At 41.8% G+C, this 288,358-nt stretch overlaps 4 protein-coding genes, 1 long non-coding RNA gene and 1 other non-coding gene across 9 annotated transcripts in view; 2 read left to right on the top strand and 4 right to left on the bottom strand.

Moving 5' to 3' along the window:
* Nucleotides 1–104,319, top strand: part of PIGU (phosphatidylinositol glycan anchor biosynthesis class U) — a 129,701-nt gene extending 25,382 nt beyond the window's left edge. Inside the window, exons 3-12 of one of the 2 annotated variants that reach the window (XM_007522663.3) lie at nucleotides 14,725–14,784; nucleotides 16,020–16,082; nucleotides 23,013–23,122; nucleotides 25,341–25,441; nucleotides 39,935–40,032; nucleotides 63,561–63,715; nucleotides 67,031–67,174; nucleotides 71,103–71,227; nucleotides 83,410–83,552; nucleotides 104,067–104,319. In XM_007522663.3, coding sequence (XP_007522725.1) covers nucleotides 14,725–14,784; nucleotides 16,020–16,082; nucleotides 23,013–23,122; nucleotides 25,341–25,441; nucleotides 39,935–40,032; nucleotides 63,561–63,715; nucleotides 67,031–67,174; nucleotides 71,103–71,227; nucleotides 83,410–83,552; nucleotides 104,067–104,180 — 1,113 coding nt within the window. In that variant the 3' untranslated portion in view covers nucleotides 104,181–104,319. The remainder of the gene's footprint in view (nucleotides 1–14,724; nucleotides 14,785–16,019; nucleotides 16,083–23,012; nucleotides 23,123–25,340; nucleotides 25,442–39,934; nucleotides 40,033–63,560; nucleotides 63,716–67,030; nucleotides 67,175–71,102; nucleotides 71,228–83,409; nucleotides 83,553–104,066) is intronic. The other variant, XM_060188641.1, reaches the window with a different exon arrangement.
* Nucleotides 104,320–104,586: 267 nt separating this feature from the next.
* On the bottom strand, nucleotides 104,587–105,671 carry MAP1LC3A (microtubule associated protein 1 light chain 3 alpha). The gene is made up of 4 exons (XM_060188642.1): nucleotides 105,514–105,671; nucleotides 105,288–105,343; nucleotides 105,114–105,220; nucleotides 104,587–105,041 (listed from the first exon to the last, which is right to left on the bottom strand). The coding sequence occupies exons 1-4, from the start codon at nucleotides 105,551–105,553 to the stop codon at nucleotides 104,879–104,881; spliced, it is 366 nt and encodes a 121-aa protein (XP_060044625.1). The 5' UTR covers nucleotides 105,554–105,671; the 3' UTR covers nucleotides 104,587–104,878.
* Nucleotides 105,672–127,333: 21,662 nt separating this feature from the next.
* On the bottom strand, nucleotides 127,334–146,077 carry DYNLRB1 (dynein light chain roadblock-type 1). The gene is made up of 4 exons (XM_007522702.3): nucleotides 145,607–146,077; nucleotides 137,509–137,584; nucleotides 134,935–135,102; nucleotides 127,334–127,631 (listed from the first exon to the last, which is right to left on the bottom strand). Exons 1-4 carry the CDS (start codon nucleotides 145,607–145,609, stop codon nucleotides 127,588–127,590), a joined length of 291 nt encoding a protein of 96 aa, XP_007522764.2. The 5' UTR covers nucleotides 145,610–146,077; the 3' UTR covers nucleotides 127,334–127,587.
* A 6,402-nt stretch (nucleotides 146,078–152,479) lies between these two features.
* Nucleotides 152,480–278,565, bottom strand: ITCH (itchy E3 ubiquitin protein ligase). Of its 3 annotated transcripts, XM_060188659.1 has the most exons (26): nucleotides 278,472–278,565; nucleotides 272,966–273,042; nucleotides 244,282–244,413; nucleotides 229,343–229,433; nucleotides 222,162–222,303; nucleotides 216,957–217,081; nucleotides 214,768–214,905; nucleotides 208,698–208,743; nucleotides 201,343–201,500; nucleotides 200,383–200,584; nucleotides 199,034–199,129; nucleotides 197,399–197,573; nucleotides 190,315–190,384; nucleotides 183,125–183,209; nucleotides 181,345–181,473; nucleotides 175,837–175,909; nucleotides 174,511–174,582; nucleotides 170,327–170,415; nucleotides 167,692–167,851; nucleotides 165,968–166,101; nucleotides 165,539–165,679; nucleotides 164,337–164,457; nucleotides 163,493–163,597; nucleotides 160,994–161,090; nucleotides 157,725–157,797; nucleotides 152,480–155,107 (listed from the first exon to the last, which is right to left on the bottom strand). In XM_060188659.1, the coding sequence occupies exons 3-26, from the start codon at nucleotides 244,300–244,302 to the stop codon at nucleotides 155,008–155,010; spliced, it is 2,643 nt and encodes an 880-aa protein (XP_060044642.1). In that variant the 5' UTR covers nucleotides 244,303–244,413; nucleotides 272,966–273,042; nucleotides 278,472–278,565; the 3' UTR covers nucleotides 152,480–155,007. The 3 variants fall into 3 exon arrangements, with proteins under 3 accessions (XP_060044642.1, XP_007522729.1, XP_060044644.1); XM_007522667.3 differs by lacking the exon at nucleotides 244,282–244,413; XM_060188661.1 differs by lacking the exons at nucleotides 244,282–244,413; nucleotides 272,966–273,042 and having other exon boundaries at nucleotides 278,472–278,553.
* On the top strand, nucleotides 161,947–162,584 carry LOC132537982 (uncharacterized). Its single transcript, XR_009549379.1, has 2 exons — nucleotides 161,947–162,074; nucleotides 162,445–162,584. It is a non-coding gene; the product is annotated as an uncharacterized LOC132537982 (long non-coding RNA).
* On the bottom strand, nucleotides 207,612–207,746 carry LOC132542941 (small nucleolar RNA SNORA48). The gene has a single exon (XR_009553911.1). It is a non-coding gene; the product is annotated as a small nucleolar RNA SNORA48 (small nucleolar RNA).
* Nucleotides 278,566–288,358: the final 9,793 nt, after the last annotated feature.

Raw genomic sequence — 288,358 nt, 5'->3', positions numbered from 1 at the left:
TTTTTGGATTGTTTCTGGATGGCTGCGTCGAGCATTTTTTTTTTTTAAGTCAATGTCAAACAAAAATTTAGTAATTTAAATCACTCTCTTGCGAAACATCTCACCATGTAGCATCAAGAGTCCCCAGAGGGCGTCCTAGTCTAAAAAGCTCCTCGAAATTTCATTTAGGGTGCTTTTGACTGTTCTTGCTGGATTGTTTCAGGCACCCATTTTTAAAAGTGTCTTCTCATCGAAGAATCTAATCAGGAGAGTAGAACTAACCACATGTCTCCATTCTTGGGGACTGCCAGGGTACTCAAGAATGCTCCTCAAATTAGAGTAGACCTTCTCCCTGGGAAACATTCGAGAAGTCCAGAAAGTCCCAGTGGAAATCCTCATGCATATCTCAAGGTCTACAATCACGGTCATAAAGAACAAAATTGTGGCCCGGAGTAAAATGTAGTCTTTTTCCTCAGGAAACATGGGAGAGGGAATCTAGAAAGTCCAAGGAGAAATCTCAGTGCATCTCTCAAGCTCTATGATTAGGGTCACAAGAAACCAAAGTTCCCGGTCAGGGAACCAAAGTGTGGCCCAGAGCAAAATGTTTTAGAGACAGAGTAACTGTCTCATGATGAAACAGTAGAGGCTTTGGCAAACCTCTTCGTAAGCAGAAGAGAAGACTATAGTGCATAGGTAGGCAAAGTCTTCACTTATCTGGGAGTTGCGCAGGTCCGGTCCCTGTTCGGGCGCCATTATGTTGTTTTTGACGGGCTGACTTCATGGGTGGGTAACAGACGACCTGAACTCATGGCTGGGTTGTACGCAGTATCTCTTTATTCATGCAGGACGCAGCGCAATCTATACCAAGCTAAGCCAAACTAAAAACTACAATCTTGTCCTTATAACTATACTAGCCCAGTAGGGTGAGAATAGGATGCGACGCAGAGAGGGTGGAGAGAAAAGTGACTGGTGAAAATCAGGGTATGACAAGGAGAGGGGGCGGAGCAGGCAAAAATTCTATCACTAAACCACCAATGCCCTGGAGAGAAGGTGGTGCTTGTTAACAGAGGTTATGTAAATAAAATGAAGTGGTTATGTAAATAGAATAGTGTTAAGCAGGGGGGATTAAACTAATGAAACAGAAGGGTTTTTTAGAAACATACCAACAAGCAAGGGCATGAAAATGGGGATAAAATGGCCTCCAGGAGCAGTGGATTCGTGGTGCAGGCACCGAGCCCCAGTGATAACCCTGGAGGCAAAAAAAAAAAAAAATATATATATATATATATGTCTGGTTGAGTGGCTAAGTAAGTTGTGGTCTATATACACAATGGAATACTACTGAGCTATTAAAAATTATGGTTTAACCATTTTCAGCCCATCTTGGATGGACCTTGAAGAAATCATGTTGTGAGATAAGTCAGAAACAGAAGGATGAATAGGGAATGATCTCACTCACAGGCAGAAGTTGAAAAGATCAGAAGAGAATACACTAAGCAGAACTTGCACTGGAGTTGTCTTTTTTTTTTTTTCTTTATTAGGGGGTTAATGTTTTTACAGTCAACAGTAAATACAATAGTTTGTGCATGTATCACATTTCCCAGTTTTCCACATAACACTACAACCCCACTATCTGCCATCATGTTTCAGACGAGTAAATGTAAAAGACTTTGGTGTGGGTTGGGGGAGGGTTCAGGTCCTGGAACATGATGTTGGTGTCAGAGCTGGGAATAGGACTAGAAAGCTGGATTAGGGTAGAAAGTAGCTCCCAAACATGAGGAACATACATAAATACCATTAACTGTTAACCTCACTGGTCTGACCTAGGGCCTGTATCTATTCATATGTAGCACAGGAGCCTGTGTAACCTCTGAGTCCCTGTCAGTCTAAGCCTGGAGTCCATGGTCACAGCTGGGAACATTCTATGCTACAGTCATTTCAGGACCAGGCTTCCTTGAGTGGCTGAGTAGGTTGACTCAGCCTCCCTTTGGAGAGTGGGGTAGTCCCTACCATTACAACTCTACAGTGAAGACAAAGTCCGGTAAAGGCCCACAGAGGGTTCATGCTGACGTTCCTGATGGAAGTGGCCATTGATGGTGGAGAGAGAAATCTACTAGAGGTCTAGGCCCGTCATATCTATGTAGGAATCCAAGGACTCCCTGACTAGAGCCCCAGGTGATAGGGCATTCTGGTATTGAAGCTTTCCCCCTGGTATTGACCAAAAAGGCCATCATTAAGTGAGCCAGTCTCTTTCCCTTATCCAGCTTTTGTAGTACTTTCTTTATCTGATGAGGTTAGACTTAAAATGCTTTAGGGAAGCAAGAGGTAGGAGAGGAGTGTGTCTAGGCCTAAGTAAATATTTTATTAGACACTTTATGATGTCTTCTGTAGGTCTTTCTACTTGCTTGCTAAGCTTATTGAGTCTAAGTCTAATCACAAGCAGACTATTGAACACTTTTACTTTGAGGTATATCGTTTCCCCTAACATGTACACATGTACACATGTACATGTGTACATGTACCCTGGTCTGTAATTTTGTTAGGGAACACACCATTTGAAATGGAACTAGGTAGTCCAATGTTGCTAGACTAATCTTAGAAAGACTAGATTCATCTTTTTATTAACTAAATCCCTAATTAAGGTGATATACTTCTAATCACATACCAAAAGCTTAAAAATATTTAAAGAATTTTTTAAATTATCTTTATTCATTTGATAGAGACATCCAGAAATTGAGAGGATATGGGGAGATTGAGAGGGAGAGAGAGACAGAGACACCTGCAGCCCTGCTTTACCATTCACAAAGCTTTCCCTCTGCAAGTGGCAACTGGGGGGCTTGAACCTGGGGCCTTGTGCACTGTAATGTACACTCAACCAGGTGTGCCACCATCCAGCCCAAAAATTCAAAAATTCTTTCTAGGAAGAAAATATCCATATCTAGAACCTCTATTTTTAATACACGATGTTCATTATCAATAAAAAATTACCAAGATATGTACACCTATGTTCATAGCACAATTTGTAATAGCCCAAACTTGTAAGCAACCCAGATGCTCAATGACAAATGAATGGGTAAGAAAGTTGTGAGATAGGGAGTCGGGCGGTAATGCAGTGGGTTAAGCGCACGTGGTGCAAAGTGCAAGGACCAGCGTAAGAAGCCCGGCTCCAGCACCCGGCTCCCCACCTGCAGGGGAGTCACTTCACAGGCGGTGAAGCAGGTCTGCAGGTGTCTCTCTTTCTCTCCCCCTCTCTGTCTTCCCCTCCTCTCTCCATTTCTCTCCTATCCAGCAACAACAACAATAATAATAGCTACAACAATAAAGCAACAAGGGCAACAAAAGGAAATAAATAAAAATAAAGTTAAAAAAAGTTGTGATATATATATATATATATATATATATATATATATATATATATATATACAATGGAATACTATTCAACTATTTAAATTGGTCAAGTCATGTCGTTAAAGTTCGGGGCTCTAGCAGGCCGGGCTAGCTTCGCAGCGGTAGACAGAGACTCGAGGACACATGGCTGGGCAGAGAACGCAGTTTAATCTTTATTCACGAGCGGGCAAATCACCACACCATGTGTTTCTCCATCTTCCCCCCCCTCCCAGCGGCTGTAGCGGGGGCTCTGGAAGTCTGTAGGGTTTTAGGGGTGGGGAGAAGGGGGCGAGCAAAACTAGCAGGGGCTAAACCACCACCTCCCAGAGGCGGGGGGGGGGGGGGAGACCAAACCAATGTGAAGCATAGCAACAATTCCCCCTTTTCTTTTTAACTAAATGACCATAGTATCAGGGGTGTGGAGTGAACAGAAACCTATATCGTACAGGCATTTTTAAAAAAGAAACTGGCACAAACATGGAGGAACATGTAAGGGATCAACAAGAACCAGTGTGCTGCCAAGGGAAGGCCTGAGGGGGACCTTTTTTTAAGGCCTGAGGGGGACCTTTTTTTTAAGACCTGAGGGGACCTTTTTTTTAAGGCCTGAGGGGGACCTTTTTAAACGCCCTCTGGGGTGTTACTTGTCTCGACGGGCATTTTCTAGCATGGGGGCGGGGAACGGCCTAGAGTCCCAAGGCAGCTGGCTGCAGTCAGTCTTTGAGAAACTCAGCAGCATAAAGGGAAGCTGCTGTAGAGTTGTGTAAAGTGTCCAAGAGGTGTACCAGTGAGTCCGATAGAAGTGCCAGTCCAAAGCAGATGTCCACCGAAGAATTGCCAGGGGGTGGAACGTTGTATGAGGAAGGTCAGCTGCTGGAATTCTGCTTTTCTGTAGAGAACTTGACTGCTGCAATTAACTTACTATGAAACAAAACTTGTAGCAGGTTAGAAGTTTATCACAACTGATAACTCTATTACAATTGGAAGTCTTTTTTAGTATGATTTTAAGGTTGTTTAAAGTTTAAACAATAGAATGTGGAAAGGTAAACATAAGAACCATGGAAAGAAAAAAGCCTCAGGCATGAGAATCATTAGCATAACCATAGCGCAATCTAACATTTTTAATTGAGAAGGAATTTGAGAGTTTTACATATCAACAAGTCTATTTAATCTTTTGTTACACCCATTGAAGATGGAGACACACCCTACGTGTGCGCAGGTTTTTTTTTTTTAGACCAACTTAGTTAAAATATATTGATTTTTAACTAATTTTTACCTCAGACTTTAAATGTAAGTTAATTTTATCTTTATGAGAATTACGTTGAAAACCTTTTTCATTTAACTCTGTCTGGTAAGAATATAGCCTTAAAGTTACATTTTTAACCTTAAAGTTAATGTTACCAAACTTTAAACACACACATAAACATGGTCTTTAATACACAAGTAGAGAAACCTTTGTTACGAAGACATGTCATTTTAAACACGAATTTAGATCTGTACTGTCTTAGCCGTTCGGGGAGTGCATTGTCCAGCGGTGGCTTCTTGGGAAGCTTCACTTTCAGGAATTGCAGGTTGCGATCTCTGCAGGATCTCTGCGTATTCTAGCTTTTCTGACTTCAGAGCCGAGTTGGGGATCTTGGCCAGGGGCCCAGTTTTGGCAGGGGGCCCGCGGTCTCTGGATGGTCCAGGATCTGCCCAGACTTCATAGCAGGAGGGCGGGCGGGCCAGCCATGCAGAAGGCGTGGGCCAAGGTGCCCCGGAGTGGCGGCCAGTATGGGCTGCAGCCCAACCCGCCATGTCTGCTGCCCTGCTCCCAGTGGCCGAGCAGTGTGGAGGGAGCCCACGCCCAATGCCCTGCACCACGCGGCTCCCCGCCGGTTCCTGCAGGCTGGTGTTGGGCTCCTGTGGCCTGGCGTTGGGCGGAAACCACAGAGTGGCACAGAACGAAATGTTCCAGAAACAGAGAAACAGTCTCGTGAACAAAGGGCAGAGGCCTTTGGAAACCTCTTCACAAGCAGAAAAGAAGGCCATTGTAGATAGGTAGGCAAAGTCTTCACTTATCTGGGGGGATGCGCAGGTCAGGTCCACGTGGGCACCATATGTCATTAAAGTTCAGGGCTCTAGCAGGTCAGGCTAGCTTTGCGGCGGTAGACAGAGACTCGAGGACACATGGCTGGGCAGAGAATACAATTTAATCTTTATTCACGAGTGGGCAAATCACCACACCATGTGCTTCTCTATCTTTCTCCCCCCAGGGGCTGCTGCGGGCACTCTGGAAGTCTGTAGGGTTTTAGGGGCGGGGAGAAGGGGGCAAGTGAAACTAGCAGGGGCTAAACCACCACCTCCCAGAGGCGGGGGGGGGGGGGGGGGGAGACCAAACCAATGTGAAGCATAGCAACAAAGTCGTATCTTTTGCCTCACCTTGGATGGAACTTGAAGGTATCATGTTAAGGGAGATAAGCCAAAAAAGAGAAGGACAATTACTGGATGATCTCACCTATGAGTGGAACTTAGGAAACTGACAGAGAGAGAAAGACAAAGTGAAACTCAGACTGGGTGTATTGCACTAAAGAAAAGGACTGGGGAAGAATGGGACAGGATGAGGTGGAGAGGGTATTGGGTTGTGGTGCATGATGGTGGAAATGGATTTAAGATGGGGGTGAGAGTGTTTTGAAGATAGCAATCATGTAGGCAGGGTGAGAAATTGTACCTATGTGTCAACAGCTGAACTATAAACCATTAACCTCCAATAAAATGATAAACAAAAATTGCCAAGCAAGAGCTGGGGAGATAGCATAATGGTTATGCAAAAAGACTCTCATTCCTGAGGCTCTGAGATCCCAGGTTCAATCCTCAGCACCACCATGAGCCAGAGCTGAGCAGTGTTATAGTAAACAAACACACTTACCAAGCATAAGAGACAGGAAAATTAGACATGGAAATCAGATTTACAGTTGGTATTTCTTTCTTTTTCTTTCTTTTTTCCCCTTTTGTTGTCCTTGTTGTTTTATTGTTGTTGTAATTATTGTTGTTATTGATATCGTCGTTGTTGGATAGGACAAAGAGAAATGGAGAGAGGAGGGGAAGATAGGGGGAGAAAAAGATAGACACCTGCAGACCTGCTTCACCATCTGCAGGTGGGGAGCCAGGGGCTCAATGGAATCTTTACACTGGTCCTTGTGCTTTGCACCATGTGTGCTTAACCCACAATGCAACCGCCTGACCCCCCAGTTGATCTTTATATAAGAGTTAACAAACTTGGATTTTAACTGTGAAAAATGGTTAATATGTTAAAAAATAGGTGATAAAATAGAGAATTTCACCAGGGAACTAGAATATATAAAAATGAATTAGCTAGAAATTGTACAACTGGAAAACAAAATACCAAATTAAGAGAAACACATGAAAAAATGCCACAAGTCTCTGATTGTCAGAGAAATGCAAATAAAGACAACAATGAGATACCACTTCACTCCTGTGAGAATGTCATACATCAGAAAAGGTAACAGCAACAAATGCTGGAGAGGTTGTGGGAACCCTCCTGCACTGCTGGTGGGAATGTAAATTGGTCCAACCACTGTGGAGAACAGTCTGGAGAACTCTCAGAAGGCTAGAAATGGACTTACCCTATGATCCTGCAATTCCTCTCCTGGGGATATCTCTTAAGGAACCCAACTCACCCATCCAAAAAGATCTGTGTACACATATGTTCTTGGCAGCACAATTTGTAGTAGCCAAAACCTGGAAGCAACCCAGGTGTCCAACAACAGATGAGCAAGTTGTGGTATATATATACAATGGAATACTACTCAGCTGTAAAAAATGGTGACTTCACCATTTTCAGCCAATCTTGGATGGACCTTGAAAAATTCATGTTAAGTGAAATAAGTCAGAAACAGAAGGATGAATATGGGATGATCTCACTCTCAGGCAGAAGTTGAAAAACAAGATCAGAAACAAAAACACAAGTAGAACCTGAAATGGAATTGGCGTACTGCACCAAAGTAAAAGACTCTGGGGTGGGTGGGTGAGGAGAATACAGGTCCATGAAGGATGATAAATGACATAGTGGGGGTTGTATTGTTAAATGGGAAACTGGGGAATGTTATGCATGTGCAAACTGTTGTTTTTACTGTCAAATGTAAAACATTAATTCCCCAATAAAGGAATTTAAAAAAATACTAAATTAAGAATGCAGGTCATACAAAGTAAAGAAAAAAATAATGATCTGGAAGATTGGTCTGTAGGAAATATCTAAACTGAGAAAAAGGGTGGGTGTGTGTGTGGGAAACTACCTATGAGCTACAGTACTTAGCATGCATGCAAATGGAATTCCACAATGAGGAAAGAGAGAAAGCAGGGCAGAAACAATATTTGAAGAGATTAATGGCCGAAAAATGTTTAATTTCTGCAAGATTTCAAATCAGGAAGTTCTGTAAACTGAAGCAGGGTGAAGTTTAGAGGGGGGAAAAAGCATGCATCATATTAAAATTGCTCAAAATCTAGTATAGATTATTAAAAACAGCTAATGGGAGATAATGATTTTTTTCAAAGCTCAGTTAGATGGAAACTGATTTTTCAGTAAATATGATGGAATCATGACTTGGAAGGTGATACAGCAGGTAGAGTGCTCACCTTGCAAGCACAAGATTTTGAGCTTGATTCCTGGCTTCACATTATACCCAAGATACAGACTTATCTTCTGAATGACTGACTAGTCCTCTTTAGCTTGTATAACCTGCTGTTAAACTTTTATTTTGCATACTTAATTTTTTATTGTTTTCCAGCTCTAGAATTTCCATCTAATTCAATACACACACACACTCTCTCTCTCTCTCTCTCTGTCTCTCACACATACACACACACACACACACACACACACACATAATTTTGTTGGATCGAGACAGAGATTGAGAGGGAAAGGGGAGATAGAGGGAGAAAGACACCTGTAGCACTGCTTCACCATTCATGCAGCTTTCCCCCTATAGGTAGGGACTTGGGGATTGAGCCTGGGTCTTTGCACAAGTAACGTGTGCTCAAAACCAGATGTACTACCCCTCAGCCTCCATCTAATTCATTTATTCTTATTTTTTTTAATTGAGAGAGAAGAGGAAGATAGAGGGAGAGAAACTGCAGACCTGCTTCACCCCTTGCGAATTGACCCCCCTGCAGTTGGGGACCCAGGGGTTCAAACTGGTATTCTTGAGCTTTGGACTGTGTGCACTTAACCCGGTGTGCTGCCGCCCAACTTGGTAATTATTATTATTATTTTTTTTTTTGCCTCCAGGGTTATTGCTGGGGCTCGGTGCCTGCACTACGAATCCACTGCTCCTGGAGGCCATTTTTTTCCTTTTGTTGCTGTTGTTGTTTATCCTTGTTATTGTTATTGCTGTCTTTGTTGTTGGATAGGGCAGAGAGAAATCAAGAAAGGACGGGAAGACAGAGGGGAAAGATAGACACCTGCAGACTTGCTTCACCCCTTGTGAATGGGCCCCTCCCCTCTGTCCCCGCCCCCCAGCAGGTGGGGAGGAGCTGGGGTCTTGAACCAGGATCCTTACACTGGCCCTTGCACTTGCCGCCTTGTGCGTTTAACCCGCTGTGCTACTACCGAGCCCTCCCTAATTCATTTTTTAAAATATTTATTTATTTTTGTTGCCTTTGTTGTTTTTCTAAATTGTTGTAGTTATTACTCTTGTTATTGATGCCGTTGCTGTTGGATAGGACAGAGAGAAATGGAGAGAGGAGAGGAAGACAGAGAGGGGGAGAGAAAGACAGACACCTGCAGACCTGCTTCACCGCCTGTGAAGCGACTCCCCTGCAGGTGAGGAGCCGAGGGCTGGAACCAGGATCCTTATGCTGGTCCTTGCGCTTTGCACCATGTGCGTTTAACCTGCTGCACTACCGTCCAACTCCCCCTAGTTCATTTTTAATATACTCCAGTTCCCTGGTGAAATTCTCACGTGTGCTCTAGTGTTCTCCCTGTCTCTCTCTCTCATTAAGAAATCAGTCTGAAATGAAACGTGTCGAGGTGGTACTGGTTGCATTGAATAGGTTGGGACCAGTAGATACAGTATCAATTGGTATGAATTGGGATAAGCATGCAGGAAAGTGAGCCCCACTCGAGAGGTTCCAAGACTGGGAGAAATATGGCTTTTGTAGAGAACAGGGAGGTTCCTACTGTCTAAGGTTTTAAGAAGACAATAGGTAGTTATTGCTATAACCAAATTATTTGGCAATTGGGTTAACTTTGAAAATCCCATTGTTAGGATTTGCTGTATCATATAAGACCTCACCATAACTTATGTTCTTTTATGCTATTTATATATAGCTACATCTTACAAAGTGATGCCAACAGTTGCTTCTGTTCTCCCTGGTCTAAGCTTATAGGTGATTTAATATTTCAAAGCACAAATCGTTATTAGAGATGTATTAACAATTTGATCCCACTGTTAAAATTCAATCTGATTACCCATTTGAATTTTTTTAAATTTTTATTTATAAAAAGGAAACACTGACTAAACCATAGGATAAGAGGGGTACAACTCTACACAATTCCCACTACCAGAACACCATATACCATCCCTTCCCCTGATAGCTTTCCTATTCTTTAACCCTCTGGGAGTATGGACCCAAGGTCATTGTGGGATGCAGAAGGTTGAAAGTTTGGCTTCTGTAATTGCTTCCCCTCTGAACATGGGCGCCGAGACGTCGATCCATACTCCCAGCCTGTCTTTCTCTTTCCCCAGTGGGGCGGGAATCTGGGGAAGCGGAGCTCCAGGACACATTGGTGGGGTTGTCTGTCCAGGGAAGTCTGGTTGGCATCATGCTAGCATCTGGATCCTGGTGGCTGTAAAGAGAGTTAACATACAAAGCCAAACAAATTGTTGAACAATCATGGACCTAAAGGCTGGAATAGTGCAGATGAAGAGTTGGAGGGTCCTCCATTTTGTAGATAGCTAGTGGGCATATTTTAGTTATATTCCAAAGGGCCTATTTTTTCCCCTGAGCCTGAAATCTGCCATGCAAGTGGATCCAAGTTATTGTCTGGGGAAATGATGTCATGGTTGGATAAAGGATCAGAAAGCTGGATCAGGGAAGAGAGTTGCTCCCTAATATGGGAAAGGGGTATAAATACTGTTGATTGTAAACCCCATTGATTTGATGTGATCTGGGCCCATATTCAGCTTAGGAGCCTATGTGACCTCTGCATCCCTCTAGATCTGAGCTCACATTCTGTGGTCATGAGTAGGAATATTCCAGGCTGCCCCAATATTGATCCATCTTTGTCATAGAAGGAAACATAGGTGTAGCATAGAGTATGTTGTCCAGCCTCCCTTCGGAGGATGGAACATTCTCTACCATTGTTGATCCAAGTTGAGGGCAAGGTTCTATGGGGGCCCACAAAGGGGTCTGTTGTGTTGTTCCTGATTGGATTGATCGCCATTTGAAGTCTTAAGTGCTTAGATTGAAGGAATATATACTCAGAGCTGTGGTCTATGCATCAGAAAGTTTGAGTCATTCAATCCATTTTCCCCCTCTCATATTAAATAGTGATTTGTGAGACTATGAATTAATAGGAGTATATATTAACAACATTCCCACCACCAAAGGTCGGTGTCCCTTTGCCCTGCCCATCACACTTCTTCTTCTAGCGTTGAACTTGAAGATCTACCCTCACCCTCCACCCAGAGGTTTTTACTTTGGTGCCATACTCCAAACTCACTCAGCTTCTGCTTTTAGTTTCCCTTTCTGTTCTTCTTCCTCATCTCCTGTTTAAGAGTGGGATCATCCCATACTCATCTTTTTCTTCCTGACTTATCTCACTTAACATAATCCCTTCTCGCTCCATCCAAGATGGGTCAGGGAAGGTGGGTTCATTATTCTTAACAGCTGTGTAGTATTCCATTGTGTAAATATACCACAGCTTTCTCAGCCATTCATCTGTTGTTGGGCACCTGGTTTGCTTTCAGGTTTTAGCTATTATGAATTGTGCTGCTATGAACATAGATGTATACATATCTTTTTGGTTGGGTGTTACTGGAGCACTGCTCAGCTCTGGCTTATGTTTCTGCAGGGGATTGAACCTGGGACTTTCGAGCCACAGGCATGATAGTCTGTTTGCATAACTATTATGCTATCTACCCTCCTCCCTATTATTATTTGCCACAATTTCCCCTTTTTTCTATTTATTATTGTAAGATAGGACAGAGAGAAGTTGAGAGAGGACAGGAAGATAGAAGGAAAGAAAGACAGGCACCTGTGGACCTGCTTCATTGCTTGTGAAGTGGAACCCCTGCAGGTGGGGAGTGGGGGCTAGAACCTGGGTCCTTGTGCTTGCTAATATGTGTGCTTAACTGGGTGCACCACCGCCTGGCTCCCTTGAACTATTTCTCCAGATAGAAATAATACATAAAGGGGGCCAGGTGGTGGCACACTTGGTTAAGCGCACACATTACAGTATACAGGGACACAGGTTCAAGCCCCTGGACCCCACTTGCAGGGGAAATCTTCCTGAGTGGTGAAGCAGGGCTGCAGGTGTCTCTCTTTCTCTTTCCTTCTCTATCTCCCCCTCCACTCTCAATTTCTCTCTGTCTCTATCTAATAACAAATAAATGAATAATACTTTAAAAAAAGAAGGGAGGGAGGGAGGAAGGAAAACAAACAGAAATGATGGTGTTGTCTCCAAAGAAATTAAAACATATGTCTTTCTGTATGAAGGTGTCATAGAAGTTTTTATCCACCAAGTTACAGATGTTACCATGATGCCAACCCCAGCCTGACTTCCCTGGGCAGACGACCTCACCAGGTTGTGTCCTGCAACCCTAGCTCCCTAGAGCCCTAACCCATTAGGGAAAGATAGAAATAGGCTGGGGGTATGGATCGACCTGCCAACACCCATATCCAGTAGAGGAGCAATTACAGAAGCCAGATCTTCCACCTTCTGCACCCCATAATGATCCTAGGTCCATACTCCCAGAGGGATAAAGAATAGGGAAACTTCTTTTTAAAAATTTTTTTTAATTATCTTTATTTATTGGATAGAAACAGCCAGAAATTGAGAGGGAAGGAGGAGATAGAGAGACACCTACAGCCCTGCTTCACTACTCTTAAAGCTTTCCCCCTGCAGGTGGGGGCCAGGGTCTCGAACCCGGGTCCTTTTGCACTGTAACATATCGCTCAACCAGGTGCGCCACCACCCAGCCCCAAAATAGGGAAACTTGTAATGGAGGGGAGGAAATGTGGAACTCTGGTGGTGGGAATTGAATTGTATAGAATTGTACCCCTCTTATCCCACAACTTTGTCAATAATTGTTAAATTAAAAAACAAAAAAAAGGGAGTCGGGTGGTAGCGCAGTGAGTTAAGTGCATGCGGCACGAAGCACAAGGACCAGCATAAGGATCCCGGTTCGAGCCCCACAGCTCCCCACCTGCAGGGGAGTAACTTCACAGGGAGTGAAGCAGGTCCGCAGGTGTCTTTTTCTCCCTGTCTTTCCCTCCTCTCTCCATTTCTCTCTGTCCTATCCAACAACAATGACATCAGTATCAATAACAATAATAACTACAACAATAAAACAAGGACAACAAAAGGGAATAAATAAATATTTTTAAAAATGATTAAATAATTTTAAAAAAAGAAAGAAAAGGAAAGAATACATAATTTTTTTTTTTTTTAAGATTTTCTGGATTTAAAGTCCAAAACTCAAGCCACTGTTACCTCTTGGGCGTCAATTACACATTTAAGAGTGTATTTGGGAATGAAAAAGAAAAAGGAAAATATTATCAATGATTTTATGCTTCTAAGTTAAAAATGAGAATTGCTTTCTGTTAATCTTTCACATTTCCTAAGTGCATGCACTAGGACTTGGGCTACTTGACCTTCATCTGATTAGATTTTGTCTTTTAAATTAAAAAGTTATTTAGCTTTCAGCTATGATTTGTTTTAAGTTACATAAAAATAATAAATCAACGAAATAGAAATAATAGTAGGGGCTGGGCAGAGGCATGCTGGGTTGAGTGCATGCTACCATATGCAAAAAGCTGGGTTCAAGCCCCCGTACCCCACAAGCAAGGGGGAAGAGTCACAAGTGGTGAAACAGTGCTGTAGGTGTCTCTCCCTCTTTATCTCATCCTTCCCTTTTAATTTCTCAGTGTTTTTACCAGAGCACTGCTCAGCTCTAGCTTATGGTGGTATGGAGAATTCAACCTGGGACTTTGGAGCTTCAGTCATGAGAGTCTCTTTGCATAACCATTATGCTATCTACCCCCACAGTTAATTTCTGTCTCTATTAAAAAAGAAAATAATAGTAATCAGCAAAGGCCAAAGTTGGTTCTTTTTGAGAAATTCTTGACAAAATTTATCCAAAAAAAAAAAAAAAGATAGAAATTTACCAGTATTTGGAAATGAAAAAGAAAAAGTAAAATATTATCAACGATTTATTGTTTCTAAGTTAAACAGGTAAAATGGACATATTCCTAGAAAAAATATAACTTACTTGAACAAAAAATAGCTAATCTAAAAAAATTTTTTTTATGTAGCTAATCTCAACAGTTTTGTCTGCGCAAATAATCAAATCTTTAATTTAAAATATTCTCTTTACACTCAGGAGGAGATTGCTACAAAGTAAGTGAATTTTCCTTAGGTTTTGAGGAAGAAGCACTTCTGTTAAATAAAGCAAGCAGAAGAGGGGAAAGTATTCTCCAGTTTTTTTTTAATATTTATTTTATTTATTTATTTATTCCCTTTTGTTGCCCTTGTTGTTTTATTGTTGTAGTTATTATTGTTGTTGTCGTTGTTGGATAGGACAGAGAGAAATGGAGAGAGGAGGGGAAGACAGAGAGGAGGAGAGAAAGATAGACACCTGCAGACCTGCTTCACCGCCTGTGAAGCGACTCCCCTGCAGGTGGGGAGCCGGGGTTCGAACCGGGATCCTTATGCCAGTCCTTGTGCTTTGCGCCACCTGCGCTTAACCCGCTGCGCTACAGCCTGACTCCCTCTCCAGTTTTTTTATGAGCATTCTTGGCCTAAAATGTAGTTGCCTTTGACTCCTATACATGTCTTTTAACTAAAATTAACCTTACATCTTCAGTGTGTTAAAAACTCCTTAACAAATATTTAATGCATACAAGACTTTGTTCATTTTCTTTACTCCATTCAGTAGATAGTCCAAGAGACACAAAATAGTTTAGTGATACTGAATTATTCTTCATCATATGTACATTGGTCAACTAGCATAGAATTGTGCTCCGGGAAGAAAAAGTTCTTTTTTTTCCCTGACAGAATAGTCTTTTACCCCTCTATATTCTAGAAAATATAATAGTAATATTTAACTTAAAAGTGTTTTATTTATTTTTCTCTTGTAGACTCCTTTAATAATATACCTCTTTCATTTCCTGATTGACTATGCTGAATTGGTATTTATGGTAAGTAACTTTTCACATAAAATCATATGTACATGTTCTAAAATTTACAGTCTTTTATCTTGTTTTTAAGAAGCATCTACTATAGAAGCTCAGAAGTTTATCAGTATGTAAAATCAAAAACCTGTCCTTAGTTTGAATTCATGGAACTGTGCCAGTATCATGGGAGTGTGAGTAAGATCTCAAACACCTCACTAGTTGCAGTTCCTTACACTTATTAGAATTTGGGTTTTAGACTATGTGGTCTTGACCTTTCTAGCTCCAAGATTGTATGACTGGCTTTAATTCTCAAATCAGTGAAGAGGATAGGCTGAATTTTCCAAGCTTTTTTTCAAGAGTTCTGGGAATTATGGAAGAAGAGGACAGTTACCTGATGAGAATTTCAGGGGCCATGGTCAGTAGAATTGAGATAACAGTCAGCAAAAACTAGCTCACCTGGGTAGTATACCTGCTTTATCGTTTTCAAGCCCTGATTCCACTTCATTGTTGGTATTTTCAGTGCTATGGTATCTTTGTTCCTCTTTTTCTGTCTCTTTTTGAAAAAGTCAGCCGGAGTGGTGAAGCCTCAGTGAAGATAATAATAATAATAGAACGGAATTATATTTTGAGAATACAGTAATTTGAAACACATACCTAGTCTACAGTTGAAAATATGAGTTAAGAATTACTTAGGAGATCAACCAAGGTCTTCAATAACAATAATTACGGTGGGCTGGTGAAATAGCTTACGTGGATAGTGTGCTGCTTTGCTGTGTGTACAGCCTAAGGCAGCTTCCATGCTGTGGCCTCTTTCACTCTCTGCCTCAAAACAAAACAAAAACAAACAAGTAAACAATGATAATGGTTACTGCTTACTGAGAACTCACTAGGTGCCTAGGCATCAGACCTGTAAAGCACTGACTATTATTTCCTCTTTTTTTCTTGGTGCCAGGAATCAAACCCAGTGCCTCATACATGCAAAGTATGTGCACCACCACTGAGTTACTCCCACTTTACAGAAAATTGAAGTAACTTGCAATTACAGAGCAGATGTGTGATCCCAAATTTAAGTCTAGGTGGGTTCTAATCTTCAGGGTCTTGCTTCCTGAAAATGTTTTCTCCTGGGTAGTCAAAGTGAGGATGAAAGTCTTATCTGCCTGTATGTATTCTGTGCTGGATAGTTTGCTGAGGCTGTGGCAGCATTCCACAACACCTACACTAATTGTGTTCATTTCCTATTATTTCTCTTTCTCTGACAGATTACTGATGCACTCACTGCCATTGCCCTGTATTTTGCAATCCAGGACTTCAATAAAGTTGTGGTAGGTAGTCAGTGGGTGGGACAAACTGGTAGAATTTGGTTGCTTGCTGGTGTCTTTTATTTCAAAGAAGCAAAGGTTAAGTACTTAAGAATCCAACTGTTTTAAGAATACTGAGAAGTGGGAGTGAAATTTCTGGCTTGTTTAGCCAGCCCTAGATGGTCAAACCTAACCCTACAAGACAGGCTTACTAACAGATACAGAAAGGTCAGTTTACTCTCTGTAGCTTAATATCCCCTTTCTTACCTGAGCAAGTTCAGACTATCTGCAGCCCGATAGAGTTGCACAACAGTTGTATTACTGAGAACTCTTAAAATCTTCCATTCATTTTGTCAGTTTATCTTTTAAAAGGACAATAAATGAATACAGTTTTCAACTCATTTGGTTATGTTTATACAGAGGAAAGTTGCATCCCCACTGTGGTTTCATTTCCCTCGCAAAAAGTAATCCTAATCGGATAACTTAGCATGTATTAAATGTTGAAAACATTGATGTAAACTTTCGTAGTCAAAAGGTGAGACCATTCTTATTTTCCTAGGTTCTGAGAGCTTTAACAGATAAACCATGTGTACTTTCCTTGTAATTATTTTAAAAATTGACTGCAGTCCTCCTTGATTGACTGGAATCCAGCCTTTGGCAGGATTTAGACTGGAGTGAGAGAAGGCTGCATCCCATTGCTGTGTGTGGTCATTTTTTACTTCTGTTACCAAGTAATTGAACCAGAAATATAATCTGCCTTTCTGTGGCACTGGTCATCAGTGATAGATAAAGCTGATGAATTATATAATTTGGGATCACAGATAGATTTTTAACATGTGTGTTTGGATTTCTTAAGTTGAGAGCCATTTATAAGTTTAATGTATCTAAAAATTCCCAAATGATATGAAAAATTGAATGTATATGTCACAAGTAGAGAGTCTATCACTGTTATTAGGGCTTAAAAGAGTCCTTTATCCCTCACTGAAGAATTAGGAACCAGGATTCAGCTCATCTGATGCGACACCCACAGTGGAACATTCATGTTTCCATGTGCAAAGACCTTGGTTCAAACTCCTAGTCCTCACCTGCAAGGGGTAGGGGGCAGCTTCACTGAGAGGTGAAGTAGTGCTGCAGGTGTCTATCCTCATCTCTGTGTCTCTTTGCCTCTCACCCCCAACCAAAGAGAAAAAAAGAGAAAACAAGGACTGCCAGGAACTGTGGAGCCATGCAGACACTGAACCCCAGCAATAACTGCGGTGAAAAAAAAATTAGAAACTTAGTGTTACTAAGATTGAGGAGCGTACATTTTAAGCTAATGGTGCATTAAGAACAACATGGATGAATCTTGCCAATTTGCTAAGTATTTAATTTAGATAAATACTGTATGATCTTATTCACATGTAGAATTTTAAAATAAATCAGATTCACAGGAACAGAGTAGATTAGTAGTTGCCGTATTTCCCCATTTCTTCTACTTCCCAACTCCTGGCAACCACTAACCAACACACTATGTTCTGGGAAGTCTATCAAACAATATGGTGACTATAGTTAGTTTGTATGTACTGAGAGTTGCTAAGATAATAGATCTGAAATGTTCTCACCACATACAGACACATAACACAAAAGGGAGTTATGTCAGGTAAATAGTGTGTTAACTAATCTTATTGTGGTAATCATTTTGCTATATACACATGTATTAAATCATTTCTCATTGTATAACTTAAACACAATGTTATCTGTCATTTTTATTTAAATAAGATTGGTAAAGAGAAGAAAATTTTAGGGACTGAGTTGGAATGCTTTAACAGGACTGCCTTTAGGACTAGAGATAAAGTAACTGATTATGAGATACATAAGCTGAAGAATTTGGAAATAAATTAGCCGTGGTTATTGTCTTCTCCAAGATAAATTGTGTATGTAGACCATAGTCTTTGTTCTTTGAAGTTATGTGCTAAGATATTTAGGAGTGAGTTATCATGATACATACAGATTACTTTCATATGGTGCAGGATTTTTTTTTTTATATTAGATATATATATGTGGAAATAAAGGAAATCTGGTAATACAGTAGCAAAAGGTGGATTTAGGTATTTTATTGAGTTATTCCTTCAACTTTTCTTTAGTGTTAAATGTTCCATTATAAAACACCAATATTTGGGAGTTGGGCGGTAGCACAGTGGGTTAAGCGCACATTGCATGAAGCACAAGGACTGGTGTAAGGATCCTGGTTCGAGCCTCCCCCCATTCCCCACCTGCAGGGGGGTTGCTTCACTGGTGGTGAAGCAGGTCTGAGGTATCTATCTTTCTCTCCCCCTCTCTGCCTTCCCCTTCTCTCTTGATTTCTCTCTGTCCTACCCAACAACAACAATAGCAATAACCACAATAACAACAACAGCAAAACAACAACAAGGGCAACAATTCAGGGAAAATGGCTTCCAGGAGCAGTGGATTTGTAGTGCAGGCACTGAGCTCTAGTGATAACCCTGGAGGCAAAATAAATAAATAAATAAAATAGATAAAAATAAAACACCAGTGTTTTATAATGTGTCTACCCATGAGCATATTTCTCTCTTTCTCTGTCTCCAGGCACATATGGTAAATATATGATATATATGCATATCTAAGGAACTTGATAGCTTTCACTTAAGAATATGATCAACAAGGTTTTTTAGCCAAAATGTAAAACTGAAATGTATATTACTGAAAGCTTATTAGATGTGCTATTTCATGTCTTCCTATTTTTTCTTTTTAGTTACCATAAAAACACTATATAAAAACCCCAGTTAAAACCATTTTAATGCTGGAGGTAGCTTAGGGGAAGGTAGTGAAATTGTTTAGGTAGTTTTCTTAAAAAAATCAGGTTTAGATTTCTTTCTTTCTTTTTTTCTTGCCACCAGGATTATCACTGGGATTCTATGTCTGCACAACAAATCTACTCAGGGTAGCCATTTTTCCCCTTTTATTATTTACTTTTTTAAATTAAATTTAAATTTTTTCATATTTATTTATTCCCTTTTGTTGCCCTTGTTGTTTTATTGTTGTAGTTACTCTGTTGTCATCGTTGTTGGATAGGACAGGGAGAAATGGAGAGAGGAGGGGAAGACAGAGAGGGGGAGAGAAAGGTAGACACCTGCAGACCTGCTTCACCACTTGTGAAGGGACTCCCCTGCAGGTGGGGAGCCTGGGGCTCGAACCATACTTTAAAATTTTTTTTTTTAATTTTATGGAAGAGAGAGAAATTGAGGGGGCAGGGACAGATAGAGATGGAATGAGACCTGTGGCATTATTTCACCACTCATGAAGCTTTTCCCCCACAGATGGGAACTGGGATCTTAAACCTGGATCCTTGCACATGGTAGCGTGTATGCTCAATGAGCAGTGGAGCAGTGCTGTGGTATCTCTCTTATATTTATCTCTCACTGTCTATCTCTCACTCTATTAAATGAAAGAAAAGAGAAAAATGGCTGCCTGATTCCCAGCCTGTTTCTATCATTCATTATTGGTGTAGCGCTCTGAGAGGTGAGGTTCTAGGACACATTGGTGAGGTCATCTTCCCAGGGAAGTCAGGTTGGCATCATGGTAACATCTGCAACTTGGTGGATGAAGGCATTAAGATATAAAGCAGAATAAATTGTGTAATAAGGGACCCAGGCAGTGGTGTACTGCAGTGCACAAGGATCTGGATTCTTCAAGCCTCTGGTTCCCACCTATAGAAGGAAAGCTTCACAAGTGGTGAAGCAGGACTGCAGGTATCTCTTCTGTCTCTCTTCCTCTCTATCTCCCCCTCCTCTCAATTTCTCTCTGTCTCTATCCAATAATAAATAAAGAAAATTTAAAAAATCTTTTAAGTTGTCTAATAATCAGGAACCTAAAGATAAGAATATAGCAGATGAGGTTTTGGGTCTCCGTTTTAGAAAACCTAGGTAGTCTATTTTAGGTATATTTCAAGGGGTCCATGACTTTAGAATCAAGAGCCTCAATTATGGGAGGTTATGCACTTTACTGCTGAGCTGCCTTGCCATTTCAATTTAAAAAACAATTTATTAATAAACAAGAGAGTGAAACAACCAGGGCATCCTTCTAGCATATGCATTGCCCAGGATTAAACTCAGGACCTCACATATGTAAGTCCTGTGGTATACTATCTTGCTTCCTCCCCAATTTTTTATAGGGCTTTTTAAAGAGCCCAATTTATCTAGAAAATACATATCTTTGAGTTTTCAATTTTAGTTCTTAACCTCCCTACTTTATACTTCTAAAATCTTCTTGGGGTGTGTATGTCTGCTTGACTTTCCTTAGGTTTTTAGTCATTTTTCCATCTCTAACTGTGTGCAATGTAGATATTTGAAAGGAATTGTGTCTGTGCCTCAGGGAACCGAGTCAACATTGGGCCAGTGAGGCCAGATCTCCAGGAAGCTGTGAGGTTGAAGCTTAAAGGAAGAGAGGTATCAGGACCTAGCACTGCTGACCCAACTGCCTGGTTCTCTTGCACACACTCCTTTCATAAAAAATCATTCTGGTTTTGGGTGGGGGGGTTAGATAGCATAATGGTTATGCAGAGTCTTTCAAGCCTGAGGCTCCAAAGTCCCAGGTTCAGTCCCCTGCACCACCATAAACCAGAGCTGAGCAGTGCTTTGGTTTAAAAAAAAAAAAAAATCATTCTGTTTTTAAAGAGCTTTGGAGAACTGGGCTTTTCTTTCATTGTTGTCAGAATGTCACCACGTTGCCCAATGTCTTCATCTCTCTCTTTAGCTGCCTCTCTTATTTTGGTTTCTGCTGGCTAGTTTCCAGATTTGGAGCCTAGGCCTGCATTCCCACCTGTCTTTCTGGCTGCTCCCTGAAGAACTGCTTGTTTCCTTTCAACAGCCTTCTTTGTGGAGCTCACATCCTCCAGGTGGCTTCTTTTTGCAATCTCAGTACCCTTAGCTCCCAGGGCCTCCTTTCTACCACTGCCGCAGCTGTCCTACTCAAGTGCTTTGTGTGCTGAGCCAGCTCCCTTCTCTGATAAAAGCACCTTAATTTAGAGGGTCGGGCGGTAGCGCAGCGGGTTAAATGCACATGGCACAAAGCAGAAGGACTAGCTTAAGGATGTCAGTTCAAGCCCCCAGCTCCCCACCTGCAAGGGGGTCACTTCACAAGTGGTGAAGCAGGTCTGCAGGTGTCTTATCTCTCCACCTTTCTGTCTTTCCTTCCTCTCTCCATTTCTCTCTGTCCTATCCAACAACAATGACATCAGTAACGATAATAATAATAACCACAACAAGGGCAACAAAAGAGAAAAAAATAAAAAAGCACCTTAGTTTATATTTTGGCCTTTTAATTAAATAGCCCCAGCTGTAAATGATAGCATGAATCATACTGATATTACTAATTCCCACCACTTCACTTGGACTCTCAGAGATGATCAATAGGAGGTTTTTAAGTTTGTTCTGATATTCTGATTAAGCCTCTACCTAATCCTAGGCAAGAAATCTAGCGTTGCCTGTATTCTTTTTTTTTTTAATTTAAAAAAATATTTATTTCCTTTTGTTGCCCTTGTTTTATTGCTGTAGTTATTATTGTTGTTGTTATTGATGTTGCCATTGTTGGACAGGACAGAGAGAAATGGAGAGAGGAGGGGAAGACAGAGAGGGGGAAAGAAAGATAGACACCTGCAGACCTGCTTCACCACTTGTGAGGTGACCCCCCCGCAGGTGGGGAGCCGGGGGCTCTAACCCAGATACTTAAGTGGTTCCTTATGATTGGCACCACTTGTGCTTAACCTACTGCACTACCGTCTGACTCCCACATTGCCTGTATTCTTATGAGGACCCTTTGATTTTCTTTTGAACTAAAAGATTGTTCTTTAAAACATTTTTTAACTTGAGAAATTCTAAAATGCCAGCTAAGATGTTTCTCTGAAATATTGATTTATTAGATTGTAGCACTGATTTTTTCTTCTTCTTCTTCTTTTTTTTTAACTAAGTAAGATTCTCTAATCTTTAAAACAGAACATTACCTATTTGGGATTCAGAAACTTTTCCCACCTATATAGTTTGACCATGCTTGCTTATAGGATTGCCTCATTTTTTTTCACTGTGGGAACACACCCATGAACTTGTTGGGACATACCAGGGGAAGGCAAGAGCTTTCCACCCCCATCTCACTCTCCAGCTGCCCAGCCACACCCAGCCCTTTTACTCCCCCTCCTACGCCTCCTCCTCCTCCTCTTCTTCTTCTTCTTCTTCATCATCATCATCATCATCATCATCATCATTATCATCATTATTCCCCACCTCCCCTGTGGAAATCAGAAACTTGAAACAAGAGTGCTTGGAAGAAAAAAAGGGTACTGTTGACACTCAGGAAGTCATTCCACTTACGAAAATATTTTACATTGCTAGTAAACTTTTGTGGTTCTTAGACCACTCTTCAAAGTGGCTCAGAACTTTGCTTTGTCACTCAGTAATGCATTTAGCTATTTAACAGATGTTGTTTGCTCACTGTGCCAGGTATTAACAAATGAGTATGGTTTCTGCCCTCATGGAACTCATAGTCTAGTGAGTAAGACAGATATTTGTCAGTCACATAGATAAATAAAAACATTGTAACTGAAGAGCTATGAAAGGTGGTATAAAAGGGAGATTTTGCCTAACCAAAGAAGGTGAGTATGCCTTCCTGAGAAAATGATTTAACTGAGATCTAAAGATTATGTGGGAGTTAACTAGGGAGAGAAGTGTTTGTTCCATGTTCAAATGCAAAGGTCTAGGAGCAGAAATGGCATGGCATGTTCCTGCTGCTGCATCTCAGAAAGGGAGAAGTGAGGGTGGGGGTGAGGGGAGGAAAGGTGAGTGATATGAACTAGGGCAGGACCAGACTAGGCAAGGCTAAGTAAACCATATAAGGACTTTTGTCTTCTTTCTAAAAGTAACAAGCAGCAATTTGTTTCATATATCTTGCCATTTTCTTTTCCAGTTTAAAAAGCAGAAACTTCTCCTAGAATTAGATCAGTATGCCCCAGATGTGGCCGAACTTATCCGAACCCCAATGGAAATGCGTTACATCCCTCTGAAAGTGGCCCTGTTGTAAGTATTCTCTGACAGAACGGGGCTCCGTGCCAGCAAATGCGAGCAAAATCTGATGAAATCTTTCTCATGTTGTTTGTTGTATTTTTTTGAGATTTGGAGTCTTAGTCATCAAGTATTTGCTGTAGTTCTGTTGCACAACTGGGGTTCTGGCCAGCAAAAGAGACAGAGCCATTCTGTCTTTGTTGGGACAAAGCCTTACACAAGGACATGCACAATCAGTCCTTCACAGATGCTTTTTGACTCAGTGCTGATCTGGGCTCCAGCCTGCTTGTAGCCAGTGTTTAAGGAATTGGGGGTAGCTTCTTCAACTGTGATCTATGGGTTGAATAAAATTCTGATCTTTATATGGCTATTATTTCAAGTAGCTTCTATGCTTCGTGAATGTCTCCCACCCCCACTGCATTAGTTAGTCAGAAAGCTGAAGTCAGGTGCCCAGCAGACTTGTAGCAACTGGGTGGCCAGTCTGGGAATGTGGAATTTAATGAGTTTCTATGAAGAAAAGTCTCTAAGAGTGGGTATTCAGTGCTGCCAGCCTGTTTAATTTCTTCCAGTTATTCCCGTTTATGTTCCCAAGATAAGCAAATGTGAATAATTATTCAGTCAACTAATAGTCATTGAATATTAATAACATACTAGTTTCTGGGGACGTGTAGTAAACAAGACAGACAAGTTTCCTGTGGAAAAACAGGACCTTAAAACTTCATAATCAGAAAGGGCCTTCTGAGGACAGTTTTTTCAGCCCTCTGCCTTCTAGGCAATTCTCCTATTTAGTATCCCAGACAGGTGGCCAGGCCATGCAGCTACTTCTTGAACATCACCTGCTATTTAGAAATGACATGTTTTTCCTCTCCCACCAAACAATTTTGAGATATCACTTCACATCTGTGTGTCCCAGAAATTTTAGTAGGAACTAACTAACAAATACAGAGGTTTATCAAATCTGTGAATCCCTTATGGACTCATATGTCTCTGGGGGGCAGTTTTGCAATAGCAGCAGCCATTTCTTTAAAGGTTGTATAACAAGTCTATCAGTGATTGCTGGAAAAACAAAACAAAACAACAACAACAAACACACACACCAACAATTTCTAGGCCATTGGCTTTAGAACTGCTAATCTTACAGCCCTGGGAAGTATTGGGTTTAAGGTCTTTATTTCTGAGTAATAATTATAATCTCTCCTTGAGACACTGGTATGTTTCTTCCTATCTGATAATCAAAATTATGTAACTGGTCTCCCTTTTCACTTTGTCTGCCAGGAAACTCAGAGCCAAATTTGATTACTATAGTGCTGTAGAAGACCCATTTGGTCTTCTTTCTGTAGCCTTTATATGTTTTCCTTGGTCTTGGTTCTTTATTTATAATTTAATTTACTACTATTTTTAATGCTCTCTTCTAACTTGGGATACCTTTTTCTGTTGTATGGAAACAGGATATAAATACATATTTGTAATAATTCATTATAACTATAGAAACTCTCCCAGTGTTTAAAATTCATTTTCTCTGTCCATTCATTCCTACCTCTGGCAAGACTGGGTGTCTTATTTTAATGCCTTTCCAGTGGAAATATGCAATGCTTCATGATATTCTACAGCAACTAGATTGTTGAATTTAGCAGATGCTTATTCTGTCCTTTTGATCTGGCTCAGTGGGTATTTATTTAAAGAGGACTAAGCCTAAACTGCTGTGACTTCTTGAATGGGGAACTTTGTGTTAGAGCTTGAAGAATCTGATGGAGGAAAAACACTTTCCTGATATTTCAGAGACAACTGTAGTCATTACTAAAATATATGACTCTATGAATTGGTAGAATTCTTACCATTTTTTGAAATCTTAAGGAGCAGACTTTAGAGCCAAAAAAGATCAAATTTTGAACATATTTACTAGTTTGCAAAGCCTTGGACAAGTAATTTACCTACTGACTTTCAGTTTCTTCTGAGGAAGTAAGAAAAATGTAATAACTGATTTATAGGAGCTCTGTAATGACTAAGATGATAATTTTCCCCTATGCCACTTAGCACAGATAAGCAGTGAATAGAGATCTTACTCACTGGCTCCAGGCCCACTCCATTCTCTTTTACTGAGAACTATTTTCTAAGAAGCTGCTTTCCCTTGAGTCTGCTTTTTGTAAATTTCTTGAACTTCCTGGCTGTTGTGACCAGGCTCTTGGTCCTTTGACCGGGGTTACTAATAGCAGTTCTGTGTGTTCTTCCCCAGCTACCTCTTGAATCCTTACACCATCTTGTCTTGTGTTGCCAAATCTACCTGCGCCATCAACAACACTCTCATTGCTTTCTTCATTTTGACCACAATAAAAGGTAAGGACCCCCCACACACACCCCTCCAAGAAAAGTAAAAGTATCCCTAACTTGTGTAAGATATTGTAACACGCTAAAAAAAAATAAAACCTTTAAAAACATTTAAAAAATTACACAAGTTATACAAGGTCATATAGAAACTTGAGATAATCTAAGAGGAAAAAAATCAAATAAAATACTTTAAATTTTCACCACTTAAAGAATCAACCTTGGGGGGGTTGGGCGGAAGCGGGCGGGTTAAGCGCAGGCGGCAAGAAAGCACAAGGAACGGGGGTCGGGCGGTGGCGCAGTGGGTTAAGCGCATGTGGCGCAAAGCGCAGGGACCGGCGAAAGGATCCCGGTTCGAGCCCCCGGGTCCCCACCTACAGGGGAGTCGCTTCACAGGTGGTGAAGCAGGTCTGCAGGTGTCTATCTTTCTCTCCCCTTCTCTGTCTTCCCCTCCTCTCTCCATTTCTCTCTGTCCTATCCAACAACGAATTGCGTCAACAAGGGCAATAATAATAACCACAACGAAGCTACAACAAGGGCAACAAAAGGGGGAAAAAAAAATGGCCTCCAGGAGCGGTGGATTCATGGTGCAGGCACCGAGCCCAGCAATAACCCTGGAGGAGGAAAAAAAAAAAAGAAAGCACAAGGACCGGTGTAAGGATCCTGGACCCAGCCCCTGGCTCCCCACCTGCAGGGGGCTCGCTTCACAAGTGATGAGGCAGGTCTGCAGGTGTTTATCTTTCTTCCCCCCTCTGTTTTCCCCTCCTCTCTCCATTTCTCTCCGTCCTGTCCAACAACAACATCATCAATGACAATAATAATAACCACAACAACGATAAAACAACAGGGCAGCAAAAAGGGAAAAATTAGTGGTGCAGGCACCGAGCCCCAGTGATAACCCTGGAGGCCAAATAAAATAAAATAAAAAATTTTAGGATAATTGATTTTCCCCATTGGTAAGGGAAACTGTGTTAGAGCACAATATATGTACGTCTAAGGTTCCAGAGGTTGTCCCAGGATCAGCCCCAACACCACTGTAAGCCAAAGCTGAGTAGTCTTTTGTCTGCCTGCATGTCTGTCTCATTCCCCCTCTCCCTCATAAAGATAAGTAAATCTAATTTTTTAAAATTGATTTTTTTTCTTTTATTACTTATTTATATTAGATAGAGAGAGAGAAATTGAGGGGGAGAAAGGAGGGAGGGAGAGAGAGACTGACTAGCAGCACTGTTTACCACTTGTGAAGCTTCCCCCACCCCACCCCCCCACAGGTGGGAACCAGGGGCTTGAACCCAGGTCTTTGTGCATGATAATATATGTGCTTTACTCGGTGCACCACCAACTGGCCCCTAGAAATTATTTCTTTTGAAAAGCTTATAAAAGCAACCCTCTACCTCTTTCTTTCTACCTATGTCAACTTCTTTGAAGCAACTGCTTTCTGACTTTGCTAATACTAACTTCCATATTTTTAAATATGTCTTTATATTTGATTAATGACTTAGAAATCTTACATATTATCTATTGCATTCCCATTATGGGAGATAATGATTTAGCTATTTTATAACAATATCTCTACTTTCCTTTTATTTAATTTCCCTAGTAGTTAAGGCAGGGTATAGAATACTAGCCTGGAAAAACTCTTCAGAATCTTGAAGGTATTGTGCATTATCTTCTATCATTGTGGTTGTTGTACTGAGCAGTTTAATGTATTTCTTTTTTGAAGCAGTTAGGATATTCTTTTTTTTTTTATTTCACCAATTCTGGTGGCCAATTTTTCCTTATTTATTTTTGCCTCCAGGGTTATCATGGGGGCTCGGTGCCTGCACTACAAATTCACTGCTCTTGGAGGCCATTTTTTGCATTTTTGTTGCCCTTGTTATTATTGTTATTAATGTTATAGATGTTGTTGTTGGATAGGATAGAGAGAAATCGAGATAAGGTGAGAGAAAGATAGACACCTGCAGACCTACTTCACCGCTTGTGAAACGACCCCCATGCAGGTGGGGAGCTGGGGCTCAAACCAGGATTCTTAGTCTTTGCACCATGGGCGCTTAACCCACTGCACTATCGCCCTGCCCCCAGGATATTCTTTTTATCCTAGTGTTTTGAAATTTCATAATGCTGTGACTTGGCATGAGTCTTTTTTCATTCCTTATACTGGGCACTGTGAAACGACCCCCCGCCTGCCCGCCGGTAGGGAGCCAGGGGCTCAAACTGGGATCCTTGCGTGCGTCCTTGCACTTTGTACCAAGTGTGCTTAACCAGGTGCGCCACCCCCCCATTTTTTCTTTCTTTTTTTCTTCCTCTAGGGTTATCGCTGGGGCTGGACGCCTGCACTGTGAACACACTACTCCTGGAAGCTATTTTTTTCCTTTTGTTGCCCTTGTTTATCATTGTTGTCATTATTGTTGTTGTCATTGTTGTTCGATAGGACAGAGAGAAATGGAGAAAGGAGGGGAAGATAGAGAGGGGGAGAGAAAGATAGACACCTGCAGACCTGCTTCATCACCAGTGAAGCGACCCCCTGTAGGAGAGGAGCCGGGGGCTTGAACTGGGATTCTTACTCCAGTCCTAGCGCTTCGAGCCATGTGTGCTTAACCCGCTGTGCTTAGCCCGGCCCCCAGACCCCCCATTTTTTCTATGGTCCTGCTTTTACTTTATTATTTTTTTTCAATTGGAGGGATTAATGATTTACAGTAAATACAGTTTTTGATTCATGTGTAAAAAATTTTAATTTCCTACAAAGACTCTCACCCCCAGCCTTGGTCCCCCTCCACTATTGTGCACCAGGACCTGAAAGCTACCCCCCAGCTCGCAGAGTCCTTTACTTTGGTGCATTGCACCAAACCCACTCCAGGTTCTGCTTTGTGTTTCCTCTCTCTGTTCTTATTTCTCAATGTACGTCCATGAGTGAGATTATCCCATATTCTACCGTCACTTTCTAGCTTATCTTACTTAACACGATTCCTTCTAGCTCCATCCAAGATGAAGTTTCACATCCTTTTAAAGTCCCAGTTTATTACTTCTCCAGAGTGTCCTTTTTTCGTTTTCTTTCTCAGATTAGTGAAGCAGTGCCTGACTTCCTGTTCAGTGGTGGCATTAAAACAGATTCCTGGTAACAAGCATTTTGGGTCCTAATAGAATTGGGGTCCACAGCTCACTAGTCATCTTCCCTTATCTTTCCCCCCCTCTGGGGGTATGGACCAAAATTCTCTTTAGGGTACAGGAGGAAGGAGTTCTGGCTTCTGCAAATGCTTATTTGCTGGACTTAGATGTTGGCAGTTTGATCCATACCCCCAGCCTGTTTCTATCTTTCTCTAGTTAGGTAGGGCTTAGGAGAATGAGGTTCCCATACATGTTGGTAAGGTCATCTGGCCAGAGAGGTCAGGATGGAATCATAGTAGTGTCTGCAACTTGGTGGCTGAAAGGCACGCAGTAAGGTAGGAAGTAGGAGAAAATGTTTAATAAACAGGAACCAAAGAGTAGGAATAGAGCAGATGAGAATAGGGACCTTAGGTGGAAAGAAGCAAGGAAGTCTCTTTAAAATATGTTACTTTTTAAAAAAAAATTATTTAACTACTTATTTTGACTAGATAGAAATCCTCTGGATTCCTGCCTGGGGGGGAAATCTGTTTGTCTGAAAGATGAAATCTTATCTTTTTAAATATTTTATTTATTTGTTGGATAGAGAAAGAGAAATCCAGGGGGGAAAGGGGAGACAGAAGGATAGAGACACCTACAGCACTACTTCACCGTTCATGAAGGAAACTTTTCCCCTCTAGGTGGGAATAGGGGGCTTTAACTCAAGTCCTTGCACATTGTAACATGTGCACTTAACCAAGTGTTCCACTGCCTAGCCCCTGGGAGAAAAAAAAAGCTGTATGAAAAAAAAAAGAAAACAAAAAAACCCTACCTCTCCTAGAGGCAGTAGAATTGGAATTGCAATGTATGGGGAGTGTGTGTAATGTTCAGGTGATAAACTGTTAGGTTGTGAGAACAAAATCAGGAGATTGCGGTATTTAGACTGCATGCAATCTCAGTCTTCTCCCCCCACTTTTCCTTAGCTCATTACTGTGGGGAGAATCCCTTTGCCTCTTCAGTTCGTTTTCTCCAGAATTGTGGTCTGCCAGAAATGGAGTAGAACATTAGAGGGAATGGGAATTTATAGGGGTCATCTGGCTGCACATGACTGAGTTGAGATCTAGGGTTCTGACTGATCTATATATAAACTTTCAGCTTAATTTTTCTCTCTATAACTAACCTATGCCTTCCATACTATCAATACCTGACTCCCTGAAAGTGATAAATTTCTCAGAAGTTCTGTGGAGTAAATTAGAGAAAGAGTGAAAGGGAGGGAGAGAGAGAGGGAGAGGGAGAGGGAGAGAATGTGTGTGTGTGTATGTATACAATATCTGGTTACACACTTGAGCACTCATGGCGTGTGTGTGTGTGTGTGTGTGTGTGTGTGTGTGTGTGTGCGTGCGTGCGCGCGCGCGCATGCGCACGCGCACGCCAAAATTTCCTCCAGTGTAGTGGGGCAGGGCTCAAACGTGGGTAGCATGTATGACAAAGCAGGTGCACTATTTAGGTGAGCTATCTTACTGGCCCCTGGAATGACTTTTTCTTTCTTTCTTTCTTTCTTTCTTTCTTTCTTTCTTTCTTTCTTTCTTTCTTCCTTCCTTCCTTCCTTCCTTTCTTTCTTTCTTTCTTTCTTTCTTTTCTTTTTAAATTTTATTTCAGATAGAGACAGCAAGAGACATACCACAGCACTGGAGCTTCCACTAGTGTTGTAACACTCTTAAGTTGGTACTGGGGCTCAAACCCAAGCAAAGCATGTACCCTACTGGGTGAGCTATCTTCTGGCCCCAACCTGATTTTTATTGGTATTCCTCTATGCAGGAGCTATAATTTTTTCCACATTGCTAAGTGGTTTATCCCTCTTCCACCTGCTTTATATTTCTACAGTTGTGTGTTAAAATTGAGTTTGCTGTAATTGCTCCTGTTACTTGTATAAAGACTAACTTTATTTTTTTGTCATGTAATAAAACAGTAAAAATGGGAAGAAAATAGATTCCAAATGAGTAATACTTGACTCTGTAGAGGAAGCTCAGTGGTGATTTTTATTTCCTTGTCATATTAGTTAGTTTATTTATTTTTAAGATAGAGACAGAGAAACAGGCAGAGAGAAAGAGTAAAAGAGATCACAGCACTGAAGCTTCCTTCCATGCAGGAGGGGCCAGGCTTGAGTCACTGGGCAAAGCAGCGCACTATCCAAATGAGCTATTTTGCTGGCCCTGTTGTATTGGATTTTTCCCAAGGTAAATTAACACCCTTAAATAAGAAGATAGACAGTAGAAGTAAACTTGGCCACACTTTCCCCAGACTTCCCAGGTACCCTACAGAAGGAAGTGACCTCATTTACTCATCCCCTTGACTCCTTTTATTTGCTCTCCCTTGGCTTCTTTTGTGGCAATCCACAGTCGCCTGGGACACACTGACATGCCAGCCAGGACAAAACCCAGGCCATTGTGTGATGTCCTTGTTGGGACTTTTGGCTGGGAAACAGGTCTGCTGGCAGAGTTGATGGTTTAGAGGAACAGCTTGGGTTTCACTTCAAACATTGGAGCTTTGGTGAAGGGGTAGTCTACTTCTCAGTGAACTGGCTAAATTAGCTCCATCCCTATGTTGTAATAATCATTAGACAAAACAAACAAAAAAAACCAATACATGTTAATAGGTACTCTGCCTTATTCACTATTTGTCAACAGTGAAATGTTCCAGGCTAGGAATTCTTGAGGTTTGCCTTCCAGCCCTCTTTATTTCACCAAAAGAGGCCAGTGTGAGAAGAACTGCTTCCCAAGGAAAAAAAGGATCAGTATTATCAGAGGCAATCCAGAGCGATTAAGAGCTCAGGTTGCTCTGATGTCAGACAGATCGGGTAGCTAATTCCAGCTCCACCATTTCCCAGCTGGATCCTTGAGCAAGTCTTGTAATTGTCTAGGTCTCTGTTTCTTTATCTGTGACCTCAAGGTTGAAATAGTCCCTACTGTATAGAGTAGATACAAAGACTGGAAGAGATGATGCATGTAAAAAAAAAAAAAAACTTAAATGCCATAAAGCATGTGCTAATTTCTCAATAAGTGGTGGTGCTGATTGTGACTCTTGATAATATATACTCCTGGGAGTTGGGCGGTAGCACAGCTGGTTAAACACACGTGGCCTGAAGCGCAAGGACCAGCTAATGATAATATATACTCCTTCTAAAAAGATTCCTCACAGCCTGGTGGTGGCACACCTGGTAGAGTTACCATGTGTAAGAATCGAAGTTCAAGCCCTCAGTTTCCACCTGCATGGCGGAAGCTTTATAAGTGGTAAAGCAGAGTTGCAGGTGTTTCTCAGAGCAACCTGAGGACAGTATTGTCAGGTCAATCCAGCTTCAAAACTTCCTGGTTTTAGGGATAAAGAAGAGAATAGCTTACTGGGTAGGGCATATTCTTTGCTGTATACACAACCTATGTTTGAACCTCAGCACTGCATGAGGCTGGCATAGCTCCAGAGGAAACTCCTGGGCTCTGGTGTGTCTCCCTCTCTCTCTGCTCTCTTGCTCTCTCTTTTTTACCTTTCTAGTTGAATGAAAAAGTTGGCTTGGAAGCAGTAAAATCATGCGTGTACACAGAGCCCTGACTCCACAAAAAAAAAAAAAACAATAACAACTAAAACTGTTGGCTGTGTTGGTAGTTACCAGCTCTGTAGTCTCAGGCACCTCAACCTCCAGCGCTTCGGTTTGATCCAGATATAATCTCTGCCACATGGATTTGTAGAGGGATAAAAGAACAGTGTAGCAGCTGGGCAGGGGGCTCAGTGAATGAGTGCATTACTTGCATGGATGAAACTTGCATTTTATCTTCACACAGAATGTGAAAGAAGGCCTGATATTGGTCTCTATTTCTCATAAAGTTAAGAAATTGAGGATCAAAACTAGCTTAGAATGCTTCCTGGGCAGAACCTGTTTAACAAATACTTGCTCTGCTTATTGTGACTTTTATGAAACTATCAGAGACTGAGATCAAGAAGGTACCATAGTGATACAGTTAAAAGAATATGGGGCTGTGGAGTAAGATTCTCTGGGTCCAGATCTTACTACTAGGATTTGGGCAATTATCTTCTCTCCCATTTTGTTTTCTTATCTGTAAAACAGGGATGTAGGGAGTTGGCAGTAGCGCAACGGGTTAAGAGCACGTGGTGCAAAGCGCAAGGACCAGTATGAGGATCCTGGTTCAAGCCCCTGGATCCCCACCTGCAGGGGAGTCTCTTCACAGGCGGTGAAGCAGGTCTGCAGGTGTCTGTCTTTCTCTCCCACTCTGTCTTCCTCTCCTCTCTCTATTTCTCTCTGTCCTATACAACAACAAAGACAGACAACAATAATAACTACAACAGTAAAATAACAAGGGCAACAAAAAGGGAATCAATAAATAACTAAATAAAAGGCATATAGTAGTAGTACCTATACTTCATGGAATTATTACCAAGACTAAATTAGTTAATGTGTGTAAATTGCTTAAAGTGGTGACTAGAACAGAGTAGTACTTGATAAATCATCTGCGCCACTGATGGATGGACTTTGAGAGGCTGCCGGTTACAAGGGCACACTTAACTAGGAGTTTAGTGTGTTGAGCTGGGCTCCACCACCATCACCTCCTCCTCCCTAGGAATATAGGGTGATGTGTAGGCTCTGCTGCTCCTTGCTCTTCTGAGTGTCCTGTCATAATGTGTACTTTAACCGCTGCCTGTTCTGCTACAGGTCACTGTCTAGGACCCAGTCTTTGTTATTTCTATTAGAAATGCACAGTTTGGGGGCCAGGCGATGGTGCACTCAGTGGACACATTAAAGTGGACACATTACAATGCTAAAGGGCCTGGGTTTGAGACCCCACTCCCCACCTGCAAAGGGGCAAGCTTCACAAGTGGTGAAGCTGGTCTACAGATGCCTCTCTCTCTCCCTATCTTTCCTTCCCTTCTCAATTTCTTTTTTTTTAAGTAAATTGTATTTATTTATTCATTCCCTTTTGTTGCCCTTGTTGTTTTATTGTTGTAGTTATTATTGTTGTTGATGTCATTCGTTGTTGGATAGGACAGAGAGAAATGGAGAGAAGAGGGGAAGACAGAGAAGGGGAGAGAAAGATAGAAACCTGCAGACCTGCTTCACTGCCTGTGAAGTGGCTCCCCTGCAGGTGGGGAGCCGGGGGCTCGAACCGGGATCTTTACACCGGTCCTTGCACTTTGCGCCACGTGCGCTTACTGCACTACCTCCTGGCTACCTTCCTTCTCGATTTCTATCTGTCCTATCAAATTAAAGAAGAGAGAAAAGAAAGAAAGAAAGAAAGAAAGAAAGAAAGAAAGGGGGGATGGGAAGGAGGGGAGGAGGAAGGAAGGACAAAAGGAAGGAAGGCAAAAGGAAGGAAGGAAGGAAGGGAGGTAGGAAGGAAGGAAGGAAGGAAGGAAGGAAGGAAGGAAGGAAGGAAGGAAGGAAAAAATGGCTGATAAGAGTGTTTGGTTTGTTGCGCAGCCACCAAACACCAGCAATAATCCTGGTGACAATAAAAGAAAAGAAGAAAAGTCCATATCCTGAACCAGCCCCCACAGTCCTATCTTGCCTGTGCTCCAGCTCCTTCCTGTGGCTATGCCACCCACCGAGACCGAGATCACACCCTGGAGGCAAAACCTTACCCCGGCCGTGCCAAGGCATGCTTCATTCTCCCCACCCCTCCCACACATGCACACACAGAGAGTTGGAAAACATGTTCAAAACTAGATTGCATAGATAATGAAGTTCCCTGATACTAAGCCAGTACACACATATATTTGACTGCCTGGCTTTAATATGCCCATGTTAAGAGCAAGGACTAGTATTAATACAAAAAGGCCCAGGTAAACAGTGACTTAGATGTTGTTTGGGTCAAACTCATAGTTGTCTTGGCACAGTCTTTCTGACTAGATAAGTGCTCCAGCTCTTGCCCATACCAAGCTGCCATTTTAATCATTGTTTTGAATGGTCTGTGTAGGTCTGTAGGTAGATGTTATGGGGTGATTGTGTAAGCTAAGCCCCCACCATCTAATCCCTACCTACTTGCTTGCTTAAACTTTTTAGATGATGACTATATATTTAAAGTGTAATATATACACACACACACACACACACACACACACATATATATATATATGAAAACATTTTTACCACATGATGAATAATCAGTGCTCAGACCAAGGGGCAAGAATGTCACCACCATCATCTACAAAAGCCCCATCTGTTGCTGTCTTCCATTCATACCTTCCAGCTCTTACTATGTTTATTTTTACTTAGTTATTTTAAGTTATTAGTTTTTATTTATTAATTTTTTTAACCAAAGGGAGTATTGGTCATGGTGGTGTTAGAGATTGAATCTGGGACCTTTGGTACCTCAGGCATGAAAGTTTTTTTTCACATAACCATTATGCTGTCTCCCCAGCCCTCTCACCATGCTTTTTTTAATGTTGAGCTAATCACAGACTCTCCCGTCATCAACCTTCTTTAGCACACCGTTCTCTCTCTCTCGCCCACCTTACACATGCTATTCCTTTGGCCTGCCAGACCTCACCTGCTCATTGTCCAAACTCAGGTACCAGCTTATATATATATATATATATATAATTTATTTATTAATGAGAAAGATAGGAGGAGAGAGAAAGAACCAGGAACCAGACATCACTCTGGCACATGTGCTGCTGGGGATCGAACTCAGGACCTCATGCTTGAGAGTCCAAAGCCTTATCACTGCGTCACCTCCCGGACCACAAGGTACCAGCTTCTCTTGATGGGCTAGGTAGGTACACTTCCTTCTTATTTTCCTCCTATGTTTTGTCACTGTTTACTGGGAGCTCCCTGAGGACAGAGACTGTCTGAGTTGCCTGTCTCCGTGGCACCCTGCAGGTACTCCAGAAATGTCTGCTTAGTGCACAGCTTGTCTACAACGTATGAAATCACCTTGTACTTTCATTTTCCCCAGTCCTGCCCCAAGCATATGCCATCTTCCTTTTGTGTCCTAACCCTTTCTTCTGGTCTCCCTTTTCAAACTATGCCAATTCTGTCTGATTCTCCTGTGTGCCTCCATACTCCCCCTTGCTTTGGGGCAGACTGTGCATGTGCTCCTCCCACATCTGCCCCAGCATCCCACACGCCAAGGCTCCTGACTTGCAGCACCACATTTCTGCCCTTGGAGCACTGACCTCAGCCATTGGAGAGCAGGCACTGTATCTGGCTTCTTGCCATAGAAAGTCCTAAATTGGGGAGTCGGGCGGCAGCGCAGTGGGTTAAGTGCACATGACGCAAAGCACAAGGACTGTCTCAAGGATCCCGGTTCGAGCCCCCGGCTCCCCACCTGCAGGGGAGTCACTTCACAGGCGGTGAAGCAGATCTGCAGGTGTCTTATCTTTCTCTCCCCCTCTGTCTTCCCCTCCTCTCTCCCTTTCTCTCTGTTCTAACAATGACTACATCAATAACAATTACAACAACAATAAAAAAACAACAAGGGCAACAAAAGGGAAAATTAATAAATATATTTAAAAAATTAAAAAAAAAAGAAAGTCCTAAATTGGGAATTGGGCGCCAGTGCAATGGGTTAAGCGCACGTGGCGCAAAGCACAAGGACTGGTGTGAGGATTCTGGTTTCCCGGCTCCCCACCTGCAGAGGAGTCGCTTCACAAGCGGTGAAGCAAGTCTGCAGGTATCTATCTTTCTCTCCCTCTCTCTGTTTTCCCCTCTCTCCATTTCTCTCTGTCCTATCCAACAATGATGACATCAATAATTACAACAACAAAAAAAAAGACAAGGGCAACAAAAAGAAAATAAATATTTAAAAAAACTTAAAAAAAAGAAAGTCCTAAATTGCTATTCTATTTTTTATTTATATAATTTTTATTTATAAAATGGAAATATTGACAAGACCATAGGCTAAGAGGGGTACATTTCCACACAATTCCCACCATCAGAACTCCCATCCCCTCCCTTGATAGCTTTCCTATTCTTTATATCTTGGGAGTATGGACCCAGGATCATTATGGGGTACAGAAGGTGGAAGGTCTGGCATCTCTAATTGCTTCCCCATTGAACATGGGCGTTGAGAGGTCAATCCATACTCCCAGTCTGTCTTTTTCTTTCCCTAATTGGGCAGGTGGGGCTCCAGGACACATTGGTGGGGTCATCTGCCCAGGAAAGTCAGGTTGGCATCATAGTAGCATCTGGAACCTAGTGGCTAAAAAAGAGTTAAGATATAAAGCAGATCAAATTGTTGACTAATCATGAACCTAAAGACAAGAATATTGCAGATGAAGATTTGGGGTCTATGTTTTGGAAAACCTAGTAGGTCTATTTTAGGTATATTCCAAGGGGCCCATGGCTTTACTAGTTTTTGCCTGAGCCTGATGTCTCATATGAGGTGGACTTAGGTTATTGTCTGGGGAGATGGTGTCATCTTTGGAAAAAGGGCTAGAAAGCTGAATCAGGGAAGAGCGTAGCTTCCAAAAATGGGAAAAGTGTATAAATATTGTTAACGGTAAACCCCATGGATTTGATCTGGGGCCTGTGTTCAGCACAGGGGGGACCTATGTAACCTGTGCATCCATGCATCCCTGTAGGTCTGAGCTTACATTCTATGGTCACAGCTAGGAACATTCCAGGCTTCACTAATTTTAGGACCCATCTTGCTCAAGTTGTAGAGTCTATTACTCAACCTCCCTTCAGAGAATGGACCAGTCCCTACCATTGTTGATCCACATTGAGGGCAAGATCCTATAGGGGCCTACAAAGGGATCCATTATATTGTTCCTGATAGGGATGACTAGTGACAGTGGAGAGAGGGAGTTGTTAGAGGTCTAGGCCCATCATGGCTGTGTGGGAATCCCAGGACTCCCTGTCTAGGGCCCCAGATGATGGGGTGGCTCGGTAGTGACCAAAGAGTCATCATTAAAGTATGCCAGTCTCTTGCCCTTATTCAGCTTTTGTAGTCCTTACTTTGTCTGACACCGTTAGCTTTGAAGTAATTGAAGGACGTGTAGGATGTAGGTGAGGAGGGTGTCTAGGTCTAAGTAGAAACTATTTCATTAAGTACTTTGTGGTGTCTTTTTGGGTCTTTCTACTTGCTTGCTTCATTTATTGACTCTGCAAAATATTGTACACTTTTGCTTTAAAGTATCCCCAACTTGTGGATACATGTGAACATATTCTCTATCTCATGGGCCCTGGTCTATATCTATCCATTTCGGGTGGTGAACTTTTTAACAAAACCTTCTCATATTTCTATGGAGGATAGACTAGATGGGATGGAGCTGGAAGACCATTGTGTTAAAGAAGGAAGAGGCTATTGGAAAAACTTGGGGAATGGCAATGAGAGCAAGAACTAAAGTAATGAATGTTCAGAACTTGACCAGCATCTCATGGTGACTGGTGTAAGGAATGTGGAGCTGGCAAGATAACTGGGGTGTCTACAGGGAAGGCGTGGGAAGTTGATGCCACTTACTGGCAGAGAGAGGAGGAGAAGGAACAGATTTTTTCCTTCCTAATTATTTCATCCAAAGAAGGCAGGAAGACTGCTTCTATCCTGATCTTGGGAGCAATATTCTAAAACTCACAAGATCTTTCTATTAGACCGTGAGCTGTTTCTCCTCTCTTGGGTCTTACAGTCAGCTGCTCCAGACAAGTAATTACTGATCTCAGGCAATTAGGGAAGGAGGTGGGTGTGTTTATTTCACTCCATAGTGTCTCCTGGGGAAGAAAGAGGTTGGAGGTTGTGTATTTGTTTTTACCACATTTCTAAGAATGGATGATTTCTGAGGCCCCAGAGGTCCCTGGTTCAATCCTCAGCTCTGCCATATACTAGAGCTGAGCTATGCTTCAGTCTCTCTCCCTCATACAAAAGAGAAAGAAAAAAATACAATAAATCTTTTAAAAAGCAGCCAAGAAGCTAAAATAAGACTACTATTTATCTTTTTAAAAGTTTATAAAAATGGAAAGAGCTGGAATATTTGTTTCCCTCTAGTGAAATTAATGGGTCTCTTCTTTCTCCCACCCCCAATTTCTATAGATAATCATATACCACTAAAAAGTTCACCAGTTTTTTTCTCTACTTAGATTTCCTTCCTTCCTCCCCTCCCTTCCTTTCTCCCCTCCTTTCCTTCCTCCCCTCCCTTCCTTCCTCCCTTCCCTTCCCCTCCTCTCCCCTCCATTCTTCCCTTCCTACCTTCTTTCCTTCTATTCCTCATTTTACAAAATGTCATTCAAAATTCTAACCAAGCTAAGGAGCCCTGAGACCTTGCTAGCTGTTCAATGCCATCTCCCTGTATCAGAGCTGACCTAGTTCTGGTGCTAAGTGTCTAGGTTATCCAGGTGTCCATGCTCAATAGGTATATGGGGGCCTCTACTGGTGGCACAGCTTGACTGGATGTGCTATCCCTGTTCAGTCATATCTGTAAGTTCCCTGGATACAGGACATCATGCTTGGTATTAATCAAAAGAATAGGTCAGCCAACCCCACAGAATTTTGTCTTTGGTTTTTAGCTTTCAGTTTCCTATCTTTTCTGCTTTTCTCCTACTTTCTTTCAACCACAAATCGTTCCTTGCTGCTGAGTTTCTATGACATGAAGCATAGAGCACTGAAAGTTTTTTCTTGCAACCTGGAAGGTGGAGCAGTGACTAGAACTTTGGACATGAAAGCATGATGCCCCCAAGCTTGATTTCCTACATTGCACGTGCCAGAGAGATGCTCTGGCTCACTCTCCCTCTCCTTTTCTTTCTTGTATTAATAAATAAATCTTTTAAAAAGTTCTTCAGTTCAGGAAACAGCGTCATGGTTATGAAAATGACTTTCATACCTGGGGCTGCAAGACCCTAGGTCCAGTCCCCAACACCACTATAAGCCAGAGCTGAGCAATGCTCTGATTTCTCTCTGTATCTTTCTCTCTGTAACTCTCTCATTAAAATAAAATGATAATAAATAAATTATTTTCTCTCTATTCCTTTTCCAATGAACTTGCCACATTTATAATCTTCTTTTTAAAGATTGTTCATAGATGTTGCAAGTATATGAAACACCTGTAGGCAAAAAAAAATAAAAAGTTCTGTCATCTTCTACTTGTCTCTGAAGTTGGGTTAGGAAAAGGGTGAAACTCTTCAGACTGTGTGGCATGATTAGTTTCTCCTTTTATTGAACATTATTAAGAGAATGTCTGTCGTTTGTCATAGAAATAGACCTATGGTACCTCAGGTTGCTAGAGGTCATTAGCCTTGATTTTTTTTTCCATTGGGAATCATGCCAAGAAACTTTTTCTTTGTGTGAGTTTACACAGCACCTTGTGTATCAGGACACACTTGGCAGGTGATTATTTGAGCAGTTATAGGAAATTTTGTGTGTAGGAGACTCTGATTCTACTTTCTGTTGATGAGGCTGGATTATTCCATTTATGTATTTCTTTTCACAGGTAGTGCCTTCCTCAGTGCTATTTTTCTTGCTTTAGCAACATACCAGTCTCTGTATCCACTCACCTTGTTTGTTCCAGGACTCCTCTATCTCCTCCAGGTAAGATCATGCCGGTCACAGCCAGCACTCTAGTGATATCTGATACTGACTTTGCCCCTGCTTGGAAGAATGGCATAACCAAGAAATGCAATGGGACTGTGTCTCCAGTGTACACTTTTTTTTTTAATTCATGTATATATATATATGTATGTATTTATTTTCCCATTTTGTTGCCCTTGTTGTTTTATTGTTGTAGTTATTATTGCTATTGTTACTGATGTCATCATTGTTGGATAGGACAGAGAGAAATGGAGAGAGATGGGGAAGACAGAGGGGGAGAGAAAGAGAGACACCTGCAGACCTGCTTCACCACCTGTGAAGTGATTCCCTTGCAGGTGGGGAGCCGGGGGCAAGAACTGGGATCCTTACACGGGTCCTTGCGCTTTGTGCCACATGCGCCTAACCCTCTATGCTACCTCTGACTCCTAACACTTCCTTATTAAAGACACAACCAGGGCCAAAGAAATAGCTCATCTAGTAGGTGCATGTCTAGCCATGAGTGTGGCCTGGTTTTGAACCCCAACTCCACATAGGAGTACCATAACACCAGGAAAAGCTCTTTTCTACTCTTGCTGTCTCTTTCTCTGTCAATCTGAATGAAAATGCATTTCTGGAATGATGAAATAGGCTCCACAAAAATGAAAATAAAATAAAGTTATAGAAACTAACTTTAAACCAAGAGGACCTGATGATGATTAAGTTCTAATTATGGACATATCATTGCATATGTTTCAGTGCATTTCATTTTACATATTTGTAGTTGAAATCTACCAACCATTCTGCATTCTCCTTTTCTCCTTTAATATGTATGAGTTCAGACTTGTTTCTTTAATTAGTTTTTCTGAATAATCACTCTCACCTTAATAAGGGTTTTGTGGAGGTCTATGTATTGGGTACATGTGGTAGAATGCTTGAACCCCTGTGGGTAGCCAGTAAGTTGAAGAATACAAATTACTGGCTTTTGCTGAGGAGTTATTACATGTCAGGCACTGTACTAAGTACTTTATAGGACATTTAAAGTACTGCATTTAAACTTTATAAGAACTTTATGGTGTGGGTCATATTGCTAGCCATGCACTAATCTAAGATTGGTCATATTACATACATGAATTGCAACTGGAATGTTGGATGGTTTAGTTACTTGCCTAAGGTCATATGGCCAAGGGACAGTGCTGAACTCAGGCAGTGTGATGCAATCCAATCATCTCTGTTCCCTGCTCAAATAAAATTTCACCTCTTTCCTCCAGAACAAGAAATGGCTTGCAGATCCTATGTGGTCCAAATCTATGATTAGAAGAAAAACATTTGAAAGGGTGCAGGGAGCCAGTGTCTGAATTCAGACAAGGTAATGTCTGATTTCAGAGACTTTATTTTTTTTTTAATATTTATTCCCTTTTGTTGCCCTTATTGTTTTATTGCTGTAGTTATTGTTGTTGTTGATATCATCCTTGTTGGATAGTATAGAGAGAAATGGAGAGAGGAGGGGAAGACAGAGGGGGGAGAGAAAGATAGACACCTGCAGACCTGCTTCACTGCTTGTGAAGTGACTCCCCTGCAGATGGGGAGCCAGGGGCTCGAACAGGGATCCTTATGCCAGTCCTTGCACTTTGCGCCACCTGCGCTTAACCCGCTGCGCTACCACCCGACTCCCTGAGACCTTATTCTTAATTATAAATACAGTTGCTGAAATCAAGTAGATGCTCTCACTTACTGAAATAGGACATATACTTGTCATTTTGAATATGGCTTTGTGTTGGTATACACAAAGATACATGACTCACCTCATTTTTCTACTATTTGTGGAATTGCAAATGTGCTTTAGTTGTCACTGATATAAATAGCATAGAAATTGATTTCCCTTTTAAGTTATTTCCTTAAGGTTTATTCTTCCAGGTCCAGGTGACTCATTGAGTCCATATCTGTGAGTAGTTTCGGAGTTAATACACAAGACCAGGAAGCAGTATGGAGGTTCCTTAAAAGAAAAATCCCGGGCTGGGTCAGATCTCTATTTCTCTCTGTCCTATCTGACAACAATGACAGCAACAACAACAACAATAATAAAAAGCAAGGGCAAGGGCAAGGGGGGGGATAGCCTTCAGGAGCAGTGGATTCGTAGTGCAGGCACCGAGCCCCAGTGATAACCCTGGAGACAAAAAAAAGAAAAGAAGAAAAATCCCTGGGCAGGCAAAATAGCTCACTTGAATAATATGCTGCTTTGTTATGCATGAGAACCAGGTTCAAGCCGGGCCCCACTGCGCTGAAGGAACTTTTGGTGTTGTGGTTTTCTTTCATGCACTCTCTCTCTGCTTCTATCTTAAAAAAGAGAGATCCATTTAATCCAATAATACCACATATGGTTATTTATAGCAAAAAACAAAACAAGCAAACAAACAAAAACACTAATTCAGAGAGTTATATGCACTCCTCCCTGTTTACTGCAGCATTTGAGAAGCAGAATAGCAAAGAGCTCAAGACAACCCAAGTATCTACTGCATGGTAGATCATGACTCTCTCTGTCTGGAATACTAATATTTAGCTATTTAAAAATTGAAATCCTGCCATTTGTAACAACATGAATGGCCTAAGAAGGTATCATGCTTGATGAAAAAAGACAAATATTATATGATTTAAGTCATGTGGTATATATAGGGAAAACAAACATCCAGGTGAACTAGAAAAAACAAAAATGAAGCCAATTAACAGTTACAGAGGAAGTGGGAAGGAATAAGTAGAGAGGGACAAAGGAGATACGTGTATATTAAGGAACAAAATTGGACTTGCAGTAGGGAACTCTTTATAAATGTAAGAAACACATGTTGCTTTTCAGTGATGTCCACATGATATTTATATGTTATAATACAGTGTTATCTCAATAAAGAACTGAAGTGGAAAATATATATATACACACACACACACACACACACACACACACACACACGACCAGAAAGCCTGAGCCAATTTCCAGTGCCACCATCAGTGTCTAAAGTGAAGTAAAACACTTCTTCCCAATCAGCCAGCACTGATTTTTCTAGTTTGATTTATGATTGCTACTTAAGTAAATATATCATGCAGCCTGGAAGGTAGCTTAGTGGATGAAGCAGTGGACTCTCAGGCTCTGCATGTGCGAAAGCGATGGATGCTCTGGTGATCTCTCCTTCTCCCTCTCCCTCTTCTCCCCCTCTCCCCCTCCCCCTCTCCGTCTCCCCCCCATCCATAAAGCCTCAGAATGGATTGTTCTCCCTCAGCTGAGATTTTCAGACGGATAACTAACCATTATAGGCTATTCCTCCCTCACACACACTTGGCACCAAAACCACCACCGTACTGTGAAATTATTTTTCTTTGATTTTCTTTTTAGTTTTTTCTTGAATTCAAACATTAAAAGATGTATATATTTATTATGAGAGGAGGGAGTAACAGAGGAGAGAGGAAGGGAGAGAGATCAGAGCATTGCTGAGTTCTGGCATAAGGTGGTGCTGGGTATTATTGGTCCTGGAGCCTCTGGAGCCTCAGCCTTATAAGTTTTGTGTTCTAGGAGGCTGAGCTACTCCAACCCTTTTTCACATAATAATGCACTATCTTTTTTTCCCTTTCTTTCTTTCTTTCTTTTCTTTTCTTTCTTTTTTTCTTTTTTTACTTACTAAAGCACTGATTTTATGGCTTATGGTGGTATAGGGAATTGAACCTAGGACGTTGGAGGCTCAGGCATGAGAGTCTCTTTGCATAACCATTATGCTATCTACCCTGTCCATAATGCACTATTTGTATCTTCTTCCTTATTTACAGTTTATCCTTTAGGAAGTCTAAGCACTAGGGTAAATACACACAACTAGAATTTTTTTAGTACTTTCTATTTATAATTGTTATTATTGTTTACTTATTTGTTTAGTTATTTTTACCAGAGCAGTGGCAAACGCTAGAAGAAGAAGAACCAGAGCAGTGCTCATCTCTGGCTTATGGTAGTTCATTGTGGTGTGGGGGATTAAACCTGTGATCCTGGAGCCTCAGGCATGAGAGTCTTTGTGTATAGCCATTATGCTGTCTCCCCCACCTGCAAACAAAATTCTTATTTATTTTTTATTAGTGACTTAATATTGATTTACAAAATTATAAGAAAACGAGTATAGGGAGTTGGGTGGTAGCACAGCGGCTTAAGTACATGTGGTGTGAAGCGCAAGGACTAGTGTTAAGGATCCCAGTTCAAGCCCCTTGCTCCCACCTGCAGGGGAGTCACTTCACAGACAGTGAAGCAGGTCTGCAGGTGTCTGTCTTTCTCTCCCCCTCTGTCTTCCCCTCCTCTCTCCGTTTCTCTCTGTCCTATCCAACAATGACAACACCAAGAACAACAACAATAATAACTACAACAAAATTGAAGAAAATATGTAAATACAGTTATCATGTTGATCTGACCCAGAGCCCATATCATTCATATTCATATTCATATTTGGCACAGAAACCTGTAAACCTCCAAGTTCCTGTCAGTCTGTGTTCCCAATCCATGGCTGTTGGATAGTATGCCAGCTCCCCCCCCCAGCTTAAACACCAGTATGTCTGTATGAGATTAGTTTGATCCCACTCAAAGCTGTGGTCTATTTACATAAATCACTTTTACATTTACATAAAGCACCACCTTCCCTCCAGGGCACTGGTGGTTCAGTGGTAGAATTCTTATCTGCTCCGCCCCCTCTCCTTGTCACACCCTGATTTTCACCAGTCACTTTTCTCTCCACCCTCTCTATGTCACATCCTGTTCACACCCTACTTGGGAAGGATATATAAAGACAACATTGTTCGTTTTAGTTTAGTTTTTAGTTTAGCTTAGCTCGGCTTAGATTGTGCTGCATTCTGCATGAATAAAGAGATACTGCGTACAGCTCAGCCATGAGTCCCTGGTCATCTGTCTCCCGTCAGTGAAGCTCAGCCTGACACATGGCCACAGCTGGGAACATTCTAGGCTGCACTCAATTGGTGGGGCAGTCCTTACCATTGCTAATTCATAGTGAGGTTACAATCTTGAAGAAGCTCACAAGAGGCCTCTTATAATGATGTTCCTGATGGAAGTGACCAATTATGGTGAAGAGAGAGATCTGTTAGATGTCTAGGCCCATTGAATCTGGGGGAATCCAAGGATTCCTTGACTTGGGCCCCAGGTAATGGGGTGGCCTGGCAGTGACCAAAAAGGCCATCATTAAGTGAGCCTGTCTTTTGCCTTTTTCTAGCTTTTGTAGTCCCTTCTTGACAAGTTTAGGTTTTCTCCCAGTTGTTAAAGTATTGAGTGTAGTTTGTTGTATCCAAACCTGTTTTAGTTTATGCGGGTTGGTTGTAAGGGAGGAAATACATCTAGGATTTTAGTGGGGTCAAAATTAACCTTAGTTTTTATTGCATTTACTTGTTTGGTGATTCTGATAAAGATCACAGACAATAATTGTCCTTTAGTTGATAAATATTTTTTGCCAGTATATCTCTTGGCTTTGGTATAGTGTTTCTTCTAAAAATTATCAAAGGGTAACAATAATGCTAATACTGTCAGAAGAGATTAAGAGATGCATCTTTCTTTTGTGTAATTAGTTGAGTGATTGAGTAAAGTGAAGTAGGAGGTAGGAGAGGAGAAGGATATCTAAGTATAAGTAATAAATATTTGGTTAGAAAGGTCTTTTAAAATTTTTATTTATAAAATGGAAATATTGACAAGACCATAGGATAAGAGGGGTACAACTCCACACAGTTCCCACCACCAGATCTCTGTATCCCATCTCCTCCCTTGATAGCTTCCCTATTCTTTATCCCTCTGGGAGTACAGACCAGGGATTATTGTGGGGTGAAGAAGGTGGAAGGTCTGGCTTCTGTAATTGCTTCTCCACTGAACATGGGTGTTGGCAGGTGGTGCCTTCTTTAGGCCTTTCTACTAGATTGCTGAGCTAAATGGTTCTTAATTTAATCACAGAGGACTATTAGGCACTTTTACTTTGAGGGATATAGTTGCACCTAACTTACAGATATGTGTATACATGTACCCAGTTCCCTAGGCCCTAGCTAATTTCTATGTTGTATAACTTTGCTAGAGAAAGCACCATCTGTAGTGGAACTAGGTAGTCCCATGTGTTAGAAAAGGTCTCACCAGATTATTGGGGTTGAAAGATTGACATCTCTGGCTTGGTGTCTCTGGATATTATCTGAAGCAAAAAGACAGTGATGGCATAACATGGCATGGTGGCACTGGTTGCATTGATTTAGTTGAGGTCAGCAAAGGCAGTATAACAGGGTAAGGGGTTGAGAATAGAGACATCAAGAAATACAAGCAAAGTCCCAGAGGTTCCAGGACTGGGAGAAATATATATTTTAAAGAGAATGGGGAAGTTTCCTTGTAATCTTAGGATTTAAAAAGGTAGTCGATAATTATTATAACCAAATTAGTTGGGAGCTTGTTTAACTTTGAAAATCCCATAGTTGGGATTTACCTTACTATAGTTTACCTCACCATGCTTTATGCCATATAATAATACCTTCTCTTTTATGTTTTTTTATTAGCGATTTAATAATAATTGACAAGATTGTGGTATAAGAAGGGAACAATTCCATACATTTTCTACCACCAGAGTTCTATATCCCCTCCCCTCCACTGCAAGATTCCCTATTCTTTTTTTTTTTATTATTAAAAAAGGAAACACTGACTAAACCATGGGATAAGAGGGGTACAACTCCACACAATTCCCACCACCAGAACTCCATATCCCATCCCTTCCCCTGATAGCTTTCCTATTCTTTATCCCTCTGGGAGTATGGACCCAAGGTCTTTGTGGGATGCAGAAGGTTGAAGGTCTGGTTTCTGTAATTGCTTCCCCGCTGAACATGAGCGTTGACAGGTCCATCCATACTCCCAACCTGTCTCTCTTTCCCTAGTGGGGTGGGGTTCTGGGGAATTGGGGCTCCAGGACACATTGGTGGGGTTGTCTGTCCAGGGAATTCTGGTTGGCATCATGCTAGCATCTGGAACCTGGAGAGGAGGGGGTTAAAGGGGCCAGGTGGTAGCGCACCAGGTTAAGCACACATAGTATGAAGCACAGGGACTGGCGCAAAGATCCCTGTTTGAGCCCCAGTTCCCTACCTGCAGTGGAGTTGCTTTACAAGCAGTGAAGCACGTCTGCATGTGTCTATCTTTCTCTCTCCCTCTCTGTTTTCCCCTCCCCCTCTCAATTTCTTTCTGTCCTATCCAGCAACAACAACAATAATAACAGCAACAACAACAATGGATAAATGATGGCTCCCAGGAGCAGTAGATTTGTAGTGCAGGCACCGAGCCCCAGATATAACTCTGGAGGAAAAAAAAAAAAGGAGGGGATTAAAATACAGTCTTTAAAGTTGTTTTGATTTGGATAGTCATCTGTCATGTTGAGCAAGTCACTACTTCTCTCTACCTCAACTTTCTTATCTATAAAATAGAGGTAATATTTTGGGCACTGAGAAGGGTTCAAACATGACATGTATTTTGAATAGAATATGATGATAGTTCAATAGATATTAATAATGGTTATTAGTATTCCAATGCTTATAGGAGGAGTATAATCACCAAGTACATGAAGTGATGAGGGGGAAAGGAAAGAATTCATTTTCAAGAGTTTAAAGAAGTATAAAATAAAAAAGTTAGTCTGTACTTCCTCTTTTTTTTTTTTTTTTTTTGTCTCCAGGGTTATCACTGGGGCTTGGTCCCTGTACCACAAATCCACTGCGACTGGAGGCTATTTTTTCCTTTTTGTGGTCCTTGTTGTTTTTGTTATTGCTGTTATTGTTGTTGGATAGAACAGAGAGAAATCATGAAAGGAAGGGAAGACAGAGAGGGGGAGAGAAAGATAGACACCTGCAGACCTGCTTCATGGCTTGTGAAGCAACCCACCTCCAGGTGGGGAGCTGGGGCCTCAAACCGGGATCCCTGCGCAGGTCCTTGCGCTTTGCTGTCATGTGCCATGTGCGCTTGACCTGCTGTACTACCACCCAGCCTCACAAGGTAGTACAAGACTTCCTCTTTTGACAGTATCAGCCTGCCTCCATTTAGTTGTTGTGCTATCTTAAGACTATATAACAGACAGGTGGTGGACAAGCTAGTGTCTGATCTGAAGCAAAGTTGCTTTTTTTTTTTGCCTCCAGGGTTATTGCTGGGGCTCAGTGCCTACACCATGAATCTACTGCTGCTGGAGGCCATTTTTTTTCCCCTTTTGTTGCCCTTGTTGTGGTTATTATTGTTGTTGGATCAGACAGAGAGAAATGGAGAGAGGAGGGGAAGACAAAGAAGGGGATCATAGTACCAAAGCTTCCTTCAGCACAGTGGGGGCTGGGCTTGAAGCTGGGTCATACACATGACAAAACAGGCACACATTCCCAGTCAGCTGTCCTGCTAGCCTTATATGTCAGGTTTTGTGTTTTTTTTTTATGCACCTCCAGGATTATCACTGGGCTCAGTGTTTGCTCTATAAATCCACTGCTTCTGGAGGCCTTTTTTTATTTCCCCTGTTGTTGCAATTATTATGGTTGTTGCTCCTGTTGGATAGGATAGAGAGGAAGGGAAGACAGAGAGGGGGAGAGAAAGATAGACACCTGCAGACCTGCTTCATGGCCTGTGAAGCAACACTCCTGCAGGTGGGGACCTGAGGGCTCAAAACCAGGATCTTTGTGCTGGTCCTTGTGCTTTGTGCCATGTGCACCTAACCCACTGTGCTACTGCACAGCCCCCATGGTAGTATTTTAAAATTTCTTTCTATGAGTGCTATCATCCCATATTCATCCTTCTTTTTTTTAAATTTATTTTTTGGGGATTAATGATTTATAGTCAACAGTGAAATACAATAGTTTGCACATGTGTATAACATTTCTCAGTTTTCCACATAACAGCTCAAACCCTTCTAGGTCCTCCTCTGTCTTCCAGGACCTGAACCCTCCTCCCCACCCCAGAGTCTTTTACTTTTTTTTTTTCATAATTTATTTCTTTATTGGGGAATTAATGTTTTACATTCAACAGTAAATACAATAGTTTGTACATGCATAACATTCCCCAGATTCCCATTTAACAATACAACCCCCACTGTGTCATTCATCATCTTTCATGGACCTGTATTCTCCCCACCCACCCACCCACCCCAGAGTCTTTTACTTTGGTGCAATACTCCAACTCCAGTCCAAGTTCTGCTTTGTGTTTTCCATTCTGATCTTATTTTTCAGCTTTTGTCTATGAGTGAGAACATCCCATATTCTTCCTTTTCTTTCTGGCTGATCTCACTTAACACAGTTCTTTCAAGCTCCTTCCAAGATAAGGTGAAGAAGGTGAATTCATTATTTTTAATAGCTGAGTAGTATTCCATTGTGTATATATACCACAACTTACTCATCCACTCACCTGTTGTTGGACACCTGGGTAGCTTCCAGGTTTTTGCTATTACAAATTGTGCTGCTATGAACATAGGTATACACAAATCTTTTTGAGTGTTTGTGTTTGGTTCAGTGGGATCCCCAACCATATATAATAAATTTATTATTGTATAAAGACAGAAATTGAGAGGAGAGGGGAAGTTAGAAAGGGAGAGAGACAGAGAGACACCTGCAGGCCTGCTTCACCACTTGTGAAGCTTTCCCCCTGCAGGTGGGGACCGGAGGCTTGAACCTTGGTCTTTGTGCAGTGTGATGTGTGCTTTCAACCAGTTGTGCCACCACCTGACCCCTATTCATCCTTCTCTTTCTGACTTCTCTTACTTCTCTTACTTCTCTCTCTTCTCTTACTTCACTTAACATGATTCCTTCAAGTACCATCCAAGATGAGATGAAGAGTGAAATCACCATTTTTAATAGCTGAGTAGTATCCCATTGTGTATATATCACCAACATTTTGCCTAGGGATCGAATGTAATATTGACCAAGCATCTGGATCTAACTATCAATATTCAAGAAATACTGAAGACAAAGCATGTCTTTAGTAAAAGTCACATTGTGTAAAGTTCTATAGGTGAGATGCCCTCCATTCTTTAATAAATGAATTGTAAGAAAAAGTCAAAGGGGCCGATTGGTGGTGCACATGGTTGAGTGCACATGTTACAAAGTGCAAGGACCAAGGTTCTAGCCCTCAGTCCCCACCTGCAGGGAGAAAGAGTTACAAGTGGTGAAGCAGTGCTGCAGGTGTCTCTCTGTCTCTCTTCCTCACTATCTTCTCCATCCTTCTCAATTTTTCTCTGTCATTATCAAATAAGTACATTATTTTTTAAAAAAAAGGAAAATGAAGTCAGAAGTTGGAGTTGGGAGGGATGGAGGACCTATATCTTAAGACGCTTAAAAGTTGTATCAAGGGAGCCAGGTGGTGGCACAGCGGGTTAAGCGCACATGGCGCAAAGCACACAGACCAGCATCGGGATCCTGGTTCAGGCCCCTGGCTCTCCACCTGCAGGGGGGGTCGCTTCACAAGTGGTGAAGCAGGTCTGCAGGTGTCTTGTCTTTCTCTCCCCCCTCTGTCTTCCCCTCCTCTCTCCATTTCTCTCTGTCCTATCCAACAACAACAGCTATAACAACAGTTATAACAACAATGATGATAACAATGGCAACAAAAGGGAAAAAAAATTTTTTAAAAAAGTTGTATCAAGAAACTGGAGAGCTAGTTCAAGTTAGAGTGTCTACCTCACCATGTGACAGACCCAAGTTAGATCTCTGGTACCACGTGGAGAGGCCACAGCACTAGAGGAAACTCTGCTGCTGTTTTCCCCTCTGTCTATCTCTCTATCCAAATGAAAAAGTGGCCAGCAAGTGTTGGAATCAGGCATGTGCAAGGGCTCAGCCCTTAAAAAAATATATATCGGGAGTCAGGTGGTAGTGCAGTAGATTAAGCATACATGACGCAAAGCGTAAGGACCAGCATAAGGATCCCAGTTTGAACCCCCAGCTCCCCACTTGCGGGGGAGTCCCTTCATGGGCAGTGAAGCAGGTCTGCAGGTGTCTTTCTCTCCTACTCTCTGTCTTCCCCTCCCCTCTCAATTTCTCTCTGTCTTAGCTAACAACAACAATAATAACCACAACAATGATGAAACAACAAGGGCAACAAAAGGGGAAAAATGGCCTCCAGGAGCATTGGACTTGTGGTGCAGGCACTGAGCCCCAACAATAACCGTGGAGGCAAAAAAAAAAAAAAAAATATATATATATATATATATATTATATATATAGAATATATATAATATATATATATATAATAGAATATATATAGAATATATATAGAATATATATAATATATATATTATATATATATATATATATATATATATATATATATATATATATATATATATATAACTAAATTTGTCTCAGTGGACAAGCTTACACCATAATATATAGGGATACATATTTAGGTAGAAACCATAAAGAAATGCAAGAAAATGATCACTGTAAAATGCCAGAATAGATGGTTACTTAGAGGAATAAGGATTGTGATTGGAACAAGGCATAGGTAGATGTAGGGGAACAGCCAGAAACTTCTCTCGCTTGACCTGGGTCATAGCTATAAAGGTGTTTGCCTTCACTAAACTATGTATTTGTTTTGTCCTATGTATTTGTTTTGACTTTTATTTTGAAAGGGTTTCGAAGAAAACTGTTCCAGATGTTTAGGACATTATTCTTTTATCCTCTTTAGTTATGTACTTTAATTTTTAAGTCAGCATTGATATTGAGCAAAAGAGGTGGGTGGAGTGAATGTTCATCTGTTCACTGGGAAATTTGCAATGTGACCTTCTAGATTAAGTTTGGCTCTAGGGTTTATAAATAACAAATCATCAAAGGATTGCTTGAATTTCAGTCATGCCTCACTTTATGTAACATGAGTAGTCCTGAAAGATTTAGTGTGTTGGGAGTCGGGTGGTAGCGTAGAGGGTTAAGCGCACGTGACGCGAAGCACAAGGACCAGTATAAGGACCCAAGTTCTAGCCCCCAGCTCCCCACCTGCAGGGGAGTCGCTTCACAGACAGTGAAGCAGATCTGCAGGTGTCTTTCTCTCACCCTCTCTGTCTTCCCCTCTCTCTCCATTTCTCTCCTATCCAACGACAGCAATAACAACAATAATAATAACCACAACAAGGGCAACAAAAGGGGAAAAAATGGTCTCCAGGAGCAGTGGATTCGTGGTGCAGGCACCGAGTCCCGGCAATACCCTGGAGGCAAAAAAAAAAAAAAAAAGATTTAGTGTGTGAGTCCAGTTTTATAATTAGACTCAGTAAATATTCCACATTATTTTTTCATTTTTATGGTTCTGTATCCCAAAGCAGGCCTGACTCTTAAGAGCAGGTTTCTCCTCTTCCTTCCCCCTTTTTAATGTGATGCCAGAGAATGGACCCTAGGACCTCATGCATGCAAGGTACTGCTGAGCTATCCCCCAAGAAGAATTTTTATCAGTGTTGTTAAAGAGAAAGATAGTGTTTTTATTTATTTATTAATTTATTTTCCTTTTTGTTGCCCTTGTTTTTTATTGTTGTTGTACTTATTATTGTTGTTATTGATGTAGTTATTGTTGTATAGGACAGAGAGAAATGGAGAGTCACCTGTGAAGTGACTCCCCTGCAGGTGGGGAGCCAGGGGCTTGAACTGGGATCCTTATGGTAGGTACTTGCACTTTGTATCACATACGCTTAACCCGCTGTGCTACCGCCCAACTCCCAAGATAGTGTTTTTAAAGAGAGAGAAAGAAGCACCAAAGCAAGACTCTGTCATCTATTGAGTTCTCCTTATACTGTCCATGGTGCTTTCACATAATGGTGGAGACCAAACCTAGGGTGTCAAGCATGTAAAGCATGCATTCAATCTGTTGAATCAGATCTTGGGCCCCTCTAACACAAAGTCTTTTATTCATTCATCTATTCATTTATTGTTATGAGAAGTATAGAGAGAATGAGATGAGGGGGACAGCTGGAGAGACAGAATAATGGTTATGCAAAAGACTTTCATGCCTAAGGCACCAAAGGTCCCAGGTTCAATCCCCAGCACCACCATAACCCAGAGCTGAGCAGTGCTCTGGTTAAAAATAAAATAAGAGAAGCACTGTTCAACTCTGTCTTATGGTGTGGTGCTAGGAATTGAACCTCAAGCCTCTGGGGACAGGAGTGGAAACTGACTGGGAAGGGTTCTGAGAAAACTTTCTTTTCTTGGCGAGAGTTTGGGCTCCACCGATTTTATGCGTGTGCCAAGACCTGATAAATGCATTCATGAGATTTGTGCACCTTTTTATATGTAAATTTTACTTTAGAAATGAGAGTAAACAATGAACTACAGTTAATGATACACTGAGTGATTTAGACTTGTATGACATCTGCAGTTTGCATTGAAATGTATCAAAATTAAGATCAGCTCGTAGAGGGATGTGTGTGTATATATATAGAACACATATACATGTAATATAGTGTAAATATGGTAAAATATTAACTAAAAGTAGTTCTGGAGATTGAACCTGGGACCTTAGAACCTCAAGTATGAGAGTCTCTTGCATAAACTAAGTACTATGCTGTCTTCCCAACCTCTCAACTTGTCTTTAAAATTAATCCTTTCCAGATAGTTTTTGTTAAATGGATAACCACATTTTGTTTATCCATTCTCCTATTGATGGAAACTTGGCATATTTCCAGTTTCTCTCTGTTGTGAATAGAGCTGCTATGGACATTCTTGTACATATCTGTTAGTGGACTTAATGTTTTCATTTCTCTTGGGTAAATACTTAGGACTGGAATTATTGGGACATAGGGTATGTGTATATTTAGTTTTACTAGAAACTTTTAGACGTTTCCCCAAAGTATCTGTACTGACTTATACCCCTGCCTCCCCATAGCGTTTAAGAGTCTGATGGCAGCATGTTCTCACCAATGTTTGTTGCTGTCAATCTTTTTAATATTAGCCTTTCTGGTGGTGTGTAATTATTTCATTGTAAGGTTCTGCCTAGTTTTTGTTTGTTTTGCTTTGCTTCTGAGAACATAAACTTGTATTAAAGTAATACAGTACCCTTGACATTTGAAAAACAAAAACTGACCAACCTAGAAAAGAAATTTAAAAAGCCAACTACTGTTTGACCCCTTTCTTAAGTAAAATGAAAGAACCAGGAAATTTAATATTACATAAACTATTTGAACATCATAATTAATATACTTGATTTAGGTTGCTATTTTTCATTCTAAGCCCCATAGAACTTTTTTTTAAATTAGCTGTATGTGGTTTTTAACTAACACTATAACAGATGGTTTTACCTCTTATTTTAAATGTCTTTCATTTGAATCAGCTTTAGATTTACAAAAAAGTTGCAAAAATAGTACTAGAAAGGGTTTCCTTACATCCTACGAACTCCTCTAACATTAACACTTGAAGTAACCTTAGTACAATTCTCTAGAATAGAAAATTAACACTTAACACAATATTATTACCTAACCTACAGTTTTTATTGGAACTTTGCCAATTTTCTTGCTAATACAGTGTTTGTTTTTTTTTTCTGGTTTCTGCCCAAGACGTGACATTACATTTAATTTTCTTTTTTATTATTTATCTATTTATTTATTTATTTATTTACGGGAGCACTGCGCAGCTCTGGCTTATGGTGGTGTTAGACATTGAACCTCAGCTCTTCAGTGCCTCTAGCAGGAAAGCTTATTTGCATAGTCATTATGCTATCTCCCCAGCCCACATTTAATTTTTTTTTTTTTGGCCAGCGCACTGCTCAGCTCTGGTTTATGGTGGTGCACGAAAGATATGTCTCTGATACCTGATTACTGTAAAAAATGTCGACTAATCCCTAGCACTGCAAAAACGGTATCATCTGTTTTCCATCTACACCATGCCTCGGCCTCGCGTGAGCTTAATGTGCAGCTTGGCGATACGAGAATCTGGCATGAAGCCCAGCCAGTCTATCTTGGCGTTACTCTCGATCGCACCCTGTCATTTCACGAACATCTCATAAAAACTGCAGCAAAGGTGGGCGCGAGGAATAACATCATTGCAAGACTGGCCAGCTCCTCATGGGGCGCAAGCGCTTCCACACTACGATCATCATCTCTGGCATTATGCTATTCCACTGCAGAATACTGTGCCCCAGTATGGTTCCGTAGCCCCCATGTCCACTTGGTCGATTCCAAATTATATTCCTCCATGAGTATAATTTCTGGAACCATCCATTCCACCCTGGTTCCATGGCTGCCAGTTCTTAGCAACATCGCCCCACCAGATATTCGTCGGGATGCGGCATCATCCAAGTTCATTTCCCACATCTACGCTTGACCGGACCTGCCAATATACGTGGATATCTTCGCCCACCCTGTCCAACGCTTGACATCTCATCATCCAATCTGGTCTCCTACGCCTACACTGATCTTCTCTGTTCCAGACTCTTGGAAACAGAGTTGGCAGTCAGCTGAGGTAAAGAACAAACACCTCATCACAGACCCCTGCAAGCGTCAACCCGGCTTTGACCTAGCATGTTATGATTGGGCCCTCCTCAATCGCTATCGAACAGGCCATGGTCGATGCGCCGCTATGTTCCATCACTGGGGAGCCAGAGACAACCCAAACTGCCCCTGCGGCTACATGACCCACATAGTCAATGACTGCCACCTCTCCAGATTCAAAGGAGGTCTCGAAACTTTACATCAGGCTCAACCTGACGCTGTTGACTGGCTATGGAAGAAGGGCAAACGCTAGAAGAAGAATGGAATCAAACCTGGAACTGTGGAGCCTCAGGCATGAAAATCTCTTTGCATAACCATTATGCTATCTACCTCTGACCCACATTTAATGTTTATATCAACCTAGCATCATCTAGTCTGAGACAGTTCCTCTTGTCACGTGTCTTTTCATGCTGACACTAAAATTTTTACTTATTTGGCAAAAGGCATTAGGTTTATCCTCAGTATAACATCCAGGATTCATTTGTGTTGCTGTTTTCTATCAGTGGTGTTGTTTTACCTTGATTGTTTGCTTAGATTGGGGTCTGTCAACTATGATCTTTTGGAGTTAGTAAAATACTTTAGGAAAAGTACTTAGAGATTATATAAATTCTGTTTTTTCTCAGATTTTCACCTACTAACCACCTATCAATATATCTTGTCTGTAAAAGTTATTACTCTGTGGTCTCTATTCTCCTCCTCACTTCCCTACTTATTAGTTAGAATTCTGATGTGAGGAAGAACTGTTGTTGGGGAGTCGGGCGGTAGGAGTCGGGCGGTAGTGCAGTAGGTTAAGCGCAGGTGGCGCAAAGCACAATGTTGTTTTCTCTGGGCTGGCTTCACAGGCGGGTAACAGACGACCAGGGACACATGCTGAGCTGAGAACGCAGTTTAATCTTTATTCATGAGCGGGCAAGCAGTCCAACAAACTAATCACAACACAATGGCCTCCTCCAGCCTCAGCGTCTGGAACCAAGGAAGTATATAGGATAGGGGGCGGGGGAGAAGGAAGAAGCGGGGAAACTAGCAAGGACTAAACCAAAATCTCCCGGAGGCAGGGGGAGTGAGAACAAACCAATGTAACAGAATGACCATGTAAATAGACCACAACGTCAATCAATGTAACAGAAGGGATCCCAGAAGCAGAACTAGAAGCATACCAACAGCACAAGGACCTGCATAAGGATCCCAGTTCAAGCCCCCATCTCCCCACCTGCAGGGGAGTCACTTCACAGACTGTGAAGCAGGTCTGCAGGTATCTATCTTTCTCTCCCCCTCTCTGTCTTCCCCTCCTCTCTCCACTTCTCTCTGTCCTACCCAACAACGATGACATCAATAACAACAACAATAATAACTACAACAATAAAACAACAAGGGCGACAAAAGGGAATAAATAAATATTAAATATTTATTTTCTCAGATTTATTTACATATTTGATTTATTTTTGTTAGTATGATTTCATAAACATAAATTTTACTCTGGGTTAAAATTCTGTGACCATTTGATTTTCAGCAAATTTGTCAGGATTATTGAGGAAAGGGTTCTTGTTCTTTCTTTCCTTCTTCCTGTCCTCTTCCTTTCTTCCACTGCCACCAGGATAGTCACTGGGGCTTTGTGTCAGCACTACAAATCCACTGCTCCTGGTGACTATTTTTTCTTTCTTTCTTTCTTTAATTTAATTTTTTTCCATTTTATTTGCTAGTTCAGAGAGAAATTGATAGGAAAGGAAGAGATAGAGGAGAGAGAAAGAGAGACATCTGTAGACCTGCTTCACCACTAATGAAGCTTCCCCCTGCTGGTGGAGACTGTGGGTTTGAACCTGGGTCCTTGAGCATGTTATTGTGTGTGCTTAACTGGGTGTGCCACCACCTGGCCCCATGGATAGTCTTTTCAAAAATGGTTATGGGATATCTGGATTGCCACAAGTTAAAGAATGAAGTTGTTTTCCTACCTTATTTCATATATAAAAATTAACTCAAAAATGGACCGGCAACCTACACAAAAGAGCTAAAACCATAATACTATTAGAGGAAAATATAAAAGTACTTCTTTTTTTAAATCAGCACTTGCTTATCTTTTATTTTTAAAATATTTGTTTCATTTATACACATTCAGATATATAAGGTGCCGATGTCAAACTGGGAGTCACAGGCAGCAAGTCCAGTGCTTGAGTCATTTTTTAATGTGGAGCCATTCAATGAACCCAGAACCTAATACATTGTGATACTCTAAACCGTCTTCCCAGTCCAATTTTTCTACATTTTTAGGAACTCCACCACCCATGGAAATCCGTTGGTGTTGTCTATGGTACTCCATTGTAGGGCCAAAAATAGAAGTTAGATATTGCACCGGCGGTGTACAGGTCCTGGAACAGGATGACAGAGGACCTAGTGGGGGTTGTATTGTTTTGTGGAAAACTGAGAAATGTTATGCATGTACAAACTATTGTATTTACTGTCGTCTGTAAAACATTAATCCCCCCAGGAGTCTGGCAGAGGGTTAAGCGCAGGTGGCGCAAAGCACAAGGACCAGCTTAAGGATTCCGGTTGGAGCCCCTGGCTCCCCACCTGCAGGGGAGTGGCTTCACAGATGGTGAAGTAAGTCTGCAGGTGTCTTTCTCTCCCCCCTCTGTCTTCCCCTCCTCTCTCTATTTCTCTCTGTCCTATCCAACAACAACAACATCAATAACGACAATAATAACTACAACAATAAAACAGCAAGGGCAACAAAAGGGAATAAATAAATAAATATTTTTAAAAGAGAATTAAAAAAACATTAATCCCCCAATAAAGAAATTAAAAAAAAAAAGAAATAGAACTTAGGGATCTAGGCATGGTAAAGCATATACTTTATTTTAGCCACTGAGCCATCTCCACACCCAAGATTCTTAGATTTGGCATCAAAAGCATTAGCAATAAAAGAAAAATAGATAAACTGTGTTACATAAAAATTAAAAATGTCTGTGCTTCAAAGAATACTGTCAAGAATATTAAACAATACCAGCCAAGGAGGTGGCGCAGTAGGTCAGGCATTGGACTCTTAAGCATGAGGTCTAGAGTTTGATTCTTGGTATCACATGTGCCAGTGTCATACTGTAGAGTTCTCCCTCTCCCTTTCCCTCTCTCTCCTTTATAAATATAGTTTTAAAAGAAAATGAAAAGATAATTTAAAAAATGGGAGAAAATATTAGCAAATGTTATGTTTGATAAAGAATTAGTATTTCATAATGAGGGTAGGGCAAGCTCAGGGCTGGATGGTGGTGCACCCAGTAGAGCACACACAGGGTTCAAGGACCTGAGTTCAAGCCCCCAGTCCCCACCTGCAGAGGGAAAGCTTCACAAGTAGAAGAGAAGTACTGCAGCTATCTCCTCTCTGTCTCTTTCTTCCTAATTCTCTCTCTCTCCCTCTCCCTCTCCCTCTTTCTCTCTCTCTCTCTCTCTCTGACTTCTGTAAAGAAATAGAAAAAGAAGAAGTAAACCACTCTTAAAAGGGGGTCAGGGGGTAGCTCACCCAGTAGAGCAAGCAATATTTTGCCATGCATGAAGGCCCAGGTTCAAGCCTCCAGCACCACATGGGACCACTATTGACAGCAGGAGTGGTGTCACTCCTCTCTCTCTCTCCCTCTCTTTTTAAAAATTTATTTATTTATTTATTATTGTATAAAGACAGAGAGAAATTGAGAGGGGAAGGGAAAATAGAAAGGGAGAGAGACAGAGAGACACCTGTAGACCTGCCTCACCACTCATGAAGCTTTCCCCCTGCAGGTAGGGACCAGGGACTTGAACTCAGGTCCTTGAGCACTATAGTGTGTGCACTTAACCAAGTGAGCCACCACCTGGCCCCTCTCACTCTCTTTCTACCTACCTATCTTAACTTAAAAAGAAAAAAAGAATTCCACTTGCAGCAATTGAATCATTTAGGTACAAAATTCTGGTATGTCAAAGAATTGAAAAAAAAAAAAAAGATAAGGGGGCTAGGGAGATAACAGTGGTTGTACAAAAAATTTTCATGCTTGAGGCTCCAAGGCCCCAGGTCCAAAAACCTCTGGCATCACCGTAAGCCATAGCTAGGCAGTGCTCTGGTAAAATAAAATAATAATAATAATATCAAAGGGTGACTGAGGAGATAGCTCAACTGGTAGAGGTTGGAACTTGAACAACTGAAGCTCCCTATTTGTGTGTACTGAGTGGTGTTCTGACCTCTTCTTTCCCTCTCTCTCTCTCTCTCTCTCTCTCACTGTCATGAAATTATATCTAAGTGAAATAATTTTTTTCCGTTGTTGTTGCTGCTGTTGTTGAATAGGACAGAGAGAAATGGAGAGAGGAGGGGAAGACAGAGAGGGGGAGAGAAAGACAGACAGACACCTGCAGACCTGCTTCACCACTTGTTGAAGTGACTCCCCTTCAAGTGGGGAGCCCGGGGCTTAAACCCATATTCTTGCCCGGGTCCTTGCGCTTGGTACTATGTGTGCTTAACTTGGTGCCAATTAGAAAACATTTTTATCAGTCCAGAAAGAACCCTAATGCCTACTGCTGTTACTCAGTGTTCTGCAGTGCCCCAGGCCAAGCAACAACCGTTCTGCATTCTATCTTCATATTTTCCTATCCTGGACATTTCATATAAGCAGAATTATGGTCTTTTATGACTGTATTCTTTTATTTATCACTATGCCCTAAAGGCTCACCCCTGCTGTAGCACTTCATTCTTTTTTTCTGTTGTATGACAAGACCATATTAGATTTATCTATTCATCAGGTGACAGGTGTTTGGCCATTTCTACTTTAGGGCTGTCATGAATTGGGCTGCTGTGAACATTTGTGGGTATGTACTCTCATTTATGATCTTTTCAGTCTGCAAAAAAGAATAGGGAACCTTCCAATGGAGGGAATGGGATACAGAACTCTGGTGGTGGGAATTATATGGAGTTGTACTCCTCTTATCTTATTGTCTTATTGATCACGGTTAAATCATTAATAAAAGAAGGAAAAAAGAAAGGAAGGAAGGAAGGAAGAAATGTCCATTTTCTCCTGGCATTTCATTGTTTCTTCAACAAAATATCTAGATTCTTAATTCATTTGGAGTTTCTTTTTTTCTTCCTCTTCCTTTTCTACTCCACCTCTCCTCCCCCCACTTCCTCTTCTCCCTCCCCCTTACCCTCCTCCTCCTCCTCTCCGCCTTCTCCTCCTCCTGGCCTTCACTGCTCCAGGCTGACTTTTTCAGATAGAAAGAGTAAGACATGGGAGTCGGGCAGTAGCACAGCAGGTTAAGCGCATGTGGTGCAAAGCGCAAGGACCAGCATAAGGATCCCAGTTCAAGCCCCCGGCTCCCCATCTGCAGGGGAGTCGCTTCACAAGTGGTGAAGCAGGTCTGCAGGTGTCTACCTTTCTCTCCCCCTCTCTGTCTTCCCCTCCTCTCTCTATTTCTCTCTGTCCTATCCAACAACAACATCAGTAATAACTACAACAATAAAACAACAAGGGCAACAAAAGTCAATAAATAAATAAATATTGAAAAATTAAAAAAAAAAAAAAGAAAGAGTAAGATAGAAAGACAGGGGTGAGAAGAAACAAAAGCACCAAAGCTTCCTTCAGTGTTGTGGGGTCTGGGCTTAAACCTAGGTTATACACAAGGCAAAGCAGTCCACTGTCCAAGTGAGCTATTTTGCCAGCTTTTTTTTTTCTTTAACATAGTGGGTGAGACACAGAGAGGAGACTCAACCATAGCACCACTCCACCCCTTGCATAGTGCTTGCATGTGGAGGCCAGGTACTTAAAGCTTTATGTATGGTAGAAGGCCATGTCCTTGCACTCTACCAGGTGAGCTGTCTGCTGGTCCCTGGAATTTATTCTTATGAATTGTACTAATAGAGATATAGGCCAAATTTATATTTTCCTGAATTTTTACATCCTTATGATGATGAACCACTTATTAAAAAGACACATCTTGGGGGCTGGGCCCTGGCGTACCAGGTTAAGCACACATAGTAGGAAGTACAGGGACAAAGTGCAGGGACTGGCTTAAGGATCCCACTTCAAACCCACCCCCTGCAGGGAGGTCACTTCTTGAGTAATATAAATTTCCTAGAAAGCTAGTGAGATCTGCTCTTTTCTTTTTTTTTTTAATGTTATTTATTTATTTTTAATTTTTTTCCTTTTTGCTGCCCTTGTTGTTTATCGTCGTCGTCATTGTTATTGCTGTCATTGTTGTTGGATAGGACAGAGAGAAATGGAGAGAAGAGGGGAAGACAGAGAGGGGGAGAGAAAGACAGACACCTACAGACCTGTTTCACTGCCTGTGAAGCGACCCTTCTGCAGGTGGGGAGCCAGGGGCTCAAACAGGGATCCTTATGCTGGTCCTTGTGCTCTGCACCACGTGCACTTAACTGCCCGACTCCCCGGGCAGTTGCTCTTGTCTTTATGGAAACATTTTCACTAATTTAGTTTCATTAATAGAGGCCCATTCAAGTTTCCTATTTATTCTTCAGTTAGTTTTTACCCTTGCATTACTTGCTTTTCACATGCAAAGGCTTGAAAGACTTGCATAATGAACACCTATTATTTAGATGCCCCATTTATCAATTTGGTATGTTTCTATATCAGTGTAGATTGGTACATTTCTTTCTTTTCTTTTTTCCCCCCATTATCATTTATAAGGAAATCCTAGACAATAATATATAGCAACTCTGGGACTCGGTAGACAGCATAATGGTTATTCAAAAGACTTTCATGCCTGGGGCTCTGAGGTCCCAGGCTCAATCCTCCTCACCTTCATAAACCAGAGCTGAGCAGTGCTCTGGTTAAAGAATAAACAAATGGGACTGGAGGCCGAGTGGTGGTGAAGTGGCATTATTTGGAAAAGTGTTTTAGTATTTCCCAGTTTGGAGTCCAGGCAGTGGGTGCACCCCTGGTGTAGTGCACATGCTCTAATGTGCAAAGGACCCAGTTCAAGCTCCCTTGTCCCCCTCCTGCAAGGGGAAGCTTCACAAGCTGTGAAATAGAGATGTAGGTCTCTTATTCTCTCCTCTATCTCCTCTTTCCCTCTCAAATTTTCTCTCTATTGAAAATAAAGTAAGATAATATTTTTTAAAAACTAATCAGCTCAAATTTTTTCCTCCAGTTTGCATGAGTAAATGTCTCTAGGACTTTGTGAGAACTAAGGTTATCTATCATTGGGAGTCTGGGGCACAGAACTTTGCCGGTGGGTACAATGCGGAGCTATGCTCTGTAATCTTACAATCTTGGAAACCATTATTAATAACAAATTTAAAAAATGGCTTAAATTTTTCCAAGTTTGTTTTAAGCTGTGTTTTTTTTAATTTTGCCAATTGTATTTATTTATTTTTTTTAGTTTTTTTAAAATTTATTTCTTTATTGGGGAATTAATGTTTTACATTCAACAGTAAATACAATAGTTTGTACATGCATAACATTCCCTAGTTTCCCATTTAACAATACAACCCCCACTATGTCATTTATCATCCTTCATGGACCTGTATTCTCCCCACCCACCTACCCCAGAGTCTTTTACTTTGGTGTGTTTTTATTAATGATTTTAACTAACTGTATTATGGTTAGAGAATAGAATGTTTGGTATAGATTCCTTGATGTTTCATACTGTTTTCTGACCTCACGTAGGTATATATACCCCAGAATGCTTTAGATGAATGTAAATTCTCCACTTACTAGTTGTACTGTTCTGTATACAATGTTTTATAAAATCTCATAAGATCAGATTTTTGATCAGCTCTTTCCTACTTGACTGCTAGTTTTTGCCTATTGTATCTACCTATTACCTACTGATGATGGGTCTGTACATTCTCCTTTGTAGCTTTAATCCATGTTTGGTTTATATAGCTTGAGACTGTTATTATGTTGACACATGTTCTCATGAACTGAACCTTTAATTGTCATAGAGTATCTTTGTCTGCATTACTTTTTACATTAAGATTTATTTTATGTGATAATAATATGATCAAACTAGTTTTGGCTAGTGTATCATCTCAGTCTTTTGATTTTTGAACATTTCTGTGCCTTGCCTTTAAGTCAAAGCTATAAGTGCTGTCTATTTCTAAATATATTGTTTTGCCTTTTCTCCTAGCGGCAATACATTCCAGTAAAAATGAAGAGCAAAGCCTTCTGGATCTTCTCTTGGGAGTATGCCATGATGTATATGGGAAGCCTAGTGGTGATTATTTGCCTCTCCTTCTTCCTTCTTAGTTCTTGGGATTTCATCCCTGCAGTCTATGGCTTCATGTAAGTAGTAACCTCATTAGAAAACTCTGGAAGCTGGTTTGCTTTTCTCGGCTCTGAATGGAATCAAAGAGAAAAGCACAGGGAGAAGCATCTAACTCTGTGATCCTCAAATTTTAGCAGGCTACAAAATTATTTGCAGAATTAGCTAATACCTACATTGCTAGACCCATCCCCTAGAAGTTCGATTTAGTAAGAATTGGGGTGGGACCAAGCATTTACATTACTAACAAGTTATCAGGAAATGCTGACATTGCTGATCTAGAGAACACACTTTGAAAACCACTGGTCTGGAACACTCCTTCCAAGAACACTCGCTAAGGAACTTTCAGAACCTCAGGAACCTCAGTCCCAAATGAGAATAAATTCGTATTGTTTTACTGCAAAAGTGTACCTGGCTGTTTTAAATAAAACCATCTCCGTGTGTCAAACTTTTGGAGAAATTTGAAATGGGTTTTTAGATGTTGCCTGAGAGAGATGTTTGCTGCCCAAGCCTTAAGAAACTCATAGCCCAGTGGGTGATAGACCTGTAAACCTATGGGGTGAAGAAGGGATCTGGAATTTAGTGCTGTTTACATATGTTATTTATATTAAATCCTGGCTAGGCATAACAATGACTTAGTGACTTTCAGCTCTTCATGTTCTGCCTTGCAATAGGAGTTTGTATTACCTGGTGAAAAGCTTTTTCTGGTCTTTTGCTGGGCTATAGACAGCATTGTTTCCCTTATTTCTCAGAAGAAATGCTATTATATCAAGAGACTAGACTTGCCCCAAGTGTAGAGGCCTTAGCCAGTAAAATATGACCATGAGCCATTGCTACCTTTCCTCTATGCTCCATTTGTTGCCTTTTAAAAATTGTGACTTGATAATTGTTTTCAATTCTGTATTTTAAAAGGCCTATATTATTTGAAAAAAATTATTTTATTTCATGAGCTATAAAGCGAGTGGGGGGGTGGGGGTGCAAAGCAGTATTCTGGCATATGTGGTACTGGGGGTGGAGCTCAAAACCTCATGCTTGCAAACCCAAAACTCTACCATCATACCACCTCTCAGGCCAAAAAAAAATGTTAACATAGTGCTAGGTAATAAATTCAATGCCTAATGGATGTAGATATTGCTAAGTAACTTGCCCAGGACCAATGTTTTAAAGATCTTGGAGAGAGAGAGAGAAGAGAAGCCGAACCATTCTACCAAACCCAATGCCTAATGGATGTAGATATTGCTAAGTGACTTACCCAGGACCAGTATTTTAAAGATCCTGTGTATATATATATGGGGAATAAGAGAGGCTGAACCATTCAACCATGGAGGATGCTATCCTTGGTCTCCTATGTGGTGCTGGGGATGGAGCCCAGAGCCTCACACATACTAAGGCATGTGCTTTTCTTTTAAACTTTATTTATTTATTTATGCCTCCAGGGTTATTGCTGGAGCTCTGTGCCTGCACTACGAATCCACTGCTCCTGGAGGCCATTTTTTCCCTTTTGGTGCCCTTGTTGTTTATCATTGTTGTTGTTGTTATTATTATTATTGCTGTTGTTGTTGGATAGGACAGAGAGAAATCAAGAGAAGAGGAGAGAAAGAGAGGGGGAGAGAAAGATAGACACCTGTAGACCTGCTTCACTGTTTGTGAAACAACCCCCATGCAGGTGGGGAGCTAGGGGCTCGAACTGGGATCCTTAGCAGGTCCTTGAGCTTTGCGCCACGTGCGCTTAACCCACTGCGCTACCACCCGACCCCCGGCATGTGCTTTTCTGACTAGACTAGACCAGACCACCTTCCTTCCCTCTGTATTTGTTTTTTGTTTGTTGTTGTTTAAGAGTTTTTTCTCTTTTTTTTTAACCATTTATTTATTTATTATTGGACAGAGACAGAGAGAAATTGAGAGGGGAGGGGGAGATAGAAAGGGAAAGAGACAGAGAGACACCTGCAGCCCTGCTTCATTGCTCATGAAGCTTTCCCCTGCAGGTGGGAACCAGGGGTGGTTTATTATTTTTTTCCACCAGCTTTTTTTTTTTTTTTTTGTCTTTGCATGATTCTGTTGCTCCCAGAAGACTTATTTTCCCCTTTAAATATCAGAGAAAAACAGACAGAAAGGAGAAATACCATTGCACTGTTCTACTGCTTGTGGAGTCTACCCAGTGCATGGTGCTTCCATGTGGTGCCAGAGGCTGGAACCAGGTCCTTACACACAGTAAACTATGTGCTCTACCAGTGACTATCTGCCAGCCCCTGTATTTTGTATGTAAGAGAAAGAGAAAGACCAGAGCACTGCTCTGCCATTAATGTTGTTTTAAATTGCTTTTGTCTTTATTTTTATACAGTACTTACAGTACTAAGTAAGGATCAAGCCCAGGGCCTTATGCTTGCATTGAACCACCTCCCTGGTCCTCAATTCTTATTTTTAAAATTTAAAAAACATAATGTGAATTTTTAGAAGAGCTGGAATTGCAACTGATCTTATCTGCTGTAACAAGACAAAAAAGTTTTCCAGTTAAATCTTTATTTCTCAGATGAGGTCTGGGATCCTGGCCAGAATCTACCCATGATTCTCTGAGCTTGTAGAAATCTCACTGCAGTGTCAAGCCCTCTGACTCCGACTGTGGGAATGCAGGGCACGAATGGGGAGGAGCAGGATCTTTAAGCCTGTTTCTCTAGGCAAATCTTTGGAAAGACCAAAATAAGTATTGTTTATTAAAACCCATCCTCTAGGGAGTCGGGCGGTAGCGCAGCAGGTTAAGTGCATGTGGCGCAAAGCGCAAGGACCAGCATAAGGATCCCAGTTCGAGCCCCTGGCTCCCCACCTACAAGGGGAGTCGCTTCACAAGCGGTGAAGCAGGTCTGCAGGTGTCTTTCTCTCCTCGTCTCTGTCTTACCCTCCTCTCTACATTTCTCCCTGTCCTATCCAAGAACAAATGGCATTAGTAACAACAACAATAAAAAAAACAACAAGGGCAACAAAAGGGAAAAATAAAATATGAAAAAAACCATCCTCTTTTGTCACAGTATCTCCTGATTTTAAATGTCTATGTCTTAGTGAAAAGAGGGATTGGGCTTTTGATTTCTAGCATGAATTCCTGCTTTTTTCAGATCTCTGATGGATGCCAGACTTTGGCTCAACTAATAACTATTTTGAATTGTTATTCTCTGAGTCTCTGCCCCTAGATGTAGTAACTTGCCTATATTCAGGGGATCTGGGAACAAAGTCACCAGGGGCTGCACAGCAGTGACCTAAGTCTTCAGGGAGAAAACCTGGTCAAACCAGACCATTTTTAACTTCACTTTTTTTTCTCTCTCTCTCTGTTTTCTTCATTCCAGACTTTCTGTTCCAGATCTCACTCCAAACATTGGTCTTTTCTGGTACTTCTTTGCGGAAATGTTTGAACACTTCAGCCTCTTCTTCGTATGCGTGTTTCAGATCAACGTCTTTTTCTACACCATCCCCTTAGCCATAAAGCTGAAGTAAGTAGTTCAAACTTTTGCTCCTTTGCCCACAAAGTCATTTGAGGATTCTCTTCCCCCTTAGAGCTTTTACAGGTGATTTACAACTGGGAGCATCTGCCATGAGGCTTAGGGCATCTTTGCTCAGAGGACCCTGCTATCAATCACCTCATGTGTCAGTGGCCATAATCAGCAATAGTCACACATGTGTGCAGGCTACAAGGAGGGTGTTCTGGAGCCCAAATAAGCCCCTGATCTCACTTTGGGGTGCTTGAGCCCCCTCCCCCACCCCCCACTTTTGAACCCACTCACTGTTTTGGATCAGAGCAGGATTTGAAGTAGAAGAGGTATCTTTGGAAAGAGTGAATCTTACTGGATGTCCTCTATCAGCATCCCTATAACAGATTGCCCAAGGGACTCGGGATACATTGGTGGGCCACCTATAGTTCTATTTCATCTTAAGATTAATTGTTCTAAAAAAGGTTATCTGTGGAGTCTCTACTACAGTGTAAGAGGGCCAGCATGAGCTGAGCCCTGGTCCACTCAAATCAGCTTTCTAGGCTCTCTGAAATGTAATCACATCTCACCCTTCCAGCAGCTCCTGGAGGTTGATAGTCATTTATTCCCATTAATGCACTTTATAGTTAAGGACACAGATGCTCAGAGAAGTGGAGTGACTTTCCCAGAGCCTCACAGCTAGCAAGCATGGAACTGGGAATCAAACCTAGGCTTGTCTAGCTCCAGAATCTGTTTTCATTCCTCTGTACCAAGCCAGGCTCCTGGGATAAATCACTTGTAATAACCTCTGGAAATTGTTCTGTTATCCTGCCTTCAGAGGAGGGAAAACAGGCACTGATAATCACTGAGTGGTCCACCGAAGCGAGGAGGCTTTGAGTTAGATTTAGATGAGCTTGAGTTCTCTGCTGTCTCCTTCCTCTTGCCGTTCTCCATGTAAAAGATGATGTTTCCTTCCCATGATACAAATGTGGCCTGGCATCTGACAAACAACCATCCTTCCTTGGGCTGGCAGCTTAGAACTCTGGCAGCCTTGCCCAGCCAGCTCTCCAGCTGTGTGATTCATATTCCCTGCCCTTGTCCTGGTCAGGCCTAGCCACCAGGCTGAGAAAAGCAGAAAGCCTGAATGGAAACTGTTCCTTATTCTGTACAGCTAGCTCCTTGAAGCTTTATGGTCCGTGCAAGAGCACAGCTAGCTCCTGTGTAGGCAGAAGTACCGCCATCATGTGACCCAACAGCTAAGCAAGAGTTATGGGGACAGAGGAGCTAAAGATACCTGACCTCCCTCTTTGCTGCCCCCTTTTGCCTGGATATGAAGTTTCACTGGCTCTGTAACCCCCCTGCAGTGTTTGTATCCAAGGCCAGTTTTGTAGGCAGAATCCTTCCAGCCACCTATCCCCAGGCAATGCCTCAGGAGGGTCTTGTCTCCATGTTCTCTGGTACCATGTGTTTATTGACCTTTTCACAGAATTGTTGCCTCTGTTCCCAGCTACACAAAAACAGTGATTTGCTCTTTTTGTTGTTGTTTTTTGTTTGCTTGCTTTTTTTTTTTTTGCCACCAGGGCCTCACCCATTCTCAGTTTTACCACTCCCAAGCTGACTTTTTCATTCTTTTTATTTCAAATAGAGAGACAAAAGAGAGGCAGATAAAGAGGGACAGACACCTCAGTAATAGACCCTTCCCCACCCTCAATGCCATGGCACTGCCATATGATGCCAGGCTAAAACCCAGGCTATGTTCATGACTGCATGGCCAGGCCGTTTGCCCCCTACTCAGTGAGCTGCTCTCTTCCAGTCCAATTTGAACTGTCCTTAGGGGGTTTAGGTTCTTAGTGTTCACTGCACTAGCTGGATCATTCTTACAAGTTATAGGATTATGTGACTTCCAAGTTATTTTTTTGAGGCATTTGCTGTGTATAAGAACTAGAGTATTGGGGTGTGTACATGTTTGTCTCCACATCTCAGATTTATACCCATTGAGTCATCCTGAACATTGACCCACAAGGCAAGAATGTCATGAGCTGGGCATCCAGATTCTTTGCAGGGGTAGGCTGAATGCATGCCATTTAGGTGGGACCGGGAAGGGTGTAGGTCTGGCCTCTGCTGGCCAGCCTCTAATATGCACGTGGTCAGCTCTCAGAGGAGCCCTGAAGGTTGAGCTCAGTCCCCACCCTACCCGTGATCATGCTGGTCACTCAGAAGAGTATTGGTGGTGCTTTGGAGTTAGGCAAATTCCAAAGTTGCTGACTAACTCACCTTCTCTGAACCTCAGTTTTCTGTTTTTCTTTCTTTTTTTTTTCTTTTTGCCTCCAGGGTTATTGCTGGGGCTCAGTGCCTGCACCATGAATCCACTGCTCCTGGAGGCCATTTTCCCCCTTTTGTTGCCCTTGTTGTTGTAGCCTTGTTGTGGTTATTATTGTTATTGTTGATGTTGTTTGTTGTTGGATAGGACAGAGAGAAATGGAGAGAGGAGGGGAAAACAGAGGGGGAGAGAAAGATAGACACCTGCAGATCTGCTTCACCGCCTATGAAGCGACTCCCCTGCAGGTGGGGAGCCAGGGACTCGAATCAGGATCCTTATGCCGGTGCTTGCGCTTTGCGCCACATGCGCTTAACCCGTTGTTGCCACCGCCTGACCCCCGAACCTCAGTTTTCTTATCTGCAAAGTGCAGGTGATGGTATTGACTACCTAGAGGGATTCTGTGAGACCCAAGTGGTATCATGTGAACGAAGAGCCCAGCACCAAAGTTAGTGCAGTGTGAGCATTCTGGAGCTGACTCCACATCAGTAGTGCAAGGTAACAAGAACTCCAGTTCTAGCTCTTTTTTAAAAAAACATTTTATATTTTATCTATTTATTATTGGATAGAAATACACACACACACACACACACACACACATATATATATATATATATAGAGAGAGAGAGAGATACCTGCAGCCCTGCTCCACCATTCGTGAAGCTTGCCCTCTGCAGGTGGGGACCAGGGGCTTGAGCCCAGATCCTTGCACACTATAATGTGAGCACTTAGCCAGGTGAGCCACCACCTGGTCCCCCAGTTCTAGCTCTTTTTTTAAAAAAATTTTTTCTATATTTATTTATTTTCCCTTTTGTTGCCCTTGTTTTATTATTATTATTATTATTATTATTATTATTGTAGTTATTATTGCTGTTGTCATCGTTGTTGGATAGGACAGGGAAATGGAGAGAGTAGGGGAAGACAGAGGGGGAGAGAAAGGTAGACACCTGCAGACCTGCTTCACCGCCTGTGAAGCGACTCCCCTACAGGTGGGGAGCCGGGGACTTGAACCAGGATTCTTACGCTGGTCCTTGTGCTTTGCGCCACGTGCGCTTAACCCACTGAGCTACTGCCTGACTCCCCATAGTTCTAGTTCTTAAGAACTAAAAAGCTTCATGTAGTTCTCCATTCTCTTCCTGGAAAGGAGGTCATCACAACGCGGGGTCTGCAGACCCCACTGACCATATTGTCTGAGAAATAAGCATCAGCAGGGAGACACTTCCTGCCGGGGTCTACTTGTCTGAGGCGCCTCTGGCAATGACGGTCACCTAATAACTCTGACTAGTAGTTGTTTAAGCCCAGTAATAAAAACCCCTGCTGACTTCACTTGTTTTCTTCCTTGGTGACTCCTAGGGGAAGGCCTGGAGCTGGTAGAGGCAGGAGTTGATGGAAATGTCTCTATGGGATGTTTTGCTAGTGTTTGCTCGGCCCTTCTCATCGCCTCTGGGCTTTTCTGGGTCCCCATAGTTTTCTACTGTTACTTAGCTGGACCAGTGCTGTGGGTAGCTGATCCTGCCTGAAATCCCCTGGAGATCCTTTTGGGTTCATGGGATGGGGGTCAAGAGTCTCCAGAGTGGACCTCAACCCTGACTGATGTTTCTCTTTCTGTCTGCCCTGCCCTCTCACCTGCCCCAGGGAGCACCCAATCTTCTTCATGTTCATCCAGATCGCCGTCATTGCCATCTTCAAGTCCTACCCGACCGTGGGAGATGTGGCCCTCTACATGGCTTTATTCCCTGTATGGAACCACCTCTACAGATGTGAGTACTCCACTCTAGCCCTGTTGCAGATTTACATCAGCCTGGTCCCTGAGTAAAACAGCCAAGGAGAAAGGAACTGATAGGTCCTTGCAGGGCATCAGATTGACCTGACACACAAACTCTGCCCCTTAGGTGCTACAATAATCATGGTGATAATAAAACTGCCCTCTACTGAGTACTGAGTGAAACATGAATTAGCCTATTTTATCTTCACACCAGCCTTTGAAGAAAGCATTCCATTTTGTTGATGAGGAAACTGAGGCATGGGAGGCTGTGGTGTGCTCAAGGTCATGTGACAGGCAGACAGAAGAGCTGGAATTGGAAGCCAGATCTGGAGCCTCTAGCCAGCACTGCCCAGTAGGTCTTTCTCTGGTGGTGGAAATGACCTGTATTTGCACAATCCATTTACGAAACTGGTATTTTCCCCCCTGCCATTTATTTCCTGCACAATTTCACTATTCTAAGGTGTTTTTTAAAAAATATTTATTTTATTTATTTATTCCCTTTGTTGCCCTTGTTGTTTTATTGCTGTAGTTATTGTTGTCGTCGTTGTTGGATAGGACAGAGAGAAATGGAAAGAGGAGGGGAAGACAGAGAGGGGGAGAGAAAGACAGACACCTGTAGACCTGCTTCACTGCCTGTGAAACGACTACCCTGCATGTGGGGAGCCGGGGCTCGAACCGGGATCGTTACACTGGAACTTGAGCTTTGCGTCACATGCGCTTAACCCACTGTGCTACCTCCCAACTCCCTTTTTTTTTTTTTTAATTTCAACCAGAAAGAGACAGAGAGAGGAGAGACACCACAGCACTGCTCCACTGTTCATGGAGTATCCCCTGGTGCTATAGTATTCCTATTGGCTCCAGGCTCCCAAACAGAAGATTTTTATTTTCCTATTTATTTATGTCACTAGAGTTAACTCTGGGGTTCTGCAATTGCACAGTTCCACCACTCGTAGTATTTTGTTTTTTTTCTTTTTGTTTTATAGCCAGAGAATAGGAAAGAAAGGAGAGACACCACAGCACCACTTTACTATTTGCAAAGCTTCCCTGTGCAGGTACTCTTATTTGATGACCTGGGGCTAAACCCAGGTCCCTTCCCAGGTAGTGAAGTATGTAGTCTACTAGGTGAGCTATTTCCCAGCCTCCTAATTTAATTTAAAAATCAAATGAAATTTAAAAAGCTCATGTGAGTAGAGGTTACTGTTTTAGAGAGCACCATGCTAAGCCTTAGAATACTAGACATTTCCCAGTATGGCATTCATAGAGATTTTATCTCATCATAGACAGATGAGAAACAAACATACTAGACTTCCCATCTACTAAGAAGATGCCTGTGGGCCAGAGAGATAGCTCACCTCATAAGGTGTATGTCTTGCCAAGCAACTGGCCAAGATTCAAGCCCTGGCACCACCTGGGAGGTGCCATGACCCTGAAGAATGCTCTGGTGCTGCAGCAGCTCTCCCTCTCTGTGTTCTCTCTAAATAATAATAAAAAAGAAGACCCCGAATGGTGAAACTATACATATGTGAGGCCATAGCTCCATCCAGAAAAAAAGAAAGGTAACAAAAAAAAAGCCCCAAAGCCCCCTCTAAGCTCTAGCAACTTCCTCCTTTCTTCAGAAGATGATGTGATGGTGCCTTCCAGGCCCCCAGCATCTCCCTCAATCCGGCTATTGGCCCTTGGTCCTAGGTTCTCTGCAGTGTGTGTGACCTCCCTTTGGGTCGACATCATGACTCACATGCCTGTATCTCTAGCTCCCAAGAGTAAACTTGACAAATAGAACAACCGGGCAGATGTTTGTGGGTGGATTTTTTTTTTAAAGGCTGCCTCATAAAGAAGCAGTGTCAGTGACCCAACTCCATATGATGCTGTAAACTAAAATGGGAAGAAAGCAGTGGACATTTCCCTGCCTATAGTCTGGACAGCAAGGTGACAAGAAGCATTCTTTGTTGTAGTGGTGGGGCTGCCTGGGTATGAACCAGGAAGTAAAACTGACAACCTGCCAGAAAGAATCTTGCCTGTAAGAGTGGGCCTCTGAGGGAAGGTAAACAGCTAGTAGAGTGGGCCAACCAGGACTGTTCTTACAGATGATGGCCCGGTGGGGGCCAATGACTAGTCCAGCCTGAGTAGGAGGAGAAAATGGCATCCTGTGTCTGTGCCATGCTCATCACACCAAGAATTACCCATTTCAGTGGACTCAGAGTCAACTTGAGGCCCTTGACAAGGTGGCCAGAGACAAATCATAAGACCATCAATTACATGGCATATACCTGTTTGTGGTAGAGTGGGTCATGGAGACACTGATTCTCTCACCCAAAATAGAATCACTTTTCTTAGCTATCTATCCCACACAGGGCATCTCTTGCTTGCTTAATATCTGTCATCACATATTGCTAAATAGGCTAGAGCCAGACCAACTTGAGTCTGAATCCTGACTGTCCTATTTTTAATCGTTTGTGTTCAGGCAAATCATTTAATTACTGGTTACTATCGTCAGCAATAACTCTGTTGGGGGATGTCCTGAATAGTTCCATGATCAAAACTTTCAGCCTGGTTGGTAGCCAGAGTCATTCAGAGTCATTGAAATAAACATAGCTTTCAAAACTTTAAATAAGCTATTTTATGCCCTCAGGGGTGATGAGCCACCGAAAATAAGGATGGGGTTTTCGGAAACCTGAGTAATGTAATACTGGGATTTCGGGAAAGTTTTTTTTTTTAAACCAGAGCACTTCTCAGTTCTGGCTTATGGTAGTTCTGGAGATTGAATCTGGGATCTTTGGTGCCTCAGGCATGAAAGCCTTTTTGCATAACCATTATGCTTTTCCTTCTTCCAAGTCATTCACGTTTGCTTTGAAAAACAAAAAAAAATACATCATGAACCCATTTCCAGCAAGATAGCACTGCTCTTTGATGGGGCAAGAATAGCTTGTCTGGCCAGGTGGTGGGGCACCCAGTGAAGCACACACATTACCATGTGGGAAAACCTGGGTTTGAGCCCCTCCTCATCACCCGCAGGGGGAAAGCTTCACAAGTGATGAACAAAGTCTGCAGGTCTCTCTGCCTGTATGTCTGTCTGCCTGTCTGTCTATCTATCTCTATCTCGATCTCCCCCCTCACTTCTCAATTTCTATCAGTCCTATCAAATAAAAAATTAATTAAGTAAAAAAATAAGGAAAAATGCTTCCAGGACCAATGGATTTGTCATATAGGTGGGCAGTAAGCCCCAGCGAAAATTCTTATTGAGCCTCCAGCTCCCCACCTGCAGGAGATCACTTCACAAGCGGTGAAGCAGGTCTGCAGGTGTCTGTCTTTCCTCCTCTCTCCATTTCTCTCTGTCCTATCCAACAACAACATCAGTAGCAACAATAACGACAAGAGCAAGAAAATGTGAAAAAATGGCAGTGGATTCGTAGTGCAGGTACCAAGCCCCAGCAAATGGTGGGAAGTGCAAGTACCAGCATAAGGATCCTGATTCCATCAAGGCCCCGGCTCCCCACCAGCAGGGGAGTCGCTTCACAGGCAGTGAAGCAGGTCTGCAGGTGTCTATCGTTCTCTCCCCCCTCTGTCTTCCCCTCCTCTCTCCATTTCTCTCTTTCTTATCCAACAACAGCAATCACAATAAAAACAAGGGCAACAAAATGGGGGAAATGGCCTCCAGGAGCCATGGATTTGTAGTGCAGGCACTGAGCCCCAGAAATAACCCTGGAGGCAAAAAAAAAAAAAAAAAGGAAAGACAGACAGAAAGAAAAAAAATCAGCTTGTTTGAGGTCCTGCAGAGAGTACTGACCACCAATGCTAGAGGCCCAGGTCCCGTGGCAGACAATGTGTATGCTCATAGTATTTATCTGGGATTTGACAGCTGTAAATCACTGTTTGCCAGGGGTGTTTTAAGTCCTGGCTCTTGGGCCCATGAATGGAGACTGAAATTTTAAGCCTAGACTGAAAATGTTTAGGTTTTTAATGTGGTTAAGAATGCAATTGAAGCATTAGTTGCCAGTATTAACATGCCTGTTCGAATATTCACCTTTTTGTTTTCCTGTACTGCTCAGTGGGGAGGAGAAGAGGCATGTGGCCCTAGACACAGGGACTTTGGTGCTTGGAGCCAAGGATGAGTCACAGAGACTTGCAATTGTGGTGTTAGGGAACAGCCTACTGGTAGAGCCAGTACCCGCCTACAGTGGTTTAGCTGCAAGCCCAAGGGCTGGATTTTTGTGTGTATGTTTCATTAGCTATCATATAAAAATAGAATAAATTGTGAAGAATAATACAATAAATCCCATGTACCGCATGCTTAGTTTAAGACAGGGAACATCTGCCCGCATGACCTTTCAAGTCTCCAGCGCCCCTCTGCTCCTCCTTCTTCTTCTAGCGTTTGCCCTTCTTCCGTAGCCAGTCAACAGCGTCAGGTTGAGCCTGATGTAAAGTTTCAAGACCTCCTTTGAATCTGGAGAGGTGGCAGTCATTGACTATGTGGGTCATAGTCTGTCTGTAGCCGCAAGGGCAGTTCAGGTCGTCTCTGGCTCCCCAGCGATGGAACATAGCGGCGCACGGGCCATGGCCTGTTCGATAGCGATTGAGGAGGGCCCAATCATAACGTGCTAGGTCAAAGCCGGGTTGACGCTTGCAGGGGTCTGTGATGAGGTGTTTGTTCTTTACCTCAGCTGACTGCCAACTCTGTTTCCAAGAGTCTGGAACAGAGAAGATCAGTGTAGGCGTAGGAGACCAGATTGGGTGACGAGACGTCAAGCGTTGGACAGGTGGGCGAAGATATCTGCGTATATTGGCAGGTCCAGTCGAGCGTAGACGTGGGAAATGAACTTAGATGATGCCGCATCCCAACAAATATCTGGTGGGGCGATGTTGCTAAGAACTGGCAGCCATGGAACCGGGGTGGAACGGATGGTTCCAGAAATTATCCTCATGGAGGAATATAATTTGGAATCGACCAAATGGACATGGGGGCTACGGAACCATACTGGGGCACAGTATTCTGCAGTGGAATAGCATAATGCCAGAGATGATGATCGTAGTGTGGAAGCTCTCGCGCCCCATGAGGAGCTGGCCAGTCTTGCAATGATGTTATTCCTCGCGCCCACCTTTGCTGCAGTTTTTATGAGATGTTTGTGAAATGACAGGGTGCGATCAAGAGTAACGCCAAGATAGACTGCTCCTCCTGATGGGACTAGATTCTTGAAGTGGAATTTTATTTCTCTACGCCTGTATCTAAGAGAGGGAGCACGACTTACCTGAAGTTTTAGTTTGTCTATAGTAGGGCCAGAGATCAGGTAAGTCACCAAGTGAGTATAGTGGGGAATCTGATTCCATGTGACCTAGCAAGTCTGATGAGGGGTGAACCCTTTCATCTCTGATATCTCTGACACTTCCTGGTGCCTGGAACAAGCTGTTCTGTGCCCCAGGTCCTCAACTCTACCTGCTCTGGCTATAATAAGTAGCTATAATCCTCTGGCCTGTCAGCCAGCAAGAGTGAGTAGCAGCTCTCCTCCACAAAGGTCACCAAAGACCAGAAACCAGCAGAATGCTGGTAACCGTTTCTCTGGGCACATGGGCTTACCTCTACAGCGTTTTGTGACTGCACCCAGGAACTGCATGTGACTGTCTCTCAGTCTCTGTGTAGTTGGTCACCTTGTCATCATGTCTGACATTCCAAGCAACTAAAGGTATTGGAAAAAAAAGACTCATCTGGACTATTTGGACAGAAGTTTTATTTTAGGAAGAGTGTTTATTCTTTTTAGCAAAATAATTTCTAAAACATCAGAAATAGGCTTTCAAATATAAGCATGTATCTTTTTTTTTTTTCTCTTTTTTTTTTTTTTTTTATTTAAGAAAGGATTAGTGAACAAAAGCATAAGGTAGGAGGGGTACAACTCCACACAATTCCCACCACCCAATCCCCATAACCCACCCCCTCCCATGATAGCTTTCCCATTCTCTAGCCCTCTGGGAGCATGGACCCAGGGTCGTTGAGGGTTGCAGAAGGTAGAGGGTCTGGCTTCTGTAATTGCTTCCCCGCTGAACATGGGCGTTGACTGGTCGGTCCATACTCCCAGTCTGCCTCTCTCTTTCCCTAGTAAGGTGTGTCTCTGGGGAAGCTGAGCTCCAGGACACATTGGTGGGGTCTTCAATCCAGGGAAGCCTATCCAGCATCCTGGTGGCATCTGGAACCTGGTGATTGAAAAGAGAGTTAACATACGAAGCCAAACAAATTGTTGAGCAATCAAGCATGTATCTTATATGCTGAGAAATATAAGTAGTAATGAGAGATAAATTTCTTCAGAAATTTAAATAATGATGTCGGAGTAGAGGAATAGTAAATAGATTCTTTTTTTGAGGTGTGATATTGTTTAATGATAACAGTTATGAGGACTAGCCTTGTATTGGGTTGTCAGAAAAGTCATAATGCATTTTTCTGTTTTTCTTTGCAAAAAATGCATTATGACTTTTCTGAAAACCCATTAGTTCAGTGGTAGAGGAATGCCTTGTATGTATGGTGCACTGAATTTCCATCCCTGGTATCTGTGCATGTACACAAACACACAAAACAAGAATAATGACACATTAAGTGAACTTGCAATTTATAAAGACCAGGAACAAATTCCCTTTCTTTGGAGGCTAACCAGGAACAGTTTTGAGTTCTCCATTCTCCCTCCTGGTAAAGAGATGTCAACCCACTGGCAACCCCAAGCTTTGGTGATTCCAATATAGGCTGACAACCTTCATCATAAAAATAATGTGTTAGGTTCAAGCCCATGGCTCCCCACCTGCAGGGGAGTCGCTTCACAAGTGGTGAAGCAGGTCTGTAGATGTCTATCTTTCTCTCCCCCTCTATCTCCCCCTCCTCTTTCCATTTCTGTCTGTCCTATCCAACAACGACGACATCAATAACTACAACACTAAAAAAACAAGGGCAACAAAAATGAAAAATGAATAAATAAATATTTAAAAAAATAATGTGTTGGGGGGGGTGTAAGATGACTCACCTTATAGAGCACACACACACATTACCATGTACAAGGACTTGGGTTCAAACCCCTGGCCCCCACATGAGAATACTTGTACAGAGGAAACTTCACAAGTGGTGGAGCACTGCTTCAGTCAATCTCTCTCCCTCTCCCTACCTCCCCTACTTTCTTATTTAAAAAAAAAAAAAAGCCACCAGCAATAGAGAAATTATGCAAGGGCAGAGCCTCATCAATAGTTCTACTGGCAAAAAAAAAAAAAAAAAAAGATTGTTTGGTATATTGCACCAAAGTAAAAGACTCTGGGGTGGGGGGAATACAGGTCCTGGAAAAGGATGACAGAGGACCTAGCAGGGGTTGTATTGTTATGTGGAAAACTGAGAAATGTTATGCATGTACGAACTATTATATTTATTGTTGAATGTAAAACATTAATCCCCCAATAAAGGGAAAAGTAGATTGTTAAAAAATAATAGTAGTGGGAGTCGGGCAGTAGCACAGCGGGTTCAGCACAGGTGGCGCAAAGCGTAAGGACCGGTGTAGGGATCCTGGTTCGAGCCCCTGGTTCCCCACCTGCAGGGGAGTCACTTCACAAGCGGTGAAACAGGTCTGCAGGTGTCTGTCTTTCTCTCCCCTTCTCTGTCTTCCACTCCTCTTTCCATTTCTCTCTGTCCTACCTAATAATGATGACAACAAGAATAACTACAACAATAAAACAACAAGGGCAACAAAAGGGAATAAATAAATAAATAAACAAATATTTAAAAAATAAAAATAATAGTAGTAGGGTGGGGGTAGATAGCATAATGGTTATGCAAAGAGACTTTCAAGCCTGAGGCTCCAAAATCTCCTGCACCACCATTAACTAGAGATGAACAGTGCTGTGGTGAAATAAATAAATAAATAGTAATAATTATTCTCAGTGCAAACATTGTTTTCCCTGACTTTTTGTTCTGGGAGGAAAAACCAGTGAAATCTCAGAAGGATTGGAACCAGGGCATTCATTACCCAGGCAACTTCAAAAATTCAAAATCATGAAATTTTTTTTATGGAACCAAAGCCTCACATAGTTCCACTTTTTTTACTCAGGTAGATAGACAGAGGAAGAGACACTATAGCCCCTCTCATATGATATTGGCACTCAAGCCTGGGCTGCATGCTTGGTAATGCAGCCTCCCTACCTCCAGCCCCTCTTGGGAATTCTAGATGAGGGGTGGGCCCAGGAGGTGGCACCATAGGTAAAAGCATAGGCCTTGCCGTTGGGAAAACACCAGGTTGGATCCTCAGCACCACATGGGAGCACCATGAATGTCACCAGTGAACTCCATGGATGGTAGAGCAGTGTTTTGGTGTCTCTCCCTTCTTTTTTCCTTCCCTTTCCCCTACCCTGTGCCTCTTGGGATATATAGAATAGAAACTGGCTGGGGAGCTGGCTCAGCAGTACTGTGCATATGTGAGGCTCTAGGTTCATTCTCCAACACTTTGTTTAAGTCTTTCTGGCCAGTATTTTCAAATTGTGGAGTTTCATATGCCACAAACAAACAAAAACCCTCTAGTGCCAACTCTGTTTTGCTAAAGACACTGAACTAGTCAACTACTGTTCTCCCAGTTTATTTATTTATTTTGCCATCAGGGTTATCACTAGGACTCAAGATGACTCCAGTGCTCCTGGTGACCAATTTTCCCCCTTTTTCTTTAAGAAAGAAAAGTAGAGGGAGTCGGGTTAAGCGCAGGTGGTGCAAAGCGCAAGGACCGGCGCAAGGATCCTGGTTCAAGCCCTGGCTCCCCACCGGCAGGAGGGTCACTTCACAGGCGGTGAAGCAGGTCTGCAGGTGTCTATCTTTCTCTCTCGCTCTCTGTCTTCCCCTCCTCTCTCCATTTTTCTCTGTTCTATCCAACAACGACGACAACAATAATAACTACAGTAAAACAACAAGGGCAACAAAAGGGAATAAATAAATAAAATAAATAGAATTTTAAAAAAAGAAACACCTGAAGCACTAGTCTACTACTCATGAAGCTTCCCTCCTACAGGTGGGGACTGGAGACTTGAACTTAGGTCTTTGTCTAAGGTTATATGTGCACTCTACCAGGTGATCTACCACCTGACCCCTGAAAGAATGACTTTAAAATAACAACAACTGGCAGCAAAAGAAAAAAAGAGTATCATTTCCAATAGTGAGAAATAATAAGAATGCAGACGTTACTATGAGTGAGTCCCTGGATTCAAATTCCCTGCCACCACGTGGGAGAAGCACAGAAGGGGAAGCTTTGTAAGTGGTGAGGCAGTGCCTTGGTGTCTTTGCTGCTCCTCTCTCTGTCTTTCATCTACTATCTGGGGGGGGGGGGGGGGGTCTGTTAAACTGGTGCAGGAATGAAGCCTCAGTGAAGTCCTGGGAATGTACTTTCGCAGCTGCAGGGGTGGCTCAGCAGGTAGAGCACAGGGTCTGTAAGCACAAGACCTCAGCTTCCATCTCTGGCATCATGTGTACTAGAGCTGTTCTCTGGTCTTTCATAAAATAGATAGCCTTTCATCTTTTTTTTTCCTATTAATAAAGTACTTATTGAACATTATTCCAGCATCACACATATTGAAAGAAAAAAATTCATTTCCCTAAAGGCTCCCTGTTATCTCAGATAACTTAAACCCAAATCTTTTTAAAAGAAGTACCTGGCAGGGGTAGATAGCCTGAGGCTCCGAAGTCCCAGGTTCAATGCCCTGCACCACCATAAACCAGAACTGAGCAGTGCTCAAAAAAAGAAGTACCTTAACAAAACTATTTTTTTAAAAAAGAATGAACTGCCAACTGGAAAAGCTCAGGTTTACCGAGCACTCAGAACTGCCCTCCCTGATCAGTCTCACTTCGGCGCAGACTAGTGTTGTGCCCTTATGTGTTCTCATCTGCAGCCGCAGGCAGTGGTTCTCCACCGTGGCTACAAAACTGTAACAAATGGGGAGGCTTTTAGAAACTAACATGGTTGGGAGTCGGGCGGTAGCACAGTGGGTTAAGTGCAGGTGGTGCAAAGTACAAGGATCAGCATAAGGATCCTGGTTCAAGCCCCGGGCTCCCCACCTGCAGGGGAGTCACTTCACAGGCTGTGAAGCAAGTCTATAGGTGTCTGTCTTTCTCTCTCCCTCTCTGTCTTCCCCTCCTCTCTCCATTTCTCTCTGTCCTATCCAACAACAACAACAATAAAAAAGGCAGCAATAGGGAAAATAAATAAATAAATATAAAATTAAAAAGATCCATTAAAAAAGGGGGGGGCAGGTAGTGGTGCACTCGATTGAGCGCACATGTCACAGTATGCTAGAACCTGGGTTCAAGCCCCTGTCCCCGCCTGCAGGGGGAAAGCTTCACAAGTGGTAATACAGTGCTACAAGTGTCTCCCTGTTTCTCTCTCTCCCCACTCCTCTCAATTTCTGACTGGCTCTATCCAGTAAATAAAGGTAAGATAATTTTTAAAAAATCTTTAAAAAAGACTACCCTCCCTGATTCCAATGTACAGCTCTGTGCCAGGCTTTTTTACACATCTCCATATGGAATTCATATACTACTTCTAGGAAGGAGACGATTTAGCACTGTTCAGACACTTTGCTGACAGAGCAGGGGTTGTGAGCATACTCTCTCTGATGCCAAGTCTCTGCCCCACCTGCAGGCTGCTGTCCCCTTCAGTGAGCTCACCAAGGAACACTCTAGAGATTGTCTCTGGGGCCTCAGGGAGCTTTTTCTCTCTAAGGGGTGAGGGAGTGATTCTGCATTCTGTCTTGGGGATGGACTGGGGAGGGGGACATATTGATGTCAGAGGAGGAGTCAGATTTTAGGAAGAATGGTGGTGACCTTTAAAGAATCAGCAAAATGGTTTACCTAGTGAGTGTCCTTACTTTGTTGTGCACATGACCTGGGTTTGAGCCTGGCCCCCATTGAGTGTCTTTCCCTCTGTTTTTCTCTCTGGGGAAAAAGAAAAAAAAGAAAGGAAGGAAGAAAAAAGGAAAGAGAGAGAGAGGAAGGAAGGAAGGAAGGAAGAAAAAAGGAAAGAAAGGAAGAGTGAGAGAGAGAAAGGAAGGAAGGAAGAGAGAATCTGCCTGGAGAGATTCACCTTTGCATTCTTTTTTTAATATTTATTTATTTTTCTCTTTTGTTGCCCTTGTTTTATTGTTGTAGTTATTATTGTTGTTATTGATGTCATTGTAGTTGGATAGGACAGAGAGAAATGGAGAGAGGAGGGGAAGACAGAGAGTGGGAGAGAAAGATAGACACCTGCAGACCTGCTTCACTGCTTATGAAGCGACTCCCCTGCAGGTGGGGAGCGGGGGCTCGAACCAGGATCCTTATGTCGGTCCTTGCGCTTTGTGCCACCTGTGCTTAACTTGCTGCGCTACCACCCGACTCCCTCACTTTTGCATTCTAATCTCTTTGGTTCCAGCTGCCATTCGTATCCATAATCTGTTCTGGGCAGACAGCACCCTTCTTGGGGAACAGCAAGGAATTACTTTACAGCTTTTTTTTAAATTGATAGTGCAGAGAGAAATTGAGAGGGGAGGGGTAGATAGGCACCTGCAGCCCTGCTTCACCACTTGTAAAGTTCCCCCCACGTCCACAGGTGGGGACTGGGGACTTAAACCTGGACCCTTGTGCATGATGATTGTCCACTCAACTGGATGTACCACAACCCAAGCCCTTCCCTCTCCCCTCTTTTTAAAATTTTATCTGTTAATGGGAATAGGGAGGGGAGAGAGAACCAAAGCATTACTATGTCATATGTGATGCCCAGGATCAAACTTAGGACCTCATGCTTTATCCACTGAGCCACTTCCCAAATCACAAGGAATTCTTTTTTTTTTTTTTTAAGTATCTGATAGAGACAGCTGGAAATCAAGAGAGGAGGAGGTGATAGAGGGTGAGAGACATAGAGACACCTGCAGTACTATTCCACCAGTCGCAAAGCTTTTCCCTTGCAAGTGCAACCAGGGTTTGAACCCAGGTACTTGGCCATTGTGACATGTGTGCTCAACCAGGTGTGCTACCACCTGATCCCACAAAAAATTACTCTTGGCCTTCTGCTGCCTCTAGTGGGGAGAACAGTTCCACCTTTGAGCTCCATCAGGTTCTCTCTGGGCCCTTCCAGCCTTCAGGACCATCACAACAGTGGGGAAAAAACAAGAGTCAATCTTAGGCTAACTGTGTTGACTTGTGTCTTTCAGTTCTGCGGAACATCTTTGTCCTCACCTGCATCATCATTATCTGCTCCCTGCTTTTCCCTGTCCTGTGGCACCTCTGGATTTATGCAGGAAGTGCCAACTCTAATTTCTTCTATGCCATCACACTGACCTTCAATGTTGGGCAGGTAAGCGTCAAGGGCAGCTTAGGAACAGGGACTTTTTTTCCCCAGAGCATTGCTCAGCTCTGGCTTATGGTCGTGTAGGGGACTGACCCTGAGACTTCGGAGTCTCAGGCATGAGAGACTCTTTTCATAGCCATTATGCTATCTACCCCCCACCCCAGGGATTCATGTTGAAGCCTTGGAGCCTCTGTGTTCCTGTTCTGCATGTGAGGGACTTAGACATGAGCAAGGAGACAGTTTCTCCCCTCAGCTAGTTCACAGGCTGGCAGAGAAGATGGGGAAACGGGAGGAAAACTGAATCTGCCTAATCTTTGTTGTCACCATACTGAGCCATTGCCTCATTGAATTCTCACAACCAGATGGTGAGATAATATCCTCCTTGTTTCACAAATGGAAACTGAGGAGCCAAGAACCAGGTCCAGGAGAGACTGTTACAGGGACCACCCTCTCTGTGTGGCAGTGCCTGCATTGCCTGACCCCAGCATGCATACCATGGGAGGGTGAGCAGGGCTGGCTCTCAAGGAAGGGGCTTTCCAGTCCCCCTGGGGCAGCAGGAGCAAAGGCCAAGATGAGATGTAGTTTGGCTTAGTCATTGAGTTGGTCTGGAGTAGAGAGTGCAGATTAGGGGGGATGTAGTATGAAGTGAGAAGCACCTGTGAAGGACTCTAATCTGACTCCCCCCCACACACACACACCATAGGAAAGCCTGTCCCTCGGTGGGTCATGGGAGAGCTTGTTAAATAGACAGATTTCTCCTTAATGTGTTTTAAATCCTGTGGTTACGTTATGACTGTCACAATCATGACGTGGATTGTGTAAAAATTTAAAAATTCCCCTGTTCCACTCCAAGAGATGTTGATTCAATGGACATTGCATGCATGGGTCAGGAATTTGTAATGTTAATAAGCTTGCTCAGAGAGGCTGTCACAAATGGCCTAGCAAACCCCTTGACTGCTGTCCTGCATTCTCTCAGGCCCACTCTGTTCGAAGTCCATGTCTTACAGGAATCACTTCCCCACTTCCCATATCAATTGCCATGGGTGCAACCAGGAATTTCCTGTGAGTGATGGACTGGGTGGGGAGTGAGACAAGCTGGGAAAATTCATGTTGCCAGTGAATAAGCCCCAGAGACATGATCCCCCCACCCCCACCCCTTAAACCAGAACACTTCTCAGCTCTGGCTTGTGGTATGGAGGATTGTACCTGGAACCTTAGAGTCTTGGCCATGAAAGTTTATTTTGTGTAATCACAAGGCTATCTCCCCAACCCAGAAATATTCTTGCCTCTAAGGTTAGCTGATAGGAAAGAAGGGAATAGGGACTTTTTCAGTGAGTGTTGGGCCTGATATTTTCCTCATAGATATTTCTAGGCAGTTCTTGTGCAGTTCAGTGTTTATCTTGATTTTGTTTTATAAATTTATTTATTTATTTATTTTCCCTTTTGTTGCCCTTGTTGTTTTTCTTTGTTGTTGTAGCTATTATTGTTATTGATGTCATTGTTGTTGAATAGGACAGAGAGAAATGGAGAGAGGAGGGGAAGACAGAGAGGGGGAGAGAAAGACAGACACCTGCAGACCTGCTTCACTTCACCGCCTGTGAAGTGACTCCCCTGCAGGTGGGGAGCTGGGAGCTCGAACCAGGATCCTTATGCCGGTCCTTGCGCTTTGCGCCAAGTGCGCTTAACCCGCTGAGCTACCGCCCAAATCCCTATCTTGATTTTTGAAAAGAGTGAGAGAGGTGAGATCACTCTGAGTGGAGTGAGGCCGACAGTCTGTTCTGCTTATTGTGCAGAGGTTATTGGCAGCAGGTGCTCAGCCATGTCCTATTCCCTGAGTCCCACATAAGCAGAAATCTAAAGGTTTCAACTTACTGTCTTTTTGCTTGTGTGGGGGGCTAGGGCATTACCCATAGTTAGATAAGTCTTGGGCCAAGAGAGGTGAGACCACAGCACCTCCCATTCGATGCTGGTGCTTGAACCTGGGCCTCACACATGGTATAGTAGGTATCCTGCCTGGTGATCTCTCTCTCCTGGAGGCTATTTTTTCCCTTTTGTTGCCCTTGTTATTTATCAGTGTTGTTGTTATTATCATTATTGTTGGATAGGACAGAGAGAAATCGAGAGAGGAGGGGAAGACAGAGAGGAGGAGAGAAAGACATCTGCAGACCTGCTTTACCACTTGTGAAGCAACCCCCCTGCAGGCGGGGAGCCGGGAGCTTGAACCAGGATCCTTATACCAGCCCTTGCTCTTTGTGCCATGTGCGCTTAACCTGCTGTGCTACCACCTGGCCCCTCATCCTTCTTTTTAGAGAGAGATGATGCTGGACTCTTTTAAGTACTGCCCTCTGGCTTTAAATTTCATCAGTTAATGGCATTACCTTGAGATTTTTCAGTGTCTTCACATGGTTTGCACCACTGTGACTTTTTTCATGAGGGAGGCCCTGACCTGTGGCCATTGAGGTTGCTTCTGTTATTCTCCTCCTATAAATGGAAGGGCTTTCCATAGATCCCTCTGCCTACTCTTGTGCACACGTGCCAGTATTTTCTGGGACAGACCCCAGGTGGCAGTGCTTGCTGGGTCAGAGGGCACCTGCCAGGTCATACCACCCTTCTGGAGGGCAGAAGTGAGTGAGTGCCTGGGAGCTGGCACTGTGTCTATTGTGCCGCACACCTATGTCATCAGCTCCTAGGCTGGAGCTCTGTGAGTCAGGCACAGTTCTGTCAGGTTATGCGCTCCCTGGGACTACCAGTTTGGCGTTTTTGTGTCTTTGAAGCCAAATTGCTAAAGGAAGGTGTCAGCTGGGGGCACTTATTCACAAAGTCAGTCACTCTACTCCTATCACTGCCCTGTAGCATATGGAACCCCTCATCTTGAGGGGTGCCCCAGGCTTGTTGGGAGCCATAGAGTAAACATGATATTAGTATTTTAGTGAAAGTGAAATTCCACTTCTTTTTTTTTCTTTGCCTCCAGGTTATTGCTGGGGCTCGGTGCCCACACCACCCATGAATCCACTGTTCCTAGAGGCTAGTTTTTTTTCCTCTTTTGTTGCCCTTGTTTTCTATCATTGTTGTGGTTATTGTTGTTGTTATTGATACCATTGTTGGATAGGACAGAGAGAAATGGAGGTGGGGGAGAGAAAGATAGACACCTGCAGACCTGCTTCACTGCTCATGAAGCGACCCCCCCTTTAGGTAGGGAGCCTGGGGGGGGGGGCTTGAACTGGAATCCTTACGCTGGTCCTTGTGCTCTGCACCATGTGCGCTTAACCTGCTGCACTACTGCCTGACCCCCTGAAATGCCACCTCTTTAAAGAAGTCTTCCATGATTTACCCTGCCCATTCTCTGTTCTTATTCTCATCTTTCTTCTTCACAGTATTCCCCCAATTTGTAATTGTATATTATTTACTAGCTTCTCTCTCTGCCTCCCCATCTAGCATGAAGGGGGGGGGGTGTTTGTGCCTGACCCGCCTGCTCTATATGTTCTCAGCAGGGAAGTCATTCAGCAAATATTCCCTGAATGAAGGAACTAGAGACAGCCAAGGGCAACATTTATACCCCGAACAAGAGGGAATCTAGAGGGAACAAGCTCACTTTTGTGTTGGCAAGTCAGTGGTCAGGGAAAGCCCCAGGAGGTGAGGAGTAGGCTCTGAGACTTTCAGACATGGAGAATGGGAGAGCAAGGGAGATGGTCTGGGGAGTAGGCAGGGGGGCCAGGTCACTCCCAAGGCAGCTCAGTCCCTCACCTTTCTCCAGGCCCTGCCTGTCCTCAGAGCTCAAGACAGCCCCTCCTGACGGACCTCCAGTCAGTACTTTTTTTTTTTATTTAAAAAAGGAGACATTAACAAAACCGTAGGACAGGAGGGCTACAACTCCACACAATTCCCACAACCAGATCTCCGTATACCATCTCCTCCCCTGATAGCTTTCCAGTCAGTACTTTTATCAAGATGTGCCCTCAGCTCTTCTCACTGGTGGGTGCAGCCTTTTAATCACTTGGCCCTCAGGTTCCCTTTCTGGGTAAGACAGGTCTGAGATGTCCTGAGAACCAGAGGAGTATGGATTTTCAGCAGAGGGCCTGGTCATCACTGCAGAATTCAGAGTCAGATACAGAAAACATCTTGATCTATAGATTTTTTTTTCAAATTATCTTTATTTATTTATTGGATAGAGACAGGTAGAAATTGAGAGGGAAGGGGGTGATAGAGAGGGAGAGAGACAGAGACACCTGCAGTCCTGCTTTACCACTTGTGAAGTTTTACCCCTGCAGGTGGGGACCAGGGGATCGAACCTGGGTCCTTGCGCGTTGTAACATGTGCACTCAACCAGGTGCACCACCACCTGGCCCCTATAGATTTTTTTTTTTAAAGACCTTCTCTGTTTGTTCAGTGCTATATCCTATATCCTATTAGATATAGAACCAATTACTGGTTCTATTATGTTATTCTTAGTTACACCAGCCAGTAAACCAGTGACTCAGATCCCTGAGACCAATAAATGTTTTTCAGCATGTGGCACAAATTATTTTATTTTTTGGTTTTCTATTTGTCGTTAGTGGTTTAATAATGATGCACAGGATTATAAGAGTGCAGAGACTAGTTCAACGCTGCACCCACCACCATAGTTCTCTCCCTCCAATAGTAACCACCATAGTTCTCACAGTCTTTGAGACAGCTTGCTTACTTCCGGTTTTTTGTTTTGCAAGTTCATATGTTCTCTAGATTCCACATATGAGTCAAACCACCTGGTAGCTGTCTTTCACCTCTTATTTTGCTAAGCATTCTCACCTCCCGTTCCATCCATTTTGTTCCCAAGTACACAATGTCTTTTTAATTGCAGGACAACTTTCCATTCAATATATTTCCCACAATTTCTCTCTGCATTTATCTCTCAGTGGATATTTAGGTGGCTTCCATTCCTTGAAAACTCTGACTAAGGCAGCAGTGAACATAGGGGTGCACATGTCCCTTTGCTTTAGTATGTTCATGTCCTTTGGATATACATCTAGGAATGGTCTTGCAGGATCATAAGCCATTTTCATATTTACTTAAGGACTTTCCACACCATCTCCACAAAGGAGGCTGCACTGGTTAGCATCCCACCAGCAATGTAGCCAAGTCCCTTTTGTCCACATCCTCATTAATACTTGTCATGTCCTGTTTTGTTGATGTAGGCCATTCTCGCTGGTGTTAGGTAGTATCTCATTGTGGTTGAAATTTACATTTCTCTATTGATAAGTGAAGTGGAGCATTCTTCCTTGTGTCTCTGGGCCATGTGGGGCCAGCCTAATAGCTCATGTGCTGTCTTTAAAGTCTCTGTCTTTTAAAAAACAATAACACATACATATCTATGGCCATTGGTAGATCCTTAGAAAGCTGATTATTAAGATCTTTTCTCTACTTTTTAAAAAATATTTTTATTTAGGGAGTTGGGCGGTAGCGCAACAGGTTAAGCACACGTGGTGCAAAGCACAAGGACTGGCATAAGGATCCCGGTTCGAGCCCCTGGCTCCCCACCTGCAGGGGAATCGCTTCACAGGTGTTGAAGCAGGTCTGCAGGTGTCTATCTTTCTCTCCCCCTCTCTGTCTTCCCCTCCTCTCTCCATTTCTCTCTGTCCTATCCAACAACAACGACATCAATAACAACAATAACTACAACAATAAAACAAGGGCAACAAAAGAGAATAAATAAATAATAAAAATAAAATATATTTTATTTATCATTGGAGAGAGACTGAGAGAAATTGAGAGGGAAAGAGACAGAGATACTTGCAGCCTTGCTTGACCACTCGTGAAGCTTTCCCCCTGCAGGTGGGAACCAGGGACTTGAACCTGGGTCCTCGAGCACTGCGATGTGTGCACTTTACCAGGTGCGCTACCACCCGGCCCTGTCTTTTCTATACTTTTTCATTAGGTTATTTTGTTGTTACTACTATCTGCTGGTAGTAATAGATACTACTATCTGCTGGTAGTGATATTGAGTCATGTGAGCTTAAGAAATTTTTTTTATTATCTTTATTTATTTGATACAGTCAGAAATCAAGAGGGAAGGGCGTGATAGAGAGGGAGAGAGACAGAGACACCTGCAGCACTGCTTCACCACTTGCAAATCTTTCCCCCTGCAGGTGGGAACTGGGGGGGCTCAAACTCGGGTCCTTGCACCTTATAACATGTACTCAACCAGGTGTGCCACCACCATGCCCCCGAGTCATGTGATTCTTTTATAGGTGTTGGGTATCAATCTCTTGTCATGTGGTGGTACAAATTATTTGCTAATTATAATTGCATCTGTGAGTCAGTGACCAGGAAATGGCAGCAGCAAAGCACCCATAAAGGTGTGTGCATTCGAATAAGAGAAAGACAGAAGGGGGAGGGGACAAGCAGGTAAGGGAGAGAAGAGACAAAGGAAATGAGATTGATTGCTGTGTGACCTTCAGCAAGTGATCTTCCTCCTCTCCGTTGCAGTTTACTTGAGAAGGGGAATGATGATCCCACCTTCCAGGGTCTTGAGACTCTTGGACATAAAGTGTGGGCTTCGGGAGTCAGGCGGTAGCACAGCGGATTAAGCGCATATGGTGCAAAGTGCAAGGACCGGCAGAAAGATCCCAGTTCGATCCCCCCGGCTCCCCACCTGCAGGGGAGTTGCTTCACAGGCGGTGAAGCAGGTCTGCAGGTGTCTGTCTACCTCTCCCCCTCTCTGTCTTCCCCTCCTCTCTTCATTTCTCTCTATCCTATTTAACAACAACAGCATCAATAATGATAACTACAACAATTTTTTTAAAGTGTGGGCTTTATAATGTGAGCTCATACATAGTTCATATGCTGATATGGGAAATAACACTAATGACAGACTGTTCAAATAATCAGAGCAAATTCCTAGGGAAACATTTAGACCTAGAAACCAAAAGAAAGATAACTATCTCCTTATCTCTATCTCTGTCTCTCTCTCTCTTTTTCCTTTTAACCCTTTTCTTCTACAGGCAGGCAAACAACTAGCAGAAGAAAAGTGGTCATCAATGGTTATATTCTAAACAAGAATGAATATGTTTAAATGAATAGTTTCTTTTTTTATTTTATTTTATCTTTTGTTACGAGTAAGGTAAAATATCCCATTCACCAAAATATCCCATTCACTGGGACCAGGTGGTGGGACACCTGGTTGAGCGCCCATGTTACAATGCGCAAGGATGCAGGTTCAAGCCCCCAGTCCCCACCTGCAGGGGGAAAGCTTCACAAGTGGTGAAGCAGTGCAGCAGGTATCTCTCTGTCTCTCACCCTCTCTATCCCTCCCTTCCCTCTCGATTTCTGACTGTCTCTATCCAATTAATAAATAAAGATAATAAAAAAAATTTTATAAAAAAATATATATCCCATTCACCATAATTAACTTAAAAACAGGCAACATAAAGAAGCCTCTCCCTAAAATTAGATTTAATAGTGTCTCATGTTTAAAGAGTGATTGTTCACTGAAAGCAGCCCTTCAAATTCCTTTCATCTTATGTGTCATGTGCTGTGCAGCCTCCCAGAGCTTTCCTTATGTTTACACACATGTTTACATATACTCACATGCTCATGAAGGGGTGTAAGCCTGTTAGCATCATACACCTTTAATGAAACACCTTTTTTAAAATTAATTTATTTATGAGAAAGATACGAGGAGAGAGAGAAAGAACTAGACATCACTCTGGTCATGTACTGCCAGGGATTGAACTTGCAACTTCATGCTTAAGAGTCCAGTGCTTTATCCACTGCACCTCCTCCTGGATCACTAGTGAAACATATTGATCTCTCCTTGTCCCTGAGAGGAAGCCCCTTGTGCAAATGGACTCCTCACACTTGGTATTAATAGTATGACAGCCCTTATAGCTGATTTCCTAGATTTGTTGTATAAGGAGTTCACTCAGTCCTCACAGTGCTTGGAGGGAATCACAGTTATTGTCACCTCACGATAAAAGTTGGAAATCTGAGGCTTAGAAATCACAGAGCGCTAAGGAGTCGGGCAGTAGCACAGTGGGTTAAGCACACGTGGCGCAAAGTGCAAGGACTGGCATAAGGAATCCAATTCAAGCCCCCTCGGCTCCCCACCTGCAGGGGAGTCGCTTCACAGGCGGTGAAGCAGGTCTGTAGGTGTCTGTCTTTCTCTCCTCCTCTCTGTCTTCCCCTCCTCTCTCCATTTCTCTCTGTCCTAACAACGACAACAACAATAATAACTACAACAATAAAACAACAAGGGCAACAGAAGGGAATACATAAATAAATATTTTTTAAAAATCACAGAGCTCTGAAGGTGTACTTATTCTTGCTCTAGTTTGTATGTCCTCTCAGACAGGTTGTGGGTTCCATCAGAGCAGCCCCCACGAGGCTTTTCTTGTTCACAACTGTACCTCCAGCACCAAGAATATTCTGTGAATGTTTATCAAATGAATGAGATACGCTGAATCAGATCACACTTCATGACCAGCCACCTCACACTCACATAGTCTGGTATGCCCTGACCCCAGTCTGTGTTGCTCAGAGCTGGGTATGTGTTTGATCCTGCTGGGCTTCCAGGGGTCATCTTCCCCTACTCCCATGCTGACCCTGAGAATCTTCCTCCTGCTCTGTTGTCTTTTTTGTTGTTGCTGTTGACAGAGACAGAGAAATGAGAGGGGAAGGAGAGATAGTGAGAGAGAAAGAGAGGCTCCTGTAGCCCTGCTTCACTGCTCAAAAAGCTTCTCCACCTGCAGTGGGGACCAGAGACTTGAACCCATGTCTTTGTGCACTGTAATGTGTGCAGATGACACCATCTACTCCCCAGAATCTCCCCTGTCCCCACATATCCTTCTATATAACCCCTGAAGTAAGACCATTTCTTACTATCCCCCCCCCCCAATAGTGTGACCTCTGATTTAGCTCTGTGGCCCAGCACAGGGCTGACATTTAATGGAACAGATGATCAAAAGGCGGCTGGGCACAGGGATGGGTAGACCAAAGGAGGAATAAAGAACAATACCATTGCCTAATAGGAAGGAGCAAGTAAACACCACGAGCGTCTGTGTGTGGCTGGCTCCCCACCCTCTGGAGAAAGCTGTCACCTGTGACAGCAGGCTGAGAGGTGAAGGCTTTTGTTCAGGGTGTCATGGGAGTAGACAAGACTCTGTATGTCTAACCAGCTAGTCTGAGGCCCAGAACTGGTTCTTTCTGTCGTTGAATAACCGGTCTCCTCAGCAAGGATGCTGGGCGAAGGGAAGGGGCTGCCCTGCCACCTGCAGACAGACCCCCATGACACAGAACACACCAGCATCCCAGAGGGAACTGACAACTAACCCCCCCACACACACGCACACACACAATTTTCAGCTCTGTCATTCAGCCAAGGGAAAGTTTTTTTTGGGGAAAGGCAAAATAAGTGTCAGGCAGAAGCCATTAACACTGTGGATCTCGAAGCTTTGGACCTCAGCCAGCAATGATCCTGAAGAAGCAGGTCCTGGCTCAGGCCCTTCCCTCCTGGTGCAGATGCTGACAGCACAGGGCCACAGTCGCCAGCAGCTCTGCCCGGTGATCTAGTTGTCCTGGAGTGAGGAGCTGGACTGGCCTGGGGTGTGACCTGCCAGCTCTCAGACCTGAACAAATACCTACTGGGAGGAGATGGTGGAGAAACAGCCCAGACGTTCTCGCTCCAGAAATGCAAAGTAATGAGTAGCTCCCCAGCCCTCAGGAGTGCCTGAAGGAGGAGCAGAACCCTGTAGTGACCAGTGCCACCCACTTGGAGCTTTGTAAGTCACAAAAGTTTTCCCCATTCAGTCTACACCAAGTCCCTACAGCAACCCTCTCAGGCTGAGGAAATCAAGGCCCTGTAACCTCTCACCAGGTTTAAGCGGCCTCCCTTTGCTCCAAATTCCAGACTCACATCCCTCACCTCTTCCCTCCCAGACAGAGTGCAGCTCGCAGAACATAAGTCTGGTCCTATGTATCCCAGGAACCTACCCTCAGTCAGAAACCAGGAGCTCAGTGTGGTCATGAGGCCCCACTTCCGGTTTCTTCTCCCCTGATGGCACAGGCTGGTCCTGCACACTCCCTCCCACACTCACTCGCTCTCAGCCCCCCCGAGCCCAGCTGGTTCCTGCAGTTCTCAGGACACTAGAGGCTGCCTCCCTCCAACAGCTTCCCTACTCACAGCACTGCAGTGCTGGCCTGGCTCCAGCTCGGGGCCCTGGGTTATTCTTTTTCTCCCAGACTGAGACCTTGAAAGAGGGGATGTATCTCAGTCTCCCCTGGCATATAGTAGGCACCTAATTAATACTTGCAATGAAATAAGTCCCCATGAAGGACAGAACAAAGACAAAGGGTGCTACTGTTGGGAGGAACAGATTTGAGTTTACTGCTCTCATCTCAGCAAGCAAGTGCAGGCTGGGGCTGGGGGAGACGACAAGGCCTCACAGCCGCGAGCTCACCAATGCAGGTTCTGTCACCCTTTGCCCACCTCTACCTGCAGCTACCAGGTCATATCTGAGGCCTGGGCTTGTCTGGGAAACCCCTTCTCCTCAGTCCAAACCAAAGGCCAAGAGGTCAGAAGTCTCAGCTCGCCTTTGATGGTGAGGGGCTTCCTCTGACAGCCAGGCCCACACCACTCCAGAGTCCACCAGGTGCCTTCTCCCCAGAACAGGGGCAGCACCTTCAGGACCAGTGAACTCACGCTCAGACAGCTCCTGTAGGCAAACAGGGATCTCTCTCTACCCCACCTCCCCCAATATCATTTTGAAAATGTTTGCACACAGCAAAGTTGAAAGATTTGACTGTGGACACCCACATACACCCCCAGACTCTGCCATTAGCATATCACTGCATTGATGGGCCCTTGAAAACTGACAAAGCAAAATGGTAAAAGTAGGTCCTTTGGGGGCTGGGAGGCAGTTCATCCTTTAGAACACAGACCTTAACATGCATGAAGATGTGGGTTCAAGTCCCTGGCCATCACAAGGAAGCACCTTCAATGGGAGGCTGATGAGAGGTGGAGTGTCGGCATCTTTCTCCCCCTCCGTCTCTCTCCCCCTCTATCACAGAAATAAGTCAGACGTAGCAGAATCATGCAGATGTGGAGCCCTAGTGATATCCCTGGCAGGAAGAAAAATTAGAATGTAAATAAATCATTTAAATTCTGGCTTGAAGGGGCCTGGTGGTGGTGCACACACTAAGTTCAAGGACTCAGGTTCAAGCCCCCACTGCCCACCTTCAGGGAGAAAGCTTCATGAGCAGTAAATAAAGTACTGCAGGTGTCTCTCCCTCTTTATGCCCCTCTCCCCTCTCAATTGCTTTCTGTCCTATCAATATAAGGGAGAAAGACTGGCCGCTGAGAGTGATGGACTTGTGCAGACACTAAGCCCCAGTGATAACCCTGGTGACAGAATTCTGGGTTGAACCGTTTATTTGTTTATTTTTTTATCTATCAATATTTACTAATGGAAGCGAGTGAGAGAGAGAGCGAGCCTCAGAACATCACTTTGACATATGTGATGCTGGGGATTGAACTCAGGACCTCATATTCACAGGCTAAATGCTATGCCCACTGCACCACCTCCTGGACTGCTAGAGTTCTTGTTTGCTTGGTTGGTTTTGGTCTCATAGGTGTTATAATGATTTTCTAGCATATTCCATAATGGAATACAAACAGCAGTACAATTCCCGCTAACTCAGCATGTATAACGTTTTTCTTAGGTGAAATGCACAAACAGCAAAAAACACTTTATCATGTACATTTTCTGAAGTCTTTCACTCAGTAGAATTTTTATTTTGGATAGAGAGGAATTGAGAGGAAGGGGAGGAGAGGGAGACAGCTATAGTGCTACTTCACCCTCATGAAGCTTCCCCCTGCAGGTGGGAACCAAGAAGTCTTGCTCACCGTAATGTGCATGCTGTACTGGGTGCACTACTGCCCAGTCCCTGCTCAACAGGAGTTTAGACAAGTGAGAAGCAGAATGAGAGGTCGGTGGGGGGGTGAGGTGGGGGGAGACCAGAGCAGCATTCTGGCATGTACATTGCTAGGGATTAAACTCAGGGCCCCCCTCCCCCTCGCTTATGACTCTAATACTTTATCCACTGTGTCACTTCCCTGACCACCAGCAGAATGTATAGAGGATCCGTCACACTGCTGTTATATGCAGCAGTGTTGCTTTTAAAAGTAAATTTTAATTTGGAACATTTTTTTTCCCCAAGTCTTTTTTTTTTTTTTTTTTTGCCTCCAGGGTTAATACTGGGACTCGGTACCTGCACCATGAATCCACTGCTCCTAGAGGCTATTTTTCCCCTTTTGTTGCCCTTGTTGTTTATTTTTGTTGTTGTTATTATTGTTGTTCTTGGATAGAACAGAGAAATGGAGAGAGGAGGGGAAGACAGAGAGGGGCAGAGAAAGATAGACACCTGCAGACCTGCTTCACCACCTTCCTGCAGGTAGGGAGCCGGGGGCTCAAACTAGGATCTTTAAGTTGGTCCTTGTGCTTTGTGCCATGTGCGCTTAACCTGCTGTACTACTGCCAGGCCCCCTTGGAACAATTTTAGATAGCACATGTGACCCATTTCCAGTTTCCAGATTAACATCTTCAGTCACCATGGAAGTGTATCAAAATCAGGCAGTGGGGGCCAAGGAGATAGCCCCATCTGTAGTGCAACTGACTTTCTTGCCCTCGGCACCAGGAGTCCCATGTTCGATTCCCCACACCAGCAATAAGCCAGAGCTGAGCTGCTCTCTGGCAAATAAACAGAATCAAGCAATGGACCTTGATACCCTCCTGTTCACTGGGCTCAGATCCTGTGGGTTCTGCCAGTGTTCCTGTAACGCCCTTTGAGTTTGAGCACCCAGCCTGGGACACCGCCTCACAGAGTTGTCACATCTTCCAGTATCCTCTATTGTCTTTCTAATTTTCTTGAGGCTTTTTTTTTTAATATTTATTTACTTATTCCCTTTGTTGCCCTTGTTGTTTTATTGTTGTAGTTATTAATGTCGTTGTTGGATAGGACAGAGAAATGGAGAGAGGAGGGGAAGACAGAGAGGGGGAGAGAAAGATAGACACCTGCAGACCTGCTTCACCGCCTGTGAAGCGACTCCCCTGCAGGTGGGGAGCCGGGGGCTTGAACCGGGATCCTTATGCTGGTCCTTGAGGTTCACGCCATGTGCGCTTAACCAGCTGCGCTACCGCCCAACTCCCCAGTCTTTCCTAATTTTTCCATAACTTAGACAGTCCTGTCCTGTAGTGTCCTCGGTTTGGGTTTGTCTGAAGCTTTTCTTATCACTAGACCTGGTTTGGGAACCTGTGGCCAGTTGAGGCAGTACACACCAGCCACATGGCTCAGGCAGTATTTGCCGCAGTTGCTATTTCCTCTTTCCTCCCTCTGCTCTTTGGAAGCGAGTCAGTAAGTCTAACCCCCCTTCAGAGACTGGAGGTGGGGTGTGGGCAAGAACTGAGCTCTAATTCCTGATGAGGGAGAGTATCTTCATATAGTATCTGGAATTCTTTGTTGGTAGGAGTTGTCTTGGTGCCAAAAAAGTAGCTCACATGGATAGTGTGCTGCTTTGTCATGTGTGTGAGCCAGGTTGGAGCCTGGTGCCCACTACACTGAAGGAAGCTTTAGTGCTGCGGTCTCTGTGGGGTCTTCTTCTCCTCTTCTCTCTCCCTCTCTCTCTCTCTCTGTTCCTTCTATCAGGAAAGGTCAGCCTAAATTGGAGAGACCCTGGAGATGACCAAAACCAGGAAGATTTGTTTTTCCTCCACTTATCTTAATCATTTATTTGGCTGACTTTTTAAAAAAAATTTATTTATTTATTCATGAGAAAGATAGGAGGAGAGAGAGAAAGAACCAGACATCACTCTGGTACATGTGCTGCTGGGGATTGAACTCAGGACCTCATGCTTGAGAGTCTGATGCTTTATCCGCTGCGCCACCTCCTGGACCACTTTGGCTGACTTTTAAACTAGATTTTAACTTTTTTAATATTTTATTTTGATGGTGGGGGTAGATGACATGATGGTTGTGCAAAGAGACTCCCATGCCTGAGACTCTGAAGTCCCAGGTTCAACCCCTCACATCACCATAAACCAGAGCTGAGTAATACTCTGGTTAAAAAAAAATTTTTTTTTTTTCTGATGAGGGAGAGACACAGAGGGAAAGAGACAAGTGTACTATTTGGCTCTGGTTTATGGTGGTGCTGGGGATTGAACCAGAGACTCCAGAGGCTCAGGCATGAATTTTTTTTTTGCATAACCATTATGCTCTCTTAATTTAAATTTTTTTACATAATATGTATATAATAAAAAAGCAAAGGAGTTAAAGACTTAAAGAAACTAACTACCCAAGGTCTTAATAGACTCCTTTTTTTTTTTTTTTGGTACTTCTAAATAATGTGCTAATGTATACTATTTGTACTTTTGATTCACCTCCCCAATTTTTTAAATATATTTATTTTGGGGGGCTGGGTGGTGGCCACCCAGTTAAGTGCACATGTTATAATGTGCAAGGACCCAGGTTCGAGCTCCCAAGCCCCACCTGCAGGGGGGGAAGCTTTGCAAGTGGTGAAACAAGGCTGCAGGTGTCTTTTTTTTTTTTTTAGCATTTTTTAATATTTATTTATTCCCTTTTGTTGCCCTTGTTTTTATTGTCATAGTTATTATTATTGTTGTTGTCATTGTTGGATAGGACAGAGAGAAATGGAGAGAGGAAGGGAAAAAGATAGACACCTGCAGACCTGCTTCACCACTTGTGAAGTGACTCCTTTCAGGTGTCTTTATTTCTCCTTCTCTATCTTCCCCTTCCCTTTCAATTTCTGGCTGTCTCTATCCAATAAATAAAGGCAGTAAAAAATGTATTTATTTTGTATAGAGACAGAAATTGAAAGGGAAGGGAAAGAGAGAGAGAGAGAGTGGGAGAAAGAGAGAGGGAGAGGGAGAGAGAGAGAGAGACCGACCCTCACCACTCTTGAAGCTTCCCCCTGCAAGTGGGGACCGGGGTTTGAACCTGGATCCTTGTACATGGTAATGTGTGTGCTCTACAAGTGCGCCAACACCCAACCCCTATGCCCCTCACCCCTTTATGTTAGATTGAACCGTGTGTGATTGCATTTCCAGTGATCAGGGAGGTTGTAAGGTTCTGAGTTCAGTTCTTGGTTCTGCCTGTGCCAGTGCAGTGCTCTGAGTCTCTTATCACTCTTACTTAAAAAAAAAAAAAGACTTTTTAAAGATAAATTGCATTTTTAAACTATTTGATAATATATGCACTCTACCTGGTGTCCCACCACCTGATCCCCTTGAACCATTTGAGATTTCTAACATTTGGCCTGTTTTTCAGAGATTTTATATTTGGGTTTATTCTTCATTTAAATTTAAAAATACTATTGTAGTTAACTTTTAATATAGAAGCAACTGGGGGGCCAGGCAGTGGTGCACCCACTTTAAGCACACGTTACCATGCACAAGGACCTGGTTCAAAGCCCCAGCTTCCCATCTGTGGAGGGAAGCTTCACAAGTGGTGAAGAGGTGTCTTTTTTCTCTCCCTCTCTTCCCCCACCCCAATTTCTTTCTGGCCTATCAAATAGAGTGGGGGGGAAAGGCGGGGGGATTGCCGAGCAGTGAACACTTTCTTCCTTCTCATTCTTCCACACTAACTACCAGCAGCATGTGCTTCTCTCTGGCCTATTAAGAGGTCAGACAGTGAACACCACCGCAGGATGCTGCTCAGTATCTTTTCACTGTAACGGCACCATCACTTCTAATTTAGATCAAAGTCCACTGGTTCTACCTGGTCCATTCCATTCATGTCATCTTCTTCCTCTCATGTAGAAGTTTCTCCAGCAAATGGCTTACTGGGAGAAAGTGATTTGTAAGAGTTTTCCTTAAATTTGATGACTAAGTGACCCTTTCTGTATCGCCTGTGATATTGGGTTATCAGAAAAGTCATGATGAATTTTTTGCATAGAAAAATAAGTCATGTATCGCACCAAAGTAAAAGACTCTGGGGTGGGTGGGTAGGGAGAATACAGGTCCATGAAGGATGACAGAGGACCTAGTAGGGGTTGTATTGTTAAATGGGAAACTGGGGAATGTTATGCATGTACAACCTATTGTATTTACTGTTGAATGTAAAACATTAATTCCCCAATAAAGAAATTAAAAAAAAAGAAAAAGAAGTCATGACTTTTCCAACAGCCCAATAAACAAGCATGCATTTATTTATATACTTTAATTTCTTTATTAGGCAATTAATGGTTCACAGTCAACAGTAAAATAAAATACAATGGTTTGTACATGTGTAACATTTCTCAGTTTTCCACGTAACAAGTCAAACCCCACTAGGTCCTCCTCTCTCTTCATAGTTACATTTATTTATTTGTTTTAATGGAGCACTGTTCACTCTGGCTTATGATGGTGCAGGGGGTTGAACCTGGGACTTTGGAGCCGTAAGCATGAAAGTCGTTTTGTATAACCACTATTCTGTCTCCCTTACCCTGCTTTCATTTAACACATACTTGATGTCTTCATGCTTCACAACATGGCCTGGATGAGAGGTGGTGACTGCAATTTAGTTGGCAGGAAGTCACACAATGGTATTTGTCCAAGCATGTGAAAAGACCTCCTCTTAGTAACCACAGCTTGATCCTTCTGATCTGCAACAGTGGGAATATCTCCTCAATCCAGTTTTTGTTTTTGGTCTCATTCACCCTGGAATGTTATCTTCTGACCATGTTTAATGCATTCATCAATATGAACTTCCTTTTTTAAAAAATTGTATTTATTTTATTTTTGAGAGAGATGAAAAGAGAGAGAGAGAGAGAGAAACACCAGAGCAATGCTCAGCTCTGGCTTATGGTGGTGTGGGGGATTGAACCTAGAACTTTGGGGCCTCAGGCATGATAGTCTGTTTGCATAACCATTATGCTATCTACCCCACCCTCAATATGAACTTTCTAACTACCTCCGTTTGCAGCTGTTTTTGTTTGTTTTGTTTTGTTTCTAATAAGCAAGGTATCACTTCTCTGGACTGACCTTGTTATATATATACTTTTTTTTTTAATTGCCACCAGGGTTATTGCTGGAGTTCGTTGCCAGCACTACGAATCTACCACTGGTGCCTTTTTTGTTTGTTCATTTTCTATTTCATTTGATAGGACAGAGAGAAATAGAGGGGAGGTGAAGATAGAGAGGGAGAGACAGCTACAGATCTGCCTCACTGCGGGAAGCATCCCCCTGCAGGTGGGGAGCAGGAGCTCAAATCCAGGTCCTTGTGCATGGTAACGTGCCTCTGGGTCAGCTGTACTCAGATAACAGAAAGGGAGGGACAGTACAGCACCAAAGCTGCCTTCAGTGCATAGCATTCCTTGTGCTGGTGGTAAGGTGGGGGGTGGAGCATGGGTCAAACACATGGGAAAGAAAGCAAGTGCCCCATTGCAAGTTCACATCATGCTAGAACTAGCCTTCCCCTAGGCCTCACCCTCTGTGCACACAGGCCCTCTGTGCCGGACCATCCGAGTCCTCGTCTGATGAAGCCTCACTTGCACCTCAGCAATTGGAACAGCACATCCTCCTTTGTTAGCACCGAGACTGTCCATTTTTCACAAACCATTCTTTTGCAGTTTTCTTTTTTTCTTTAATGTTTTCTTTGTGGTTAACAGTGGGTAACAAGACTGTAAGATTACAGAGTATAGTTCCAGACTGCACTCAACACCAAAGTTCTTGGAGTTTTCTTACTGCACCGTTATATAAATCTATGGCTGCCTGAAGTTACTGCACAACATTGTTAGTTCTCCTTTCTCTTGGCATCTTTCCTCCTCCAAAAACCATGAAAAATGTCCACTGGAGAAGTTAGGGGCAGGTGGTGGCACACTTGGTAGAACACAAATGTTGCCATGAGCAAAGATCCAGGTTCAACCCCCCAGTCCCCACCTGCAGGGAGGAAGTTTCACAAGTGGTAAAGCAGTGCTGCAGGTATCTTTCTCTCTCCATTTTTTTTCACATTTATTATTTTTTTTCTCTCCCAACTTCTCACATTTATTTTTTAGTAGTAGTAGTAGTAATTTAATATTGGTTTACAAATTACCAGATAACAGGAGCACAATTCTACACCGTTCTCACCACGGGGGCAGTGAATCCAGAGTCTTGTGGACAATGTATCCAGAGCTGGGTGCCAGGGATATGGGGTGGCTGAGGGCCAAGCTGGCCCCTCCTGGGCTGACCCCTTGCTTTCTCCCAGGATGCCCCTGGTTTCCCCAAAAGGTCCTGGGCCCAGGGTCAATCTGGGCGCCCTGTCGGCGGGAGGAGTGGCAGCAGAAGGTAGGGCTTAACCCAGGACAGATCCTCCCACCAGGAGGCAGGAACAGGACAGCACGTGGGCAACCAGTGGGGGCTCTGGTCTTAGTTCTTGGCTTGTGAGAGCCCTGGAGTCATTATGTCATTATTCCCCATAGATAGCCCTGGTGGGGGGAAAACTGTCCACAAGGGAGCCAGTGCTGCTATTTGCTTCCACCTTCTTTCATTGCCTGGTCTCCTTTGTTATGAGTCCCCTTTGTTTGCATCAGAAATTTTTGTGTGAGGAATCTGCTCCAAGCTCCTCTCCACTATTTGGATCCTTATCAAAGTAGTAGTGCTTCAAGGTCAGCTTCCTATAAGCTTTTTTCAGTTCTTCTTGGGTGACATTAAGTTTGACCCCCCAACATTGGTGAATGGCTGCTAATTTTCTAAGCCTGATTGGGCTGAGGTTCGGTGTGGGGGCAGGGGGCATGGGCGGGGGGGGGGGGGGGCATTAGAAGGTGCAGTGTTGTGTGCAGCTCAGCTCGCCACTTACTTAACACTCAGGAAAATTCCACAACCATTCTTTATCTGCAGTTTTCATATGGTCTAGCCTAATGCTTAGTGGTTTTTATTATTACTTCTAAAAGATGTATTAATGAAAACAAGAAAGATGGGAGAACCAGAATATCACTGTGATAGAACTCAGGACCTCATGCTTTAGAGTCTAAAACTTTATCTACTGCACCACCTCCTAGACCACAGTGCCTTGTATTTTTACTTTTTTTCTCCCAGCTAATTCTGTGTGACTTTGGAGTTTGCTTGTATTGTTGTGAATTGTGATTGGACCTGCCCCTCATCTGATCTGATCTGGGGATGAGACATCTCACCAGCTTGCCTCGACTTGACTCCTCTTCCCAGACCACCCCACTAAGGCCTGGGTGAGGAAGGGCTGCAGGATGTGAGGCCAGCCTTTCCCATGATAATTGCCCTTCCCTCTCAGGGTTCCCTGGGTTCTGTCTGCTCTGACACCCTCAGCAGTGAAATTTTGTGCTTTATGGTGAGCTGGGCCCCTGGTGCATAGCCTAGCAGAGTCATGGTCAGTGGTCTAGCTCTCTCAGTCCTAGGCCAACCTTGAACTCTTTGACCTTCAACTTACTCATCTGTTAGGCAGGCTTTCCTGATGGGCCCGTGTGGTGCTAGAATGGCAGGTCCTTGTCCCAGACCATCACTGTTGCTGGCCCTGAGATCATCCAGGCCCCTCCACGGTCACCTTCCTATGAGACTGCCCAAGACAGAGGCTGGGATCCCAAGCTCAACTCAACCTCTGAACTGCTCCCAGACCCCTGCTAAGTGTCCCCCTTACTCTGGCTTCCGTCTTCACGTGCCAAGAAACAGCTGCTGATAGTCTGAGAGAGTTCTAGGTCTCTCAGGACTGGAGGTATCTGCATGAGGAGCCCTTCTCCATATTCCCATGGGGTCAGCCCTGCACCTACCCCAGGCATGAGGTAAATCCCTGCTCCCCTTTGAGCCCCTCAGGCCCCTCTGATCCTGTCACCCAGGTAGGAAAGATAGACTGCACTAGGTGGAGTCTGGCCATTGTGCCACCATCAGTCACAAAAGCAGCTGGGTTAGTTTGTGTTACCAAACAGAAGTTAAATGAGGCCAAGACATAATCTTTAGTGTAAAGGAAGGCTTCTCTGAGGAAGTGGTCCTCAGACCTGAAGAACAAGCAGGTGGTTTGGTGAAAAGGCCATTGTGGCTGCAGTTGAGTGATGGGTTCAGCTAGCTACAGGCTGTGGGGGGCCCCAGAATGCTTGAGCTTTAAGAAAAGTCTGAAGATTCTTTTAAGCTGGGAACTGACATACCCGGGTTTGTGTTGTGAGGATCTCCCTCTAGATAATGGGGAAACTGAACAGGGGAGGCTTAAGAGCAGGGAACTCGCAGAGGGAATTATGAAGACAACTACAATTGAGTGAACTTCAGCATTTACAGAGAAGTATCAAGTGATTCAGTGATCTGAACACCTGACCTAAAACCAGGGATACACATTTCCTGGATTCCCGGAGGGGCTGGAGAATGTGGGCCCCTCTGATTGCAGTGTCCTAGTCTGGAGTTCAAAGTCAGGGCTTGGGAAGGAGGCAGGGCAGGCAACCTGCAGTGGGGCCACCAAGACTTGGTTGGGCTTCCTGACGTCATTCTAGTTCCTCAGAGAGAGGTACCCCAAAACTTCTCTCTCTTACATACACACACTCTCTCTCCCTCCTCCCTCCAGATCTTGCTTATCTCCGACTACTTCTACGCCTTCCTGCGAAGGGAATACTACCTCACACATGGCCTCTACCTGACCACCAAGGACGGCACGGAGGCCATGCTTGTGCTCAAGTAGGTCTGGCTCTACACAGGCTGCACAGACTCCAGGGTGGATGGGCCAGAGGCTGGCCAAGCCCTCTCGCCAGAGCTGCCAGCGGAAAAGTCCTCAGGCAGCTGGGATTCAGGACCATGAATCGCTGGCAGCAAGGCCTGTGGGGAACACCTGTACTCACTTGGAACCCCACTTTGTGGCTCTGCACACCAAGGAACCCCCTCCCAGGCAGGAATGGGGCACAAGCAGGTGAGCAGAGCTTTTTAGGTTGTGACTTAATAAAAGTTTTTTTGTTACAAGCAGACCAGGAGACCTTCCCTGGGATGGTGGTGCACTGGGGGGGGAGGGGGGGCTTCACTGCCCCCCAGTACATTGCATGCAGTGGGTTTCCAGGAGCCCTCTCCCCATCACAAGCAGCTGGAGGCAAAAGGCCAGGCAGGCCTGAGCAATCTTTATTCTGCAGAGGGACAATGGCCACAGATGCAAGACCAGGAGAGCCAGGGGGCCAGTCCTTCGAAGTGGGCAGGTCCAGGCAGGGGAAGGACAGATGGACAGACAGGCAGGGGCCTAAAAAAGCAAACAAACACACGGCAGGGGTGCTGGGAGGCTGCACCTTGCCTGCCTCCATCCCACCCGCATTCAGGAGAACCCTAACCCGCCCTGCAGCTCAGGTGCTCCCGGGGGGGCCCCCCTACTCCCCGCCAATCCCCCCTACTGCTGGCTCAGAAGCCAAAGGTTTCCTGGGAGGCGTAGACCATGTAGAGGAAGCCGTCGTCGTCCTTCTCCTGCTCGTAGATGTCGGCGATGGGCGTGGACACGCTCACCATGCTGTGCTGGTTGACCAGCAGGAAGAAGGCCTGCGTGGGGTTCAGCTGCAGGCGGCGCCTGGGTGCAGGGGGTGGTGAGGGCGCAGCCGGGTGACAGCTCCCCCCCCCCCCCCCAGGACTCGGAGCTTACCGGATGATCTTGACCAGCTCGCTCATGTTGACGTGGTCGGGGACCAGGAACTTGGTCTTGTCCAGGACGGGCAGCTGCTTCTCCCCCTTGTAGCGCTCGATGATCACCTGCGGGCGGGCGGGCGCCGTGAGCGGCGGCGGGGCGGGCGGGGCGGGGCTGCGGGCGCGGACTCACCGGGATCTTGCTGGGGTGCTGGTCGCGGATCTGCTGCACCTCCTTACAGCGGTCGGCTGCGGGCGGGCGGCGGACGGGCGGGGGTCAGTGCGGCCCGGCCCTGCCGCCTCCCGGGGGTCCGGCCCGAGCCTGACGTCACGGGACTGACGTCACCCGAGGCGCCGGGGAGATGGGCGCCCCCCCCAGCCGCCCCCGCCCGACGCCCGCAGGTCGCCCTAGGCCTCACCGAAGCTGCGCCGCTGCTTGAAAGGCCGGTCTGAGGGCATCGCGGCCGCCGGGCGCTGGCGGAGCTGCGGACGGGGCGCTCTGCGGAGCCGGAGGTAACTCGCCGGTGACGTCAGGTCACAACATTCCTTCAAGGGGAGGCCGGCGCGTGGCTCCCATTGGGCCGACGCAAAGCCCGCCTCCCGCGTGATGTCACCGCCCTGCGGAGACCGGAGAGTCTGGGCGCGTCCCCCCCCCCCACCGCGCGGGGCGGGGCCTGGGCGACACAGTCCCCTGACGTCACAGCCACCCCGGCCGTGGGAGGCCGTGAGAACCGAGAATCTTCGCGCCTGGAGCTGGGGTCAGAGAAAGACAAAAGGAGGGCGGGTAAAACAGAAGAAACTAAGAAGGAAACTGACAGGGGGGCAAGAAAGCAGATCTGACGCACAGAGAAGATCACTGAGCCAGTAGAGGGATGGTGCCGAGCTTCTGACCAGGAGCTCTCAAAGTTTATTTGAAGACCAGGCTTTTCATAAAATCCAGAACGAGATTAAAAAATCAGTATCGGGGGTCGGGTGGCGCAAAGTGCAAGGACCAGCATAAGGATCCTGATTCAAGCTCCCGGCTCCCCACCTGCAGGGCAGTCGCTTCACAAGCGGTGAAGCAGGTCTGCAGGTGTCTTATCTTTCTCTCCCCCTCTCTGTCTTTCCCTCCTCTCTCCATTTACGACGACATCAACAGCAACAACAATAATAACAATAAAAAACAAGGGTAACAAAAGGGAAGATAAATAATAAAAAATAAATTTAAATAAAATAAAAGTCAGTATCTCTGCACATGCTCTGGGATGAATTTGCTGAACTCTAAGGAGAAGTTAGATGAAAGAATGGTGAGAAACTGAACTGGTAAACATGTAAGATATAAACAAGTATCTAATTGGAGCCTGAATCGTGATAATTCATTTGTGGAGGACAAACGAGCAGGGACGCAGTAATAGGCAAGTGGTGAGGGTTATCAACTGAAGTGATGTAAGAAGTTTGGTGACTTAAGAGGGAAGACACTGAAAACTGGTATGCATTCCAAACATTTAAGAAGGACAACTAATATAGAAAGTATATAAAGGGCATAGAAGGAAATGGAAGCAAAAGAAAATGGATAGAATGTAAGTGGTGGGCAAGGGAAACAACATAATGGTTGTGCCTGAAGACTATCATCTCTGAGGCTCCAGAATCCTAGGTTCAATCCCTGTACCACCATAAACCAGAGCTGAGCAGTGAGTGCTCTGGTACACACACACACACACACACACACACACACACACACACACACACACACACACAGTACAAAAAGTAGAAACAGCGGAGAGGTGGTGCAGTGCATAAGATATTAGATGTCAGACAAGATCCCAAACTCAATTTCCGCACTGCATGTGCCAGAGTAATGTTCTGGCTCTCTCCTTTCGTTAATCTTTCTTTAAAAAATTAGAAAATGTATTTCATATTCATCTAATATTAAGATACACGATCATCTTGACTAAGAAAAACTAGAAGCAGCTCTGAGAAATTGTACCCGTGTCAACTGCTGTATTGTAAAACTGTCTATCCCCTAATGGTGCTTTAAAAAACATTTTTAGGGAGTCGGGCGGCAGCACAGTGGGTTAAGCGCAGGTGGCTCGAAGCACAAGGACCAGTGTAAGGACCCCTGTTGGAGCCCCCGGGTCCCCACCTGCAGGGGAGTCGCTTCACAGGCGGTGAAGCAGGTCTGCAGGTGTCTTTCTTTTTTTTAATTTTTTTATTTTATTTATTCCCTTTTGTTGCCCTTGTTGTTTTATTGTTGTAGTTATTATTGTTGTTGTCGTTGCTGGATAGGACAGAGAAAAATGGAGAGAGGAGAGGAAGACAGAGAGGAAGAGAGAAAGATAGACACCTGCAGACCTGCTTCACCGCCTGTGAAGCGACTCCCCTGCAGGTGGGGAGCCGGAGTTCGAACCGGGATCCTTATGCCGGTCCTTGTGCTTGGAGCCACCTGCGCTTAACCCGCTGCGCTACAGCCCGACTCCCTGCAGGTGTCTTTCTCTCCCCCTCTGTCTTCCCCTCCTCTCTCCATTTCTCTCTGTCCTATCCAACAATGACGACAACAATAATAACTACAAGACAAGGGCAACAAAAGGGAATAAATAAATAAATATTTAAATAAAATAAAAAACATTTTTACTCCTGTGGTCTGGGAGATGGTGCACTGGATAAAGTCTTAAACTCTCAAGCATGAGGTCCTGAGTTCAATCCCTGGCAGCACATGTACCAGAGTGATGTCTGGCTCTTTCTCTCCTCCTATCTTTCTCATTAATAAATAAAGAAAATCTTTAAATACATTTTTACTCAAAACAATATGGAACTAGCTGCTGCTCCTAAACCTATCACAAGTCTTCAATTACTATTAGGATAAAAGTGTTTGATTAAAAAAAAAAAAAGCAGTTCTATGCTGTCTACAAGAACACTTAAAGCCCAAAGACACCAAAAGTGAAAAGATGGGTGGTCCAGGAGGTGGCACAGTGGCTAAGGCACTAGACTCTCAAGCATGAAGTCTTGAGCTCAATCTCTGGCAACACATGTATCAGAGTGATGTCTGGTTCTTTCTCTCTCTCCTATCTTTCTCATTAATAAATAAATAAAATCTTTTTTTAAAATAAAATAAAAAGATGGAAAAAGGTGTAGTGGGAAAAGGAAAAAAAAAAAACTAACCAAAAAGTGTGTAACAAAATAAAGCCAAGTACCTTACCCTGTAGAGCACATACTTTTTTAAAAATATATTTATTCCCTTTTGTTGCCTTTGTTTTTATTGTTGTAATTATTATTGTTATTATTGATGTCATCATTGTTGGATAGGACAGAGAGAAATGGAGAGAGGAGGGGAAGACAGAGAGGGGGAGATAAAGACCGACACCTGCAGACCTGCTTCACCGCCTGTGAAGCGACTCCCCTGCAGGTGGGCAGCCGGGGGCTCGAACCGGGATCCTTACGCTGGTCTTTGCACTTTGCGCCACATGTGCTTAGCCAGCTGTGCTACCACCTGACTCCCTAGAGTGCACATTTTTACCATGCACAAGGATGTAGGTTTGAGTCCCTGGTACCATGTAGGAACACCATGGACAGCAAATATACCAGAAACAATCCCAAAAACAGTTATGACTACTAATCCACAACAAAACAAGCATCTGATAGCAAATTTATTTTTATTTTTATTTATTTTTTCAAAACAGAGCAGTACTCAGCTCTGGCTTATAGTGGTGCAGAGGATTGAACCAGGGACTTTTGGTGGCCCAGGTATGAGTCTCTTTGCATAAGCATTATGCTATCTACCCCTCCCCTAAATAGTCAATTTCATAGAAAACTTATTTTCTTTTTTTAATATTTATTTATTCCCTTTCGTTGCCCTTGTTGTTTTTTATTGTTGTAATTATTGTCGTCGTCATTGTTGGATAGAACAGAGAGAAATGGAGAGAAGAGGGGAAGACAGAGAGGGCGAGAGAAAGACAGACACCTGCAGACCTGCTTCACCACTTGTGAAGCGACTCCCCTGCAGGTGGGGAGCCGGGGGCTCAAACAGGGATCCTTATGCTGGTCCTTGCGCTTTGCACCAAGGGCGCTTAACTCGCTGCGCTACTTCCTGACTCCCAGAAAATTTATTTTCTAACCATAGGCAAGAGCCGAGTAAGCTCTAAATGTTTGGCCGTTTAAATATCTAGAGCACCCTGGAGCTGCCAGGCAGGGCAGGTGCCCTGTCCCAGGGTTTGTACCACAACTCTGGGGAAAACGCTTCTGCTGCGGCGCCTCCCTCTCACTCTCTGTCTGAAAAAGCCAGCATGGAGCAGTGGTACCACACATATCGCAGAGTCCAGACAGTGACTATTTTCAGCTTTGCAGGCCCACAATGTCTCTGGAAATTGCTCAGCCTGTGTTTTAAGTAAAACCACGTTAGACAATGTAGTGGCTCTCTTCTAAAAGATTTGACTTGAGGCCCTTTGTCTGCTCTAGAGCTGTGTGTTGGGCGGACTGGCTCCTGAACAAGACGTTGCGGGAGACTGACTGTGATCAAAGCCAAAGAACTAGGTTGGTCATGGCCATGGAGAAGTGGCTGCATCTCCTCTGTCGGCCGAAGCCGTGGGCCAAGGCTACAGGAGGGAGGGGCCGAGTCCCACACCCAAGCTCTGTGTTCAGGCTTCCTGTTTCCTGAGCAGTCCACAGGCTGACATGCCCCTCCAGTCCTTTGGTTTTTCACCTGTTTCCACCTCTGGAACCCCAACTCCCTACCCCACCATGACCCCAGAATCCAAGTCCTGACCTACTTCATGCCTGTGCTTAAAAGTCCAGTAGGGCTGGGGAGATAGTGCAGCAGGAGCACACCAAATGCGCCTGCTCGAGGTCTCAGAAGTCCCAGGTTCAATACCTGGCACCAGCCTCTGGCAGAGGTGAACACTGTTCTGCCCTTTGTCTCTTAGGGAAAAAAAAAAATCATCAGACATCTCAAACATGGACCTGGCACATGCAAACCCATGATCTTCCCCTAAAATGTGTCCCCATTATAATCTTTTTTTTTCTTTTTTAGTTTTTTTATTTATTTTAAAAAAGGAGACATTAACAAAGCCATAGGATAAGAGGGGTACAACTTCACACAGTTCCCACCACCATATCGCCATATCCCATCCCCTCCCCTGATAGCTTTCCTATTTTTTTTTTTTTTGCCTCCAGGGTTATTGCTGGGACTCAGTGCCTGCACCATGAATCCACTGCTCCTGGAGGCCATTTTTTCACCCCTTTTTGTTGCCCTTGTTGTTGTAGCCTTGTTGTGGCCATTATTGTTGTTGTTGATGTCGTTCATTGTTGGATAGGACAGAGAGAAATGGAGAGAAGAGGGGAAGACAGAGAGGGGGAGAGAAAGATAGACACCTGCAGACCCCGCTTCACCAACCGTGAAGCGACTCCCCTGCAGGTGGGGAGCTGGGGGCTGGAACCGGGATCCTTAAGCCCGCACCACATGCGCTCAACCCACTGCGCCACCACGGGACCCCCAGCTTTCCCATTCTCTATCCCTCTGGGAGCATGAACCCAGGGTCATTGTGGGATGCAGAAGGTGGAAGGTCTGGCTTCTGTAATTGCTTCCCCGCTGAACATGGGCATTGACAGGTTGATCCATACTCCCAGTCTGTCTCTCTCTTTCCCTAGTAGGGTGGAGCTCTGGGGAAGCGAAGCTCCAGGACACATTGGTGGGGTTGTCTGTCCAGGAAAGTCTGGTCGGCATCATGCTAGCATTTGGAACCTGGTGGCTAAAAAGAGAGTTAACATACAAAGCCAAAAAATTGTTGAACAATAATGAACCTAAAAGCTGGAATAGTGCAGATGAAGTGTTGGGGGGGTCCTCTATTTTGTAGATAGCTAGTAGGCATATTTTAGTTATATTCCAAAGGGCCTGTGGCTATACTAGGTTGTTTTTTTGTTTGTTTTTTCCCCGCTGAGCCACGGTCTGTCTGCTTCAGTCTGGTCTCACTACACTGACAGAAACACAGGACTTGGGTCGTGTGCTCCCTGTACCCCATCATTCAGAGTAGACATCAGAGGCTGGTGGTGGTCTGCGAGGCCTGTGAGATCTGGCTTCCTGCTGCTCCTCTGTCCTCAGCGACCCCCACCACACACACACAACTCCCCCTACTTCTTCCCACCCCCTTACCCTATTACAACCACACTGACCTCACTGTTCCTGGAACCCCAGACACTATGCCTCAAGGCCTGCCCGCACCAACTGTTCCCTTCCCATGAAGCACTCTTTCCTGAGCTCCCTGTGCAGCTCACTCTCTCATCCCCAAGGTCTACTCAGGGAAATCTCTTTTAAAGGTTTATGGGCGGGGAGAGGGGAGAGGGGGGAAGTAACCAGAGCATCATCTGGCACATGTGATGCTGGGGATTGAACTTGGGACTTCATGCCTGAAAGTTCAACGCTTTATCCATTGTACCACCTCTTAGGCCAAAGGAGGTCTTCTTAAACCATCTTATTCAGTGTTGCAGCCCCTGCCTTAGGCACTCCCTGTCCAGGGCTTTGCTCAATATAGTCTAATGTGCTGTGTAATATTCTTTTTTAAAAAAATATTTTATTTATTTATTCATGAGAAATGATAGGAGTGAGAGAAAGAACCAGATGTCACTCTGGTACATGTGCTGCTGGGGATTGAACTTGGGACCTCATGCCTTAGAGTCCAGTGCCCTATCCAGTGCACCACCTCCTGGACCACAGCTGTGTAATATTCTGAGTACTTCATTATGCAAAATGAAGCATAGAGAGCACTTGGGTGATGGCTCTGTGCCTGCCGGGTGTCCTGTGCACTAACGCTCCTTTTGCTTTCCCACCTCTCTCATCTTCATGCATTTCAGAGTAAGTCGCAGTCCAACACCCACTTGTGACAGAAAATTTCAACAGAGTAGGCATGAAGTTGACCCCAGCATAACGAAACCGCAGGTGACAAGTACATAGCTAATATTAGACACATTGGTGAAAATTTGGAAGCTATTCCTCAAGGTCAGGGACAGGACAAGGATGCTCAATCTTGCCACATTTATTCAGCATTATATTGGAAGTCCTACCTATAGCAGTCAGACTAGAAAAATTAAAGCAATCCAAACTGGAAATGAAGAAGTCAGACTGTTAGCCATGTGCAGGTCATGAGGGGCTGGGCACTGGTGCACACACCCAGTAGAGTGCACGTGCTACCATGTGTGAGAACCTGAGCCTGAACCCCATCCCCACCAGCAGGGGGAAGCTTCACAAGTGGTGAAGCAGTGCTGCAGGTGTCTGTCTCTCTCCCTCTTCATTTCTCTTTGTCTCTATAAAAACAAAATGATAAATGTGAACCTCACGCAGGTCATGTATACAGACAGTTCTCAGTTTACAGCAGTTCAACCTACACTTTTTTGGCTTTGTGGTGGTGTGAAAGTTAATGCATCAGAGCTGGGCGTTAGCACAGTGGGTTAAGCGCATATGGCTCAAAGCACAAGGGCCAGCGACTTCCGGAGGCGGGGCTACGGAGGAGCAGCCATGTTTCTCTCCTCTCCTCTCCTGGGTCAACTAGAAATACCAAAGCAGACCACCTGGAACCACAACAAGACAGGACTAGAACGACTTCAGGAACCCACCAAATCACTGGTGAGTGCAAACACATGTGGTGCATGGATAGAGAGGAGCCTAGGGAGAGATTAAGTGGCTGGTAACCGTCCCGCACTTTACCAGTTGAGTCACCACCTCCAGTCTGTCTCACCAACAAGGGGATGGCTGAAGGGAGGAGAGGCCTCCCCTGAGACTCACCAATGCAACTGTGAGTCTCCATTGCTACTGCCCTCAGACTGCAGCGGTGGGGAGGCCCTGTGCTGACACCAGGGGACAGAGAACTAAACAGGAAACTCAGGAGAAGATCTATACCTCAGTGGCCTAGCAGTGGGGCTGTGAGAGTCTCTTTGCATAACCACTGGATTATCTCTGCCACACCCTGCTTTATCTCTTGGTCAGGAGTCAGTGATTAAGCTAAGAAGCCTACTTACAGTTTAAAACCCTCAGGCTCCCATATCCTACTGGGAAGAAAAAGAGCAAAAGAGGCTTTTAAGCCACTGTACTTCAACTCAGGGATTAAAATAATATCGAAACAACTGTCAATTTCCACAATGGTGAACCCTTTAATTACCTTACTTAGACACAAGTCAGTTCAGGCAAGAGTGATCAGTAATTTGAAAAGTCCTGAGAGAGGAACCTCATAACATACTATATAAAATGGTTAAACCAACAAGAAGAAATATTGGAGCTAACAGCCCCCCAAAGGGTGGAGCACAAAATAATGAGGTCAACATCCAAACACTAGTTAAGGAAATAATCACAGGAGTGAGTAAAGAGTTTGAAAGAATTGTCATCAGAAATGCAGAAACAACCAGTGAGACTCTGGAAGAAAACACTAATTATTCCAAGGTTATTAGAGAGCTGAAAGCTGAAATAGCTGAGCTAAGAACACAACTATCTGAATAAGCTAAAACAGTATCAGAACAGGGTAACAAAAATAGATGAACTCCAGAAAACAGAGGGGAGAGAGACTAGAACAAGGGCCGGTATAAGGATCCTGGTTAGAGCCCCCAGCTCCCCACCTGCAGGGGAGTCACATCAAAAGCGATGAAGCAGATCTGTAGGTGTCTGTCTTTCTCTTCTCTCTGTCTTCCTCTCCTCTCTCCATTTCTCTCTGTCATAGCAACAACAACTATGACAACTACAAGGGCAACAAAATAGGAAAGGTGGTCTCCAGGAGCTGTGGATATGTAATGTAGGCATCCAGCCCCAGCAATAACCCTGGAGGCAAAAAAAATAATTAATTAAAATTATGTAAAAAAGAAAAAAAAAAGCTAATGCCTCTAGTAAAAACCATACTTCGAAGAAACCTTATAGGACTGACAAAATAGCTCACATGTATAGTGTTCCTTTGCCTTGTGCTTGAATGTAGTCCCACTGCACTGAAGGAAGCTTTTTGTCTGTCTTTACCTGAAAAGTTGGCCTGGAGCAGTAAAGTTCAAGAGAGGTAAATGATTCTGCAACACCACTTTTTTTTTTTTGCCTCAGTGGGGTTCAGTGCCTGCACTATGAAACCACTGCTCCTGAAGGAAAAATTTTGCCCATTTTTTATTCCTTGCGGGGGGGAGGGGGGGGTGTCACTTCACAAGCGGTCAGCAGGTCAGCAGGTGTGTATCTTTATCTCCTCCTGTCTTCCCCTCCTCTCTCCATTTATCTCTGTCCTATCCAACAACAACAATAACAAAAAAAGAGAAGTATATGCACCCTTATGTCCAGCACTATTCACGACAACATATAGTAACACTCTAAATGGTGGGGGGGGGGGAGACTGGCGGTAGCTCAGTGGGTTAAGCGCACGTGTGCCAAGCGCACGGACTGGCTTAAGAATCCGGGTTCGAGCCTCCTGCTCCCCACCTGTAGGGAAGTCGCTTTACAAGCAGTGAAGCAGGTCTGCAGGTGTCTATTCTTTCTCCCTCCTCTCTTTCTTTCCCTCCTCTCTCGATTTCTCTCTGTCCTAACAATGATGACATCAATAACAACAATAGTAATAACAACAATAACAATGATAAACAACAAGGGCAACATATGAGGAAAAATAGCCTCCAGGAGCAGTGGGTTTGTGGTAGGCACCCGGCCCCAGCAATAAACCTGGAGGGGAAAAAAAGAAACGATCTAAATGCCTATCAATGAATGACTAAATAGGGAAGTTGGGTGGTAGCGCAGCAGGTTAAGCGCACACTGTGCAAAATACAAGGACCTGAGTCAGGATCCCGGTTGGAGCCCTCGGGCCCCCACCTGCAGGGGAGTCTCTTCACAAGTGGTAAAGCAGGTCTGCAAGTGTCTATCTTTCTCTCCCCCTCTCTGTCTTCCCCTCCTCTCTCCATTTCTCTCAGTCCTATCCAACAACAATGAACAACAAGGGCAACAAAAGGGAATGAATAAGTTTTTTTTTTTAACAATAAAGTCTTTTTAAAAATGACTGAATAATAAACTGTGGTATAGCTACTCAGTGGTAAACTACTCTGCCATTAAAAAATGGCATTAGGCCTTTCATAATAAAATGAGAAGAGGGGATCAGGTGGTAGTGCAGTGGGTTAAGCGCACGTGGCGCGAAGCGCAAGGACCGCTGTAAGAATCCCTGATGGAGCTCCCGGCTCTCCACCTGCAGGGGAGTCGCTTTACAAGCGGTGAAGCAGGTCTGCAGGTGTCTTTCTCTACTCCTGTCTTCCCCTCCTCTCTCCATTTCTCTCTGTCCCATCTAATAATGATGATATCAGTAACAACAACAACAATAACTACAACAGTAACTAACTACAACAAAAAACAAGGGCAACAAAAGGGAAAAAAACTTTTAAAAAAGGGGGGCAGAGAGACAGACACCTGCAACCCTGCCTCATCCCTCAGAAAGTTTTTCCCCTGCAGGTGGGACTGGGGGCTTGAACTTGGACCCTTGCACATTGTAAGATGTTTGTTTAACCAGATGCACCACCACCCAGCCCCCTCCCCCACCATAACTTTTCAATAAAGTAAATCCACTGTACTTTAGATTTTTATCATTTGCAGGTTAAAAAAAATGCAGCCATTGCTGGTTAGTGTGCCTCAGCCCCCAGCAGGCCCCTCACAGGACATAGCCAGCGCCCCCCCCCCCCCCCCCACACACACACACGATGCTTTGCTGCCAGTATCTCCTGCTGGGGCCAGATCCTCAGAGTGTAACCAGCCTCCCAGTAAGTTGAGGGAGAGCTAGACAGTAGTTACAGGGTACAAAGTGAATACACTGGGAGTCGGGCGGTAGCGCAGCGGGTTAAGCGCACTGGTGCCAAGCACAAGGACCAGGGTAAGGATCCCAGTTGGAGCCCCCGGCTCCCCACCTGCAGGGGAGTCACTTCACAAGCAGTGAAGCAGGTCTGCAGGTGTCTATCTTTCTCTCCCCCTCTCTGTCTTGCCCTCCTCTCTCCATTTCTTTCTGTCCTATCCAACAATAATAACAACAACAATAATAACTACAACAATTAAAAAAAAAGAGGAAAGGAAAAGAAAAAAAAACTATACAAAAAAAGTGAATACACAAAAATCTGTTGCCTTCCTTTCTTTCCTTTGCTTCTTTGTTTGCCACCAGGATCATTACTGGGTCTTGGTGTCCATCATTCATAGTGGTCATTTTCCCCTTTATTTTGATTGAGAGGGAGAGAGATGGAGACACCTGCAGCACTGCTCCGCCACCTGTGAAGCTCCCCCTGCAGGTGGGGACCAGGTCTTCATGCTTCACAGTGTGTGTGCTCTACCAGGTGGGCCTTTGGTTGCATTTTTTTTTAAATAGTTTTATTGGGGGGGAAGGTTAACAGATTACATTTATTGACATATGGGTACAATTTCTCCACTCCCTATGATAAGTCTCTGCAGAACACTCTCACCCGGAGTTGGGCCTTTCTCCACCATAACACACCACGACCCCAAGGCCCTCTTGAGCTCCCTCTCCCTTCCCCAGAGTCTCTTCCTTTGGTGCAACACATCAGCTCTGCTGCATTTCTATCCACTAAAAAATAAGCTAGAAAGAATTTAAGAACATAATTATTTTTCCATTGTTCACCTAAACAAACAAAATATAAATCTAATAAAACACGAAAAACATATGATGATTATAAGATGTTAGTGAAAGAAACTGACACAAAGGGGGGTCGGGTGGTACGCAGAGGGTTAAGCGCATGTGGCACAAAGTGCAAGGACCAGCTTAAGGATCCTGGTTTGAGCTCCCAGCTCCCCACCTGCAGTGGAGTCACTTCACAGGCGGTGAAGCAGGTCTGCAGGTGTCTATCTTTCTCTCCCCCTCTCTGTCCTCCCCTCCTCTCTCCATTTCTCTCTGTCCTATCCAACAACGACAACAACAATAATAACTACAACAATAAAACAACAAGGGCAACAAAAGGGAATAAATAAATATTTTTTTTTTAAAAAAACAGGGAGTTGGTGGTAGCACAGCGGGTTAAGCACACATGGCAAAAAGCACAAGGACCAGCTTAAGGACCCCGGTTCAAGCCCCCGGTTTCCCATCTGCAGGGGAGTCACTTCACAGGCGGTGAAGCAGGTCTGCTCTCCCCCTGTCTTCCCCTCCTCTCTCCATTTCTCTCTGTCCTATCCAACAACAATGACATCAATAATAACTACAACAATAAAGCAACAAGGCCAACAAAAGGGAATAAATAATAAATAAATATTAAAAAATAAATCTTTTAAAAAATTAATGGGTAAAGAACTTGTGTCGAGGGGATAAGCACCAGATTCACAAGCATAAGGTCCTGAGTGTGAACCCGGCATCCCCTGTGCCAGAGTGATGTTCTGGTTCTCTAAGTAAATCCTTAAAAAAGAAATTGTGGGGAGTTGGGCGGTAAGTGCAAGGACCAGTGTAAGGATCCTGGTTTGAGTTCCCGGCTCCCTACCTACAGGGGGGTCAGCTCACAATCAGTGAAGCAGGTCTGCAGGTGTCTTTCTTTCTCTCCCCCTCTCTGTTTTCCCCTTCTCTCTACATTTCTCTCTGTCCTATCCAACAACAGCGATACCAATAACAACAATAATAATAGCCACCAAACAATAAAACAACAAGAGCAACAAAAAGGGAAAAAATAAGTCTCCAGGAGCAGTGGATTCATGGTGTAGGCACTGAGCCTCAGCAATAACCCTGGAGGCAAAAAAAAAAATGTTTATATGTGTACACACACACAGGAATGTCATTAAACCATTACACTGAAGGAAAACTTGTCATTTGTGGCAACATGAGTGGGCTTTGAAGGGTTTGAGTGAAACAAGGCCAAGATGACTACCATATAATCTCACTTCTATGTGGAATCTAAACAAACAAAAAAACAGAACTGAGCTCAGAGAAAAAGAGAATAGATTGATGGTTGCCAGGGGGGAGGGTAGGGGGCTGGAGGATGAAACATGAGAAGAGGGTCAGATGATACAATTTTCTTTTTTTTTCATTTTATTTATTTATTTATTTATTTTATTTCTTTATTGGGGAATTAATGTTTTACATTCAACAGTAAATACAATAGTTTGTATATGCATAACATTCCCCAGTTACAATTTTCTAGTTATACAATAAATTCTGGTAATGTGATTAGCTTGGTGACTCTGGTTAATAATACTAAATGTCTGAAAATTGCTAAGAGTAGATCTAAAACATTCTCATCATGGGAGTCGGGAGGTAGCGCATCGGGTTAAGTGCACATGGCTCCAAGCGCAAGGACCAGGGTAAGGATCCCAGTTCGAGCCCCTGGCTCCCCACCTGCAGAGGAGTCGCTTCACAGGCGGTGAAGCAGGTCTGCAGGTGTCTATCTTTCTCTCCTCCTCTCTCTCTGTCTTCCCCTCCTCTCTCCATTTCTCTGTGTCCTAACAACAACAATAATAACTACAACAATAAAATAACAAGGGCAACAAAAGGGAATAAATAAATATTAAAAAAACATTCTCATCATAAGAAAAATATGAATATATATGCTTGTGTTAACTAGACTTACTGTGATGATTTCACACTGCATGCAAATGTCAACTCATTGTGTCATACACCTAAAACCAATGACATATGTCAACTATACCTCAATTTGTTTTTATGTGGTGCTGGAAATTGAACAGAGAGTCACAGCATGTGCCACACCATGGAGTCATTGCTCTGGCCCAAACGTTTACAATTTGAGGGGCGGGGAACACCTAAGCACTGCTCCACCACCCCTGTAGCTCTGTCCATTTCTGTCCTTGGTCACTCCTGGGGTACATCAAGCCTGTACTCACATGGCAGCCCTGCACTCTGCCTGCTGAGCCACCTCCTGGACCTATAGCTCAATTAAAAATTTAAAAAGGGAGTCGGGCGGTAGCACAGCAGCTTATTAAGCGCAGGTGGTACAAAGCACAAGGACCGGCATAAGGATTCCGGTTCAAGCCCCTGGCTCCCCACCTACAGGGGAGCCTCACAGGTGGTGAAGCAGGTCTGCAGGTATCTCTCTTTCTCTCTTGCTCTCTGTCTTCCCCTCCTCTCTCCATTTCTCTCTGTCCTATCCAATAATGACGACATCAATAAGAACAATAATAACTACAACAACAATAAAAAAAAAAGGGCAACAAAAGGGAAAATAAATAAATAAAAATTTTAAAAAAGGAAATGGAAAAATCAGTAATTTGCAGACATCAGTTCATGTCATCCCAAAGTTTTTCATGTTATTGATACTTGTGTGAGGTTTCTAGTCCTTACTATTTTTTTAGTCCTTTTTAATATGTATTTTTGGGGGATACAAAGTATATATTGCCGGGGAATATATTTATTATTAAATATAATAATAAGGTTATTAGGGTTAGCCTGGAGGAGGAAGGGCGTTGGCGAAGAATGAAGAATGAGAGACAAGTGAGTTGATGCTGAATCAAGCTCAAGCAGACATCTCTGTCTTACTTAAGCAGAACTTTATTTTTATAGTCTCATAAGGCTTAGATCATTCAAACAAAAATCACCAAGGTATAGATTATTAAAACAAAAATCACCAAGGCTTTGGCCACTAATACAAAAATCACCAAGGCTTTGATTATTAATACAAAAATCACCAAGTAAGAACAGCACAGGTAGGGAACACCTCCTGCTTTGTGGAACATTCACATTCCAGGGGCACTTTCCTCCCTAGAGATCGCATCACAGTTTCTATGTCCTTTGTTATTCCTGTACCTTTGTGCTAGGCAGATGTCCTATTGATTAAGATTAATATTCCACCTGTATGTTTATGCCATTCTCTTGCCCCTATGCATCAGAAGCCAATGGTTCATAGAAAGCTCAAGCTTGTTATGTTTCTAGGGGCCTTAAACAAATTGAGCAGCCCATTTTTCATAAAATCTGTTCCATTGTTTGATCAACGAGTTTTGTTTTGTTCCTTACTGAGAAGGCACCAAGGTGGTGCTGACCTGGCCAGCTTCTCCATAAAGTTGAGCTCCCTAACTGGAATCCATCTTTCCTGTATGCTCACTGTGTGACCTAGGTTCTCGTGTACTATTCCTGCATAAGGAAGTGGGAGCATAGTGGTGGGCGGTAGATTAAAAGGCCCATTGTCAGAACTCTTTTCCGCATGAGACATCTTCAATAAAATGAATCCAATTACAAAGAAGACTAAGGCAAGCATAAACCTATGGGGCTACATCCAATTAAAAAGCTTCTGCACAGCTAAAGAAACCACTACCCAAACCAAGAGACCCCTCACAGAATGGGAGAAGATCTTTACATGCCATACATCAGACAAGAGGCTAATAACCAGAATATATAAAGAACTTGCAAATCTCAACAAGAAGAAAAAAATAACCCCATCCAAAAATGGGGGGAGGATATAGACAGAATGTTCACCACTGAAGAGATCCAAAAGGCCGAGAAACACATGAAAGATGCCCCAAGTCTCTGATTGTCAGAGAAATGCAAATAAAGACAACAATGAGATATCACTTCACTCCTGTGAGAATGTCATACAACAGAAAAGGTAACAGCAGCAAATGCTGGAGAGGGTGTGGGGTCAAAGGAACCCTCCTGCACTGCTGGTGGGAATGTCAATTGGTCCAACCTCTGTGGAGAACAGTCTGGAGAACTCTCAGAAGGCTAGAAATGGACCCACCCTATGACCCTGGAATTCCTCTCCTGGGGATATATCCTAAGGAACCCAACACATCCATCCAAAAAGATGTGTGTACACATATGTTCTTGGCAGCACAATTTGTAATAGCCAAAACCTGGAAGCAACCCAGGTGTCCAACAACAGATGAGTGGCTGAGCAAGTGGTGGTATATATACACAATGGAATACTACTCAGCTGTAAAAAAATGGTGACTTCACCGTTTTCAGCCGATCTTGGACGGACCTTGAAAAATTCATGTTAGGGATTCGGGCAGTAGCGCAGTGGGTTAAGCGCAAGTGGCGCAAAGCTCAAGCACCTGCATAAGGATCCAAGTTCTAGCCCCCGGCTCCCCACCTACAGGGGAGTCACGGTGAAGCAGGTCTGTAGGTGTCTATCTTTCTCTTCCCCTCTCTGTCTTCCCCTCCTCTCTACATTTCTCTCTGTCCTATCCAACAACGACAATATCAATAACTACAACAATAAAAAACAAAAAGGGAATAAATAAACATTTAAAGAAAAATTCATGTTAAGTGAAATAAGTCAGAAACAGAAAGATGAATATGGGATGATCTCACTCTCAGGCAGAAGTTGAAAAACAAGATCAGAAAAGAAAACACAAGTAGAACCTGAAATGGAATTGGCGTATCGCACCAAAGTAAAAGACTCTGGGGTGGGTGGGTGGGAGAATACAGATCCAAGAAGCATGACAGAGGACCTAGTGGGGGTTGTATTGTTATATGGGAAACTGGGGAATGTGATGCATGTACAAACTATTGTATTTACTGTTGAATGTAAAACATTAATTTCCTAATAAATAAATTAAAAAGAAAAAAGAAACTGCCAAATAAATAAATAAATAAATGGCCCATTGTATCTAGGCAGGTACCATAACTTTCCATTTATTTAGTGGAAATACTAAAGGAAGTGGTGTAGATAAAGGGGGAAATATTTTTTCCTCTTGGAGTCTCCTAAAAAAATTCTACATTATTGGTATTGCTTGTTCCATTATGATCAATCTTACGGAGTGCAGTGCAGGTTTTGTCATTATTTTTGTTTTTGGTCAGGCTGTGAGCCTGGCCATAGGTAAATATTATTAAGACCACACAGAGCTTAATCATGGCAAAAGGCGAGATGGTTTCAGTTTGGCCTGGAGACTCCAGCCGTGCTGAACTTCCTGCGAAGCTGGTACCATGTCAAGCAGCTTGCATGGCAGCACCTGCGCCAATATAAAATTGTGGTCCAGAAGGTGATGCAGTGGTTAGAGTGCCAGACTTGCAAGCATGAGGTCCTGAGTTCAGTCCCTCGTATTGCATCTGTCAGAGTGACTGTTTTTCTTTCATTAATAAATTTTGAAAATTTTTAATATAAATTGAAGATTTTAGGGCTTTTGATGTTTTAAGTACATACATCTGCATGACTCAAACCCCTATCCAGACACAGAACACTACCATCACCTCTTTATTTATTTTGTTTCAGAGCTTTATTGAGTAATGGTTTACAGTATAGTCTTTTCTTTTTTTTCACCACTCCTATCACCAAAGGTCTATGTCCCCATCCCCACCCCAATAGGTAACTGCTATAGTTCTCCCAGTCTTAGATAGAGGTTGATTTTTTTCCCTTCACATTCGTATATTCAGTTCTCTATATACCACATATGAGTGAAACCATTCTGAGGTTGTCCTTTACCTCTTTACTTGCTTCATTAAGTATAATCTACAATTCCATCCACTTTATCCCAAAGAATACAATATCATATATAAATATATATGTATATATGTGTGTGTGTATATATATATATATATATATATATATATATGATATTGTATTCTTTCCCTCCTCTCTCCATTTCTCTCTGTTCTATCCAACAACGACGGCATCAGTAACAACAATAACTACAACAATACAAGGGCAACAAAAAGGTAAAAATAAAAATAAATAAAAACTACATTGAGTATATGTTTCAACTTTTTAAAAAATCCTTTATTTATTTATTATTGGATAGAGACAGAGAAATTGAGAGGGGTGAGGGAGATAGAGAGGGAGAAAGACAGACAGACACCTGCATCCCTGCTTCACCACTCGTGAAGCTTCCCCCCTGCAGGTGGGGATGTCTCAACTTTTTTATCCAGTCATCTGTGAAGGGCATTTTGGTTGTCTCCAAGTTTTTGCTATTGTGAATAAAATCACTATGAACATGTGTCCCTTTGAATCAGTGTTATTATATCTTTGGTCCATATGCCTAGTAGTAGAATTGCTGAATCATATGGCATGCCCATTTGAATCTGTTTAAGGAGTCTCCATACTGTTCTCCATAACGACTGCACCAATTTGCACTCCCACCAGCAGTGTAATGGAGTTCCTCTCTCTCCACATCCTCTCCAACACTTATCTTCTCGTTTTATTGATGGAGCCCGTTCTCACAGGTGTGAAAATGTGGTATTAATTTGCGTTTCTCTAGTGATGAGTGAACTGGAGCATTTCTACATGTGTCTGTGGGCCATGTGCATCTCTTGTTTAGAGAACTGCCTATTCAAATCTTCTGCCCAGTTTTTTTATTGCACTGTTCTTTTTCTTTGTTGAGCTGGGGTTTTTTGTGTGAGTTTTTAAAAACTATTTATTCCCTTTTGTTGCCCTTGTTTTATTGTTGTAGTTATTGTTGTTGTTATTGATGTCATTGTTGTTGGATAGGACAGAGAGAAATGGAGAGGGATGGGGAAGACAGAGAGGGGGAGAGAAAGCTAGACACCTGCAGACCTGCTTCACCGCTTGTGAAGTGACGCCCCTGCAAGTGGGAAGCCAGAGGCTCATGCCGGTCCCCGTTCGGGATGCCAGATGCCGGTTCTAGCTTCGTGGGCAGGAGACAGACGACCCATGGCTGAGCTGGGAACGCAGTTCAATCTTTATTGACGAAAGGGGATGCAGTTCAACAATCTAATCTCTCTTTTTTTTTTTTTTAAAGAAGTTACAGTTATAAATTATTTATTTATTCCCTTTTGTTGCCCTTGTTGTTTTATTGTTGTTGATCTTGTTGTTGTTGGATAGGACAGAGAGAAATGGAGAGAGGATGGGAAGACAAAGAAGGGGAGAGAAAGACAGACACCTGCAGTCCTGTTTCACAGCTTGTGAAGCGACTCCCCTGCAGGTGGGGAGCCGGGGGCTCGAACCAGGATCCTTACACTGGTCCTTGTGCTTAGCGCCACCTGCGCTTAACCCGCTGTGCTACCGTAATCTACTACTCCCAATCTGCTACTCCCAATCTAATCTCTTCTAATCTCTCATTAGAAAGCCCTGTCTTTTATATCTCCGGAGCCGGAAGTGTCAGGAAGAGGAAGTACGTAGGACAGGGGGTGGGGAGAAGGAAAATAGCACAGGCACCAGTGGGGATTAAACCAGTGAAAACAGTGATGATGTAAATAGGCCACAAAGTCAAGCAATGCAACAGTAGGGGTCTTAGAAGCAGAATTTAGAAGCAGACCTACCAACAGGCTCGAACCGGGATCCTTATGCCAGTCCTTGTGCTTTGTGCCACCTGCTCTTAGCCCGCCACGCTACTGCCCAACTTCCCATCAGGAATTTTCTCTTGATGTGTAGAAGTTTTTCAATTTGATACAGTACCATTTGTTCATTTTTGGTTTTATTTCCCATGCCCATGGAGTGGAGTCTCCAAAAATGTTAATGTTAAGGTCCTGAAATGTTTCACCAGTGTAGTCTTCTATGTACTTTATGTTTTCAGGTCTAATATCCAGATCTTTGATCCATTTTGAGTTAATTTTGGTGCACGGTGTTTCGTGGTGGTCTAGTTTCATTGTTCTTTTAATTTTTTATCTTTATTTACTGTATAGAGACAGCCAGAAATCACGAGGAAGGGAAGGAAAGAGGAAAAGAGATACCTGCAGTGCTGTTTCACAATTCACAAAGGCCAGGTGCTTGAACCCGGGTCCTTGAACACTATATATATGATGTGTGGTCAACCACGTGTGCCAACACTCAATCCCTCGTTTCACTTTTCTATATGTTGTCCAATTTCAACATGTCTGTCCACTCCCCCCTTAATGACTGCCACCAGCAGTCGGGTTGGGGTACAGCTCCTCCACTGTCACCTCAGTCTCTACTACCCACTCCTCCCACTTCAGTGATGACCCCCTGGCGGGAACCCTGGGCTGAGGACTAGTACCTGTCCGTCTGTCTGTCGGGCGCTGTAGGCCGCGAACCGGGAACGGACAAGCGTCCCCACCATCACCATCCTCACGGGCTCAGCACCGCCAGCCCCGGGTGCACAGCCCCACCCCCAGCACACAGACCTCTGAGGGGTGAGGGGTGGGGGGTGCGCAGAAGCCAGCTCACTTGTGGCCATGAGCCAGGTTTGCTGCAAAACCGGAGACCCCAAGGAGGTCGCCCCACCCCCGTCCCCCTCGGGGTCCTCCGTCCTCCCTGCAACCTGGAGCCGTTGCAAACGCGGGGTACGCGGGGTTACGCGGGGGCGTTGGGAGCTTCTGTCGCTGGAGGCGGCTCCACCCTGGGCCCCCAGCGCCCCCACCAGGTGCGGGTCCACAGGCCAGCCGCCTCTGTCCATACCGCACCGTCTGTAGGGGTTCCAGCAGCGTGGGGCCTGGCAAAGCCACCTTTCCAATGCCGGGTGCAGTGGAACCCGCACGTTTTTTTTACAAAAGGTGGAAAAGGGTCATCTGGGAGGTGGTGCGGTGGGTGAAGCATTGGACTCTCAAGCATGAGGTCCTGAGTTCAATCCCTGGCAGGCCATGTGCCAGTGATGTCTGGCCTTTTCTCTCCTTCCTCATTAATGAATAAATAATATCTTAATAAAATAAAAACAAAGTGGAAAGTGCTATATTTGGGTAGACGTGTCTCCGCTCCCATCGCCCATTATCTCCCTGGAGTTTGAATGCAATGGCTGGAGCTCAGCAGCTATCTTGAATCACAAGGACAAGGGTTACATATATATTGGGGATAGGTCCCAGATGATGCCATGGAGTCACCATTCCACCCCTGGACTGCTGACTAGCTACATTTTTATCTTAAGCTATGGCTGGGGGGTTTTCTGCAGCTGAACCAAGTCCAAATTGAAACAGCTTGCTTCCATGAACCCCCGTCCTAGTCTCTGTGGGACCCTGCTCTTCAGGCAGACCACAAGAGGCCAAGTGTCCTGGGTGATGCCTTCAGATCTGCTCCATCTCCTAATCACAGTTTATGCCTCCAAATCTGTGTTCAGCATGGACTGGCAGAACTGTGTAGCCAACCATCTGGTAAAGTGTCTTAGATATGTTGTTTAATAGGTTCAGATCAAGGTCACTGTCCTCTCTTCCCCTCCAGTATCTATCCCTCCTCGGGGACTGTCAGTGTGTCTCACCTGACTCAGCAGCCACTTACCCCTCTCCAGAGCCAGAGGGTGCAGAGTGTGTGCTTCAGAGATATTTCATGTCTGTCTGATGCTTGACAATTTAATGATACCTATCTGCCAGTGATCAAATTTCTGAGGCCTCCATGTCTCAATTCCCACCCCTTGCCTTGGTGATTCATCAGAATTTGAACTTGGGGAATGAAGGGTGGTTTAGGTTTATGGTCCAGGAGGTGGCGCAGTGGATAAAGTTATTATTTTGGGGGAAAGGCCAAATGAAAGAGGATTTCAAGGTCTGCACTACAGGCAGTTTTGAATTTATTGGTACTGAAACAGAAACAGAAGACCAAAACAAAAACAAAAAAAACCCCGAACTAAAGAATAATAAAGGTAGGTGGTCTCTGGGGGAAAACACTGCTGAGGGAAGGTGGCTTATAGTCTCACCAAGGACACAGACACCCTGGGACCCACACAGGGACCTAAGCGAAGCCCAGCGTGAGTCACTCAACTGAATGGACCACCTGAGGCGTTGGGACAATGATGTGGAAAAGCAGAGACTTGCACTCCTGGTGTGACACCTCAGACAAGTTATTTCTTCAGATGCCAATCACTTCATCTTTGAGAGGGCTTTCACATCTTGTCTGCAAGACACTGAGGATGGGGGAAGAGGAGGGGCGGCACACCTCGTTGAGCACACATTACAATGTACAAGGACCCAGGTTCAAGCCCCTGCTCCCCACTTGCAGGGTGAAAGCTTCATAAATGGTGAAGCATTGTTGCAGGTGTTTCTCTATCACCCCCTTCACTCTCCATTTCTGGCTGTCTCTATCCAATAAACAAATAAAGATAATAAAAAAAACTAAAAATAAAAGGACACTGTGAGGATGATACCAGTCACAATATATATCACACTTAATATGTTCTGGGTATATATCTCAGTAAGTATTTCTTACTTTCCTTCTTTTCCCTAATGCAACATGCTAGGAAAAAAAAAAAAAAACAAATCTGTGACACACTGGTAGGAATGGGAAGTGATACAGAGTGGTTTGGGCCAGGAGACACAGAAGCCAGGGACACCATTATAATCCAGACCCAGGTTAGTTAAGTGGGGCCAGGGGTGCAGTGAAGACCACGCATCTCAGAGCCATGGATGTTACTTTGCTGTGGGGGGGTGAAGGCAGTGCCCGGCAGCAGCCTTCTGACCATGCGATTACATAGGAAGAGACGTCTTTCAGCCTAGTGTGTAAAGACACAGAGCAGGGTAAGCATTTTGATTATTTTTAGTTAAACCTGAACATGAGCAGAGAGGACCCTCCCAGGAGCTCAGGGGTGACTGGCAGCAAAGGTAGGTCACGGTGTAACGGGTGGACTGCAGCCCACGCACGGTCCTGGGCTGGTCTGAATGGGCTTGAAGGTGATTTCCATGTGCCAATCTGTTGACATGATTAACGCTTTATTCTTGGGGTGTGGGGGTGAGCATTAAATTAAGGAATGAACAGGAGCCAAGAAATGTGGCTTATTCAGTTGGATTCTGAATCACAATCAGGAAATAGTCTTTATCTGCAAAACAAGAATAAAAAAAGACAAATCACTACATGGAAAAATGAGAGAAAAACAAAGTGAATAAACTACCAAGCATAAATGGGAGGGCAACAGTAAACACCAATGCTCAGATTCACTTCCAAGAGCTAGTGAACAGAAGGTAAAGGTGCCAGTCTCCTATGGGGATTCCTGCAGTGTGGCTGCTGGAAGGTGTGTGCAGCCTTTCGCTCCACTGGGGAGTGCAGCGCGGCCTCTTCTCCAGTCTTCTCAGTATCAACAGGCTGCTCTCCCAGTTTCCCTCAGAACTCAGGTTCAGGGAAGTTAAGTGAATTGCTGTTAGGTGTGTTTCTCAAACGAGGGACTCACTTGAGAGAGTGTTTAAAAGAAACACTAATGTGGGGAGTCGCGCGGTAGCACAGCAGGTTAAGCGCATGTGGCGTAAAGTGCAAGGACCATTGTAAGGATCCTGGTTCAAGCCCCCAGCTCCCCACCTGCAGGGAAGTCCCTTCACAGGCGGTGAAGCAGGTCTGCAGGTGTCTGTCTTTCTCTCCCCCTTTCTGTCTTCCCCTCCTCTCTCCATTTCTCTCTGTGCTATCCAACAATAACAACATCAATAACAACAACAACTACAACAATAAAAAAATAAAACAAGGGCAAAAAAAGGAAATAAACAAATAGTAAGAAATACTAATGTGAAGTGCTTTGCATTCAGGAAGTCTTTTTTAATTACTTATTTTCCCTTTTGTTGCCCTTGTTGTTTTTTATTGTTGCTGTAGTTGTTGTTGTTGTTGGACAGGACAGAGAGAAATGGAGAGATGGGGTAGACAGAGAAGGGGAGAGAAAGATAGACAATTGCAGACCTGCTTCACTGCCTGTGAAGTGACCCCCCTGCAGGTGGGGAGCCGGGGGCTCAAACCAGTATCCTTAAGCTGGTCCTTGTACTTGGAGCCACGTGTGCTTAACCCACTATGCTACCACCAGACTCCTGCATTCAGTAAGTCTTGAACCCCAAAAATTTGTGGTTTAAAGATTTATGGGAGCTGGATGGTAGCGCACCGGGTTAACTGCACATAGCGCAAAGTGCAAGGGCTGACACAAGGGATCCCTGTTCAGCCTCTGGCTCCCTGACGGCAGGGGCTTGTTTCACAGGCGGTGAAGCAGGTCTACAGGTCTCTCCATCTCTCTATCTCTCCCCACCCCCCCATCTTCCCTTCCCTCTCAATTTCTCTCTGTCCTATCAAAAAAAAAAAAAAATTATGTGTGAGAAAGAGAGAACCACAGCATTCTCTGACTTATGCAATGCCTCGTGCTTTCTAGTCAAACACTGCACCACCTTCCGGGCTGCAAAACTTCCCCCTTCCCAGAGCTCTGCTCAATTCTGGTTTACTGTACCACTGGGGTTTGAGCCTGGAACGTTTTGTGCCTCAGGTGTGAAAGGCTCTTCGCATAACCATTGTGCTATCTCCACAGCCCAGAATTTTCATTTTTAACAAGTGCCCAGGTAAGGCTGCTGCTGAGTCAGTCAGTGTTAAAGATGGGATTTAAACTTCAACCACACCGGCTTAGGCCAGTGGCAGTTTTAACACAGGCTCTGCTGCTGGCCGTCCAACCTTTTAGATGTGAAGACCTGTCGAGGCAAAAGCTATCTGGATTCCAACTCTGGGGTTCTAATCTAGTGAGGACTCAATCCATGAAATCATAGCAAACCTAAGTCATCAATCATCAACAGTGTGCCTGACTGCCCTTCACTTTACACTACAAAAAACTGGAGTAGCAGTGTCCTAAACTTGGCCAACTTAGTCAAACTATAGACATTTACCATGTATCCAGTTCAAGGTTGACCACTCTTAATATAATTCAGTGGATCCTCACATCACTACAGCAAGTACCAGTGTTTTTTCTTTATTTTATTTTATTTATAAAAAAGAAACACTGGGGCCTGGCGGTGGCGCACCTGGTTGAGTGCACATGTTACAGTGTCAAGGACCCAGGTTTGAGTTCCCCGTCCCCACCTGCAGGGGGAAAGCTTCATGAGTGGTGAAGCAGGCCTGCAGGTGTGTGTCTGTGTCTCTTTCTCTCTATCCCACCCTCCCCTCTCGATTTCTGGCTGTCTCTATCCAATAAATAAATAAAGATAATTTTAAAAAAAAGGAAACACTGACAAAACCATAGTGAAAATGCTGAGACTCACTGAGTTACGTGACTTGCCTAAATCAAGGTAAAAAATAGAAACGGGGTATCTACTAACTTTTTGACTTTATTTTATTGTATTTATTTATTGCATAGAGACAGAAGTCGAGATGGGAGACGGAGACACCTGTAGTACTGCTTCACCACTCATGAAGCTTCACATACCCTCATCCCCACAGGTGGGAATGAGGGCTTGAACTTGGGTCACTGCAACATTTGCCTCAACTGGGTGCACCACTGCATGGCCCAGCCTACTACCTCTTCTATGAAGTAAAGGAAACACCTCGATGTTCCAGTCTTTCTGCTAGGAAAGTGAATGAGGAAGGAGTATGAAGAGTAACACCTGGACTAAAATGTGCCTTTTTTAGGTGGAAAAAAACAAACAAACTAAAATTCTACCAGTGGCTCTATAATTTCAGAAATTGCATAATGTTGGCATGACTTTATAACAAACTATGATTACTTTTACCAACACTAACAAGGTTTGATCCAGATACTCTGAATATCTTTAGCCTCTCGCCTGCTGAACACAAGAGAAATGGCAGAAACCAGCCATGTCTGCTCAGATTACACCACAGCTTCCTATGACAGTGGGCTGGCTGTTACATCTGGGAGAAATGACCAGGTTTTATGGCTTATCAATCAGCATAAAAAAGAAAATCACTAATAAAACAATTAACAAGCCAATGATAGAAACAAACACATTTGACAAGTCCCTTCCTCTAAGTAAGCAAGCAATCAAGCAAGCCCAAAATGAAATGTCATTTCACGTGGTGCTTCAGATGGGCTGTCTTAAACCAGTATGGGGTAAGATTTGGTGTGTGTGTACATACATACATACACACACACACACACACACTCACAGAAACTGGTATGTAGGGGCTTGGTAGTGGTGCACCTGGTAGAGTGTATGTGTTACAGTGCTCAAGAATCTGGGTTTAAGCCCCTGGCCCCCTGCAGTGAAACAATGCTGCAGGTCTCTTCCCCCCCCCCTTCTCTCTCTTGCTTCCAGGATTATCACTGGACCTTGATGCCAGCACTACAAATCCACTGCTCCTGGTGGTCATTTTTCCATTTTATTGTATAAGACAGAGAGAAACTGATGGGGGGAGAGATAGAGAGGGAGAGAGATAAGACACCCGCAGACCCGCTTCACTGTTTGTAGGTGGAGACAGGCTCAAACCTGGATCCTTGCGCTCTGTACTATGTGCACCACCGCCCACCCCCTCCTTCCCTCTCAGTTTCTCTTTATCCAGTAAATAAATATTACAGGGGGCTGGGTGGTGGTGCACCTGGTTAAGCACACACATTACAGTGTGCAAGGACCCCGGTTCAAGTCCCCACTTGCAGGGGCAAAGTTTCATGAGTGGTAAAGCAGGGCTGCAAGTGTCTCTCTGTCTCTCTCCCTCTCTATGCTCCCCCTCACTTTCTGTCTCTAATAATAAAAATTTTTAAAAAGCCATATATATATATATATATATATATATATATATATATATAAACAAACAAAAAAAGGTGGAGTCATACTACCTGAAACTACCTGCAATTTTTGGCTTGAGAAGCAGCTGCTTAGCTAGACGAACAGATCTCCTTCTTGGGCAGGGGTGCGGTGCTGGGGTTGCTCCTGTGGTGTTGTAGGCTGCTCATTACAGTCTTGGAAGGATTCACCTCAGTCATATAGCAGTCAGGAGGCGGGGGTACATAGCATAATGGTTATGCAAAAAGTCATGCCTGAGGGAGTTGGGCAGTAGCGCAGCAGGTTAAGCGCAGGTGGTGCAAAGCACAAGGACCTGTGTAAGGATCCCTTCGAGCCCCCAGATCCCCATCTGCAAGGGAATCACTTCACAGGTGGTAAAGCAGGTCTGCAGGTGTCTATCTCTCCCCCTCTGTCTTCCCCTCCTCTCTCCATTTCTCTCTGTCCTATCCAACAACAACGACATCAATAACAACAATAATAACTACAACAATAAAACAAGAGCAACAAAAGGGAATAAATAAATAAATATTAAAAAAAAATAAAGTCACGCCTGAGGCTCAAAGTCCCAGCTTCAATCCTCCGGACCACCATAAGCCAGAGCTGAGCAGTACTCTGGTTAAAAAAAAAAAAATTGTCTTCTCAGATTTTAAAAAGAAGATAGGCAGGGGCTGGGCAGTGGCACACCCACTAGAGTGTACACATCATCATATGCAAGGACTCAAGTTCAAGCCCCTTGTCCCTATCAACAAGGTCACATTTCACTAGTGGTGGAGCAGTGCTGCAGGTGTCTCTGCCTCTCTTTCTCTCTCTCCCTCCCCCATCCTATCAAAGGAAAAAAAGGCCACTGCACCAAATTGCAATGATAATCCTGGTTAAAATAATAGCAAGTTTATTGTAGAATTAATGGTGTTTATTTACTTTCCTCATGTTTGGGAACTACTCTCTGCACTGACCCAGCTTTCTAGTTCTATTCTCAACTCTTGACATCATCTTCCAGACAACACTTGTTTTTTTTTTTTTTTTGCTTCCAGGGTTATTGCTGGTGGGGCTTGGTGCTTGCCCCAAGCACCAAGGAGGCTATTTTTTCCCTTTTGTTCCCCTTGTTGTTTGTTGTTGTTATTACTGTTATTGCTGTTGTTGTTGGATAGGACAGAGAGAAATGGAGAGAGGAGGGGAAGACAGAGAGGGGGAGAAAAAGATAGACACCTGCAGACCTGCTTCACCACTTGTGAAGTGACCCCCCATGCAGGCGGGGAGCTGGAGGCTCAAACTGGGATTCTTGAGCTGGTCCTTGTGCTTTGCGCCATATGCACTTAACCCGTTGTGCTACCACTCGCCTCCCCCCTCCCCACAACACTTTTAGCTCTTCTGCATGTTAGTTATCAGGCTCAGGCAAAAAATTACTAAAGTCATGGGCCCCAGGGCCAGGCAGTGGTGCACCTGGTTAAGTTCACACAGTACAATGTGCAAGGACCCAAGTTCAAGCACCTGGTCCCCACCTGCAAGGGGAAAACTTCACAAGTGGTGAAACGATGCTACAGGTGTGTCTCTGTCTCTCTCCCTCTCTATCTCCCCCTCACCTCTCAATTTCTCCCTGTCTTTATTCAATATTAAATAAAAATATTTTTATTTTTTTATTATTTATTTATTTATTTATTCCTCCTCCAGGGTTATTGCTGGGCTCGGTGCCTGAACCATGAATCCACCGCTCCTGGAGGCCATTTCCCCCCCCCTTCTGTTGCCCTTGTTGTAGCTTCGTTGTGGTTATTATTATTGCCCTGTTGATGCAATTCGTTGTTGGATAGGACAGAGAGAAATGGAGAGAGGAGGGGAAGACAGAGAAGGGGAGAGAAAGATAGACACCTGCAGACCTGCTTCACCGCCTGTGAAGCGACTCCCCTGTAGGTGGGGAGCCGGGGGCTCGAACCGGGATCCTTACGCCGGTCCCTGCGCTTTGCGCCACATGCACTTAACCCACTGCGCCACTGCCCGACCCCCATAAAAATATTTTTTTAAAAAGTCATGGGCCCCTTTGAATATACCTAAAATAGACTTCTTGGCTTCTTTCCACATGAAGACACTTTGTTCCATCTTCTCTATTCTTACCTTTAGGTTCCTGTTTATTAAACAATAAGTCCTGCTTTATATCTTATGGCCTTTAAACCACCAAGTTGTAGATACTATCATTAAACCATTTTGACTTCCCTGGGCAGATGACCTCACCAATGTGTCCTGGAACCTCACCTCCCCAAAGTCCTATCACACTAGGAAAAGACAGAAACAGGCTGGAGGTATGGATCGACTTGTCAACATCCATGGTCAGTGGAGAAGCAATTACAGAAGCCAGACCTTCTACTTTCTGCACCCCATAAAGAATTTTGGACTATACTCCTGGAAGGGTGAAGAACAGGGAACCTGCAGACCTGATTCACCGCCTGTGAAGCGACTCCCCTGCAGGTGGAGAGCTGGGGCTCCAACTGGGATCCTTACGCTTTACACCATGTGCTCTTAACCCACTGTGATACTGCCCAACTCCCCCAAAGTAACAGTTTTCAAGGCTAAAATAGCTCTACAGTATTTCTGCTTCATGGTGTGTGTGTATACCACAGAAGTGCACTGCCAGCTCTATTTTTTTTTTTTTAATTAATTGCCACCAGGGTTATCATTGAGGCTTGATGTCTGTACAGCAAATCCACCAGTCTAAGTGGCCATTTTTTCCTTTTTGACAGGAGAGAATTTGAGAAGAGAAGGGAAGATAGAAAAAAATACAGAGACACCTTCAAGTACAAGAGTACTTGCTTCACCACTTACGAAGTTTCTTCCCCCCGCAGGTGGAGGCAGGCACTGGAACCGGGTGCGTGCATGAGGTAAAGTGTGTGCTTAGCCAAGGTATGCCACTGCCCGGCCCCCTTAGCTCTGGCTTTTGATGCTGTTAGGAATGAGCCTGGAACCTCAGAGCCCCAAAGTCATTTATATAACTGCCATGTTATCTCCTGGTTCTGCTTCATGCTTTGGTTGAGAAACCCTGAATTCTTCTTTTAATCATAGCCATGCTGTTCTTTAACTCACTTTATACTCTTTTCTGATGCCCTCAAGATTCAGGCCAGAGCTATGGAGGTTGCTGAGTGGACAGAGCTTACCCTTTGCAAGCATGAAGTCTTGGGTTCAATCCCTGGTACTGCACGTGACCAAAGAGTACTCTGGTCTCCCCCAAGTACATATATAAATCTTTAGGAAAGAGAAAGATTCAGATCCAATGTTCTCTTTTCTGGAAAGCCTTTACTGACTGCTCCAAGCAGACCTAAATCATATTCTCTTCTATGTCTCCAAATGCTCCTTGACTTAATCCACATCAAGGTGAGGGCTACACCGGGTGATACTTTACCTGTCTGTCCCCTCCCATTAGAGCAAAATTCTCCCTAGCAATCGAGAATTCAGAACAGGGTCTGGTCTAGCATCACTGTGAATGATCAACAGAGATGCCAGCCAGACATTATTAGCCTGGCCAGGAAGCAATCAACTTTGTACCTTCATCTCTTAAAGGTGTTTTTTTTTTTTTTTTTTTGTGGAACCCATGGAAGCACCAATCTCTCCAGAGTCTTTTTGATAAGCTATAGAGCATGTTTCCCAAGCAGGTATGTGAAGCCCTCTTACCTGGTGCAACCATAATTTCATTTTTCTTGGAGCGAATTCGAAGGAAGGTGAGATCATTCTGTGGGTCAATTTCACGCACAGTGCTCCGAGCCTTTAAGATGAAGTTGTGCATAAGGTTGGCATATTGTGTGGTGGTGGGATTGTCCATGGTGCTTTTGATGGGAATGCCTGAGGGCATAGCAAGACAGATACTGAGCAGGATGCTACAGCCCCTTTCTGCCTAGCTCCCAACCCCACACTAATTCTACGGTACTGTGCTGAGATGAACAGGGATGACTGTGTGTGAATTAAGTGTTGCAGTTAACACCATCATTATTTACTGAGACCTACTATGTGACAGGCACTGTGCTAAACACTTCAAATATGCCAGTTCCCAGAACTACTCTGAGGATGGAGTCACCATCTTCACCTGTCAAAACAAGGCAACTGAAACTTTTGAGCTGTCTTGCCTACACAGATGAAAACAAACAGCAGGCAGGATTCAAATACGTGTCTGTTGGGTTCTCTGCTGGGCACCTTTCACAAGGCTGCACTGTCTCAACTACTTTCTAGCACTAAAGAGAGACGATCACTACACTGACTACAACCTGAACAAGGATGGCAGCTGGCAGCCTGGGAGGTGGTACAGTGGATAGAATGCCATCTTGCCAGCCTGAGGTCTCAAATTTTATCATTGGCATTGCTTGTATCACAGTAGCACTCTATTTCTCTCTATAAATAAACATATCTAAGACAAACAAAAAACCCAAGGACAACAGCTTTTCCAAATATATAAATAATGAAAAGGAGGATGAAAGGAAAAATGTTAAGTTCCAAGATATAGCTGTCACTGGTGTTTTGCTCTAGTTTTCACTGAGGGGGGGACTTAGGACACAACTATAAACAAAATGCCTATATTCACATGATCATCACCCCCCATCCCCAACTAAAGCCTGTCTCTTTCTCAACATTCACTCTTGTACAAAGTACTGCTGCTACTCCAAAGAGCCCACTATGGCCATTTCACAGTTAATTGTTTCACTATTGTTGGAAACTTTAGGCTGTATTTTTATTTTATTTTATTTTATTTTATTAGTTGACTAACTGAGCAATGCACATCAGTATGCACAGGGCTTTCTCTGTTTCTTCCTCTTCCTCTTCCTCCTCTTCTTCTTCTTCTTCACCAGAGCACTGCTCAACTCTGGGTTATGGTGGTACAGGGGATTGAACCTGGGACTTTGGAGCCTCAGGCATGCAAGTCCCTGTATAACCATTATGCTATCTACTCCTGCCCCCTTCTCTTAATGAAATTTTTCTTTTTTTAAAATTTTTTAAATATTTATTTACTTTCCCTTTTGTTGCCCTTGTTGTTTAACATTGTTGTGGTTACTATCATTATTGATGTCGTTGGATAGAACAGAAAGAAATGGAGAGAGGAGGGGAAGACAGAGAGAGGGAGAGAAAGACACCTGCAGACCTGCTTCACCACCTGTGAAGCAGTGTGGGGAGCCGGGGGCTCGAACCGGGGTTCTTATGCTGGTCCTTGCACTTTGCGCCACATGCGCTTAACCCGCTGCACCACCACCCAACTCCCAGTGGACTTTTTCTTAGTGGACTCCATCACTGGGGAGTGTCTGCTGTCATGAAGGTGAGGAATGGGACTCAACTTGATCTACCTCTGGCCACTAGTGGGTCACCAGGTGTCTGTGAGTCACTGTGATGTGTCAATACAAAGCACCACTGAAGATGGCCCAATAACTCATAGCTGGCACTATGATAAGTAACACAGGTGATTCTTACATGGCTGAGCTTTGGGCCCAGGACCATGTTAATTTGGCCCACAGTGAAAAAAAGTGAATAAAGCTAGGGATTAGTCAAAAACTGACTCTCAGGCCCACTGACGACAAGAAACTGGTGCCCCCACAATTGGGCGGGGAGGAGGGTTCAGGTCCTGGAACATGATGGCAAAGTAGGACCTAGTGGAGGGTTGAACTGTTATGTGGAAAACTGGGAAATGTTATACATGTACAAACTATTGTGTTTTGCTGTCATCTGTAAACGATTAATCCCCCAATAAAGAAATTAAAAAAGAGAGAGAAAGAAACTGATCCTGTTTTATCTGCTTAGGGCTGAGGAACATAAGCAACAGCTGTATCAGAGGCTGTTCTAAGTTGAATAAAGTCACAAGAATAAATTAGTCACTTGGTTTTTAGGGAGGGAATATCAAAAATATGATTTTTCAGTATAGTGAGACTGAGTGAATTTTTCCTTTTAAAATTTAGAACTTGAACAACAGAGCAAGAACACCGGAGGTATTTAAAAAAAACATTATGGGTAGACAGCATAATGGTTATGCAAAAGACCTGCATGCCTGAGGCTCTGAAATCACAGATTCAATCCCCTGCATCACCACAAGCCACAGCTGTGCAGTGCTCTGATAAAAGATTCTGAAAAAAGCAAACACCCCCAAAACACTTGAAAATTAGACTATGTACATGAAGCTTAGTAAACAGTTAAAAGTAAGTGTTGTGATGTCTGGGCTGTTTCCTGGGGGCTTCAGGTCAAGACCAGGGGCAGTAAGTGGGGAGGGAGTACCTTCTGTGTTCACCACGATGATGCCCTGCACTCCCTTTTGGCTCTGAAGTCGTTTCAGTGTTTCCTCTACTTCTGCCTGTCAGGGAGAATAAAACCAAGGTTAGGAGGTAGCCAGTCTTTCAGACTCCTGACAGACGACTCCCCCTGAAAACAACACAACTTCTCAAAGCTCCCCAAGACTGTTTGGAGTGGTACCTAGGCACCAACAACACCCAGGCCATCTGCTTAAATGTCTCACACGTATAAGCTTCTCAAGGCCCTCTGCCCAGAAGGCATTAGTGAGTTGTGTCCCAACCCTGGACCCCAGCTGTTGGAAGCAAAGTACAAACACCATTTCTGGGAATACAGACATGTACACACATATTTACTAATATGGCACAGCTGGAAGTAGAACTCTGACTGTTTGTGGGGAAAAAAGTGCTATGTAACAGGAAGGAAACATTATTTGTGGCCCAAACTACACAACTGAAAACATGCCAGAGGAAGCAAAATGATGCTATACAGATAGACCCACTGACTTGATATCTTACTGTGACACATGGCACACAGCCACGGGGAAATGTGCATGAGGAAGGGGCTCATTATCTTGATTCTGCAGAACTAGTCACAGAGTGGGAGGCTCTGGCACATGAGGAATTTGTAAACCCGACAACTGGACCATGCAAGGCCCTTCGATGTTACCATTCTCAACTCTGTTCCCTTCACTCTCCATCTGCTTGCTCAAATCTCCCTGCCTTCACATCTCTTTACTCTAACAAGGTCATTCCTAGTGCAGTGGAGTCTTTGCCCAAACGCCTGACTGCACTGGGGACGTGCTGGGTTTACATTTGAGGATCTCTGCAGTGGTCTGCAGATGAGGAGCTCAGCAAACAGCTGCTCAAGTGAACTAGGTCCAACTCTTCACAAAGAAAAAGCAGTCTACTGTGTGTTCCCAGGAAGTGCCTTTCAGACTCAATCCAGAATCTAGTCAGAAGCTCCTCTAAGTCCAGGAGTCAAATTAAGATAGAAAATAAGCCTATTAACACACAAAGAGTGGTTCTCCACCCGCAGGGGCTCATGACTGAGGGTAGGAGTAAAAAGAAAGCTCCTCAACGGTGGGAGGGCAACACAATGAACTGTTTTTCTAGTAGGCACAATGCTGACAATCCAGTCACTACTATCCACTCCCCAATGACACAAGAATGCTCTCAAAAGCTAGAGGGGAGGGCAAACAAGTTCTTCATACAAAACAGCACACAGCCCAATCAACACCTCTGACAGCTGGAACCAGGGTTTAAAAAAAAAAAAAAAAGAAGAAGGCTAGCTCTGTGGAAACAAGTACAATAGAGTAGACCAAGCATTTATGACATCATGATTCTGGCAGCACAGGAGGTGGCGCAGTGGATAAAGCACCGGACTCTCAAGCATGAAGTCTTGAGTTCAATCCCTGGCAGCATATGTACCAGAGTGATTGATGTCCAGTTCTTTCTCTCTCTCTCTCCCTTTCTCATTCATAGATAAATAAAATCAAAGAAACTAAAAAAAAAAAAAAAGTGTTGGACTTCTAAGCACAAGGTCCTAAGTTCAATTCCTGGCACTGCATGTGTCAGAGTAGTGCTCTAATTCTCTTTCCCTCTCTTTCATTAATAATAAGTCTTAAATAAATAAAAAAAGAACACCATAATTCTGTGACAGACTTTCACTATGTTCCTATTGTATATTATTCTGGACAGGAGGGATGAAGTACAACAGTGGCCAATACTATACAGTCCTCAATGTGATCTGGCAATTAAACAAAGAAAATAGTAAAAGAAAAACATCAGATACAAGGACTAGGAAGATAGCTCAGCCTGTTAAGGACACCAACTTATTTGTATGTCTGAGGTTCTAGTGGCTAAAGATTCAGTCCCTAGCACTACCATATGCCAGAGCAGATCTGGTCTCTCCCTCCTCTCATTCTTTCTCTCTGAATAATTTACAAGAATGTCAACTATAACAGAATGTAGGGGCTGAAGGTCATCGAGGGCCTCACTAAGATCACCGCTGGATAGAGAACTGAAGAGAATGAGAGCTAAGATTCCCTTACTGGCAAAGTAAAGGAGCCAGTGTGACTCAAGTGCAATAAGCAAGGGACCACAGCTAGGATCAGGCATGATTCCAGTGGGCCTGATAGGTTACAGTTATGACTACTGTGTTTTAGGTTTTTGTTTAGGTTTTTTCCCCAGGGTTATTTCCTGGGCACAGTGCCTGCCCTGCTACTCCAGTAATCCTACTTTTCTTTGACACGAGGGTGAGAAGCAGAGAGGGGGACAGAGAGAGGGAAGAATCAACTGCAGTGAAGTTTCCTTCGGCAAGTGGGTACCTAGGGCTTGAACCTGGATTCTCACACTGTCACCAGGACCCCAGTAATGATTTTTTTAAATTGCCAGTAGGATTATCTAGGGGGCTCGGTGCTTGAATGATGAATCTATTGCTCCTGGAAGCACCCCCCCATTTGTAATTTGATAGGACAGAGAAAAGATAAAAGGGAAAGAGAGACACCTGCAGAATTACTTTTCCACTCTGCAGATGAGAGTTGGGGACCTGAACTTAAGATTCTTGAGCATAGTAACATAAGCCCACCACCCAATCCTTCTAATGACTGTTTTTTTGTTTGTTTGTTTTGCCTCTAGGGTTATCGCTGGGGCTCGGTGACAGCACTATGAATCCACTGCTCCTGGTGGCCATTTTTTCCCAATTTTATCAGATAGGACAGAGAGAAATTGAGAGGGAAGGGGGAGACAGAGAGAGAGAAAGATAGATACTTTATTTTTTTATTTTTAATTTTTTACCAGAGCACCATTCAGGCTTATGGTGGTGTGGCAGATTAAACATGGGACTTGAGAGACTCAGACATGAAAGTCTCTTTGCATAACCATTATGGTACACCCCCACCCTGAAAGATAGATACTTATAGATCTGCTTATTAAGTGTTCCCCCCCCTGCAGGTGGGGTGTTGGGGACTCAAAAGCAGACCTGGTGCGCCACTGCCTGGTCACCATGATTTTTTAAAAAATTTATTTAATTTATTTATTCCCTTTTGTTGCCCTTGCTGTTTTTTTTATTGTTGTAGTTATTATTGTTGTTGTTGTTGGATAGGACAGAGAGAAATGGAGAGAGGAGGGGAAGACAGAGAGGGGGAGAGAAAGACAGACACCTGCAGACCTGCTTCACCACTTGTGAAGTGGCTCTCCTGCAGGTGGGGAGCCAGGGCTTGAACCGCGATCCTTATGCCGCGCCACCTGCGCTTAACCCGCTGCGCTACAGCCCGACTCCTGATTGTTTTTTCATGAAGATGATATGGGAAGCCACTGGCAGGCTGTGAGGTGAGAACTAATATTTCAGAAGGGTGGCTCTGGCTGCTCTGTGGAGAATGGACGGCAGGGGGCAACCACAGTCTTCTGTGAGACTGACAGCCAGCACATGCTGCTCCCTCTAGAAAAAGAGGAAACTTCTCCCTTGCTACTTATGTAATTAATTCCCAACCTTCAGCTCTAGAGTCTCACCTGTCCCTCTTCTGGGTCCTCACAACCCCTGCCTTAACAGCAGTCACCACAGTCATCACAGTGGGGGGCAACTTTCCCATCTGTCTCCTGCAAGACCCAAAGCACTAGGGAAGCAGGCACTTTACAGCTCTAGTACTCCGCACAGAATAAGCTCAATAAACAGGCAGAAAAGAAAAAGCTGGGAGTCGGACAGTAGCGCAGCGGGTTAAGTGCAGGTGGTGCAAAGTGCAAGGACCAGCGTAAGGATCCCAGTTTGAGGCCCTGGCTCCCCATCTTCAGGGGAGTCGCTTCACAGGCAGTGAAGCAGGTCTGCAGGCGTCTTTCTCTCCTCCTCTTTGTCCTCCCCTCCTCTCTCCATTTCTCTCTGTCCTATCCAACAACGACATCAACAACAACAACAATAATACCTACAACAATAAAACAAGGGCTACAAAAGGGGACAAATAAATAAACATTAAAAAAAGGAGAAAGAAAATAAAAAGCAAGGGGGGATCAGGCAGTGGCACACTTGGCTGAGTACTCACATCATCATGGGTTTGAGCACACACAGTAAGAAACGTGAGGGTATACAAGTATACATTGATCTATTTATATTTTTATTATTTATTTATTGGATAGAGACAGCCAGAAATTGAGAGTGAAGAGGGAGGTGGAGGGTGGGGGGGGTAGATAGCATAATGGTTATGCAACTATACTGTCATACCTGAGGCTCCAAAGTCCCAGTTCAATCCCCCTGCACCACCATAATCCAGAGCTGAGCAGTGCTCTGGAAAGAGAGAGACACCGACACCTACAGCATTGCTTTACCACTTGCAAAGCTTCCCTCCTGCAGATGGGGATGAGGGCTTGAACCCTGGTCCTTGCACATTTTAAATATATATATATTATTTTTTAATATTTATTTTCCTCTTTGTTGCCCTTGTTTTTATTGTTGTTGTAATTATTATTGTTGTTACTAATGTCATTGTTGCTGGATAGGACAGAGAGAAATGGAGAAAGGAGGGGAAGACAGAGAGGAGGAGAGAAAGATAGACACCTGCAGACCTGCTGAAGCAACAACCCTGCAGGTAGGGAGGCGGGGGCTCAAACTGGGATCCTTCAGCTGGTCCTTGTGCTTCGTGCCATGTGTGCTTAACCCGTTGCACGACCGATCCTTGCACATTTTAACATATGCACTCAACCACCCAGCCCCTACATGGATCTATTTGTAATCTCTATAGTAGCCGTGTGTACTGAAGACTGTACTGTAGACCATTACCCTTCCTATAAAATGAAAAAATAAATAAAAACCACTACAAGTCAGATGTAGGAATGAATGCTTTCAGACACAACTCTTGAGCTGAAATCTTCCATGGTTAGTATGATCCCCATTTTAGAATGAGAAAACAGTTTCAGAAAGGAAGAACATTGTCCAAAGATGCATAGCAGGCCAAGAGAAGAACTGTATATGCCGCTGACCTCAGGTGATGAGGTTCCTGCTTTGGGGAGCTCGTGTTATGGTGGCAGAAAACTTCAAAAAGTGACTAAGCTTCTTGCACAGCACAGGGACAGGATTAAGGGTCTGGGGGAAGAGCTATTCTGGTTAGGCCAGGGACACTTGAGGATACTGACTTTTTTTTTTTGCCTCCAGGGTTATTGCTGGGGCTCAGTGCCTGCACTATGAATCCATTGCTCCTGGAGGCTATTTTTTTCCATTTTGTTGCCCTTGTTGTTGCGCTTGTAGTTGTTATTGTCATAGCTGTTGTTGTTGTTAGATAGGACAGAGAGAAGTGGAGAGAAGAGGGGAAGACAGAGAGGGGAGGAGAAAGATAGACACCTGCAGACCTGCTTCACCACTTGGGAAGGGTCCTCCTGCAGGTGGGGAGCCGGGGCTTGAATCTGGATCCTTACGCCCAACTCCCGAAGATGCTGACTTTTAAAAAAATATATTTTTATTACTTATTTATTCCCTTTTGTTTCCCTTGCTGTTTTATTGTTGTAGTCATCATTGATGTCGTTGTTGTTGCATAGGACAGAGAGAAATGGAGAGAGGAGGGAAAGACAGAGAGAAGGAGAGAAAGACATACACCTGCAGACCTGCTTCACCGCTTGTGAAGCGACTCCCCTGCAGGTGGGGAGCCAGGGCTTGAACCAGGATCCTTGAGCTTTGCGCCACCTGCACTTAACCCGCTGCGCTACAGCCCTACTCCCATGATGCTGACTTTTATCTAAGAACTAAATGATGGAAAAAGAGGAGGAGGAAGAGGAAGGAGGATGGAGAGAGGAGAAAAGCACTCTAGGTGACAGGGTGAAAGCAAAGGCAGTGTGTTCCAAGGACAGATGACCTATATAAGATATATATATATATATATATATATATATATATATATATATATATATGGCCTTATAACTTACCACATAACAGAAAGTCAACTTTTAACTTTTAAATTATCAGTGAAATGGGAATGGTAGTGGCACATCTGGTTGAACACAAACATTTTATTGTGCAAGGACCTGGGTTCAAGGCCCTGCCCCTCACCTGCAGTGGGGAAGCTTCATGAGTGGTGAAGCAGGGATGAAGTTTCTCTCCCCCCACCCCCATATACTCCTTTTTCCCTCTCAATTTTGGTCTCTATCCAAATAAGATAAACAAATAGAATATTAAAAAAAAAAAAAAGAATTACCAGTGAAGCTAAAACAGAATTTAATGTTCTCTTTTTCTGAGCCTTTTAGATTTTGTAATCAAGTTTAGTGATTTTGGGGGCGGTAGATAGCATAATGGTTATGTGACGGGTGTGACAGGTGCTGTCTGGCCGAGCCCCACTGTGTAGCAGGCACCAAACTCAGCAGGGGGATGGGGGGACCCGCCTCTCAAGGATGGAGGTTATTGCTTGTTACCTTGCAAGTTTTCTTTCTTTTTTATAGATTTCATTCATTTATCGGTGAGAAAAGTATGAGAGAGAGAGAGAAAGAGCCAGACATCACTCTAGTACATATGCGGCCAAGATTGAACTTGGACCTCATGCTTGAGAGTCCAGAGCTTTATCCATTGCGCCACCTCCCCAACACAAGTTTTCTACGAATGTTAAAACAAGATGTTTGTAAAGGTCACACAAGAAAACTTATTAATTTAAAAAAACTTTATTGGGGGTCGGGCGGTGGCGCAGCAGGTTAAGCGCATGTAGCGCAAAGCGCAAGGACCGGCATAAGGATCCCGGTTCGAGCCCCCGGCTCCCCACCTGCAGGGGAGTCGCTTCACAGGCGGTGAAGCAGGTCTGCAGGTGTCTATCTCTCCTCCTCTCTGTTTTCCCCTCCTCTCTCCATTTCTCTCTGTCCTATCCAACAATGAACAACATCAACAATGGCAGTAATAGTAACCACAACGAGGCTACAACAACAAGGGCAACAAAAAGGGAAAAAAATGGCCTCCAAGAGCGGTGGATTCATGGTGCAGGCACCGAGCCCAGCAATAACCGTGGTGGAAAAAAAATTTATTATCTCTATTTATTGGATAGACAGCCAGGAATCGAGAAGGTGGAGGGGTAACAGAGAGGGAGACACCTGCAGCCCTGCTTCACACATCAGTTTCTCTCTGAGGTGGCGACCGGGGGCTCGAACCCTGGTCCTTGTGCACTATAACGTGCACTCCGGCGGTAGCGCAGTGGGTTAAGCGTAGGTGGCACAAAGCACAGGGACCGGCGTAAGGATCCCTGTTCGAGTCCCCGGCTCCCCACCAGCAGGGGAGTCGCTTCACAGGGGGTAAAGCAGGTCTGCAGGTGTCTATCTTTCTCTCCCCGTCTTCCCCTCCTCTCTCCATTTCTCTCTCTCTGTCCTATCCAACAATGGCGACAACAATAACTACAACAATAAAACAACAAGGGCTACAAAAGGTGAAGCAGGTCTGCAGGTGTCTATCTTTCTCTCCTCTTTGTTTTCCCCTCCTCTCTCCATTTCTCTCTGTCCTATCCAACAACAACGGCTATGACAACAATAACAACTACAACAAGCACAAGGCCAACAAATTGGAAAAAATAGCCTCCAGGAGCAGCAGATTCTTAGTGCAGAAAAAAAAAAATATCCCGACGAGACCTGTCTCCAGCTTTGCCACCCCCCGCCCCCGGTCTGGCTCGGCTCCCAGCACTCAGACCCACTGGCGCCGTCTCCCGGGAGGCGCGGCTGCTGCAGGGCGAGGGGACCGACCGCACAGCGGCGGTACGGAGGTGGGGGGCGGTAGGGGAGCGCTTAGCAGCTCCCAGGAAGCGTCACCCTATGTCAACGCGCTGCAAGGCCCAGAACTACCACGTGGGGCTCCGGGGGGGGGGGTGCCCCCGCTTCTCCGTCAGCCCCTCGCGAGGCCCGAGCACCCACTTCCGTTCTAGGGGCAGCAGGTCCGGCAGCCCCACCCGGGTCCCCTCCGCCCTGGGCCCGCGCCTCCCGGGTTCCGCCCTCCAGTTCGCTCGGGCCCCGGCCCCACCCATCCCGGCGGATTCCCAGCACAACGCTCGGAGAAGGTCCCGAGGTTTTGGAAGACCAGGCGCAAGAGGGTGGGCAGCCGTGCTCTGGCCGCTAGTCCCAAGCTTGGTGCGGACACTCACCATCTCGGACCGTTCGGACACCTCGGCGTCGCCAGCACCCAGCCCTGTCCCGATGCTTTAGCGCGCCTGCGCAAAGCTCCGCTCACAACGGACGTTCCCGGTGGCCTATGAGGGGCCGGCGTGGGGGCGGCGGCGGGCGGGCCTTGGCTTTTCGGGGTTGCGGGGCCGCCCGGTGTGGAAGCCGCGAGCTGCCACAGGCTTTGGCTGGGGACCGTTCTCTGCTTGCGTGGTGCCGGAAGCAGCCTTCCGCTCGGACCCGAGGCTCCGAGCTGATTCTGGAAGCACTGGGTGGGGAGCTGGGAGACCCCACGTCTGCGTCCTGCTGGAGGCCAAGCTACGCGCGGTGCCAAAAAAAACCAAAAACAAACGCCCCGGATGTGCATTGAAGGCCCGGATTCGGTCTGGGTTCTGGCGGCTCTGGGGTCACCAGGGCCGCGGGGGACCTTCCAGCCGCCGCTGGGTGCGGACGCGGAGATGATGGGATCGGGGTAGCCTGCGGCACCCCCCACCCTGCCAGCGTTGCCATGATGCAGCTGCGGGTCCTTCCGGTTTCCCCGGAAGTCTCTGCCGTCTTGTGCTCTCGCGGGCCGCCGCTCTCCGCTCAAGAGGGCCGCGCAGTTGCACAGTTGCTGAGGCAAGAGAGCTGTCTGCTCCAGCCCCCCCCCCAAGGAAGAGCTTGAAGTGCTCAAGTTAAAAAAAGAAAGAAAGAAAAAGAAATATATATATATATTAGAAGACTATATTGTTAAATGTTTTAAAAAGATTTATTTATGAGAAAGGAGAGAAAGAACTCTGGTACATGTGGGGATTGAACTTTGGTACCTCACCTTTGAGAGTCCAGTGCTTTATCTGCTGCGACCCCTCCTGGACCACCACTCTCTTTAAAGGCTTACTAGAGAGGAAGAGGAGAGTCAGGACATCATTAACACGTTCGTTAGGGCATGGAACTTGGGACCTCATGCTTGAAGCTGCACTGTACCACCTCCCGTGCAGTTTTTTTTCTTCCTTTTTCTTGACTTTTTTTTTTTTTTTTAATTATTTTTATTGTAAGAGACAGCCAGAAATTGAGAGGGAGGGGGATGATAGCAAAGGAGAGATAGACACCTGCAGCACTGCTTCACCACTCACAAAGCTTTCCCCCTACAGGTGACAACTGGGGGCTGGAACCCTGTCCTTGCACATTGTAACATGTATGCTCAAACAGGTGCACCACCCGGCCCCTTTCTTCACTCTTTAACCTTTTACTCCCCAAGATCACCGAAATTTCTGGATTCTTTAGCAGGAAGTAAGTTGTTAAAAGGTGGAGCTATTTAATGAGACTTGGGCCACATTACTGGAATGAACACAGCTCCAGTAACCTCTGTTTCTTTACAAATGTTGTTTCTTCCTGGAAGTAATTTGTGGAATTCAACACAAATGATCTAACCCCAAAATTTCTTCCTACAGGAGCCTCCTCTTTTATTTGGGAAATGGATGTGGTGCAGGGCATTGGGTTAGGGACATAGCATAATGGTTTTGTAAGAGACTTTCATGCCTGAGGCTCTGAGTTCCCAGGTTCAATCCCCAACCTCTGGTCAGTCTCTCTGTATCTTTCAAATAGAACAAACTCTTATGACAAATAAGGAACAAATCAGTAACTGCAACAGACTGGAGGAGACTTGAGATAACTGGTGAATTCTAAATAAGGACTATTGTATGTAGTTCTTTTCTCCCTTTAAATTGCCACAAGGATTATTTTTTGGCTCAGTGCCTGCAAGACAAATCCACATCTCTTGGTAGCCACTTATTTTCCTTTTGTTCTTTCTGATAGAAATTAGGTGGAGGAGTGTATTGCATCAAAGTAAAAGACTCTGAGGTGGGTGGGGGAAGAGTACCGCCCAAAAAGGATGACAGAGGACGTAGTGGGGGTTGTATTGTTATGTGGAAAACTGAGAAATGTTATACATGTACAAACTCCTGTATTTACTGTTAAATGTAAAAAGTTAATCCCCAATAAAGAAATTAAAAAAAAAATTAGGTGGAGGGGGTGTAGAAAGGGAGAGAAAGAGACACTTGCAGCACTGCTTCACCATTTAGGAAGTTTCCCCCTTGTAGGTGGGAGCAAGAGCTCAAACCTATGTCCTTGTGAGTAGTAACGTGCACTCCACCAGGTGCACCACCACCTGATTCCAGTTTACAGTTTTTTTTAATTTATTTTTTATTTAAGAAAGGATAAATTAACAAAACCATAGGATAGGAGGGATACAACTCCACACAATTCCTACCACCCAATCTCCATATCCCACCCCCTCCCCTGATAGCTTTCCCATTCTCTATCCCTCTGGGAGCATGGACCCAGGGTCGTTGTGGGTTGCAGAAGGCAGAAGGTCTGGCTTCTGTAATTGCTTCCCCGCTGAACGTGGGCGTTGATTGATTGGTCCATACTCCCAGTCTGCCTCTCTCTTTCCCTAGTAGGATGGGTTTCTGGGGAAGCAGAGCTCCAGGACACATTGGTGGGGTCTTCAGTCCAGGAAAGCCTGGCCGGCATCCTGATGGCATCTGGAACCTGGTGACTGAAAAGAGAGTTAACATACAAAGCCAAACAAATTGTTGAGCAATCATGAACTCAAAGGTTGGAATAGTGGAGAGGAAGTATTGGGGGGGGGTACTCACTGCAAACTCTAGTGTACTTATGCTTTCAGGTATATATTTTGCATTTGTTTATGGATATGTGTGAACATATGCTCTCTCTCACAGAACCTGGTGTATATCTAGGTTTTGGGACTTTGTTAGAAAGTGAACCACCTGGGATGGAATTAGAAAATACTATGAAAGGAAATGTCTCACCCGAGTAATGAAGCTGAAGGGTTGTCATTCCACACCTGAAGTCTCTGGACACAGTCTGAGCTGAAGCATGTTGAGGTGGCAATCGTTGCATTGATTATGTTGTGATCGGCAGATACAATATTATTTGATATGGATTGGGAGAGGCATGCGGGGAAAGTGGGCCCTATCCTAAGGTTCCAGGACTGGGAGAAATATAGGCTCTATAGTGGAGATGTGAGGTTCCTGCTGTCTTAGGGTTCAAAAAGACAATGGATAGTTAATGTTATCACATTATTTGGTAATTGGGTTAACTTTGAAAAGTCCTTTTGTTAGGGTTTGCTGTATAGTACCCAGTATCTTATAAATAGCTGTGCCACTGCCTCTGTAGCTTTTGTTTGAGAGAAACAGACAACAGCACTAAAGCTTCCTTCAATGTGGTGAGCTATTTCACTGGCCATATAGGTTTCTTAATGTTGCACTGAAAAACAACTCAGTATCAAATTTGGGGCCTTACTCATGTAATGCATGTGTTGAACTTCTCCCTCTGATCCCCAAAGCAAAACTTTGAAAAAGTGATCAGATATAAATCACTATTGATGGAAACATTAGAAGAAATTCATTAATGATGGAAACATTTAGAAGAAATTTAATCAGCAGAAAAAGGGCTGCAGTGTGGACCTCAAGACATTTTGGAGGCAAGGGAAATAGCTCAGTCTGTCAGAGGACAAAACTTTTATTTTCCCTTTTTTGTTGCCATTGCTATTGTTGTTGCTGCTGGAAGGGCAGAACTTTTATGTCTGAGTCCCTAGAGGCCATACTTAAGACTTGGCCTCACATTAGACCAGAGCTGAGCAGCCTCTCTACTAAATCATAACTAGTTTAAAAAGAAATATATTTGAAAAAAATACTCTGAAAGATAATGACATTGGGGGTCACCACCATCATCTTACACAAGGAGAACCAGACTTGCTGAGGTAAAATGACTTTTAAAAGGTCACATACTCCCAATGGGATAAATAGGAAAGTGTTCAATGGAGGGGATGGGATACAGAACTCTGGTGGTGGGAACTGTACTCCTCTATCCTATGGTCTTATCAATTATTATGAAATCAATAATAATTTTTCCCTTTTTGTTGCCCTTGTTTTATTGTTGTAGTTATTGTTGTTGGATAGGACAGAAAGAAATGGAGAGAGGAGAGGAAGACAGAGAGGGGGAGAGAAAGACACCTGCAGACCTGCTTCACTGCCTGTGAAGCGACTCCCCTGCAGGTGAGGAGCCGGGGGCTCAACCAAGATCCTTAGGCTGGTCCTTGCGCTTCACACACCACGTGCACTTAACCTGCTGTGCTACTGCCTGACTCCCGAAATCAGTAATAAGTCACAATCACAGAAGCAAAAGAAGCGAATACTAATAATTCATATATTTTTTGCCAGAATGAGTAGCCTTTAAGTGGCAAACAAGTTTTGGAGCTTATTTTATGGTAATGGAGGAATCATTGTAGGATTTAAAAAAAATATTTATTCCCTTTTGTATCCCTTGTTGTTTTATTGTTGTAGTTATTGTTGTTATTGATGTCACCATTGGTGGATAGGACAGAGAGAAATGGAGAGAGGAGGGAAGACAGAGAGGGGGAGAGAAAGATAGGAGATACCTGCATATCTGCTTCACTGCCTGTGAAGTGACTCCCCTGCAGGTGGGGAGCCAGGGGCTGGAACTGGGATCCTTATGCAGGTCCTTGCGCTACACCTGCGCTTAACCCGCTGCATGAGGGCCCAACTCCCCCATTATAGCATTTTAAGCAATGTGAAGACTGAGAAAAAAAGATTAATGGAATTTGAGTCTTCCATAGATTATTCTGAGACAGCATAGATGGACCAGAGGGAGAAAGGAAGTAATGACAGGAGATTGTTAATAGTCAACAAAGTTAATTAAGAACATGAACTGTGGTGACAGGGATAGCAAATGACTCAAATTTTGGAGGTAGATTTGAAGATGAATTAAAACAGCCAAATTTATTATGAAGGACTCCCAGTGTTGTGTTTTATGAGTTTTTTTTTTTAATGTGTTTTATGAGTTTTAAGCATATAAGCTTTGGAGTCAGCCCTGAATTCAGTGTGTTCTGCTGTCACTTAATATCTGTGGAGACTTCATGTTTTTTTCTTAATCTATAAAATGGAGATCATCGTCCTTCACTGATAGCATCTAGGAAAACTAAATGACAATATGAGCAGTATTTATTATCTAAAAGTGTTTGAAGCATAGTAGTATTGACATTTATCCTAGCACTGAAGTGAATATGGGTGTATTGGTTAGTAGGAAAGAGAAGATAAATGGAAGAGCAAGTCTGGGTTGGGGAGACAGCATAATGGTTATGCAAACTGACTCATGCCTGAGCTGAGGCTCCCAGGTCCCACCCAGATCCTAGGTTCAATCCCTCACATCACCATAAGCCAGAGCTGAACAGTGCTGTGGCTATATATAGCATTATCTGTCGAAGTGGGGGAAAATAACAGTATGTTTTTAGTGCATGTATGCCTTCAAATTCTCAAAGTCCTTTTCTGTGGAGTCCTTCTCCATAACATTTTTTTTTTTTTTTTTTGTCTCCAGGGTTACTGCTAGGGCTCAGTGCCAGCAGTATGAATCCATTGCTCCTGGCAGCCATTTTTTTCCATTTTATTGAATACAACAGAGAAATTGAAAGAGGAGAGGGAGATAGGGAGAGACACCTGCAGATGCAGACCTGCTTTGCAGCTTTTGAAGTGTTTCCCTTGCAGGCAGGGAGTCAGGGGCTCAAACCCAGATCCTTGAGCTTAGTACTATGTGTGCTTAACCTGGTGCCACGGCCTGGCTTCCTCTTCATAGCATTTAAAAAATTATTTTATTTTTTTATTGAATAGAGACAGAATCTAGAGAGGGAAAGGGGAAACAGAAAGGAAATGAGAGTGACATTCACAGCACTGCTTCACTGCTTGTGAAACTTCCCCCTGTAGCTAGGGGCTTGAATCCAAGTCTTTTCTCACTGTGATGTGTTCAACTGGGTCTGCTACCACCTGGCCACCTCCATAGCATTTTGCTCAATGAGAACCTGTTCATAAGGGATAAACATTATCTTAAAAATAACTTTAGTTGTCTCAGAAAAGCAGATGTCTTCAACAAAAGTGCCAAATCCAATCTGACCTTGAGTCTTTTTTTTTCTACCCACACACATTACAGATTATAATCTGCTCACTTACAAAAGCAGAGACAGAAATCTATACAACCTACTCATATAGAAAGCTTCTCTGCAGATGGGCAACACTTTCTTACTAGAGACTAGTAGAAAAATGTGCAAATGAAGGTCCAAAAAAAGTTTAATTATAAACACAATCTTACATCATTTAAGGAAATTCAAGTGAGGCGGCCTCTTGAAGGACCATTATAAGAGCACTTGACTCCCTGTGATATTTGTAGTTACCTGAGTATTTGAAATTACAGTTCAAGAAGACAAAGGAACTCCATATACAATATATACAATTCAGTGATGCTGTTCCATTTTTAGTTAATGAAAGCATAGCATATACATATACTTGTATAAGTGTAAACTAATGGGAGGGGGCTGGAGATACCAACAATAAATAGAAGTAGCTAATCTAAAGGAGTTTAGAAAGATAGTTACATTCAAAACAAGCAGGGATATAACAACAGAAGTCCAATTCTATGACAGAGCTGATATTTCTTGTTATAACTAGATAAATAAAATGTGGCAGAGTAGGGTTGATAGAAATAATTTATTTGGGAAGAGATCTGTGTGGGCAGGTGAGTTAGGTTTTATTGAATTAACATAGTTATATTAATCTCTTGATGAAAAATTAGTACTTGCATTTTTAATAGAGTTATTGTAAGTTTTGTGGAATTAGATTCTTCTGCACTCTGATGGAAGATTATAAAAGTCATACAGGAATTATGAGTTGCTAGATCAGTTTTAAACTACCCTGTTTGACAGAACAAATGACGTTCTTCCCTGCTGACCCAGGCTATGATGTGATGCCTTCCCCAATGTCCCCAAAAGAGCAGAATAAGGCAATTGCTCATTTTTACTTTGTTTTTATTTCAACATAACATGCATTAAAAAATTAACAGAATTTATTAGCATTTACAATGCTTACAAAGAAAAAGGACCCTAAAAGCAATTTAGTTCAGATTCAATAAATCATTTTAATCAAACACTTACAATAAATCTATTTCCAAATGTTCAATTTGGACCAAAATTTAAGATAGCAGTTGGCAGATATTTCTGTCTGCTGTCTAGTTGTAGTGTTTTTATATAACCTCTGATTCTTGGGATATCCAGCCCCCATTTCCCTAACACAGCAGGGAAGACATATACATGTGGCCACTTAAATTAAAGGAAGAAATGGAGTAAGGGAGATCCCAGGCTGCAAAAATATATACAAGCATTTACCTTTTTCCAGAACTAAGCGTTTCTTCCATAAAAATATTGAATAGCCAGGCCCTATAGAACTAGGGCCAGAGCTACTTCATATATAACTATTCTGTATTTTAAAAATATAGGGCAGAATGCCTTTTGGGTGATATTTATACATTTTCACACAATATTTCTAAGTCCCTAAATGAATCATCAAGCATTATGTAGAACAAACAAACATACAAACAAACAAACAAACAAAAAAGTCCACTTCCTTACATTATCTCTTAATTTAATCTCATAAATCTCTAGTAAATATTGTAGGCAAAGACATTTCAACATGAGAATTCATCTCAATAGGAATATAGAAGGCTTAATCTCCATAGCCATGTATTACCAAAGTTCAGACTTATGTAATGAATGAGAGTTGGCAGACATTCGCTCTGAAAGACAAAGCAATAGCATTTTTCTTCCCCTACCAACAAAGAGGCAGAATCCCTACTTTAACAACTAGGGCTTTTGGAGACCAAACTAAATTTCCTGGAGTATGTGGAGTAAGAAATCAAAGAGCTGGGGAGAGCCCAATGCTCCCCTTTACAGTGACAATTTCTAAGTAAGGTAGTCCTTTTACTCGCGTAAGTCTGTTTAATGATGGCAGTGTTTGAGTTTAGATACACAAGTTTAAAAATGTTTGTGTTTTGCGATGTAAAAGGAAGAGTAGTTAGGGATCAAAAAACAAAACAAAACAAAAAACCTTTTTTCCTGATATGAACAGGGGCTTACTACTTTGCTTATTTTGGGCTCAATGCTATTTGCTCTGAAACTTGCCAAAGTCCTTATTTCACATAAGAGGAGGCTGTTTTCAAGGTCCAGGTATGATAGGCACTCAGCTGGCTCTGGTTTCACCCCAATGCCTATAAAAGTCAAACTCCTGAGAGTAACTACCCTGACAGACTCTAAGCTAGGTCATGTTAAAAGAATTAATTACAGAGAAATTCAAAGTGCATTAATCAGTTACTAATGCAGCAGTCTAAAATTAAATTGTCATGGGAAAAACCTGGTTACATTTTCAGAGGTAAAGAGAATACTACAAGTAGGGGCTATCAGTCAGGACAACATAAAAGAATGGAAAAGACTGCTCATGCTTATGTCAGAGAAATGACAAATTTGAAGACTTTTAATGCAAAGGATACCTTCCTGTGTTTACTAGAAGCGTTTCACTAAAAACACACTACTTTTTTTCAGCCAGCACCATAGCTCTCCCTCCCTAATGAATTTTTAAGAGGGTGTTTCATTGATCTCTATTTGCACTAGAAGACTTGAACTCCAAAGTAATAATTGAACATAACTGTAGTTATTGGATTACAATAAAATTATGGAGATGCAATTTATAAATAGGAACAAATATTGTTAGTCTTCTATGAATCTAGATCAATTCCAATTCTAGTAAACTTTTTATAAATGACAGTGAAGGAAACAGTGTTAACATTATTGGTTATGTTTAGTATTTGCAAGGCAATTCAAACAGACATCCAAATGAAAAGTCATCTGCAGACTGGGACCAACTTCACCCTGAATTGAAATGAACGAAACTATTGTATAGAGAGATGCGAGTGTTTTGCACCACTTTCCAGGGATAACAAAATGAAGCATGAATTCGTGCTCTGAAAAGGCAAAACAGTCAGGTCAGGCTGAAATGAAAGAGAGGAAACAAGTCAAAGTTTGCTCATGTCCCAAAAAGCCAGGGTAAGCTTGCACTTACAACACCCTCTTAACAAGAGGCATAAGAAGATATTACATAATGAAGTTAATCAAGGGACTTCCCTGCATATCTGAAGAAACCCTAAAAGGAAAAAGCTACTTTTGAAGTGAGACTTTTGACACACATACAAAATTTTAGTAAGGAAACAATCTAGTGGAATAAGACAAGGCAGATTTCATTGCTGTGTTAAAATCTCATATTAAGTAAGGTGTTGACTAGTCATTTGCAGATATGATCTCTGGAAACATTGAGTAGCAATCCAGATTCACTGGTAGATCTCAATGATAATATTAATTTACTTATACCCAGATAACACTCTATAACAATCACAGTCCAATTTTACAACAAGATGTGCAACAGGCAGAGAAGGAAAAGGACAATCACTAGCGAATAAATTCTTGTCCTTCTGTGATGTAAGTTCTCAGAAGTTACTCTTGTCCAAATCCCTCTGTTTCTTCAATGGCAAATAAAAGTTTTTCTTTCAGTTGTTCATAGCTCTTGTAGGGTGGCAAGTCCAGGCGATTAAAACTATAAGAGAAAATTGTCAGGTTGAAAAAAGGAAATATACAAAGACTCATATGATCGCTGTAGTATATCACAGCACTAATTTTAGGGAAACCAACTGAGTTGAAATACCAAATCCCATGGAAACATGGAACTTGACAAAGTTATGAGAATTTATTTTCATGGCTCACTGAGGTAAACTGCTAACATCAGTGGCACATTTTGTTCCAAGTTTGAAAAAAGCAATGAACATGAAGTCAAATCAAGCCTGTATAAGATAAATGTACAAAAATTGATTACAGTTCAATATACTAGCAATGAACAACCTGAAATTCCATTTATAATAGTTTTTAAATGAATAAAATATGAATGAATTTAACAAAAGTAGAACACATATAATGAAATCTACAAATATTTGCTGAAATAAATTAAAGAAGACTTAAATGAACAGAAAGATACCCCATGTTCATGGACTGGATACATTAAGCTTCACAATACTCCCCCAATTAATTGACTTACAGACTCAAAGCAACTGGGGTCAAATCCCAGCTAGCTGACTTTTTTTTTTTTTGCTAGCTGACTTCTTTGCAGAAGTAGACAAACTGAGATTCTAAAATTGATATGGAAATAGAAGAGTCCAAACAGCATAATTTTGAATAAGTTGCAAAGTACATAATTTGCCTAATTTAAAACTTAATGCAAACACATATATTTATGGTCAGCTGATTTCCAACAAAGGTTCTAGATTTTTAATGAAACATCAATAGCAACAACAAATTTCCAAAATACAAAAAGACCTGCATGTTATATATGTATTAAAGTATAAAGGGGAAAATAATATAACAGAAAAAGCAGATGAAGAAATAAATACCCAGCAAGATCCACATATAATAACTAGATGTCTCATAAAATATTGCTGATATTGGGTCAAACTCCAATATATCTCGTTTGATACTGAGTACTCTCTTTGATACTCTCAGGCAGAAGTTGAAAAACACAAGTAGAACCTGAACTGGAATTGGCATTCTGCACCAAAGTAAAAGACTCTGGGGTGGGTGGTGGGGGAGAATATAGGTCAAAAAGGATGACAGAGGACCTAGTGGGAGTTGTACTGTTTTATGGAAAACTGGGAAATGTTATGCATGTACCAACTATTGTATTTACTATTGAATGTAAAACATTAATTCCCCAATAAAGAAATTATTATTATTATTTTTTTTTTAGAAATGTGGTTAAACTCTAAGTAGAATAATGAAGTTCTGTTCAAGTGGAGAGATTACATAATGGTTACAGAGAATATCTAAATGCCTGAGGTTCTGAAGTCCCAGATTAAATCCCCCCATACCACCATGGGCCAGAGCGGGGCAATGCTCTGGTAAAAAAAAAGGAAGGAAGGGAGGGAGGAAGGGAGACCGAGCTCTGTTCACTGTGTTAGAATGTAGCACTCTAGACTTGATTTTTTCCTTAACAAAGAGAAAAGTTCTCTAGTATCATTCTTCTTGGGGTGAGTGGTGGTACAGGACCTGGGCTCAAGCTGCTGGTCCCCCATCTGCAGGGGGAAAGCTTTACAACTGGCCAGGCAGAGCTTCAGATGTCTGTCTCTCTTCCTCTCTATCTCTGCTCCCCTCTGTCTGGAAATTGTGAGGATGTGGTTGAGTTTGGCAGGGATTGACTTGAGGGGGCATCCATCCTCTCATCTTATCAGACATATTATCTACATAATCATTGTTTTGCCTGAAAGATCCCCACCCATTCCATTCCTTTCATCTACCTTCTTTCTACCCTCAAGACCCTCCCTGCCTGCAGGGTATTATTAACCCTACCAGTTAAAACCCTTGCAACAGTTGCTATGGAAGTTCCTACCTTTCCAGCTCCCTTTTACCTTTCTGACTTGCCACTTCCAGGACCTTTAAAACCCTTGGCTCTCTGATCAATAAAGAATCTCATTGTCTCGCCACCATGAGTCTGTTGCTGAGTCATCTCCCTCGCGTCACTGAGTGACTAGCAGCCCAGGCTGGCTCTGGTTAAGTTCTCTCCAACCCAGAGAGTATGCACCCAGGAAGAGGCACCCCCACACTAGCCCAGCACCCCTCTAGATGTCTCTATCCAATAAATAAATAAAGATAATTTTAAAAATTAATCACCCTTCTTTAGTAAGGGGATAGAAAAAGAATTGACTGCAAATGAAAATTGAGGATTATTTTAGGGTGATGAAATACTTCTAAAATTGGTGTTGAGTACACTAATATTGAATTAAATGGTTCTACAGTGTATAAATTATGACTCAATAAAGCTGTTAAAATAATTCAATACCATGGGAAAACTTTTTCTAACTTCTAATAGGCTTTAATATATTTTTATTTATTTCAATAAGAAATACAGAAAAACGAGGGGGGGAGAAAGAGAGAGAGAGAGGGACTGATGAGAGAGAAAGAGAAAAAGAGAGAGAGAGAGAGAGAGAGAGAGAGACTGACCAGAGCACTGCTCAGCTCTAGTGGTCCTGGGGATTGAACCTGGGACTACAGAGCCTCAGACATAAAAAATGTTTTGCATAACCATTATGCTATCTCTCCAGCCCCCAACCTTTAATAACTCTAGAGTGGAAAAATACTATTTTCTCTACTGTTCTGATTTTACTTACCAGGTATGACTTCTAGGTAGCCAATTTTCCTTCCCAACTTTCTCAATGCAGAATTTTTGTGGTCCATTGCTCCCTAAAACACAGTAAAATCAACAGTTTAGTAGTGCAATGGTTCTAAAATTATATGCCCAACCCAGCAACATCACTACTACCAGGTAACTTGTTAGAATCACAAACTCACAGGTTCTACACTAAGCCAACTGAAGTGGATCAAATTCTTGGGGTAAAGCTCAGCAATGTGTCTGAATAAGTTTCAAAGTGATTCTTATGAATATCAGCATTTGAGAACTACTATGTTAAACAGTATCAGTAAGGAGGAAATGCAGTTTTACTGAGCACATTCTGGGACAAAATATTACTGCTAAACTTTATAAAATGTAAATATTCTAATGAATTAGATATTAATTTTTATACTTACAAATTCCATAGGGCACACACTCTCACTCACTCACTTTCTCTCCCTCTCACTTCTTCCATTTCATTTTACCCTCTATGAGCGATTTTTGTGAATGGTCATCTAAAATAATAATTTTTAAAAATATTTATTCCCTTTTGTTGCCCTTGTTTTTTTATTGTTGTAGTTATTATTGTTATTGATGTTGCCATTGTTGGACAGGACAGAGAGAAATGGAGAGAGGAGGGGAAGCCAGAGAAGGGGAGAGAAATATAGACACCTGCAGACCTGCTTCACTCCTTGTGAAGCGACTCCCCTGCAGGCGGGGAGCCGGGGGTTCGAAACTTATGCCGGTTCTTGCACTTTGCACCACCTGCGCTTTACCTGCTGCACTACTGCCCAACTCCCTAAAATAATAGTTTTATAAAAGATCACCACTATTCACTTCCTAGGATAACAGATTAACAGAGAAAGAGCACACCTCCACTCTATTCTTGTTTATGGTAGTGCTGAAGATTGAGCCCAGGACTTCTAAGTTTAGACTATCAAAGTCTAGTTGCACTATCTTCTCAGCCCATTCTTTTCTATCACTTAGAAGTCATGTTCTCATGATTACTAAGAATTTCTTCTTATCTCTAGGCTCTCCCTGCTTCATTTCTAATCTGTATTGTATTTTGCAGTCCAATTTTTTAAGTTGCAGTTTCTGTAAGTTTTCTTCTCTTCAAATAGTTTTTGTAATTCCGTTATCTTCAGAGTCTCTTTTAATTGTTTTTTTGTTATCACTGGGGCTTCACAGCTGCAGATTAACTTTTTCAGACAGAAAGACAGAAACAGAGAAAGAGAAAGACACTACCAGTGCAAAAGCTTCATCCAATGCAATAGTGCATTATCCAAGTGAATTACTTTGCTGGCCCTATGAAATTTTAAACTGATTCTACATTGTATAAAGAAGTACCTATTTAGTTCTTTCTCCTTTTCTTCCAAAAGCACGGTCTTGCTTATACATAATTTCCCTGTTCCAGACTTTTTTCTTTTCTTCCTTTTTTTTTTTTAAAATATTTATTTATTTTCCCTTTTTGTTGCCCTTATTGTTTAACATTGTTGTGGTTATTGATGTCATCATTGTTGTTGGCTAGGACAGAGAGAAATGGAGAGAGGAGGGGAAGACAGAGGGGGAAAAAAAGATAGACACCTGTAGACCTGCTTCACTGCTTGTGAAGCGACTCCCTTGCAGGTGGGAAGCCGGGGGCTCGAACCGGGATCCTTACGCCGGTCCTTGTGTTTTGCGCCACGTGCACTTAACCCGCTGCGCTACCGCCCGATTCCCCCCCCCCTTTTTTTTTTTAAACCAGAGCACTGCCTTATTGAACCTGGGACTTTGGAGCCTCAGGCATGAGAGTCTGTGCATAAACCATTATGCTATCTACCCCTGCCCCAAACCACTTTTTCATTTAGATGAGAAATGAATAGGGAGGGAGGGAGGGGGAGAAACAGTATGTGTGTGTGTGTGTGTGTGTGTGTGTGTGTGTGTGTGTGTGTGTGTGAGAGAGAGAGAGAGAGAGAGAGATATGACAGCATGAGAATTTCTTCCAGTGCCAGAGCATTTTCCACATGGTACTAGGGCTTGAATCTAGGCTGCACTCTACTTCTTACGGTGAAGTATCTCTAGCCTGCTCAGTTCTTTAATCTTGACATGCCTCAGCTAAAGTGTAGGCTTAAGGATCATAACTTTTATCCTTCTAGGCCTTTTACTTAGCATAATGTAGTACTAGGAAAACATGGTGAAAATAAAAATTTATATGGGTCAGGGAGATACCTCAGCCTATTAGAACACAGGATCTACATGCCTGATACCCAAGAGGCTTCAGGTTCAATCTTTAGCATCACCCTAAGCCAAATCTGAGCAGTGCTCAGGTCTCTCTCTCTCTCTGAACAACTATACATATATGTATACATATACATACACATACATCAGCTAACATAGAGAAAACGGTAAACAAATAGTTAAAAATACAGTATGGGGAGCCGGGCGGTAGCGCAGTGGGTTAAGTGCATGTGGCGCAAAGCGCCAAGGACCAGTGTGAGGATCCTGGTTCAAGCCCCTGGCTTCCCACCTACAGGGGAGTTGCTTCCAGGTGGTGAAGCAGGTCTGCAGGTATCTATCTTTCTCTCCCCGCTGTCTTCCCCTCCTCTCTCCATTTCTCTCTGTCCTATCCAACAACGATGACATCAGTAACAACAACAATAAAACAAGGGCAACAAAAGGGAAAATAAATAAATATAATATGATAAAACTGGTAGTGTGTGGCTCCTAAGAGACACTAAAATATTTGACAAACGATGGAACATATTTATTTTTTAGTTTACTTCTTCCTTTATTGGGGGATTAATGTTTTACATCCGACAGTAAATACGATAGTTTGTACATGCATAACATTTCTACATAACAACACAACCCCCACTAGGTCCTCTGCCATCCTTTTTTAGGACCTTTACCTGCCCCCCCCAGAATTTTTTACTTTGGTGCAACATACCAATGAATAAACGTATTTATATATAGAAGAATGACATCCTACTAAGCGAAAATGAAAAATCGCTTAAGAGCTAAAGATTCCTACAGAGGTAGGGCTAATAAGGCAATTGAAAGCAGACAGGGAGATGGTGCAGTGGGTTAAGTGTTGGATTCTCAATCATGAGGGCTTGAGTTTGATGTTCACCGTGGTATGTACCATAGTGATGATATACAAATTCATAAACTATGACTAGTTAAGAAAATGTCCATACTTGTTTTTGTTATTTCTGATAAGCTATATACATATTGATGCAACAGCAGTGTGACAGTCTTCTCTATATGAAAAGTGACTATTGTACACACCCATGAGGTCAGCAAATCCTCCAACTGGCAATCGGCAGGTTCCAGTAACAAACTGCAGAAGCCGCATTCTCTTCTCATTATCAATTTCTTTAACAAACTGTTAAACACACATTTAAAGAGATACACGGGTGTTATGTTACATTTAAAACACTAAATAAGAAAGAGAAACGACCATTTCAAATCCTGACCTCCTATATCAGATGCAGTAGATTATGTCTGTACCCACCATCGTGAATGGAGAAATTACTCCCTATTGATCAAAACTGTAACAGAAAACTAAAGAGTGCCCTAGGCCCAACAACTTTCTACTCATCGTAGACAGAAGATCAGCTCTTCTTGGGTAAGGCCCTCCACTTTCTCCTATATGTCTCTGTTCTACAGGACATTCTTGGAGTTCACTTAGAACACAGAGGTTGAATCAGTAAAGACTTTACGAATAAAAAAAATCAAGCTTACAGAATTCTGATTCAGATGTAATTATACAACTTTGGTGGTGGGTGTGATATAGGACTGACTATACCCCTGTAATCTTATAATCTTATAAACCATTATGAAATCACCAATAAAACACTAGAAAACAAAATAACCTATGCGTGTCATAATTACACAACTTTAAAATCCTTTAACTGACTCAACACATCATATTTCTGGAGACTACCTTGAAGCTAAGACTATTATCGCTAGAACTTTTTTATATTTCCACCCAAAGCTATGAAAATATTAAACTTTTCTAGTTTAGGAGGGAGGGGAAAAAAAACCAACCCTTACGGGCCTGGTCTATAAAGCATTAACCCGGGGGCCAGGTGGTGGTGCACTTGGTTAAGTGAGCACATTACAGTGCGCAAGGATCCAGGTTCAAGCCCCTGGTCCCCACCTGCAGGGGGAAAGCTTCACAAGTGGTGAAGCAGGGTTGCAGGTATCTGCTTCTCTCCCTCTCTATCTTCCCCTCTCAATTTCTCTCTGTCTCTATACAATATTAAATAAAACATTAAAAAATTTATTAAGAAAATAAATAAAGCATTAACCCTCTCTGGTTTGGGAGGTAGTGAAGTGGGTAGAGCACTGGATTCTAAAGCATGAGGTCTGGGGGTCGGGCGGTGGCGCAGTGGGTTAAGTGCATGTGGCGCAAAGCGCAGGGACCGGCGTAAGGATCCCGGTTCGAGCCCCTGGCTCCCCACCTGCAGGGGAGTCGCTTCACAGGCGGTGAAGCAGATCTGCAGGTGTCTATCTTTCTCTCCCCTTCTCTGTCTTCCCCTCCTCTCTCCATTTCTCTCTGTCCTATCCAACAACGAATTGCGTCAACAAGGGCAATAATAATAACCACAACGAAGCTACAACAAGGGCAACAAAAGGGGGAAAAAAATGGCCTCCAGGAGCGGTGGATTCATGGTGCAGGCACCGAGCCCAGCAATAACCCTGGAGGAGGAAAAAAAAAAAAAAAAAAGCATGAGGTCTTGAGTTAAATCCCCAGCAGCACATGCACTAGAGTGATGTCTCATTCTTTTTCTCCTCCTATCTTTCTCATTAATAAATAAAATATTTAGGGGGGGAAGGCATTAACTCCCTCAAAAAGCAAAATCCCCTTCAAAAACATAAGAAAAGAAGAAGAAAAAAGAAAGTAAGAAAAGGAAAAAGGAAAGAAATAAAAACCAAAACTTGTGGTCTGGGAGGTGGCGTAGTGGTAAAGCTTTGGACTCTCAAGCATGAGGTCCCAAGTTTGATCCCTGGCAGCACATGTGCCAGTGATGTCTGGTTCTTTCTCTCTCCTCCTATCTTTATCATAAATAAATAAAATCTTTTTTAAAAAAAAATAAAAACATACTGTAAACCATTTACCCCCATAAAGTGAAAATAAAAATAATTAAAACAAATAAATATTTAAAAAAAAAAACCCAAAAACCCAAAGCTTATCTAGTCACACTACCCCTTCTCTTGCTCTTTGTAAACACTATACTTTCTGTGGCTTGGGAGGTAGCATAATGGATAAAGTAGTAGACTCTAAAGCATGAGGTCCTGAGTTTGATCCCTGGTATTGGATGCCAGAGTGAAGCAAGATGCATTGGTTCTCTAATAAATAAATCTATTTTTTTTAGCTTTAAACTTTATGTCTCCATTACCTTCTATTATCTATTATAAATATTTATACAGCAGAAATCATGTACTATTCCTTTTGTGACTGGTTTGTGTTGCATATCCTTAGTATTCATCAATGTTGTAGCCTGAGCCTGAATTTCTTTTCCTGTAAAAACTGCATAATATGCCAATGTATGTTTTTTTTTCTTCCTTCCTTCCTTCCTTCCTTTCCTTCCTTTCCTTCCTTCCTTCCTTTTACTTTTCTTGTTTTTGTGATATTGAGCATGTGCTGTTATAGTCTGTAGCCATGAAGAAATTAGGGATCTAAACACACTGGTACACTTTGTTCTTTGATTCATTTCCTCATTTGGTAAGCAATTTCTAAAAATTATAGTGTCTGTCAAGAGAAATAAATTTGAGACAAACCTGCCAAAACCACATGATTTGCTTGCTTGTCCTAGTATAATGACGGTAGATAGCATGTCTTTGCCAGTCATTCAAATCAATCTCTTGCATTCCACATAAAAGAACCTTTGGGGGGGGGGGTGGTGGTTGAAAGGCAAATGGTTAGTTCACTGTTCAACCTATGTAAAAATGTTAGACACAGAGTGCAAATTTGAAAAGATGGTTAAAAAAAAAAGTCGTAGTGAGCAGCCTTGGAGGTGACACAGTGAGTGCACAATCACTCATAAATTATTAAGTCACTTATAAATTTGGACAGTAATACTTTTAGGGGAAACATGCTCATTTAAAAACAAACTGTTACTATTTTGTATTATAGGATGGACGGCTCTGCTCTAGCTTATAGCAATACCAGAGATTGAACCTGGCACCTATTGGTGCCCTAGACATGAGTCTTTTTGCATGACCATTGTGCTATTCCCCAGGTCCTGGAATACTCTTTATTTGAATTAATGACTAGGGGTGGCTGAAAATATTCTGTCAAGGGGCCAGGCGGTGGCTCACCTGGTTAAGCACACACTTACAGCGCACAGGACACAGGTTTAAGCCCCTGCAGGGGAAAAGCTTCACAAGTGGTGAAGCAGAGCTGCAGGTGTCTCTCTGTTTCTCTCCCTTTCTATTTTCCCTTCCCCTCTCATTTTCTCTCTGTCAAAATCCAATAATAAACAAATATTTTTTTAAAAAGAAAATATGCTGTCAACATAAACAATACCATTGCCACAGAAACTATGGGGTGGTGAGCTGAAATCAGACACCTGAAGACATTATACCCAAGCATGTTGAAGAGTAAGGAAGTAAAACTCATTACCTCTAATTCCTTTGCATCAAAGTACTGCAAATACTGCTGGGGAAGAATTTCATTAAAGCCCTCAAAGAAAGCTTGTGTCTGTTCTTCCACACCTCGAGACAATCTCCATTCAGCTACCATTCTTAAAAAAAAAAAAAAAAACTATCAGAGAGCTTATATACTTTACCTTTAAACTTAAGAGTGTAAAAGTAAATCTTTAAAATTTATTATGGGGGCCAGGTAGTGGTGCACCTGGCTGAGCGCACATTACAATATGTAAAGACCTGGGTTTGAGCCCCTAGTCCCCACCTATAGGAGGAAAGCTTTGTGAGTGGTGAAGCAGTGTTGCAGGTGTCTATCTCTCCCTCTCTACCACTCTCTTCCCTCTTGATTTCTGGCGGTCTCTACCCAATAAATAAAGATAATAATAAAAAACTTAATAAAGTTCATAATAAACTTTATTTTTTTCTCTTTTCATAAAAAAACTTTATTAAATGTTTACATTATTATTTTTATAATACCAATCCTCTGCCCCTGGAAAGTATCTCTACCTTACTTTTTCTTTTTTTGCCCACCAGGGTTCCACTGCTCCTGAGACCACTCTTTCAATTTTTTTTTTTAATAGGACTGAGAGAAACTGAGAGGAGAGGGAGCTAGAGAGGGGAAGAGAATGACAGACACCTGCAGACTTGCTTCACCACTCGTGAAGTCATTTGTTTTTTTAATCTGGCGTCTATTATCTACAAGTTACTTTAGATCTGTTCTTTCAAGGATTATAATTTGTAAATCTCCACATCTTCTAAAGATTCCTCATTTTCTTTGGCTTCTGAAATGCAGGATATTGCAGAATAAGATATCAATTCTGAGAAGGTAATATTCTGTGGTCAAAGACTCCCTGATTACTACACGTGACTTGTGCCTGTAAGAACTTAGTTGCCATTTCTATATAACTTAATCATTTCCACCTCTTAAGGCTCTTATCAAATCTCATCAGTTACATGTTCCATGACTATAACTACATGGAATGTCCCCTGCTTACTTACCATAGCACGTCCCTTGTTTTTCTCTAAACATACATAATGAGAAATATAATTATATTATTAATAAACAGATGATTAATTCTCATAATAACTAATAAATACTATTCACTATTGTTACAAGGCAGTCAATATGCTACAGTTCAACAGGATGGCTTAACTATGTTAAAAGGAAAATTCTCTCACCTGATATATTCCTCTTTATTTTCTTCTGTTACAAGAATATTGCCACCATTGGGTTTCAAATCATGACTCTTGATCTCACCTAAAATTTCTTTATCAACAGAGAAGTACATTTCCAAACCACACTCCTCAATATTATTTTCTCTGCATAAATGAAATGACATTTATTACAATTCAATTGACAGTAAAGTTTTAAGCTAAATGAAATCAAAATGAAAAATAAAACTGGAAGATTAAACTCTAAAGTCATTTTTGCTTAACATTTGAAGTTATCTCTTTAAAATCTATCAAAAATAGTAATACCACAAGTTTGTTGTACAGATCATTTAATCACATTCAGTGAACCAATTACATGCTTACAGTTAAAGTTATAAATACCACAATGAGAGGATATAGGCTATATTTTGAAAAATTAAAAGTAAATAAACTTACTTAACCCAGATGAGAGAATTGTAAAATTCTGGATCAATAGATTCAAGATCCTTTAGCCCAACTGGTTTGTTCAAAATACGTTTATAAAATGGCAGAGAAAAACCTGTGTCTATAAATTTCCCATGGAACAGAGCCTACAGGAAAAAAAAAAGAAAAAGAAAAAAATCTGAGATAATTTTATAGTAAATACATTATCTTTCCCCCTCTCTAAGAGTCCTCCCCTCCTCCATTTCTCTCTGTCCTAACAACAATAATAACTACAACAACAATAAAAAACAACAAGGCCATACATCAGTAAAGGTAAGAGCAGCAAATGCTGGAGAGGTTGTGGAGTCAAAGGAATCCTCCTGAACTGCTGGTGGGAATGTCAATTGGTCCAACCTTTGTGGAGAACAGTCTGGAGAACTCTCAGAAGGCTAGAAATGGACCTACCCTATGACCCTGCAATTTCTCTCCTGGGGATATATCCTAAGGAACCCAACACACCCATCTGTGTACATATCTGTTTTTAGCAGCACAATTCGTAATAGCCAAAACCTGGAAGCAACCCAGGTGTCCAACAACAGATGAGTGGCTGAGCAAGTTGTGGTATATATACACAATGGAATACTACTCAGCTGTAAAAAATGGTGACTTCACTGTTGTGAGCTGATCTTGGATGGACCTTGAAAAATTCATGTTATGTGAAATAAGTCAGAAACAGAAGGATGAATATGGGATGATCTCACTCTCAGGCAGAAGTTGAAAAACAAGATCAGAAGAGAAACACAAGTAGAACTTGAACTGGAATTGGTGTATTGCACCAAAGTAAAAAGACTCTGGGGTGGGTGGGAGGGAGAGTACAGGTCCAAAAAGGATGACAGAGGGCCTAGTGGGGGTTGTATTGTTATATGGAAAACTGGGAAATGTTATGCATATACAAATTATTTACTGTCGAATGTAAAGCATTAATTCCCCAATAAATTAAAAACAAAAGAAAACAAACTAACAAACAAAAAAACAGGGGCAACAAAAGGGAAAATAATTTTAAAAAACACACAGGGTCCTGAGAGTCGGGTGGTAGCATAGCGGGTTAAGCGCAGGTGGCGCAAAATGCAAGGAGCAGTGAAAGGATCCTCGTTTGAGCCCCCGGCTCCCCACCTGCAAGTGAGCCACTTCACAAGAGATGAAGCAAGTCTGTCTTTCTCTCCTCCTCTCTGTCTTCCCCATCTCTCTCCATTTCTCTCTGTCCTATCCAACAACGACATCAATAACTACAACAATGAAACAACAAGGGCAATAAAAGGCTAAGCACAAATAGCACGACGTGCAAGGACCGGCATAAGGATCCCAGTTTGGGGCCGTGGGTCCCTGCTAGGGGAGCTGCTTCACAAGTGGTGAAGCAGGTCTGCAGGTATTGTTCTCTCCTCCTCTCTGTCTTCCCCTACCCTCTCAATTTCTCTCTGTCCTATACAACAACAATAGCAGCAGCAACAACAATGGAAAAAAGATGGTGGTCAGGAGCAGTGGATTTATAGTGTGAGCACCCAGCCCGTGATAACCTTGGAGGCAACAAAAAAGGGGGGGGGCTATCATTTGATCTATTATGCAGTTTTCTGGGGAAAGAAAAAAATACAACACATTCAACTATAGAAATGTCATAGTGATGAGAAAAAAAAATTGAGAAAGTTAAAGACATTCTACTTTATTATTCAAAGTAAACACAGTTCTCTACTTCAACTTACCATGGCAATAAACCTGCCAATAAAACGGAAATACTTCAAGTGATCTGGATTGATGTAAGAAGCGGGGTTTATCTGCAAGCAGTAGTTATCTTTTCCTGCATATTCAAACAGGCAATACATTGGGTTCAACACTTCATGAGACAAAAGAAAGAACCATTCTCTGAAATCAAAAGAAAAGTTAGGGTGAAAAACCTTGTAAAGCAATGTCAACAAATCAAAGAATAGTACAAAGTTGTTAGGAATCTATATTCCTCATTTAGTGATAAATTTTCTGATCCTATGTTGACTTTTTTTTGCTTCTGTCCAAACTGAAATCTGGGGCCTTGGAGTTGGTACACGTGGTTGAGTACACATACCACCAAACTGAGTATTTAACAAAGGTGATACTTATATGCTGCATATTTTATTTACTATGAAGACTTTACAACATTGACTTTGAAGACAAAATTATGTGACAAACAACTAAATCCTTTTCAATTATATTTGTGGTATATAACCAAATTTTAGAGATGTTAAAACAGGACACTGGTTTTAGAATCAATGAAATACTATACATAAGTTTAACATTATTTATTCACATGGTTTCAGCTAAAATGAGCTTAATTCTATTTATTATTTCATGTAGTAGTAAAACACATAGTTGTCTTCACTAAGTACCATCTAGTTAACTATGAAAACTCTCCCAATTTCACAATGGCCTAATAGAGCACTTAATTTAAGCCATTAATTCTATAGAAGAATACTCTGAAAAGCTCTAATTCAAATGAAGTGAAAATATCAATTAATCTAAACATAGGATTATAGTTACTATGTATCATGGCAATACATGCGGTATCAGTTTGTGTTCAAGATATCATTTCTTCCTGGCTTATGTTCTCTGGCAATATGCAGCTCATACTTCCGCCTGATTTTCTACTTCTACCAATAATCCTAGAAAAGTAGATAGAACCCTTCTGCAACCCACAACGACCCTGGGTCCATGCTCCCAGAGGGATAGAGAATGGGAAAGCTATTGGGGATGGGATGGGATACGGAGATTGGGTGGTGGGAATTGTGTGGAGTTGTACCCCCCATCCTATGATTTTGTTAATGTCTCCTTTCTTAAATAAATAAAAAAAAGAAAGAAAGAAAAGTAGATAGAACATGCATTTGCTGCTGGGACTTAACATCTGCAATATTCCACCAGCAGACTATTTTTGCCCCTATTTCCCATTCAATCTCAGAGAGCTACTGAGAGGAAGGGATACAATAGCACTGCTAAAGAAGCTTCTCCTGGTGCTCCCATGGGATGCTGGGGGCTCAAACCAGGGCATCCTCAATGGTAAAGTGTGAGTTTTACCAGGAGAGCTACTTACTACTGTCCAGTTCTAGACATGACTACTATTATTTTATAAATGAAGGTACAGAAAAAGGATTCAAATCTAGACTTGACTTCAAAGTGCTTGCTTTTTCTTTTTTTTACAATGCTAAGCAAAATTTTTACTTATTGATATCATATATATATGTATAATGTGAAATATAATTTTTGAATCTATCTTCTATAGCTTGATTAGAAGATCTAAAATGCAGAAAATAGAATTAAAAAATTCAAATATTTTATACAGATTTCTACATTCTCAATACAGAAATAATCTTAGATGGAATTTTTTAAAAAAACATTTATTTTATTTATTTATTCCCTTTTGTTGCCCTTGTTGTTTTATTGCTGTAGTTATTATTGTTGTTGTCATTGTTGGATAGGACAAAGAGAAATGGAGAGAAGAGGGGAAGACAGAGAGGAGGAGAGAAAGATAGACACCTACAGACCTGCTTCACCACCTGTGAAGCGACTCCCCTGCAGGTGGGGAGCCGGGGTTTGAACCGGGATCCTTATGCCAGTCCTTGTGCTTTGAGCCACCTGCGCTTAACCCGCTGTGCTACAGCCCGACTCCCTTTAGATGGAAATTTAATGACAGTTGTTTCTATCAGTAATATATGATTTGAAAAATAATCTGATATGCCTAGAATTCTTTTTTTTCTTTTTATTTTCCCTCTTTTATTGTCCTTATTGTTTTTTTTTATTGTTGTAGTTATTTGTTATTGATGTTGTCGTTGTTGGATAGGACAGAGAGAAGTGGAGAGAGGAGGGGAAGACAGAAAGGGGGAGAGAAAGACAGACACCTGCAGACCTGCTTCACCGTCTGTGAAGCATCTTCCTTGCAGGTAGGGAGCTGGGGGCTTGAACTGGTATGCTGGTCATTGTGCTTCAAACTATGTGTGCTTAACCCACTGTGCTACCGCCGGACCTCCAAGCCTAGAATTCTTTTGTGCTCTACGATATAGACATGAGGTGCTGGATTGAGCACTAGCTACTGGTCTGATGATACACAGTCTGTATGGGATCTATAATTTAGTTGCTGTTAAGATTCTGTCTTACAGAGTTATAAGAATTAAATGACAAGGGTGAAATCAATTAGTAACAGCTTAGAAATAGCGTAAAGTTTACTGAAATTCTGCAGTATAGTAAAGGTAAAGTAATTTGATAAATTCTACTTTCCTGAAATATTAAGATTGAAAGAAATATTATTTGCAAGCAAAGGACAATGATACCTTTGGAGGAAAGGAACTAAGTTCTGAGTATTCATATTACCACTACCTTGCTACACCTCCGTAATCTAAACCTTCTTCTCCTGGAAAAATCACCCACAAACGTCTGCGTAGATCTTGAGGACTGAAGCTCATTATCTGCAAAACAATGTAGCAAAAGCAAGTGTTAAAAAGGCATTTGCTGATCTACCAGTCTGCCAGATTTCAGATTTGAATCTCCTTTATTATAGGTAACTTAAATATCCCATAAGGCAGAATTTTTTATGGTCTAGTGAAAACTACACAAACAGAAAATAGTAAAGTTTCATATATAATTATATTCTTCTAGAAATTTAACTTTAAGTGATCCTACTGAGGTTTTTTTTTTTTGAGCTTTTTTTTTTTAAGTTCACAGAGAGACTATGAGACAGAGAGGGTGACATCTAACATTATATAGCTCCCCATGCTGTGATGCTCCAATGTGATGCTAGAAATTGAAACCAGGGCCTCACACATGGTAAGGTATATGTCCAACTGGGTGAGCTATATATTTGCAACCTGGCCCTGCAAATACTATTTTTTTTTTAAAAAATCACAGTGTTGGGGGACAGGCAGTAGCTCATGTTGTAGAGCACACACTTTACCATAGGAAAGGACCCAGGTTTGATTCCCTAAGTGGCAGGAGCTTCACAAGCAATGGAGCAGTGCTGTGGTCTCTCTATGTTTCTCAATTCCTATTTTTTAACTAAAATTTTATTTCATTTATTACATTTGATAGAGACTCACATGACAGAGAAAGGAGAAACAAACCAGAGCTGGGGACTGAATCACATAAATATATATATCTCAACACTCTTACCAGCCACCACCTCCCCAACTGCTCTATTAAAAAAAAAAGGGGGGGGGAGTTGGGCTGTAGCGCAGCGGGTTAAGCACAGGTGGTGCAAAGCACAAGGATCAGCTTAAGGATCCCAGTTCGAGCCCTTAGCTCCCCACCTGCGGAGGCGTCGCTTCACAGGTGGTGAAGCAGGTCTGCAGGTGTCTATCTTTCTTTCCTCCTTTCTCTCCATTTCTCTCACTCCTATCAAACGACATCAATAACAACAATAAAAACTACAACAATAAAACAAGGGCAACAAAAGGGAATAAATAAATATTTTTAAAAATCTTTAAAAAAAAGTAAATAAATAGTCTGCTGGTATGTGTATGTGTGTGTGTGTGGGGGGGCAACAGCAAGAAGTGGTGCACCCAGTATAGTGTACACATTACCATGTGTAAGGAATTGGGTTTAAGTGCCTGGTACCCACTTGTAGGAGGAAGTTTCACAAGGGGTGAAAGTGGCGAAGCAGTGCTGCAGACATCTCTTTTCTTTCCCCTTCCCTCTTAATTTTTGTCTCTATTCAAAAGGAAAAACAATCCCCAGCACTACCATAAACCAAAGTTAAGCAGTACTCTGGTTTAAAATAAATAAATATATAGACAAAAAAGCACCTGGGAGTAGTGGGTTCATTGTGCAGGCAAGCACCAAACCCCATCAATAACCTTGGGGTGGAGGGGGGTGGGGTGTCTGCTGGTACCTGTAGTATCATGCAAGTATAGAGTCCAGAGATAACCCTGACTGCAAATAGGACAGGATAGAGGATGGGTAGGGACAGGGATAGGGATAGGACAGGACAAAACAGCCTAAAGAAAGACAATTTGATAAAATGCCTTTACTTCCTGTAGGTGTCTGTCTCCCTATCACCCTCCTGATTTCTGGTCGTCTCTATGAAATAAAGATAATAAACAAAAAACCATAATCATAAATGATATAAATTAATAGTTTAAAAAAAGCTGTGGGACATGTATTCAGTGGAATATAACTTTTTTTTTCATTTTTATTTTTTTTTAATATTTATTTTATTTATTCCCTTTTGTTGCTCTTGTTGTTTTATTGTTGTAGTTATTGTTGTTGTCGTTGTTGGATAGGACAGAGAGAAATGGAGAGAGGAGGGGAAGACAGAGAGGGGGAGAGAAAGATAAGACACCTGCAGACCTGCTTCACCGCCTGTGAAGCGACTCTCCTGCAGGTGGGGAGTCTTCATTTTTATTTCTATTTTTTTCTTTTACCAGAGCACTGCACAGCTCTGGTTTATAGTGGTGTGGGGTATTGAACATGGGACTTTGGAGCTTCAGGCATGAAAGTCTCTTTGCATAAGCATTATGCTATCTACCCCTACCCAAGGAATACTACTCTGTAATTAAAAAAAAGATGACACGTGGTCTGGGAGGTGGCTCAGTGGCTAAGGAACTAGACTCTCAAGCATGAGATCCTGAGTTCAATCCCTTGGCAGCACATGTACCAGAGTGATGTCTGGATCTTTCTCTGTCTACTCCTATTTTTCTCAGTAATTAAAAAAAAAAAAAGAAAAAGATGACATTGTGTCCTTGGGAAAAAAAACGGATGGAACCAGAAGTTATCATACTTAACTTGCAGAAGAAAAAAAGCGACCAAACTATCTCTAAGTTTGTGAAAACTAATGTAGTTATCTTGGGGGCTCATGGAACTTTAGTGGTGGGTGCAGTGTGAAACTATACCCCTGTAATCTTAGAAGTTATTATTAAATCACTAATGAAGAATATGGAAAAAAGGATACTTGTTCCTACTTAGTAGGATGTAAACTGGCTTACTGCTTTTAAACAGGTTCTATCAGTTTAAACTGGTTTTTTTGCTTCTAAGTAAGGTTCTACTAGGAATAATTAACTTTTTCTGAAAGAAGCCAGTTACCAATTTTCCTATCTCAGAGGATTTCTTTTTCCTTTAATATTCAATTCGGTACTTCCTAAAGCAAGAGCTACTACAATTATCAGAAGGGGCATGATAATAAGGAATTATGTCTACATCTGGCCATACAATAGGATGAACTGGATATTTTAAATACATTTTCTTAAAAAAAAAAAAAAAAAAAACAACTTTATTTATAGGATAGAGATAGCCAGAAATTGAGAGGAAAGAGGATGATAGAGAAGGTGAAAGATGGGCATACCTGTAGCCCTGCTTTACCACTCACAAAGCTGTTCCCATGCAAGTGGGGACCAGGGGCTCGAACTCAGGTCCTTATGCATTGCAACATCTACGCTCAACCAGGTACACCACCACCCAGGTCCATATTTTAATATTAATATACTTTTCCACTGGCCATTCTAACCTTCCCTGTGGGTGGGGAAAAATCACTTACATTTAATAGCAGATGGTTAGTAAATAAAGTTGAAAAATAAGAAATATAAATTAACTCAGACTCTAAGGACAACTGGAAAAAATGTTGACTTCAGAAAGTATCTTTTTGGGGGTCGGGCAGTGGTGCAGTGGGTTAAGCGCATGTGGCGCAAAGCACAAGGACCGGCATAAGGATCCCGGTTCGAGCCCCCGGCTCCCCACCTGCAGGGGAGTTGCTTCACAGGCGGTGAAGCAGGTCTGCAGGTGTCTATCTTTCTCTCCCCCTCTCTGTCTTCCCCTCCTCTCTCCATTTCTGTCCTATCCAACAATGAACAACATCAACAATTGCAATGATAATAACCACAACAAGGCTACAACAACAAGGGCAACAAAAGGGGGAAAAAATGGCCTCCAGGATAACCCTGGAGGAAAAAAAAAAATCTTTTTAAAGATACTGTTGTAAGTTACTTTCCTTAAGGAAAAAAATTAAAATAATAACAGTAACATGTTTATTGTAAAAAAAAAAAAAAGAAGAAAAAAAAAGCCCAACATTAAGTAATAGAAAAGTATAAAAACAGTTCCCCTTTCCTTTTCTACTCAGTAATGTTCAAATGTACATTTCAGAATTTCTCTGAAGTCCACCTTCTTGTTTAAGTATCTTAATTCATATCACTTAGTTTAGAAATGGAAAGGTGAAGCTAATTAAGTTACTGACATTTCAAAAAAACCACAAAATACGGAACAGACGAACAAAACACAGATACAAAATAATCTGTGGGTTCCAAATGTTAAGTACTTGAGAGTAGCTGGGATTAACTTAAAAACTCAAGAACTTCAACACAAAATGTTGAAAACTGCTAGCGGGCAGTTTTCAGATAGCATAATGGTTATATAAAGAGACTGTCATGCCTGAGGCTCTGAAGTCCCAGGTTCAATCCCTTGAACCACCATAAATCAGAGCTAATCAGTGCTCTGGTAAAACAAACAAAAAAACAAACAAACAAACAAAACCCCAGAAAACTGCTAGCACCTAAATGTCATCTAGGATGAAGCATTACCTGCTGGAAGGAATCCTCAAACAGTGTTTTTCTTGTCACTGTGATTTTGATGTGCTGTGGCATAGCCAATTGCTGAAATATAAGAAATATTTTCAGCACTGAAATACTAAAACATTCTCAACAATTAAATTATTAAATGGTCTAAATAAAAAAGATACATTAATTACTGTTACCTTTGCTTACAGAAACATGTAGACTATGAATGTGAACTACTATTCAATGTTTACACATTTGTGAGGATTCATGCTAATTGTAGGTTATTTGGTAAGAACAGAAACATCTTGTGAACAGTGCTTCCCTAATAAGTCCAATACATTATATTTTATTTTCAGAAAAGTTAATTTAGATTCTTTTTGTATGAATGAACAGTTAGCTATAAGAGTCTGAACTTTAAAACATATTATCATAGTAATACCACATTGACTAGCGAATTAATTTTATTCAGTATTGATAGTCATCAATCCAGTAAATATTTGTAATCAGAAAGTTAATTACATTTTTTAAAAAAACTGACTTCAGTGACGACATACATGTATTGTCTAACAAAGTCATTAGCATGTATCAAAACCATCAAATGTTAGAAATGAAAGGGTTTGATTATAATTTGTGCATTGTTGGTTCAACTGTTCAAAAGTTTCTTTCCCATATTTTCTTTTGTTTAAATTGCTACCATTGTTATTGCTGGGCCTCTATGCTAGCACGATGGAGGCTATGTTTTCCTTTTTATTTTATTTGATAGAGCAGAGAGAAATTGAGAGGGGAGAGATAGAGGAGAAAGATAGATACCTATAGACCTTCTTAACTACTTGTAAAGACTTTCTCCTGAAGGTGCACAGCAAAAGGGCTCAAACCCTAGTACCTAGTACTTGTGGGTGTGCCACTGCCAGGACCCCCTCACCCCATTTCTGTAATCAGAAAGTAATAGGTATGGGTAGGGGTAGATAGCATAATAGTTACACAAAGAGACTCTCATGCCTGAGGCTTCAAAGCCCCAGGTTCAATCCCCTGCACCACTATAAGTCAGAGCTGAGCAGTGCTCTGGTTAAAAAAAAAAAAAGGAGGAGGGAGTAAAAGGTACTACAAAATGAGTAGAGATGTTTTCATATTCAAATGATTTCAAGTTTATTCTTCTGGATAACAAAAGGCTTATTTATTATATAACAAATCAACTGACAAAAATCTAGTTCTTTAAAGATAGAAGTTTTCATGATTCTCATTTAATTGGTTTTCCTACAAATTAGTTATTTTCACAATTACTGATCAGGTAATATATGCAACATAACAAAGGAAAATGAGTATAAAAAATACAGTCTATATACTACTAACCTGACACCAGAACCGGAAATACTGAACCTTTGCTTTGAAGTCCCGTACATAGGCTATCTGGGGCCCATTATCTCTGTGGAAGAATGTTAATGTGACATTAATTTAACTATTTTTACCGTAAACTATTGAAAAAAAGCAAAATATCAAATAGCCTTAATACTAAGCAGTTAAGTACAAAAATACTGAAGTACTACTTACTCCCAATGTTATCATTCCTCACTTTTAAATATTTGCCCAGGAACTATTTTAAATTAAGAATCAGAAATAGGGTGGGGGTAGACAGCATAATGGTTATGCAAAGGGACTGTCATGCCTGAGGCTCCAAAGTCCCAGGTTCAATCCCCTACACCACCATAAGCCAGAACCGAGCAGTGCTCTGGTTATGAAAAATATTTAAAAAAAAAAAAAAAGGGTCAGAAATCAATATTGGGGACTGGAAGATGACTTATCTAGTAGGGCACACACCTTACCCTGATGTCACATGGAAGCACTGTGGCATAAGGGAAAATTCCACAAATAGTGGAGCGGAACTGTGGTTCTCTTCCTAGAACTCTGTCCTTGTCTGAAGTGAAAAGAAGGGGAAGAGAAGAAGAGAAAAGAAAAGAGAAGGAAAGAAAAGGAAGAAAAGAAAAAAAGGCTTGGGAGTCCTAACATGAAGAAAAAAAGTAAAAAGAAATATATATATTTTTAAAAAGTCACTACTGTGGGATTTCCCCCCCCCCCATATATAGCCAAGTCTAACAGGATTTGTGGACTTGTGAAGAGGGTTATTCTTTCCTTTCTTTCTTTTAAAGACTGATTTATTAACAACAGAGAGAGAAAGAAAAGAGGGGAGGGGAGGAGAGATATGAGAGGAGAGGGAAAGAATCAAACCAGGATGATACTTGGGACCTACATTGATTTTAAGCCCAGTGTCCAGTACTCTAGCACTCTGTCACTGCCCCCATTGCTGTAAAGGAGGTTTTATGTTGCTCCCACCCAACCATTTTATCCTTTATGTATAAATTGGACTCTAGGGATGAGGGATATAGTTCAACATTAGTATACAGGAGTTGCATAACAGACTTCCCTGAAGTTCCAAATTCAGTCTTAGCACTGCAATATGCTAGAGCTGAGTAGTACTCTGGTTGCCTATTCTCTCATTCTCTTTAATAAAAATAGATGGGTCTGGGAGGTGGTTTAGGAGATAAAGTGTTGGACTCTTAGGCATGAAATTCTAAGTTGAATTCCTACATCACCATGTGACAAAGTGATGCTCTGAATCTCTCTCATAAATATCTGATAAATATTAAACACCAACAACAGGCTCTAGATATTTATCTGGGGAGACTGCTATCTGGGATGAAGACTACATTTCCCAGTGTGGGAGACATAACTTGGCTAATGAACTAGTAAAGGAAGTACTGTATAGAACTTTCAAAAAGGCTTTTTAAAAAAGAGGTACATAGCTAGAAAGGGAATCTTTTTCTCATTCCCACTTGCTTATCCTCCATATTTCACCCTGGAAAATGACTACTGTTGTTTAGCTACAAAATCTTCAGTGACAGAAACCACACTGTACGATATATAAGAAAGAAAGAATTCTAGGTCACTGACAGTACCATGGGGCTGCCAGTCTAGTGTTGGACTTGTTATTCCTGTACTATTTACCTTTTACCCTGAATTACTTCTGTTTTTAAACTAGAAAACTGTTCAGTTCTGGCTTGTGATGGTGCTGGGGATTGAACCTGGGACCTTGGAATCCTAGGCATCAAAGTCTGTTGAGTAAACCACTGTGGTATCTCCCCATCCCTCCCCTGAATTACTTTTAATTTTACAAATGTTTTATGTGAAATACTACTGATTTTAGGTATTGGCTTTGCATGTAGTCATGCTACTTTTTTTTTGTTTGTTTTTTATGCAGTATCAGGGAATGAACTTAAGAGTTCTGCATTTGTGTGATGAAATTACTGAGTGGCTTCTTTGGGTCAAATTTTTCATTATTTTATTTTAGACAGAGAGAGATAGGTTAAAGAGGAAAGCATCACACGTGGTGAGGCATGTGCTCTATGTAATGAACTATTTCCTAGCCCCAAGCAATGCTACTGAAGTTCATTTACTGCTTCTAGTAGTCTTTTTCTAGACTACCTATGATTTTCTGTATAAACAATTATGTCTATCTGTATAAAATCTTTAAAAATTACTTCTTTTTCAATCTGTATCTCTTGTATTTTTAAGTCTTTTGTTTTTTGGATGGTGTTGGGATCTTGTACATATGTGACTCTGTTGCTCCTTAGCTGATGTTTTTCTTTTTTCTTTTTTTAATTTAGATATAGACAGAGACAAAGAAAGAGAGGGAAAGACACCACAGCACCATTCCACCATCCATGCAACCCCCATGGCGTTGTGGTATTCATTCCCATGTGATAGGAGGCTTGAACCCACGGTTTTATGCATAGGAAGGTGTGTGGCCTATTGAGTAATATATCTCTTGGCCTCTTTTTCTCTTACCTTCTTAATAATGATTTAAAATGTGATTTTATTTGTTTCTCTAGAAACAGAGTTTCACACACAAGTGAGGCAAGTCAGAGAACCACTACGGTACATTCAGCACCAAATATCAAACTAAGAGTCTCAGGCATACAAGTCCTGTGCAAATATATGCCCAGACATTCTTATCCTGCAGGCCTAACAACACTTTTTTTTAAAAGGAAGTAGTAACAGTACCATGTCCTCGGTTTAAGAAGTATTCCATTATTAAGTTTATGTTGGCTGCAGGTTTTAAAAAATTACATTTTTCAGATTAAGTTTCCATTGAAAAATAGAGTTTCTCATAAACTTGCACTATATTTTTTCAAGAGCATTCTTAAAATGATAGAGCTTTTTTTTTAAAATGATAAAGAGTTTTTCTTTCAGTATGCTGATATGCTGAATTACATTGATATTGCACTCCTGAGTCAAATTCCATTTGATAACATGCAATATACATTTTACATCTTGCTGGACTTATTATTAACAACAGGTATGGGGGTATATATGAGAACCAACACTGTGCAGTCAGAAATTTTAGTCTAACTTTTGACTGCCCAAAAATAAAACTATAAATATTATTTTTAACTGCTGGGAATTGGTTTCAAGAGTCTCCTTCCACCATCCTTTAGAGTGCCAAGTTCCTTTATACTCAGCCTTCTGCATCTGTGGGTTCTATCCTGAAAAAAATTTTGTTTAAGTAAACCTGTGCAATGGAATACTACTCAGCTGTAAAAAATGGTGACTTCACCGTTTTCAGCCGATCTTGGATGGACCTTGAAAAAATCATGTTGAGTGAAATAAGTCAGAAACAGAAGGATGAATATGGGATGATCTCACTCTCAGGCCGAAGTTGAAAAACAAGATTAGAAAAGAAAACACAAGTCGAACCTGAAATGGAATTGGAGTATTACACCAAAGTAAAAGACTCTGGGGTGGATGGGTGGGTGGGGAGAATACAGGTCCATGAAAGAAGATGAATGACATAGTGGGGGTTGTATTGTTAAATGGGAATCTGGGGAATGTTATGCATGTAAAAAAAAAAAAAAGAAGTAGAAACGCAAAGCAGAAATTGACTGAGTTTGGAGTATGGCACCAAAGTAAGAAAGCAGAAGTATACTAGAGTTTGCAGTGAGTACCTCCCTAACACTTCCTCTCCACTATTCCAAGCTTTGGGTCCATGATTGCTCAACAATTTGTTTGGCTTTGTATGTTAACTCTCTTTTCAGTCACCAGGTTCCAGATGCCATCAGGATGCTAGCCAGGCTTCCCTGGATTGAAGACCCTACCAATGTGTCCTGGAGCTCAGCTTCCCCAGAGACCCACCCTACTAGGGAAAGAGAGAGGCAGACTGGGAGTATGGACCGACCAGTCAACACCCATGTTCAGCGAGGAAGCAATTACAGAAGCCAGACCTTCCACCTTCTGCAACCCTCAACGACCCTGGGTCCATGCTCCCAGAGGGATAGAGAATGGGAAAGCTACTGGGGAGGGGGTGGGATATGGAGATTGGGCGGTGGGAATTGTGTGGAGTTGTACCCCTCCTACCCTATGGTTTTGTTAATTAATCCTTTCTTAAATAAAAAAAAAGTAAAAAAAAAAAAGTAAACCTGTGCAATTCAAACCAGTGCTGTTCAAGGGTCAACAGGATCTTTAAAAAAGATTTTTATGCAGTCGTTCACAGAAATACTAATCAATATTTTTAAAAAAATGCTCATAAAGGGAGAGAAAGGTTAGAGTACTGCTTTGGCATATGGGATACCAGAGATTGAACTTGGGGCCTCACGTGTTCTACTACTGGCACCATCTTCCTTGACCCAGTCAATAATGTATACTGCTCTTATCTGCTTTTGATATCAAGGTTATAAGAACATAACACTTCTTATATTTTATGAAATAATTCTAACAGGATCAACATTATTAATTATAAGCCTGATAAGATTTACTAGTGAAGTCAATTGGACCAGAATTTTCTTTATGGGAAATGATCTCGTTATTAATTTATTAGAACACAGTACTATTTAGATTTACTATTAAAAGGAAGTGGAAGGGGTTAGCCAGGAGGTAACACAGCATGTTAAGCGCACGTGGCACAAAGCACAAGGACTGGCATAAGGATCCCGGTTCAAGCCCCCGGTTCCCCACCAGCAGAGGCATTGCTTCATAGGCAGTGAAGCAGGTCTGCAGGTGTCTATCTTTTTCTCCGCCTCTGTCTTCCCCTCCCCTCTCCACTTCTCTCTGTCCTATCCAACAACAACATCAACAACAACAACAACAACTACAACAATAAAAACAACAAGAACAGCAAAAGGGGATTAAAAAAATAAATATTAAAAAAAAAAAGGAAGTGGAAGGGCACCAGGTGGTGATGCAGCAGGTTAAGCATATAGGGTGCAAAGTGCAAGGACTGGCCTAAGGATCCCGGTTCGAGCCCCGGCTCCCCACCTGCAGAGTGGTCACTTCATAGGTGGTGAAGCAGGTCTGCAGGTGTCTTTCTCTCCCCTTCTCCATTTCTCTCTGTCCTATCCAACAATAACAACAATACTACTAACAACAATAATGATAACAGCAACAATAAACAACAAGGGCAACAAAAGGGGAAAAAATAGCCTCTAGGAGCAATGGATTTGTAGTGCAGGCACCGAGCCCCAACAATAATCCTGGAAGGAAAAAAAAAAAAAAAGAAAATGGAAATGTGAAAAAAAAAGTGGGCATAAGAAATCAAGGATTCACTAGTGAGCAATACTGCACTGATAATATGTACATAGTCTCATTTAGTACTCTGACCAAATGGTATAACTGCCATAATATATTCTCACTTGAATACAGAATAAAATGCTAATTTATAGGGGTAACAAAAATACTCAGTAAACCCATGGGCAATCAAAAACAACAACAACAAATAGTAAAGACAGTAATCCTTGCTAATTAATTTAGATCTTTACATAAAACCCTTAGGAATTTGTCTTACTTTTAATCTACAATGTTTAGAAAACTTACAGGGCAGATTTTCCAGTGCGGGGATCTATGTAGGTGGTAGTTCTTCTATTGTGGTCCACAAAATATGGAATTCCATCCACTGTGAATCTCATTTCCCAGCCTTCAGGTAAGGGCTTTTCATTTAATTGACTAAACACCACCACAGGAGGGAAAAATGTTAAGAGTTGTTTGTTACAATTAAAAATATCAAAAAAGAAACTAAACACAAAACAAAAATATGCATATTTGCAGTCGAAATCTTATGTAAAACCACTTAAGTCAGTATTTCTAACTGTTTATTAAGCCTCTCTAGATACCCTAAGCTGGCAAATTTTAATATGCTAACAGATCAATCAACCAGCACTCAATTTTATTCCATCTGCTTGGCTGATATTCTCCCATGTAATAACCCACCTAAAATATTTCCTGGTAACCAAATTCTGGTCCACTCCACCTTAGAAGCTGTATGCAACACTTTTCACTCCTCGGTGCTATTCTTGTAATGACTTTATTCATTTCTCTTTCGAACTTTCGTAACAGATACCTAACTGGCTTTCCTACTTCTAGTATCACCCGGGCCCTACATTTTTATTTCACAGTGAAGACATAATACTAAAAACTGAGATATGATCAAATACATTTTTCTATATATAATATATATATATATATACACACATACTTTATTATTATATATACATATATATGGGGGGAGATAGAGAAAGATCAGAGAACAGCTCAGCTCTGGCTTATGGTAGTGCCAGGGATTAAAGCTGGAACCCTGGAGCCTCAGGCATGAAAGTCTTTTGCAGAACTATTATGCTGTTTGCCCAGCTCAATACATTTTTTTTTTTAAAGGGACATTACTGGTTTAAGAACTAAACTCCGCCACCAAGCACTCATCTGTCTTCAATGTTCCCTTTCAGGTTTATCTCTGCATTCTAATTCCAACTACCAATCATAAACTCTGTGATTTCTTTTTTCAAATAAGGTTTAATAATTTTTCAAATGTATTTTTGTTATACTTGCCACCTGGGTTTTTACTGCACTGGTCCTTGCACTTCGTACTATGTGCACTTAACACGGTGTGCTACCACCTTGGCCCCCTTTACTGAGGTTTGATGTCTGCATAACTCCTCCATTCCTGGTGGCCATATTTCTGAACAGTGAGAGTGGAGAGGAAAGACACTTGAAGCACTGATCTACCACCTGTGAACCCTCCTTTTCCCCTGAAGATGGGGGCCAGGAGCTTGAACCCCAGCCCTTGCACATGGTAATAATATATGTTCTATGGAATAAGTCACCACCCAGCTGCTGAACTATGATTTCACAGTGTACGGTTTCATTCACCATTTCCCTAAATAACATATAAGCTGCCACACCACCAAATGAAGTCTTTCCCATTACCCAGAAATTTTCTATTATCACTCCAGAAGGCAATTTAAATATTCTTTATGTAATATTCCTACTCATTTCCTTAACATCTTTAGATTTTTGCTTAAACTCTTTTTAGCATCAGCTATTTTCTTCATAAAACAGAGATAATAGGGCACTGGGCAGTTAAGTGCACATGGGGCGATGCAAGGATCGGTGTGTATTCACATAGTAGTGAGCATATTTTATTTTTACCTACATGCTTAAGAAACCCATATTAATCATATGAACATGATAGAATGAATTTGCTCTTTCTAATTTATGCAGTCTTTGAGGAATGAATATGTGTCTTTGATTATTTACAACTGAATCAGAAACCAGGGACAATTTTCAAAAGGTTAAGTACACATTAGTAACTGAAAGTTCTTACCCTTGGCTTCTGGGATCTTCCCATTGGGTAATACGAGTGTTGTGGTTGACAAAGTAGACTCTACCATTGCTGTCTGTTCTTTTCTCTGAAGTTAAGAAAAATAAAAAAGGTCAAGTATGAGAGTTGGTATAGTCTTTATCCTCAAAATAAAATAATAAAATGTAGAGCCAGGTGGCAGCGGCGCACCTGGTTGGGCACACGTTACAATGCACAAGGATCCAGTTTTGAGCTGCCACTTGCAGAGGGAAAGCTTTGCAAGTAGTAAAGCAATGCTGCCTGTATCTCTCTGTCTCTCTCCCTTTCTATCATTCCCTTCCCTCTCGATTTCTGGCTGCCTCTACCTAATAAAATAGTAATAAAAAATCTAAAATAATAAAAATCAGCTGAATTTGCCCATTACTGATTGCAAATTTTGTTATAATTTTTAAATCACAGTTTTATTTTTGTTGACCTGTGGCCTTCCACATGTTCCAAGACATTTTCCCCCACACCCCACTTAGATAGAAAGACAGAAGAGACACCACAGCATCACAATTTCCTAAGGTGACATGGCACCTTGCATGTGGTGCCAGGGGCTCAAACCTGGACAATGTGCATGATAAGACATGTACCTTAACTCATGAGCCACACAATATTTTAGGTTAAAAAAATCTAAAATATTCTTCCACTATTAAAATCACATATGCCTAGAGTTTTAAAAATATCATCTGCACCTTGTGGTATACACTGAATATTAACACTAATCATGGTATCTTGAATATGGGAATATGTAACCAAATGTAAACCTGTCTCTATGTCTAAAATAAGCTTCTTCAGTACTATACCTGCCTACATGATAACAAAATTAATGTTTTTGGTAGTCACATTAATTTCAAAATTCAAATATATTTGCAGAATTGACAATTTTTCTACATCTAAATATTTATTTATTTGCCACCAGGGTTATCTCTGGGGCTCAGTATTTGCACAATGAATCTACCGCTCCTGTTGGCTCCCCCACCCATGTCTTTATTATTACTTGATATGACAGAAAAAAACCCTGAGAAATGAGGGGAGATAGTGAGACAGGCGCCTATAGTATTTGCTTCACCGCTTATGAGACCTCCCCCCCTGCAGGTGGGAATGGGGCTTGAACCTGGGTCCTTGTATTTAAACATGTGCACTTAAACAAGTGCACCACCACTCAAATAATTTCAAAATAAGTTTTTATAAATTAAAAATAATGTCCTAAGTATGCAGTTGAGCACATTTTCATCTTTCTATCAGTGTAAACTGATCTCAGAGCCAAAAGATTTTTAACTTCAAAAGCAAGACAATTAACTAAGAATATATTTTCTATGAATATTCTAAGTATGCAGTGCTGATATTAGCATTTCTTAGCCGAGACTGTGATAAACAAAACAATTCAAAGGTACGCACTTGTGAACTGAAGGTTCACTTTCTTTATTAAAGGAAAAATTGTCACTGCTATTGATTTCTTACTATGTTGGAAAACAGCATGATAAACACCATTTAAAATACCTGACTTCAAATCTAAGTGCATATCAGAACACTTGCTGACTTGACAAATAAAACAAAAAACAGAATTTTCTGCAGCTACTAAGAACAATGAACTCAACTTCTCTGACCCATCTTGGTCAGAGCTAGAAGGAATTATGTTAAGTGAACTAAGTCAGAAAGATAAAGATGAGTATGGGATGATCCCACTCATCAACAGAAGTTGAGAAAGAAGATCAGAAAGGGAAACTAAAAGCAGGATCTGACTAAATTGAAAGTAGGGCACCAAAGTAAAAACCCTGTGGTGAGGAGGAAGATGGGACATGTGGCTTCCTGGGCTGGTGGGGTAGGAGGTGAGGGTGGGTGGTTGGGATGGGATACAATCTTTTGGTGGTGGGAATGGTGTTTATGTACACACCTATTAAATTGTAGTCATATAAATCACTAATTAATGAGAGGGGGGTAAAATTGATTGTATGTCTAACAAAGGGACTTTTCAAAGTTAACCCAATTACCAAATAATGTGATGTTAACAATAACTATCCACTGTCTTCTCGAACCCTAAGACAGCAGGAACCTCACATTTCCACTATAGAGCCTAAACTTCGCCAGTCCTGGGACCTTAGGGTAGGGCCCACTTTCCCATATGCTTCTCCCAATTCTTATCAAATAATATTGCATCCCCTGATCGCAGCCTAATCAACACGAGTGCCACCCCAGCATGCTTCACTTCAGACTGTGTCTAGAGACTTCAGGTGTGGAATGACAACCCTTCAGCTTCATCACTGGAGTGAGACCTTTCCTTTCATAGTATTCTCTAAGTCCATCCCAGGTGGTTCACTTCCTAACAAAGTCCCAAAACCTAGATATAGACCAGGTTCTGTGAGAGAGCATATGTCCACATGTATCCATAAACCAGGGCAAATATATAACTGAAAGCAGTAGTACACTAGAGTTTGCAGTGAGTACCCCTCAATACTTTATCTCCACTATTCCATCCTTTGGGTCCATGATTGTTCAACAAATTGTTTGACTTTGTATGTTAACTCTCTTTTCAGCCACCAGGTTCCAGATGCCATCAAGATGCCGGCCAGGCTTCCCTGGACTGAAAACCCCACCAATGTGTCCTGGAGCTCCGCTTCCCCAGAGACCCACCCTACTAGGGAAAGAGAGAGGCAGACTGGGAGTATGGACCGACCAGTCAACGTCCATGTTCAGCGGGCAAGCAATTACAGAAGCCAGACCTTCCACCTTCTGCAACCTACAACGACCCTGGGTCCATGCTCCCAGAGGGATAGAGAATGGGAAAGCTAGTGGGGAGGGGACGGGATATATGATTTTGTTAATGTCTCCTTTCTTAAACTAAAAAAAAAACAACAAAAACCCCCACAATTTTCTTGCTCATATATATATATATATATATATATATATATATTCTTTCATAGCAGAAATGAAAAACTGTAACAACTATATGTATCTGATGGGTAGATTAACCCTACTAGACCTACTAGACTAAATCAAAAGTATTCTTTATTCTCAAGCTTCTACAGTTTGCATATTTTAAAACTTCTGGGTAGGAGCCAGGCGGTGGTGCACCTATTTAAGTGCTCACATGACAGTGCTCAAGGACCCAGGTTCAAGACCCTGGTTTCCACCTGTAGGGGGAAATCTTCATGAGTGATGAAGCAGGGCTGCAGGTGTCTCTCTGTCTCTTCCCCCCTCTGACCCCCATTTCCCTCTGTCTCTATCTAATAAATAAATTTTAAAAATTATATTTTAAAGGGGGACTCAGGCCGTAGCACAGTGGGTTAAGCGAAGCACAAGGACCAGCGCGGAAGGATCCCAGTTCCAGCCCCCGGCTCCCCACCTGCAGGGGAGTCGCTTCACAAGTGGTGAAGGTCTACAGGTGTCTATCTTTCTCTCTCCTTCTCTGTCTTCCCCTCCTCTCTCCATTTCTCTTTGTGTCCTATCTAACAACGACAACATCAATAACAACAACTACAACAACAACAAAAAACAAGAGCAACAAAAGAGAAAATATTAAAAAAAAACACAAACTTCTGGGTGGTAGTGTTGTTGTTGTTTATTTTTTTAGCACCAAGGTTGTCACTGGGGCTTTATGTTTGCACTTCCACCCCACATCTGTTCCCAGTGGTCTGTGTGTGCACATTTTTTTCCAATTTTATATTAAAGGGCAAGATGGAGAGAGGCAAAGGGAAGGAGGGAGGGACCTGCAACACAAGTTTCATCACTTGTGAAACTTCTCCCATACAGTTGTGGGCCTGTGTTCCTGGGTATGGTAATGTATGTACTCTACTCAGTACTATCATCCAGCCCCTAGAGTGATAATATTTATAGTAAATATATATCTACTTACTTATCTATTTTAATTGCCACCAGTGTCATCACTGGGTCATGGTGCCTCCAAGATGAATCCACTGCTCCTATTGACTATTTTTTCTTTTTCTTTTACTCTTTATTGTCTTTCCCTCCCTCCCTTTCTTCCTTCCACAGAGACAGAGAAACTGAGGGGGGAAGAAAGAGATAAAGGAGAGAAAAAGAGAGATGCCCACAGAAATGCTTCACTGCTCATGAAGGTATGTGTGTGTTAACCTGGGTCCTTATGCACAGTAACATGTACACTCTACTGAATGAGTCATTGCCTCATGCCAGGCTGATAATGATTAGTTTTCTTTCTTTCTTTCTTTTTCTTTCTTTCTTTCTTTCTTTCTTTCTTTCTTTCTTTCTTTCTTTCTTTTTCTTTCTTTCTTTTCTTTTCTTTTTTCTTTTCTTTTCTTTTCTCTTTTCTTTTCTCTTTTTTACCAGAGCACCGTTCAGCTCCCGCTTATGGTAGTGCAGGGGATTGAACCTAGGGCTTTGGAACCTCAGGCATGAGAGTCACTTTGCATAACCATTGAGAGTTACTTAGCATAACCATTATGCTATCTACCCTCTGCCTGACAATGTTTAATTCTAATATATACACATCTGAAAAAAGTTTGGACACTGAATTGAAACATATATGGTGTCACACAAATAAAGCTGTCAATTTCAGAACACAAGAGCAGGCAGTGAATTGGAATTTTATTCCTGGGTCAATCCTGAGGTCAAACTGAGTTATTTTTAAGTAACTGTTACTCACAGGATATTACCCTAGTGGCAACATTTTACAGCTACAGTATATGGTAACATTTATAACATACAGTAATGGGTAACATTTATAGCTACAATACAATGGCAAAATCAGAAAACTAATCCTGTACATTACAGTTAAGTAGAGATTTTTAAAAATTAAAAAAATTATGTATTTATTATTGGGTAGACAGAAAGAATTGAGAGAGGGAAGGGCAAGATAGAGAGGAAGAGAGACAGAGAGACACTTGCAGCCTTGCTTCACCACTTGTGAAGCTTTCCCCCTTCAGGTGGGGGACCAGGTGCTTAAACCCAGGTCCTTGGCACTATGTGTGCACTTAACCAAGTGTGCCACCACCTGGCCCCAGAGATTTTATTTTAAGTGTCGTCAATTTTCCCTTCAAATTCTTTTATCTGAGTGTGATTCTGTGTGCACTTTTATCATACATACGAATGTGTGTAGTCAACTAACCTTGCAGACATAACTGATTACTGGATGTGAATTTAGATTGCTACACATGAATTTACAAGACCAAACCAAAGCAACCCAACACAGAAGCAAGCAAGCAAGCAATTTCTAAAACCATGTGAGAACTATGATGGTTGTTATTGGGTGGGTGGGAGAATAGAACTTTGGTTTGGTGCAGTGTGGAACTATATACCCTATAATGTTTCAATCTTGTAAACCACTACCAATTTCTCTCTCTCTCTCATACACACAAATTGTGCTACCTCTATATTTGTGTATATTTATCACTGTGTATATTGTTTATATCATTGTGTATATTCTATCACTGTACCTTTGTCCTTCACAAATGTCAGGCAGTGGCACACCTGGTTGAGCACACATACTACAGTGAACAAGGACTTGGGTTCAAGCCCTTGGTCCACCTGTAGGGGGAAAGCTTCACAAGTGGTGGAGTAGAGGTGCAGGTGTCTGTCTTTCCCTCTCTATCTCCCCCACCATTCTCAATTCCTCTCTATCCAACAATAAATAAAAAAAAATAAAAATAAATGGAATATTATCTAAATTGAATTATATAACCTATAATTATTGAGGCTGACTTTTCTTCAGTAGGCATAATGCCCCTGCGGTCCACCCACAATGTTGTGTGTATCAGTAATCCACTTTTTAAATATTTATTTATTTTCCCTTTTATTGCCCTTGTTGTTTTTCATTGTTGTTGTAGTTATTGCTGTTGTTATTGATGTCATCGTTCATAGATAGGACAGAGAGAAATGTAGAGAGGAGGGGAAGACAGAGACGGGGAGAGAAAGGCACCTGCAGACCTGCTTCACCGCCTGTGAAGTGAATTCCCTGCAGGTGGGGAGCCAGGGGCTGGAACCGGAATCCTTATGCCGGTCCTTGCGCTTGGTGCCACGTGCACTTAACCTGCTGTGCTACCACCCGACTCCCAGTAATCCACTTTTCTTTATTGCTGAGAGAGCAAATTCTCTTTAAAGTTTAGAACAACAAAATGATTATGAATTTAAGGAAACCTTCTGTAATAAAAAAGATTAATCTCAAGAGCTTTTGGGGATATTTAAAGCCTATTTGGCATTATGGACTAAACCAATTACCACAGGGCCAGGTGGTGGTGCACCTAGTTAAGTGTACACATTACAGTGTGCAGGGACCTGGATTCAAGCCCATGGTCTCCATCTGCAGAGGCAAAGCTTCATGATGGTGAAGCAGGTCTGCAAGTGTCTCTCTGTCTCTCTCCCTCTCCCCTCTCAATTTCTAATAATAAGTAAATAAAAATATAAAAAGGAAAAGAACACAACTAATTACCTCAACAGGTTCCTAAATATTCACTCAAACAATACGATATCACCCAAAATACCTATACTTAAAAGATAACTGGGGGGGGTGAGGTGGTAGCACAGCAGGTTAAGCGCACGTGGCGCCAAGCGCAAGGATTCCAGTTCAAGCCTCCTGCTCCTCACCTGTAGGAGAGTTGCTTCACAGGCGGTGAAGCAGGTCTGCAGGTATCTATCTTTCTTTTCCCCTGTCTTCCCCTCCTCTCTCCATTTCTCTCTGTCCCATCCAACAACAAACGACATCAACAATAACAATAATAACCACAACAAGGCTACAACAACAAGGGCAATAAAAGGGGGAAGAATGGCCTCCAGGAGCAGTGGATTCATGGTGCAGGCACCGAGCCCCAGCAATAACCCTGGAGGCAAAAAAAAAAAAAAAAAAAAAAAAGATAACTGGGAAGTCGGGCGGTAGCACAGTGGGTTAAGTGCACCAGGTGCAAAGTGCAAAGACCATCTTAAGGATCTTGGTCCGACCTCACCCCCCCCCCCCCCCCCCCGCAGGGGAGTCGTTTCACAGGTGGTAAAGCAGGTAGGTCTGCAGGTGTCTTTCTTTCCGTCTTCCCCTCCTCTCTCCATTTCTCTCTGTCCTTTCTAACAACGAGGACATAAATAATAACAACTACAACAACAATAAAAACCAAGGGCAACAAAAGGGAAAATAAATAATTAAATAAATAATTTTTAAAAAAAGATAACTGAATTTAAAGGGGGAAAGGGGAGAAATCATGCATACTTACCCCATCCAGGTGGCAAAGGACCAAGGGGATCAAATTCTTTATTCTGTGACGTAGCAAACAAATCTTGGTTCTAAAAAGAATAAAAAATCATGACGTAATGAACAACTTAAATCTTTACAAACAGATTCTAACATTTGAAAATTTAAATATTACAAATATGTAATCCTTAGTCCCAAATGACTACTTTTTCTCCTTTAACTTCAAATAAATAAATTAGTAAAACACAAATCTCCAAAATATCATTCATAAGTAGCAGTACTGTCATTGGATGGCTGAGAAAAATCTGGTATTTCTAACTCATAAAAAGAAAGAGAGAGAGAGAGAGAAAGAAAGAAAGGAAGGAAGGAAGGAAGGAAGGAAGAAAAGGTTTGTGAGTTGAGTAAAAGGAAAGAAACCCATTTAGAACGATCTGATACAACTATAATAGTATAGAAGACTTCTTAAATTCTTGTTTGTAATTATCACATTAAAAAGAAAAACACTTCAGAGAATAAAAGAAAAACAGGAATCAACTACTGGGTAAAAATAAAAGTCACATTGACTTTGCAGGAGTTAATGAGTGTGTATGAATTAGATGCATATCTAATAAAGTGATAATTTGTGGCTTCAATAAAATTTATTATTTTTTTCCTTAATATATTATAGGAAAACTCAAATGCTTTAAAAATGTATTATGTTGTGAGAGGTGGGATGGGGTGAACTAGGGTGAGTAGGTGGATAACACAATGGTTTATGTAATAAACTTTCAGGGCTGAGGCTCTGAGATCCCAGGTTCAATCTCCTAGCACCTCCGTAAGACAGGCTTTGAGTTCTGGTTAAGACAAATAAAGAAAACAACAACAAATAATAAAAAAAAATTATTTACATATACTTAAAATACTTTATTTTTTCTGGGACTTGGTGCAGACACTACAAATCCACTGTTCCCAGCAGCCATTTTTTCCCTTTTCTTTTATTCCTTTTTCTTTTTACTAGCTAGGACAGAGAGAAATTGAGAGGAGAGGGGAGATATAGAGGGAGAAAGACTGACATCTGCAGACCTGCTTCACCACTTGTGAAGCTCCCCTCCTGCAGGTGGGAATTGGGGACTTGAACCTCAGTCCTTCTGTATGGTAATATGTGTGCTTAGTAGGTGTGCCACTACCTGCCTCTCTCATTATTTTATATATATATTTACTTACTATACATATTTATGTACATATATATGTATGTATATATATATGAAAAAAAGCAAGATAGTCAGTACACCATGTTTTAAGAATTACAGAACTTAAGTCATACTGCTGTATCTTTTTCCCCCTAGTCTTTGCTGAAGTAAAAACCAGACATGATTTCATTGCAATATTATCTTAGTATGCCTTTCTAAAATCTATGGCATTTTCTTATCTAGTTACAAGATCATAATTATACTTAGCAAAGAATCTGTTAATTTTATCATCTAAAAGTCAACCTCTAATTAACTGTCTCTGATTACTTGTTTATTTCAACCAGAATTTAAAAAAAATTTATTTATTTATTATTGGATAGAGTCAGAGAAATTGAGAGGGGAAGGGAAGACAGAGAGGGAGAAAGACAGAGATACACCTACAGCCCTACTTCATTTCTTGTGAAGCGGAATTTCCCTCTGCAGGTGGGGACCAGGAACTGGAACCTTGGTCCTTGTGCCCTATAGTTTGTACACTTAACCAGGTGCACCACCGCCTGGGCCCCCAACCAGAATGTTTAAAAGGTCCTCACATTACACATTTGGATTTCTGGTTTATTTATTTATTATAGGATAAAGGGAGAAATTTGGAGGGAAGTACGAGACAGAGACACTTATAGCCCTGCTTCACCACTCTTGAGGCTTTCCTTTTACAGGTGGGGACAAAGGGCTTGAACCTGGTTCCTTGCACACTGTAATGTGTGCACTTAATCAGGTGGCACCACCACCACATGGCTCCTTACATCTGGGTTTCTTTCTTTCTTTTTTTTTTTTTAAGATTTTATTTATTTATTAATGAGAGAGACAGAAGAAGAGAGAGAAAGAACCAGACATCACTCTGGTACATGTGCTGCCGGGGATTGAACTCAGAACCTCAGGCTTGAGAGTCCACTGCTTTATCCACTGCGCCACCTCCCGGACCACCTTGGGTTTCTTTCTTTTTCTTTTTCTTTTTGCCTCCAGGGTTACTGCTGGGGCTCAGAGCCTGTACCACAAATCCACTGCTCCTGGAGGCTATTTTTTCCCTTTCGTTTTATCGTTGTTGTGGTTATTATTATTGTTATTGACGTTGTTGTTGTTGGATAGGATAGGACAGAGAGAAATGGGGAGAGGTAGAGTAGAAAGAGAGGAAGAGAAAGATAAACACCTGCAGATCTGCTTCACTGTTTGTGAAGCGACCCCCCTGCAGGTGGGGAGCCAGGGGCTTGAACTGGGATACTTGAGCTGGTCCTTGTGCTTTGCGCCATGTGTGCTTAACCCGCTGCACTACCAACTGACCCCACATCTGGATTTCTTAAACCTCAATTTATAGCAGTTCCTCCCACTGTCTCTGTTTTTCCATGCCGCTACAGAAGCTTGGTTAACTGAAAAATTTCAAGCAAATGAGAGATAGTCCATTTCTGACTTAATATATTATCTGGGAAGATATATTTCTCAAGAACTAGTTGTATTTCCCTGGTAGATACACTATGAAAAGAACTGAGAATCAAGTCAGGGTGAAATACTAAGAAATATCTGAACCCTAGTTATAGAGCAGGCCTCAAGGTCTATTATATCAAACACTAGCTCTCTTTACATGGAGAAGTTAAGGAAGTGCACAAGGAAGTCAAGGACCAGTCATCACACCAAACATACCCATTCTGAAGTTAACACTGGTAGGGTGGCATGCTGTTTTGCCATGTGCATAACCCAGGTTCAAGCTCAGCCCTTACCACAATAAAGAAAATTTTGGTGCTGTGGTTTCTTTTACTTTCTTTATCCAGAAAAAAAAAAAAAAGATTGTTGGGCGTCTGATACTCTACTGCCCTCTAGTAAGGGTTTTTAGTAAGCTCCAGCACTCTACTGTTATTTAAGTAGTTTGTTTTAAGAATGTTGAGGGACTGGGTGGTGGTACACATGGTAGAGCACATGTTACCATACACAAAGACCTAGGTTCAAGGCCCTGGCCCTCACCTTCAGTTGGAAAAGCTTCATGAGCCATCAATTAGTGCTGTGGGTATCTCTTTCTTTCTGCCTCACTCCCCCTCCAACAAACTTATTTTTTATGTATTATGAGAGAGCCAGGAGGATAATGAGAAAGATAACCAGAGCATCACTCTGATACATGTGCTGCTAGGGAACTTGGGAACTCATGCTAAAAAAATCCATTGCACCACTTCCTTTACTCACTCTCCCTACATTCCCTTTCCTCTCAATTTCTATTTAAAAAAAAAAATGGAAAAAAAAAAAGAAAGAAAAAAGCTCACCAAAGAAGTGGATTTATCCTGTAGGCACTGACCCCCAGAAATACTCTGATGGCCAAATATATATATCTTTTAAAGTTCAAAAAAATCATTAAGTTCATATCATTGAGTATGCTAAGGGGGACTAAAATAGGCTAAGTTCTTCATAACTTGAAACCATTCTGTAAGAAAGAGTATACAGTAAGAATTTCAGAAAATTGGTTAGATTATTTCAGATGGACTATGGAAACAAAACAAACAGAAAACAGTAACACAGATGATGAGGTAAAAGCTGTGAATTCAAAAACTGTTCCAAAGACTCTGAGTATCAGATTGGTTCAGTTTATAGTTAAGCAATATAAACTGTAGATGTTCCATAAAACTTCTGCCTTAAAAAAAAAAAAAAACTTTAAAAAAAAAACAAAAAACAACTGAAGTGCTATAGCCAATCATGTATTATAAAAGTGAGGTAAAGGGCATATTTATAACTGAATATGAGAGAAAGAAAATATGACAATCTATTATATGCATAGCATATAGCATGTGCCAACATAATAGGACCTTTACAGAACCCTTTAAAAATGCTGATGTAATCAGATGTGTATATACAGATATATATATTTTTTTATATATTTATTTCCTTTTTGTTGCCCTTGTTTTTATTGTTGTTGTAGTTATTATTGTTGTTACTGATATCGCCGTTGTTGGATAGGACAGAGAGAAATGGAGAGAGAAGGGGAAGACAGAGGAGGGAGGCAGAGAAACAGATACCTGCAGATCTGCTTCACTGCCTGTGAAGCTACTCCACTGCAGGTGGGAAGCTGGGGGCTTGAACCAGGATCCTTGCGCTTTGCGCCATGTACACTTAACCCACTGCGCTACCGTCTGACTCCTGACATATATCTTTTATTGATAAAGTAAATGAGTCTTGATGAGGTTAAGTAACTTACTTAAAGTCATACAGAGAAAGTAACTGTGGAACAGGATTCGAACCAAGATGTGTGTAACTCCAAAGCCCATACTTTTTTCACTGGACACCCATGTGGAAACTAGCTTTAAAGAAGGCAGGCAAGCTAGGCATTCAAACCTAGAAGAAATTTGGCCAGGCATACCAAAGGTAATTAAAATTTAGAAAGAAAGATGTAAAACAGCATAGGAAAAAAAAAGATAAGGTAGACAAGAAACCAAACTAATCTCATGCCTAAAACCAATGAGGAAAGAGATTAATATTGACAGTTATTTACAGAAAGTGGCAAGAAAGAAATGTTATATGAAAGATTTTTAGCTCACTCATAACCAGGCAGTGAAGGGAAAGCAGCTAATAAAATAGTCTCTATCAATGAATGTTTACTATATCAAAGAAACAGAAGAGAATATGGAGAAAGGGGGGGAAAGGTAGCATCTACTGAGGATAGAAACTGACTTATGGGTTCTAACAGGGACGACCATATGGTGTAGGAGGGGGAGAGATGGTGATGGAGAGGATCAGTTTCTTTCTTTCTTTCTTTCTTTCTTTCTTTCTTTCTTTCTTTCTTTTTATTTAAATTTCTTTATTGGGGGATTAATGCTTTACAGTCAACAGTAAACACAACAGTTTGTACATGTATAACATTTTCCAGTTCCATGTAGCAATACAACCCCACTAGGTCCTCTGTGATCATGTTCCAAAGGATCAGTTTCTTTCTTTCTTTCCTTTTTTTTTTTTTTTTTTTTTTAAAGCTACTCTCTTCCCTGATCCAGCTTTCTGGTCCTTTTTCCAGCCATGACATCATCACCCCAGACAGTAACTTGGATCCACCTGCACATCAGATGTCAGGCTCGGGGGGAGGGGGGGAAGACTAGTATAAACCACAGGCTCTTTGGAATATAACTAAAATATGCCTACTAGCTATCTACAAAATGGAGGACCCCCCCCGCCCCCGACTCTTCATTTGCACTATTCCAGCCTTTAAGTCCATGACTGGTCAACAATTTGTTTGGCTTTGTATGTTAACTCTCTTTTCAACCACCAGGTTCCAGATGCTAACATAATGCTGATCAGACTTCCCTGGACAGACAATCCAACCAATATGTCCTGGAGCTCTGATTCCCCAGAGCCCTTCCCCACTAGGGAAAGAGAGACACAGGCTGGGAGTATGGATAGGCCTGTCAATGCCCATGTTCAGCGGGGAAACAATTACAGAAGCCAGACCTTCTATCTTCTGCATCCCACAATGATCTTGGGTCCATACTCCCAGAGGGTTAAAGAATAGGAAAGCTATCAGGGGAGGGGATGGGATACAGAGTTCTGGTGGTGGAAACTGTGTGGAGTTGTACCCCTCTTATCCTATGGTTTTGTCAATGTTTCCTTTTTATAAATAAAAAATTAAAAAAAATATTCCCTTTTGTTGCCCTTGTTGTTTTATTGTTTTCGTCATTGTTGAATAGGACAGAGAGAAATGGAGACAGGAGGGGAAGACAGAGAGGGGGACAGAAAGATAGACAGACACCTGCAGACCTGCTTCACCGCCTGTGAAGCGACTCCCCTGCAGGTGGGGAGCCAGGGGCTCGAACTGGGATCCTTCTACTGGTCGGTGTGTTTTGCGCCACCTGCGCTTAACCGGCGGTGCTATCGCCTGACTCTTCCTGGGCCAGTTTCTTTTAAACTGGTTATCTTCTATTGAAATTTCACATACTACTAAAACAGATTTCTTGTGTTTGGCACATGAAATCAGATTTCCTCAATAAATATTTTCTTTTCTTCAGAGAAAAGATCTGATACTTCAGTATTTGAGATCATGTAAAGTGTCCACAACAAAAACATTAATACATTTTGATATACTTATCATTATTGCTGCTAATATCATTCTAAAGGAAAATATAAAAATGTATATTATTTCCAAGAGGAAATGTTTTTATGTCAAGATAACAGTTTTGAATTCAGAATATTATACTCAGCTTAATATGACAGTGATTCAAATTTCCTTAGTCTTACAGGACTTGAAATAATAAGATAAACTTTACATAGTAAAGTGATTCAACTATATTATTAGTTCTGTCAAACTACATAAGGGTGAGATGCTCTTAGCTATAAGATATCTTCTTTCACTTTTAATAAATTTTCAAGAAAATTTAAGGGGGATTATCTTTATTTATTTATTGAATAGAGACAGCCAAAAATTGAAAGGGAGGGGGGAGACAGAGAGGAAGAGAGACACCTACAACACTGCTTCACCACTCACAAAGTTTTCCCCTTGCAGGTGGGGACTGGGGGCTTGATCCTGGATCCTTGTGCAATGTAACATGTGTGCTCAACTAGGTACACCACCACCTGGCTCCTTAACTACAAGATTTCAGATGTTGTGTTAAGTTAGGCAGTATTACACTTACAACTGTTTTGGTTCTTCTCAATCTATTTGGATTTTTACTTTTATTTATGTATTTTAGGTTGTTCTACCTTTTTTTTTTTTTTTTTACATTAGCAAAGCAGAGCAAAAGAAACTGAACTTCAGGAAATTTCAGAAGAAAGAGTAGATCACATATACAGAATACTCAAGCCAAAATCTATAACTATTATTTACAACAACTGCTGTTGCCATTCAATTTGCACCTTCGTCACAATGCTTTACATTCCTATGCAAATACTCTCATTTAGTCTGCAATATACTGGGATTCTTACCCCATAAATGAATCTCTGGTTAAACTGCTGCATTGCTCCTTGAAGTTGACTACGCTGTAGCTGCCATTGTTCATAGTTCCGGACAGATTCTAATGTTGGTCTCTGCCATGTCGTTGTTCTTGTGAAATGGTCAACATAATAAATACGTCCCATATTGTCAACTCGCCGTTCCCAACTAAGCCATAACAAAAACAATTAAAATTGTGAAATAGATCTGAATGAAGCAGGATTTTACCTTGGCCCTAGTCTAAGTGTGGGAAGGCTTTATACCCTGAGAAGCTACATTTGATTTAGTATTTTGTTTTATAATTTATATTTAAATAGTCTATATATGATTATTTCTACAAACTTTCTTAATGATTATGCAAACTTTTTTAATGATTATGCAAAGTGATTTTCAAGCCTGAGGTTCTGAGGTCTCATGTTCAATCCCCAGCACCACCATAAGCCATACTTGATCAGTGCTCTGGCAAAACTAACTCTTAAGAGTAGCCCAAGAGATGGTGCAATTGATAAGGCATTGAGACTCTCAAACAGGAGGAACAGAGTATGATCCCCAGGAACATATGTGCCAGAGTGAGGTTCTGGTTCTCTTTTTCCCCCTCTATTATATACAAGAAACAGATCTTTATAAAAAATATTTTCACAAGAATACAAATATCTTATTTACCACTTCAAATGGATGCATAAAATTAAGTAAATACTGGGGGGCAGGGTGGTATTGCAGCAAGTTAAATGCACGTGGTTCGAAGCACAAGGACCAGCTTAAGGATCCCGGTTTGAGCCCCCAGCTCCCCACCTGCATGGGGGTTGCTTCACGGATGGTGAAGTAGGTCTGAAGGTGTCTATCTCTCTCTTTCACCCTCTCTGCCTCCCCTCCTCTCTCAATTTCTCTCTGTCCTATCCAACAACAGCAGCAATAACAATAATAACAACAATAAACAACGAGGGCAACAAAACGGGGGGGAAAAAATCCTCCAGGAGCAGTGGATTTATAGTGTAGGCACCAAGCCCAACAATAACACTGGAGGCAAAAAAAAAAAAAAAAGAGTAAATACTGATACAATAATTTGGTGATTTCAAATTGGCTATCAGGAATATAACAATAAATATCCTCAAATATCATTTTTTTATTTTTATTTATTTATTTTTTTTTACAAATATCTTTTTTTCTCCTTCTTCTTCCTTTTGCACATACAGAAACTTCTCATTCAGAAACAAAGAGAGACACGGGGGGGGGGGGGATATACAAATCACAGTACTGGGTATTTCCCTGGTTCTGTGGCACTTTCCCACCCAAATACTACCCAGTCCCAACCCTGCTTAGCTTCTGAGATCAGACTGAGACTCAATGTAGTTGACTGTGGTATGGCCATAGATTCTGTAGCATACTCATGTGGTACCAGAAATCAAATTTGGGTCCTGCACAAAGGAAGGCACATGTCCTACCCTGTGAGTTGTCTCTCAAGTCCTACAGGACAAATTTTTTGACTCTCTTATTCCTAGTTTACAAGTACCACAAATGAAAGTGAATGGAGAAAAAAATAAGAGAAACTGTACGAATGATTAGTTGGGAAGATTTTATACACCTATAATTCTGTGTAAGTCCTTTTTCTTCAGAAGTCAGATACTTACCCAGGAGGTAGAGGTTCTGGTCTGTCCCATGTAGTTCTTTTTTCAACATGATCTACATAGTATACTCGCCCATGCTGATCCACTCTTTGTTCCCAACTTAAACACAAAATTAAAAAGATTAATATAGCTCTGTGTAAGAAGCCTGCCTTTTTAATATTGTCTTTCTCTTTTCTTCTTATCTGAACATATTAAATATCTGAAGCAAATAAGTATGGTGATATATAAAGAAGATATAAAATTTTCAAATGTGTTTCTATACAGTCCAATGAAGAAGTATTCTAGTCTCCTTGGTAGGTTTATCCTCAAGATAAAATTAGATTTATCATTCACTTCTAAGACTTCCCATCCTCCTCCACTACTCAGGCTTGGTGCCTAAATGATAAATCTATCACTTCCAGTGACCTTTTTATTCTTTTCCTCTTTTTCTTTCCTTCCTTCCTTCTGATAAGAGAGAAATTGAGAGGAAAGGAGGAGATAGAGTGGGAAAGAGATGCCTACAGCATGGTTTCCCTGCTCTTGGAAGTTTCTCCCCTGTAAATGGGGACCTGGGACTTGAACCCTGATATGTGCACATGATAACATACACTTTTTCGGGTGCACCCCTGCCTGGCCCGTTTCTTTTGTTAATTCACTGCACAAATAGCTTTCTATTTGAGCTTCCCATATAGATCTTCCAAAAGGTAAATAGCCTAACTACAGATACAATATAATCTGTTTAGTAATGAAACTTTTCATGAGTTTACTTGTCAGCTAGTAAATTAATTCTGAAAAGCATTCTGAATTTTGGATTAACCTGAATGCTACAATGTATGTGCATATCAACTATTAAAGCATTATTTTGTAAATCAACAAAGATTATAAAATGGTATTATAAATGCTAATTCTGTCATTTTTCTAAAATACTACTTTTATTTATTTATTATTGGATAGAGACAGAGAGAAATTGAGGGGAATGGGGGAGATAGAGAGGGAAAGAGATAGAAAGACACCTACAGCCCTGCTTCACCACTCATGAATCTTCCCCCACTACCGGTGAGGACTAGGGGCTTGAACACAGGTCCTTGTTCACTGTAGTGTGTGCGCTTATCTAGGTGCGCCACTGCCCGACCCCAAAATATTACTTTTCTCCCCCCGTTAAAATAACTTTCAAAATATTACTTTTAAAAATGAAGTGATTCTGTTCCATTCAAACAAAAAGATTTTCTTATTCAGCTTAACATGGATCACTAAAATTAGTTATAGCTGCTTGACAATGGTATTTAAAATATGAAATTCAGTTATTTTCTTACTAGTAAGTATATATAGAAGCCTTAAAAAAAAAAAAGTACCAACCAAAAGCAGTTACTTACCCAGGGGGTAAGGGAGCTTGAGGTACAGTATTTACAGTATTTAATGGCCTAGGACCTGCACCTCCAGATATAGTAAGAGGAATTATTAATCCAGATGCTGCTCCTTCCGATGTATTTGAATTTGTATTTGTTGGTGGTGGCAGAGTGCCTGTACTAGATCCATCACTTTCAGAAGTGGCAGATGGTGAACCATTAACAGATGCTATAAGAGATGTAAGAAACACAAGAAAACAGTGTTTTGTTTTTAGGAATCTAAATTGGGGGGGTGTAACATCAAAAGATTAGAAGACAGATGATAAATCTAAAATATAAGATGGAGTTACACAGGTGAAAATTGCTTAAAATAGTGGGAGTTAGGGGTCTGAGAGATAGTTCACCTGGCAGGCTGTCTACCTTGCCATGGACTTGGCCCAGATTTGAACTGCAACATACTACACGGGAGTGCCAAAGCTCTGGGGTAAGCTTTGATGCAATGATGTCAAGCCTCTGCCCACTTAAAACCCTTCCATCCCTATGCCTCAATGCCTCATTATCTTTTAGAAATATTTATTATTAAATAAATTTTTTTTTCTCATTAATGAGAGAATGATAACATCAGTTTGGGCACATTTAATTCAGAGGATTAAGCTCAGGACTTTATCCACTGTGCTACTTCCTGGGTCTACTCATTAGGGAATAACTTGAGTACCATCATTTGGTAATGAAAAAAAGTAACCAAAATACTTGGCTATATGACACTGCCTCAGTAGCTTCACATTAGGAGGAAAAACTTCAGGGAAAAGGCACATCTTAATTATCTATAGGAAGGTTATTCTTGAGCAAAATCTTACACGTAAAACAGTCAGAAAACCAATCTAAAAGGATGTCATCAACTTACCTGTGAATCAGTTCTCAAACTAAACATTACTTATAACCACAGTAGAGAGAGCTACAGCCCTGGTGTGTGGCTGGAATACACACCTGGTCTACGTGGGGTAGGAGGAGGTGGTCGTGAAGGTCTTGGAGGCCTAGAAGGCTTAAAACCGCCATTTGAAAGTGATGGAGAATTATTCCCATTGGCCCTCCTATTTTCACCAGACCCTGCTTCCTCAGGATCTTCTGATCCATTTGAATTAACTCTGGGCAAGGGAGGAGGGGGAGAGAGGGAAAGGGAAAAAGATTGCTTTTTGAATTTTTTTAAACTCATCAAAGATGAAAACACAAAGTTCTAGGAGCTTGAGAAAAGTTTCCTAATTTCTGGTCACCCTTATGAAAGACATAAATAGTCCTTGGGTATAGTCTTAGACATAACCCTCAGAATCAATCCAAAAATAGAGTGTGGGTTACCCAAAGTGACAGAAAACATTTGGGACCATTCATAAATATTAGTTATGTGGTGTCAGATTTTCAATTAGTCTTTAGAGTCCCAGACAAAAAGAAATGAGTGAAATTCTCAAAATCCCAATGCCTTAAAGTAATGTTACCATCTTTTTTTTTTTTTCCAAAGAGTAACAAAAGAAGTAAATTTGTTGTTGCCTTTCCCCCCTTTTAAAAAAATTTCTGTTGTAACTTAATATTATTCATGTTTGGGGCAGGGCTGACTATTCCATGGGGGAAGAAAAAAGTATACTTATTTCCTAACCCCATCCCAACAAATGGTATACAACTGTTCAGTTACTTAAAGGGAACTTAAAAGGAACTATGATTTCTTCCAAGAACTAACATCAACTGGATGGTATGAAAAGGGGTTGAGGTCCTGAGTAAGAAATACAGATTAAAAATTACTACTTCTAGGCCCCACACCTATGGACATCTAATCTTTGACAAAGGGGCCCAGACTATTACATGGGGAAAGCAGAGTCTCTTCAACAAATGGTGTTGGAAACAATGGGTTGAAACATGCAGAAGAATGAAACTGAATCACTGTATTTCACCAAATACAAAAGTAAATTCCAAGTGGATCAAGGACTTGGATGTTAGACCAGAAACTATCAGATACTTAGAGGAAAATATTGGCAGAACTTTTTTCCACATAAATTTTAAAGACATTTTCAATGAAATGAATCCAACTACAAAGAAGACTAAGGCAAGTATAAACCTATGGAACTACATCAAATTAAAAAGCTTCTTCACAGCAAAAGAAACCACTACCCAAACCAAGAGACCCCTCACAGAATGGGAGAAGATCTTTACATGCCATACATCAGATAAGAGTTTAATAACCAAGATATATAAAGAGCTTGCCAGACTCAACAACAAGACAACAAATAACCCCATCCCAAAATGGGGGGAGGACTTGGACAGAATATTCACCACAGAAGAGATCCAAAAGGCTGAGAAACACATGAAAAAATGCTCCAAGTCTCTGACTGTCAGAGAAATGCAAATAAAGACAACAATGAGATACAACTTCACTCCTGTGAGAATGTCATACATCAGAAAAGGTAACAGCAGCAAATGCTGGAGAGGGTGTGGGGTCAAAGGAACCCTCCTGCACTGCTGGTGGGAATGTCAATTGGTCCAATCTCTGTGGAGAACAGTCTGGAGAACTCTCACAAGGCTAGAAATGGACCTACCCTATGACCCTGCAATTCCCCTCCTGGGGATATATCTTTTTTTTTTTTTTTTATATTTATTTTTATTTATTTATTCCCTTTTGTTGCCCTTGTTGTTTTATTGTTGTAGTTATTGTTGTCATTGTTGTTGGATAGGACAGAGAGAAATGGAGAGGGGAGGGGGAAGACAGAGAGAGGGAGAGAAAGATAGACACCTGCAGACCTGTTTCACCGCTTGTGAAGCGACACACCTGCAGGTGGGGAGCCAGGGCTTGAACCAGGATCCTTATGCGGGTCCTTGTGCTTAGCGCCACCTGCGCTTAACCCGCTGTGCTACAGCCCGACTCCCCCTGGGGATATATCTTAAGGAACCCAACACATCCATCCAAAAAGATCTGTGTACACATATGTTCTTGGCAGCACAATTTGTAATAGCCAAAACCTGGAAGCAACCGAGGTGTCCAACAACAGATGAGTGGCTGACCAAGTTGTGCTATATATACACAATGGAATACTACTCAGCTGTAAAAAATGGTGACTTCACCGTTTTCAGGCGATCTTGGATGGACCTTGAAAAAATCATGTTAAGTGAAATAAGTCAGAAACAGAAGGATGAATTTGGGATGATCTCTCAGGCAGAAGTTGAAAAACAAGATCAGAAACGAAAACACAAGTAGAATCTGAAATGTAATTGGCATATCGCACCAAAGTAAAAGACTCTGGGGTGGGTGGGTGGGGAGAATACAGGTCCATGAAGGATGATAAATGACATAGTGGGGGTTGTATTGTTAAATGGGAAACTGGGGAATTAGTTATGCATGAACAAACTATTGTATTTACTGTTGAATGTAAAACATTAATTCCCCAATAAAGAAATAAATTTAAAAAAATTACTACTTCTGTCAAATATAATTGGTTCCCATTCCCAGAGGGAATCTATGTAGTAAAAAGTGCATGTGACAATCAATGTGGAAATAGCTCAACTAAGACTCTAATACCTATGTGGCAAGCAGCAAATCACTGTACAATGTAAAGCAACACTCCTGAACCTACAGAACAAGTCTAAATAAGATAAAATCTAATAAACTCAAGAAAAAAATAGAGAAGCAGTACCCTATGTTAAATAATTTTCAAACTATGTTTCCCAGAAATCCCTTAGGGTCTTTCTATTTAGTGCTGGTTTCATAAAAGCTTATTCTGAATGAAGTGAAAAGCTAAAAAATTGATATTCAGCCTCTTAGGGATTAAATTCAGACCTTGTGCTTTTGAGTCCAACCCTTTATATGCTCTGCACAATCTCCAGGGTCATGGCTAATTTTAAAAGCAGAGCTTAAATATAAAAATAAAAATTAGGGCGGGGCTGGACATAATGTACCAGGTTAAGTGCACATAGTACAAGGACACATAAGGATCCCAGTGCCAGCCCCTGGCTCACCAGCTGCAGAGGGGTCACTTCACAAGTGGTAAAGGAAGGCGGTCTGCAGGTGTCTTTCTCTCTCCTTCTCTCCCTTCCCTATTTCTCTCATATTCTCTCAGTCCTATCCTATTTGAAAAAAAAAAAATGGTAAAAATGGCCTCCAGGAGCAGTGGTTTCATAGTACCAGCACTAAGCCCCAATGATAATCCTGGAGGCAAAATAAAAAAAAGTTAAAAAACTATAATTCTTGCTCTTAAGAGTTTGGTTTTATAGGCAGTGCTGCTATTTTACACTTTTTCTTTCCTACATTCATGCATGACATTTAATACCTACATCCCATTGATATAACTTACATATTCTCTTTCTATTCTTCTTCTCACCCTTTTAATGCTTCTTCTTTATTTCAATAAAAGAGAAAAAGATAGAGAATGTCCAGAGCACTATTTAGCTCTGGTTTACGGTGATGCTGAGAACTGAACCTAGGGTGGGAGAGCACTGGGCATGGAAGTCCTACGTTCAGTCCTCTCAGCATTATCGGAAACCAGAGATTTGCTCCATAATTTTACAAACTTACACTTAGCTCACCATACATATAAATCCTTTTTTATTTTTATTTTGTCTTGATAAAGACAGATAAAAATTGAAAGGGAAGAAAATGGGGAAGAGGGAGATAGAAAGGGGAACTGCAGCACTGCTTCACCACTTGTGAAGTTTTGCCCCTACAGGTGGGGACTGGAGACTTGAACCTAGATCCTTGCACACTATAATATGTGTACTCAACCAGGTGTGTTGCCACACAACCCCTTAATAATCCTGGGTCCATACTCATAAAGGGACAAAAAATAGAAAAGCTTTTACAGGAGGGGATGGGATACAGAGTTCTGTAGGTAGGAATTGTACCCCTCTTATCCTATGGTCTTGTCAATATTTCTACTTTATAAAAAAAAGTATGTATACACACACACACACACAGAGAGAGAGAGAGAGAGATATGTTTATGAACAGGACAGAAACTGAAAGATTAAGTCAGGTCATAAGAAATATACAAATTGGGAGTTGGCGGCAGCACAGTGGGTTAAGCACACGTGGCACAAAGAGCAAGGACCGGCGTAAGGATCCCGGTTTGAGTCCCCAGCTCACCACCTGCAGGGGAGTCACTTCACATGCGGTGGGGCAGGTTTGCAGGTGTCTGTCTTTCTCTCCTCCTCTCTCCATTTCTCTCTGTCCTATCTAACAACGATGACATCAATAACAACAATAACTAAAACAATGAAAAACAACAAGGGCAACAAAAGGGAAAATAAAAAAAAAAAGAAATATACAAAATATGGGAGTTGGGCTGTAGCGCAGCGTGTTAAGCACACATGGAGCAAAGCGCAAGGACCAGCGCAAGGATCCCGGTTCTATCCCTGGCTTCCCACCTGCAGGGGTCCCTTCACAGGTGGTGAAGCAGGTCTGCAGGTGTCTGTCTTTCTCTCTCCCTGTCTGTCTTGCCCTCCTTTTTCCATTTCTTTCTGTCCTATCCAACAATGATGACAACAATAATAACTACAAGAATAAAACAACAAGGGCAACAAAAGGGAATAAATAAAATAAATATTTAAATAAAAAGAAATATACAAATTAAAGACTGACAATCAAGAGGACACATCAAATAATAAAATCTTGAACACTAGGCACCAATCATTTCGGTAGTTCATAAAGATGATAAAAGACAGTACTGAGAAACATAAGACATTTATGTATGCTACAAGGGAGAACAGAACAAAATTACAACCATGAAATATACAGTGCCTCAATTAGGACAGAGGTAAAACAATCTAAACCTGCTAAGTAAACTTCCTATACGGTAATGGGGGGAGAGGGCGTCCACAAGGCAGGATTTATGAGTAATCTTGAGAATTCAAAAGGGGGCTGGGCATCTGCCACATGTCAGAGGAGATCAATGTTCTGGTCCCTCCCCTTTGAAATATGCAGTAAAAGTAAAATACATAAATATGCTTTCTACTACTATTGTTTAATATTCTACCTCTTATGGGTTTAGAAGAATGGATAATTCTCTGTAATGCTGGCAACAGTATAAAGATAGTTCACTATTAAGTAAATTAGCTTTACAAAATGTGGTCTTCTCAAGTCCTGCAAGAAGTACAACCTGGAATGTTCCTAACTGTGGCGATGAACTGTGAGCTTAGACCAACAGGAACTCAGAGTTACAAGACTCCTGTGCCATATACATATGTGTGTGTGTATATATATATATATATATATATATATATATATATATATATATATATATATACACACATGCCCTGGTTCAGATAATTTTATTTATAATTTTTCTTTTTTCAAGACTGGGTGGTCTGGGAGGTGGCACAGTGGATAAATCATTAGACTCTGAAGTATGAGGTTCTGAGTTTGACCCCCGGTAGCACATGTACCAGAGTGATGTCTGGTTCTTTCTCTTTCCTACCTTTCTCATTAATAAATAAAATGTTGAAGAAAAAAAAAAGATTGGGAGCTACTCTCTGCCCTAATCCAACTTTCTAGCCCTTTTCTTTACACTGACAATAGCCTCTCAGACAATACTATTTATTATCCAACTCCATGTCAGCTATTAAACTCAAGCAAAAACTATGATAGTCACAAGCCCCTAGGGACATGCCTAAAATGGACTTCCTAGCTTCTTTCCACCTTAAGAACCCTATTCTCATCTGTTCTGTTCCCACTTTTTGGTTCCTGTTCATTAATCATTTTGTTCAGCTTTATATCTTGCTGCCTTTTAGCCACCAAGATGCAAATGCTATCATAATCCTACCCTGACTTCCCTCACCAATGTGTCCTGGAACCTCACCTCTCCAGAGCTCTACTCCACTAGGGAAAGATAGAAACAAGCTGGGAGTACAGATCGACCTACCAATACCCATCTCCAGCAGAGGAGCAATTAAAGAAGCCAGAACTCCCATCTTCTACACCTCAAAAAGAACCTTGATCCATACTCTCAGTGGGGGAGTAATAAATAACAGGGGGAAGATAATCAAAGGGCTCTGAACTCCAATTCCATCAGCATCCAGAGAGAGAGAACAGGGAGGGACATTTGAATGTAGTAATAGTAATGTATGTGTGGCTTGGAAAGGAAGAAAAGATGGGACCATAGAGAGAAAAAAAAATAAGAGGGCAAATAAATACAAATATAGACAGTTGCAGAAATAATAGCTCACAAAATGTGGTCTTCCTAAAAAGATCAATATCAACTGACTTCTATCAATTTTTTTGTCAACCTGTATACCTACAGCATGAACCAGGCATGGACACAGATCAAAAGGCAAGTTAGGATGAACAAGGAGTTGCTTTGTTCCTGGCTGATAAGAGATGGGCACCACTAGCCAATGGCCACTCTACTCAGGACAGGGAAAGTCACTCATTTTTTTTATTATGACATTTACTATATATCACAAAAGACAACCAGTACAATAAACTCCCATGTATTTATCAACTTAGTTTCAACAACCATCAACATTTTGCTCTACTTAATCCCCCTATTCTCCACTGCTGTACTGGATACTATAAAGTCCATCTTTCTAGGTATTTCTTCGTTCTGTCCTATGACACTGATTTTCTGGTTCTCCTCTTATTCTGACTACTCCTATGACTGATCTTTTGATCTTTCCTTCCAACCCACTGCTTACCCTGTCTGGGGAAAAAAAAAAAGAATCCAATGGGATTTTATAATTTTATAAGATATATTTCTTACTGCTTTAAGACTAGGATCATCTCATTTCCCCTAACTTTTTCTTCCATTACTAGTTTCCAAGATAACCACAAACATTTAAAGTTTGTTAAGTCAGTCAACATAACCCCAAAAATAAGACTTTTTAGGCCCTAGACCTGAAAACTGAGATATCCATGAAAGATCTAGACTAAGATAAGAGCGAACAGTTGGTATAAATCTCTGTTCTTTCTAAGCAAAGTCAAGAAATTATCATAGTTTATGGTGACCTCTACATATATCCAAAGCTCATACTCCAAATTTCCTAGAAAGGAAAGTTAACAGCCCAGTGATAGCCCTGAGATTCTGAGTATCTAGCTGTGGAAAAATGCCAATATATTAATGATGAAAGTGGTAGTAGTGAGTGACTGTTTTATGGACAGTAAGTTACTATTCTGGGCAAGAAGCTAGTACTTGGTTAGTTCAGAGGAAATGCAGTTAGATAAGCTATAAAATCAGAACCGTTCCTAAGTATTTTCTCACTTTGAGCTCTGAAATTTTTTTAACATTCACTTATATTTATATAATAACACCAATATTTATTCATTCTTTCTTGTTTCTTTCTGCATTCTGTGATAAGTATTAAGTAAACTTTTACCTTGTTTCATCCTTGGGTCTGGAGCCATCATCATTCTGTGAAGCACCTTTAATAGCAATACAATTTAAACAAAATAGTATGTAAGCAAATCCCGTTACAAAATGTCTATTTAAAATATAGCTAAATTCCAACATATTTAACTAACAGAAAGGTGTGGTTAATGTTCATGATTAAAATAATAAATCAGCAATACCAAAGTACTTTAATACTGTGGTGTATTAAAGAGATAATCTGTAGCATACTCTTTAATACTGTGGTGTATTAAAGAGATAATCTGTAGCATATCACCCATGAGTTAGTTCTGCCTCTTTTGAAATATATTTTTGCTTGATTGTAATTCAGATCTCGTATTTTTGCCATCTTCTGTAGTTCAAATGTCATACATGTCACATTACCAGCAGGGTGACAAATATAAGTTTCAGAAAACCCAATAACATCTCACTTTTATAAGTGCCTAGAAAAGCCAGATGCTGGTGCACCAAGTTAAGTGCCCAAACTATAAGAGCCTAAAAAATAGCCTAAGATATTCAAGATAGCCTAAGTGACGGCACACCTGGTTGAACATACACACTGCCATGCTCAAGGATTCAAGCCCCAGTCTGTGTGTGTGTGCGCGCGTTTGTGTGTGCATAAAGGGGGAGGCAGAGCCAGAGGGAGAGGGTTAGTGATACTAAAGTGCTGGAACCCACTGCAGTGCAACAGGGGTGGGGGCAGGCTTGAACCTGAGCAACATGCATAGCAAAACAGGCACATGATCCAGGTGGGTTATCTCTATCTCCTAAGGATATAGAATAGAATAACAACAACAACAAAATTGGATCGAGGAGTACACACAGTGGAATCACACAAGTTTGAGTTTAGTGACTGTATGTATGAATACTGTAATAATGTTCACACATCAAAATATTATGTGTACTTACACTGTAATAACTTCACATGATAGGGGCTAGGTGTTGGCACAACTGGCGAGGTGCACATATTACAATGCACAAGGAACCAGGTCCAAGCCCCTGGTCCTCACCTGTAGGGGGAAAGCTTCACAAGTGGTGAAGCAGGACTGCAGGTGTCTGTCTGTCTGTCTCCCTCTCTATCTCTTCTCCCTTCTCAATTTCTCTGTCTCTAGCCAATAATAAACAAATAAATTCACATGATAAAAAGGTGGGGGTCACTATGAAAGAACAACAATTTACTAGGTGGAGGCTACTCCTACAGAGCAGTACATCAAAGTAATCCTAAATGTAGATAAAACATTAAGCTTGTAAGCATGAGGTCCAGTACTGCATGTGCCACTGTGATAGTATGGTATTCTCTCTCTTATTAATAAATAAATCTCAAAACAAAACAAGTCAATTAGGGGTAGACAGTATAATGGTTACATAAGAGACTCTCATGCCTGAGGTTCCAACGTCTCAGATTCAATCCCCCCACCACACAATAAACCAGAGCTAAGAAGTGCTCTGGTTTAAAAAAAAAAATTACCTTTTACAAAACAAATGAATTGCCAACAGAAATCAGTCACAAGTGATCTAGATAACACACCCTAGATTTTAATACTGGGCATTCTTTGAGGTCAAGTCTGAAGTGCCTTCTGGAATCTACTCACAGCACAGAAGCCTTCATTGGAGTGTTTCTAAGGACCCACATCTGAGAAGTGGCCCCTCCCTCTTGCAAAGGGAAAATGCAGGGAAACCCATAGTTGCTACCTAATCAACTCAAAGGTCAGTCACAGTTTGAAAAGTCAGAACTGAGGGTCAGAAATGGGGGGTCAGGTGGTGGCATACCTGGTTAAGTGCACATACTACAGAGCACAAGGACCTGGGTTCAAGCCCCTGGTTCCCACCTTGTAGTAGGATAGCTTCATGAGTGGTGAAGTAAAGTTGCAGGTGTCTCTTTCTGTCTCTATCTCCTCCCAATTCCTCTGTCTCTATCCAGTAACAAACAAACAAACACATACACAGTGGTTCAGTTAAAAAAAAAGGAAAAAAAGTCTTAAGGGGGCCAGGAGATAGTGCACCTGGTTAAGCAGTCACATTATAGTGCACAAGGAACAAGGTTCAAGCCCCTGGTCCCCATCTGCAGAGAGAAAGCTTCACAAGTGGTGAAACAGGGCTCTTACTTTCTATCATGCCCCCTCCTCTCTCAGTCTCTACCCAATAATAAATAAATAAATAAATTTGTTTTTTTTTTTTTTTTAAGTCAGAATTGTTCACTCCCCCACACCACCATAAGCCAGAGCTAAGCAGTGCTCTGGTAAAAATACATAAATAAATAAATCAGAACTGTGGTCTTTATTACCTTTACCATTAACCAAATTATATACTGAATATTATTAAGATCTCCCAATAAAAATTATGCAAATGGTTTGAGTTATAAAGTGAGACTTGTCAACTTAAGGGTGACAGCAGGCTTGAGATCAAACCTGATATAAAGCCTCAGTTCATTTCCTGGTGCTGCATATTAAATAGTATGAAAGCCATTGAAATACAAAATATATAATGAATAAAAATTAATACCTGGGTTTCAATCTTGACTAAGTTTTTGTGGTCCTGGGTATAAAAACCCTCAGTGTCTCATTTTCCTTAAGGCAGGTATAAAATTATATAGTTGTGATTTTTAAATGAGAAAGATAATATCTAACATACCAAGTGACTGACATATGACAAGCATTCAAAAACTAGCAGCAAGATATTATATCTGACAACTCCAACCCCAAAGTCCATTGTGACTTCGAAGTATAAAGCCTCTCTCTACTGAAAGAATCAGATTAAATTTTGTAATTTCTTTCTTCTTAACCAAGCACTACTAACCCCTGGTTTATGGTGGTGTTGGGAGACTGAACCTGAGGCTTTTCATGTCTCAGACATGAAAGTCTTTGTGTATAGCCACTATGCTATTTTCCTAGTCCTATTTTCCTTCCTAAGTGGAAAAATGGTGGCATACATGTCAAATTTACTTCTGAAGAAAATAAAAACCAAAATCATAAATATAAATATGCAGTTTAGATTCCACCCTGAAAAATAAAGACTGATGTGCTTTTTTGTATTTTTTAATTTATTTATTTTGGATAGAGACAGAGAGAAATTGAGAGGGAAGGAGAAAGGAAGGAAGGAAACAGACCTGCAGCACTGTTTCCACTGCTCATGATGCTTTCCCCTTGCAGATGGGGGAAAGGAGGCTTGAACCCGGTGCTTATGAACTGTGTGCACTCAACCAGGTATGCCACCACCATTCCCCTTATTTTTGTTAATTACTAAAAATTCTGGGCAGGGAGCTCACCCAGTGGAGTATACAGCATATACCTGCCCACGCAGAAGACCTGACTTCAAGCCCCAAAACAATATGCAAGCATAACAGCACCAGGGAAGTGTCACAGGTGGAAGAGTCATGTGGTGGTGTCTCATTCTCATGTAGTATCTTGCAAAATTCCAATTTACAAGGGAAAAAAAAAATCTATTAGGTTGTTAGAAGTCATGATGTATTTTTTTTCTGTTTTGCTATGCAAAAATGCACGAGTTTTCTGACAGCCCAACACTGTAGAATTTCTGTATATAACAGTCAATGAAAATGAATGTATCAACTCTGAAACAGCATAGTAGTTTCAGAAATGTCTCTGCATACTCATTAACACCAAAGAATTGAAATGGAAGTACACCAGAACTATCCAGGTTTCAGATGCTACCATGATGCCAACCGGATGTCCTTGGACAGACGACACCACCAATGTGTTCTGGAGCTCTGATTCCCTAGAACTCTGTCCCTCTAGGGAACTAGAGAGACAGGCTGGGAGTATGGATTGATCTGTCAACACCCATGTTCAGTGAGGAAGCAAGTACAGAAGCCAGACCTTCCACCTACTGCACCCCATAATGACCCTGGGTCCATACTCCCAGAGGAATAAAGAATAGGGAAACTGTGGTCCGGGAGGTGGCACAATGGACAAACCACTTGACTCTCAAGCTTGAGGTCCTGAGTTAAAAGCCCTGGCAGCACATGTATCAGAATGATGTCTGGTTCTTTCTCTCTCTCTTCCTATCTTTCTCATCAATCAATAAATAAAATCTTAAAAAAAAGAAACTTTCTTCTAAAACAAAAAATAGGGAAGCTATCAGGGGAGGGGATGAGATACGGAGTTCTGGTGGGGGGAACTTCCCTTATCCTATGTTTTTTTGTCAGTGTTTCCTTTTTGTAAATAAAAAATTTTCAATAGTAATTTTTTAAAAGTCATGAGGCAAGTAGCCTGGGAAGTGGAATAGTGGATAAAGCTCTGACTTAGACATAGGGTTTTTTTTTGAGTTTGACCCTTCACAGGGCATGTGCAAGAGTAATGTTCTGGTTCTGTTCCTCTCCCCTTCTCCCTCTTGCTCATGAGATAAATAGGAAGTAGACACTTTCCAGAATAGAAACAAAAGAAAAGCACCTGACAGCTGCAAACTTTCATAATTCAGTTTCTATCTAAACACAAAAAGATATTGTCAGACTTATCAAGAGAAAAATTAACTTGCTCTTTAACTTGGGTCCTTACAAATCTATGTTCCAAGTGAAAAATATATATATGCCTAAGCTAGGGAAATAATGAAAAAGAATTTGCTAAACAGTTTTGAGAATGCCAGTTGTGCAGGCACTAACTCAGTCGCCATCAAACTTTTTTCTTGTTTCCAGGGTTATCACTGGGGCTCGGTGCCTGCACTATCAATCTACCTGGAGGTCATTTTTTCCATTTTGTTGCCCTTGTTATTGTTGTTGTTATTGTTGATAGGACAGAGAGAATCTGAGAGAGATGGGGAAGGCGGGGGGGGGGGGGGGGAGACAGACACTTGCAGACCTGTTTCACCACTTGTGAAGTGACTCCCCTACAGTCCCCTTGCTGGTGAGAAGCCGGGGACTTGAACTGGGACCCTTAGACGGGTCCTTGCACTTGGTGCCACATGTGCTTAACCCACTGTGTTACTGCCCGGCCCCCCCAAACTTCTTTTAATCACAGCTCATATTCATTTCCTTTAACAAATAATAGTAAATTATACATTGTTAAGATAGCACACATAACAAATTGGTATTGTCATTATTCTAATAGAGAATCAAAATTCTTGTACAGAAATACAAGAGGAATGATAAATGTATTTCAGCTTGTATTAGCTGTCTTGTTCTTTAGAGAAATTGCAAGTCAAATTTAATGTGAACCCGAAAATGAAATCTCTGTCATTAGTGTGACATCAGATATGCCACGTTACTGCCACTGTTGGCAGACAGGCTAGTATAATATCTTCTTTTTAATGAAGCATCCTTCTTGGATTGCCTTTTTTTTTTTTCTTTCTCTTTTCTTTTTATTTGATAAGACAGAGAGACACTATGGGGTTGGGGAGATAAAGAGAAGACTGATAGATAGATAGACAGACAGAAAGACAGACAAATAAGGAGAACTATAGCACTATTTCATCTGGGGAAACTTCCAGGTGGAGGTATAGCATAATGGTTATGCAAAAAGACTTTCATACCTGAGGCTTTCAAGTCCCAGATTCAATCCCCCACACCGCCATAAGCCAGAGCTGAGCAGTGCTCTGGTTAAAATAAATAATAATAATAATAAACCTTCCTCCCTGCAAAGTGGGGATTAGGGGCTTAAACTGAGATCCTTATCATAGTAGAATGTGTGCTCAACCAGGTATGCTACCACCAGGCCTTAACAACAAATTTTTTTTAACAAGTATTTACTCATAGAAACAATTCACTGGAAAGAAAACATTTAAAGTTATCAATGTCTCTTTTAAAAGTAATTTCTTTAATATGAAAAGAGAATAGCAATAATTACAGTAGCAATAATTACAATAGCAATAAATACAACATACACTGGCTGATGTAAGAATTATCACTAAAGACTGTATATAGAAAGTGACTACATAACCCATATCTGTGACCTTGGGAGAACTATTGTAGTTTCCAATGGAGGGAATGGGGATACACCACTCTGGTGGTGGGAGTGATGCAGAATTATTCCCATTACCTCATAATTTTGTAAATTAATATTAAATCAGTAATAAAAAATAAAATTTATGGGGAAAAAAAGGCTACTTACTTTCTGAACATGTAGTTTCACCATTGGTAACAACTTCTGACTCTAACTGTAGTCCATCAAGACAAATTGACAAATCTCCTATTGTCTCTGTTGGCTCTTTGTCACCTATAAGCTGTAAAGTCACAACTACTTCCTCAACTGAAAAAAAAAATTGTCAGAAAATGATCACATTTTGAAATGCTATTCTCACTGTTAACTAATGCCACAAAATTACATTTATATGTAGACATTTTTTTCATATATTTCATTCAAGGTTTCAGACTTTTTAACATCAAATCATTTAAAATAGGACAATATTTGCTAAAGCTTAATATATAAAGCATAAAATATAAAAATAAAATAAAGCATAAAATAGTTCAAAGTCATATTCATTCCATCTTTATACAAAATAAGTCAGCATTATAGCAAGATTACTCATCAATGTGTCTAATTATACTGAGTAGAAACACTGACTAAAGTATTGAAGCCTGAATACATATAGACAGTTATAAATAGTCAACCCATATTTGTGATCCTGGGAAAACTAATGCAGTTTCTTTCTTTTTAAAATTATCTTTATTTATGAATTGGATAGAGACAGCCAGAAATTGAGAGGGAGAGAGAGAGAGAGACCTGCAACCTTACTTCACCACTCACAAAGCTTTCCCCCTGTAGGTGGCGACCAGGGACTTGAACCTGGGTCCTTGCATACCGTAACATGTGCACACAACTAGGTGGACCACCACCCACAGTCCCCTAATGCAGTTTCTTTTCTTTTCTTTTTTTCTTTATTAGGGGATTAACGTTTTACATTTGACAGTAAATACAATAGTTTGTACATGCATAACATTTCTCAGTTTTCCATACAACAATACAACCCCCACTAAGTCCTCTGTTATCCTTTTCCAGGACCTATACACTCACCCCCACCCACCCCAGAGTCTTTTACTTTGGTGCAATACACTAACTCCAGTTCAGGTCCTAACGCAGTTTCTAATGGAGAGAATGGAAACACAGAAATCTGGTGGTAGGAAATGTGTTATGTTAAAATCACTAATGAATTAAAGAGAGAGAGGAGAATTGAAGCGTAACAGGCAACTAAACAGTACATGTGGGACCGCTATGGGATCGATATAATCCCCAACATAAGATTAAAAACATCAGAACAATGCTCTGCTTTTCTCTCTCTTTCAAGTGAGGTGGGGGATGGGAAAAGAGCCTAGGTTCATTCCTGGGACCATTTAAAAAAATAAAATTATATCAAAATTCTAAATGAGAAATAAATTTTTTAGTATGTTTTTAGATAGCCAGCGGTGGAAAAAGTTGTTTTAAAATCAAAACCAGCATGTTTCAAATTCTTATGTACCTATAATATACATCTACAAGCTACTCTGGTATATGGAATGCTTTGAATAAAATTTTCTTAAGAAGCAGCAGGTACAAAAAGGATTGTGTATCCTCAAAAGGAGATTAATTCCCCAATCAAAAAAAGTATCCTTACTAACATAAAAAAGTATCTTTATCACCAAAGATAGGGATGAGATTACTTCATAAACTAACTCTTTGGCCTCCTTACTAATCTGCATGCCTAAATCTTCGTGCCAAAAAAGTTGGAAGTTATAGTCACTATGCTAGGCGTTTATTACATACCTATGGGGGCCCCATATAAAAGAAACTAAATTTTTCTTCCCCCAGTCATCTATCTTGTATCAATTTAATTATCAGTCAGTTAAAGAACTCTAAGGAGCATAAAGGAAAGATGTGTTGCCCCCACAATGTACGTATTAATAAAGCATAACTATCTAACATAAACAAATCAAAAGCATTTGGAAAGCAAACATCAGACCTGAAGTCCCAGGTTCAATCCCTGGTATCTCCATAAGCTAGAGCTGAGTCCTCTCATTAAAATAAGTATTTTTTAAAAGAAATATCAAAATATTAGCCATATTCAACTTGATGAAGGTGTATTCTGTTTCTCTATCAGTGAGTATGAAGTAGCTTTAAATGTACATGCTCTAAATACTGAATTCAAAATGAATGGCAAAAGCTATGTTATTTATGTTCAACAGTTTAAGGTTTTTCTCCCTGTTAATATCATTATCAAGTAAACTAAAAAACAAATAGTGAACATAGTCATTCTGCATTTTTGGCAGATGAATTTCTCTTAGAACAACAGCTGAGCACAGTTTCTACCAGTTTTACATACATACGTTTCATATTGTTTGACTTCAAAGTTTCATAGATATCTAATGCAGCAGTTCCCAACAAAACATCAGATTTCAGTGTCTGGTGACTCCATACACGAAAATGTAATTTACTCACAGGGGTGACAATACTAAGAGTGAAAAAGATTAAAAAAAAAATTACTTTCATTAAATATTACAATGCAATCCTAAATAAATTATAATTGTTATTATCCAAAAACTAAAGATGACTATGCTAAGTGAAATAAAAGGTGAAAGAAAACTACATGATAGTTTTGCTCATATGTGGAATAGAAATGACTAAAACAAATGAATTTGCAAAAAAAAAAAAAACACATAAAAATTGTTAACTAAACCGTCACTTAGACTTTGTGAGAATTATTATAAATGGTTACAGGGATGGGATGGGGGAACTTCGGTGGAGGTGGTGGTGACTTAACACTCACCATGTATGGGTATGAAATCATATCCCTGAAACCTTTTAATTTTGCAAAACTGTTAAATCACTAACAAAAAAGGAAAAAAAGTTTGAATATCTAAAATCTCCCTGTGGGGGCCAGGCAATAGCGCAGTGGGTTAAGCACATGGCGGACTAGTGTAAGGATCCTGGTTTGAGTACCCAGCCCCCGACCTGTTGAGGGGGGGTTCGCTTCACAAGTGGTGAAGCACGTCTGCAGGTGTTTTTCTCTACCCCTCTGTCTTACCCCCCACTCTTGATTTCTCTCTGTCCAATCCAACAACAACAGCAATGGCAACAATGACAATAACAAGGGCAACAAAATGGGGAAATGGCCTCCAGAAGCAGTGGATTCGTGCTGCAGGCATCTAGCCCCAGCAACAACACTGGAGGGAAATATATACATAATAAAAATAAAATAAAATCTCCCTGTATATAGTTTTAGTTTTGTAGCTTACAGGACAGCAGGTATTACTTGTGTCAGAAAATCTTATAAAAACTATTCAATATATCTGAATGCTACCTGCCAACAGTCACTTCCACTTGAGACTGAACTATATAGTACAATTAACTTCATTCTTGTATCTTCACTAAAAGCAATATCACACATGCTAAAAACTATTAAAAGTTTTTTCTATAGTACTGAAACAGTGAATTTAGAAATGAAATTCTTTTTTTAAAAAAAAATTTTATTTATAAAAAGGAAACACTGACAAAACCATAGGATAAGAGGGGTACAACTCCACACAATTCCCACCACAAGATCTCCGTATCCCATCCCCTCCCCTGATAGCTTTCCCATTCTTTATACCTCTGGGAGTATGGACCCAAGGTCATTGTGGGATGCAGAAGGTGGAAGGTCTGGCTTCTGTAACTGCTTCCCAGCTGAACATGGGCGTTGACTGGTCGATCCATACTCCCAGCCTGCCTCTCTCTTTCCCTAGTAGGGTGGAGCTCTGGGGAAGCGGAGCTTTAGGACAAAATTCTTATACTACATGTTGGGTAGTATGCTGAGCTTCAGGTTACTGCATTTAAACTTCATAGAAAGCCTGAATGATAGAAATTGCCACCCTCATTTCCAGATATAAGAACTCATATTCAGAGAGGTCAAACAAATTGTTCACTGTCACTGTCACTGTCAGAAGATGGCCAATTGTAATTTAAACAAGAGCTTATCATTAAATTTAAACAGTTTGCCAACTAGCTATGATTTGAGAAGTACATTAGGTCCCCCAAATTTCACACTGACAAGAGGCAGTATCTAAGACTATTGTCAAATATAGTTTCATCCATACCATGCTAAGTGCCAAAGAACAATACTATTTAAAATGTTAATTTTTTATATTTATTTTATTTATTCCCTTTTGTTGTCCGTGTCGTTTTATTGTTGTAGTTACTGATGTCGTCATTGTTGGATAGGCCAGAGAGAAAAAGAGGAGGGGAAGACAGAGAGGAGGAGAGAAAGATAGACACCTGCAGACCTGCTTCACTGCCTGTGAAGCGACTCCCCTGCAGGTGGGGAGCCGGGGTTCGAACCGGGATCCTTATGCTGGTCCTTGTGCTTTGCGCCACCTGCGCTTAGCCCGCTGCACTACAGCCCGACTCCCAAAATGTTAATTTTTAACGTAAGTAACAAGAAGTTTAAAATGAAATGCAGAAAATCAATTTTGGAGTCAACAATCAGAAAAATCAAAATGTTCTACTTACCACACAGTCCTACATGAAAACAAAGTATAGAAATGATTCTAGTTCTTCTATACTTCATTCTCTTTACAACATGATCAAATTTAGTGGGAACATGTTCTTCCAGAACCTAGCTATATCTACTGTTCTCATCATCATATTTACACTACCATTTTAACAGTGATATGTAGTTAAAAAGTTTTTTTTTTGTTTCTTTGTTTAATTTCACCTTAACATTGTATTTGGTGGTAGGGCACAATTTTTTTAAAGATTTTATTTATATTTAAATTTTTATATTTATTTATTTACTTTCCCTTTTGTTGCCCTTGTTTTTCACTGTTGTTGTTGTTGTTATTATTGTTGTTATTAATGTCATAATTCTTAGATAGGACAGAGAGAAATAGAAAGAGGAAGGGAAGACAGAGAGGGGGAGAGAAAGACACCTGCAGACCTGCTTCACCATCTGTGAAGCGACCCCTGAAGGTGAGGAGCTGGGGGCTCCAACCGGGATCCTTATGCTGGTCCTTGCACTTTGCACCACATGCACTTAACCCGCTGCACTACCTCCCAACTCCCAATTTTATTTATTAATGAGAAAGATAGGAGAAAGAACCAGATATCACTATGGTACATGTGAGGCCAGGGATTGAACTTATGAGCTATGGTTGAGAATCCAATGCTTTATCCATTGCGCCACCTCCTGGACCACAGGTACAATGTGTTTTGTTGTTGTTTTCAGAAGTCTCTGATTTTATTTTTAGAAGAAGATATAATATAGGCAAAATTAAAGCATTATTTCTCTACGAGTCATGTAGCAAGTTGTAAAGGGGATGAAATAAGGGTTGATAGTTTAATTTTTACTTCAATTTGAGAGTACCAAGACTGAGTTTTTAAAACTCAATTATAGAGAAACATCTGGAAAAGTCTATGTAACAATGGAGACCAACTTATAAATGGAGGACAACCTGCTCCAACTTAAAATTTGAAAGGGTTAAGGGATAGCTCACTAGATTGGGCATGTGCCTTGCCATGCAAAGGGGTCCAGGTCTGAGCCACAGTATATGTGGGAACACAAAGCACAGCTTCAAGGAGGTTCTGTTACAATGGTGTCTGCCCAACCCCCTCTATCTGAAATGAATGCCATACTGAGGCCAGTAGAACTGTGTATGCATGAGGCCCCAGAGATGCAAAATTAGACAAATTAAATTAAATTAAAAGTGGTTATTCAGAAGAATCTGAGCTGTGTGCTTGCACAAAACCTCTGGATTCAGCAAAAGTACAACCATTAAGAGGCTACAATGAGTTGGTTTTTTTTTTTTGGCTTTATTTACTTATTTATTTATTTAGGAGAGGGATAGAAAACCAAAGAATTGAACTCAGGACCTCGTGCTTCCATGCTTTATCTATTGTACCACATCCCAGGCTGCAAGAGTTGTTTTTCTCAACTTTAAATCAAGGAGTTCAGTGTCATAAGTTGAAAAGTTTCAAAGTGTATACATGGAGCACAGACAGCACTTGGTAGAACTACTATTCTGCTAAACATCTCTAGTTACTATGAAGATTGTGAGCTTTTACAGTTTATTTAAATGTTTAATTTTTCGGTCTTGTATTAAGTTAGATTCAATCTCTAATAAGCTACTAATTAAAATAAGAAACAATGTTGAAGTAAATGCAGATAAACACATTACAATACCATTTTTGTAAAAAGGACTCAAGATGATCTTCAGAAACTAGCAAGATAATTTACCAGGTAGGAAGCATAACTTGCCGTGTGCATGGCCCAATTTTGAGCCCTAGCACCATACAGAATCTGATATGGCAATGAATGAAGTTTTAAACACTGTGGAGTCTTATTCCCTCTCTGTCTTATTTGAATGAAAAGTGGCCAAGAAGCAATTGGAAACGTGCATGTGTGAAGTCTTAGCTTGGGGGGGTGGGGGGGAGCGGACGATGACATAAAACAAGGTAGGAGATAAGTGGGAATAAAATAGCTCATCTGGAGGGTATACTCTTTGCCATACACATATATGACTCAGGTCTGAACCCAGCACCCACTGCACTGCAGAAATTTTAATGGTATGGTGTCTTTCCCTCACTCCCTGCCTGTGTTTCTCCCGTTATAGCTGAAAAACTGCGCCCAGAGCAGTGAAACACTAGTTAACAACAAAACCAAGCATAACTTTCAGAAGATTCTCAATTTTCACTTATATGTTCAAAAATAAAAGGATAATAAAATGCCTAGAACTTAAAAAAAAAATCTGTGCTATAAATAATATAGGGTGGTGCAGGAGCTGGTGCAGTGAATGAAGCACTGGACTCTCAAGCATGAGGTCCCAAGTTCAATCCCTGGCAGCACATGTACCAGACTGATGGCTGGTTCTTTCTCTCTCTCCTTTCTCATAAATAAATAAATAAATAAATAAAGTCTTTAAGAAATAAAGTTAAGTAATATCGGTATATCCATTTTATTTTGGCATTTGTCAGAACATTGTTCACGTAAGATGTGAAAAGATGAGTTTATAAAAGCTCCAAGAAGAATTTCAAATAACTCATCTCACCATTTAGAAACAAAACTTTTTAGTCACTGGTTTATTGCTCTATGGCAAAAAAAAAAAAAAGAATGATAAAATGATAAATAACAAAAGTATCTATATCTGATATAGTAGCAACTAGTTATATTTTAACGTACATCTGTCCCCCAAACCAAATGTTAAATTATTTTCAAAATCAGTTTAATAAGTTAACACAGCAGAACATTAGAAACCAACTGATGCATACATAATTACTAAAATAAATAACAGTCCACTTAGGCTCTTCTAGCTATGCTTCAGTAACAAAGGTGATACTTTCAATAATTCAACTAAACTAGAGAAGGTAGAGAAAAGGATAAACTAGAAAAAGAGAAGTATCTAAAATACAAAAGAGGACTAAAGGAAGGAGTATTAATGGGGCAGGGGAGACTAGGCGAGGCAGAGAAGAGTAACACGAAAACAAACAGGAAGCTATTCTAAAGTCGCATTTCTGCTCACCTATTACACAAAACATACTGTAGAAAATAATTTCAAACCTACACTGTAAGAGGTTGCTTCCATTTGGGACTATTCGTATTGTTGCATTTTTCTGTCTTCTTTGACTGTCCATCTACTGTGACTTCCACATAAGGACTTGGTCCAAACCAATTCTTTTTGTTCTCTTTAAGTTTTGCTGAGATAACTGAAATAGAAAATATTTCTACAATTAACATATCAGTCCACCTTTCAAACAAACTGAATTTCATAAATGTTATAAATATTGGGTAGGGCTTTTCTGTGGCTGTGAGGTTCCAGTGATACTGAGGGCATCAGATTTCGCTCTTCTGACTCTATGAATCCTCTCCCTCAACCCCCTCAATAAAATAGTTTGATCCAGCAAGCAAGCAAACAAATATTGGTTGGGGGAGATAGCATAATGGCTATGTGAATAGGCTCTCATGCTTAAGGCTCTTAGGTTCCAGATTCAATCCCCTACCCGACTACAAGCCACGTGATAACTGTCTTGTAAACTATCATTTTCACCCAATAAAGTAAGTTTGAGGTTTCGGAAAGGAAGATGGGGTAAGGAGTAGGGAGGAGAAGAAAAAAGGAAAACTGGCTGATGTGACAGAATATGATCTGGCAGTAAGGAAAATCTCTGAAAAGTACTTTTTTTGTGAGTGTGCCAGGGACTGAACTCAGGGCTTCATCTCTGTGATGTATCCTGTAACAACTCTAGACCTTGGGAAAGCACTTTTAAATAATCACCTATATAATAAGAAGCTATTCCTAAAAAGACTGAAGTAAAAGAGTTGAGCATTTCAAAGAGGCAAAAAAGCTTGGCATATCTGAGCGAAAGTATAGCTAACAGGGATAAAATTTTTAACTTTTAGTAAAGCTAATTAATTTGGCCTGTCAACATAAAAGATCTGTATTTTATTTTAAATTCGCTGGTAAGTCACTGGTGGGAGAGTCACAACCTAAGATTATTTTTTAGCATCCCATGTGTCACATTATTTAAGAAAGTTTCCTACATCATGCATGTGGAGATACTGACTCCTGAGTCTTCAACTCTGAGCCAGTCTCCTATGGCATATACTTAAGCTGCTGGACCCCAGCTGCGGGGGGGGGGGGGGGGGGAGGGGGGAGCTTCACACACTATGGATCAGTGCTGCACATTTCTCTCTTTCCCTCTCTATTGCTCTGCCTCTAGAAGGAAGGAAGGAAGGAAGGAAGGAAGGAAGGAAGGAAGGAAGGAAGGAAGGAAGGAAGGAAGGAAGGAAGGAAGGGGAGGGAAGGAAGAAAGAGGAAGGAGGAAAGGAGGGAACGAGGGAGGGAGGGAGGGAGGGAGGGAGGGAGGGAAGGAAGGAAGGAAGGAAGGAAGGAAGGAAAAGCAGAAGATGGTCACAGTAGAGTCACCTTACAGGCAGAGTCCCACTAATAATCTTGGTGGCAAAAATAAATAGTCACTGTGAAATTTCAACTGAAAGCATACTATTCAACATATGTGCTGGATTCCGACAAGTTGTCCCAGGTTATTAGTTGGGGCAGTAAGACTACAACAAAAATCAGATTGATAATCAAAAATAACTCTATTATTGTGGGAAAAGTAAATTGAGATATCGACCAAAATATGGGTTAAGTGGCTATTAGAGTCACCAATCAAAAGGTGATATAAACTATAGTGATGAGTATTATAAGAATACAACTAAGTATTTTCCAGTGACAGCCAAGAAGATTAGATTACATGAGGAAGATAGGGAAAAGAAAACAAGAATAACTCTTGGCCACCTGCCACAACTGGATGGAAACTGGTATCACTTAGAAAGATGGAAAAGATTTGGAAAACAAGTTTGAGGAGGGTAGTATTTACAGGAAATAAAAAGTTTTATAATTAGTTTATGAAACTGGAGCTATTAAATGGAAATACTAAGAAGTCTCAGAACAGAAAAAAATTCACAGAGATCAGAACTATCTATTTAACATGTATTAATGGGTTCTCATAATATTTAAAGAGCCAAATTTAATCAGACATTCCATGTCATTGTGCTCCTCCCATCCCGGCCCCCCCAAACATATAATAATCCATGTTTTTTTTAACTATATTTCTACTCTGGAGAACATAAAGAGTCGAAATAACTATGTCTATTGTATTTAAGTAGCTCTGTGATCCTCTGAAACTGATTAGACCTAAAACAAACAGTTAAACTAGGCCTGGCCGGACAGGAAGGAAATGATGTGTTGCCGGTGGTTTTTTAGGACTCAAGCTATTTTGCCACACAATCCTATCCAACTTCACTGGAATCATCTTGGAAAACTTTTAGTAGGGGCCAGGCAGTGGCAACCCGGTTAAGCGCTTACATTACAGTGTGCAAGTACCCTGGTCCCCACCTGCACGGGGGAAAACTTCACAAGTGGTGAAGCAGGTCTGCAGATGTCTCTCTCTCTCTCTCTCTCTCTCTCTGTTTCTTTCCCTTTCTGTCTCCTTTCCTCCCCTCTCCATTTCTGTTTCTAATAAATAAATAAAATATTTTAAAAATAAAACTTTTAGTAAGAAAATACAAGGTAGAAGAGAAAATAAGGCTGTTTTTCTATGTTCTGACATTTAAATATCTCAACACAACTCTTCTATGAAATATATATTTGGGGGCTGGGCTGTAGTGCAGCGGGTTATGCACACATGGTGCAAAGTGCAAGGATCCAGTTTAAGCCCCTGGCTCCCCACTTGCAGGGGTCGCCTCACAAGCAGTGAAGCAGGTCTGCAGATGTCTTTCTCTCCCCGTCTTCCCCATCTCTATCAATTTTTCTGTCCTATCCAACAATAGCAACGACAACAATAAAAATACAACAAGGGCAACAAAATGGGGGGAAATGGCCTCCAAGAGCAGTAGATTCGTAGTGCAGGCACTGAGCACCAGTGATAACTCTGGAGGCAAAAAATAAAAAATAAGAAATATGTGTTTCATCTTAACTTATATATAAGTTACACTCAGCCAAAGATCACTGCAGTGCTTGAACAGAAGAAATGAATTAAGTGTTCAAATCTCAAGGTCTGATTTCATAAAACTTTTACTATAACCCCAGTATTAGGACACAGATTAACATACTACTTACTGATATAAATGTAAAGTAATGTAGTAATTCAAATTATAGACTAGATGAAATCATAAAAATGTCCCTATAGGGGAAGGGTGGTGGTGCCCCAGGCTGAGAGCATGTTACAAATTACAAGGACCCAAGTTCAAGCCCCGCAGTCCCCACCTGCAGGGGAAAGGCTTTGCAAGTGGTGAAGTGGTAAAGCAGGGCTGCAAGTGTTTCTCTGTCTCTCTCTCTTTCTCCTCCTCCCCTCTCAATTTCAGGTTGTCACTATCTAATAAATAAAAATTAATTATTTTTCTAGTCCACTTGTCTAACAAATTACCAAGCCTGACCCCCACAGTATTCTGATCATCCTTAGCTGTTTGCTGCCTCTTAAGGGTCATGCACTTCAAGGCCATATATGTGCCACTCACACCACTCAGAGTGGTCCTCCTATTTTTCTTTTTCCACCCAATAAAATACTACTTTGGGGGTCAGGTGGTGGTGCACCCAGTACAGTACACACAATACCATGTACTGGGACCCAAATTCAAGCCACCAGGCCCCACTTGCAGGGAGAAGTTTCACAAGTGGTGAAGAAATGCTGCAGGTGTCTCTTTCCACTTCATTCTTTCCTCTTATTTCTCTCTGTCTCTGTGCACTGAATAAGTAAAATAAAATAAATAAATAAAATACTTAGAAAAATCCTAATTCTGAGAGACAAATGCTCCCATTTCTTAGATTGAATGCATATTAAAATCTAAGATGTTAAATTATCCCTGCCTTCATACCCCACAGTATTTTCATATTTATGGTTGGTTCCTTTAGCTTTTCATTCTGTCTTTGTGCCTCTCCCAGGTTTTTTTTTAAAATTTTTTATTTTAAATATTTATTTATTTATTCCCTTTTGTTGCCCTTGTTGTTTTATTGTTGTAATTATTATTGATGCTATTGTTGTTGGATAGGACAGAAAGAAATGGAGAGAGGAGAGGAAGACAGAGAGGAGGAGAAAAAGACACTTGCAGACCTGCTTCACCTCTTGTGAACTGGCTCCCTTGCAGGTGGGGAGCCAGGGGCTAGAACCAGGATCCTTAAGTCAGTCCTTCTGCTTTGCACCATATGCGCTTAAGCCGCTGCACTACCTCCTGACTCCCTCGCTCCCAGGTTTTTAAGACCTTCCAAAGATACACAGGTCTTCCCAAGACAGGTCAGTTTATCTTGTGGATAATTCTGAGACTTAGTGAGTTAGGAAGGACACCTGATTCCATTAAACTTGGCAGTAACTATTATATTACTCATTTGTTTCATATCTAATAGAATATTTGCTAAAGGGGAGTTGGGCAGTAGTGCAGTGGGTTAAGAGCACATGGCACAAAACACAAGGACCGGCGTAAGAATCCCGGTTCGAGCTGGCAGCTCCGTTCGAGCTGGCGGCTCCCCACTGGCAGGGGAGTCGCTTCACAAGTGGTAAAGCAGGTCTGCAGGTGTCTATCTTTCTCTCTCCCTCTCTATCTTCCCCTTCTTTCTCCATTTCTCTCTGTCCTATCCAACAACGACGACGACATCAACTACAACAATAAAACAAGGGCAACAAAGAGAGGGGGGATAAGACACCTGCTTCACTGCTTGTGAAGTAATCCCTCTGAAAGTGGGGAGCTGAAGGCTCAAACCAGGATCCTTACACTGGTCCCTGTGGTTTGCACCATGTGCGCTGAACCTGCTGCACTACTACCTGGCCCCCGTTTATTTATTTATTTTTTACCAGAGCACTGCTCAACTCTTATGCAAGGTACAGTGTATTGAATCTGAGACTTTGAGCCTTCAGGCATGATAAGTCTTTTTGAATAACCATTATGCTATCTCCCCTGCTCTATGTTTTATCAGTTTTTAAAATCCAGCAGAAGTTGTGGAAACTAGGACTTTACACTTTGGTAACAGGCATTTACATGTTTAAAGAAACTTTTTTATTTGTAAAGGCTGTCTCTCAGACTGTAAGAATGGGCCCAGATCTCTTACTCTTAACTAGAAGAGACCTTAACTTAAATCTGTCTAGCCTCTATGCCTTAGTTATTCTGTCTTTCCTAGTAGACTCTCATAAACAGCTTTCCCATTCCTGCCTACTCTCTCTACCCTCAACATCCTTTATCTTTGATGTTGCTTAGGTCTTAAGTTACTGTTCAGTTTTCCTGGGTCTCTCCCAGTTTTTTTTTTTTTTTTTTATGAGAGATCCAGAATGGACAAAGTTACAGTGATGGGACATATATTGGTAGTTGTAAAACATGTGAGACTAGTTACTGAGTATGGGATTTCTTTTTGGAGTGGTGAAAGTAGTCTAAATTGACTTATCATGATGGTTGCAGAATAGTGTGAATGCATTAAAAAAATTTTTTTTTATATTTATTTATTTTCCCTTTTGTTGCCCTTGTTGTTTTTTCGTTGTTGTTATTGATGTCGTCATTGTTTGCTAGAGAGAAATGGGGAGGGGAGGGGAAGACAGAGAGGGGGAGAGAAAGATAAGACACCTGCAGACCTGCTTCACCACCTGTGAAGCAACTCCCCTGCAGGTGGGGAGCCAGGGGCTCAAACCGGGATCCTTGCCAATCCCTGCGTTTTGCACCATGTGCGCTTAACCCACAGCGCTACCATCCGACTCCCTCTGTGAATGTATTATCACTGATAAGTGGTATGTGAAATGTCATGAATACAAGTTGGAGTGATAGCTTGCTGGGGGTAGGGGTGGTGGCGCCCCTGGTTGAGCACACATAACAATGCTCAAGGACTCAGGTTCGAACCCCACCTGTAGGGAAAAAGCTTTTCAAGTAGTGAAGCAGTGTTGCAGGTGTCTCTCTACCTATCACCCCCTTCCCACTCAATTTCTGGCTGTCTCTATCCAACAAACCAATAAAAATAAAGTAAAATAAAAATTTTTTAAAAGGTAAGCTTGCTGGATAGAATTCCTGCATTGCATAGGAGGTGACATGGCTAAGGAAGAAGCTTCCATGGAAAGTGCTGTGGTATCTCCCCAGTTTCTCTCTGACAATCTATCTGAATGGAAAATGTGGCTGGGCGTGGTGAAATCAGACCCTATCCCCACAAAAAATTAAAATTATAAAAATACAATACCAACTGCCGGGTTACTTAAGAAACTCACAGCTCCGGGAGTCGGGCGGTAGCGCAGTGGATTAAGCGCACGTGGCGCAAAGCGCAAGAACTGGTATAAGGATTCCGGTTCGAGCCCCCGGCTCCCCACTTGCAGGGGAGTCCCTTCACAGGCAGTGAAGCAGGTTTGCAGGTGTCCTCTCACCCTCTTTGTCTTCCCCATTTCTCTCTGTCCTATCTAACAACGATGACATCAATAATACCGACAATAACTATAACAACAATAAAAAAACAAGGGCAACAAAAGGGAAAATAAATAAATATATTAAAAAAAAAAAAGAAACTCATGGCTCCAAAGGAACAGAAGTACTAGACTAGGTATCAGAGGGATAAAGGGACCTGAAATCAATATTAACTCTTAGCACTGGGTTTACAGGAAGGTACTGTACAGGAAGGTACTATTTCATTGAAGAAACAGTTAATGTTAGAAACTTAATTTGCAAAACAAAGGACATCAAGCAGAAATTCACACCCCACCCCAAACAACCCCCTACCCCCATTCCTGCTTGCCCTTTGGCTTCACAGCTGAGAGCAGAGTTTTAGACCTACAACAAACTTTCTTTTAGAAAATCATGATCCAGGTCACAGCCCCATCCTACAGCCCTGGAACCAACCTCCAGGTTTTCAGTCCTTTCCTCTACCTGAAAAAATAGTCCCCAAAGAATGGGGCAGTAGATTTGAGCAGGGTTCCTGACTCCCTTGCATTAGAATTGCCATAGAATCTTTTTTCCTATAAAAGCTAGTGTGAAGGTGTTTGACTTTCTGTGGTACTGGATCCATATTCTGCTTCACCTATGTCTAATAAAAAAAAAAAAAACAAACATGTAAAATACTCAAGACTCTGAAATGAAAAAGTAATCTTTACATATCTACAACATTTTTAATGATCAAACAAATACTAATTCAGTACCTGATATGGAACTGTCACTTAAGATTTTCTTCTCACAGAAAATGTTTTATCTTAGGCAAAATATAAATAAAATAGACTGTGTTTAAATGCTTACCAGTGATCTGAAGTTGTGATTTCATGGTCAGGCTACCCATTGAACCAAGTTGTGATCTACTGTCAGACATACCACCAATAGGATGACAAACCTGAACACAGCAAAGGAAACAATGTAAACATTAATAAATTCCTACATGTTTACTCTTTATCTGTAGTTTCTTGAATTAGAGTTGCTGGAACATCCAATTTGTAGCCAGTTAGAAGCATAGATAACAACAGTCTGGGTTTTCAAGTCTTAGTATGGAATATGATGTTTTCTCTAGGCAGAGTCGGAATTAAATTGAATTTACTGATACCCTGCTATTTTCTGAGAATCGCTTAGTGGTGTGGACATGTAAGTCCCACATACACAGGACTTAGATCAAAAAACCCATTCAATCCTCTTCTCTCTAGTCAATTATCTAATTATGCTCATTTTCTCTAGGATATCATCCAACATTAAGTCTTCAAGCATTATCTATATAGAGCTGGCGAAATAGCTCATTTGAAGTGTGCTGCCTTGTCATGTGTATGACCCAGTTTTAAGTCATTGGTGCTGTGATCCCCTTCACTCTCTCTTTCTCTATGTCTCCTATGCCTTCTCTATCAGTACCTTTATATATATATGAAAAAGTCCCAACTGTCACTACCCTGTTCTATATTCCTATACTCTAATCTTCATGTTAGGTATTCCACATTACTATATCCTGATCTTCCTTTAAAACTAACTCCAAAAAAGAAAAAGAAAAAATAAAAATAAAAAAATAGGGTCAGGCGGTAGTGCAGCAGGTTAAGCGCACATGGCGTGAAATGCAAGGACCAGGATAAGAACCCTGGTTCCAGACCTGGCTCCCCACCTGCAGTGGGGTCGCTTCATAGGCGGTGAAGCAAGTCTGCAGGTGTCTATCTTTCTCTCCCCCTCTGTCTTCCCTTCCTCTCTCCATTTCTCTCTGTTCTATCCAACAATGATGACATCAATAACAACAACAATAATAACTACAACAATAAAACAAGGGCAACAAAAGAGTATAAATAAATAAATATTAATATATTAAAAAAAAAAACTAACTCCACTCTTCATACATTCCTATCTCAGCTAATGGCAACTCCACCCTTACATGATCAAGTTAAAACTTGAAAACCTGGAGTCATCTTTTGACTAGCTATTTTTGTATTTCCCTTCCAATCTATTAGAAAATTACGTTGTTTCCATTATAAAATATACCCAGAGTCCATTTCTTACCACTTTTACCACCAATCTATTCAGTTAGTTGCCTTTGACAGTCATCTGTTTGTTGAATTATGCCTTTCTCCTAGATTGCTATAATAATCAGCAATAATTTAACAGACCTACCAGTTCTTTCTATCCTTGGTGTCCTTTCCCAGCACAACCAGGATAACAGCAAAATGTTGAAAATCCAGGAGTCGGGCCATAGCGCAGTGAGTTAAGCGCAGGTGACGCAAAGTGCAAGGACTGGCAAGGATCCCAGTTCGAGCCCCCGTCTCCCCACCTGCAAGGGCGTCGCTTCACAGGTGGTGAAGCAGGTCTGCAGGTGTCTTTCTCCCTCTCTGTCTTCCCTTCCTCTCTCCATTTCTCTCTGTCCTATCCAATAACAATAACATCAATAACAACAACAATAATAACTACAACAAGGGCAACAAAAGGGAAAATAAATTTTTTAAAAATGTTGAAAATCCTGCAATTACTTCCCATTTTACTCTAAGTAAAAGGCTAAGAGCTCACAATGATGTAAAAGACCCAACATATAGCCTTTGCTCCCAGTTTTCTTATATTTCTTTCTACTTCCCTTCCCTAGTCAGGCACCTACATCCCTACATTTTGCAAATATACTAGCACATTCTTGCCTTGGAACCTTAGCTCTACTGTTCTCTTGACAATATTACAATCTGTTCCACCTATCTTGGCAATTTTTCTTCTATATACGATATAACCCTCTGGCATACTAAGTAATTTACATGGGAATTATACTTATTATTAGTTTTGACTCACAACACTACAACAAATCCAATATGAAAAGGGTAAAACAGCAAATATTTCAGTATCTGTTCAATGAACAACTACTGAATTTTACTAACTCTAACAAATAACTTCTTTAGTCCTTAGTCATAGAAGAGTTAATCCTTATATGAAAACAGCATGATTCATATCACAAAAATATATATCACAACAGCCTAACACTTGGGCTACAGTTGGTACTATAATAATTGCTAGAAGACACTAGTTGAGTTATGTAACCTCCCTAGGTCTTAGTTTGTCAGAAAACCAGGGATAACACCATCTCTACCTCTTTACCTCACAACATTATCCTAAAATATGAATTATCACATTGTGAAAAAAATGTTGTGTAAATAAAAATGAAATTTAAATGCTTTCTTTCAAAATACAAAACAAATCTATTATGATAAAATTAGTTCATTCTAGGTATCCAAAAAATACAAAACACTACGTTAAAAGATTTATGCAGCCCTATCACTGAAACAAAATTTGCAACAGCCAAGACAAGGAAATAAATTAAGTGCTAATTAACAGATTAGTTAAACATGATACAGTAGAATACAACTCAATCATAAAAAATAAAATATTGCCATTTTCTGTGACCATATGGATAGAGCTTGAGCAGATTATGTTAGGTAAAACAAGTCACAAAGAGAAAAATACCTTATGATTTCACTTACATGGAATAAAAAGAAATAAAGCAAAGGAGAGGTCTGGAAGTGGTGCAGTGGATTCTCAAACATAAGGTACCAAGTACAATCAACAGCATATTGCCAGAGTAATATCTGATTCTCTTTCTCTTCCTCCTTCTCTCATTCATAAATAAATAAATAATTTTAAGGAAGGAAGGAAACTAAACAAAACCTTTGGATTCTACCTGCAGAAATAAAGTTACCAGAGTGGGAGTCTGGGTGGAGGAAAAGGTGGAGGGATGGTATGGTGTGACAACATAACTGGAGAAACAAACTCCTGAAACATATGGTCACTGAATAAACCAATGCTACCTCAATATCAAAAGAGCAGCAGCAGCAGCAGCAGCAGCAGTAGCAGTAGCAAAAAAAGAATATACTTTAGCTATACCGAAAATAATCTTCAAAGAATTTCTGCAACTCAAGATACAAAAAATGACTTTAAGTGCTCAATTCCTAGGCTCCCTAAATTCTCCCACTCCTGAGTCTCCAGATCTTCTCTGAAAGACCACAGTCCATCAAGGTTTCTTCCTATATTATCCCTTGCTTTATTTTAGGGAAATATGCTCATATCCATGTTGGGCAGATATAGAACTGTACGCCTGTGACAACAACTCTGTGAACCAAAATCTCGTCAATAAAGTCATTTTAAAAAGAACTAGGACAATGTGGCCTGGGATGTGGCATAGTAGAAGAGCCCTAGACTTAAAGCATGAGGTTGTGACTCCAGTCACTAGAACCACATGTGCCAGTACAATACTCAGGTCCTCAATCATGAAATAAAATAAAATTTAAAAAAAAAAAAAAAGGAACAAAGGAGAAAGAAGGAAGGAGAAGAGAAAGAAGGGAGAAGTGTCGCCACTCCTGGTGCTGCTTGTGTGCTTGTCTGGTACGGACCTGGTACCTCTTTTGTGAATTGGCAACTGAAGAGACCCCAGCATTCACCACCGTTGAGGAAAATCCCAAGGAAGGAGTCAAGACTTAGAACAACGACCATATTAATCTGAAGGTGTCAGGTCAGGATGCTTTAGTGGTGACTTCAAGATTAAGAGGCATAGACACTTCCAGAGAAGGGGCTACAAGAGCAGCAGCAGCAGCAGCAGCTGTTTCAATTCCCTCCCCTCCCCTCCTCTCCCTTCCCCTCCCCTCTCCTCTCCCAGGTCAACTAGGAATACCAAAGGAGATCACCTGGGACTGCAAGACAGGACTAGACTTCAGGAACCCACCAAATCACCAGTGAGTGCACACATGTGTGGCTCATGGACAGAAAGGAGCCTAAGGAGAGATTGAGCAGCTGGTAGCAGTCCGGCAGTTTACCAGTTGAGGCACCACCTCCAGTCTGTTTAACCAATAAAAAGACTGCTGAGTTTACCAGTTGAGGCACCACCTCCAGTCTGTTTAACCAATAAAAAGACTGCTGAACAACTATATGCCACCAAGCTAGAGAACCTGGAAGAAACGGATGATTTCCTAGATACCTATCAACTTCCAAAACTAAGTAAAGAGGAAGTAGATAACATGAACAGGCCCATCACAGCTAATGAAATTGAAACAGTTATCAAAAATCTTCCCAAAAATAAAAGTCCTGGACCAGATGGTTTTACAAATGAATTCTACAAAACCTTCAAAGAACTAATACCTCTACTATTTATAGTCTTCCAGAAGATTGAAGACACTGGAATACTCCCTGCCAGCTTCCATGAAGCCAACATCACTCTGATACCAAAAGCAGACAGGGACACAACCAAAAAAGAAAACTACAGACCAATATCTCTGATGAGCATAGATGCGAAAATATGAACAAAATTCTAGCCAACCAGATACAGAAGTATATTAAAAAGATTGTTCATCATGACCAAGTGGGGTTTATCCGAGGCATGCAACGTTGGTTTAATATACGTAAACCAATCAATGTTCTTCTTCTTCTAGCGTTTGCCCTTCTTCCGTAGCCAGTCAACAGCATCAGATTGAGCCTGATGTAAAGTTTCGAGACCTCCTTTGAATCTGGAGAGGTGGCATTCGTTGACTATGTGGGTCATAGTCTGTCTGTAGCCGCAGGGGCAGTTCGGGTCGTCTCTGGCTCCCCAGCGATGGAACATAGCCGCGCACCGGCCATGGCCTGTTCGATAGCGATTGAGGAGGGCCCAATCATAATGTGCTAGGTCAAAGCCGGATTGACGCTTGCAGGGGTCTGTGATGAGGTATTTGTTCTTTACCTCAGCTGACTGCCAGCTCTGTTTTCAAGAGACTGGAACAGAGAAGATCAGTGTAGGCGTAGGAGACCAGACTGGATGACGAGACATCAAGCGTTGAACAGGGTGGGTGAAGATATCCGCATATATTGGCAGGTCCGGTCGAGCGTAGAAGTGGGAAATGAACTTGGATGATGCCGCATCCCGACAAATATCTGGCAGGGTGATGTTGCTAAGAACGGGCAGCTATGGAACCGGGGTGGAACAGATGGTTCCAGAAATTATCCTCATGGAGGAATATAATTTGGAATCGACCAAGTGGACATGGGGGCTACGGAACCATACTGGGGCATAGTATTCTGCAGTGGAATAGCATAATGCCAGAGATGATGATCGTAGTGTGGAAGCGCTCGCTCCCCATGAGGAGCTGGCCAGTCTTGCAATGATGCTATTCCTTGCGCCCACCTTTGTTGCAGTTTTTATGAGATGTTTGTGAAATGACAGAGTGCGATCGAGAGTAACGCCAAGATAGACTGGCTGGGCTTCATGCCGGATTCTCGTATCATCAAGCTGCACATTAAGCTCACGCGAGGCCGAGGCATGGTGTAGATGGAAAACAGATGATACCGTTTTTACAGTGCTAGGGATTAGTCGCCATTTTTTACAGTAATCAGATATCAGAGACATGTCTTTCGTGAGTGTTTCCTCGAAGATGTCGAACTTTGATGCCTGAGTTGCACAGCAGATGTCATCGGCGTAGATGAACTTCCACCACATCAACAAAAGCAAGACCAAAAACCACATGGTTATATCAATAGATGCAGAGAAAGCCTTTGACAAAATACAACATCCCTTCATGAACAAAACACTACAAAAAGTGGGAATAGATGGAAAATTCCTGAAGACAGTGGAGTCTATAGGTAGCAAACCTAGAGCCAACATCACACTCAATGGTGAAAAACTGGAAGCATTTCCACTCAGATCAGGTAGGTACTAGACAGGGCTGCCCACTATCACCATTACTATTCAACAGAGTGTTAGAAGTTCTTGCCATTGCAATCAGGCAGGAGCAAGTAGGCTGGAAGAGAAGAAGTCAAACTCTCCCTATTTGCAGATGACATGATAGTATACATAGAAAAACCTAAGGAATCCAGCAAGAAGCTTTTGGATATCATCAGGCAATACAGTAAGGTGTCAGGCTACAAAATTAACTTCAAAAGTCAGTGGCATTCCTCTATGCAAACACTAAGTTAGAAGAAATTGAAATCCAGAAATCAATTCCTTTTACTATAGCAACAAAAACAAAAAATATCTAGGAGTAAACCTAACCAAAGAAGCGAAAGGTCTCCCGCATCAACTAGGAATACCAAAGGAGACCACCCAGGACCGAAACAAGGCAGGACTTGAATGACCACAGGAACCCACTAAATCACCAGTGAGTACAAACACGCGGGGCTGGTGACAGAGGAGAGGAGCATAAGGAGAGATTAAGTGACTGCTAACAGTTCAGCAGTTTATCATTTGAGACACCACCTCCAGTCTGCTCCACCAACAAGGGGACAGCTGAAGGGAGGAGAGGATTCCCCAGAGACTCACCAAATGCAACTCTGAGTCTTCATTGCTACTGCCCTCAGAATCTGGAGCAGCAACAGGGAGGGACACCAGGGGACAGAGATCTAGCCAGGAAACTCAGAAGACCTATATCTCCATGGCATAACTGAGGGGCTGTGAAAGTCTCTTTGCATAACCACTGGATTATCTCTGCCACACCCTGCTTTATCTCTTAGTCAGGAGTCAGTGATTAAGCTGAAGCCTATTGATAGTTTAAAAGCCCTCAGGCTCCCATAGCCTACAGGGAATTAAAAAAAAAAAAAAAGAGGCTTTTAAACCACTGAGCTCCAACTCAGGGATTTAAATACTATTGAAACAACTGTTAACTTCCACCACTGTGAACCCTTTAATTAAATTACTTAGACACAAGTCAATCCAGGCAATAGTGATCAGTAATTTGAAAACTACTGATAAAGGGAACTCATAACAATATATAAAATGGTTAAAACAACAAGAAGAAATACTGGAGAATCGAACCAGGACAAGAGTCCAGCTAAAAGTCCTCCAGAGGGTGAAGCACAAAATAACAATTTCAACATCCAAACATTAGCTAAGGAAATAATAATAGGAGTGAGTAAAGAATTTGAAAAAATTATAATCAGAAATACAGGAAAAACAAATGAGACTATGGAAGAAAATACTAATTATTTCAAGGTTATTAGAGAGCTTAAAGCTGAAATCGCTGAACTAAGAATGCAACTAGCTGAAAAAGCTAAAACAGTATCAGAACAGGGCAACAAAATAGATGAACTCCAGAAAACAGTAGAGGGCAGAGAGAATAGAATTAATGAGGCTGAAGACAGAATTAGCAAGATTGAGGATGAATTAGAGCCAACTAAAAAAGAAGTAAGAGATCTCAAAAAGAGATTAATAGATGCTGAAAACAACAACAGAGTCCTATGGGATGACTTCAAAAGAAACAATATACGCATTATTGGCATACCAGAGGAAGAAAGAGGAGAGGAAGAAAGCATTTTCCAGGCCATAATAGCTGAAAATTTCTCTAGTCTAGACAACACCAAAGACATAAAGATTCAAGAAGCCCACGGGTCCCAAACAGAATTAACCCAGACCTAAAGACACCAAGACATATCATACTTAGAATGCAAAGAAATAAGGATAAAGAAAGGATCCTGAAAGCTGCAAGAGAAAAACAAAGAGTCACCTACAAAGGAAAACCCATAAGATTAACAGCAGACTTCTCCATACAAACACTACAGGCCAGAAGAAGATGGCAAGATATCTATCGAGTGCTCAATGAAAAAGGCTTTCAACCAAGAATACTATATCATGCTAGACTGTCATTCAGACTAGATGGAGGCATCAAAACCTTCTCAGACAAGCAACAGTTGAAGGAATCAACCATCATCAAGCTTGCCCTGAAAGAAGTTCTGAAAGGTCTCCTATAAACAATCAGACCATCACAGATAGCACATATATCAAAACACTCTAAAACTCTACAAGAATGGCGTTAAAATATCTTCAATCTTTGATATCAATAAATGTCAATGGCCTGAATTCACCTATTAAAAGACACAGAGTAGGAAGATGGATCAGAAAACACAACCCAACAATATGCTGTCTACAGGAAACCCACCTAACTCAACAAGACAAACACAGACTTAAAGAGAAAGGATGGAGAACTATCATACAAACCAATGGCCCACAAAAAAGGGCAGGAACAGCTATTCTCATATCTGACATGATAGACTTTAAAATAGATAACATTAAAAAAGATAGGAATGGACACTACTTAATGCTCAGAGGATCAGTCAACCAAGAGGACTTAACAATTGTTAACATCTATGTACCCAATGAGAAGCCATCTAAATACATCAAACTTCTACTGAAAGAGCTACAGTAATGTATTAACAGCAACACAATCATAGTAGGGGACTTCAACACCTCACTCTCTCAAACTGACAGATCATCCAGGCAGAAAAATCAATAAAGACATAAGGGAGCTAAATGAAGAGACAGATAAACTGGAACTATTGGACATTTGCAGAGTCATTCATCCCAAGAAACTGGAATACACATTTTACTCAAATCCACATGGGTCATTCTCAAGGATAGACCATATATTAGGCCACAAAGACAGCATCAGACAATTCAAGAACATTGAAATCATCCCAAGCATCTTCTCAGACCACAGTGGAATTAAACTAACACTTAACAATCAACAAAAGATTAGCAATAGTCCCAAAATGTGGAAGCTCAACAGTACACTTCTTTTTGTTTTTAATTTTTTAAATTTAATTTTATATTTATTTATTCCCTTTTGTTGCCCTTGTTGTTTTATTGTTGTAGTTACTGATGTTGTCGTTGTTGGATAGGACAGAGAGAAATGGAGAGAGGAGGGGAAGACAGAGAGGGGGAGAGAAAGATAGACACCTGCAGACCTGCTTTACCGCCTGTGAAGCGACTCCCCTCCAGGTGGGGAGCTAGGGCTCGAACCAGGATCCTTATGCCAGTCCTTGTGCTTTGTGCCACCTGCACTTAACCCGCTGAGCTACAGCCCGACTCCCAACAGTACACTTCTTAACAACTTCTGGGTCAAAGAGGAAATAAAGGAAGAAATCAAAATTTTTGAGACTTCAATGAAAATGAAGACACAAGCTATCAAAATTAACATCATCAAAATGAATATACTACCTAGAGCCATCTACAAATTTAATGCTATCCCCATCAAGTTCCAACCACAGTTTTTAGGAGAATAGACCAAATGCTACAAATGTTTATCTGGAACCAGAAAAGACCTAGAATTGCCAAAACAATCTTGAGAAGAAAGAACAGAACCATAGGCATCACACTCCCAGATCTCAAATTGTATTATAGAGCCACTGTCATCAAACTGCTTGGTACGGGAACATGAATAGACATACTGACCAGTGGAACAGAATTGAGAGCCGAGAAGTAAGCCCCCACACCTATGGACATCTTTGACAAAGGTGCCCAGACTATTAAATGGGGAAAGCAGAGTCTCTTCAACAAATGGTGTTGGAAACAATAGGATGAAACATGCAGAAGAATGAAACTGAACCACTGTATTTCACCAAATACAAAAGTAAATTCCCAGTGGATCAAGGACTTGGATGTTAGACCACAAACTATCAGATACTTAGAGGAAAATATTGGCAGAACTCTTCTCTGCATAAATTTTAAAGACATCTTCAATGAAATGAATCCAACTACATCAAATTAAAAAGCTTCTTTACAGCAAAAGAAACCACTACCCAAACCAAGATACCCCTCACAGAATGGGAGAAGATCTTTACATGCCATACACAGACAAGAGTTTAATAACCAACATATATAAAGAGCTTGCCAAACTCAACAACAAGACAACAAATAACCCCATCCAAAAATGGGGGGAGTACATGGACAGAATATTCACCACAGAAGAGATCCAAAAGGCCAAGAAACACATGAAAAAATGCTCCAAGTCTCTGATTGTCAGAGAAATGCAATTAAAGACAACGAGATACCACTTCACTCCTGTGAGAATGTCATACATCAGAAAAGGTAACAGCAGCAAATGATGGAGAGGCTGTGGGGTCAAAGGAACCCTCCTACACTGCTGGTGGGAATGTCAATTGGTCCAACCTCTGTGGAGAACAGTCTGGAGAACTCTCGCAAGGCAGAAATGAACCTACCCTATGATCCTGCAAGTCCTATCCTGGGGATATATCCTAAGGAACCCAACACATCCACCCAAAAAGATCTGTGTACATATATGTTCTTGGCAGCACAATTTGTAATAGCCAAAACCTGGAAGCAACTCAGGTGTCCAACAACAGATGAGTGGCTGAGCAAGTTGTGGTATATATATATATATATATATATACAATGAATACTATTCAGCTGTAAAAAATGGTGACTTCACCATTTTCAGCTGATCTTGGATGGATCTTGAAAAATTCATGTTAAGTGAAATAAGTCAGAAACAGAAGGATGAGTATGGCATGATCTCACTCTCAGGCAGAACTTGAAAAACAAGATCAGAAAAGAAAACAGAAGTAGAACCTGAACTGGAACTGGCGTATTGCACCAAAGTAAAAGACTCTGGCTTGGGTGGGTGCGTGGGTGGGTAGAATACAGATCCAAGAAGGATAACAGAGAACCTAGTGGGAGTTGTAGTTATATGGGAAACTGGGGAATGTTATGCATGTATAAACTATTGTATTTACTGTTGAATGTAAAACATTAATTCCCCAATAATAAAAATAAAATAAAAATAAAAACTACAAAAAAAAAAAAGACTAAGACAAGCATAAACCTATGGGACTACATCCTATTAAAAGCTTCTGCACAGCTAAAGAAACTACTATCCAAACCAAGAGACCCCTCACAGAATGGAACAAGCTCTTTACATGCCATACATCAGATAAGAGTTTAATAACCAAAATAGATAAAGAGCTTGCCAAACTCAACAACAAGACAACAAATAACCCCATCCAAAAACGAGAGTGGGGGGACATGTGTTGGTATGCTTCTAAAAACCCCTTCTGTTTCATTAGTTTAATCCCCCCTGCTTAACACTATTCTATTTACATAACCACTTCATTCTATTTACATAACCGCTGTTAACAAGCACCACCCTCCCTCCAGGGTATTGGTGGTTTAGTGATAGAATTCTTGCCTGCTCCGCCCCCTCTCCTTGTCATACCCTGATTTTCACCAGTCACTTTTCTCTCCACCCTCTCTGCCTCGCATCCTGTTCCCACCCTACTGGGCTAGCATATTTATAAGGACAAGATTGTTTGTAGTTAGTTTAGCTTAGCTTGGTATAGATTGCGCTGCGTCCTACAAGAATAAAGAGATACTGCGTGCAACCCAGCCATGAGTCCCGGGTCATCTGTTACCCGCCCATGAAGCCAGCCCTCTACATGGTGGACGTTCTGATGGAGGGGGGCAAATCCTCCACAGCAACTCAATATTCTACCATGTCCAGCCTATGATAGTGAGTTTGTATAGGTTGCATCTTTATGGCATCAATCTGTTGCCGCAAAAGGCTATGAGCTTGTTAAGAATTATAGGACCATGGTCTGGGAGGTGTCGCAGTGGATAAGGCGTTAGACTCTCAAGTGTGAGATCCCAAGTTCGATCCCTGGCAGCACATGTACCAGAAAGATATCTGGTTCTTTCTCTCTCCTCCTCTCTTTCTCATTAATAAATAAATTAAAATGTTGAAAAAAAAGAATTATAGGACCTATTGTGAGCAGAAGAAGTAAAACAAGCTAACATGGACAGAATATTCACCACAGAAGAGATCCAAAAGGCCAAGAAACACATGAAAAAATGCTCCAAGTCTCTGAATGTCAGAGAAATGCAAATAAAGACAACAATGAGATACCACTTCACTCCTGTGAGAATGTCATACATCAGAAAAGGTAACAGCAGCAAATGCTGGAGAGGTTGTGGGGTCAAAGGAACCCTGCTACATTGCTGGTGGGAAATGTAAATTGGTCCACCCCTGTGGAGAGCAGTCCGGAGAAATCTCAGAAGACTAGAAATGGATCTACCCTATGATCCTGCAATTCCTCTCCTGGAGATATATCCTAAGGAACCGAAGACACCCATCCAAAAAGATCTGTGTATACCTATGCTCATAGCATTATAATTTGTAGTAGCCAAAACCTCGAAGCAACCCAGAGTCCAACATCAGATGAGTGGCTGAGCAAGTTTTGGTATATATACAAGCAATGAAATACTACTCAGCTATTTGAAATGTCGATTTCACCAATTTTAGCCCATCTTAGATGGAGCTTGAAGAAATCATGTTAAGTGAAATAAGTCAGAAATGGAAGGATGAATATGGGATGATCTCACTCTCAGGCAGACGTTGAAAAACAAGATCAGAAGAGAAAGCACACATAGAATCTGAACTGGAGTTGGTGTATTGCACCAAAGTAAAAGACTCTGGGGTGGGGGTTGGGGAAAAATACAGATCTTAGAAAAGGATGACAGAGACCCTAGTGGGGGTTGTATTGTTTTGTGGAAAACTGAGAAATGTCATGCATGTGCAAACTACTGTATTTACTGTCATCTGTAAAACATAAATCTCCCAATAAAAAAATTTTTTTTTAAAAAAGAGGCATATACCATTTAGTAAACTAATGAAAGCCTATTGTGAATACAGGAATTGTCAATGAGACAGATCAGATTCTAATTGGATGGGCAGCCAATCAATCAAATAGATAAACCTGAACAGTTGGAAATGGAGGATGAAGGATACAATTGATCTGTTCCAGTAGCAGACAAAGTATAAAAGGAACTTGCTACTTTCTGCCAGGACTCTATTCCTCCAGACCAGTAAGACATTCTCAAATAGAAAACTGTAACTTGGTTCCATTATATCCTGACTACTACAGTATAGTTTTCTCTGTCCTTTCAATTTCCTTTTCCCCATTCTTTTATTATACATAAAGTAACTGGTGTATGTGCACAAGCATACAACATTTTTTAAATCTAAATAGCTAATGGTATGGGCGAAAATACTGGTTCTGTGACAACAGCTCCTTTCTCTACTAGTGCCATGCTCATCCAGCTCTTATCTTGGTATTCCAGTAAATTATTTTGCTCTCAATGTTTAAAAAATATATATATATATAAAGATTCCTGCATATCAGGCTGGGGAGACAGCATAATGGTTATTCAAAAGACTCATCCCTGCAGCTGTGAGGTCTCACGCTTATTCCCTAGCACTACCATAAACCACAGATAAGTAGTACTCTGGTGTTTGTCTGCCTCTCTCTTTCATTAAACTAAAAAGTAAATAAAATATTAAAAATAAAAGTTCCTGCATACCTTATTCAATTGGAGAATCTGAATGTTATCATTTATCATTGTAAAACCAAGGACAATTTATAACTTTTTTTGTATGCAGCTGTTACATGTAGAGCAATCTATCTTTAAGTTGAGGTAAATTACTCTATAAGAAATGAATCCTAGATTGTTTTCCCTTCAAGTCAAGCATCTTGTTGTTTAAATAAGCTTCTTGTTTAAAAAGAAAAAAGGGAGTTGGGCGGTAGTACAGCGGGTTAAGTACATGTGGCGCAAAGTGCAAGGACTGTCATAAGGATCCCGGTTTGAGCCCCCAGCTCCTCACCTGCAGAGGTGTCGCTTCACAGGCAGTGAAGCAGGTCTGTACGTGTTTATCTTTCTCTCCCCGTCTTCCCCTCTTATCTCCATCTCTCTCTGTCCTATCTAACAACGATGACATCAATAACAACAATAACTATAACAATAAAAAAAAAAGCCAACAAGGGCAACAAAGGGGAAAATAAATAAATATAAAAAAATTTAAAAAAAAGAATACTGGGGGGCCAAGTGGTGCCCACCCCCAGTCCCCACCTGCAAGAGGAAGGCTTTGCAAGTGATGAAGCAGTGTTATAAGTGTCTGTTTCTCATTTATTTATTTATTTATTTATTTATTTACTTATTTATTTTTAACCAGAGCACTGTTCAGCTCTGGTTTATGGTGGAGTGGGGGACTGAACCTGGGACTGTGGAGCCTCAGGCATGAGTCTCTTTGTAAAACCATTATGCTATATACCCCTGCCCATTTTCTGTTTCTCTTTCCCTCTCTATTCCCCTTCCCTCTCAATTTCTCTATCTTATTAAAAAAAATAAAGTCACATGAAGTGTTAACACTGGTGAAAAAAAGTAAATAAACACTAGGTAAATCTGAAATATACAAAGCAATGTCTAATTTTGGAGTGAGAAAATGTGAAAATAAAATGTAAGGTATCAGCACAAAAGATTTAAGTCAGGAATAGAAATTACTGGAGTTAACCATTCTAAGATCCTTGTATTACTCAGGTAAAATATAAAAATACTGATTAACTGTTGTGAGTATCAGACAGAAAGGAAAACAGTGATAGGAGAGAGATCACAGCACTGCTCCACTGAAGCTTCCCCTGTACATAGTGCTTTCACTTGGTTCTAGGGACTTGAATCCAAGTCCCTACACATGGTAAATAAAGGGTGTGCTTTACTAGATGAGTCCTCCCCTACTCTAGTAGTCAACGAACTCATATATGCTTCCAATTAACACTGTGCCATTTGCTGTGTAGTTTGCTGAAGGTACTTATTATCTCTACTCCCACCCCCCAACGGCCATTTTTAAAGATTCACTTTATCTCATGGTAGGGAGAGAAGTCAGAGAACCACTGTGGTACATGTTGTGCTGGAAATTGAATGGGACCTCCACATTATTTTTTAATGTTTTAAATTCCTTTGCTTATGCCTAGATAGAATTTGAAATGTGACAGAGATACATATGTTTAATCTCTCTTTATTTTGTAAAAGTCCTTTTCCTACATGTTTCTTTTTTACTTTTTATATTCTTTTTATACAATTTTTATCTCTCAAATATTTTTTTCCCCTCAACACTGGTTTGGAATTTGTGCACTATCTTAAGTTTTTTTTTTTTTTAATGGTTTACCTTTGAAATTTTAACTTTCATACTTCATGGGCAATGGAGCAATGTTGTGATGTCTCTCCTCTGTCACCATCTTTTAAAAATAGTTTGCTGGTAGCAGTGGAATTGTGTAGGCATGATTTCCCAACAAAAAACCTGGAAGAAGAAGAAAATAAAATTGGGCTGGCAAAACATCTCACCCGGATAGTGTAACTGCTTTGTCATGACTTTGATCCAGGTTTGAGCCCAGCTCCCACCACACTGCAGGAGGCTCCAGCAATGTGGCGTCATTTCTTCTCCCTCTCTCTATCTGGAAAAAATCCTGCCTAGAGTAGTGAAGACCTACTTTCACTAGAAAATATTGCCTAAACACAGTAATAAAAGAAATAAGAGTGGGAGTCGGGGTGGTAGCACAGCGAGTTAAGAACACATGGCGCAAAGTGCAAGGACCGGATCCCGGTTCAAACCCTGGACTCCCCACCTGCAGGGGAGTCGCTTCACAGGCGATGAAGCAGGTCTGCAGGTGTCTATCTTTCTCTCCCCCTCTTTATCTTCCCCTCCTCTCTCCATTTCTCTCTGTCCTATCCAACAACAACGACATCAATAACAACAACTATAACAATAATAAAACAAGAGCAACAAAAGGGAAAGAAAAGACAAAAAGAAAAAGAAATAAAGATCAACTGCAAATCTGATTTACTGCATGTACCTCTGTCTCCCTTTTCTTTCATTATTATTTTTTATATTTATTTATTCCCTTTTGTTGCCCTTGTTTTATTATTGTAGTCATTATTATTGCTGTCGTTATTGGATGGGACAGAGAGAAATCGAGAGAGATAGGGTGTAAAGTGCAAAGACCAGTGCAAGGGCTGGCATAAGGGTCCTGGTTCGAGCCTGCAGCTCCCTACCTGCAGGGGAGTGGCTTCACAGGTGGTGAAGGTCTGCAGGTGTGTATCTTTCTCTTCCCCTCTCTGTCTTCCCTTCCTCTCTCCATCTCTCTCTGTCCTCTCTAACAACAATGACATCAATAACAACAATAAAAACAAGGGCAACAAAAAAGGGAAAATAAATAAAATAGGTACTAAAAAAATAAAAAAGAAATGCATTTAAAAGTTGTAATGTACACAGAAATAATATAATGAAGATCCTCTTTGGTGGTCCGGGAGGTGGCGCAGTGGCTAAGGCACTGGACTCTCAAGCATGAGGACCTGAGTTCAATCCACAGCAGCACCAGAGTGATGTACCAGAGTGATGTCTGGTTCTTCCTCTCTCTCTCTCTCTCTCCCCTATCTTTCTCATTAATAAATAAATAAAATCTTTTTAAAAAAATCCTCTTTGTCAGTACCTTGTACGTAAATGAACTAATTCTCCAGAAAAGAGAGATCAGAAGAATGAATTAAAAACATAATCTAATAATATACTATCTATATGTGACTAATTTCAGAGCCAGAAATAAAATAAAGTGAAAATGAAGGATAGAAAAAGATAACCATGTAAACAGGAACCAAAAGAGAGCAGCTATGTTACTGTCAGACAAAACAGACTTTAAATTTTAAAAAGCTATAAGGGAGTCGGGCGGTAGCACAATCGGTTAAGCGCACATGGTGCAAAGCACAAGGACTGGCTTAAGGATCCCAGTTGAGCCCCCGGCTTCCCACCTTCAGGGGAGTCGCTTCACAGGTGGTGAAGCAGGTCTGCAGGTGTCTATCTTTCTCTCCCTGTCTGTCTTCCCCTCCTGTCTCTATTTCTCTCTGTCCTATCTAACAATGACGACATCATTAACAACAACACTAATAACTACAACAACAGTAAAAAAATAAATAAATAAAGACAAGGGCAACAAAAGGGAAAATAAAAAAATAAATTTTTTTAAAAAGCTGTAATAAACAAATGGTGTTATATACTAATAAAAGGTCCAATACAGAACAGAGACACAATAATTGTTATTTTTGAACCCAATAACAAACAAAATACATGAAGTAAACAATGACAGATATGAAAGAGAAACACATATCTCATCACATTAAAAATATATATACTATAGCCAAGTGGAATGGAAGAAGGTTCATGTAAGAGAAATAAAAGTAATGCACCATATTAACAAAATGGAGGGAAACATTATCAACTCAATTGATGGAGAAAATGTATCTGAACAAATCACCACACAAGATAGTTCATCTGGGAGGGAGTCTGGTTTGCGATGCAGGCAGTCCAGGTTCAAGCCACCAGAATACCACATGAGAGACTACAACACTAGAGGAAATGTTAGTGCTTCATGCTGTGGTGTCTCTACCCATACTTATTTCTGTCTATCTGAAAATGTAATCTTGGCAAAGAACAAGGGAAAAAAATTAATAACATTTGACCATAAAAAGCAGTCAACGGGGGAGTCGGGCGGTAGCACAGCTGGTTAAGCGCAGGTGGCGCAAAGTGCAAGGACCGGCATAAGGATCCCAGTTCGAGCCCCGGCTCCCCACCTGCAGGGGAGTCGCTTCACAGGCAGTGAAGCAGGTCTGCAGGTGTCTATCTTTCTCTCCCCGTCTTCCTCTCCTCTCTCTATTTCTCTCTGTCCTATCTAATAACAACAACAATAACTACAACAACAACAAAAAGACAAGGACAACAAAAAGGGAAAATAAAATTTAAAAAATTTTTTTAAAAAGCAGTCAACAATCTGGAAATAAAAAAAGAACTACCTCAACAGAGTAAAGTTCACATACCCCATAGATGCAGTTAGGGATGCTGCACGGCAGTAGAGCACAAAGCTTGCAAGCATGAAGTCCTGAGTTCAACCCCTAGCACTACAATCCAGACTGAAGTTCTAGTTCTTTCTTGCCTTCTGTGTCTCACTAGCTCACACTCTCATTACTATTTCTTTTTAAAGTCTAAAAAGCCACACACGGGTGGGGGAGATAACATAATGGTTATGCAAAGAGACTCTTATGCCTGATGCAAAGAGACTCTTAATGCCTGAGACTCCAAATTCCCAGGTTCTATCTCCCACCACCTAAGCCAGAGCTTGATACACACACACACACACACACACACACACACACACACACACGGGGGGGGGGGGGGATGCCAACATCTTACCTAACGGTGAAAGAATAAAAGCATTGCCTCAAAAACCATAAATAAAGCAAGGATGCCTACTTTCACCACTTATATTCATTCAACTCAGTTACTGAAAGCCCAAGTCAGAGCAACTAAGTGAGAAAGAGAAACTTTTAAAGGGCCTCCAAACCAGAAAGAAGTAAAATTTATCTGGTAGAACTAATAATAAAGGAATTCGGCAAATCAGGGATATACAAAGTCAACACAGAAAAGTCAAGTGCATTTCTATTTACTAACAATTTAAATAAGAAAATAATTCCACTTACAAATTGCATTAAAAAACCATGAAGAAACTTAGAACAGCTTAGAATAAAGCTGGACCCTTATCTGACACCATAAAATCAAAAGCAAATTAAGCAGCCATAGCTCACACAGCTGTATACTTGACTTGGATACATGTGGTTCCCAGTTCCAATCCAGATAACTCATGTGCCAGTGGTGCCCTGGCTTTTTTCTTATTCAAAACTCTTTCACACATGACTTAAATAATAAAAATTAATTTTTGAGAATAAACAAATGAAAACCTTGAAGACCTAAGACTACAGAAATCTTAGAGAATGAGACAGGCAAGAGACTCACAAAAAATTCAGTAATTTCTTAGCTATGACACCAAAGACCCAGGCAACAAAAGTAAACAGATGTATTTAACTTCATAAATTAAAAACTTTTGTACAAAAGAGACTATGAATATAGTGAATAGGAATAGTACAGGTATGCCAGTCATTAGAGGAAAATATCCAGAATATATATAGAACAATTAGAACTTAATTACCACCACCACCACCACCAAAAAAAAAAGTTTCAGGGAGTTGGGCGGTAGCGCAGCAGGTTAAGCGCAAGTGGCACAAAGTGCAAGGGGAGGCATAAGGAAACTAGTTCCAACCCCGGGCTCCCCACGTGAAGGGAGTCGCTTCTAGCGGTGAAGCCCTCTTTCTCTCACCCTCTGTCTTCCCCTACTCTCTCCATTTCTCTCTGTCATATCCAACAACGACAACATTAATAACTACAACAATAAAAAACAAGGGCAACAAAAGGGAATAAATAAGTAAATAAATATTTTTTTTAAAGTTTCAAAAATGGACAAAGGAGACTGGGGAGCTAGCACAGCAGTTAAGCAATGGCTTTCATGCCTCAGGCTCCAAAGCACCAGGTTCAGTTCCCCACACTAACATAAGTCAGAGCCAAGTGGTGTTCTGGTTAAAGATAAATAAATAATAAAAAGACAAAGACCTTTAGTAGGCACTTCTTCAAATAATGGTTAGTAAACACATGAAAATATATTCAACACAGTGGTCTGGGAGGTGGCGCAGTGGATAGGGCATTAGATTCTCAACCATGAGGTCCTGAGTTTGATCCCCAGAAGCACATGTACCAGAGTGATGTCTGGTTCTTTCTCTCCTCCTGTCTTTCTCATTAATAAATAAATTCTTTAATATATATATATAATACTAACACCACTAACTTTTAGGGAACCACCACTAACCTTTAGGGAAATGAAAGCCAAAACCGTAATGAGCTATCCATTAGCATGGTTACTAAAAAAGCTCCAAAAAGTCAGGGAAAATAACTCAACTAGTAAAGCCCAGGATTTGCAAAACACACACACACACACACACACACACACACAGAGAAAATAACAAATGTATAGAGGGCAGTCCTGGGCACTGCTGGTAGGAATGTAAAGTGACATAGTTACTTTGGGGAAACAGTTTGGCAGTTTCTCCATTTCTTAAACAGAATTATCATATGATCTACTAATTCCTTTTCTTGGCATATTCCCAAAAGAATTTAAAGGAGGATCTCAAAAGAGACATCTGCACACCAATGCTTCTACAGCAGAATTAGTCACAAAAAACTAAAAAATATTGAGACAACCTAATTCTCCATAAAAAGATGAATGGATAAGCAAAATGTGGTCCATACACACACTGGAGTGTTTGTTATTCAACCTTAAATGTAAGAAAGGGTCTGCAGCTAGAGAAAATATATCAACTGGTAGAGCGTCAGACTCATAGGCTTGAGGGTCCTACTAGTTCAATCTCTAGGGCTGCATGTTCAAAATAGTTACCATATAACACAACAACCCCACTCCTAGTCATTTACTTTTTTAAAAACATTTATTAATTGGATAGAAACAGCCAGAAATTGAGAGGGAAGAGGAGTCTGAGGGAAGGAGGGAGGGAGAGAGGGAGGGACGGAGGGAGAGAGAGGGAGAGAGAGAGAGAGAGAGACCTGTAGCTCTGCTTCACCACTTGCAAAGCTTTCCCCCTTATTATAGGTGGGGATGGGGCCTTGAATCTGGGTCCTTGCACATTGTGACATGTGCACTCAACCAGGTGCACCACCATCCAAGCCCCAACATTTACTTTACAACAGAGATTCAAATTCGAAAATTATTTTGTTTTGGAGAGGTTTTTTTCTGTTTGTTTTGTTTTTGTTTGTTAGGGTTTTTTTTACAAGTGGGAGTGTAGGGGGTGGTATAGTGTATCTATCTAGTAAGCAGAAGCCAGGGAAGCTCTTATCCTGTCAAACAATGCATGAAACAGTCCTCAACAAAAGAAAATCATCCGACCTAGAGAAATAAAAATGTATGCTCACACAGGACCTGTACAGAAATGTTTCTAGTATATCTAATAATTGAAAATAAAATTACCCAATGTTCTCCAACAGGTAAACTAATAAACTATGGCACACTAGTATAATGGAATACTATCAATACTTAGCAATAAAAAGAAACTACACCTCTAAGGAAAGACAGAAACAGGCTGGGGCTATGGATCACCTGTCAACACCTATATCAAGTGGAGAAGCAATTATAGAAGCCAGACCTTCCTTTCCACCTTCTGCACCTCATAAAGAATTTTGGTCCATACTCCCAGAGGAGTAAATGTTAAGGGAAGATGACCAGAGGGCTCTGCACTCTAGTTCCATCAGGATCTGGAGAGAGAAGAGGTAAAAAAAAAAAAGAGAGAGAGAGAGAGAGAAGGATACTCAGAAGTAGGTGTAACTTAGAAAAGAAGGCAGGACCTTAGGGAGAAAAAAAGGACAAATATATATAAATATAGTTATTGAAATAATAATCTTGGGAGTCGGGCGGTAGTGCAGTGGGTTAAGTGTATATGGTGCAAAGTACAAGGACCAGCCTAAGAATCCCGGTTTGAGCCCCCCGGCTCTCCATCTGCAGGGGAGTTGTTTCACAGGGGGTGAAGCAGGTCTACAGGTGTCTATCTTTCTCTCCCCGTCTTCCCCCCTCTCTCCATTTCTCTCTGTCCTAACAACGACGACATCAATAACAACAATTACAACAATAAAAAACAAGGGCAACAAAAGGAAAAATAAATAAATATTTAAAAAATTTTAAAAAAGAAATAATAATCTTGTGTGGAATTGTGCCCCTCTTACCCTATGGTCTTGTCAATACTTCCATTTTATAAATAAAAAAAAAATAAATAATAATAGCCCATACCCATGATCTTGGGAGATCTAATGCAGTTTCTTTTTCCTTCCTTCCTTCCTTCCTTTCTTTCCTTCTTTTTTAAAGATTTTATTTTTATTTATACATGGGAAAGATCCAGACATCACTCTGGTACATGTGCAGGTGGGGACTGAACTCAGGATCTCACACTTGAGAGTCCAGTGCTTTATCTATTGCGTCGCCTCCCGGACTACGAACTAATTATTCCAATCATGTGACAGTCTCCAAGAGACAAAAACTAAAGGAATAAGAGAACAAGTGGCTGCAAGGGGGTGAAGAGTAGAGAGTGGGTATGACCATAAAAAAGGGGCACAGCAGATTTTTAGTGTGATGAAACTATTTTGTATCTTGACTGTAATGTTTGTAACAAGAACTTACTCAGTGTAAAAGTCATACATTACACTCTTACCTCACCACCAGAAAAGCCCAGTGTCACTATATGATTTTGTTGTTGCTGCTTTTATTACTAAATATTTAAAGGCTGGAGAAAGAACACATGAGATAGAATTCCTGCATTACCTTGCACACATACCAGGTTCCAGCCCCAACACCTTATGTGCAATGATACGGCAATGGAAGAAGTTTCCGTGCTGTGGTGTCTCTCCCTGCCTGTCTCTCTCCTGTCTCATTGAGTAAGTGATCTGAATTTACGCGGATATCTTCGCCCACCCTGTCCAACGCTTGATGTCTCGTCACCCAATCTGGTCCCCTACACCTACACTGAACTTCTCTGTTCCAGACTCTTGGAAATAGAGTTGGCAGTCATCTGAGGTAAAGAACAAACACCTCATCACAGACCCCTGCAAGCGTCAACCCGGCTTTGACCTATCACGTTATGATTGGGCCCTCCTCAATCGCTATCGAACAGGCCATGGCCCGTGCGCCGCTATGTTCCATCGCTGGGGAGCCAGAGACGACCCGAACTGCCCCTGCGGCTCCAGACAGACTATGACCCACATAGTCAACGACTGCCACCTCTCCAGATTCAAAGGAGGTCTCGAAACTTTACATCAGGCTCAACCTGACGCTGTTGACTGGCTACGGAAGAAGGGCAAACGCTAGAAGAAGAAGTGATCTGAAGCAATAAAACTGCCTATGCCTGAGGCCCGAGTTAAATAACAACAACAAAAAAAAATCAAAACAGTGAAAAGAGTCAGGAATGCAGCTCAGTGTAGAGTAAGTACTACAAAAATATAAGCTCTGAGCTCAATCCCAATACTCTCCAAATTAAAATGGAAAAAAAAAAAAAAACACCACAGGTAGGCATTTTCAAAAGGCTACATACCCTAAGTACTGTCTCTTTAAAAATTCATGTTCATCCAGAACATCAGTCTGTGACCTTACATGCTGGTTTTATAGCTACATCTTATAGATGTAATCAAGTTAAAATGAAGCAATACAAAGTTCAGGTGAGCCTAATTCAATGACTAGTGTCATTATGAGAAAATATGGATACAAACCACATTTGTGATATAACACATAAGTAAAATGCCATGTGAAAATGGAGGCAGATTGGAGATGTGCATACAAGCCAAGGAATACCTAGGATTGCCAGCAACCACCAGAAGCTAAGAGAATAACAAGAAAAAAGACTCTCCTGAGGGCCAGATGATGGAATACCTGGTTGAGCACACATGTTACAATGCACAAGAGCCCCCCCCCATCAAGCCCAAGGTCCCCACCTGCAGGGGGGAAACCTTGTGAGTGATGAAGCAGTGCTTCTTTCTCTCTTTATTATTAGTTTCTCTATTATTAAAGATAGTAAAAAAAAATTTAAGTTAAAAAGAAAAAGACTCATAAAAGGGGAAAATAAATAGAATAAAAAAAGGAAGGAAGGAAGGAAAGAAGGAAGGAAGGAAGAAGAAAAAGACTCTCCCGACTCTCCCTTTGGTACCAATCCTGCTGACACCTTATTTCAGCATTTTCAGATTCCTAAATGTGAGAGAGGGGCTGGATGGTGGTACACTTAGTTGAGTACACCATAGTACACAAGGACTCAGATTCAAGTCTCTGGACGCCACCTGTAGAAAGGAAGCTTCACAAAAACATAACACCAGGCTACCTCATCTCCCAGGGCCCTAGTCAGGGAATCCTGGTATTCCCACACAGCCATGATGGGCCTAGACCTCTAGCAGATCCCTCTCTTCACTGCCACTGGTCATCTCCATCAGGAATAAGATAATGGACCCCTTACTGGACCCCTACAGGACCTTGCCCTCAATATGAATAAACAATGGTAGGGTCAGCCCCATTCTCTGAGGGAGGTTGGGCAACATCCTCTACCACCCGAGGAAGCTGGATCCTGAAATTAGTGCAGTATGGAATGTTCCTAGCTGTGACCACATAAGGCAAGCTCAGACCTCCAGGGATGCAAGGGTTACATAGGCTCCTGTGCTGAATATGGGCCCCAGATCAAATTGATGGGGTTTATAGTTAGCAATATTTATATACTTTCCCCATATTTGGGAGCTACTCTCTTCACTAATCCAGCTAAGTCCTTTTTTCCAACTATGACACCATCCCCCCAAGACAATAACTTGGGTCCATCTGCAAATTAGCTGTCAGACTCAAGCAAAAATTAGTAGTCATGGGTCCCTTGGAATATACTCAAAATAGACCTACTAGCCTTTTCCAAAATGGAAACCTTAAATATCATCTGATATATTCTTGCCTTTTGGTTCCTTATTATTATAAACAATTTGTTCTGCTTTACATCTTAATGCTTTTTTAGACACCAAGTTGCAGGTGCTACCATGACACCAACCTGACTTCGCTGGGCAGATGACCCCACCAATGTGTCCTAGAACCTCACCTCCCCAGAGTCCTACTCTATTAGGGAAAGATAGAGACAGGCTGGAAGTATGGATTGACCTGCCAACGCCCATGTCCAGTGGGGAAGCAATTACAGAAACCAGACTTTCCACCTTCTGCAACCCATAATGACCCTTGGTCCATACTCCCACAGGGATGAATAGGAAAGCTTTCAGTGGAGGGATGGGATACAGAGTTCTGGTGGTGGGAATTGTGTAGTCTTCTCCTATGGTCTTGTGATCATTATTAAATAATAATTAAATATATATACAGAACTAATGACTACAGGTGGTTATAGATAAAAATTTATTTAAATTTTTTGTACTATTAAAAAAAAACAAGACTCTATTCCCTAGAACAATAAACAGTAAAGACTAACTAGAAAAAAACAATGTTACTTGGGAGTCAGGTGGTAGTGCAGCAGGTTAAGAGCAGGTAGTGTCAAGTGCAAGGACTGGTGTAAGGATCTCAGTTCGAGGCCCTGGCTCCCCACCTGCAGGGGAGTCAATTCACAAGCGGTGAAGCAGGTCTGCAGGTGTCTATCTTTCTCTCCCCCTCTCTGTCTTCCCCTCCTCTTTCCATTTCTCTCTGTCCTATACAACAATAATGACAACAATAATTACAACAATGAGAAAACAAGAGCAACAAAAGGGAATAAATATTAAAAAAAACAATGTTACTATTCAGGAAATACAGTATGAATATCATATAAATAACATGGAGAAAAAGAACTGCAAAATTTAACATATAAACTGTCTTTATTGGATTATAAGAGAATGAATACATAAAAATAGAAAAAACACTTTATTCTTAATGATACAATAAACTTTAAGAAAAGTGATTTGTGTGGTCCAAGAGGTGGTGCAGTGGTAAAGCTTTGGACTCTCAAACATGAGGTCCCAAGTTCGATCCCTGGCAGCAGATGTGCCAGAGTGATGTCTGGTTCTTTCTCTCTCCTATCTTTCTCATAAATAATAAAATCTAAAAAAAAAAAGTCTTAAAAAAAAAGTGATTTTTTTTTTATTCATTATGTGTGACAGAAAGTTCATGTGAGACATAGAAATAAGACTACTTTGCCACATGCAGTGCTGGGGTTCTAGGAACCTTAAGCAGAAAAGTTTGGTATTCTACCAGTGAGCTATGTATTTCTCTAGCCATATAATACTCTTAATAAAAAAAAAAAATGTGAGAGAGATATGAAGAGCTGGGACTCAAACCCAGGGCCTCACACAAACAAGAGCTATACTCTACCCACTGAGCCTCTTTTTTTTCCTGGTCAGAAACAATGCTTAGATCCCATTCTCCACTAGCAATAGCAAAGGATCTGAGAATAGTGTAAGAACAATGGTATTACCAGAGGGCTAAGATTTTTTGGACTGGGAAAGGAGGTAAATATTCATTTCCACAAATTAATTTCTCAACAAAAGCAGAGGGAATGAACTCACACCCACTCATATGGAAAAGTTGTTTTTCTGATTACTAGAGAAAGTTACATTAAAAGAGAGATAGGACAGTCCAGGAGGAAAGCACAGTGGATAAAGTGTTGGATTTACAAATTTGACCCCCAGCATTACACATGCCATAGTGATGCTCTAGTTATCTCTTCCTTTCTATCTCAAACATAAATAAATAAATAAATATAATCATCCTCTCTCCCCTTCAACAATGACTGGACCTTCGCTCTGAAAATCAAACAAGTTTATATTATTGAAAAGATCCTTTCCTGACTTTCAACCAAATATATTAGTGTGGATTCTAAGCATATGTATAAAAAGATGATTGTCTTAATCAGAAACAGAAAGGGAGAAACCCATAAGATATCTGACTTGACCCAGGTGTCCAACAACAGATGAGTGGCTGAGCAAGTTGTGGTATATATATACAATGGAATACTACTCAGCTGTAAAAAATGGTGACTTCACCGTTTTCAGCCGATCTTGGATGGACCTTGAAAAATTCATGTTGAGTGAAAGAAGTCAGAAACAGAAGGATGGGATAATCTCACTCTCAGGCAGAAGTTGAAAAACAAGATTAGAAAAGAAAACGCAAGTCGAACCTGAAATGGAATTGGCATATTGCACTAAAGTAAAAGACATTGGGGTGGGTGGATGGGGAGAATACAGGTCCATGAAGGATGACAGAGGACCTAGTGTGTTGTTAAAATTCGGACAGCTCTTGCCGGGCGGGTCTAGCTTCACAGGCGGTTAACAGAGACGCGGAGACAACGGCTGCGCAGGGAAGCTGTATTTCTTTATTCAGGAACAACGATTCACAAACTAAGACAAACTAATCACCAAACAGAACTCTGCTGTCTCTTTGCAGCAGCGCAAGCACTCTTTCTTACTCTCGAACTCAGGAACTCTCTCTTACTCTGTAACTCTGGAACTCTCCAACTCTGGGACTCTGGAACTCTCGTACTGGGGAACCCTCTGGCCCTCTCTCTCTTCCTCTCGAACTCAGGAACCCTCTGTCGGGGTTCTTTTGGGGCGGGGCCAAGCGGGCCCGCGAAATTAACAGGACTGATCCAATTCTCTTGGCGGGGGAGGGCTAGAACAAACCAATGTAAAGCATACGACAACTACTGTCTCTGGTGTTTAGATGCAGTAAGATGTGACAGAACTTTCTTCATGCCTGGTTACCGTTCCTGCTTCTGACCTGCTTGTTACGTGTTGGCAGTTCCAGCTAGCTATCTACAAAAGAGCAACATTCCAGCGGCTGACCTCCCTCATGCAGTGTTGCATCCCCTGCCAATTCTTCCCCTAGCCATCTACTTCGGACTGAGACTTGTATCGGACTTTCTGACATACCCTATATACATTTTACACAATTTTGAAGCAGCTTATTTCCCTTCACGCTGCTGGTTTTTCATAGACTGATCCTGAGTAATTCATAGACTTTACAGACTGTTGCCTTGAGGACTATACAATGCCAAATAGCCCCTCTGTTTGGTGGGTCATGCCTCCCGCCTCCCCCTCATTATGTACCCTTGCCCCTTTCCCCACCCAAACAGGGAATGTTCCTTCACACACCAATCCTTCCCTTCACACCACACTGGCTTTTACTTCTCCCCTACTTGTCCCTTCCTATTTTGTTATATCATTTAGGCTTATGCCCAAAAGGTTTCTGCCCCATGATAGTCTTTTATAGACTTTGTACATCTTATGCAATTACTAGATAGAAAGATAGAAAAGATGTAGAGATATTGTGAAGAGATGGTTGAGCAGGCTGCGCTTAAACCTATGAGATGAGTCTCTTCAGGTAAGTCTCTCTCTCTAAAGAGGGGTTGAGCACAGGAGGACGCAGAAATCTCACAAGGTTGGCAGCCATTTAAGCCTTCCCTCCTCCACAGAAAGTCCTACATCTTCCCACCTGAGCATGGCATTCCTCTAAAACATTTAAGCCTGCTCCATTTTTCTTTACTGTGTCCATTTAGATATAAAGGGATAGGAGGAGATGTTGCTGAGGAGTTATTCTGATGCAGTCTCCGCCCCCAGGTTTTTCTATGCCCCGCTAAATCCTAGAGTGCCCCCTTTCAACCAATCCTGGCCCTACACGTCACCCCTGGTTGTCGCCCAATAAAAAGCCCCCTCACCCCTCCCCTCTCTCTCTCTGGGCTCTCGGCTCTCCCTCTCTGAGGTCTCGCTCCCTGCTCTCCCCCCGTGGTCGGCCATTGCCGGCTGGCTCCACGTGGTCTGAACCAAACCTCCCCCCCATCCTATAATAAAGATTCGTGTACCCATTTGCTCTGGACGTCCGCTCTCTTCTCCGTGGTGCAGCCCGACACCAGACCGCCGCAACAACACTAGTGGGGGTTGTATTGTTATATGGGAAACTGGGGAATGTTATGCATGTACAAATAAATAAATAAATAAATAAATAAAAATAGGGAGTCAGGCGGTAGCGCAATTGGTTAAGGGCAGGTGGCGCAATGTGCAAGGACAGGCTCCCCACCTGCAGGGGAGTTGCTTCACAATCGGTGAAGCAGGTCTACAGGTGTCTATCTTTCTCTCCCCCTCTCTGTTTTCCCCTCCTCTTTCCATTTCTCTCTGTCCCATCCAACAACAATGACATTAATACTAACAGTAACTACAACAATAAAACAATAAGGACAAAAGGGAATAAATATTTTAAAATATATACAAAATAAATAAAAATAAAAGGCTTCATCCAAAAAAAGAAGAAAGAGAGAAGGGAAACAAGTGGAACCTCAGGGATGGTGAAATGATGTTCCCCAGGCCCTTCCTCTTGTCATTCTATGCTTCTCTGTCAAAACATAAAAAATTGGGCCAGGGAGGCTGTCAGTAGTACCTTACAAATGTGAGGTGCTGAGTTCATTTCCTGGAACTATATTAATAGGGAGGGAGCAGGGAAAGGTAAAGAGAAATAGGAAGAGATGGGAGGGAAGGAAAAGGGAGGAGAAGGAAGACACTTTTTTTCCCCTTCTTTGGCCTCATCCCTGAAGCTTCAGTGGTGGCTCACAGCATGGGGCACACATGTTACCATGCGTGAGGGCCCTGATTCAAGCCTCTGGTCCAGGGGCTAAATGGTGGTGCACCTAGCTAGGCGCACATGTTACAATGCATAAAGACCTGGGTTTGAGTCCCTGGCCCCCACCTGTAGGGGGAAAGCTTCACAAGTGATGAAATAGGGATACAGGTGTCTATCTCTCTACCTCTCTATCAACCCTTCTCCTCTTTATTTCTGGCTGTCTCTATCCAGTAAATAAATGAAAATACTAAGAATAATTAAAGCTAAAAAAGTGATTCTTTCACCAATGAGTCCTGGAGCTCCGCTTCCCCAGAGACTCACCCTACTAGGGAAAGAAAGAGGCAGACTGGGAGTATGGACCGACCAGTCAACGCCCATGTTCAGCGGGGAAGCAATTATAGAAGCCAGACCTTCCACCTTCTGCAACCCACAACGACCCTGGGTCCATGCTCCCAGAGGGATAGAGAATGGGAAAGCTAGTGGGGAGGGGACAGGATATAGAGATTGGGTGGCGGGAATTGTGTGGAGTTGTACCCCCCCCCCATCCTATGATTTTGTTAATGTTTCCTTTCTTAAATTAAAAAAAAGTGGTGGTTAAAAAAAAATGATCCCTACCTGCTGGAGGGAAGCTTCACAAGTGGTAAAGTAGTAGCGCTGTAGGTGTCTCCCCAAGTCCCTTTATCTCTTTAACCCTCTATCCCATCCTTTATCAGATAGAAAGAAAAAAAAAATGAAAGAATGTCTGCCAGGAGGGTTGGAATTATGTAGGCAGTGAACCTTTGTGGCAAAAACAAAATAAAAAATTAAAATTTGGCAGGGTGATAGCATAGTGGCTCCAAACCCTCACTATCATAAGTTGTAAATCAGACCAGAGCTATGCTCTGGGGGAAAAGGAAAAAAAAAAAAAAAAACTGGCACCAGAAAACAAACCTTTAGTAAATATTTGCTAATTTGAACTCTGTAACCAGTATTTCAGGTGATTTTCCCCTGTTCTCACAAACTGTTTTCTGCCATTTAAATACTAACTACTATTACAAGTTGTTTCCTGGTTTTACTATTAATACCAGAATTTAAAAGATTTGACAAGCCATAATAACTTTTGCCACTGTTGTGTTGCTATAATCATGGCTGTCCTAAAAGCAATGTTATTGTGAAGTTATATATCCCAATTGTATATACAATTAAATTTCCTGAAATCCAAGAAATTCTTTCTGACTGACATGAAGGAAAATTTAACTAACAAATAAATTTACTGGGGGCTGGGTATTGGTGCATCTGGTTAAGTACATACAGTACTATACACAAGGATATGCGCAAGGACCTGGGTTTGAGCTCCAGCTCCCCACTTGCAGCAAGGACACTTCATGAGAGGTGAAGCAGGTCTGCAGGTGTCTATCTTTCTCTCTCCCTATATCTCTCTCCCCTCTCAATTTCTGTCCTTACTGAATGAAATGGGAAAAAAAAAAAAAAAAACAGGAAAATATGGCCACCAGGAGCACAGTGCCAGCACCAAGCCCCAGTGACTGGAGGCAATAAGTAAATCAAGATATAGCACAGTCAACAGAGAATAGACCTTACCATGCACAAAGTCCTGGGTTTGAGTCCCTACACCCTAAAGGAATACCATAAATGGCAGCAAGAGGGTATTCCAAGGACAGTGGAGTACTGTGGCATCTCTGCACTTTCTACCCTTCCTTTTCTCTCAAAGAAATAATACAAAATTGGGGGCAAAGGGTAGCTGCTCAGAGCTATGTGTAAGACCCTCAGAAACACACACACACACACACACACACACACAGTGAAAAGACAAGTAAAAGGACTGGAAAAAAATTTTGCAAAATGCATATATGATACAAAGGACTCTTACAGCTCAATATTTGTAAGATAAGCAATTAAAAATGAGTTGTTTAAGGTCAGAACAGAAGATGTAGCTAAAATTAAGGTCTTGAGCAATGCTGACTTCATAATCTAACACCATAGTTACTTAAAAGGGATCAAAAAAGATAATGGGAAACAAATTCTTAAGTTATTGCTGTATCTATTCAAACTTAATCAATTTTGATTCTTTAAGAATCATTAAATGTGCACTGAGTGTAAGACTGGTACTAATCTCCTGAACAAAAACAGTAACCCCCTAACAAATAGCATAGTGTCAAAATACAAGAAATCCAAAATAGGGGTCAGGTGGTAGTACACCTGGTTAAGTGCAGACAGTACCATCATCATGCAAGAATCAGGGCTCAGGAAGTCGGGCAGTAGCTCTGCGGGTTAAGCACATGTGGCGCAAAGTGCAAGGACCGGCATAAGAATCCCGGTTCGAACCCCCGGCTCCCCACCTGCAGGGGAGCCGCGTCACAGGCGGTGAAGCAGATCTGCAGGTGTCTATCTTTCTCTCCCCCTTTCTGTCTTCCCCTCCTCTCTCCATTTCTGTCATATCCAACAACAATGACATCAATAACAACAACAAACTCAACAACAAGACAACAAATAACCCCATCCAAAAATGGGGGGAGGACTTGGACAGAATATTCACCACAGAAGAGATCCAAAAGGCCGAGAAACACATGAAAAAATGCTCCAAGTCTCTGACTGTCAGAGAAATGCAAATAAAGACAACAATGAGATACCACTTCACTCCTGTGAGAATGTCATACATCAGAAAAGGTAACAGCAGCAAATGCTGGAGAGGGTGTGGGGTCAAAGGAACCCTCCTACACTGCAGGTGGGAATGTCAGTTGGTCCAGCCTCTGTGGAGAACAGTCTGGAGAACTTTCAGAAGGCTAGAAATGGACCTATCCTATGACCCTGCAATTCCTCTCCTGGGGATATATAGTAAGGAACCCAACACATCCATCCAAAGAGATCTGTGTACACATATGTTCTTGGCAGCACAATTTGTAATAGCCAAAACCAGGAAGCAACCCAGGTGTCCAACAACAGATGAGTGGCTGAGCAAGTTGTGGTATATATACACAATGGAATACTACTCAGCTGTAAAAATGGTGACTTCACCATTTTCAGCTGATCCTGGATGGACCTTGAAAAAAATCATGCTGAGTGAAATAAGTCAGAAACAGAAGGATGAATATGGGATGATCTCACTCTCAGGCAGAAGTTGAAAAACAAGATCAGAAAATAAAACACAAGTAGAACCTGAAATGGATTTGGCATATCGCACCAAAGTAAAAGACTTTGGGGTGGGTGGCAGGGGAGAATACAGGTCCATGAAGGATGATAGAGGACCTAGTGGGGGTTGTATTGTTATATGGGAAACTGGGGAATGTTATGCATGTATAAACTATTGTATTTACTGTTGAATGTAAAACATTAATTTCCCAATAAAGAAATAAAAAAATAACAACAACAATAATTAAAACAAGGACAACAAAAGGGAATGAATAAATAAATATTTAAAAAAAAAGAATCAGGGTTCCAGTCCCACCCCCCTACTGTAGAGAGAAAGCAGGTCTGCATGCAGGTGGTACATTGAACACTGAAGCATGAAGCATTAAAACTCTGAAGCATGAAGTCCCAAGTTCAATCCCCAACATTGCATGTGTCAGAGCAAAGGTCTGAGTCTACTCCCTACCCCCATTAATAATTTTTTTTTAATTTTGAAAAAAAAAACAAAACTTCACTAAGTAAATATTTACTGAAGAGAATCAATCTAGCTGCTTTGTTAACAACAAAAGAAAAGAAAAAGGAATAGCAGACCAGAAGCAGCCTACAAAGTACAGGAGGCAACACAGAGGTTATGCAAAAAGATTTGTTTGTTTGTTTTTGTTTCTTTTCCCCTAGCACTGAGCAGCTCTGGCTTGTAGAGGTGCAGATTGAACCTGGCACCTGTGTCAAGTTTCTGCAGCAAAATTCGACATTTTTTTCTATGAACAGAATGTTTTTCAGTGTTTCCAAACTTTGGTAAATAAAACAATTACATGTATAAACTAAAGTGTAATAATGTAACTTGTCAAGTTAACTGAGATTAACCAAATCCCTAGCTTGGTCTTCATGTTTCTATACTCTATCAACCCTAATAAGTACTAAAAACCTCAATAGTACCAAGCAAAGCTTCATAAAATATCATTTTAGAGGGGGCCAGGCAGTAGCACAGTGGGTTAAGCATAACTTCGTGCCATGACCAGCACTAGGATCCCAGTTCAAGGCCCTGGCTCCCCACCTACAGGGGGGAATCACTTCACAAGCAGGTCTGCGGGTGTCTATCTTTCTCTACCTTTGTCTTCCCCTCCTCTCTTGATCAATTTCTGTCCTATCCAACAACAGCAATAACAACAACTACAACAAGGGCAACAACAACAAAAAAACAAAACAAAAAGAAAAAATGGCCTCTAGGAACAGTGGATTCATAATGTAGGCACCAGCAATAACCCTAGAGGCCCCCTCTAAAATGCTATTTTATGAAGCTCTGCTTGGTACTATTGAGGTCTTTAGTACTTATTAAGGTTGATAGAGTATACAAACAGGAAGACCAAGCTAGGGATTTGGTTAATCTCAGTTAACTTGACAAGTTACATTATACTTTATATATATATATATCTTATCATATTACATACATAGTTTCATCCTGTCAGCCAAGAGGACTAAGGTTATCTCCAATTAAGACTGATCTCTGAACATTTCCAAAGTTTTTCCTATTATCAGGTCCATATAAGCCTTCTTCAGATTAATTTAAACATAAACTAACCTATTCACTTTACTACCACCATCTCAAGCCTAATCCTGCATCTTCAGCAAGTTTTAAACAATTTTCCTCTACCTCTCTGCCTCAATAATAATTTTGCAAGTTTTTCCTTTAGCCCAAGAATACTTTGAGATACAGTTTAAACTATTTTAAGCTTTTATGTAAGTAAAGACTTTCTTCTAGGCTGGGGAAACAGCATACTGGTTATGCAAAAGACGTTCATACCTGAGGCTCTGAGATCCCAAGTTCAATTCCCAATACCACAAGCCAGGGATATGTAGTACTCTGGTCAAGCTCTCATTAAAAGGTAAATAAATAAAATATTTTCTTAAAGATTTCTTCCCTGATGGCAGAGGGAATGGGATATGATCAGAGGTTGCAAAGTAGTAACCCACAAGACAAATTCTGCCCACACTGGTGATATGTTTGGCCCACAATATCTATATTATGAATTCAAAAATTGCCAACATTTAAAAGTAAACATTTCTCACAATATTTGGATTCCCAGTTTCTCTTTAGAAAAAAGTTAAGGGAGTCGGGCGGAAGCGCAGCAGGTTAAGCACAGGTGACACAAAGAGCAAGCACTGGGGTAAGGATCCCAGTTCCAGCCCCCAGCTCACCACCTGCATGGGAGTGGCTTCACAAGCGATGAAGAAGGTCTACAGGTGTCTATCTTTCTCCCCCCCCCCCATTTCTCTCTGTCCTATCCAACAACAATGACAATAGCTACAATAATAAAAAAAAAAAAAACAAGGGCAACAAAAGGGAATAAATAAATATTTTTAAAATTTTTAAAAGATTAAAAAAAAAAGAAAGAAAAGAAAAAAGTTAAGATGTTGAAATCACATTCAGTCTATAATCCCCCTAGGGCAACAATGAGTCAACACTAGACAGGATATTTCAAAAGTGAGTAAAGTGATAAATTTTACACCAAAGATGCTTAACAGATGCATCACTGGAGGGACACGAATCTCACTAATCCATTTATGTCCAAATATGATCTATTTTAAAAGTATTTTATTTATTATTTACTGGATGAAACACAGAGAAATCAGTGGGGTGAAGGGGATACAGAGAGGGAGAGAGATACACCACTGCTTCACCCCTCAAGAAGCTTTCCCCCTATAGATGGACACCTGAAGCCTGAGCTCAGGTCACACTGCACATGGTGACATGTCACTAAACCAGATATGCCACCCGCCTGGCCCCCTCATTCAGCTCTTATACTCAACCGAATTTATAATGCTTACTCTAGAAGTTTACTAAATGAAATTATAAATTTAAGAGAATTGGGAACTAACGATAATAATAACAGCAACAAATATTTCATACGTATTTTGGTCAATATTTTGTCCAAGTTATTTTAGGGGGGCAGGTGGTGGTGCATCTGGTTAAGCTCACATAGTGCTAAGTGTAAGGACCACCAGGAGCAGTGGATTTGTAGTGCTGGCACCAAGCCCCAGCAATAATCCTGGAGGCAATAATAATAATAATAAATTATTGTACAGCCTGGTAAGTGGAACAATGGGTTACCCTCAAGCATGAGGTGTCAAGATCATCAATCCCTGGCATCTCAATTGTCAGAATGATGCCTGAGTTCTCTCTTGTTAGTCTTTTAAATATACATGTATTGTTTCACTTCATCTACACAAATATCCTATGAATACACATTATTACTATTTCCAATTTATAGATGAGAAGATTAACACACAAAGAAGTTAATCAAGTTAGTCAATGTCATACTACCAGTACAAGACATAACTAAAATTCAAAATCAGACAATGCAACTCAATACACAATGCTAACCCTATAATGAGTCCCCTCTGACCAACTGAGTTGATTGTCTGGAACAAAAAAAAAACCAAAAGACTAAATTTTAGAGGCTTCTCTTTCTTTGCACAAATGACTAAGAAGAGCCTACTCTTTCTTTGCATGAATAAGAAACCAAAATTCACTGAAATGAAGACAGCATTTCTGGATTCTTTGTCTTAATAGAAATTTTTCTCTGTGACTGACAGAGAAAAGGTTATGGCATCTAATAAAATTATGTATTTTTTCTTAGCAAGCATATATGCTATTAGCTATTTCTGGAATAAGTTAAGCTAATATGCAGATGAATCTCTGATTTAAAACAATGGTATGAGAGGGTAGGGTTCATGCCTTAGCACACATGTGGCCCAGATTCAAACCTTGAACGGAATAGAACTGCCACAACACCAGGAGAAACCCCAGTGGTGTAGTGACTCTTCCTCTCTATCTGAATGAACAAGTTCGTTCAGAAGGAGTGAAACCACAAATGTGCCAATCTATGACCCCACAAAAAATAATTATGCAAACCTGATTATGCAAAAAATGATGCTTGCAAACCTGAGGCCCCAGGACAATCCCTGCCACTGCATATGCGGAGGTGAACACTGCTTTGGTCTCTTTCTCACAAGATAAATAAATCTAAAACAAAAACAATAAACAACCCTAGAGTCAAAGAAATAGCTCACCTGTGGCATGCCTGCATTACCATGCATGTGATCCAGGTTTAACCCAGGTTTGAGCCCAGCACCATGTACAAGGTGCTATGACAATGGAAGAATTTTTAGTTTCTTTCTCTCTCTCTCTCTCTCTCTGAGTGAAGGAGAAAACAAGGGGGGGCACAGAGTGCTGAAACGGCACATACACAAGGTCCTGGATCTACAAAAAAATATTAACCTCTAAAGTGATAAAATAGTATACAAGTCTCTATCTAGGAATATAAGGGATAGATATTAAGATCAATAGTTTCCACACATGGGAGCAAGGTGGTGGAACACTCCATGAAGTGCCTGTTACAATGCTTAAGTCTCCTCCTGCAGGGGAGAAGCTTCATGAGTGGTAAAGCAGTGCTGCAGGTATCTCTCCCTCTCTCTCCCTATATTTCCCTACTCAGTTTCTCTCTGCCCTAGCAAATGAAAGCAAAAGGTAGGAATGGCCACTGGGAGCACTGGATTGGTCCTGCAAGAACTCAGACCACATCATAACCCTGGTGGGCAATAAAAAAGAAAATAAAATCTTAAATAGCAATGTGTCATTACAGCATTTATCAGCTTGCTTTTTCACAATTACTGATCCATATTTGTTTTCTTAACACAAACACAAAATCCTTATTGCATAGTACCTGTTTAAGTACTAGAACAATAGGGACTCAATAAGTGCTTATTGAATGTTACAAACAACATTTCTATACTAGGGTTTCCTACAAGTATCTTTTTTCTGCCAATGTTCAATGGAGGACTTAAAAGTGCTTTCTCAATTATAAAGCAATGGACAAAACTGAGGTGATTATGCTTAGCGAAATAAGAGATGAGAGATTGTCTCAGCCATATGTAGAATCTAGAGAGCTGATACACTTGAACTTGAAAGGAGAAAAGAAAAAACAGTTTCTGGGTGGAGGTAATAATGGCTATGCAAACAGACTCTCCTGCCTGAGGCTCAGTCAGGTCCCAGGTTCAATCCCCCACTCCACCATAAACCAGAGCTGAACAGTGCTCTTGTAAAAAAAAAAAAAAAAAAAAAAAAAAGAACAAAAAAAACCAGTTTCTAAGACATATGAGAACTACTGAGGTTATCTTTGTGAGGTGGGAGGTAGGGGACACAAAACTTTGGTGATGGTGTGCATAACTACCTACATACACTGTAGGATCCTCTAATCTTGTAACCTATTAATCAAAAACAAAAAAAAAAGACTCTTACAAGATATCTCTAAGGCCAGTCCTACATTATAATACCAACAAAGTCATGAAAAACTAGTGAGCTAGCATATGAAGCACAAAATATAATCAAATAGTGAACTATGGAAGGAAAAAAAAAACAGAGGGCAGGAGTAGGTAGCATAATGATTATCCAAAGAGCCTCTCATGCCTGAGGTTCCGAAGTCCCAGGTTCAGTCCCCTGCACCACCATAAACAAGAGCTGATCAGTAGTCTGGTGTAAAAAAAAAAAAGTAAAGGGGCCAGGTGGTGGTGTGCCTGGTTAAGTGCACACACTAACTAATGTGCACGCGGACCCAGGTTCAAGCTCCTGGCCCACACTTAGAGGGGGAAAGTTCACAAGTGGTGAAACAGGTCTGCAAGTGTCTATGTCTCTTCCTCTCTTTCTCCCTCTCCCCTCTCAATTTTTCTCTGTCTCTATCCAATAATAAATATTTTAAAAAATAATAAAATAAGGGAGTCGGGCGGTAGCGCAGTGGGTTAAGCGCAGGTGGTGCAAAGTGCAAGGACTGGCATAAAGATACTGGTTTGAGTTCCCGGCTCCCCACCTGCAGGGGAGTCACTTTACAAGCGGTGAAGTAGGTCTGCAGGTGTCTTATCTTTCTCTCTCCCTCTCTGTCTTCCCCTCCTCGCTCCATTTCTCTGTCCTATCCAACAACAACGACATCAATAACAACAACAATAACTACAACAATAAAGCAACAAGGGCAACAAAAGGGAATAAATATTTTTTTTAAATAATAATAATAAAATAAAAAAGGGGCCAGTTGGTGGTGTACCTGGTTGAGTGCACACGTTACAATGTACATGGATCCAGGCTCGAGCCCCTGATCCCCACCTACGGGGGAAAGCTTTGTGAGTGATGAAACAGTGTTGCAGTATCTCTCTCCCTCCCTATCATCCCCTTCCCTCTCAATTTCTGGCTGTCTCTATCCAATAAATAAATAAAGATAATTTTAAAAAGTAAAGAAAAAAGAAAAAACAAGAGCTCAGATGCTGGGGATGTAATAATAGTCCACTAGAAGTCATGCCTCACATTTATGAAGCCCTAGGTTTAACCTGAGACTACAACAATAACAAAAAAAATTTAATAGAGAAAAGTTGAGTTGTGATCTAGGAGGTGGTGCAATGGATAAAGCACTGAACTCTCAAGTATGAGGTCCCGAGTTCAACTCCCGGCAGCACATGTACCGGTGTGATGTCTGGTTCTTTCTCTCTCTCCGCCTATCATTGTCATTAAATAAGTAAATAAATAAAATACTTTTTTAAAAAAGAGAAAAGCTGAGTTTATCAGGTTCAACAGTGTCAATGAACAATGAAGTAAAGTCACAGAGAAAATGAAATGAACTGCCCAAAATCATAGAGTTTAAGTAACAAGCAAAACCAAGGCTAAAAACCCAAGTCTCCTAAATGTTGGACTAGTTTTCTATCCACAAAGAACTACTTTATAAGCTTAGAATTAAGTGCATACTTTTAACAAATGCTGAAAGATACTAAGATATGAAGAATACTTTTACTGAGTGTATAAAACTTTATGAAATATTCACCTGAGGGAATGGCTTACAACAACAAAATAGGAAATGACAGGTACTGAGAAGTTTTGGGGGTGGGGGGGAAGCAACTCTTCTTACACTGCTAGTGGGAATGCAAACTTGTGCAGTCCCTATGGAGAGTCCTTAAATAAAAATGGAATTACCTGGAGTAGGGCAGTATGGAGCAGCAGCTTAAGCACACGTGGCGCGAAGCACAAGGACCAGTGGAAGGATCCCGGTTTCAGCCCCCGGCTCCCCACCTGCAGGGGAGTCACTTCACAAGCGGTAAAGCAGGTCTGTGGGTGTCTTTCTTTCTCCCCCAACCCTTGACTTCCCATCCTCTCTCCATTTTTCTCTGTTCTATCCAACTACGATGACATCAATTACAACAATAAGACAAGGGTGACAAAAGGGAATAAAAAAATTAATTAATTAATTTTTTAAAAAATGGAATTACCGAGGAACTGGGCGGTACCAGTGGGTTAGGCGCAAAGTGCAAGGACCAGCATAAGGATCCCAGTTCGAGCCCCCAGCTCCCCACCTGCAGGGGTTGTCGCTTCGCAAGCAGTGAAGCAGGTCTGCAGGTGTCTTTCTCTCCTCCTCTCTCAATTTCTCTATGTCCTACCCAACAACAACAACAGCTATAACAATAACAACAACTACAACAAGGGCAACAAAATGGGAAAAATAGCCTCCAGGAGCAGTGGATTCATAGTGCTGGCACTGAGCCCCAGTGATAACCCTGGAGGCAAAAAAAGAATGGAATTACCTTATAATCCAGCAATATAGTTTTTTCTTTTTGTTTTATTTTTTAATTGGGGAATTAATATTTTACATTCAACAGTAAGTACAATAGTTTGTACATGCATAACTTTCCCCAGTTTCCCATTTAACAATACAACCCCCACTAGGTCCTCTGAATCCTTCTTGGACCTGTATTCTCCCCACCAACCCACCCCAGAGTCTTTTACTTTGGTGCAATACTCCAATTCCATTTCAGGTTCTACTTGTGTTTTCTTTTCTGATCTTGTTTTTCAACTTCTGCCTGAGAGTGAGATCATCCCATATTCATCCTTCTGTTTTTGACTTATTTCACTCAACATGATTTTTTCAAGGTCCATCCAAGATCGGCTGAAAACGGTGAAATCACCATTTTTTACAGCTGAGTAGTATTCCATTGTGTATATATACCACCACTTGCTCAGCCACTCATCTGTTGTTGGACACCTGGGTTGCTTCCAGGTTTTGGCTATTACAAATTGTGCTGCCAAGAACATACGTGTACACAGATCTCTTTGGATGGGTGTGTTGGGTTCCTTAGGATATATCCCCAGGAGAGGAATTGCAACATCATAGGGTAGGTCCATGTCTAGCCTTCTAAGAGTTCTCCAGACTGTTCTCCACAGACGTTGGACCAATTTACATTCCCACCAGCAGTGTAGGAGGGTTCCTTTGACCCCATACCCTCTCCAGCATTTGCTGCTGTTACCTTTTCTGATGTATGACATTCTCACAGGAGTGAAGTGGTATCTCGTTGTTGTCTTTATTTGCATTTCTCTGACAATCAGAGACTTGGAGCATTTTTTCATGTGTTTCTCGGCCTTTTGGATCTCTTCTGTGGTGAATATTCTGTCCAAGTCCTCCCCCCATTTTTGGATGGAGTTGTTGTCTTGTTGTTGAGTTTGGCAAGCTCTTTATATATGTTGGCTATTAAACTCTTGTCTGATGTATGGCATGTAAAGATCTTCTCCCATTCTGTGAGGGGTCTCTTGGTTTGGGTAGTGGTTTCTTTTGCTGTGAAAAAGCTTTTTAATTTGATGTAGTCCCATAGGTTTATACTTGCCTTAGTCTTCTTTGTAATTGGATGCATTTCATTGAAAATGTCTTTAAAATTTATGCAGAAAAGAGTTCTGCCAATATTTCCTCTAAGTATCTGATAGTTTGTGGTCTAACATCCAAGTCCTCGATACACTTGGAATTTACTTTTGTATTTGGTGAAATACAGTGATTCGGTTTCATTCTTCTGCATGTTTCAACCCATTGTTTCCAACACCATTTGTTGAAGAGACTGCTTTCCCTATTTAATAGTCTGAGCCCCTTTGTCCAAGACTAGATGTCCATAGGTGTGGGGGCTTACTTCTGGGCTCTCAATTCTATTCCACTGGTCAGTGTGTCTATTCATGTTCCAGTACCAAGCAGTTTTGATGACAATGGCCCTATAATACAGTTTGAGATCTGGAAGTGTGATGCCTCCGGTTCTGTTCTTTTTTCTCAAGATTGTTTTGGCAATTCTAGGTCTTTTCTGGTTCCAGATAAACATTTGATAATTCTTTCTTTTTCTTTCTTCCTTTCTCTCTTTCTTTCTTTCCCCTTTTTGTTGCCCTTATTGTTTTTATCATTGCTATGGTTCAGCAATATAATTCTTAAGGCATTTATCCAAAGGACACTAAAACACTCATTTGAAGGGATATATATATATATATATATATATATATATATATATATATATATATATATATATCAATCCCTAGGTTTACAGCTGCATTACTTACAATAGCCAAAGAGTGGAAGCAGCCTAAATGCCCATCAACAGATGACTGGCTAAAGTTACGGGATATATATTCCACAAAATACTACTCTGCAATATAAAAACATGATATTGTGTCCTTTGAGACAAAAATGTATAGAACCTGAGGTGATTATGCTTAGTAAAATAAAAGGTGAATGAGGAGGTAGACAGCTAGACAGCATAATGGTTATGCAAAGAGACTCTCATGCCCGAGGCTCCAAAGTCCTCCATACCACCATAAGCCAGAGCTTATCAATGCTCTGGTAAAACAAAAACAAAACAAAACACACCTAAAAGAAATGAACCATAACTACCAGATGGTTTCACTCATATATGTAATCTAGAGATCTGATACACATGAACTTGGGGGCTTGGAGGGGGGCAGAAGCAAGCAAACTTTTTCTAAGATGTGTAAGAACTATGGCGTTATCTTTGGGAGGTAGAAAGGTGGGGACACAGAACTTTGGTGGTGGGTATGGTGTGGAACACTGTAGGATCTTTCAATTCTGTAACCTAGTAATCACAAATAAAAAAAAACAAATATTTTGTGAGGTATTATGTCACCATTAAAAAAGTGAAGGCTACCTTGTTCCTATTACTGAAGATAACACCATCTCATTCCCTTCTTTTTTTTTTTTTTTTTGCTATTTTCATTTTCATCTTTGCTCAGAGACAGGGGTAGACAGCATAATGGTTATGCAAAGAGACTCTCATGCCTGAAGCTCCAAAGTCCCAGGTCCAACCACCACCCCCCCAACCTCCCACCCCCCCCCCCACCATAAGCCAGAGCTGAGAAGTGCTTTGGTTAAAAAAGAAAGAAATTCTTCTTCCTAACATCTTGTATCTACTTTCCCTTTTAGCAACTTCCTAGTATCTCTCACAAAGCACTTTATCTTTTTCCTTTCTCTCCATAATTATAAAAAGAAAATAAACACACAAATGGATTATAGTACTTGCCTGGAACACCATAATATGCATACCACAGATGTGATTTAAGTATCCATAAGTCAATTAGTTAACAAAAATATAAATTAATGATAAATCAGTCAATATGAATACACTTTGATGTTTATAGTGGAGATAAGAACTAAGTATGGATATGACATTTATGTGGAGGGAAGTGGTAATGGCAACAAACAGCAGCATGGTGCATGGTGCTAGGAAAACGAAAAGGACCATTCTCTTGCTATTCAGCTGTTTCACCTACCAATTCATTCACTCTCTTTTAATCACTTCCTATTTTCTTCCTGCTTGACTTTTTCTACATTCTACTTTTCTCAATTACCTTACTTTTCTCTCCCCTGACTTTATGGTGAATTTATAATGTCCTCACGTTTTCTCTTTCAACGTTATTAACAACTCTTCCCACTGTGTAGATCCAGAAGTCCTATGCAATGAATTATTTCCTAAAGATTTAATATGGATTATTTTATTTGATCCTGACAACAATGTCAGGGAGATGGGTAGGGGTCAACACACATATTTTACAGACATACATGAACTGAGTCCCAGAAGAATAAATAACCTCCCCAAATCACAGCTTGTCCATAGCAAAATCAAATCATAACGCAGGTCTCCCCCACCCCCACCCTGGCCCCACAGGTCCTCTATTTTTCCACTGCAACATGTTGCCTTCTTTTAAATTCTTACACTTTAAAAAATTTTTTTAAATTTTTTTAAATATTTATTTAATTTATTTATTCCCTTTTGTTGCCCTTGTTGTTTTATTGTTGTAGTTATTATTGTTGTCGTCGTTGTTGGATAGGACAGAGAGAAATGGAGAGAGGAGGGGAAGACAGAGAGGAGGAGAGAAAGACAGACACCTGCAGACCTGCTTCACCGCCTGTGAAGCGACTCCCCTGCAGGTGGGGAGCCGGGGTTCGAACCGGGATCCTTATGCCGGTCCTTGCGCTTTGCGCCACCTGCGCTTAGCCCGCTGCACTACAGCCCGACTCCCCCTAAATTCTTACACTTTTAACCCACACATCTGGACAGGCATACACAGATGTTTATAAAATAGCACAAATGGGAAAGTCTGCATCTAAGGAAGCTAGAAAAGTAGAAAAGTCAGAGGACACAAATTAAAGGTACAATGTGGCTCACAAGCTAGCTAATCCTTGTGGAGGCGGCTTTGGGGTTTAGATGTAAATATAAATTGTCTGCTTCTTCAACCAACTGATACAGCCAGCATCAACACTGCTTTCTCCCCATACCTCCCCACAGCAGTTATATTCCAAACACTAGCTCCAACCAAACTGTCTCACAAGCATGCCACCATACCTGAAGTTCTCACTGTTCAAGTTACTTCTTTGGGTTAAGGCGTTGTCTCCAGAAGGTCACTGTTAAATGCATGTTACCTGAGAGGGGAAGGAGTGTTTGTTAACACATTATTCAGATCAGTGATGATCATGGGCATCTGACGGCACAACTATTTTAAACAGCTTCACTGGACATATAATTGCGGGGGGGAGGGGTTGTACAGTCTTCTCTACACTCAGTTGATTTTTTCAGACAGACAAAGGGAGACAGGGAAAAGATACCTCGGCACTGAAGCTCCCTCCAGTGAGGTAGTGGCTCGAACCTAGGTGGCATGTAAAGCAAATGCTCCATCCAGGGAAGCTATCTTGTCAGCCTGAACATATAATTTCTGAGGGGGTAAATCTGGGAAGAGCACAACTCACACACAGTATTGAGCGATGCCCACCTGAGTATAATGATCTCAAGCAAAATGAGGGTGATCATATAAATAAATACATATTCTGCCTGCTGAGGTCACTAAAGGAACATCACTGCAACGTGGAGGCTCTTCAGGGAAAGAAAAAAGGCACTCCAAGGATCTGTATATATTTAGTCACTTCTGAGAAAAATCAAAAAAGCTAAATGACAGATTTCCAAGGACAATGCAATGCTAGACTGCAGGAGGTTGGAGGAAAGGACATCTTTTGGTTAACTACCTCTAGCTGTGAGGCTAGTTTCCAACCCACCATTTTTTTTTCTTTTTTTGCCTCCAGGGTTATTGCTGGGGCTCAGTGCCTGCACCACAAATCCACTGCTCCTGGAGGCTATTATTTCCCTTTTGTTGCCCTTGTTTTATTGTTGTTGTGGTTATTATTGATGGTTATTGTTGTTATTGATGTTGTTGTTGGATAGGACAAAGAAAAATGCCAAGAAAAGGGGAAGGCAGAGAGGGGGAGAGAAAGATAAGACACCTGCAGACCTGCTTCACTAACTGTGAAGTGACCCCTCTGCAGGTAGGAGCCGAACCGAGACCCTTACTCTGGTCCTAGTGCTTCAGCCATGTGAGCTTAACCTGCTGTGCTACCACCCGACCTTCTCAACCCACCATTTTTAACTGACAGCCAGCCTTCCTACTTCACAATCAGAGAATGCTACAATCAAATTTTGCAAATTTTCTTGCTAATTTATATTTATATTATTAATACTAATTTATAAGTCAGTATCATCTATAACCATAAAAATAAAGATATGCCTTTACTGAATGATGCTATGAATCCAGAATTTGATGAGGTACTATTCCAAATGTAGAAATAAAAATTTTACATATAGCGTTACCATGACTCATATAAACGAAATAGGCTCCTAAAATCTGTAATTGAGGGGTGATGAACAAGTAAAAAACAGGTGACTATTTCTTATCTAACTGTGACACAAATTTCTTAAGTTAGAATGAATGCAATAAAACCCACTTAAAAACCAAAATTCCGGGGGTTGGGTGGCAGCAGAGTTGGGTTAAGCGCACGTGGCACAAAGCAAATATCTATAAAGAACTCACAAGGGAGTCAGGCAGTAGTGCAACAGGTAAAGCGCAGGTGGCGCAAAGCGTAAGGATATCGGTTCGAGCCCCGGCTCCCCACCTGCTGGGGAGTTGCTTCACAGGCAGTGAAGCAGGTCTGCAGGTGTCTTATCTTTCTCTCCCCCTCTCTGCCTTCCCCTCCTCTCTCCATTTCTCTCTGTCCTATCCAACAACAAATGATATCGACAACAACAATAAACAGAACAAGGCTACAACAACAAGAGCAACAAAAATAGGGGGGGGATGGCCTCCAGGAGCAGTGGATTCATGGTGCAGGCACTGAGCCCCAGCAATAACCCTGGAGGAAAAAAAAAATTCCTTGTTAAACTCTTGCCTATACAAATAAAAGTCACAAGCCAAAAATGTCCTTTATTTTTTCTTTTGGTCTAATACCAAAGCCTCTTTAATAGAACTCATTCATCTTGATACAATGAAGAATACCAGACTAGGTTACAAAACTTAGTTCCAGTTCTGGCTGTGATCCCTAATTATTTTTGATACATTATTAAACCTGCTTAGCACTTTCCCCCATAAACAGAAAATTAAGTGAACTGTAAGAAGAGCGTGTATCTGGCCCATGTATTATCCACTAGATAACTATGTCCAAAGAAGAATCACCAATCAATCATAACTCATTTTCCCAAAGAACCCAAATAATCAAAATCTTCAACACATTTCTGGTAGCTAATTAAAATCAGAGTTGGCCCAGAAACAAAAATATATTTGCCACTGTTGGTTAGACATTCTCTTCAAATTCTGAAATTCAAGTACTAAATTTCTGAGGATAGACGACAAAGGCTTTCAACAAGCTCAGAGTAGTGCTGATCATCACAAATTTCAATCTATTCTTTTAGTTCTTCAACTAGATCTAGTTGTTAGGTCTAGCTCTAATTTTTCTCAGATGTTAATGAGCAATACACTCATCAACACTAGTAACCTGGCAATATTTTTCAGATTAATGAATTCACTTGACAGAAATGAAATCATTTATGCAGACTGACCCTAAAAAAATCATCATCCAAAAATATGGCCACAATATTGCACTAGAAAAGAACTAGACTCAATCCCTTTGTTACCCCCACAGCTTTTCTCCAAGGTCAAACCTTTTCAGCTCTTTACCTGAACCTCTTTCAATAGCCAGTTTTCTATCCTTTCACTCATCACCAAAGCAATCTTTCTAAAATACATGTATGTATCATTCCCTATTCAAAAATCTGTAACAAATGCTTGCGATATAAAACTCACAATGTTTTGAGTCGGTTGGTAGTGCAGCTGGTTAAGCGCAGGTGCCGCAAAACGCAAGGACCAGCATAAGGATTCCAGTTTGAGCCCCCGGCTCCCCACCTGCAGGGGAGTCACTTCACAGGAGGTGAAGCAAGTCTGCAGGTGTCTATCTTTCTCCCCCTCTCTGTCTTCCCCTCCTCTCTCCATTTCTCTCTGTCCTATCCAACAAGAACGACATCATCAACAACAATAACTACAACAATAAAAAAAAAACAACCTCACAATGTCTAAACATTATACTCAGGACTTTTCTTTCAGTTTACTGGCCTTGCCTCCCAGAATGTTCTTCATCTACTCCCTGTTCTCTGAACTCTTTTACTTCCACAATTCTCTAAAATTTACACACAGCATTAGGGTGTTTCCTCTACTCTTTCCTTCCCTTTTCCCAGCTCTACTCATCATCTCAGATCCATCGCAGTCCAGGGGCAAGGCCTGCCTGCTCTGGTCAACCCCCAGTTAGAGCTGGTCACTTCCTCTTCTGTCTCAAAGCTTCCTGAACTGTCCTTGGTATTTCCACAGTGTTGTTTGCCTTAGTGGTTCCCAAGACCATCATAATTGCCTGAAGCATGTGTTAAACATAAATTCCTAGAGGCTGGGGCTGGGTGGTGGCACATCTGGTTAAGTGCACCTTCTATCATGCACAAGGACCAGGGTCAGGCCCCCTGTCCCCATCTGCAGGGGGGAAGCTTCATGAGTGGTGAAGCAATGCCGCATGTGTCTTAGTCACATTCTCTCCCCTTCTCAATTTCTCTCTGTTCTATAAAATAAAATAAAGCTTGGGAGTCCGGCGGTAGTGCAGCGGGTTAAGCGCACTGGCGCAAAGCGCAAGGACCGGCATAAGGATCCCAGTTCGAGCCCCCGGCTCCCCACCTGCAGGGGAGTCACTTCACAAGCGGTGAAGCAGGTCTGCAGGTATCTATCTTTCTCTCCCCCTCTCTGTCTTCCCCTCCTCTCTCCATTTCTCTCTGTCCTATCCAACAACGATGACACCAACAATTGTAACTACAACAATAAAAACAACAAGGGCAACAAAATGGAATAAATTTAAAAATAAATTAAGTTTTTAAAAAAGGAAAAGTGCACGAGAAACAGTGGACTCAAGGTGCAAGCACCAAGCCCCAGCAATAACCCTGGTGACAGTACAAAGAAACAGCTAAGAGACAAACGATACTTTGTGACTCCTATTTTCAAAAATTCCCCTATTCCAGTGATCGAATTGGGGATTCATCTTTTCCAGCTAGGTGTAGACAGCTGTTTGGTTTGGTCTGAAGACTGTCAAAGTGACTTTCTGTAGAATAGACTGAAAGGGTATCCTGCTCTTGTTTATTTCAGATCACATCCTTGTTGACTTTGACTCACGTGCTGAAGATCAAGGAACTCCTTCTGGACACATAACCAAAACGCTACTCACTGTTTTAAAAAGCAGCTAGCTGAATTTTTCCACCTTCACTTCCAGATCGTAAAATGAAATGATCGCACCCTGAGTAAACCTATGGGTACCCCGTGCAGGGTTCTCTCCAAGTCTGCCCTAATATCCGCTCTAAATAGCTGAGAAACGTCTCCCTAGGCAGTCCTGAGGGTTGCCATGCACTGCTTCGCATACTGCCTTAAAATAATTACGCTGGGAAAACATGCGTGCGGGAGACCCACCTAAGCGCAGTGTTGGTCAGCTTCATGCCTCGTCAATTTTAGAGGAAAAAACCCCACTCTTCTTCCCTTTCCCCGCTTCGCACCCCCACCCCAGCCCCAGCCCCGAAAGCCAGCTGGGTGGTGGCTGTGGATTTCGCACAGTCTGCAGGTAGGTCCACCTGGCTGGCTACACCGCCTTTAACCTTAGGCCCAAAGGTGTGTGTTTGTGTGTGTCTGTCTCTGTCCCTCTCGGGCGCGCAGACGACGGGCTGTGTTTCTCTCCAAATCTGAGAACTTGAAGCCCTCACTCAGGCCCCACTGAGTGTCTGTCCTCAGCAGGTTTCGACCCTCACAATGCTGTTCCCGGCTACCCACCCCCGCCCCGCTCCCCTCCGGAAGATGAGGGCCAGGCACTCAATGCAGCGAGGACAGTGACAGCTCCACGTCTGCAAAACTCCGCGGCAGAGGCGGAGGCGGAGGCGCCCGGGCCGGGACCACCGCGCTGGGGGGACAATGGAGGGAGGCGGGGCGAGGACGCGAGAAGGGGAGGCAGCCGCCCGCCGCGCCGGATGCCTTGGAAGCCTCAGGCCGCCAGAGGGGCGGCAGGTGGGCCCGGCCGCCGCCCCTCGCGGGGCCACGTCGCCCGCGTTGGGCGCAGCCGTCCAGCCCCGCGCGCAGGCCGGGCCGCGGCGGAGTGGCCCCGGGTGGGGCTGCGGGATGCCGGGTCGGACCCCGGACCCCGGCGGCCCAGCCCCTCACAACTTGGCGCCCGCGCAGCGACGGGGGCCGGGCATCTCCGGCGGACAGTGGCCGCTCGGCGCGACCCGGGACCCCCGCCCCGCCCCGCGCCGCGCCGCGCCGCCGGGACGACGCGCCGGACAGCAGCACGATCGCCCCTCGCCCCCCACCGGCGCCAGCCTTGAGGGAAGTGGGAGCAGCTGCTGCTCTGGGGTCCTGCCTCGAGCGCCGCGCTCCTCTCCCCCTCCTTATCCTCGGACACTCTCCTCCGGGCTCCCCCTTTCTCGCCAGAACTAGCCCCCGTCACCCACGGGTGTTTACCAGGACTCCGGGCGGCGGCGACTCTCCAATCCCTCGACTAAGATGGCAGCCGGTCCCGAGCCCCGACTCCAGCGGCTGGAGCGAGTTGGCGGCCAACGCGCAGGCGCCTCAGCGCGAGAGTCGCCCGTACTACAATCCCCAGAAACCCTTGCGCGCCAGCCTGCCGCCAGGCCTACGAGCTGGATGAGGCTGGGAAACGCAGTTGGGAAGTCTTGAGTTTGCTGGCTCCGAAGGAACCCCGCGTTGTTCCCAGTACCTGTAGGAATTTGGGGTTTTTGTTTTATCAGCCTCCCTCCGCCTTCCCAAAAACCTCACCATCAGCACGCACGCTCCAAAATTTTAGAGGCCTGTGGCTCAGCTTTCTAAACTCCAGTGTGCAACGGACTCAACCGAAGGGGTTTGTGGAGCCTGCTGGTCCCCAACCCCCCTAGTTGGTATCCTGAGTGGTTGCTCGCGATTTACCTGCTGTCTGCCGGGTGTGCTGTTAGTGGAGGACCACACTTTGAGAACCACTGGTGACAGCGTGGCCTTTATGTGTGCTCTGCAGTGAAGTCAATTGGGTTCAAACCCATCTTTCTTTCTTTTTTTTGTTTGGTTTTTAATTTCTTTATTGGGGAATTAATGGTTTACAGTCCGCAGTAAAATGAAGTACAACAGTTCATATGAGAAATGTGTAACATTTCTCAGTTTTCCACATAACAATTCAAAGCCCAGTAGGTCCTCTTCTGTCTTCCAGAACCTGAACCCTCCCCACCCCAGAGACTTACTTTGGTGCAGTCAGTACTCAAACTCACAGCTTTCAGCAGGATGCACTTAACAATGATAAAAAAAAAAAAAAAAAAAACTTACAGTGAGTGGTGCTGATTAACAAACTTCTTTAATCTTATCAATTAGGAAAATACCTTTATTACGTTTACTTTACAGATGTCAAGATTAAGCCCTACCTGAATAAGAATCTAGGCAATCTGAGCAAGAATCTAGGCAAACCAAGCAAGCAGAAATGCAAAATTATTATTAAGAAATTCTGATAACTTCTTCAGAGGTTGTTTGTGAGAAACAGGCAGAACAAAACCTAGTGCTTTATAATGAGTGACCTTTGCCATTCGGCCTAGCCTGTTTCCTCCGAATGAAAATAAGACTTCATCACCTGAAAAGTCACATTAAAGATTTTAATTAAGTACAAAGCACAAGGACCCGCACAAGGATCCTGGTTCGAGCACCCCCACCCCCTGTCCCCAACCCACTCCCTGCCTGCAGTGGGGTGACTTCACAAGCAGTAAAGCAAGTCTGCAGGTGTCTATATTGCTCTGCCCCTACCTCCCCCTCCTCGCTCAATTTTTCTCTGTCCTATCCAATAAAAACGGGGGCGGGGGTGGACTCCAGGAGCAGTGGCTAGTAGTGCAGACAGAGCCCCAGGGAGGCTGCACTGGAGGAACCCTGGAGGAAAAAAATAATTAATTACAGATGAGAGAGTTTCACATAAGGCAAAGAGAAGTAAAGAGACAGGCTAAAGCACCACTCTTCCTGTACATCCAGTGCTGTGAATCAAATCAGGAACCTCAACATGAGGGTCCAACATGCTATCTGTAGAGTTATTTCCCAGCAACCAAAAAGAAAAATCACTTTAAAAAAAAATGTTTTATTGGGGGTCGGGCGGTGGCGCAGTGGGTTAAGCGCACGTGGCGCAAAGCGCAGGGACCAGCGTAAGGATCCCGGTTCGAGCCCCCGGCTCCCCATCTGCAGGGGAGTCGCTTCACAGGCGGTGAAGCAGGTCTGCAGGTGTCTATCTTTCTTTCCCCCTCTCTCTGTCTTCCCCTCCTCTCTCCATTTCTCTCTGTCCTATCCAACAACAAAGCAATGTCAACAATGGCAATAATAACAGCAACGAGGCTGCAACAACTAGGGCAACAAAAAGGGGGGAAAATGGCCTCCATTTGGTGGATTCATGGTGCAGGCATGAATAAAAAAAAAGTTTTATTACCTTTATTTATCTATTGGATAGACAGCCAGAAGTCAAGAGAAGGGGGAGACAGAGAAGGAAAGAGACAGACACCTGCAGCCCTGCTTCACCTCTTGCAAAGCTTTCCCCCTGTAGGTGGGGAATGGGGACTCGAACCTGAGTCCTTAAGCACTGTAATGTGCGCTTAACCAGGTGTGCCACCACCCAGCCCCCAAAATCACATTTTTCAAAGTACTTTCCGATCCTCCTCCATGAGGATTTCTCCAGCAAGCAACCTACCTTAGGAGAACATGCTAAAGAGACAAAATCCTGGAACCTTACTACATTCACCTCCTCTAGGGCAGCGGTATTCAAAATTCAATGCCTATCAAAATCACCTGGAGACTTTGTTAGATTGCTGAATCTCTTGACCACAGTTGGTCTGGTGTGGAGTCTTAAGAATTTTAAAAAGATTTACCTGTGTTTACTTATTATTGAGAGAGGAGAAACAACCAGAACATCATTCTGTCACATTTGATGCAGAGGGTGGAATTTGGGACTTCTTGTCTGAGGATCCAGCACTTTATTTACTATACCACTTCCAGCCACATGATTTTACAGTTATGTATTTATCTATTTACTTTTTCAACTTCTTCAGATACAAGAGCAAGGTAGAGATAGCAGGTGTGTGGGGGAGGTATTAGAGAAATCACAGCATCAAAGCTTCCTTCAGCGTAGTAGGGACCAGGTTCAAACTTGGGTGGCACACATTACAAAGCATTTAGCTATCCAAGTGAGCTATTTTGCTAACCCAAGAATTTACATTTTTAGTTACACTCGAATCACTGTATAGTGCAATGTTTCTTAATCTCAGCAATCCTCTCCCTAAGGAACATTTTTTAAACTTTATTCCATAGCCATTCCTCCACAAAATTTCAGTGTTGCAAATACTTAGTTTTGTACCATATATACTTATTTATATACCATATATGTGAGTGTGTGTGTGCATACACACACACACACACACACACACAACACACTTTCACTTACAAAAGAAAAGGAAGAAAAGAAGAAAAAAAAGGTAGAGAAAGAGAAAGAAAAAATAAAGAAAGCCTCTCTACTCCTAATCAATGTATACTCTGGGAATTCATCTGGGAGGGTGTCTGCTTTGCCAGCCCAGATTTCAGCCAGGCCCCCAACACAATGGGGGAAATTTTAGTGCTGTAGTATCCTTCTCTCTCTCTCCCTCTCCCTCTCCCTCTCCCTCTCCCTCTCTCCTCTCTTTTACCACCAGATTATGGCTGGGGCTCAGTGCTGGTGCTACAAATCCACTGCTCCCAGAGGCCATTTTCCCCTTTCTACATTTTATTTTGTTTTATTTTATTTTATTTGACAGAAATTGAGAGGAGAGATAGAGATAAAGAGAGACATCTGCTTCATCACTGGTGAATCACCCCCCACCCCCACCATCACAGGTAGGGAACAGGGGCTTGAACCCTGGTCCTTGCCCATGGTGATGTGTGCACTCAATTGGATGTGCCACCGCCCAGCCCCCTACCTCTCTCTTTTTATCTAAAAATGTTGACCCAGAGTGGTGAAGCCACAGAGATAACGAAAAGAACGAAGAAAAAAGTACAAAGCAGGGGGCTGGGCGGTAGAGCAGTGGGTTAAGCGCACATGGAGCAAAGTGCTAGGACCGGCATAAGGATGCCGGTTCGAGCCCCCGATCCCCCACCTGCAGGGGGAGATCATTTCACAAGTGATGAAGCAGGTTTCTATCTCTGTCCTATCCAACAACAATGACAGAAATGACAACAATGATAAACAGCAAGGGCAACAAAAAGGAAAAAAAAAGTCTCCAGGAGCAGTGGATTTATAGTACAGGCACCAAGCCCCAGCAATAACCCTGGAGATAAGAAAAAAAGAGAGAGAGATAGAGATAGAGAAAGAAAAAGTGATCTGGGAGGTGGTGCAGTGGTTAAGGAACTAGACTCTCAAGCATGAGGTCCTGAGTTCAATCTCCGGCAGCACATGTACCAGAGTGATGTCTGGCTCTTTCTCTCTCTCCTCCTATCTTTCTCATTAATAAAATAAATAAAATCTTTAAAAAAAAAAAAAAAGAAAAAATAGGAAGAGGAGTAGGATTAGAAGGAGAAATGTATACTTTGGGGCAAAGGAGTTTGAAGCCACAGAAACCAAAAATTCAGTCCCAGCACCATCTTATATCAGAGCTGAGCAGTGTTGTGGTCCTGTGTCTCTCTCCTTATTCTTTTTATCTCCCCTCTCTCATTCTCTCCTCTCTCTCATGACAGAAAAATTTGAAGAAAAAAAAAGGTGGGGTGGGGAGGTGAGCAGTGGCATGCACAAGGTCCCAGCTTCAAGTTCCCAGCCCTTACCTGCAGAAGGGAAACTTTACAAGTAGTGAAGCAGTGCTGCAGGTCTCTTTATCTCTGTCTCTCCCACTCTATCTCCCTCTTTCCCTCTCAATTTCTCTTTGTCCACTCAAATAAAAGAAAAAAAATAAATAAATGGCTGTCGGAAGCAGTGAACTTGTTCAGGTACCAAGTCCTAGAGATAACCCTAGTAGCAATGATTTTATTTATTTATTTTCCCTTTTGCTGCCCTTGTTTTTTATTGTTGTTGTTGTAATTGATGTCGTTGTTGTTAGATGGGACAGAGAGAAATGGAGAGAGAAGGGGAAGAAAGGGGGGAGAGAAAGATAGACACCTGCTTCACCGCTTGTGAAGTGACTTCCCTGCAGGTGGGGAGCTGGGAGATCGAACCGGGTTTTTTTTAATTTTTTATATTTATTTATTTTTCCCTTTTGTTGCCCTTGTTTTTTTGTTGTAGTTATTATTGTTGTTGTTGTCGTTGTTAGATAAGACAGAGAGAAATGGAGAGAGGAAGGGAAGACAGAGAGGGTGAGAGAAAGATAAGACACCTACAAACCTGATTCACCGCTTGTGAAGCGACCCCCCCAACAGGTGGGGAGCTGGGGGCTTGAACCAGGATCCTTATGCCAGTCCTTGCGCTTTGCGCCACCTGCACTTAACCTGCTGCGCCACTGACCGGCTCCCTGAACAGGGATTCTTAAGCTGGTCCTTGCACTTCATGCCATGTGCGCTTTACACACTGGACTACCGCGCAACTCCGCAATAAATTAAAAAACAACAACAAAAAAGAATGTATACTCAGGGGGCAGACAGATTGCTCACCTGGAATGTCATGTGCCTTTCCATACAGAGACTCTGGGTATAAGCCCCAGTGCTGTGTGCTAGTATTAATGCCAGAAAAAGCTCTGGTGCTGTGGTCTCTATCTCTATCTGAAAGAGAAGAGGAAGAAGGAAAAAGAGAAGGAGGAGAAAAGAAGGTGAGGAAGAGGAGAAGGAGGAGGAAGGAGAAGTTGAAGAGGCAGCTGAATAGTGGTGAAATAGAGTATGCACAAGGCTCTGGAACCAAACTCACACACACACACACACACACACAGAATTATATAGTCTTGAAAATGTGGGAAACTGATACTTTTTAAGAGTTTGTTGCTTTTATTTAGGTTGTTGTTTCATGTAAGGAATCAAACCTGGGGCCCCACACATAAAAAGCACACTGGAATATTACAGAATTAACCCCTACTCACTTTGTTCCTCTTTTTTTTATGTTTTATTTATATTTATTTATTTTCCCTTTTGCTACCCTTGTTTTTTTATTGTTGTTGTAGTTATTGTTGTTATTGCTATTGATGTCGTCGTTGTGGAAAAGAGAGAAATGGAGAGAGGAGGGGAAGACAGAGGGGGGAGAGAAAGATAGACACCTGCAGACCTGCTTCACCACCTGTGAAGCAACACCCCTGCAGGTGGGGATCCGGGTCTGAGAGCCCCAGATCCTCAAGCCGATCCTTGTGCTTAACCCGCAGGGCTACCGTCCAGAACTCCCCACTCCTCTTTTTTAATGTAATGTTAGGGACTGAACTAAAAACCTCATGTATAGAGGCATGTGCTGCTCTACTGTTAAGTCCAAATGTGGGCTTTTAACTAGTGCCTCAAATAGTTCTTGACACCAGGTAAGTTTGATGTCAAGTAATAGTAAAAGTCATTTAAGCTGAGATAGCTGGCAACAACTCACGGAAAGTCTGAACTTCACCCACTCAAGTAGGAAGGCCTGGAAGCTTCTTCATAGTCTGGGTGCCAGTAGCCAACCCTCTATGCCCAAAATTTGGCATCGTGCGAAGATAATAGCAGTTTTGAAACCAAAGAAAGACCCAACACTGGCCGCCAGCTATAGACCAATTTCTCTCCTCTCTGTGTGTTACAAACTCCTTGAGAGGCTGCTTCTGTCACGAATCTCTCCTCTTACAGAGAAATTCTATGTGGGTCATAGTCTGTCTGTAGCCGCAGGGGCAGTTCGGGTCATCTCTGGCTCCCCAGCGATGGAACATAGCGGCGCACCGGCCATGGCCTGTTCGATAGCGATTGAGGAGGGCCCAATCATAACGTGCTAGGTCAAAGCCGGGTTGACGCTTGCAGGGGTCTGTGATGAGGTGTTTGTTCTTTACCTCAGCTGACTGCCAGCTCTGTTTCCAAAAGTCTGGAACAGAGAAGTTCAGTGTAGGCGTAGGAGACCAGATTGGATGACGAGACGTCAAGCGTTGAACAGGGTGGGCGAAGATATCCGCGTATATTGGCAGGTCTGGTCAAGTGTAGACGTGGGAAATGAACTTAGATGATGCCGCATCCCGAGTCCCCAAAACCACCATAAACCAGAGCTGAGCAGTGCCCTGGTAAAAATTTAAAAAAAAAAACAAAACTAAAAATGTATTTAAAAGGTAGCTTGGAGGGGTGGCAAGAATACTGAACTTACATGCATGAGATATTGAGTTTGACTTGATATTGCATATGCCAGAGTGACACTCTGGCTTCCTTTCCCCCACCTCTCTCTTTCTTATTTTTTTCTTTCTCTCTTCCTCACTTGCTCTCATATTAATAGTAAATACATATTTAAAGGAGTAAAGCCATTTAAAGTATGGAGTATCTTTATGATTATTATACAGAGAAGTAAATGAGTCTCAAGGAACTCCTATGAGTGGTCTAAGTTAAGATCACTTCACCAAGAATCTAGCATCTAACCAAGTCCTCAAGCTCCTGGTTTTCACCTACAAATTTATGTTTTATTGCCACCAGGGTTATCACTGGGGCTCAGTGCCAGTACTATGAAACTACCCCAACCATTTTTTTCCTTTTTTCTTTCTATTTTATTACATAAAGACAGAGAGAAAATGAGAAGGGAAGGGCAGTAGGTGGGGAGTGGGAGCTTGAACCCAGTTTCTTCTACATGATAATGTATGCGCTTAACTGGGTGCATCCCTCATCTACAATTTTTTTTTTTTTTTTTTTGCCTCCAGGGTTATCACTGGGGCTTGGTGCCTGCACAATAAATCCACTGCTCCTGGAGGCCATTTTTCCCATTTTGTTGTCCTTATTGTTGCCCTTATTGTTATAACTGTTGTTGTTGTTGTTGGATAGGACAGAGAGAAATGGAGAGAGGATGGGAAGACAGAGAGGGGAAGAGAAAGATAGACACCTGCAGACCTGCTTCATTGCCTATGAAGTGACCCCCCTGCAGGCGGGGAGCCGGGGGCTCGAACTCGGTCCTTAGGAAGGTCCCTGCAGTTTGCGCCACATGCGCTTAACCCACTGTGCCCTCATCTACAATTTTTTAAACCATATATTAGTCTTAGATGTGCTGGCACTATATTTGGAGAGATATGATTTTGTACTCCTGAGACAACTGTCTTGCAAAACATTTCCCCAATAAGAATCAAAACTAAAAAAAAAAAAAAATGGGAGAGAATACTATATATGAGACAAAAGTAACCTAAGGTATTTATTTATTTTGGGGTGTAGAATGCTGCAGTTGAACCCAGGGTCTCGTACTCGAGCAAAAGCATGTGGGACATGCACTAGGCCATTGACCTCTATCAACAGCCCCTGATTGAATGTGTTTCAAGTCAGGGTACTGATTACTGTTTGAGAGGCAGTCGTATCAGAAAGCATATACAGAGAGGCTTCTCAAAGCTGGGAATTATTTTGTCTTGATCAAGTAATGTTCATTTTGTAAACATTCACTGAGCTGTATACAGTACTTATGGTTTGGTATTTTTGTATATTTATTTATATTGGCAATAGAAGTTTCTTTAAGCAGCCCAGGAGGTGGCACAGTAGATAAGGCATTAGACTCTCAAGCCTGAGCTTCTGAATTCAATGCCAGGCATCGCATATGCCAGAGAATGCTCTGGTTCTCTCTCTCATAAAAAAATAAATGAACCTTTTAAAAAAATTCTACTCAAAACAAATACCTGTTTTAATTGTTTACTCATTTTGTTCTAAAAATACATCTCTTTTAGGACCAGAGAAGTGGATCAGCAGTAGAATGTTTTCCACAATTAAAGCCCTGAATTTAATCAGTCCCCCCATATATATATATATATATATATATATATATATATATATATATTATTTTATTTATTAATGACAGAGATACGAGGGGAAAGAGAAAGAGAACACAAGCATCACTGGCATATGTGCTGCTAGGGACTGGACTCCAGACCTCATGCTTGAGTGCCCAATGCTTTATCCACTGTGCCACCTCCAGGAACACTCTTTCTGCCTTTCTAAGTGAATGAAAAAGTCAACCCAGGAACAGTGAAATTTTGCATGTACAAGGCCTGGCTCCACAAAAAAAGATAAAGGTAGGAAGACTGGAAGGCAACCAGGCAGGTAGGCAGGCAAGAAGGAAGGAAGGATGGATGGATTAAATGTTTTAAGTGATCGTCATAACAACATCAGGGAGGGGGCTGGGAAGTGTCATATCTGGTGGAACATACACATTATAATGTGCAAGGACCTGCGTTTAAGCCCTAGTCTCTACCTTTGGGGGGGAAGCTTCACTAGCAGAGAAGCAGTGCTACAGATGTCTCTCTTTTTCTTTTTCTTTTTTTCTTTTTTTTTTTTGCCTCCAGGGTTATTGCTGGGCTCAGTGCCTGCACCATGAATCCACAGCTCCTAGAGGCCATTTTATTCCCTCCTTTTGTTGCCCTTGTTGTTGTAGCGTTGTTGTGGTTATTATTGTTGTTGATAATGTTGATGTCACTCATTGTTGGATAGGACAGAGAGAAATGGAGAGAGAAGGGGAAGACAGAGAGGGGGAGAGAAAGACAGACACCTGCAGACCTGCTTCACTGCCTGTGAAGCGACTCCCCTGCAGGTGGGGAGCCAGGGGCTCGAACTGGGATCCTTATGCAGGTCCTTGTGCTTTGTGCCAAGTGTGCTTAACCCTCTGCACTACCGCCCGACCCCCTTTCTCTTTTTCTATCTCCTCTTCTCCCCTCAATTTCTCCTATCAAATACAAAATATAAATAAACTATAAAAATAAAATAAATTAATAAAATATCAGAGGGTCAGACAAAATTTTCAGGGGTCACTTCACCAATGGTGACATAAGTCTGTAGCACCGTCAGTGATGTCCTGAGCCCTATCAATAAGTTTGGGAGAAAAGGAAAAGAAAGAAACTCATACATATCTTTTACAGATAATTACTCTATGTCCTAGAAATGTTAAATAATTTTCCAAAAGTCAGTTTTTCAGTGGCAAGTTCAAATCAGAACCTAGATTTTTTTCCTAAGCACTCCATTATAATTATTTATTTAAAAAAATTTATTTATTTACTCCCTTTTGTTGCCCTTGTTGTTTTATTGTTGTAGTTGTTCTTATTGTCGTCATTGTTGGATAGGACAGAGAGAAATGGAGAGAGGAGGGGAAGACAGAGATGGGGAGAGAAAGAGAGACACTTGCAGACCTGCTTCACCACTTGTGAAGCGACTCCCCTGCAGGTGGCAAGCCGGGGGCTGGAACCGGGATCCTTAGCCGGCCCTTGCGCTTTGCACCACGTGTGCTT

The sequence above is a fragment of the Erinaceus europaeus genome, chromosome 1 (assembly GCF_950295315.1).
Source record: "Erinaceus europaeus chromosome 1, mEriEur2.1, whole genome shotgun sequence".
Lineage (NCBI taxonomy): Eukaryota > Metazoa > Chordata > Mammalia > Eulipotyphla > Erinaceidae > Erinaceus > Erinaceus europaeus.
This window is presented reverse-complemented; position numbering and strand designations above follow the sequence as displayed.

What these genes read in the sequence shown, in the direction of transcription:
- ITCH (XM_060188659.1), bottom strand. Translation starts at nt 244,302, where the DNA reads ATGAAAGTTAAAATTTCAAAG. An exon ending in CCAGAACCTCTACCTCCTGG is followed by an intron (nt 197,574 to 199,033) that starts GTAAGTATCTGA and finishes GTTATGGCTTAG; the next exon opens with TTGGGAACGGCGAGTTGACA. An exon ending in CGCACTGGAAAATCTGCCCT is followed by an intron (nt 175,910 to 181,344) that starts GTAAGTTTTCTA and finishes ATTCTTCCACAG; the next exon opens with AGATAATGGGCCCCAGATAG.
- MAP1LC3A (XM_060188642.1), bottom strand. Translation starts at nt 105,553, where the DNA reads ATGCCCTCAGACCGGCCTTTCAAGCAGCGGCGCAGCTTCG. An exon ending in CAAGCAGCGGCGCAGCTTCG is followed by an intron (nt 105,344 to 105,513) that starts GTGAGGCCTAGG and finishes GCCCGCCCGCAG; the next exon opens with CCGACCGCTGTAAGGAGGTG. An exon ending in AGCACCCCAGCAAGATCCCG is followed by an intron (nt 105,221 to 105,287) that starts GTGAGTCCGCGC and finishes GCCCGCCCGCAG; the next exon opens with GTGATCATCGAGCGCTACAA.
- DYNLRB1 (XM_007522702.3), bottom strand. An exon ending in CATCGTGGTGAACACAGAAG is followed by an intron (nt 135,103 to 137,508) that starts GTACTCCCTCCC and finishes CTATGCCCTCAG; the next exon opens with GCATTCCCATCAAAAGCACC. An exon ending in TGAAATTATGGTTGCACCAG is followed by an intron (nt 127,632 to 134,934) that starts GTAAGAGGGCTT and finishes CTTGTTTTGCAG; the next exon opens with ATAAAGACTATTTCCTGATT.